At 39.9% G+C, this 288,358-nt stretch overlaps 9 protein-coding genes and 2 long non-coding RNA genes across 32 annotated transcripts in view; 8 read left to right on the top strand and 3 right to left on the bottom strand.

The window, feature by feature from the left end:
- Positions 1 to 7,553: 7,553 nt before the first annotated feature.
- LOC134226679 (large ribosomal subunit protein bL19m) lies at positions 7,554 to 8,816 on the top strand. The gene is made up of 2 exons (XM_062707613.1): positions 7,554 to 7,797; positions 7,879 to 8,816. Exons 1-2 carry the CDS (start codon positions 7,731 to 7,733, stop codon positions 8,727 to 8,729), a joined length of 918 nt encoding a protein of 305 aa, XP_062563597.1. The 5' UTR covers positions 7,554 to 7,730; the 3' UTR covers positions 8,730 to 8,816.
- Positions 8,817 to 23,987: 15,171 nt separating this feature from the next.
- Positions 23,988 to 68,961, bottom strand: LOC134220280 (zinc finger MYM-type protein 4). 7 transcript variants are annotated; one of them, XR_009981835.1, is made up of 9 exons: positions 52,095 to 52,330; positions 38,298 to 39,207; positions 34,725 to 38,240; positions 34,539 to 34,664; positions 34,350 to 34,471; positions 34,136 to 34,271; positions 33,965 to 34,064; positions 25,210 to 25,616; positions 23,988 to 25,131 (listed from the first exon to the last, which is right to left on the bottom strand). XR_009981835.1 is itself a non-coding variant. In XM_062699291.1 (8 exons), exons 2-8 carry the CDS (start codon positions 39,046 to 39,048, stop codon positions 25,442 to 25,444), a joined length of 4,926 nt encoding a protein of 1,641 aa, XP_062555275.1. In that variant the 5' UTR covers positions 39,049 to 39,207; positions 68,808 to 68,961; the 3' UTR covers positions 23,988 to 25,441. The 7 variants fall into 7 exon arrangements, 3 of the variants coding, with proteins under 3 accessions (XP_062555275.1, XP_062555274.1, XP_062555276.1); XR_009981834.1 differs by having other exon boundaries at positions 23,988 to 25,136; XR_009981836.1 differs by having other exon boundaries at positions 25,196 to 25,616.
- Positions 65,292 to 66,253, top strand: LOC134225081 (uncharacterized). Its single transcript, XR_009983157.1, has 3 exons — positions 65,292 to 65,417; positions 65,505 to 65,684; positions 66,020 to 66,253. It is a non-coding gene; the product is annotated as an uncharacterized LOC134225081 (long non-coding RNA).
- A 559-nt stretch (positions 68,962 to 69,520) lies between the features above and the next one.
- Positions 69,521 to 71,101, bottom strand: LOC134226011 (short coiled-coil protein B). Its single transcript, XM_062706522.1, has 2 exons — positions 70,847 to 71,101; positions 69,521 to 70,772 (listed from the first exon to the last, which is right to left on the bottom strand). The coding sequence occupies exons 1-2, from the start codon at positions 70,911 to 70,913 to the stop codon at positions 70,423 to 70,425; spliced, it is 417 nt and encodes a 138-aa protein (XP_062562506.1). The 5' UTR covers positions 70,914 to 71,101; the 3' UTR covers positions 69,521 to 70,422.
- Positions 71,102 to 80,313: 9,212 nt separating this feature from the next.
- On the top strand, positions 80,314 to 180,899 carry LOC134223557 (cysteine-rich hydrophobic domain-containing protein 2). Of its 12 annotated transcripts, XM_062702734.1 has the most exons (5): positions 137,221 to 137,316; positions 141,169 to 141,306; positions 169,802 to 169,914; positions 169,979 to 170,807; positions 179,844 to 180,899. In XM_062702734.1, exons 3-5 carry the CDS (start codon positions 169,832 to 169,834, stop codon positions 180,693 to 180,695), a joined length of 1,764 nt encoding a protein of 587 aa, XP_062558718.1. In that variant the 5' UTR covers positions 137,221 to 137,316; positions 141,169 to 141,306; positions 169,802 to 169,831; the 3' UTR covers positions 180,696 to 180,899. The 12 variants fall into 12 exon arrangements, with proteins under 12 accessions (XP_062558727.1, XP_062558715.1, XP_062558721.1 ...); XM_062702743.1 differs by lacking the exons at positions 137,221 to 137,316; positions 141,169 to 141,306; positions 169,802 to 169,914; positions 169,979 to 170,807; positions 179,844 to 180,899 and adding exons at positions 80,314 to 80,413; positions 94,497 to 95,448; positions 130,394 to 130,604; positions 130,685 to 131,674; XM_062702731.1 differs by lacking the exons at positions 137,221 to 137,316; positions 141,169 to 141,306 and adding an exon at positions 80,320 to 80,634.
- Positions 89,195 to 92,081, bottom strand: LOC134221586 (uncharacterized). Its single transcript, XM_062700774.1, has 3 exons — positions 91,626 to 92,081; positions 91,490 to 91,573; positions 89,195 to 91,120 (listed from the first exon to the last, which is right to left on the bottom strand). The coding sequence occupies exons 1-3, from the start codon at positions 92,079 to 92,081 to the stop codon at positions 89,195 to 89,197; spliced, it is 2,466 nt and encodes an 821-aa protein (XP_062556758.1).
- On the top strand, positions 142,698 to 149,362 carry LOC134223559 (uncharacterized). The gene is made up of 3 exons (XR_009982618.1): positions 142,698 to 142,967; positions 143,139 to 143,471; positions 148,692 to 149,362. It is a non-coding gene; the product is annotated as an uncharacterized LOC134223559 (long non-coding RNA).
- On the top strand, positions 154,249 to 154,731 carry LOC134221587 (uncharacterized). The gene has a single exon (XM_062700775.1). It carries the CDS (start codon positions 154,249 to 154,251, stop codon positions 154,729 to 154,731), a length of 483 nt encoding a protein of 160 aa, XP_062556759.1.
- LOC134221588 (uncharacterized) lies at positions 161,092 to 161,622 on the top strand. Its single transcript, XM_062700776.1, has one exon. It carries the CDS (start codon positions 161,092 to 161,094, stop codon positions 161,620 to 161,622), a length of 531 nt encoding a protein of 176 aa, XP_062556760.1.
- Positions 180,900 to 190,987: 10,088 nt separating the features above from the next.
- LOC134224660 (uncharacterized) lies at positions 190,988 to 194,376 on the top strand. The gene is made up of 4 exons (XM_062704144.1): positions 190,988 to 191,062; positions 193,922 to 194,017; positions 194,080 to 194,202; positions 194,266 to 194,376. Exons 1-4 carry the CDS (start codon positions 191,000 to 191,002, stop codon positions 194,356 to 194,358), a joined length of 375 nt encoding a protein of 124 aa, XP_062560128.1. The 5' UTR covers positions 190,988 to 190,999; the 3' UTR covers positions 194,359 to 194,376.
- Positions 194,377 to 204,431: 10,055 nt separating this feature from the next.
- Positions 204,432 to 288,358, top strand: part of LOC134224947 (G protein-activated inward rectifier potassium channel 3-like) — a 494,447-nt gene continuing 410,520 nt past the window's right edge. For 4 of the 5 annotated variants that reach the window (XR_009983117.1, XM_062704606.1, XM_062704607.1 and 1 more), the window contains exon 1: positions 245,325 to 245,351. Coding sequence is in view for 3 of the 5 variants with exons in the window: in XM_062704606.1 (XP_062560590.1) it covers positions 245,340 to 245,351 (12 nt within the window). In the remaining 2 variants the exon portion in view is untranslated. Of the gene's footprint in view, positions 205,389 to 245,324; positions 245,352 to 288,358 lie in introns of those variants that run through there. The other variant, XM_062704608.1, reaches the window with a different exon arrangement.

Consider the following 288,358-nt stretch of genomic DNA (forward strand, 5'->3'; position numbering starts at 1 on the left):
GCGAAAATCGGACGACTGCGGTGGGCCGGGCACGTAGCTGGAATGTCGGACAGTAACCCGGTGAAAATGGTTCTCGACAACGATCCAACGGGCACAAGAAGGCGAGGTGCGCAGCGGGCAAGGTGGATCGATCAGGTGGAAGATGACTTGCGGACCCTCCGTAGACTGCGTGGCTGGCGACGTGTAGAGAGAAGACTCTTATATACCGCACAGGCCACTTCGGCCTTAGTCTGAATAAATGAAATGAGCATTCGCATGACCTCTAAGGACTTAAATGGACACGCTGGGTTGCTATCGGTTTGACACCAGTCGAAGTTGACCAATTGAGCTCAACTCCAGAACAATTTGGAAAGCCCAGAACATCTGTATTGGACTTATTTGAATGGTGAAGCATTCGCATGGGCTTTATATGGATTTATATGGACTTGATGGCAGTGACGGTTTCACTTGGTTCGCACGGGCTCTTAAGACTGTTTGATACCAGACGTAATTGACCTGGTAGACCAATTGAACACAACTCCTGGACAAGTTGGAGAACTTAGAACATCTGCGTTGGACCCAAGACGTTGCCGTAATAAAATATAGCTCATATAGAGATTTTATTTATCGTCAATTATTGGGTGAATTGCCCTACGTAATTGAAAACAAATCAAAACAAAATTCGGCAAGGCTGCCAGTATTTTCATTAAGGTCCTACAAATGTCAAAATTGTGCCCCAGTGTGCCACACCGAGTGCCACACTTCTGAATCAAAGCCTGAAAATGTGTGCTTGGAACATTGTGCTCAGCGTCTCACCCCTTGGTTGGACCTATTTAATTGGTGAACCATTCGCATGAGCTCTAAGGACTTATATGGATAGGCTGGGTTGCTATACGTTTGATACCAAGCATAGCTGAACCGGTAGACCAATTTAAGTCAACTCTCGGATGATTTAGAGAACCTAGAACATCTGAGTTGGACTTATTTGACTGGTGAAGCATTCACACGGGCTCTAAGGACTTATATGGACACGCTGGATTGCCGTTGATCTGATACCAAGCGTAGCTGACCCGGTTGACCAATTGAATATCTAGAATATCTGCGTTGTACTTATTTGAATGTTGAAACATTTGCATGAGCTCCAAGGACTTATATGGACACGCTGGGTTGCAGCGAGAAATTTAAAAATCCAATAGGTTTGTAAATTCAATAATCTCCTTCTGTTACTGATGTGGAATAATGTTTATTTTTTTTAACAAACAAATTGTTAGAATTCAAGAGAATATTCTTTACAATTCTTTATTTTTTATAACGAGTTTCCTCTAGATTTTGTACTGAGTCGGATTTTTAACTGAATTTTCACGTGGAATTCTTCCAAATTTCTTTTTAAAGAATACCCAAGTAACAATTTCAAGACTTCATGGATTTATTTGAGTTTTTTGACGGTTTTATCGCTGCTTTGTTCAATGCTGCAAGATTAGCTTTGTTTGAAGACTTATAGCTATCTCCAAAACCATAATAAAACGTCTAATAAAACCACAAATGTCAAAAGCTTCATAAACTTATGAGTGGGCTAATGATTATCTTGAGGACTCCAATACAACCAATTCTGAAAACTGTAATAAAACCGGATGTTTTGGTCATAGACTTGTCTTACGCATAACCTCCATAAAACTTAGTGTTTTTTCTAGGTTTATAATGGGATTATACAAGAGCATAATGTTTATGTTGAACTTCATGCACTATGGCCAACCGAATGGCCAGAAACAAAAGTTTCTATCACAATGTTTCTGCTACAAGTTTCTCGAAAACTTAAACAAAGAAAACAATAAATAGGGGGAATGTCCCGATCATATTTTCATCTCATCATGAAACAAAGAAATACGGCACCAATTTCGTCGCTTCTTTTGGTAAACATGCGTGCTCACTGCTGAAAAAAATCACAAAAATAAGAAGCAATCGCTTTCCATTGCTTTGTTTTAGATGAGATGAACATCGGAGCCATGAGATGAAATCTACACACTTAGTTTTTATTTCTGCAGCTCGGCAAAAATCCGCACAGCCGTGCGCCAGCAAAATAAAAAAACTGATATTTCAGCAAAAATGACGTTTGTTAGCTGAATTTGGGCAAAATATGTGCTGAACTTCAGCAATTTTGACAGAAATCTCGGCAAAAAACATGTTTGCTGGGGCACGGCTGTGCGAATCTCGGTAAAAGTTCAACATTTTGCTGAGATCCCGGTAAAAAATCAAGTATGTAGGAGCTGTTCCCCCACAATGAAAATTGGGCATTCGCATATTTGAAATTTTGTTGTTTATTGACAATAAAATCCATAGGTCAAATCCCACTCCTGAGAATGGAATAGAATAGAATCGAGTAAACTAACCGAATATGTATTTTTATTTCCGTTAAATTAAGATAGTATAAATACGAACACGCAACAAATGGTGCGATAATCAATATTTGAGATAGGGTATCCAATCATGGTTTGAACTAGTGAAAAGCGTATCATGGTTTGAACCATTTTGAAATCAGTAGAAATTACCATCTCATTGGCAGGAAATGAACCTAAAACAGTATGAATAGCATATTTAGGTACACTGGAAGTGATAGAGTTTATTTAAACATTCGTGCATATTGTTTAAGTAATAAAATAAAGCAATTTAAAAACGTCCTGAATTTGCGCTAAATCCCCCCCACCAGTGGCATAATTTCAAAAAGCTCGTAAAGGACGCATTTTATGACACAGGAGTGAGATCAATATATCAAAAGAACGCTATTTTTATCTGTAATCGATTGACATCATCAACCAATTGAGAAACAGTTTTAAATAGTTGAAATAGTAACATTTATACAAAGTAAAAACTGATCATGGTTTGAACTAAATTCGTATCATGGTTTGAACTTGTAAATGCAGTCATGTTCTGCTGCTGTCCGCTAGGAGCGCTGCATGCGCCTAGCTGGAGCATTTTGTTTACATTTCCAATATGAAAAAATCGCAATTTTCATATCGATAATTTAGACGATTTTCACACGTTTCGAGTTACTAATCTAATGCGAGAAGATGAATAGTAAAACAAATTTGCTTTTCTATAGATTTCCTCAGCGTTTCATGCATGTGATTAGTATTATATTTAGGAGCTGCTGCAGTAGTTCAAACCATGGTACGAATTTAGTTCAAACCATGAACAGTGTAGTTCAAACCATGATACAAACCAAAGTTATGTAATTATTAAGTTTTTTCAATGAAACTAAGCATAAATATGTGCACCCATGATGTTTTTAGAAAGATAATGAACCAAGCTTCCATATAAACTAGAAATCGCAGTTCAAACATGTTCATTTAATGAAATACATCAACTTTGTTTTGACGGCTCATCTGAAACCCGCCATTTGGTTCAAACCATGATTGGATACCCTATTCTACTGCCGCTGGTGGAAGCATAACTTCAATTGCAATTATTGTCGTTACAGATAAAATCAAGAGCATGTATGAACTTGTCTCAACTCCGTCGCTCGACTGAAACGTCGCTGGTTGCTGGCGACCCTTTCCAGTAAGTGCTCAAACGACGCTTGCAAATTCAATGCGTCGCTGCAGCGCCAAACTGGAAAGCGCTCGCTGGTTGACCAACGCGACGGTCCAGCGACGTTCCAGCGATGACTCGCATAGACAATATTGTGGACCCCGGTAACTTGATCGCTTATAACCTAAACACTTTTGAATTTGTGGTTTGATGGCTTGAACATCGTTCACATTAAAAATAGTTCAGACGCCATTCAGCACGAGGAATGGCGAAAATGAAAATGGATCATCGTGAAGAGAACGCATAATCAAAACAAACACCAAAAAGGTCAGACAGAAACTGTTTTATCTGATGCTTATTATATAGTTATTAAAAGATCGAATTAGAAATGAACGCCGTTAATTTGATTGAAGTACCATCTAAGTTACTTGGAGTCCACGTATACTTGATTCCTCTCTCCATCTTCTCACAGTACTTTTATTGCATTCATTTTCCTTGTTTAATGAATTAATTAGCAATTTCTAGCAAGTACTTATTATACTTGAAAGATACGCAAAACTGTATTTTGACCATCACAACTACCCACGGTGTAGTAGCAGCCATGATGGTAGTATAGAATTGATTTCATATCGGCAAAAATCTTTTGCGATAGGTATTCACTACCATATGGAGCAACCGTTACATTTCAGATTCATACATCTATGAGCACGAGAAATTTTTCGGTGCGAATCAAAATGCCACAAGTAAAAAAAACAGTAGGTATATTGATTATTGATTTGCTCAAATTTAATTTCCGTAAATCACGATATTGCGACGGCGCATTTAAACAAACTGCTTTTCTTACCTGGTTTCACCAGAAATTCGAAGGCGCACCAAAACTGTATGCACGCGAGCGAGTTCTGGGGCATCCAATTTCCGATGATTCCATATTATTTTACATCCATATCCATGAATGTTGTTTTTTATACTTCCATTGAATGTTGTTTTTTTTTCATTCTTCCATTCCTACGATTTTCCTTTTTCTCCAGTTTAATAACAAAAGAGAAATTCCCTTTTTTGACAGCGTTTTTATGGCAGCTTTATTAACAACCTCGAGCTTGCTTTGAAGACGTTCTCAAGAGTGGTCATAATAACTTGGTCATAACATAATCTTGTAGTGGTCTTCAAGAGGTTGTCATGTAGATCTTGGTTTTATTGCTAGTCTTCAAAATTTGCTCTCCAAAACTGCTAATGGAGTATGATAAAACTCAAAATGTTACTTGGGTACCCTGTTGGGATTCAAAATTTACTGTGAAATACTTGAAGAAACATCCAGAGAATTTTCTGAAGGAACTTCCGGTAAAATATCTAGATTAACTTCCGGATAAATTCCTGATAGAGCTTCTTATAACTTATACTAATTTCTTTTGGATGGAGCTTCTAATTATTTCTGGAAGTCTAGTGAAGAAATTTCCCGAGGAATTCCTGTTGGAACATCCAAAGGATTTACTGAAGAAACTTTCGGAAAAAGTTCAGAAGGAACTTCCGGAGGAATTCTTGGAGAAACTTAAGAAGGAATTCCTGTAGAAACTTCTGGAGAAATTCTTGGAGGTAGTTCTGGATGAATTCTTGGAGGAGCTTTCTGAGGTATTGCTGCAGAAATTTCCGAAAGAAAGGAAATACCAGATACATTTCATAGTATGCTTCCGGAGGCATTCTTGGACAGTCAATCGGCAAGAGGAATTCGCAGAGAAAATACTGGAAGAATGTCCAAAGATATTTCTAGAAGAATAATCAAAGGAATTCAAGGAAAAATTTAACGAAAGTGTGTAGCAAGTTTCCTCTGAATTTCTTCTAAGGAGATTTTCCTGTAGAAATTTACTTTGAAAATTATGAGAAATATCCATTTAACACCAACATAATTTCAATTTCTTATCGACATTCGTAAGATTTTTTTATGAAAATTAATTGAGACAATTTTCTTATGGAAATTAAAAGGGATTTATTGTGGAAGTTGTGGAAATCAAGATGAATTTTCCGTCTAAATTTTGGAGGATTTCCTTTATATCTTTTTCACGAAAACTATTAATTTTGTACTGAAATTTTTAATTCTCTTGAATATAGACAAGAAATTCCTCATAATTTTCATCGGAATTTCCTTATTTTACACGAAAAATTCTTTGAAATTTTCACAGAAAATTCTTTTAAAAATTCACGGAAAATTCAAACAGTTTCCCGTCGGATATTTGGAGGAAAGTCACATGGAAAGATCAAATGAATTCGTAAGGAATGTAGAAAAAATGTCAGGTTCTAGCTCAACGGTATGAAATCAAGTCATAGAAAAGCTCAATATATTTTTGCTGTAAATTAGATCGGTCATTGCGTTCCGATGTAATGATCAAATGAATTTTTATGTTTTAAATTCTAAGCCATAGACAAAGACTATTATAACCGTTGTATTTTTTATTTGAATAATTTACATATGTAAAGTCGCAGAATTTATAAGTAAGAAATAAAATTATATTTTCTCTCGCTGGCAGGGTTTGAATCCAAAGGAGAATGAGAGAATCTTTCACTTATCATGTCTGTATACACTCTCGATAGGTAGCATACCGTGAGAAACGTTTTTCGGTAGCTGTTACGATAATGAACTGATTGGGGGGGCTGCAACCCATGATAGATTTCTTGCAATAAGCCACAATTGCGGGGGGAGGGGGGGGCACCGGTTCCGATGATGCATTTCAACTTGTTTTACACAGCTGTGCGAAAAAAATATGGTCCCCAACATGAAATGGGCGAGAACAAAGCGTTTCCAACTTGTATACAAGTGTGATAGTTTTGTTTTCATGGCTTGTTATGATTTGAAGAGGTTTTTGCCTCTCTTTTATCGTTGTTTGCTATCTAGAGCAATTTCTGCAAACCCTGCTCGCTGGCTTATTGATTATCTTCAAGTATCTTCAAATAAGTAGATAAGTCTTCAAATATTTTGAAGTCTTCAAAATGTCTTCACGAAATAAATGTCTTCACAGAGATTCAAATGTCTTCAAATTGAAGACATGTCTTCAAATCTGGCATCTCTGGCTGTGCGTTTGCTGGGAATGCGGGTAAAAGATATTTTAGTTAGGGCTCATTCACAAATTACATAACGCCCTAAGGGGTGGGTTAGAAAATGTTACAACTTGTCTGGGGGGTGGGTGGGCTTCTTCAGTTCTGTTACGGGTAACAAATAATATAAAAAATTAAATCACTAATTAAATTCAAATTTGACAGCATTATTATTCACTACGTAGAAAGTTAAGGTAGAGTTCAATAAAAATATCAATTAATATTTTTTTGTGAAGTTTTAGTCCGAGGTTACGCGTCACCGATGGGGGTGGGTGGGTATAGAGGAAATGTTACAAACAAAGTCACAGAGGGGTGGGTGGGGGTTCAAATCTGTGTTTTTTTGCGTTATGTAATTTGTGAATGAGCCCTTACTAGATAAATATTGTCGCTGTCGTCGCTGTCCGGAACATCTTTTGCTGGCGAGGATAGGGGAGCTAAATGTCAAAGAAGGAAAATCCATACAATTTGACAGCTTGGTACCCAACATCACAGAGAACAGACATGGAGGCTCGAACAAAATTTCTTGCAAAACATGTGTAAACAAACATACCGAACCTCAACGCCATCGACGTCGACATTGCAACTCACAATCTCATTTTGACAACACGATGGCGCTGGTATGCTCTTGCATGCATAACGACACTAGCGCACAGTGGCATTTTTTGATGACGCTAGCGCTGATTATGCACGGGATACCGGCGACATTCCAAAGTAATTTCAAAATGAACAGTAAAAAGTTATCACAACATGGCAAGTGGAGCTTCAACGTCTGTTCTCTGTGCCAACATGTCCTGGACAGCAGAACAAAGGGAACCGTAGCGACAATCTTTATCTTGTAACTAAAATATCTTTTATGCGGGTTAAAAAACGTCTCGTGAAAAGGCCTATTGGACACTTCGTTTCCTCGAGCACTTATCAGTGTGGGATATTTGGCATCACTGCTCAAAACTCACGACTCACTGACACAAGTCAATTTTGATCACGCTCTTGGAATCAAAACATTAAAATTGTGCGCTTCTTTGCTGTTTTTTCTGTTTCACAGATGAGTTTCTAATTTTTAAAAGAACTTTAATTGAAATTAATAAAAAAAAACTGCATTTTACCTAAAATTCCAATTTAAATAACGTTTGTTATCAGCCATCATGAATATTATCCAAAAGAAGCTATTTGTGAGTCATTTCCCGGTTCTCAACGTTGTGCGACGATTAGGTAAGAGATCCCACGCATTTGCATATCTGTTGAAGAGATGTGTTTATTAACATGAGCATTGTTTTTGGTATCCGGCTACAGCACCGCTATCTACAAAAACGGAACTTCTTCCTACTGCAACTGCTCAGCAGCAATCGCGTCAAACAAATCCTACCACAAACAGCAGTGAACGAAAGAGCATTGTCCCTCCAGAGTATCGCTTTGTCTATCAGGAGTTCTTGCCCGATCCAAAAATTGAATGGCGTAATCCGATACGAGAAAAACTAGAAAGATTGGACATGCTTGATCGTCGGGCGAATATTGACATTGCCGAGTTCTATGTCGGATCCGTTGTGGCTGTTACTAGTTCGGATGTTCATGCTGTCGGTAAAACGTCTCGTTTCCTTGGAATTTGCATCCTGAAAGAAAAGTGTGGCTTACGCGCCAGGTTCATTCTACGGAACGTGATCGATAACCAGGGTATGGAGGTCATGTACGACATGTACGATCCGACGCTGCTGAAGGTAGAAGTGCTGCGATTGGAGAAACGGTTGGACGATCATTTGCTTTATTTGCGCGATGCTCTGGATGAGTATAGCACGTTCAGCCTAAACATGGAACCCGATATACTGCCCGAGGGAGCCCCGGTTCCGGTGAACGACATCAAAGTAACGTTGAAACCGAGACCGTGGTACGCCCGTTGGGAGCGTCATGAGCTGCGCGGGGTGGCGAACGTGGAAGAGCACACCAATGAAAAGAAGCGTCTCAAGGCGGAACGGTTAGCTACACCCTGGGAAAAGTACGACTTGATGAAGGAATATCGTAAGAGCATTCCGGAGGAAGAGCAAAAGGAAATCTTTGCTGAGGTGTACTCGCAGTTGCACCAGCTAGAGTTGTCTCGCAAAAAGATGAAGAGGAAGCGTACCTTCGTCAAACCTACGAAATTAGCATAGTTCGGTGTTGTGTAGATGAGTATGAAGAAATATGAAACATATTGTTTTGGATAAAAGCTAATCAATAATAAACGTTTTCGTCCAATATCAATGTAAATTAGTTTTTAAAACAGAAAAATATTTCATTTTCATTTTCATGACACACAAGGGGGTCACAGGGTCAAGTCACCAGCATGCATTAAAAAACAATAATTTTCCATAATGTATCGTGCCTAACGGGGTGTGGGGTTAGGCATTGCAACCTCCTTACACATGGTGTTTTCGGTTTTGCATGACACACGATGTGCCATTGCACAATGGGGAAATCCGATTCCAAAGGTGGAAAAAATTGATAACTTTCTTCACGAACAACTTACAGAAGAGATCAAGAGCTTATTCGAAAGATAATTTTGCAAAGAATTCAGTAAGTGCTGTTTCATGGACGTGGAACGCTTCTGTATGTAGTTATCGAGCTCGTTTTGCCCTAATGCCCCATATATCGCGAGTTTCCAAACTATTTGTCATTTTATTTTAAAGACATTGTTCTAAAATTGTGTTTATCTCTTCACTGTGGATCCACATAAGGGCACTAAATATATTTTGTTGGTAAAAGTTGGAAATTTAAGGGATTTTGGGGTCAAATAAGCATCAAAGTGCATTTTATGTGCAATTTTCATGTATTCTGTAGAAAATAATAATATTTACAGATAAGTGTTGATATTATTGCCTCAAAGTATTGAACGGATATTGACAAAGGTTTGCCGACCAAAAATTATGAAATAAATCGTTTCACAAATGTTTTATTTGGTTATTTATTGAGTAAAAAACGATTTTTAAAAACTTTTGAATAGCACCGATGCCAAACATTTCCAAACCATACCCGATAGCACAATTAGACAAGAATAGTCATATGTTATGAGTCTTGATGTGATCATAGATAGGAGGTGATGGGAGATACTCTTTTTTCTTACCTTTTTGCCCAAATTCCCCAATGAAACAATATAGCTCAATGATTCTGAGCAAGGAAATGATGTAGTAATGTTAATTTAATTGATATTTTCCAATTATACAAGGAAAATAACAAATAATCATATAATTCATTAAAAATATTGAATTATAGGGGATTTAGGGGTCATACAGCTCATATAATGTAATTTTTTATACAAAATAAGATAACTTTTCTCACGAGTGACTCACAGATAAGGTTAAGGGCTTACTCGAAAGCGAATTTTCCAAGAAATTCAGTGAGTGATGTTTTATAGACATGAGACATTTCTGTATGTAGTAATTGAGCTGGTTTTGCTACATTTTTCCATACATCAAAAATATTCATATTTTTGTACTTTCATATCTTTTAAAAATTACACTGAAATTCAGTTTTCCTCTTCATTGTAGATCTATACATAGCACTATACATATTTTGTTGGAAAAAGTTGGAAATTTAAGGGATTTTGGGGTCAAATAATCATCAAACTGCATCTATGTGCATTTTTCATGTATTCTGTAAATAATAATAATACCCAAGAAATCATTTGCACTATATTACGTCGAATGATCATCTAGGGTTAATATACGGTGATTTAAAGACTTGTAAGCATTGATGTAGCTCTACATATGGTCAATTTTGGCGAAATCTACAGCCTATTGATTATTCAGATATTTACAGATAATAGTCTAATCTATGATCACATCAAGACTCATAACATATGACTATTCTTGTCTAATTGTGCTATCGGGTATGGTTTGGAAATGTTTGGCATCGGTGCTATTCAAAAGTTTTTAAAAATCGTTTTTTACTCAATAAATAACCAAATAAAACATTTGTGAAACGATTTATTTCATTAATTTTTGTTCGGCAAACCTTTGTCAATATCCGTTCAACACTTTGAGACAATAATATCAACACTTATCTGTAAATATTATTATTTTTTACAGAATACATGAAAATTGCACATAAAATGCACTTTGATGCTTATTTGACCCCAAAATCCCTTAAATTTCCAACTTTTACCAACAAAATATATTTAGTGCCCTTCTGTGGATCCACAGTGAAGAGATAAACACAATTTTAGAACAATGTCTTTAAAATAAAATGACAAATAGTTTGGAAACTCGCGATATATGGGGCATTAGGGCAAAACGAGCTCGATAGCTACATACAGAAGCGTTCCACGTCCATGAAACAGCACTTGCTTAATTCTTTGCAAAATTATCTTTCGAATAAGCTCTTGATCTCTTTTGTAAGTTGTTCGTGAAGAAAGTTATCAATTTTTTCCACCTTTGGAATCGGATTTCCCCATTGTGCATTGTCTGAAGGAAAGGGATAGGTTGGGAAGTTAACTGATCACATTTGTCACAATAATAGTGGCTACTTATTGTCGGTTTCGTCGGTATTGCATCCGTTTTAAGGTCAATTGTAATTTTGTCTTGTTGTTGTATTAGTCAGTGTTTACTAGTAACCAGTATGTAAATCCTTCACAAAGGACACAAAGTTCAAGCTCTCTACTCATTTTAGCGGTCTATCATTTAAAAACTTCTAGTTAATTTTTTAAATCGGTTTTCGAAGATCTATCTAGTATTCAATAATTGTTACTAATTGTGAACTATCACCCTTATCAAATTAAGTGTTTTGTACGATTGCCTTTCGTCTTACCTTTTCAGGGGAAGAGTAACTGGAACATTGCCTACAGCGACCCAACGATAAAATCGCGGCGACTAGTTTTCGCCTTTCATAGCTTTTTGTTGAAAATTGACTAGATAAAACTTTGGGTTCAGAAATAATAGCCAAAATACTATTTTTTGTACAAAAAGTGCGTAAATAGTCTAGTTTTTTTAACCTATTCTTAACCATCTAGTTCGATTCGAATGGGAATCCTGTCTCATCATTTCATATTGAAAATTGGCTGGATCATACTATAAACTCAAAAGTTATGGCAAAAATACTATTTTCCATTATATAATGTTCTGAAATAATTTATAAGTTTTTCGGATTATCCACTCAAAGCTAAACACGTCTAGTTTGCTCACTGTCTACAATCGAAAGACACACTTCGATCCCTTTATTCAAGTCTCTAGGCTGCGTATAACACTTATAAAAAAAAGTAACAGGGTTGCATTTGTTCGATGGAACACTACAGTTCTTTCCCCTGAAGATTTCAATATAATGATGTGTTACATGTTATCAGCTCACATATTTAAAATGTAAATATCCTTAATTAATTTAATTTCTGAATTGGTATAGTACCCTATCAAGTACCCAAGTACCTTATCAAACTTCAAAATCGAACTTGAAAGTTTTCATTTCTCTATTACATTTCACTTCCATCGTCACTTTTTCTTCTTCTTTCGATTGAATCCTAGGACCCAATGATGGCACACAATATGCCTCATTGCTACTGAGAATTCTTTTAAATTGCTGCTGATTAATCATTATTTCGCTTTGATCTAGTGTGACTCCTCGTTGCAATTGGACTAAGCCGCACGGTTTTGGTACGTCTGTAAGCATCATCAATATCTGTCGGCACTGCAGGGGTATCTGGAAATCCATAGAACTCTTCATCCGAATCGCTTGTTTTCCTGGATCGTTTATCTCGCTGAATCGGCACATGAATTTTTGTCCCCGTTGGTCGTAATGGAATCTTTGAATACTCTCCTCATTAATTTTATTCCTTGACGTTCCATGAATGAACAAAAGAAAGAAGAATTGAATGGGGGTCCGCCATCGGTTACCAACACATCTGGTAATCCAAAACGTCCAAAAATAGTTGAAATTTTTTTTATCACCCTTCTTCTTCTTCTTCTTATTGGCATTACATCCCCATACTGGGACAGAGCCGCCACGCAGCTTAGTGTTCATTAAGCACTTCCACAGTTATTAACTGCGAGATTTCTAAGCCAGGTTACCATTTTTGCATTCGTATATCATGAGGCTAGCACGATGATACTTTTATGCCCAGGGAAGTCGAGACAATTTCCAAACCGAAAATTGCCTAGACCGGCACTGGGAATCGAACCCAGCCACACTCAGCATGGTCTTGCTTTGTAGCCGCGCACCTTACCGCACGGCTAAGGAGGGCCCCCTATTGGCATCTGTTTTGTATTTCATTATCTCTATTTCAAGACATTTAATATAACTATCAACAACCAACAGGTAGGTTCTAGAATCCAAAAAGCAAAAATCAGCATGAATCCGACTGAAAGGCCGAGTTGTTGGCATCCACACAGTATTTGAAACCGATTTTGTAACCACTGATGTTTTCATACATGGTTGACATTGCTGAACATAACTTTCTAAATCATTATTCAAACCAAGCCAGAATATACATCGCCTCGCAGTTTGTTTCATTGTGACCATATCATTGTGGTTAGTATGAAGCAATTTTAAAAACGGCATTTCTTAACGATTTTGGAATAAATACTCGATCTTGATAAAGAATACATCCCTGTACTATTTCAAGATCGTAGCGTAAAGAAAATGCCACGCTTTATCTATTCTGTTTGTTTCCATCCATTATTGATAAAATTAGCTACCTTAGAAAGTAATAAATCATTGTTTGTTTCTTTGGCAATTAAGGAATAATCTAAAGGAAGATCGCAAGAAAAGTTTATGCTATTAATACCAACATGGTCCAAGTATTTTGGAACTTCTTGTTTTAGCGGAAATCTGGAACAGAAGTCCGCATTACCCATTCTAGATGAAGGTCGGTAACAAATATCATACTCATAAATAGACATTTCCATAATGTATCTGCAGTCTAGTAACACAAACTTGATTTTCCCATCTTTCCCAAATATTCCAAGCAGCGGTTTGTGGTCTATATATATAGTAAATTTCTGTCCAAATAAGTATTTGTGAAATTTTTTAACTGTACAAACTAGAGCTAAAGCTTCTAGATGCAGGATTGGGTAAGATTTTTGAGCGGAGTTTAACGAAAAAGAAACAAAACTTATTGGCTTCTCTTCATCATTTATTACGTGAGCCAAAACTCCTTCTAATCCATAGCTACACGCATCTGACACCACTACAATAGGTTTAGTAGGGTCATAAAATTCCAACATATCTGCATGCAGTAAAGCCATTTTACTATCTTCAAATGTTTTTGGCATACATCATCCCATACAAATTTTACTTCTTTTCGTAATAAGGCGTACAAGCATTGCAATTTTGCTGATAAGTGGGGCACAAATTTACCATAAAAATTTATAAGTCCTAAAAATGCTTTTAAATCCGATATATCTCTAGGGACTTTAGCTTATTTTATTGTTAACAACTTTTCCTGCGAAGGAAGAAGGCCATATTCCGTAATTAATTGCCCTAAGTATTCCAATGATTTCACAAAAAACTTACATTTTTTGTAGTTTACCTTTACATTTGCTTTTTCGAGCCTCGAGAGAACTAATCGTAAGTTTTTCTCGCATTCTTCCTTTGTTCTTCCCGCAATAAGCACATCATCAAGATAACATCTAACATATTCCAAACCTATAAGTATCTGATCCATCACTTTTTGAAATATCGAAGCGCTGGATGAGGCTCCTTGAGGAAGTCGATTGTATGTGAAGAGCCCCTTTATCGTATTAATCACAACAAATTGCCTTGATCTTTTCGAAAGTTGTAGCTGTGTATATGCCCTGCTAAATCGAGACAACAGAACCATTTGCATCCAGCTAGCGAGGCAAAAATGTCCTGAGCTAGCGGCAGAGGATACGTATTCGGGATAATGAATTTGTTAATTGAAATACGACAATCAATAACCATCCTAATTTCCTTGTCCTTCTTAGGTACTATGACAACTGGGGATGCCCATTCACTAACCTGAATTGGTGTTATAATATTCTGTCTTTCCAAAGACTCCAAGTACTCAATGACTTTATCCTTCAGTTTGAAGGGCACCTCGTAGGCTTTTCGAAACACCGGTCTCTCTTCTTTAAGGACAAGATCCGCCTCAAACCCTATTATAGGATGTGAAAAATCGCCATCAAACATTTTTGGAAAACGCAAACGTAAATCTTGTACAATGTTACCCATGGTGAATGATTGCTGATCGTCGTTCAACTTGTTAACAGCTACGGAGCTTCCGAAAACATTTCTCCATCCTGGGTAGAAAAGATCTAACCAATTCCTACCAAATAGCGGAACGAAGCTCCGCATATCGTCGAGAACAATTATATAACAATTATATAACAATAGTATATTGTTAACATTTACATTGACAAATATTTTGCCAAAAATGTTCAACTGCTGCCCGTTGACTACCACTAATCTACTGGTACAATAAGCTACCTGAATATGAGCAACATCGCCAAACTTATTACTGTGACTGCCGACCCACAATCAATTTCCATTTTTATTCTGTTATTTTCAATCATCACTTCTACAAGACACGGCTCATTATGTCTTCTTCCTGCCGAAATCATCATGCATGGATAATCATGTTCCTCTTCTTCCGAGTCTCTGATATTTAACCGCTTAAAATCATAAGTTTCAATTTGCTCTTCGGTTTCTTCTTCTTCTTTTTCTACAAAATTGACCGTACGACGATGTGTAAGCTTGAAACAATTTCGTTTCACATGACCCTTCTTTTTTGCAATAATTGCAAATAACATTAGCATGCGGATTTTCTTATCTGTAACCACGGTTCTCCGGATAGTCCCTTCTCGTTCTATTGTCAAGCCTGCGACCACACATGCTACTAGCAAACCGTTTGTATTCTCTATCTTGGGATCTACTACGACTACGATACCGCATGCCATATCCATTTGTAACTGGTCTACCACTATCATTCCGCATTGCTCTATCGCCAGCTCTATTACCTAAACGATATTTGACAGAGTTTACACTTCTATGTTCATCATTCCGCTCTTTTACCTCTTTTGCTCTGAGCTTCCAACTTCATGTTATCCTTCATAAATAAAGTATGTTTTAACTCTTCATCCCTCATCCCGAAAATAATCTTATCCTTAATGGCCTCATCTTTATGCCCACCGAAACCACACTGACTTGCCAACAATTTGAGAGCTAAAACATAATTTTCTGCAGTTTCATCAATACCTTGCATGCGAGAATTAAATTATACAGCATGTTCGGTTTTGTTTTATCTAACCGCTCTTTCAATTTATTATATATTATTTATTTATTATTGGTAGCTCCCGGAAAAATAAGCTTCACCTCTACAAAAATTACTGGGCCACTTAGCGTAATAAATAATAAAATAAAATAAATAATAAAAAAATAAGCGTAATAAATAAATAAATAAAATATTCATTCGCTCCATGTAATCACTGAAACTAGATCCACGCACATAGTGATCTACCGTACCGATCAAAGAAGACATAATTAAAGTGTATGCAACAGTCTGAAACGTATGAAACGTTATGATAATCAACCAACTTACGTGACCCGGCTGGCTTACTTTACTATCTCTTTAATACAGTCCACCGAGGTTGATTCAGTAGTTTGCTATCACTACCGACAATCCAATGCTGCTCACTTTTCCAGCGTCGTCCTCTCCAAGTTAGCTAAGCTCTCTCCTCTCCAATCTCTGACCAAACCACGGAGTAAGAGCGGCTCTCTAGTAATCTTACCAATCCCTTATCAACTTAGAGACTTTCTCATTTCCTGCTTTCAGATGGCCCTCAAATACATTCACACTACTTGTCTCTCTATTGTGCTTTAACAGAAATGCTCACTGATATTTAGCTGCAATTCTTCGTATAATTCCTACTGGCCGCCAATCTACAGGTATTGTTGAACTAAAGTTGGCGGTTACAAAATGGCGCAACTTCGAATACTAAAGGATCACTTTCCACGTTTTAGCTAATTCTACTTCGTTTTAATCAAAGTCACTGTTTTATTATCCCAACCATTTTTTTTTAGTTTTATTTTTTTTCAGCTTATAAAAATTAATTAGTCCACTAACTACTGTTAACCACGTGCCAGATGCTTTTGAAACTAATAAAGCCCACTGACACCACTTAACTGATTTTTCTTTAAATCACTAACGGTCAGAATTAAACTGCAAGCTACCTTATTCCGCTGTGATGTTTTAACGTTCTTTTATCACTATTTTTTTAAACTATCTTCTCCATTCGTCGCCACTATAATGTTCTGAAATAATTTATAAGTTTTTCGGATTATCCACTCAAAGCTAAACACGTCTAGTTTGCTCACTGTCTACAATCGAAAGACACACTTCGATCCCTTTATTCAAGTCTCTAGGCTGCGTATAACACTTATGAAAAAAGGTAATAGGGTTGCACTTGTTCGATGGAACACTACACATTATATACCAGAAAGTCACCGATACCGTTAGGTGGATTAATCAGGGTTTTTCCAAAATAATGTTTGACTACATCACTGCAAATACAATAAAACATAACTTTTTCGTCATTTAATTGCAGATTTGATTTTTTTCTAGTGATTCGATTATCCGGAGGATTCGATTATCCGGAATGAAAAAAAAATCGATACTCCGGATAATCGAGTCCGATCACTTTGTTCACCTCTGTCATTTTATGTCCTCTCCTCTGCGATCATTTTATTTGTCGGATATGAAATTTCCAGTCGTTTGATTATTCGATCGATGATTTATCATGCCTGACCTGCAAATTTAATACGGTCTTGATTCCTATAAATTTGTAAAAAAGTACCAACAATAAGGCCATTATAAGATAGTATGATATGATTGTTGGAAGTGAAGCATACAAGACTTCTATTCAAGGATCCTAAGTCGCTTCTCCAAACATGTCGATGAGTTCAAATATACTCGATTAAGTTGAAAACCGGAATACGGGACTAGCGAAGTTGGATTTTTCTCGAAATCCGTACGTTAAGGTGATTATACAATCAAGCCATGTGGTGAATTCAAATTCACCACACGGTTTTCTACTCCTATTATCAAAAGTTCAAATCTAGCGTAATTATTTTCGTACAATGCTGAAATTAAAGTCGATTGCTTAGCATAAGTAAGCAAACGATCTACGGATGTTTCATCTCCATGGACGTTGTGGTTCTCTCAATTCGTGCTCTTGAAAAATCACTAGGAAAAACACGTGGTTTCCAAGATGGCCGATTTGTGGCTTTGTTGTATAACCACCTTAAACCTAACTTCGCTAGTGGCGCGCAAGTCTATTTAGGGCCCAATTAGACTAGCGCACTACTAGCGAAGTTAGGTTTAACGTACGAATTGCGAGAAAAATCCAACTTCGCTAGTCCCCCATTTCGGTTTTCAACTTGACTAGCGATACATAGTTTTAAATATATCATGATTTTGGATACAGAACAAAATTTTCTTACCTTGACGTTGTACCTTGTACTTAGAGATGTCGTAAAATCCCGATTAATCGATTAGTTACTAATCGATTACTCTTGATTCTTGTCGATTATTGAATCGATTAATCATTGTATAGTAATCGATTCAAAATTAATCGATTATCACAACGATGAATCGATTAATCGAAATAATCAATTAATTTTCGACATCCTTATGATGTCGTAAAATTCTGATTAATCGATTAGTAACTAATCGATTACTCACGATTCCTCTCGATTATTGAATCGATTAATCGTTGGGTAATAATCGATTCAAAATTAATCGATTATCACAACGATGAATCGATTAATCGAAGTAATCGATTAATTTGCGACATCTCTACTTGTACTCATTGATAACCATTCGTTCCGATTCATTTGAAACTCGCTTGGTCCTGGACCGCTCACGCAGTCCCGCTTCTGTTGTGAACGAGAAGCGTGCTTTTTTCCGTTGTACTTTTTACAACGGCGCGAGTCCCCGATGGTTAAGATTAAAGAAGATGATGGCGATAATCCATTCAATTGCTCTGGGTCGCTTTCCAATTGTCCTCAGTAAAATTTTAGGTATATGAAATAGATAAGAGAAAACATCGATTAACGGTATTTTAAAGGTGATATTCTCACGACGGCCATTCAGAATGGTTCGACGGGTGCAGATGAGAGATCGTCAAAGAACACGAGTTAAATTTATGCTAAGACAAGACAAGACAAGACAAGATCCATCAATTCATAAGGATCCGTTTCTAATTATTATGCTGTAGGTATTTTTTTCTACATTTTAGAAAAAAAATAACTATTTATGAATGATCTTGCATCCCATCTTCGAGCGATCCTTACAAGTTTTATATTTCGTTCAGGCACTTTTGAAAGTCCTTATAAAACTTGCACCCGCAAGAAATCTGCCTCGACCAACCTGGCAGAACGCGCTAAAGGGAACCAAAGGGCAGGGTATTTTTTGAACAGAAAAATATTAGTACCGTCAACTGGGGGGAAGCTGATCATTTTTAAGACAAAACATGCAATAACAATGTGTGTTTACATTTTAAATCGAAACAAATATTTTCAAAACATGTACTGCTATACGTTGCAATAATCAACAACTTTAGTTTTCTGAAATGCGTTCGCATTTATTAAAATAAATTAAATTATCACACAGTTTTTGAGTAATCTGGTTTGGGGTGAAGTTGATCAAGACAGCTCTACTAAAATCATTATGACCTAGTAGTCAAAATACCCTACGTTATTTGTATAAATGTTGAATTTACTACGTAAAGAAGTCTACGAAGTCAATATTTGAAACGAAAATAGCGTCATTTATGACTATCTCTCACTTTCTTCCACAAAATACATTTTCATGGTTATAATCGAAAAACTCGGATTTCTACCTAGCGGTAACATTACTTGAACGGAGAATACTGTTGACTACCGTTTCATAAAAAAATTTGGCACTTTTGACTGACATTTCAACTGATCATCTTCACCTCAATGATCATCTTCCCCCCAGTTGACGGTACAATAAAAAGTAGAGCCTATTGAATCATTTGATTAATAAACAAGTAGCTAATCTAGTCTGGTTTTTTAAAACGTAGAGAAGGAGGAAAAGAAGAAGAAGAGTAGTAAGAAAAATAAAGCGGTAGGGGAAGAGTTCGACAGGGCTAGTAATAAGTCATCTAAGTCAGTCAATGATTCCGGGTCAGAGTTGGAAAAGCGTTTGAAGGAGTTAGAAGATGAACAGCAGGCGAAAGAGAAGGAGATGGATATTGAGATGATCATTCTTCAGAAGCGGATTGAGATGGAGACGGCGTTAAAATAGAAGAAGATGAAGCTCGAGAACGCGATAAGGGCGAAACAGCGGCATGATGAGAAGGTGCTCATGGAGAAGGCCCTATCAGACGAGAAGAAACATCTGGAGGAGTTGAAGAAGATGCGTGACTCTTTCGAAGTGAAGATGTGTAGTGTGCAGAAGGAAGTAAAGCAAATGCAGTTAAAAGAAGAAGGCAGCCAGACGAAGGAGAAGGCTCTGGGAACGCCTCTCAGAAATCCAGCGGTAGTGGTACCGAACCAGTTAGAAAACGAGCAGAAGGAAAAGAAGAAGATGGTCTCTCGGCGCGAGCAAGAGTCAGATGACAGTGAGGAAGACTCCGAGGAAGAAGAAGACACCGCTTCGGATGAAGAAAATGAAGAAGAAAGAAACAGAAGAAGAGGAAACCGAAGATGAAGAAGAGGAACAAGCAAAGAAGAAGAGGAAACCTAAGCCGAAAATGAAGAAAGTCGTCGAAAACGGACTGGGGCAGCAGCGCAGGGCACCGACAAGGGCACAGATGGCGGCGAGGAACGGAGTAACAAAGGAGCTCCCGGTGTTCAACGGCAGACTGGAGGAATGGCCATTATTTATCGGCACGAACGAGGCGTGTGGATTCACCGACGTCGAGAATCTCGTGCGGCTGCAGGAAAGCCTCAAGGATCCAGCATTTGAAAGTGTTCCAGGGCAGCTGTTGTTCCCGAAATCTGTTCCGCAGGACCGAAGGTAATAAGTAAGCTGAGACAGCTGTATGGTCGTCCGGAGCAACTGCTACAATGTCATCTGGAGAAGGTGCGTAGGCTGGAACCGCCGAAGGCTTCGGTACAGCTGTGGAGCAGCTTTGCGAGCACTTAGAGGCCGCCGGGTTAAAGCAACATTTGGCTAACCCGTTATTAGTGCAGGATCTAGTAGACAAGCTTCCTTCTGGCTGTGGGGAATAAAGTGAGCCTGAAAAAAACATTTCCGGTTTTTGGTTTCATTGATAAATAAAATAGTATTTAAATAAAATAAAATGATAAATAACGAATTTGAAATTCTATCGTAGTAGGCATTTGAAATGCCAGCATACTAAGAAGCGAATGAGAAGAAATTTGAAATTGAATCTCAGTAGGCTGACATACAATTCTAGATTGTTAGAAGGGGAAAAAGAAAATAAATGAAGATCATTCAGTGTTCGTTTCTTGAGGCGTGAATACGTCATTTGTTTGCAAGTGTCCAACGCTTATTTTCAACAACAAAATAAGTTGGTGAACGGATTTGCTTGGCTACGACACTGGCGACAAGCGTGAATGGGTGCGGTACAAGAAGCGGAAAAAGATGGTGACGCTCCGTACCTTCACTAATTTTATTTCGGGAATTGTGGCCGAAGCCTGCGAAGCAAACGTTTCTGTTGACTTCAAACCCGAGGCGAAACCAGGAAGATCCGGCTTCGGAAAAGGACGGAATAAGGAGAGAGGTGCCTTCTACAATCATAGCGCTACAGAGTGGTTGTCAATGAGCCGGCCACGGAATCTAGACAAAGGGCATGCAATGCTTGTGTAAGCGGACTGACCATCGTTTACGTTTACCATCGATACTACCAGGATTTCAGGAGCATGACGCCGGCAGATCGGATGAAGATTGTGCGGAAGTGGAAACTCTGCGACACATGCCTGAACGACCATGACCACGCGGGGTGCAAGTTCAGAATACGGTGCACCATTGGCGGGTGTACGGAAAGGCACAATCCGTTGCTGCATCAAGGGTCTGGAATGGTCGTTATGAACGCCCACATCCGGCTGAACAGCAGCATATGGTTCCGTATGCTGCCGGTGACAATGTTGTTTTGTACTTAAAACTATTTTTATGTAAATTATTTTAACTGTACTTAGGATTAGGTAGAATGGTAATTTAAGAATTTCGGGATAACTTTAAAAACAAGTTTTGTCTGCTTCATGCACTAGACTCAACTGAGCTCTAGTAATATATATTCATATTCTCTTTGAGGGCATACATGCACAAACTCTCAGAAGGAGAGTGTAATTGATCATATAAACTTCAACTGTTATACTAGGTTCATATACAACAAATGTATTTCCGGGACAAATCCGTGACTACTCTTGCGTTTCTGGATGAAGGAGCATCAGTTACGATGGTGGAGAAAGCACTGACAGACCAGCTGGGTGCCGAGGGCGTTCGGCAAAGCCTTGAGATACGGTGGACAGGAGACGTGGCCCGCGTAGAAAAAGAATTGAGGAGAATCAGCTTGAAGATTTCTGCGGTCGAAGGAACGCGGCAATTTCTGATGAACGAGATGTGCTCTGTAGGAGAATTAGCGCTGCCAGAGCAGTCACTAGATGCTCGGGAGATAGTACAACGGTACGAGCATCTCCGTGGTCTACCAGTCACATCGTATCGGAGGAACCGGCCGAGAATTTTGATCGGACTGAACAATATATATTAGGGTGGTTCAAAAAATCGATTTTGCCCCACAGTACTCATCTGATTCTTTACCATGTTCTGAGTGTCATCTGAAAATTTGAGCTCATTTGGATTAAAACTGATTTAGCACAAGCCGTTTCAAGTTTGCATGCAAACTAGTATGGGGAAATTTATTTTTTTCATTATACTATTAATGATGTGGAGCAAAATCGATTTTTTGAACCACCCTAATATGTATACTATGGCGCCGATCGACGCTAGACTAGGTGAACCTGGAGAGCCCATAGCGGTAAAGTTGCCAGTGAGATGGACAATATTGGCGATTAAAGGTTGCATGAAGAAGAAGAAGTCGAAGGATGATATTTGAAAAAAATTGCACGGGTAAGCATACGGGAAATTTTTTAACTCTTCTCAGAAATTCTAGAAGCAATTTAATTAAAAACGGAAAGCAGTACGGGGTTGGACTTTGCTTGTACTGTGTATCAAGGGTGATATCGCGAAATAAAATTTGAAATCGAAAAATTGCGTTTATTGTGCAGTACAAGGAAAGTCCAACCCCGTACTCAAATATAGTATATTAACAATATAGTCCACTTCGTAAATCCCCATATATTAGGCAAGAGACAGCACATTAACACCATCTTGCGTCACTAAAGGCAACTAACACCTAAAAACGATAGCCAAGGGGTGCGTTAATTGCGAAAATTACACTAATTTTACAATTTTTGAAAATTTGGATTACATTTTTTTAAATTTTATTTTTAAACTCAGATATCAAAATGGGGTCATGGGATGATTTCTAGCATATCATTTTGAAATGTTATGTTGCATATTGAATTATACGTTTAAGCACCCCTCGGAATGTCTCTGCACTACATTGCTTGCCTTTTGTGACACCGCGGCGCTGCTGCATTGTCTCTTCAAATCAGCCAGAGTGGACTATATTGGTAATAGAGTATATTTGCCGTACTGCTAACCGTTTTTAATTAAATTACTCCTAGAATTTTTGAGAAGAGTTTTAAAAAACTTCCCGTATGCTTCCCCGTGCAATTTTTTTCAAATATCATCCTTCGACTTCTTCTTCTTCGTGCAACCTTTATTTGCCAATACGGCCCAAGGCGTGGAGCAAAATCGTCCGACGCGCATATGGTTGGCTACCACGACGAAATTTCGAATGAACAGATACATGATCTGATCACAAGACTGCTACAGAAAAACTAGTCTTTCTTTGGACCGATTCCGAACAAATACGATGTTCGAATCGTTTCCCCATTTGATTTTGCTGGCGTAAACGAGAATGCGCATCAATTTTCGTTCAAAACCGCGTTCGTACGTAAACAAGAATATGAATGAAAAGCTTTGTCTAGCGCGCTGAAGTGAAAATATTTCATACTAGGCTATAATATTAGCAAATGAGAGCGTTATAAGAGAGAGTCACTCGTTTAGACGTTTTCAAAAATCATGCTACAAATGTGTTTTATGTCTGTTTCCTCAAATTTCATGTTCGGCCATTGTTTCACTATAAGCTTTTAGCAATTAGTGACACAGTACCTATAGTCAGTCTGCCGCGGCTTACATGCTGAAGTTGCAGTCATTCAATACTGAGAGTTCGTCCAATGTCAACTTTTCAATTTCATGTTCAGAAATTCATAGAAAAAATAGATAATGGCCATTCCATTGGCTGGTAAATTATTATTTCATATGGTTTTATGATCTTGTGATAATCACTACACAATTCAAAGTCCTCAAATACTTCCAATTACTTTCTGTTTTCTTTATTTCTAATCTGTATGCTTTTTGACCAAATAGAATTATATTTTGCTTATCATTGTTTGCCAGTATCTGTGTGTATGTGTGATTTGTGTCTTATCGGTAGTATTTTACATTGAAAAAAATATGCTTCTCTCTGTTATTTGCCTGATTCTATACTGCAACGAACATAGCTAAGTCGCTTAATATTTGATATTTCACACTCGATAACGCTTATACATCTCTCTGACTACGTTCGCCATACATACTTGGATTGGGACCGGCAAAATAAAACCAAACCTTAAGTAGGAGGATGAACCGACGGATCCAGCGGCTCACGCTGAGTGTGTTCGACTTACATTTCGAAGTAATCAAACAACCTCTCCGTTTTAAGATTTCTAAACAGTAAAGTGTGTGCAATATTTCATTAGTTACTTCTCTATTTATTAGACGCATACACTAATGGGTTGAATTCTTGAATGCTTGAATGTGTTTGCCTGTTTGTTTCTATTGTTCTAAAATTGTTTGTTTGCACTTCTTGAATCCAAATTTTGTTTCATTCTCGCGCGAATGCTGTTGTAGATGTGTCACTATCTTCAAGCAAGACTAAAGTAATATTTACAAAGACTCGTGATCCTCTCGCTTGAAATAAAACTTAAAATAGCACTTATATAAGTAAAGGGAGAAAACGAAATTCTTACTGCTTTCTGACCGGGTAAATAAATGTGTGCTCTAAATCGAATAACAACAAAATAGTCAATAAATTTGAGTCGCATAAGGGGATTCAAAAGAAACTCATTATTCTGCAGTTTTGCTTTTTACCGTGCGGCGGAGAACGGTGCTTTGCACCTGACGAATTTGGATCATTCCTGAAAACTTTTGAACTTTCTCCTATAGGACAACGATTGTAATTTTACCTTTCGGTACGTTAAAAGTATTTTTGACGAGAGTAGTCCAGCCCTAGCCAACAACGTCCACAAAGCGTCCTCCCGATCAGCGATGAAAGTTCATGATCCCGCTCCAGCGACGGTAGTAGTCATTGTAGTAGTAATCGTAATCCGGTGGTGGTGGAGGATGGGTCGTGTTATTGGCCATAAAACTTGATGGCTGCTGTTGACCTCCTGATCCGGTTACCACCGCGTTTGCTGCGCTAGTGGAAGAGGAAGAAGAATTACCACCGGTCGATGAGGATGCGGATGTTGAGTTCACCGTTTGGGACCCACCATTGCTGCCTTGCTGTTGTTGTTGTTGCTGCTGCTGCAGCTGCTGAAGTGACGTCTGCAGACTGCGGAAGGGAAGAGAACTGAGCGCATTGGCAACGTGATTCATCGAGCAAAAATTGGCCACCGTAGCGGCACTGCTAATGGCGGAATTGTTAATGGTGGTGTTGATTAGGTTGTGGTTAGTGCTGTTGTTGCAGCTAGCACTGTCCTCGTCATCTTGGGACTCGTTTCATTAGCTGGTGAGTAAGGCGATGTTGATTTCCTTCACCATCTTAACCCTGTGCAACATTTTGCTGAGGGCATCCTTGCTGAGGGCTTGCGTCGAGTACCAGACGGGTGAATCCGGCACACAGGATCGTTCCGGTTGCAGGTAGAATACGTCATTGCGGGTCTTCACGCTTTCCGGGCTGGAAATGGAAAGGAAATGATTAAAACCAAGATTCACAAACTTGACTAAATTGAAACATACAAAGATAAAGTGTAATTAAAACATAGTCCCTCTTGACATAGAAACGATATTTTTCAATACTGGTCTTTTCATTTTAGCACATGGTGCAATTGGCGACACGGCTTTAATAAGAGGGATTCGATTTTAACGGTCAAAAATTATTATGCATCAATTTCTATATTATCATCATAGGGGCGATTCAAATATGACATCCACTATTTTTTGACATTTCTAGACCCCCCTCCCCGCTCTGTCACGGTCTTAGAGTTGATTTGCTCGTTTTCTCACTCCTCTTCCTTTTCGTGCCATCAAAAATTGCAAAAAGAGTAGCCTTTATGGAACAAACAACCTAATCCCTACATGTGGTCGATATGGTGGTTAGGCTATAGTGACCGCATCCCATCGCAATTTTTTAATGTTCTAGGCTCGAATCCCGTTGCGCTCATATTTTTTTTAATTGCTTATCGAACATTTTCGCGAAAAATGTAAAAGGCGTAAAAGTGATGAAACGAAAAAAGAAATTCATCGAGTAGGCACGATTTTCGCTTATCTTCTAGGTTCGCTCTAGATAAAAGCCACCCCACCCAGAGATGTTTTTCATTACAAACTCCGAAAAAAAAGATTCTCCTACGATCCGAAAATCACTTGATTTCGCCAAACTGAAACGAAAAATACGGACCCTGGTCATAGTAGCAATTAAGTCTCCATGGGAAACCACGATTGGTGGGACATCCGACGATGCACTGTTCGCGGTAGATCGACGGTTGATAGAAGATGCAATCTCTACGACTGGTGGTTGCTCATACGTGGTAGAATCATGCAAATTCTGCATAACGATCTGCTACTATATGAACTGCGTAGTGATAATGAGACCATCCTCCACATTGTGGACAGATCTGTTATCCAGTTTGTTATTCCCGTCTTAGTGTTGGCAAAACAAGTGCCAATCTGTTGCCCGTACAAATGGCCTCTATCCGACGTTTGCACAGCAACCTCTGTTGACCAGCTCCTGAATGTTTCGACGGTCCTCCTGGACTCCTGCTGACTAGCCAGGAAAGAATTCCGTCCGGCGCTACCCACGACTTATGCGGCCGATCCATGATCCCACTGCTGTAACGTCAACGGTCGATCCATCCCACAGATGTAGATCTGAAACCGTACCTGGGCCCATAACCTGTTGGCAAAACAAGGGAACCCCCTCACAAAAAATAACAATACTAGAGTTCCCTCTCACTCCACGGCAGGCTACTGACTGATACTTCTGCTAGCAGCTGCAGTTGTCTTTATTCCACAATAGGGATATACAATACAGCAACAATCATATTTCCTTAATCTATACCAAAGAGCAACTAGAACTAACCGGCGCCTGCTTCCTAACCATCTTCGATCTACAGCGAAGCGTCGCACACTACCTGATATTTCAACACTTTGCATCCTTTTAACAGAGAGTGCTTCAAACTTCAAATCGAGAAATTTCGATCGATTTTTTACCGGAAGCCTTCGTTCAAGAGGCCTAGAATCCGCCTTTCAAGAGGCCCGGAAGCCTTCTTTCAAAAGGCCCGGAAGCCGCCTTTTCTTTTGACCCGGGAGCCTCTTTTCTAAGAGGCTTGGAAGTCTTCTTTCAAGAGACCCGGAAGCATCCTTTCAAGAGGCCCGGAAGCCTCCTTTCAAGAGGCCCGCAAGTCTCCTTTCAAGAGGCTCGGAAGCCTCTTTCCAAGAGGCCCGGAAGCCTCCTTTCAAGATGCCCGGAAGCCTCCTACTTTCAAGAGGCCCGCAAGTCTCCTTTAAAGAGGCCCCGAATCCTCTTTCCAAGAGGCCCGGAAGCCGCCTTTTAAGAGGCCCGGAATCTTTTTTTCAAGATTACCGGAAGCCTCCTTTCAAGAGACTCGGAAGCCTCCTCTCAAAATGCCCGGAAGCATCCTTGCAATAGGCCCGGAAGCCTCCTCTCAAGAGGCCCGGAAGCCTCCTTTCAAGAGGCCCGGAAGCCTCTTTTCAAGAGGCTTGGAAGCCTCCTTTACAGATGCTCGAAAGCCTCTTTCCAAGAGGGCCGAAAGCCTCTTTCCAAGAGGCCCGAAAGTCTCCTTTCAAGAGGCCCGGAAGCCTCCTTTCAAGAGGCTCGGAAGCCTCTTTCCGAAAGCCGCCTTTCTAGAGGCTCGGAAGCCTCCTTTCAAGAGGCCCGCAAGTCTCCTTTAAAGAGGCCCGGAATCCTCTTTCCAAGAGGCCCGGAAGCCGCCTTTTAAGAGGCCCGGAAGTATACTTTCAAGATCCCCGGAAGCCTCCTTTCAAGAGGCCCGGAAGCCTCCTTTCAAGAGGCTCGGAAGCCTCCTTTCAAGAGGCTCGGAAGCCTCCTTTCAAGAGGCCCGGAAGCCTCATTTCAAGAGGCCCGGAAGCCTCCTTCAAGAGGCTTGGAAGCCGCCTTTTAAGAGACCCGGAATCTTCTTTTCAAGATTATCGGAAGCCTCCTCTCAAGATGCCCGGAAGCCTCCTTTCAAGAAGCCAGGAAGCCTCCTCTCAAGAGGCCCGGAAGCCTTCTTTCAAGAGGCCCAAAAGCCTCCTTTCAAGAGACTCGGAAGCCTCCTCTCAAGATGTCCGGAAGCCTCCTTTCAAGAAGCCAGGAAGCCTCCTCTCAAGAGGCCCGGAAGCCTCCTTTCAAGAGGCCCAAAAGCCTCCTTTCAAGAGGCTCGGAAGCCTCCTCTCAAGATGCCCGGAAGCCTCCTTTCAAGAAGCCAGGAAGCCTCCTCTCAAGAGGCCCGGAAGCCTCCTTTCAAGAGGCCCAAAAGCCTCCTTTCAAGAGGCCCGGAAGCCTCCTATCAAGAGGCTTGGAAGCCTCCTTTACAGAAGCCCGAAAGCCTCTTTACAAGAGGCCCGAAAATCTCCTTTCAAGAGGCCCGGAAGCCTCCTCCTTTCAAGAGGCCCGCAAGTCTCCTTTCAAGAGGCTCGGAAGCCTCTTTCCAAAAGGCCCGGAAGCCCCCTTTCTAGAGGCTCGGAAGCCTCTTTTCAAGATGCCCGGAAGCCTCCTCCTTTCCAGAGGCCCGGAAGTCTCCTTTAAAGAGGCCCGGAATCCTCTTTCCAAGAGGCCCGGAAGCTGCCTTTTAAGAGGCCCGGAAGCATCCTTTCAAGATCCCCGGAAGCCTCCTTTCAAGATGCCCGCAAACCTCCTTTCAAGAGGCCCGGAAGCCTCCTTTCCAGAGGCCCGGAAGCCTCCTTTCAAGAGGCCCGGAAGCCTCCTTTCCGAGAGACCTGGAAGCCTCCTTTCAAGGGGCCCGGAAGCCTCCTTTCAAGAGGCCCGGAAGCCTCCTTTCAAGAGGCTCAGAAGTCTCTCTTCAAGAGGCTTGGAATTCATCTTTCTAGGGGCTTGGAAGCCTACATTCAACAGGCTTAGAGGAGTCATTTCAAGATGCTTACAAGCCTCCTTTTAAGTGGCTCGAAAGCCGCCTTTCAAGAGGATCGAAAGCCTTTAAGAGCTCGGAGAAATAAAAATTCCAGCCAACTTGGAGAGTCATATATAACGGTAATTTTCAGTTCTATTTTCCATATACATATCTTATGAGTTACATTTTTTTCATTTACAGCAAAAAATTACGTGCTAGGGCTAATGACGGCTTTGGCAGGTTTTGTTCTATTATTGTCAGGGGGTTTTTTTATGACTGATTATGCTCAAATTTGGCCCAAATATTCTTTGCATATCAAAGAATATTGTGGCCAAATTTCATTAATTTCGGTCGACAAAAACCCCCCTGCCAATAATAGAACAAAACCTGCTAAAGCCGTCTGTTCCCCTACCTAAATTAATTCAAAAGTGCGAAGGGGTACCTCCCAAGAAAAGAACCGCTGCACTGTAGAATAAAACCCTAGAATTTACTTTCTTCCGTACAAATGTCAACCCAGTGGGCACGTGTTTCATTTCAATAACATTCCCTCACGTGGGTGAGTACCAGTGAGAAGTTGTTTCGAGAATAGCCCTCTCCATCCCCATCAGTGTTGGTGTTGTGTTTACAAAATTTTCCTTTGTTTGCTGTTAGAACTGTCATATTTTTCTTGTTTGCTGTTAGAAAACAACAAACAATGCGTGGAAACACTAAGAAAAATATCGCAAATTTGAACTAGACATCAGGTGAAAATGATCATTTTCATTTTGATTCAGTGTGCAGCAAAAAAAAATCACTCTGTGATAGTGTTGGTAAAATCTGCTTGGAGACCTCAATAGCCAAAGGTAAGCTGGAGAAACGACCCTGAGAATACTTTTATCCAATACGAGTCGATAGATCTAAGAACTAGAATGAAATATTAACATGTCTAGCCTTTATATAAAATAATTTGTTCATGCAAAGGCGTCACAATCGTCCAAGCTCTCAATCATTCGATGTCCAAAAAAATAAAAATAACCTAAATTGAAATATCACACTTTTGATTTATGTGTGTTTCATGCGTGCCCCCACTTTAAGAAATATTACGAGCGCTGATCATTTGATATACTAAAAGATCGTGAAAATGAAGGTAAAAGTACTGACGACCCCGATACTAAAGATCATAAGCAGAACGGAGGTAGGCATAACTTCTAGGAACCGACCATCGCCAAATTGACGTGGGCAGGATTTAATAAATCAAATCAACTTTAATAATCAAAACCAAACTGCCTCGAAACGACATAGCGCATAGTAAAGCACTAAATGCAGAGTTTAAACCCTCTCTTGCGCCTTCTAAGAATTTGATGCGTGGAAACTAACTAACCTGAAATTGATGGGTGGAAAAATAAGTTATACTATTGGTCAATTTCTTCAAACTCTGACTACCCCACATTACACTGGTCCGTTTGGAATCATCCATGATTATACAATGAATCCCGTGATGAATTTGAAATTCACCACATGTTTTTCTATTATTATTTCCAAAAGCCAAATCTAACGAAATCATTTTCGTACAGTGCTGAAATTTAAGTCGATTGATCAGCATAAATAATCAAATGATTCTACCATTGTACCACCACTATATACGTAATGGTTCTCTCAGCTCGTGCTCTTGAAAAATTACTGTGAAAAGCACGTGGTTTCCAAGATGGCCGATTTGTGGCTTAACATTCCCCCCCCCTCCCTATTAGTCATCTTCTTCTTCTTCTTCTTCTTCTTATTGGCATTACATCCCCACACTGGGACAGAGCCGCCTCGCAGCTTAGTGTTCATTGAGCACTTCCACAGTTATTAACTGCGAGGTTTCTAAGCCAGGTTACCATTTTTGCATTCGTATATCATGAGGCTAGCACGATGATACTTTTATGCCCAGGGAAGTCGAGACAATTTCCAATCCGAAAATTGCCTAGACCGGCACCGAGAATCGAACCCAGCCACCCTCAGCATGGTCTTGCTTTGTAGCCGCGCGTCTTACCGCACCCTATTAGTCATATGTATAACGAATGCTTTACTATTACTATACTAAGTATAGTAAAAGACCGGAAGTAATCATGGGGCCAGCCACCACGCATTTCGTGCGCGAGAATGTAGAAAGAAAACTGATCAAACTGGTACACGTTGGAACTCATTGTTTTCTATCGTTCTGAGGTGTTAAACCGCAAAGAAATCCCCTGCTTGTCAATTTTATTCAAAAGAGGGGAAGTCGGTTGTCCTCTATTGCGTCATTCGCCCTTATTCCAGATAGAGCTTGCAATATCAGATTTTGCTATTCATTTTGTTATTCATATATTAATGTTAAAATTGTATTTTTTTTACTGTTTGCTTCTACCCGAGAGGTTCCTTGATTAGGTCTTGAAATGGTCTTTGACACTTCTCTATTGACTAGTGAAGAATTTGGTGATATACCCAAAAAATATTGGCTGTGCTGTGATGCCTTCAAACACAAAAGTGATTGAATGTGCAACATAAGCCGTTGGGTTTGGTTCTGAACCAGGTTAGTGTTGATAAGCTACAACGTCCCGAATAGTTTAAAATATTTCATCTAATAATCAACGAACATGGACAAAACATGATCATTGGGAACACGGATTGTACATGTTTTTTTCTGAATCAACGATTTCTCAAGGTTATCGCAATTTAAAGCCTCCGCAACCCCGTGTAAACAAACATTCCAGGGCGACCACTTTACTTTCATTTCAAAATTCCCGCATATTTCCCGACTTTTTCCCGATATTTTTGAAAAAATCCCGATTTAATTTCGAATATTTAAAATAAAAATTTGTAGGGTTTCTTACCCCATTCCCGGCCTAACATGCGTACGACTGCATTATTTAATTGATATTTATGACAGGAAGCAAATTTTCCTGAATTTTGTGGGCTGTATAATTCTGCAATGGGGTTCACTTCTGCTTAAAAATAGCTATTCGTGCTAAATATCGTTCAAAAAAGCTTTTATTTGATTTAAAATAACGAGGTGCAGCACTCATTTCAGTCATAGCGATTTGCCATTCCGGCACAAGTAAAATCAGTTCCCGGCCTAAACAAAATTTTACTCGATCTCTAAACATTTTACTCTCATTCTCTCTCGGGACGGTAGAAAATGAGACGTAAACAAAAATATGCACGTTCCACGACAACAAGATGCCAGATGGTATTATTCATAATCATTTTTATTTGGTTGAGAAGATATATTTACTCATCCAAATTTCTTTCAAACACTTAAAAACAATATTCTTTTCACCTTTTGAAACCGAGAGTATTATAAATAACATGATAGCGTCAACATATTAGACAGTTTTCCTGTTAACGATGAAGGATCATTTTCATACTCCTGGCCTTTTGGCAGCGCGGTGCGGCTAGAAGTTCTTGGGCCGAGGTGATTTTTTGTTCGGTTTGAGAATACATTTTAAAATGTATTCTAATATGTTTAAATAAGTTCTAGTGAAACGAACTAATAAGAAGAATTGAAGTGCGTGTGTTTGGAATTATGATGTGGTGATTAACAACTTAAAGCAATGGTTGTATCGAGCACTGTGACGATTTTCAGGTAGGTGTTTATTTGATGATACCGTTTTGTAAAAGTGGAAAGAATCACTTCGGCTCAGTGGTGTGGCATCGGACAGTGAAATTTTGGAATCTACATTTTTATTTTCTACAATTGGATCAATTAGGAGTAAAACAAGTGGTTGAAAAATATTGAGTATTGTGAAAAATAAATGGGAGACTTTTTAAAAAATATCAATCATGAACCTACGGCTTTCAAACAGTATAAATCATTAGTTTTCTGTGCAGTGAGCCGGGAATCGGGTCCATAGGCCCAAGTAGTGATTTACCCTATTGTAACTAAAAAAAATCGTCATTCTAAACGTGCTTTTAATTGACGTTTCCTGTCATAAATTTATTTAGTTTCATTGTCTCAGTCGATTCTTTGGCTAATTTGAGGTCATTTTTTAAAACCTCTAACTATTTTAAAAATCGATAGTTCTAGACCAACATTTGAAAAAGGTGCATTAGCCAAAGTTTATTCCTTCCAGTTTTTTGTCTATGTATGTAGACGAGGAACCGGGGAGAACAAATATTAGCTGTTATGCCATTTTCAAGTGTTGGTCTAGAGTTAATTTTAATTATATTGAAAAATCCTCAATCTATTTTCAGTTCTTGAGACTTATTTTACCTTTACCAGTAATGTATTATCGATATGATTATTTCTACTACTGCTACACATCCTGATATTATTATGGCATCATTTATTGTTTATGCCAGTCCTTCCTTCATCCTTAAGCAGGTTTACGATCAAACATTGCTCATCAATCTAAAGCACTTCTCCTATACATACAGTGGTAACGCTGACAAAATTAAGAAATTAAGATATTAACAACGAATGCCCATAGATCCTTAAGATGTGTCAAATAAAACATAATTGGATATACTGGACTACTGTCGACAAGTTTCCAGATAAAACTTGAGTCGCTTTCAAGAAAATATCGATCAAGCGGAATCAGGAATCCACAAGCTGCTATTTAGCTTTTTTCATGGACTCCTTTAGATACCATTGGTCTTAGAAACCTGCTGAAGCGTAGATGGCATGTTGCTTTCCATCATCAGTAGCGAGAAGGGCACTAGACTCGATATTAAAGAATTTTGGCTTACCATTCTCATTATATAATTGACTAAGCCGGATACCAATTTTTTTTTTATGTTTTACACTAGAATAGTTATCCATGATTTAATGAAAAGAACAAAAGTTACTGATTACTTTGTATAATTTTGAGAAATTCCCGACTTTTTCCCGCATTTCCCGCATGGACTTTAAATTCCCGCATTTCCCGATTTCCCGACTCACTGGCCACCCTGCATTAGTATAGCAAATCTGAACAAATACAAACAGTTGGGCACTCACCATTTTGAAAGATAGAACTCGTACAGCTTCACCGGACACCGTAGTGGATTTTCCTCATTTTCCTGCTGTTCGTAGACTTTCTTCTTTCTCGCATTGGCGGCTGCAATTGAGTTATTTTTTAAAATAAATTTGGCAGAATTTCCTCACTCAATGCTACAAAACAGTTCTTACCCAGTGACGACTGTGGAGGATAGAATCGTAGCAAAACATTCCGCGATCCAGGCATTTTAGCCCCACCCTGATTGGGATTCCGCTTCCAGTGTTTCATGATGTGCGAGAAACTGAGCTCCATGTGTTCTTCAACAGTCTGAACATAAAGAGATGAAACGATTGAAATATAAGTTCAATAAAGCCTTTGATAAAATGTTCGAAACAAAGGACATACCGTCAAGTTAAAGTGTTTCGTGTTGAAGAACATTAGTGTGCTGAGTAGCACATGTGGCGAGTGTGCTCCCAATTGTTTACACTCCCAGAGGTGTTCCTCTTCTACACGGGTTACAATGTATTCTGTAGGAAAAGACAAAATATGAATATGTTTGCTTTATAATAGACCTGGATATGCAAGACAACTTACGGGAATCGTTGTACAGCACGGAGAATTTCTTGGCCACTTCATCTAAACAATCCGTGAAGCGCTCATAGTAGGGATCGGTGAAAATGTTGTCTATTCGACCGTTCTCAAATAGATACTGTTGAATACCTGTATCGCGAGAGAAGCAAATTAATGCCAATGCTAAAACCGGACGTCCACGTCATTTACCTAACACCAAATAGTATATCGTATCGGGAGCGTACTCCGTTCCGTTCGGTTTCCGGACCTCTTTTACGAACAGACAAAGCGAATAGTTCAGTTCGTCGGCCGTCAGCTGAAGAATTTCTGATTTGAATGGTTTTCGTCGGATAGTGCTCTTTTCGAGATCGGCGTTCTTGGTCAAGACCCACTGTTTCCATGCGTTTACACCGAACGTGTACTTGAGACACATGTTGGCGTCCGGTTTCTCGACAGGTTCCCTTGGCGGTTCCGGCGAGGGTTCGCTGATCTGTTCTCGTTTGATGCGTTTGTTGGGCGAAATTTGTTGCCGATTGTTGTTGTTCGTTCGGGGTGTGGCCGGTGCTCGTTTGCGTCCGCCTCGCTGGGGAGCGGGTGTTGTTTGCCTTTGCTGTTCCAGCATCATTAGCTGATGATGATGCAGCTGCTGCTGGGAACCATCGTCATGTCCGTAGCCATGGTGGGCAGCGGCGGCCGCCTGTTGTTGTGCAATTGTGTTGGCCTGCATAGCGGACTCCAGGTCGACGGCAGGCTCTTCGAAATCATTTGACGCCATCTTGAGAGCCATCTGGACCAGATCTTCGTTGAAGGAGGTGTTGTTCTCCATGGCGACGGAATTGGCGGTAAACTGCTCGTCGGCAGCCGCATCATCCGAATCGGAATCGTCGTCGTCCTTTTTCTTGTCGCCGGCAACCATTTCGGCCATCATAAGCAGTTCGGCTTCGTACGGATCGGTAGGCATTTTGTCCTGAATCTTCTTGATTTCCTTCATGATGCCGTTGGCGGAGTTGCGCGTTGTCGGTATGAATACGGGAACAGGAATAGGAAGGGGAAAGGGAATTGGGACGGGAGTCGGCAAAGAGAACATATGCATGGGAGATGGAACGTAGATTGGAACTGGAATTGGTATAACGATTTTCCTCTGTAACCATTCCTCTGTTTGACACTCAACGTTGCACTGAACAGGCCTACAACTAACCGCTTTTGATTGTTGCATCGGTTTACACATGGTACCAGCGTTTGCAACCGGAACAGGTGTCGGGGGAATCGTGACAATCTGCGTCTTCAACTCCACTTTCGGTGGAGGGGGTGGCGGCGGTGGTTCGTACCTCTTCTGTGGAGCTGTATTCAACTGGACGCTCAATGGTTCCAACGATACCCTCAACTCGGGCATATTCGCATTTGACGAACGCGTCGGAGTAGCAGTGCTTGGCGGTCGTCCACCCTTTGATCGCGTGGACCGGTTGGCAGCTGCGTTGATGTGTCCGGCCAACGATTGTACAGATGCTATTACCGGGAGATCCGTAGATGACATAACCGCATTGGCAACAGCCGCTGCCGTACGTGGCGGTCTTCCAGTTTTTCTTGTCGATGAATGTGGGCTTGAAGCAACTGACGCCGGCAAAGTTACTCCGGGGAGCATAGCGGTCTTTTTGACACGCTTCGGCAATCCAGTGGGGACAGGATTGTTGCGAGTTTCTTCGGAGTCAATCGTTAACGGAGTTTTGTTGAACTGGCTTTGGAACGACATAACACATTGGTAGGTGCAAAAATTTCGCACGCTGGCGTCACTCATCGTCAAGTGGTACTGCGGAGTTTTTAGCAACTTACAGTGATCGCAGTGGACCTGCTTCATCGAGAGGGCGTTGACTGACACTTCACACAAGGTGAGACAATTCAGCGAACACATGGCTGTGTTTCCAATCATTTTCTGGATCATGTCGAAATTGTACTTTTTCACTTTACACCAATTACAGGACACAATCTTTCTGTTAGTTATAATGTAGAGATTCATACATATTCTGGAGCAGAATGGAACATTATCGGATTCACGGTCGGATGTAAAAATAGTGAATGAATCACTAGATTTTCGCTCGAAGAAGACCTTGCACATGGCACATTCGTCTGGACAAACATTGTTGACGAACTTGAACGCAGAGAAGCACGGGGTACTACAGAAGAAATGTTCTCTGTTGTCGAGCATGACGTTGATCTTTGCGACTTTCTCATGATTACAAACTGCACATACATGAGGCACCTGTCTTTTACTTGGATCGAGGACTTCTTCGTATTTCTTCAAGCAAACCTGAGTACAAAAATCTTTGAACAGGCCTTTATCGCCGACCGGTGCCAAAAATCCGAGCTCCCCAACAGTTATGTCTCGTTGACAGTAAGAACAGGCCTTCAAATTTTTCTTGTATTGATCCAGACAACTAGAGCGACAAAATTGCCGAATATCGAATCCAAAACGGACACAGTATTTACCTAAGCTAGTCACCGATACTGAATTGTTGCACATGGCACAGTTTGAACCAACTGAGTTTTGATAAACGCCTAGACATTTCTCATTACAAAAGTCCATAGTCTCCCATTGGAGTGTCTTCTCTGTGAGTTGTGAGATCAGCTGGAAACATTGCGCGCATCGTCGCATGAAGCTGGCCTCTCGATCTAACCGAGCATGCTCGGCTTCTTCTTCCGTTCTGGCTACCGCCTTGGCTGGCTCTTGGGGTTGCTCTGGCTCATTCGGAACTCTCTTGGGAAGATCCCTCACCCGCACCGATCTCCGCTTCAACCGGAACAGATCCTGATGTTCCGTCATCAACAGATTCAGACAATCTTCGTGACAAATGAACAACTCGTCATCGTCTTGCTGAAAGAAGTATTTGCACTCCTTGACATCATTGCATTGGATACATTTTTTCGTTTCACTTGCGGCCTTTTCATCAATCAGATAGCGTTTCCTCTTCAGCACATATTTCTCCCCGTTGATCGTCGTAAGATGTTCTACGCATTTCATATCGCAAAGGTACTTATATCGGCCCTCGTCACCACTCTTCCCAGTCTGATATCGATATTTGCATGTCGTCGTCTTCTCACATCGGGAACACGCTTCTTGACAGTCGAAGATCTGCACAATTCCAACTCGCTTCTGGATCAGCTCATACTGGCCCGGGTTTTCCGTTCGCATCGACTGGACGCAGTCGAACGAGCAGATGAATTTGGCCTCTTCTCCGTCCTCTTGGATCAAACTGTACTCGCAGACCTTCGATTCGCTACACTTCAGGCAAGTCTGCTCCATCGGCTCCGGAACCTCGCGGATTTGGTTGACCTGCGGTGGGGCATCAGCTGCATGGTCCTGTTCCAACTCAACGTCATCCGTTTGTTCGGCTCCGGCTTCTAACCGAACTTCTGCTTCCTCCGTCGTCGGTGGTTCTTTATCAGTCTGGGTTTCTACCGGTGGTTCCTCTCCATCGGGTTTGTCCTTATTCTTTGATGTTTCATCTTCAGTGGGCTCTTTTTCAGCTGCAGCAGCTTCTTTTTCGCCTTCGGTCTCACCTTCTGCTGGCGCAGCATCCATACCGTCTTGACTTTTCTCCGACTCCTCAGCTGCTTCACGAGCGACGCGAGCTCGCTCTTTATCTGCATCCGATAACTCCCGTTCATCGTCCGGCAGAAGACACACGTTTTCATCAACACCTTCGCCTTCCGTCAGCTCGTCGACTCCTTCTGTAATGGAAAATATGTTTATTAGGAATTCACTATCACGTTTCTTTTGAATCTTACCTTCTGCTACACTTTCATCTACGTGATCGGCGTCATCGTTTGCCGATGCGTCCATCGCCGACGATTCGTTCACTTGGGTTGACTCATCCGCTTCGGTGGTGGTTACTACGGTTGAATCCACCTCATCTCCCGCCACACTGCTTTCGTTCTGTATTGAAGACTCGTCCTTCGATTGCTCCGCATGCTTAATCTGATCGAACGGATCCAAGGTAGTCGACTGATCGTGAGACTTGTCGGTCTCGTCCATTGGTTCCGCTCCGTCTTCGCCCTCGCGATGTTGGGTTTCCTCCACATTGGTCATCTCAATATCGTCGAGAAGCTCACTCTCGTTTACCCTGTCGCCACCAGCAGCACTTTGCGGCCGACTAGCATCGTCTTCCTTCACGGGGGCTTCTTCTGTATCGACGCTCTGACTTTCGCCTTTCTCCTGGACCGTCTCCAGCGTGGGTGCAAAACTGTCCCCATCATCGTTACCGTCACTTTGCTTCTTCTCGCCACCATCCACGTCCATTGCTTCTTCCGGCGTTTCTGTGGAAGCTTCAGCAGCGACCTCGTCTTGCGACTCTTCAACAGCGGCAACCCGTTGGCCTTCGACCTCGTCCGTACCGGCTACTGAAGAAGACTCTTGAGATTCTTCTTCGGTGGCAGGTCCAGTACCAGCGCCAGCAGAATCCACAGCATCCGCTGCCGATTGTGCTGGCTCCTGAACTGGCTGATCGGTCGACGGAGGTCGATCGCTGCTTTCGTCCATTATGGGCAATCGTCAACCGTGGTGGGAGTGGAAGTGTTCTATTTGAATCCTATTCGAAAATGTATCGAATGGGCGGTCTATCGAGGATGAGTTTTTTTTTGCAATCGATAATTTGTGTTTTTTTAATCTCGGTCAATATATAAGTCACCGCAGTATGATCTGAAAAAAGTTGTGAAATTTGGTTTCAATATTAGATGTGATAATAATGATTACATTTTTTTTACATTTTGTACCAGAATCAACAAACACGACTATACCTCCACCTTTGTATTTTCGTGATTAAAAAAAAGGAAAACTAATTGCCGTCTAGAATATTGTGTGGCAGTGAAACAACACTTGCCGTTTACTATATAAATCAATAATATTAAATTGCTTTGGAACCGTCGTACCTATTAATCGTAATGGAACGTACACACGGTCAAGCAGTTTGACCAACATTGACTCCAACAGTGGCACGAACAATCAATTTATTCGACCAACAATATCACACACGAACGACCGATGCGCCAAATGGTCAAATGTCAATGTCAAATTGTCAAATGGTTGTTCGAACAACTTCATACACGTTCAAACAAAGCAGCAACCAAAGCGTTTTCTTGGGGCGGAGTCAATGTTCGCCAAACTGCTTGACTGGTGTGTACGCTGCATAATGCGAACCACAGTTACATTATTAGCAATCAAAGCAAACGTGCAATGTGTCGACAATCACATTCAGTGAACAATCAGTGACATAAGATGTTCCGAGTGGCTCCCGCTTACCAACACTCAGGATACACTTCACAAATATGAGTCTACATTGAATTATTCCACTAAATGTTCAGCCCATGCAATGGCCATGGTACGGTGGATTTTGTGAAAGACTCGTTAGTTGGACTGAAGATTTTATCTGTCAAATCAGCGAGTACAGTAATCCATTCTATGAGACAGATCGCGTAAAACTGTGTTGCCCGTGTTTACAGTTGATCCCTCAGTTGCTGCAATGGCCATGGTACGGTGGATTTTGTGAAAGACTCGTTAGTTGGACTGAAGATTTTATCTGTCAAATCAGCGAGTACAGTAATCCATTCTATGAGACAGATCGCGTAAAACTGTGTTGCTCGTGTTTACAGTTGATCCCTCCCCAGGCCATCTGCGAGTTGTGGGGCTTGCCTAGGATGTGGTGGGGTTTGACAGTGGGCCCTGTTAAATTCCTATAAAAAGCTGCATGTATCCGCAAGCCCAGGTCCTGGTGTTAGGTGGGACGCTAAACAGCCCTGACACGACGGCCCTCCGACGAGACAGTTGGTTTGCGCAGGCCCAATAAGCCACTTGGAAAACCAATAATTACGAACAATATAAGAGATAATGCGACTCGTTATAATCGGCAAAGACCTAGGCGACGAATAAAGGATCACGATTGGAAGCTTGGAACATGGAACTGCAAGTCGCTAGGTTTCGCAGGTTGCGACAGGATGATCTACGATGAATTACATCCCCGCAACTTCGACGTCGTGGGGCTGCAGGAGATTTGCTGGACAGGACAGAAAGTGTGGAAAAGCGGGCATCGAGCGGCTACCTTCTACCAAACCTGTGGCACCACCAACGAGCTAGGAGCCGGCTTCATAGGGCTTATTCTACGAGTCGAGTGACGTGAGGTGAGTCGATTTTAACAATTCTCACGTGAGGTGACCATGTTATTCAAATGGGGCTATATGACTCTTCTCACGTCATTCGAACAATCTCACGTCACTCCACTTGTAGAATAAGCCCAAGTGCTGGGTAAGATGCGCCATCGTTTGATGGGGTGGCAGCCAATCAACGCAAGGTGGTGCAAGCTGTGGATTAAAGGCCGTTTCTTCAACTATAGCATCATCAACGTGCACTTGCCCACACGAAGGGAGACCCGAAGACGAGAAAGAAGCGTTCTGCGCACAGCCGGATGATGGATGCCCACTGCGGGACGTCAAAATCGTCATCGGTGACGAACGCACAGGTAGAAAGGGAGGAAATGTATAGACCGGTCATCGGACCGGATAGTCTGCACACGCTATCGAATGCCAACGGCCAACGATGCATAAACTTCGCAGCCTCCCGCGGAATGGTAGTCCAAAGCACCTTCTTTCCCCGCAAAAATATCTACAAGGCCACATGGAGATCACCTAACCAAGAAACGGAAAAACAAATCAAATACGTTCTAAACGACGGTAAATTCTTCTTCGACATCACGAGCATCAGCATTTACCGCAGTGCGAATATTGAATTCGACCACTACCTCGTTGCAGTACGCCTGCGCTCAAAACTCTCGATGGTGTACAACACGCGTCGGAGTCGGACGCCGCGGCTTCACATTTGGCGGCTACATGACGGTAGACTACCCGAGCAAAGTCTGAAATCATAATGAGAGCATATAGAAAACATATTTTGATGTTGACATCAAATCGAAATCATAATTTGTTTTCAAATATGAATCATCATGATTGATTACATATTTTGATCTCATTTTGCTGTTGATTTCTAAATTGTATGATCTGACAGCACACTGTGTACTAATTTTGTTATCAGAACCAATATCAAAATTAGTTTTCGATTTGCTCTCATCGATAGCAGGAATAGTTTTCGATTTGATGTCACAGTAAGATTTTTCTGCTGTAGATTTTGATCTTTTAACCGTTAAAACGACCAAAAGGATTTCAACCTGAGTTATCAAAATTAGGCAATTTCACAACAACAAAATCTGTTATCGATTTGCTCTCAAGCTTTGCTCGGGTAGCCCAAGAATACGCGCAGCAGCTGGAAATGTCACTCCCAACGGAAGAGCAGCTAGGCGCAGCATCTCTTGAAGATGGCTGGAGAGATATTCCATCCGCCATTGGTAGCACCGCAACCGCTGCACTTGGCACGGTGCCCCCGGATCAGAGAAACGACTGGTATGACGGCGAATGTGAGCATTTAGTGGAAGAGAAGAATGTAGCATGGGCGAGAATTCTGCAACACCGCACGAGGGCGAACGAGGCACGATATAAACGGGCGCGGAACAGACAAAACTCGATTTTCCGGAGGAAAAAGCGCCAGCAGGAAGATCGAGACCGTGAAGAGACGGAGCAACTGTACCGCGCTAATAACACACGAAAGTTCTATGAGAAGTTAAACCGTTCACGTAAGGGCCACGTGTCACAGCCTAATATGTGTAAGGACATAAACGGGAACCTTCTTACGCACGAGCGTGAGGTGATCCAAAGGTGGCGGCAGCACTACGAAGAACACCTGAATGGCGATGTGGCAGACGAAGATGGCGGTATGGTGATGGACCTGGGAGAACGCGCGCAGGACATAATTCTACCGGCTCCGGATCTCCAGGAAATCTAGGAGGAGATTGGCCAGCTGAAGAACAACAAAAGCCTCTGGGGTTGACCAGCTACCAGGAGAGCTATTTAAACACGGTGGTGAGGCACTGGCTAGAGCGCTGCACTGGGTCATTACCATGATTTGGGAGGAGGAAATTTTGCCGCAGGAGTGGATGGAAGGTGTCGTGTGTCCCATCAAAAAGGATGATAAGCTGGATTGTAGCAACTACCGCGCAATCACATTGCTGAACGCCGCCTACAATGTGTTCTCTCAAATTTTATGCCGTCGACTAGCACTTATTGCAAGGGAGTTCGTGGGGCAGTACCAGGCAGGTTTTATGGGCGAACGCTCCACCACGGACCAGGTGTTCGCCATCCGCCAAGTACTGCAGAAATGCCGCGAATACAACGTGCCCACACATCATCTATTCATCGACTTCAAAGCCGCATATGATACAATCGATCGGGACCAGCTATGGCAGCTAATGCACGAACACGGATTTCCGGATAAACTGACACGGTTGATCGAAGCGACGATGGATCGGGTGATGTGCGTAGTTCGAGTTTCAGGGGCATTCTCGAGTCCCTTCGAAACGCGCAGAGGGTTACGGCAAGGTGATGGTCTTTCGTGTCTGCTATTCAACATCGCTTTGGAAGGAGTAATACGAAGAGCAGGGATTAACACGAGTGGTATGATTTTCACGAAGTCCGTCCAGTTATTTGGTTTCGCCGACGACATTGATATTATGGCACGTAACTTTGAGAGGATGGAGGAAGCCTACATCAGACTGAAAAGCGAAGCTAAACGGATTGGACTATTCATCAACACGTCGAAAACGAAGTACATGATAGGAAGAGAGGTCAACCACGAGTTTCTATCGGTGGTGACGAAATCGAGGAGGTTGAAGAATTCGTGTACTTGGGCTCACTGGTGACCTCCGATAACGATACCAGCAGAGAAATTTGGAGACGCATCATGGCAGGAAATCGTACGTACTTTGGACTCCGCAAAACGCTCCGATTGAATAGAGTTCGTCGCCGTACCAAACTGACTATCTACAAAACGTTTATTAGACCGGTAGTTCTCTACGGACACGAGACCTGGACGATTGTACCCCGTTTGGCATAAAGTCATTTGGCATACTGCCGTTTGGCATAATGGCCGTTTGGCATAACGGCCGATTGGCATAATGGTCGTTTGGCATAAAGTCATTTGGCATAATTTTTATTTTAGCTGTGCAATGTATAAGTAAGATTTGTTGAGCAATTCAGTTACGTGGTTTCCTTCATATGGGCAATACATGATAATTGGGAACGGAATTGTACGGCGTGACAAATTAAAAATGAAGATGCTTCCTGTCAAAACGGGACCATTTGAAATGTTGACGCACCTACCAACAAGATACATCAGCATTAAATTAAACTGAAATTGTTTTTTTTTTCATGTAAGGGCAATTGAAGAAAGAAATCATATCGTCTCTTGCCGTCTACCGAGCAAATGTACCTTTTAAAAGAAAGGAAATCTCGCTTAACTTTTCAAAAGGACCTAAGTAACATTTTTTTCATGAATTAATTTGAATAGCGCAATCAACAGAACAACATGAAAGCTTTTGTTTGCAGTACTCAAATTAATTCATGAAAAAAATTTTACTTAGGTCCTTTTGAAAAGTTAAGCGAGAAATATCTTCTCGTGTCTTAAACCAAGCTAATTCCAGAATTGAAAGAAGGAACCATTTCGACTCTATGACACTACCCATATATCCATTACCCATAATGCCATTACTCCAAAGGCCACTACCCAGAATGAGCCATAGTACCCCCAGTAGTCCTGATTTCAAGTATATAGTTTATTTCAGTGAAAATTTATGGAAAAATGAAAAATTATTTATAATATAATGTGATTGATTAATACTTATTTTACGACTTATTCAATATTAGGGCGACTCCAGTTGAGTAAATTACACATTTTTTACGAGATTTTTTATCGTTGATCCTTACTCTTTTTTCGATCCTTTTACAATGTTCACCGTGTTGGACTTGCGATTCGTTTAATTAAACTCGAACTGTTTGAAAACAGCATAGAACGAATAGTTCTCGGTCCAAAAACTCCCATTACATATCATATACTACCTTCGAGGACTGTTTAAGCAAGGGTGAGAATTTCAAATAAAGGGGTAGAAAAAGTTGCTTCTGAAATTTGCCGGTGATAAGAAGGGCATGACGACAAGACCCTAGAATGAGAAAATCTCTTCTGTTCGTCGAATATGGTTGTTCCTTCCATGGCAAGGAACAGGTATAGTTTCGTCATACCTTGCAAACGTGATCATTTAAAGGAGGTTTTATCTCTACTGTTCGCCTCATACTGGGCAAACGCGTTTTTTTTTAATAGACAGCATTTTCAACTCTGTTCGCTTTAAACCGAGCAAATGTGTTCATTAAAAAAGGCATCAGCTCCTGTGTTTGCCTTAAATCGGGTAAATGCGTTCATTAAAAAAAGGCATTATCAACTATGTTCGCTTCATTTAGGGCAAATGCATTCATCTGAATAAGGCATTATCATCTCTGTTCGCATTCAACCAACAAAAGCGTTCTTTTAAAGAAGGCATTATCTTCTATGTTCGCCTTATACCGGGCAAATGCGTTCATTAAAAGAAGGTATTATCAACTCTGTTCGCCTTTTATCTGGCAAATGTGTTCATCTAAAGAAGGCATTATCAACTCCGTTTGCCTTATACCGGGCAAATGCGCTCATTAAAAGAAGGCATTATCAACTCTGTTCGCCTTATATCGGACAAATGCGTTCATCAAAAGAAGGCATTATTATCTCCAAAACTACAGATTCGGGGTACAGGAGCGGGGCCACCATTTCCTCTCTTGACTTCTGCCGGGCGAATGCATTTTCTGAATGAAGGGATCATATATTCCTTTGCTTTAAACCGAGCAAATTCCTGAATTGAATAAAGGAGCTATGTCGTCTTTTTCCTTTCGCCGAACAAATACCTCTGAATAAAGGAATCTCATCTTCCCTTACCTCTAACCGAGTAAATGCTTGAATTGGAAGAAGGTACCATATTATCTTTTGCCTTCTACTGGTCCTTCTGCCATCCTCTGAAAGAAGAGATCATAACTTCCCTCGCAATCAACCGAGCAAATGACTAATTTGGAAGAAGGAAGCATATCGTATTTCACCATCTGCTGGGCAAATGTACCCTTTGAAAAATGGAACCATATCTTCTCTGATGTAACTGTCGGGACGATGCATCTTTTAAAAGTAGGGATCATATCCTACTCTGCCTTAAACCGAGCAAATGCTTTAATTTAACAAATTAATGAATAAAATCTCGCTTAACTTTTCAAAAGGTCCTAAGTAACATTTTTTTCATGAATTAATTTGAGTACTGGAATCAAAAGCTTTCATGTTGTTCTGTTGATTGCGCTATTCAAATTAAATCATGAAAAAAATGTTACTTAGGACCTTTTGAAAAGTTAAGCGAGAAATCTTCCCTTGCCATCGCCAAGAAAATTGCGTCCTTTGAAAGAAGGAACTATATCTTCCCTTTCCAAGAACTGAATATTGCATATATTGAGAATAGGAACCATACATATTCTTCCTTGTGTTATGCCTGACAAAAATTATTTGAAAAAGCATACACAAAGTATGTTTTTAAAGAGATGAATATATGTCATGCAGAAATAACTTCATTTGCTTTTTATTGCCTTTTTTGTGTAAAATTGTTTTTGCCCTTGAGCACTTACAATTTTGCGATTTGACTTTTCGTATTTTGTAGTTTATTTTAGTCAACGACGATCTTGCTGCTGACCCAGAGGTAAAAAGATTTTGAGTGAAATAGGCAGATAATAAAAAGTCTACCGAAGTACCTTCTATCAAGTGATTTGATAGAATCTGAACTTTAATTCGAAAAAATCAATTTAAAACATCTCTCTTATAATGTTAAAGTGACAATCATTATGAATAATTGAACATATTATGCATAAGTTTCGAAATTGATGATTACACAACTATTATGCTAAATGACCATTATGCCAAACGGCCTTATGCCAAACGGCGTTATGCCAAACGACTTTATGCCAAATGACCTACCACCGACCTGGACGATGCTCGTGGAGGACAAACGCGCACTGGGAGTTTTCGAAAGGGAAGTGCTGCGTATCATCTATGGTGGGGTGGGGTGGGGCATAATTACCGTTTGGCGTAATAAAGTAAAATAAAAGATATTTTAGTTACTAGATAAAGATTGTCGCTGTCGTCGCTGTTCGGAACATCTTTTGCTGGCGAGGATAGGGGATCTAAATGTCAATGAAGGAAAAATACATACGATTGGACAGTTTGATACCACACATGTTTCGGACAGCAGAACAAAGGGAACCGAAGCGACAATCTTTATCTAGTAACTAAAATATCTTTTAGTAAATCAAGTTTTATCTGGAATAAGGGCGAATGTCGCAAGAGAGAATTCTCTTCGCTGACTTCCCCTCTTTTAAATTAAAGTGACAATCAGATGATTTCGTTGCGCTTTTTACCCTCAAAACGAAAAAAACAATAAAAATTTGCATTCTGAGGTGATAACCCGCTTGGAAATCCTCTGCTTGTCACTTTTATTTAAAAGAGGGGAAGTCGACAAAGAGAATCCTTTCTTGCGACATTCGCCCTTTTACCAGATAGAGCTTGAAATAGTCATAATGATTTTAGGACCATTTGGCATAAAGATTAAAATTATAAAAACTCTAGGCTGAAGCTCGATTTACACTTGTTATTGCCTTATTCTGGACATATGCGTGTTTTAAGGAGTGATTTACTTTTTCGCCTAAATCCGGGTAAATTTTAATTTAAATGTATTTAAATGAAGAAATCTCGAGCAACATATGATTAGGGCCGAAAAACCAACTATGCTGAACCGAGAAAAATGGGGTTCAAGTTTTCTATGACTAATTTAATTCATTTATTGAAGTAGAAACACATTTCATTGCCAAAACCATGTCACTGCTATACGTAAATGGTTATATTATAACAGCAGATTAAGATTAATTGAAAACCCGTTCGAAATCGACAAAATTTCAGCTAAAACAAAAATCGCGCCGTTTACTCGCATTACCGGCAACACGTCTGGTTTTTAAGTCGTTTGCTCAAAGCTAATAACAAAATCGGATTTGTTTAGATTTGTTAGCCAGAGCAGTTCTGCTATGCGATATATCGAAAACCTAGTAAGAATATACATTTTAAAATAACTTGAAGCTAGTTTTCCTAAATAAACAATATAAAGTGAACGGCCTAAAAACCAAAGCAAATATTCCGCATGGTAGTTAAGGGCGCCAACAAAGGACTTAAAAACCACTATGGTGCAAATGGTTCATGAGACGTTCACTAAAAATAGCAATAAATGTGTTTCTTAAGAGATATCGAGTACGGAGTTTTACCTAGGATGAAGAATCATTTACGAAGCAATCGTTTATGCCAGAAAATCAAAAATCATGGTTTTGGTTTATAAGCCGTAATCATATGTTACGCGAGAAATGATGCGCTAATTTGCCTTATTCCTGGAAATGCGACTCTTTAAAGTTTTTTTTTTCAAATGCGCACTTTGAATGGAGGAACGATCTACTCATAAGAATTCTTCCAACCAAATGCATGGATGCTGATGCTTTCTCGTTATAAGGAGAAATCGTGTGCTTTAAAAGAAGGAATCATTAGCTCATTTGTCCGATTCCGATCGTATGCGTAGAAAATAAATAATATACGCTTCGACTTTTGCGTTCATTTGAAAAATGAGTCATCTACTCTTTTGCCTTTTTCCGGGAAAATGCATACTTTTAAAGAAGGAGTCATCTACTATTTTGCCTTATTCCGGGCAAGTGCGTACTTTTAAAGAAGGGATACTATTTTGGCTTTTTCCAGGTAAATACATACTTCTAAAAATGGAAATCATATATTATGTCTAATAGTCCATTGTATTTGATACTTTTTTTCAATGATTATGCCAAATGGTCATGATGTCAAATGGCCTCGAGGTACCCAGCAAATTATGCCAAATGGTCTCTATGCCAAATGGCATTTAGACATTTAAGTCGTTATGCCAAATGGCATTATGCCATCTGAGCTTCCCCCGCCCTTCAGTATGTGCTGACCCATCTTGTCCCATTTGCATGTTAGAATGTATAATTTTCTATCAAATCTTTTTATTCAAACGCAGTTGAGCCATTTTCTCCACCTCCACTTAACTCTTAAGAGCACCTCCACGGGAGTCCCCATCTGGGTCCCTATCGCTATTTCCGGGCCCTTTATAGAGACCCACTTTTACACCGGAGGTATCTAAACAGGAATGTAAAATAAGAACGCAACTCAAAATTAGCCGTGAGTTTCTAAATTTAGCGCCCCATACTGGGTTGCTAAATTTCAATACAGGGTTTCTATTTTGAGAAACGTCACTTTGATGTTGATAAAAAATTGCAGGAAATCTGTTTTTCTTTTGAAGAACAATTTCGGCATAAATTAAATACCGTCGTCGGGGGTGACAATGGGTCAAATGGGGATGAGAATGGTTCACTGTTTCAACTACTTAGAATGCTTGTAGAATATATTTAATGCATCTGAGGGCAAGAAGACTAAAATATAAGAGACCTTTTTGAACGATTTTGCTCTACGACCTCCAGAGTGGCGGTGAGAGCGATGACCCATTCTCACCCCCCAGACCCATTGTCACCCCCGATGGCGGTAGCAAGGAAAATATTCATTTTTATGGATCAGCTATAATGAAGAGCAATGCGCACCGGCGCCCGCTAGAACCCGAAATATTAATGGATTGTTCGGCGAAAGAAAATTCAACTGTTTTCCTTTTGCAAGTTGTTCCAAGGAGGAGGTCTTCCAGGAATCCCTCAGAAAGTTTCTTTAGTAATTGTTGAGTATGTTCTTCAAGTAGTTCTTCCAGAAAATCTTCCGCAAGTTTCTTTTTTCTGTCATTCATTTAAACATGATTTGCTTTGGAAATTCATCTAGGATCCCTGGAAGATTTATCTGGAAGTTCCCCAGCAATCTTTAAGTTCTTTTAAGAATCTTTAGCAGCTCTCCCAGAATAGTTTTAGGATTTCTTCCAGAATCTCTCGGGATTTTTTTTATTGGAATAACCCTATAATTTCTTTTGTGGTTTCATCTAAAAACTTAGCAAGTTTTTCCAAGAGACTTCTCCAGATTCTATCGGATGTTGTTATAAAAAAATTTCTTTGGGACATCCTTCAGAGAAAAAAAAATGTGGTAGCATTCCTGCAGGGTTTTGTCAAGAGATTCCTGTAGGAAAACTGGTGGGAATCTCAGGAGGAATTCTTCGACTGCAAGTATGAATTCCAGGAGGAAGGAAATCCGGAAGATGACGAGTTCTATTCTCGTTTCGGTCAAGGATGTTTTCAAGTGGTCTCCTTGGGCGTAGTTGTCACATAAAATACATACTCATGCAATGGTGAGCACAGAAAAGCTTTCAACTAATAACTGAGGAAATGCTAATAGAAAACTGAGTTGAGCAGCTAGCCAAGTTCCAGCTGGAATGTAGAGCCATTGAAGAAAAAGATGACTACTTTTAGCAACGCCCGGTGAGAACTCAATATGTTTACGAAGTCGCTATACCTAAAACAGAAACCACCGGTGGGAAGATGGGGCGCTATTCTAAAATAGCACTCGGGAAGGAGCGCTATAATAAGAATAGCGATGAGGACTCCCGTGGAGGTGCTCTAAGTGGTGCTCAAGTTAACACTTGGTTTAAGCACTAAGCGGGGGTGAAGAAATTGGCCCTTAGTTAGTACAGCATCGCCTACATTACTTATGATATTTTACTATAATAATAAAATGTTTAAATTTTAGATTGCTCGACGAATAACACGTTTTATAGAAAGCGTGTATTGCATAAGAAACAATGTTGAAAAATATTTCACCTTGCCATACTCTACCAAAATGAAGTTTTATCATCAAATCAATTGGCAGAACCAAATTATTCTTCCTACAAGGTCATAATCTCCACATTGAAATATACACAATATACAAAAACGGCCCTTACCCGTCTTACCCCGTGACCATCTTGCCCCGAACCTTACATATTTTTATATTTTCGTCAAACAAAAATGAAACAAATATTTTTTTTAAGGAAATATAAATTTTTAGATTGCTTGGCAATATTTGCTGAATATCGGTTGAAAATATGATGATAATTAGTAAACTAACTTACTGAGATGTCCAGCAACATCCAACTTATCAAATATCATAATTGAAAAAATGCCGAGTAGTCAGTCAAAAAGTTGATTTTTTCGGCAATAACTGACATTAGTAAAATTTGCGATTACCGAGATTTTCGGCTTTTTTTATTTTTTTGCTGGGACGATTAACGAGCGCTCGGCTGTGCTAATCTCTGCATTTTTTTGCGTGTGTACACGTTTATTAATTGCAAGCTATCTGTACATCTGCAGTTTTGCATGTTTTATGTCCATCAAAAGTTGAAAATATCCAAGCCAAAACATCTCTTGAAAGGACTGGGATTCGACCTTAGCTTAGCCGCCTTTAGCATGGTGTTGCTTTGTAGGAACGAACCTTAGTTTTCGGCTGAAAATCATTGTTGTTTGCGGTACTACTTACGAAAATAAAAAGAAAGACTAAGAAAAAGTCGAGTCAAGTACGAGACACTGAAAACGGCCTTACTGTTGAGGTCGAAATACGTATCTGTCAATATACAATTAAGTGGTGGAATTCAATGGGATTGTACAAACTCGTCTTATGACAAGTGAAGAAAGACTAACCTTTTAAAAAAAAATTGGGGTGGCAAAATCGGGTTGACACTGTATAATGAAACTCATTTTATAACTTTTTAATATAAATAAGGACAAACAAAGCATTTCGATCAATTTGAAAAATGTTTGCAGATTTGCAATACAGCTTATGAATGCATTACAGTCCCATGTAGATAAGAAATCAAGCAAACATGCGAATGTTATGAATTTATGAGCAGAATAGTATTAAGTTGCATGAACAATAATAACGATTTCTTATTAATATCACTTCACACTTAAAATACTATTCCAATTAAAAATTATTGTATCACTTGGTAGTAAATATCTACAATGAGACCCCCAAAAAAATAGTTATCAAATATGTATAATATGTAATCATTTGTAAATCAAAGTTTAAAATTTATTCATTCATTTTCCAATGTGCAAAGAAAACCATCTAACAGAATCGAATGGATTCATGGTCGTCCATATAGGGGCAAGACCTTTTTTTGGGGATTTTTTTTGCTACATTTAGGGACCCCTCTTGGAGTCGTGCTGCAATCGAAATAAAAACACGCGAGTCGCCGCTACCCGCACATCGGAAGCATCGAAAGATCCCGCGCTTACTTCGCTGTTGCGGCTCTTCTTCCTCACGTTGTTTTCACTTCTATCCGTGCGGCGGTACGATCGAACAGCGACGGCGACGACGTCGAAGAAAAAGAGGAAAAAATTATGCGTTACTCAAAGCTCCAACATTTTCCACCGAACTGCAATTTTTCACTCGGAATTTTTGGCCCCAAAGCCAGCACAAATTTCACCGGAAACTATTGAATTCAATCCAACAATGCACTAGCTTCGCTTTTCCAATAGTTTAACAGGAGCAAATCCAATATTTCGCAATGAAATTTCATTTTTGTCTGCGATTTTCCCAAAAGCCCCGTTCTGGATCGGTTTAATTACCTTCCGATTTTTCGCAGTTATTTTCACGATTACGCTCTGAAATTCACATCCCGGCGGCGCGGCCCAAATTGCACTTGCGATCGGAAATACTTTCGCACGGGCGGAAATTGATTTTTCCGCAATATTTTTCTTTTTCACGTACCGCGAAGCCTTTAGCGCAACATTGTGTCAAAAACAAGCGCACACCATTTTGTTTTTCCTCGCCCCGCACTCCCGTTTCACACGATAGACGTCGATGACTGACAGATCAAAAGCGAGAGCGCAAGAAGAGGGCAACAAAAACTCGAAAAAAAAATGCGACGCGACCCTGTGACTCAAAGTGCAACATACTGTCATCAGAAATCACGGCGTGGCTGATAGATTAAAAATATTCATTTTTTTTGGCTTTGGTCCGATACTCGATTTGTGCAGACAATAGAGTTAATAACCCGGATAAAAATTTACAGTAACTTGTATGACATAACCCATTGAATTACAATAGATTGTGTGGCAAACATTACAAACTATTGTATGCTTATTGTAAAATGTTCACGGTTGTGAAAGATCTTTATTGTACGTACATTAAAATAACAATATATATAAATGTTTCCGATATATTCTATTATATTTTTATTGTTCGCTTATGTTTAGTATTGCTCATCCAAAAACTAAACAAATTTTAAAAGTATTCGGTTTGGATGATCTGGAAATCCGTCTAATGTTATTGAATTAATATGATTTTGGAATATTTCATGGATTTATTATATTGATGAAATAACAATTAAAAACAATAAAATTACAATAGCTTCGTTTGTTAAATAAATAAAAATGTTATACCGATTCTCATGTATATATTTTCATATTGCAGGTCCAGAAATGTTATGCAATAAAAATTTGATTTAAAAAAAATTAAAGAGAACAAAAATTTTGCTTATCATTTTACTCGGAGAATGGCTGGATTCATTTGAGCGTGTACTGTTTTGTTTGTAATTAGTGAAGAGATGAAAATATTATCAATTCAGTGCAAATCCGAATTATAGCCGCTAACAAACTTGGATTTTTCTCACAATTCGTACGTTAAACCTAACTTCGGAAGTGGTGCGCTGTTTTCATTTGGTGATGCGCTATACAGCGCACTACTTCCGAAATTAGGTTTAACGTATGGATTGTGAGAAAAATCCAATTTCAATAGCGGCTATAATTCGATTTTCTACTGAATTTATAATAATGAAACTGTATGGTGCAGAAAGTGTCTTTTTCATTACAGTTTCTGGTGCTGGGCAAGCGGTAGATCACTATGGCTTCTGTACCGTGGTAAGTATCTAAAGTGTTAGAGCGCGTTAGAGCATCATTACTGGGCGCGAGTATTTTGATCACCCTCACTGTACTGTCATTTTAGATTAGTCACTCTTTTTCGCATCGGTCACTATTTTCGGTATTTTCGGTTATCATTTTGGTGGCTGCATTCCGTATCGGTGACGTTCGACGTTTGATAGTTCATCAAATAGTAGCGCTGTTATCGCGCTGTCAAATTTGGTCACCTGTCAGCTGCGCTACTGTTTTAGCAGCGCGTTTAGTAGCGACCGGTAAAGTGTCAAGTAATGATACTGCGCTGACAAACGGTTTATACTCACCATCGGTAATCGTAATAACAAAGTTCAATGTACATAATGAACGCAGTGGTTCATCCCGAACAAAAAATAAATGAAAATTATTATTTCATCATAATACCTGATGACATGCCTGGCAACATGTATCCTTGTTCCTTTACAGAAATGAAGCTAATGATAAATAAAATACTGCTGCCTGCTGGTCACTGATTCAAGATCGTTCAGTGGCTACCATTGGCCAATCTCACCAACGGGATATAATAAGAACTGATGCAGGTATTTTTTTCTTTTCTTCGCGACGTATTTTTTCTAATAAAACTGACATTTTTTTTATAATTTACATTTTTCACAGGTTTATATCTATATGTATTGTCTATTCGGAATAAAGTTGGTACGCTTTTTAAACCGATGTTGGATTTTCTCCAGATACAGACAACCCACTTAACTTTGGAAGTATTGCGCTGGATTCGTCTAAAGATATGCTAAACAACCGGAGGAAAATAAAATAATTTGTAAAACAATTGATTGTATTGTATTTTTATTGTATTATTGGAGTATAATGTATTCTAAATCCTGTTGTGTTTCTATTGTAAAACAATAGAAACAGTAATTGAAAACATTTAAAACACAATGTTTTCTATTGTTTTGTCGCTATTGATTTATCCCATTGAAGAACCGTTAAATCAATTGTTTTGCTCCGAATTTTGTATGGAAAATTTTCGATTTTTTTATTATAAAGATACATAACAACCCCCTTCTTAATTGTAAAAGTCTCATTTACCATTCATTTTATCGTGGAAAACCATTATTTCTCATGTGATTTTATTGTCAAAATTCCATTATACTCAATGGTAAAAATTATGTTTCAAATGGTGTTGTGACAATAAAATTTATGATATTTTAATGATATTTTTTATGCGGGAACCTACCTACACGTAAAAAAATGTAACGTTATTTATTATTGAGATTTCTAATACTTTTTTGCCAACGCAGACGCTTAAAGATATTATGTAAAAAAAAGTACATTGCATTCGCCACATACATGCCAAAACTTATACTTTTCGTTAACTTATGAATATTATTAGCTGTTTGGTATGGGATCATTTATAAGATGACATAATGAAATGGATTAGTATTTTCGAATAGGTTTTTGCCATAACTTATAGGGTTTTTTCTTTACGTGTATATAGGAAGGCTATCGCTGGTCACTGGCGAAACATATTTTGCTGGCGAGGATAGGACTCTAATGTCAACGAAGGAAAAATCAAAAGATATTTTAGTTACTAGATAAAGATTGTCGCTGTCCGGAACATCTTTTGCTGGCGAGGATAGGGGAGCTAAATGTCAAAGAAGGAAAATCCATACGATTTGACAGGTATGTACCACGGACCACGGACAGCAGAACAAAGGGAACAGAAGCGACAATCTTTATCTAGTAACTAAAATATCTTTTGAAAAATCAGTAAGTTTTGACCAGGAGGGTGAAAAGCCTGTAATCCGCGGTACAATGGCACTCTACCCAACATCGTTTTTGGTACCCAGTTTCTGGGTAGTATACCCGAATTCAGCGCTCATTTTGGGTGATTGGTTCGTACGCAGTTAGTGCTTATTATCGGCACTCAACTTCTCTTGACGAAAACTTGCAATTGGTTGAGGTACATTGAGCCGTTTGTGTTTGTATGGCTCTTTATTTCGAAAAATAGTTCGTCGATACTTCCGAAGTTTTGTTGTCATGAATCAAACGAAATTAAAACAAAAACATTGTACGCCATATTGAATGAATGGTGGGTAGGCGTATTAGCCTTCTCATCAGTCCCCTGGTTTTGACAGATGTGTACCCAACAGGGAATCAATATTCGAGCAACGCCTAACAATATACCCTTTGTCGTCAACAGTTTGTTACTGACAAACGCACCTACACTGCCAAAAATATCTATATAAAGATATATGTGTCGCCGTTATAAATTTTTGCAATAGCTCCACCCTAATATAATCGATATAGAACCACACATAAAATAAATCATTGCTAATTCAAGACCACACATAAAGTTTATTTGGATATATTTATTTTATTAGCAGTTCGCGTGGAGAATGGTTATGTGTGCGCTGATATACATCATAAGTTAAATCTATGGAGTTTTGCCAATAAATATGTGTGGATTTTTAGTAGTGTAGCGACAAACCTATATCAGCACCCGAACACAATATAAAAGAATCATTTGCCTTGCATGCTCTGATATTTCCGAGAATACGATGCTAATTTTGTAATCATTGTTTGATTCTTGAATATTTCCATAAAAGCAGAAACTATGATAGCAAAAAACCGAAATTTGCTCTAGAAATAATGCAAAATAACGGGATGAAAAGTTAGTTTTTTGTTGCTGACAAAATTTTTCGGATCTTTGTCATTATTATCTCCGACAAAAACAAAGCTTTGTCGTTAGTTTTTTTTTTGTCGCTTGTTTCGCAAGCGCATTTGAAAAAAAAATGATTCCCTGGTACCCAACATGTTTGGGAACGAGAACAAAGGGAACCGCAGCGACAACCGTTCTCGTTTGATTTTACCATGCGCGCAGTAAAAATCAACTGTGGCTCATGCGGAATGTTGTCACATGAACTGAAACGGTGGTGAATTTCTCTGAAACCATGGTAAAATTTACTGAAATTTCATGGTAGTTCTAAAAACAGAGCGTAGTCTACAAAACAGTAGTTTTTAGAACGGATTTTTCTGTGTACTAGGGATCGTATAATGAGAGATACGCAAATACTTTTCCAGACGATTTAGCAACGCTGTTACTTTTGTTAGCAAACGCTTCCAGCACTTGCCGCAGCGCAAAATGTTGAAGCTCGTACCGTGGACCCCCGGTAATATGACCGTTTTTAATCTGAACACTTTTAAATTTGAACCCCGTTCGTTTGAACATCGCTCAAATTAAAATGGTTCAAACGTCATTTAGCACGTGGGATCGAGAGCAGCGAAACGGAACATCGTGAAAACAGAACGCAGAATCAAAACAAACCAGTAAAGAGAACACCCAGAAACCAGTTTTTCTGGTGCTCATAGAGTAACCAGAAGTTAGAATTAAAAATGAACCCCGTTGATGTGAATGAGGTACCGTTCAAATTATCGGGGGTCCACGGTATATGACTTTGCATTCGATAACAATTTGAAATATGTTTGTCTGTCCACTAAAAGCGCCTGCTTTGGCAAAAAAGTATTAGAAATCTCAATCATAAATAGCATTACATTTTTTACTTGTACTAGCGCCAGTTTCTGCAATATGCATTATTTTTCCCTAAATTTTGTTGTTGAACGTTAAAACTGGCCTAATTTAAAAATTAAATATTGTACTGTTTTATAATAAAAAAACAACTCAATCTATTGTATTTTGAGCATTGAGCACGGTTAAGTCTACTGGTATGTTTACCATACAATGTATTGTTTGACGAAAAATCTCAAATTTCATATAGTTCCGATACTTAACAACCCGTATATTCTATTCCAAAAACTTCATTTACAATTCAGTGAATAGTTTATAACAAAACATTCTAATGTATTTCTATTGTTGCATCTACAATATATTCTATAGCAAATTTATTGTTTTGAATGGTAGTGTTACAATACAATATATTGTTTTTCTATAATATTTTTTATTCGAGTATACAACCCGTTGAAGGAAACGGTTTAACTACTCCGATTGCTGATATCAATTATCTTACTGATCTTGTTTGTTTCGAAGAACATTGTGACCTTGAGATGGCCTCTGGTTTGACCAAAGATGACGTTAACTTTACGAAAGCTATAATAAACTTTGAAAAAATGAAGGTGCGAAATTCAACGAAGTATATTAACGCATTTGCCCAAAAGTACACGCGGCGCTCCCCACAGGAAACAATTGCCTAATTTGTGATTGTGTGTAGAGGTGAATGAAAGAAAATCGCTAAATGAACCAATTTTTTTTCCATACCTGATTGTGACTATACTTTTGATTGCGTTTAATTCATTTAAGAACAGAAGATTTAACAAGGGGTGTTTCACCACCGACAAATCGACGGGCCTCCCTGATTCTAAGTTTGGCAATAAAAATTACAATAGTTTTACTCCGAGTGTAGTAACTCGTTCTGTCATTACTGACATTAACGTTCTTTTGATAGAAAAAGTCAAGAAAAAGTAAAAGCAAAATGAGCGCAATCCACCAGCTGGTCGACGTAAACATTATATGCACGTTTCAAACAATCTACACAGCGATGAAGATAAAAATAACCAAGTAATAGAAAATATGTTTCGATGCTTAAATTGACATTTATGTCTTTTCGATCATTACACACATTTTTGAAAACCGAATGTTTTTCATTTGGCTAACGAATCCTTTCATAAAACTCTTGATATTTATAATATCGAATATTGATTATTATGTGGAAGCTGATGAAATAGATTAAAGAGTGCATGACCAAATTTGCCCGCACATTTGTGAGAGCTGTTGTGTAAACCATCGCACAGATGGAGCTAGGTAATGAAAGGAGAGTAATTGCCAAGAAATTTGAAGAACTGTACATGGGAAGGCACGTCGGTTTGTCGGTGGTTTCACAGCCATCGATGGCAGCGAATTTCAATCGAAATAAAGTCGATTTGTATTGATTTTTATAAAAATGTAGGTGAAGGTGCCCGGATGTCGGCACCCTTTTGTTTTTGGTCCATAACTTTCGTCCAATTGCACAATGTGGTGATATTTGCATACCAATGGGAGCCGGCACCAGGGACGGGAATGGTTGGCATTTCTTATTCCAAGCAATAACCGAAAAACAAAACCACGGCAGCCGCGCCAACCAAACGACAGTCAGTTAATGTTTTCGTACAATAATTTCTCAACATATGACCGTTTTTGGTGGGAAATATTCATTTCCTTACTACTTGCTCATTTTAGAGGTAAGAACGAATAAATAAGTACCTACGAATAGCACACCTTCTAGGCCTGGCGCCACATGTAATTAAACTCAATTCTATGCTGTTTGCGCTGCGCACGAGCCGAAACAAAAAATCTCATGCAAATGCTGACCCCACGCTGGCACGACTCTAACGCCAAGTTACCATTTTTGCATTAGTATATCATGAGGCTAACATGATGATACGTTTATGCCCAGGAAAGTCGAGACAATTTCCGAAAATTGCCTAGACCGGCACCGGGAATCGAACCCAGCTACCCTCAGCATGGTCTGGCTTTGTAGCCGCGCGTTTTACCGCAAGGCTAAGGAGGGTCCTTTCCTTCCCTTCCACTACTATTAAATCAAATTTGCAACACACCGTCTGCGACACTGAATTGAAATTTTTACGAGATTTTTATCCAGACAAACGTGGATTTTATATGTTACCAATGACATCAATCGAATTACTTTTTCATCAACAAACAAGTTTGAGCACGAGGAGCGGGCTTGGTAGTCATATGGCTACTGCTTCTGCCTCATACGCAGGAGGTCGTGGGTTCAATCCCAGGTCCGTTCCATTCTCCTACTTTGTATCTTTCTCTTTATTTCTCATGTTCTAGCAATCGCTAGAACTGGAAATGGACTTCCATACCGTTTCCATTATTATTCCTATACCTTCAACTTGAGTATTCTATCAGTAATCTGATAGAATTGGAAATGAACTTATAGAGCTCGTTTCCTACATCCAATTAGAAATTCCATCAGTTACCTTCTCCTATCTATCATATTGGCAGCTCGTTAACCAAGACGGACCTCTGCCTCTCCAACCTAACCCAGAAATTCCAACAAATTCCGCATGAACTCGTGGCAAGTGCAGAGATATATTCGTCTTGCAGTGGGCGAGTGATTGCATCATCATTTCCTCCCCTTCCCTACATTGACTTGCATTCTGACGTGGCAGGCGCTAGTATGACCTAACAAATGAGATCACCAGTACTTGTACATTGAAGATGTGTGCTAGTCCCAAGCAAACATCTGTTGGTTCCCTGTGCAAGAACAGCTGATCTGGTCATAATGGAGTAGCAACTACGAGCAGTCAATCAAGCTCAAGCTCAAGCTCAACAAACAAGTTTGAGCACGAGGATGAGATCTGCCATTAAATTTGCCATTATTATTTAAATTAGATTAATAATAACTATTTTCTATGTATCTCGTTTTATTGCCTCAGTCGATTTTTTGGCTTATTTAAGGCTACGTTCCCAAAGAATCCATATTTTTTAAGGATCTAACTATTTTTAAAATCGAAAACAAAAATAGAAAATGTTGTTTTTTCAAGATTGCCCGATTTTGAATGAACATCGGGTGAATTTTTCAGGCTGATTCACACGTGCGTAATGACACTATAAACAAAGACGGGAAATGTTCCAATTGGAATTCCAAATTTACTGTCAGTGTCATTCCAATCGAGCAAGAGACCTGTCATTCCAAAATATCGCGCGCAACATTTGGCCAGCGAATATGTTTGTATTCTCGCTTAACTTTTCAAAAGGTCCTAAGTAACATTTTTTTCATGATTTAATTTGAATAGCGCAATCAACAGAACAACATGAAAGCTTTTGATTCCAGTACTCAAATTAATTCATGAAAAAAATGTTACTTAGGACCTTTTGAAAAGTTAAGCGAGTATTAATATTTGAATATTTTTTCATATATTTAGGTAGAAAAGTGTTCGTATGTGGTTGAAAATCAATTGAACATGTTTATAGTGAATTGTGGCTTTTTATTGGGTGGTTGAACGCGATACAAATCAAATATTTTGGAATTATGAAATTTGTATAGACCATTGTGGAAAGTATATCCAGCATCAGCAGTGTTGCGCACGCAGAGTTGCCTGGTGATTTATTTGTTCAGGGATCAGACTTCCCGTCTTTGTATATAGTGTCTTTACACGTGCGGCACTTTTTCGGTTTTTATTTTCGATTTTAAAAATAGTTGAAGGCTTTAAAAAATATGGTTTCTTTGGGAAAGTTGACCTTAAATAAGCCAAAAAATCGTTTGAGCGAATAAAAAAATTGACGGGAAAGGTCAATTCATTAAATCTTACGTAACATATGATCACGGCTTACCAAAACCATGATTTTTGATTTTCTAGCATAAACGATTGCTTTGTAAATGATTCTTCATGCTAGGTAAAACTCCGTTTTTGATATCTCTTAAGAAAAACATTTATTGCTATTTTGAGTAAACGTCCCATGAACCATTTGCACCAAAGTGGTTTTTAAGTCGTTTGTTTGGCGCCTTTAACTAACATACGGAGTATTCAGCACATTCAAAGTTAATTGCCTATATGCCGGGTATTAAGCCATTTGGTTTCATCAGTACCCGCTAAGCTGCGGTGGACGACGGAGGTCCTTCGTAGCCTAGTAGGGAAAAGCACCTGTCATGCGAACTGGGGTCGTGGGATCAAACCCCACCGAAGGGGCGGTTACCGTCCAATACCTTTTCCGAACTAAATCTATCACATGTTGTACATATGCCTAATCAAGTTTCAGACATAGTAATACGGAGTATTGTTTTGGGTTTTAAGCCGTGTACTTTATATTGCTTACTTAGAAAATTTAGCTTCAAGTTATTTCAAAATTATATTCTTACTAGGTTTTCAATATACAGCATAGCAGAACTGCTCTGACTAACATATCTAAACAAATCCGATGATATTACTAGCGTTGAGCAAACGGCTTAAAAATCAGACGTGTTACTAGTAATGCGAGTAAACGGCGCGATTTTTGTTTTAACCGAAATTTTGTGGATTTCGAATGGTTTTTATTCTATATTTGCTGTTATAACATAACCTGGGAAGGGACTTGCAAAGAGAAAAGAATGTAACTTCATCTGCAACCAGCAAGCGCTGTCACAAATTGTCAGATGCAACCAGCACCTTTTTGTGTGAAAGTATTCACACTTAACTCATTTCACCGTATTCGGTAAATTTTACCGAAATCTCAACAGCAGAACTGTTCGGTAATTTATTTTACAGATTTTTTGTAATTTTTTTTCATTGCTCTACTGTCAAAATCACCGAAAATCAGTTTAATTATTTACCGAACAGATCTGCTGTTGAGATTTCGGTAAAATTTTACCGAATTCGGCGATTTATTTTAAGTGTGTTGGTTTCCCCCAAAAAGTATTCCGAATGATTTTGTTTTACGAGTACTTTTTCGCTTTGAAAAGTATTATAGAATAGCCGGACAGCTTAATATCGAACAGTTATGAATACCTGTTTTATTCCCGATATGAAAATCTTTATAAAAATAAGTTTACAAATCCGTATCGCAAACACTTTTATTGAGATTCTCACGTCCGCATGTGTGAGTGGCGATAAAAGGAAAACAAACACTCCTAGATGGTGCTACTCAGCAAAGCTTGGGTTAAAATGAGTATATTTCCATATATTTTTTGACTCCTTTGCAATCATTGTGATGACCCGATCAATTTTGAGGTTATGAGCAGAAGGAAAACAAACATGTATTTACACATGCCGAATTGCACATCAGTGTGCGAGCGCTAAACGTCACTCATCTCTATTGTGCTCAGAAGATTCTACCCGGGATTTAGGTGAAACACTTAAGGGAACAGTTGAGAATCGATGATCAACTGTGATGAAAAGGAGGACAAGTGTCAAAACAAGGAAAAAGAAGCCGTCTTTGCAAGTCTCGTCTCAAGCCCGCAGTCCACTGTTTGTTATAATGTCAAATATTTGTCAAGTTGATCCGGACATCTATCAAACCGATTAGAAATCGACATGGATATAAGGCTGACTTGACAAATATTTGTCATTATGACAAACAGTGTACTGATAGCTTCAGAATATAACCATTTACGTACACACTAATTTTTCATCGCTGAAAACCAGCAAAATTTTGAAAACTTGGAATTAAATAGAAATTATGTACTTACAGAGATTTGGCCGAAACAGCAAGAATACATTCTTTCATTTCTACTTGTTTCACTTAGATGAAAAATGGCTGTCTACGGATGAAAACTATAGACACTATAGGTTCCATAGACGACCGGAGGCACGGTTGAGTCATTTCGATTTAGTGTGTTTTTCCGTTTTTTTCACAGTGTACCACGCGAATATGACGTCATACGCTCCGTTGCTTGGATTGCAATTGTGACGTCATGCTCGTTTGGCTACACTAACTGACAGTTCGTTTGGCTACACTCGCCTTCGCCTCAGCTCGTCTATGGAATCTATAGTGTCTATAATGAAAACGCAACGTAAGATGTGTTAAGTTTTGACATTTGGTTGACAGGTTGGGCTTTCAGTAAAACACAAACTGCTGATATACGTCCAGCAATTGAATTTTACTGGATTCCAGCATTTTATGGAATCGTTTGCTGATTTTCAGTAAAACGTCGCTCGATATGCTGACTATCAGTCAAAACCTTTTTGTTAGCTGGTTTTCAGTAAAAATGTCGAATTGAAAAGCTGTATTTCAGCAAAACGTTTAATTGTTGATAGTAATCCAGCAAATCAAATTGCTAAAAATTTGGTGTGTATAGAGTTGACATATTTTAGCAATGAAATGAGTTTCTACTTCAATCAATTAATTAAATTAGGGTAAAACGTCCTATCGTTGTGGTATGTCCTAATGTTGCGGTAGTGTTAAATTAGTCCATTCTGAATATAATAGCATTAAAAACAATTGTGGATATGCTAAAACTCATCGAATTAACGACAAGAACAGCTTTTGTTTGACAAAATTCCGTTTAAAATTATGAAAAATCAACATTTTTCATTAAAAATTGAATCCTTTGAGCCTATTATTGCGGTAGTGCTAAGGTCCTATTATTGTGGTATCGATTTCCATAAGAATTGCATGCAATACCGCAACAATAGGACAGACCTTGGAAAAATGTCGCAACGATAGGCAACTGCGTCCTATTATTGCGGTAGTTTGTTTTTATTGTGAAAAAACAAAACAACATAAGTTTAGCACAATTGACGTAATATTTACGAATCTATTATTAACGAGCAACCTATTCGACTACTGCAATGTGGAAAAAGAATAAAAGGTAAAAAAAGAAAAAAAGAAATAAAGGTAAAGAATTTTCGAAATCCATTTTATTCCGACACGGTGCTTAACCCCTCCATAATAGGTCGTTTTACCCTAGTCATAGAAAACTTGAACCTCATTTTTCTCGGTTCAGCAATGTTGGAAACTCTGATAGAAAATCGACACATACTTTATGGCAAAAATCCATGTTTTTGTAAATATGCATATCATGCGTTGCATGAAGAAGAAGAAGCATAAAGATGACATTCGAAAAAAATTGCACGGGGAACCATACGAAGAAAATATTGAAACTCTTTTTAAAAATTGTAGAAGCAATTTAATTAAAAACGGTTAGCAGTGCGGGGTCGGAAATTTATTATACCATGTATAAAGTGCAATATCACTGAATAAATTTTTAAATCGAAATTATGTGGTTAATATACTATTATGGTTATATATATATTATGGTTAATCTAAAGCAAATTTATTGTTTTGAATGATAGTGTTATAATACAGTATACCCCCGCTGATCCGACAAATGTATGGCCGGACTATCAAGGTTTCTCTCATTAATTCGACTGTCAACCAGCATAAATCCAAACGATAGCCGAACCATTATAAGAACGGTTTACGTTCCACGTTGAACCTTAATGATAATGGTACAGGACCATAATCGTACTGTAGTCTGATAACGTTTTGACCACAGTGGCTACGGTTTTCGTAGACCGGACTGTATGAGCAACGGGTTGTTAAGAATGTTAACCGTAAGAAAAAACGATTTTCTTCATACATTTTTGGAGGAAATATTTTATCAGTATTATATTGATTATGGTTCGTAGACCGTACACTCAGCGAACTGGACTATCGAAATTCATAACTGGCGCCTTATGAATCTTCGACTGATTATTCCACCAACAGTGCTTTTTATACGCAGTTACCTTCCCGAGTATTCAAGCGTCGATGGGCGTGTGGCCTACATACTGGCCTCCCGACCCCGGCGTCCATGGTTCTAACCCAGTCTGCGGAACTTTGCTTTTTTTTTAAATGAAAATCATCATTCATAAGGCAACATATTGAAATTCATACCGATTCCTTGTGGCAAATTTTCATAAGGCGTTTGATTGAAAATCATACGTCCATTTTCCTCAGTGTAAACCTCATTGATTAAGGTTGAGGTAATTGTTTTACTATAGATATGTATTGTTCGAAGAATTTAATGTTAATGGGTAACGATATCAACTATGTCCATGTTATGTTTGTAACTGTATGAAGAACGGTAAATGTTTATGCGGGAAATCCATCCTATGAAAATCCTACAAATGAATCAAAACAAAATCTCAGCAGAAATTTGAAAATTGTGAATGTATTCCCGAAAAAAAATAAACCTTAACTTAAATTGTGTAAACTGTACAAGTACAATACAATTTATAGCAGACAATAAAAAATATTGTGATTCTATTGTATGACTTCTCATGTTGATAATCCAATATATTGTATTTACAACAAATTTACAATAAAATGTATTTCTTCGAGAGAGTTTATTGTTCATGCCATAGCTTTACAATAATTTTTGTTGTTACATTAGATTCAAAGAAAATGCGAAATTCAAACTGGTAACACTGTCACTTTTTTGCAGAATGCGGAACGTGTTTTTGTTAGGAGCAAAAAAAAAACAATTATTTAAAAAGAAAATGCAACGGATTAAGTACTCTACTCACGAATTCGTAGATAGTAGATTTGGAGGAAATACGGTGCGTATTACTACTGGATGCTAACAGCATTAAACTCTCGGTTCAACTAACTTACAGCTCGACTTACAGTCTATTTTTTTCTTTCAGCTATTTCTGTCATATCTGAAGCAATTTCCCTTCTTCAGAATTCGGTCACATTACGGATGCCAAGCGCGCGGGTATGTCGGTGGAAAATCTGCTCAACCATCACACGTTCAAACAAGAATATTTACTTAAAGCTGAGTACTGACAAATGGAATATAATAACCAGTGGACTGCAGAAGATAGGTAAGACGATTAGACAACACTTTAGATGGTCAAGTTTGTGCAGCGAGTCGAGTCTCCCTCGATCGGTTTTTTTAAACCATTATTGACTCCCATTACAATAAGGTACAGGAGGGCTTGCTCGATAAACTTTATCAAATATGTATGTTGTCCTGCAATAGTTCGCAGTTGATCTCGTCCATTGCGACGGTTGAGGAGAAGTTCAGAACCTTCATGTTGGGTTTGGGAAAGGACAACGAATGCCCTAAACATTTCCCCGTCTAAATAGGAAAACCTATCCTTACTCAGACAGCTCTGTTCAAGTTCTCACGTTTCCAATTTTGATTTTTATCTTGCAGAGTTACGGTACACATATTATCGCTATGTCCGAAAACGTACTTTGACGGGAAAAGGCTCTACAGTGTATGATCGAAATGGGACTGAGGATGGAGTAAATCCGGAAGATGCAAATTAGCTGCTGTTGCAGAGGTTGGATACGCAGCCGCTCCCTTCCAATTCGAAGATGCGACACTGCTGCTGGAAGACTTGCTGCAATCTTGATTTATTTTGGACAATATAGGGGAAATTACGGCTTTGGCTGGTTTTGTTCTATTATTCTCAGGGGGGGGGGAGGGGTTTCTATAACTTTGCATATCAAAGAATAATATGGCTAAATTTCATGAAATTTGGTCAACAAAAACCCCCCTGACAATAATAGAACAAAACCTGCCAAAGCCGTCATTTCCCCTAGATTTATATTGGTATTTATTCCATCTGGCTTGAAGCCTTAATGAATTTGGATAAATAATAATAAATAAAATGAATTAGCAATCATTAATTTTGTAGTTTTGATTTAATCTAATCGATTGACAAATGATTTTATTATGCTGTTATCACTAGTCGACGGGCTATTCCAAATTTTGATAGCAGATCAATTGGATTGGTCAATTCTACTGTCAAAATTTGGGATTAACCGCGACCAGCGAAAACGGTCTAACTTTGTAATGAATTTATGTACAATGAGCCCTTCCATTTGGAAAAACAATTGGTCAACAATAAATTGTATTGTTAAGATCAGAAAACTATGACAATACAAAAACAATAGAAATTATTGTTTTACGTTCCAGAATGTATGAGATAAAATGGATTTTCTTACTGTTACGGTAACTAACAACCCTACTTTTCTATTGTGAAAGTCCCAATAACAATAAAATTTATGGTGCTTCACAATAAAATGTATTGTATTTGTATTGTAAAAATCACATTGCTTTTTATTGTCATTGTAATGTATTCTTTCGTATTGTAACAACAAAATTTATTGTTTTTTTATTGTACTTTTTATTCGGGTATACAATATAAGAAATTTCCGACCCCGTACTGCTAATCGTTTTTAATTAAATTGCTTCTAAAATTTTGAAAGAGTTTCAAAACTGTTTTCGTATGGTTCCTCGTGCAATTTTTTCGAATATCATCTTTTCTTTCCTTCTTCTTCGTGCAACATTAGACTGCCAATAGACCAATGCAAACTCTAACTAAACCTCACTTATTTTAACAGTTCACAGAGCTTGTTTACAAGGCGTTAGAAGAAAAATCGATGAAGGAAAAATTAAAATTCATATTCTTAGTATAAAATTGCTGTGATCCAAGTATTTCAGTGATATTCTTTGCATAGGGTAATTGTCCTATTTTGGGCCCCTAGAGGAAGTGCATCCCAATATATCCTTATATCTATTAAAATACAAGTTCGATATGGACGGAAATGACACCATTTCAAAGATGAAAGTCTTATTTATGAAATAGAAATTCTAAATGAGCTTCAGTAATTGATAAATCAGTGAAATTTGCCATTTTTTTAAATGAAAATATTCTTCATTTTGGACAGTGCAACATATTTTGGACCCCCAAATGTACACATTTTGGACACCCCCAATTTAGTCTCTTCAAAGTCGAATTTTTAATTACCCCGGTCAATTGAGTCGAAGCCAAATCTAATCTTTCGATTGGCATGCATCAATGAGAAGATTCCTGCGTTTTAAATTCACAATTTCGGCAAAAACTTATTGTGTACGTTCTGGGATTTTCAGCGATGTATACTTTTAAGCGTAACGCATTGTAACGCTCGCCTTCTTGAACAAATTAATTTCCTCGAAATTTCATCTAAATATCGCTTTTTCGCACGGGAAACCAATGAAATAGATGCTGAACAATGTTAATTTCCTGAATCCAATGGGGAAATTAGCAGCGGCATTGTTTTTAGTTCAGAAATCAGACAAATGTCGCCAGGAGGGTCCAAATCAAGTTGGTTACCTTATTCAGCATGAAATCAATCGCAAAGGCCATCTATACATGCGAATAAAATGACCAAACAATTTTATCGGAAGCTTCGCCAAAGACTAAAGGCCAGTATCGACTTAAAAAGTAGAGAGGTTACGGAATTTTGTTCAATATTACCAAGAGGAATTTTGACAACTCATCTGCATGGAGCAAATTGTCACCTTTACTTACGGAATAATCGAGCAGAATATTTTTCCGAAAGTAAAGTGACAGCTCCCATTACTTTGCGTGGGAACCTTACAAATGCCAATTTTGTGTTTTGTTCTTTTCATGTGGATACTACCGTAAGAATTTTGTTTCGATTCTTTACTTTTCCGATTCAGTGAACGGAATTTAACATGTGATTGAGATAGAAAAAGAAATTTCTTTTGAACACGATACCAACCTTAAGTCCAGGTGAAATAGCTCTGTGAACTGTCAACCTGTCGCTGTCATCATGCACTGGTCTATGACCCACATGGATAGACATGAACACTCATGCAATGCAGGCCGCATAATTAAAAACGTTTACATCAATCAATCATAGGCACACCGTGAAACGTGACATACTAACACTTTTAGTCATAGGGGTAATCGAACGAAAAGTTCAATGTTTTTAACGCAAGAAAATTCTACACTCATGTCTATCGTTCAAGCCAAAAGCTCATCTCGATTGTCAATGACCAAAATACTCCTAGCCCGGCTGCCAAGCCGAGCAAGCCGCAGCAAACTTCCGAGCCGAAAATGACGCCTTCTGCGGGAGGCCACTTGTTCAACACCGTTTTCTAGCACTGAATCACATTCTACGTTCCGAAAAACACCGACATTACTCACCCTTTTGGTTGGGGTTAGTGCTGCTTCCTGCTGGGGACGACGCGGGAACAAATACTTGCACTAATTTACACTATTTGTCTTGGGTGACGTTTTTCATCGACCACTCTTTATGCAGAAAACTCGAAAACTAGCTCGGCTGACCCCTCTAGCGTGCTGGGAGGTCGTTGAGAGTTTGATGGCAGGAGTGAGAAAGAGAATACTTTTTTCGGGCGTGCTGCTGTCGCGTGGAGCTTTTATGTTTATGTTTACATGAGGGCGGGTGGGGTGGAGGATGTTTTATCAACAATTGCATAGGGAAGGTGGGTAAAGATGGGTTGGCAATGGAAAGAAAAGTCCATTTGATGTAAGTACTGATCGATTATTGAATTTAATTAATTAATTTTGAAAATGGCAAGCTATTCATAATTAGTGGTGGATCTTTAAAGTTCAGCACTTTCAAAGATCTTTGAAAAAAATTCGTCTTTTTGAGATGTTGAACTGAAAATCCATCTGCCAGTCGATTCCGGGTTTAAGCTTAATGGAGTACAGTTCCGATGATATTAAGTTTTTTTTAACAGTTATCCGGTTTGAACGTTTCCCAAATAAATTTTGAATTCCTCATTTCGGAGAATTCCTTATTCTGACTAGTATTTTGGCTAAGAGGCTTGTATTTTGAAATGCTCAATTGATTGGAAACATTGTCATCAACAAAGTGTAATATTACAGTTCAAAAATCTGCATACAAAGCGTTGGATTTATTACATGTTAAAGCATTCAAAATTTAATAAGAGTGGAAATTATTTGATCACATTGTTTTATGTTAAACTTATACGCATACTGGAGTATTAATTAATTGCATTGGAGAAGCAAAACAAAAATGCATGTGTTTTAGGAAATCTATCTTTCTAAACGTCTTACAACTATAAAAAAACGAGAATTATATGCTTATTTGTATGGATATAAATAATGATAATAGAATTATTCGAGGAGTTACATTTGAACACAAAGCTTTTGACCTTGAACGATATTGCCTAAACGACCAGAAAATAATGATGGCGATTAAAACGCATTATGCGTAATAGACTTATAAATTATAATCAATAGTCTTTTTTTTCTAACGAACTCAGTTTAAACATAAAATTGAACCTGTTTACATCCCAGCTAACGCGAATCTATTTTAAGCGTGTCATTACTATTGCTCGTTCCGTACAAAATTACAACATTTGCTTTTTCAAAAAATAGACAGCAGCATCATCATATAGGATTACGTTTGTGGAATCTGTACGAAAAATTCCTTCCATTTAGTGCTAATTTAAGAGAATAGAATAGTGTCCATCAAGCAGCCATTTAACTGAGCGCCCTGTGCTATTTTCAAATAGGAAGTATCCCTCAAACTTGAACTGGAAAGCGTTTGTTTCTACTATGAATATTTTGTTCGTATCTCTAGCACCAGCGCACGGTGATCTTGGAAAGAGCAAAAAATAACTTGTTTTCACTCTTTGCCCTTTCCGATCACGCGAAAAAAAACCTCCGCTATTTAACTATACATACGTACGATTGTGTTGCTCTTTGGTCTTACTAGGAATTTCTAGATTCCTGATCCCGAACGACCATCCCCCTATCAGGCGAGCGCCCTTTACTTCTTCTTCGGAGCCGTCGACGCTTGGGCCTGGTTGGTTGACTGAAACACGGACGAAGCGGACATCAGATTCTCGATGTATTGGCCCAGAACCTGATTCTCGGAACGTAGCTTCAAGTTTTCCTCCTTAACACTGTCCACCCGCTGGGAGAGGTCGTCCAAGGTGTTCTGCAGTTCCAGCACCTGGGTTATCAACCGGGCGCGTTCCTCCTGCTCATCGGCATCCGGACCGTCACTCTCCAGGAAATGTCGCGGACTTGAGTTTCCGTTTGTGTACGAGCTTGCAATCGAATCCAGCGACCGTCCGTTTTGCATATACTTGGAGCTGTCGTCATCGTTGATAATCACTACCAAAAGGAAGAAGGAATTAAAACAAAAATCCTTTAGGTAGAGCGAATTTCTTCGGTCGTCCATGACTCACCCTCCAGGTCGTCGTCAGCCAGCGGAATATCTTCTGATGACTTGAGTGACATTGCCGAGGAATCCATTATTCGGTGCTCTGATACACGCTCAATAAATGCTATCACCACAAAACAATTGAATTTTCAAAGCAAAAATCAAAATTTTCTTATGATGAGATTTCGCGTTTAACTTTTTTCACCAATGATTTTTTGACAGCGGGAGCAAACTTGCGCACGAAAATGCATCCGTATCGAAAATCGAAGCCGCCAGCCGATGCAAATTTATCATCGCAGTTTTTGCAATATCATCGCACGCAATGAAATCAAAACACACTTCTGCACTTAAAAAAAACTATTAAAGTTTTCTATTGGGGTTCCCGTTACTACACCCAAAAAAATCTGCACGTTCTTACCACCTGAAAAAATACGTAGATTTTTTCCACCTGAAATTCACGTAACTTTTACCTGATTTTCCGGTAGAAATTTCATTCTACGTGAAAATCAGGTAAGTTCTACCTGAGTTTTGGATAGAATTCACCGGACACGTAAGTTTCACCTGAATTTTCTGAAGCATTTGCAGCTACGTGTGCACGTAAAATGTACCTGAAAATTCAGGTGGAAATATTGCGATTCTTTTCTTAAATCCGCAACCTGGCGCGCCAGTTACGCGCCGGCTCCCGTGCGCCGAGTTGTGCGCCATGCGAAAAGTAAATAAAGCAATGTCAAACAGATGTGATCTTTTGGCGCGGTTTTTCACATTCGCTTTTAAGGTATGCAACATATTATTGTCCCTCGATGGATAGTTAGGCTTTGGTAGAATAAACGGGATCTTTTTATTTTTTCACATTTGCTGCTATACTGCATTTGGATCAGTATACTGTAGTAATAATTCCCATTAGGTAATCGTGTGTAATATGTGATGAAATATTTTGCATTTCCGTAATCAAGGTACCACAATATGGCAAATACCTTAGCGGCGCACAATCGAGAGAGACAGAGATGAAATAGCAAAATGCTATAAAGTCTCGAGAAGCATAATAACGTTTAGATTATTTGGAGTGCACTCAGGGATCAAACAAATCTATAATAGTATGACAACAAATCTTTTTTTATATTTCCAAAGTTTAAACTAGGCGTAGTTTAAAGAGTAATCTATTGAAAATTATAGGTTAATCTATCACTGAATTGTGCAATTATATTTTCTAATGTATTGGTTGTTCTGTAAAATTTTCTGAAGTCACATTTTTCTCCGACTGCTGTTAGCAAGGCGGTAATTTTCGGTGTCGTATTAGTTTCAGCGATATTGGTTGTTTTTCGGATCTGTTACGGCCAGGGTTACGGCACTCTTTACTGCAACTGAAATAACGATCCGCGCGATTACCAAATAACATGGAATAATTATTCAAGAACGGATATACGAAGGCACAAGTTGAAGGTAGGTCTCAAAAATGATACACAACGAAAATACAGCTTATTGTGCTTTGATTTTAGAAAACTATGAGACTCCGGTACTTAGATCGTTCCAACAAGTTTCCGGCGGACCGTGAGAGTAAGTTGTGAAGAAGTCATGTTGTACGGAATGCCAGGAAACATCCTACGCCAACCAAAACATATTGTGAAGCCGTCGGGAAAATTAGATTGACACGTCAGAAGATGAATCTCCGGCGCTGGATATGGTTATACGTGGTTATATTGAGAGGAATTTGTCGTTTTAGGCGAGGTGTTTTGGGGCTAGATAAATATAAATGGGTCATTTGTTTTCTTGCGTTGCTCATATTGCCTCGGTATAAAATCTTTTGTAGCACTTTTTTTCTTATAACCCATTGAGAATAAAATGTTGAACGAAACAATGGATCAATCAAGGTAACTCATTTTGCACTCACCGCATCAAAACAGCGGCGGTACTGTATACGCATATTTCTATTCGTGTTGTTTTGACAGAACATGTCTACGGTGGCTCGATCTGTTCGTTTCATAGCGGCAGTTTTTGCTTATTGATTGATCCATTTTCTTGCGTCTTTTTATTTTTGTAAACTATGGAAAAATCAAAACAAAACAAAATTAAGTCGACAAATACTATTATCGATAACGTCGATTTATACTATTGTCCGTATAAATTAAAGTTATGCTAACCAAAGTATAGTCTGCGTATAATCGAAGATGGGGTCAACCAGGCAAATAGCGATTTAGAATGACTTTTAATCTATTTAGTATAGATTTTTCTCAGAGTGTAGATAAAGATTGTCGTTGTTGGGGTTTTAGTTACTAGATACACTGAAAATAATCTACACGCTTGTTCAATGTTCTTTCCCACGTAGATCTAACGTGTTATAATACCCGCTATTTTCATCGATGATCCACGTAGATTTCAATATTCCTTCTCATGTGTATCTAACGTGTCTTATTATTTTTCATTTTCACTTGCGATCCACGTTAAACTCATCGTAAATTTAATTGAATCGACACCACTTGCCGATCCTATTCAATATAACGTGTTTTGAACATCGTTTCCTATTTCTGTAGTATATTGAACCCTTCTATGAAGTAGAAAAGGAAAAACCGTGATGTGATGTCACTGCATCAGACTAATGCTCAGAATTGACCGGACAGGAGCGTCGACGCAAATTATTTTACTAGGAAGGTAAGTTTAATGTCAAATATTTACTGCATTCTTATGGATTATGTTCGAATTTGTAGGTACAGAAGTACACCTTACACGAGTGATTGCAGCCAGTCGGATATACCGGAACGGTCTCGAGGAGAATGTCATGCTTCCTGAAAGAGATGGCATATTCGCATATTCCGAAAAAAGACGGCATATTCTGTGCAGTTTTTCAGCAAAAAATATTTGTTGTTTCTGCCTCATTGTGTGCTTTGTACGTTAAACAATTAAAAAGCACCGCAATAATTACTTTTGCATACGATTCAATAGTTTTTCCGTGGGAAAACTGACAAAACGTAGGGAAACGTATATCCATTGTGACTCTCAAGGTATCCGTCAGATTCATGCAAAAATAAATAAATAAATAAATAATGGTAATGATATGGAAATGCTAATATCATCTTCCAAACTTGGACGTACATGTTCATGATAGCATTAGAGGCGAAAGTATAGAATTGATAGTTCCGTTAGGATACGGCAGGCATGAAGAATGTTTTTATAGAAGTCGATTTGAAAGCGAGCGGAGGGCAATATTTGTGATGGCACATATCGCACGACCTTCCTTCTGCCAAGCTCCCGTATGAAGGGGAGGGAAGAATATCAGTGTGGAAGCTGATATATCTCCACTGGCAAAAGGAAGGTGGTTTGACTTGCTCATATGCCATCGCGTGCGGAAGGATTTGCTATCGACGAGTACTGTCCCCAAATTTCTAATATGACATCAGCATTTAGTCGAATAGGATTTTTATTGCACAGTTCTGTTTTCTCATTGCGTCCGTCTCGTCGCAACCAACTTGGCTGCCTCGGAGAGAACAAAGCAGAGAAAGGCACTGCTGCTGTACCGTCGACCAATAACAGCTTAATTGATGGATGCCCCCACCAAGGGTAGTACACTAAATTAATGATTGAAATGAAATAAAATGAAATAATGGTAATTATAGCTAATTCTAAAATGTGTTTTATTTGTATTCGTATTGCTCACATATTGCTTGCATTTAGGAGCTAATAAAAAAACGAGCACCCTTCCAGACGTTTCCTACAAAAAGAATTCATGAAGATTTGACGTGTTTTTCATTTCTATTCTTTATGTTCTACAAATGCATCGAACGTTTAGTTTTTTGACATTTGACACTGGAATCACACGTTAATGTCCCATGAACTACAACTAGTGAAAATTCACGTGTGGAACCAGTAGTATGGGCGTGTATAATGTTTTCAGTGATTCAGAAATGATACAAGCAATGCGATTACAAATACTAACATACACTTTTCGAAAGCAATTCTGTTGTATACGTTGGTTGGGACGCGAGCAGAACGTAATGCCCAAATGCTTTTTTTCCCTAAATAGGTTCCTAATGTTCTAACAATGTTTAACATGCTTGTTCTGTCTCCATCCCGCGAGTAAGCATAGCATTTTTGTGGCGGGAACAACCTTGTGAACAACAGCTGGAGCTGAAATTAAATATATTCATAAATTTTATTACTCACAATGTTGAAATCAACGTAAAATGTAATTGAAATTTAAACAGATTAGTGTCGTGTCCGTAAAGAATATTAAATTCAGATTGAATACTTACCAGACAATACTCTCAGGACAATACCAGTTAAAATTTTTATTTTTATTTTCCTTTTTGCTTCTTCACATGGAGCACGCTTGAGTTTATAGTTTGACAGATGGAGTCGCCGAATCTCGGTTAAACTTTGAATTACCGACCATTATGGCAAACTTGACTGCCGAGTTTCAGTAATTTGTATAAACGTCATATTTATTCACGAGATATCAGTAAAAATAAGCTTTACCGATCTTGTTCGTCAATTTACTTTACCGAGGTAAAAAAAATTCGATTAAGTGTGTGGTAGCTAAAATATCTTTTCTTCGGTTCCCTTTGTTCTACTGTCTGAAACATGTGTGGTACCTAACTGTCAAATCGTATGTGTTTTTCCTTCATTGACATTTAGATCGCCAGCAAAAAAAATTCCGGACAGCGACAATGTTTATCTTGTAACGTAGATCCAGTTGAAAACCGAACTGAGCTCTCGCGACAATCGCATTTTATCCCATTTCCGAATGTCGCGACTACATCGCGAGTAGTGCGCATCTATGCCATAGCCGTGCGCCATCATGCGCACCACTCGCGATTCAGTTGCGACATTCAGAAATGGGAGAAAATGCAGGGGACTGAAGAGAAGGCTAATACGCCTACCCACCATTCATTCAATATGGCGTACAATGTTTTTGTTTTAATTTCGTTTGATTCATGATAATAAAACTTCGGAAGTATCGACGAGCTATTTTTCGACATAAAGAAGCCATACAAACACAAAAGGCTCGATGTACCTCAACTAATTGCAAGTTTTCGCCAGGAGAAGCTAAATGTCGATAATTAACACCGAGATTAGCACTAACTGCGCTCGAACCTGTTGTTGTTCCGCTGAAACATCTGTTTTTCTCCTGTTTGCTTCCCCGGAATTCAGTTAATTTTCGAGTAAAACTACGCAAAAAATACTGTGCCGCCCGAAACGATACTTCTATAAGACACGGATAAAATGAAATAAGCTATTTAGCTTACTGTTTAATCCTTCTGAAGCTTTTACAAATTTTATTTGTTACAGGGATTATTAATAAATTCAGCTTAGTTTGCTTTTTAAGCATTGCAATGATTTTATGAAAAATAAACTTTTGAATGCTTAACAAGCTCACAGTGTTAATATTGAGACTTGAGAAAAATATTCATTATCATTTTGTCGTTCAGCAAGGTGGGTCGTATCAAAGCCATATTTCTTGAGATTTTTTTCAGGTTGTTCCAGGGGATTTTCTATACCAATATGTCGTCATTCCAGTCCGGCTTGAGTCAGTGTTTGCACAGTCAGCGATAACTCCGAAAATACGCATTATTACACTTGTTCCGGAGTGCCACCGAATCGAAAAAGCAATTCGCAAGAGGGGCGACAGAAATTCCCCAAACCGAAGAATGCCGAAAAGACGGCATATCTGAAAAACATTACCGCATATCTTGTGCGGATTTTGGCGTCTTTTTTGTGGGATGTACCATCTTTTCGGGATATTTATTCCGGGATAGAGAAATTTATGGCGTTACCCTTGGCAATCCCAAAAATACAATTGGTTTTCCCATATAAGCTTGTGAGCAAGTACCCAAGTTACAATTAGTCTGCCAAATCAGACTGCTAAAAATCGAACCGAAATTACCCCCGTTCATAACTACAATTCCTCTTTAAAGGATCTATTTTTTGCTTTTGTTATTTTACGCTTTCATCCCGCTTGATTTTTTGTTTTCGTTTCTATCTTGGAACAACAAACCTGTCAAAAAAGAAGCCTCGCGTATATCCAGCTTTTTACGAGTCGGTGCCATAATACTTTGAATTACCCCTTTTGACACATGCTGTGTCCACTATAATTTTTATAGAAAGAATCTAAGCAATCGATGATTCGTTGAATTTTTTGTTGAAAACATTGAACTGTCATATTTTTTCTGGAAATTCGAGCAAATCTTTGAAACTTGGGTAAAAGTCATGCTGGTATCAAAACATATAATAAATTTCAGTTCTTTTAGGAAAATATTGATGGACAGAAGCCGGATCTAGTGGACAGATTACGCAGGGAATTCCGACGAGCAAATTAAACACAACCGCGGGAAAACTTCGGAATCACGCACGGAATGAAAGAAGTGAAACCACTTGTATTATGCGTCTTTATTCAAAAAAGGTTACATGTGGATTAAAAAAACACTCTTCTCTTTGTCCTTTCACTGTGATCTTTGTACAGGGCAAATGACATTGCGGCCGATAATGGTACATCGCCGGGGTACATTACATTTATCAAATATAAGCTTTGCAGGCGTGAACGCATTTGAAATCACGTTTATTTATATAATACATACAAGGACACACTCGTTCCGCATTAGTGTGATGTAACAATGCTGTTGCCTTATTTGTGTCAAAGTTATTATTAGCGGTCGGTCATTATGTGATCCTCCGGATGACTTGATCCTTCAGGATTTAGGAGTAAAATCTATGGTTTTGGGGCCACAAAACGTTACTCAAACAGGCACGCCTTTGGCATCTCTCGCACAGATTTATATAATCCCTGACTCAATTTACGGATAAAATACAATATGCATTAATTACAAAAGATCCTATGGGATGGACAGCGTAATAGGGTTCTGTTTATCACATTCTCAGCCCAACGAACGTCCCGTAATAAAAACATTTGCTGAAAAACAATAGCTGCCTATGGTATCCCACAAAGGCATAATACGGATGCCTGCCACAATGTTCATAGAACCAAATGCGATTCGAAAATTCAGGCGTGGCATAGTTTACACAGGTTGAAAACATCACAAATCTTTCTTTAATACGGCATTTTTCTAATATATTTTGATATTCATCAAATGAAATCCTAAAATAGAAGAATAGTTAGTAATATGAGAGAAAATGAGAATGCCGTAATTTTGTTGTTGATTTTACGAATTGATTTTTGTTATGTTGATTGAAAACAAACAACTTAATAAATCGCGTTGGCAACGGGGAAAATCAAAATTCTTTTTCATGGCTACCAAGATGTTATTAAAAATCAAGTTCACAGCATATGTCAAATTCGATTCACCCCTTGTTAATTTATGGCTAGCGTAAAAAGCTGGATAGGCTACCTTACACCTCGGGAAAATTTTCCGCCGGATTTTGGTCCCCGTGCATTTTAAATGGGGCCGGGATTTTGATTTTCCGTGCCTAAATTCCGAAAACATCGCATATGCAAAAATACATTAGGGTCTCGCCGACATTTCCCACCAACACGAACGCAGGTTCGTGGTTGCAAACAATCTCATTTGATTTTGCCGTGACAGCTGCTCGTGGTTGCAAACAAACCGAGTAAAAGTGTGAGTGAAACGTGCGTGTACGTACACGATCGCTGAAAGCCTAAGGGCCGATGCCCACGTAGCGTTTTTTCAACGCTGCGTGCACGTGGCGTTGAAAAAACGCTGGTGTGCAGCGGTGCGGCGACGCTGCGTTACCGCTTTTTCCCGATGCACACATGCGTCCTTTTAACGCCGTGTGCACACAGCGTTGAAAAGACGCTACGTGGGCATCGGGCCTAATGGGGAAAAAATCCGCGAACCAAATTCCCGAGGTGTGAGGCTACCTTATATTGCGATTTTTTTTCACCATTTAGACTTTCATGAAATAAATTTCGTCGTCCTCAAATTTCGCTTTCGATTTCACTATTGGCTACCGTGCGCATTTTACTTGAAGATCGTGACAGTTGCCGCCAGCCGCCTTATGTTTACATATTTTTTCATTGTTCTCAGCTCTCCAGCTGATCATGTTTACACAACAAAACCAGCTGGTGCTTCGATGTTTACATTCAGTCCCATTGTTCTCAATCGATCACGTGCTTATGAATCAAGGTAATCTAGAAAAAGGTTGTTGAAAATGCCTTCAAAGACAAAATTGACAACTCTTGAATTTCGTCAAGCGAATCTAATCATTCGTGAAAAATACAATAGTTTCGATCGCTTTAATATTAGGATTTAATTTTGATTTTGATTCACGTGTGTCATCAGTGTGACGGTTATACTCCTGTTCGCATAAAAATAAATGATTCGCTCTGAAAAACTATAAGCTGTTCATGTTCATGTGTGAAAAAAAAACAAGAATATTTATACAATGGGGTGTTTACTTTACATGTTTGGAGACAGCGGGAGAATATATTATAATGACAGTAGTAGGCAAGGTTGCCGATTTCTGACATTTTTTTCACTACTAAACGCGCTGCTATAACAGTAGCGCGACTGACAGGTGACCAAATTTGGTAGCGCGGTAAGATCGCTGCTATTTGATAAACTGTCAAACGTCACTGGTATGGAATACAGCAACCAAATTGAGAGTCGAAAATAGTGACCGATGCGGAAACGAGTGACGAAACTAAAATGACAGCGCTGTGCGGGTGATTTAAATACTCGCGACCGATATTCAAAGGCTACCTTACACCTCGGGAAAATTTTCCGCTGGATTTTGGTCCCCGTGCATTTTAAATAGGGCCGGGATTTTGATTTTCCGTGCCCAAATCCCGAAAACATCGCATATGTAAAAATGCATGAGGAAAAAATCCGCGGACAAAATTCCCGAGGTGTGAGGCTACCTTAAGGTAGTCTCACACATCGGGAATTTGATCCGCGGATCTTTTCCCCATGTATCTTTTCATATGCGCTGGTTTCGGAATTTGGGCACGGAAAATAAAATCCCCATTTAAAATGCACGGGGTAAATCCGGCGGAAAATTTTCCTAAACAACAAAGTAACCTCACACCTCGGGAATTTGGTCCGCGGATTTTTTCCCTATGCATTTTTGCATATGCGATATTTTCGGGATTTAGGCACGGAAAATCAAAATCCCGGCCCCATTTAAAATGCACGGGGATCAAAATCCGGCGGAAAATTTTCCCAATGTGTAAGGTAGCCTTAAAGGCTGCCTTACACCTCGGGAAAATTTTCCGCCGGAATTTTACCCCCGTGTATTTTAAATAGGGCCGGGATTTTGATTTTCCGTGCCTAAATCCCGAAAACATCGCATATGTAAAAATGCATGGGGAAAAATTCCGTGAACCAAATTCCCGAGGTGTGAGGCTACCTTAAATAATGATAAATAATAATCAGCGTCAAAAAATCCTGGATAAATTCAATGCATATTTTGGTTCAGTGCATCTAGTTCTAACCATTTTCGAAGCAGAGGCGATGTTATTTATCGCCATTCATCGCGTGTGACACGGTGTGGTGTGAGTGCCTTTTCTTGTTTTTTTTCTAATTGAGATGCACTGCGAGCTTGGGAGGAAGTCGAAGAACTCAAAGAAGTGGCAGCAAGGTTTTGTTGGTTCAGTTTTCTGTTCTGGTGGTGCTGTTCGATTTCTGGAGTGAGTTTACGTGAATATTTCCGCAGTCGAACGTTTATCTTCCTTGCAAAGTTTGTGGTTGTGAAATTTGAAATAACTGAAAGTCATTGTGCTAAATGTACCAATAGTTTGTCCACGAAAGTTTTGGCTATGAATTGTGGTTTTGTAAAAAAGAATGATGACTGAACAGTGCAGAAAGTGTTGCAAGGGCACTCAATCTTCGTGGGGGTAGTGATCGTGCGGTGAGTGATTTGTGATTACAGTGTGGAAACAAAAAATCGGAACACTGCCCCGTTGCGCTATTGATGTGATAAAAAATATGAATAAGTAATCATAAGAACGACTGTTTTAATAACAAAGTGGAATAAGTTTACCAGCACTGCAATCGAGAATGGAAAACAAGAAAATATCATTTTGGCGTTATGCAATGCCGGAGAAGATTGCTTTTTGTAAACAAATCGCCAAAATGTGAACAAATCCAGTAATTAATGCAGAGCACAATACTTTTGAATCTGTAATCAACTTGATCGCAATCGTTTTTTTTAAAAGAAAATCAAGGTGTTTGAAGAATGTTTGATACAGTAAACTCTTTCCTAACTGGGCGTTGACCCGTAAAGCTCTAACAGCTCTAACTAATTTCCAAATTTAGGTATATTAAGAAGTAGGGGCCCTCCTTAGCCGTGCGGTAAGATGCGCGGCTACAAAGCAAGATCATGCTGATTTTTCTTATTGCTGTTGCTTTAGGACTTTTTCTCACAGAATCTCTTTGGTAATGGTTATCACGACGTACGTCGACACAAGCGTTCCCTTTCATTATGTTTATCATAATGAGTTTGAGTTTGTGATCGGCCTTCTTCGGTAAACCAAAACGAACTAAGCTCAAAGTAGTAAGGTTAATTAATTATGCAAAAGAGTTAACACAGGATAATATTGTTTGAATTTGGAACTACTTTACCAAGCCTGGTAAAATAATTACCACAATGAATTTTTAAGTTCCACATTTAATTCTATCGTTGTCTAGAAATTGCGCTCCGTTCAGTATGCCGCGGGAACCACTGTGGTACAAAACGTACCTGGCTTGCGCCCTCGTTGCAGACATTCATTGATGGTGCAATATTATATCTCTTTCGTAACAATGCCAATTCGAATGGATATCAATCGGGATAGAGAAGAAAGTGTGTGGCAATTTTGGCGATTGTGTAAGTTTGATTTTAGAAGACTGAAAAGCGGTTCGGTTGTGCGGTTTTTCTTGGCAGGTGGACGTGAAATACCCATCGTTGTCGTACTCGATTTTTATTCTGTTGAACTGCGTTTTTGAATTTCAAAGGAACGAACAAAGGTGAAGAATCGCACAGGTTTAAGAGCAAATGCTGGTCTCTGGCACTCAAAAATTTCTTAAGCTACAATTTTTATGTTTTCATATATGCTTGAAATGCTTTAATTTTTTTTAAAAAGTTGAATGCTCCTGCTAGGAGACAGTACTTCAATAAGTAAAGAAATATTTAAGAATTAATCGCGTTGATTGATTTGAATTTAAAATCACTTACATGGTATTGATACACAATTTCTTTGGTATGTCATCCTTAAAATGTCGGAATTATTTCCATAACAATATATAACAAGTAACGAATCACACCCCCAAAGATAGAACAATGTTTGTTTGGCGATATAACCTCTTCCGGTGTTAACAGCTTAACATTCCTATATGAAATGATCCAATGAAGGTTCCACACCAAAGTCCTCTAGATACTAATTATATTCTAGACTAATTCAGCATCGTTCTTGTATTAAAAACAGAAAATAGCTTTTCATCAAAACTTCACCCGCTACCGACTTCCATTTTGGTTGAACTTGAAGTAAACCAAGCGACAAAACGAGTTTTACAAGGTCGAACGGTTTTTTGATTGGAATTAAAATATACTTTTTCGAGTTACACTCAGAGCCACAGCTGAGCGCCACACCGCATGCAGTCTTGGAATACAAGAAGCATCTATACTTAGTTGTTCCGTTAGTAGTGGTTGAACGCCGTGCGTGGTCCATGTAAAAGTTTTACATTGGTTCTCAAACGGTTGGCCGCGGAGCGCTATTGTTGTTCGGTTGTTTTGTGTATCAACTTCCTAATTCTAATTAAGATGGCTGCATTGAATCATGTCTTCGTAGCGCGTTTCGTAGCTATTTGATATAAAATTCTTGCGCGGTTCATTCTAGAACCTTTTAGTGTTTATGACTCCTACGAAGCGGTGCAAGAACAAAAAACTTTGATAACGATAGTACGATTGCTTCTCCCTTGCTTCGACTCCTGATATACATATTCGTGAGCCTATTCCCAAAAGATTTTCATCCCTTTTACGGACGAACGAAATTTTCGAACAAATGCAGTTCGTTCGAATCGTTTCCCCATTAGATTTTGCTGGCGAAAAAAAAAGAATGTACATCAGCTTTCTTTCAAAAGCGCGTTCGTATAAGGGTGTTTATCAACTATCTGAACTAACTGATCCGTCGTTGATCGGCCTTCACAAAACCTGCCTGGTATTTGCCGACGAAGGACTCCTAAAGCGGTCTCAGTCTGTTAAACAGGATACGCGACAGGATTTTGTAGTTCAGAAGGGTGATAGATTTGGTATATTAGGCCATCCAACCAGCCGGCAGACAGTTCTTCATCCTCCCATATTTTCTGGAAAATGTGGTGGTTGATTGATACAGCTGCTAACTTCCGTGTTTGAGGAGCTCGACCGGGATCTCGTCCTTCCCAGCAGCTTTACTGTTTTTCAGCTCGTTTAGAGCCATCTTAACCTCGCCCAGCGTCCACTCGACTATGTCCATCCTGCTCCTTAATACACATTTATTTTGACCGTTCAACAAATCTTCGAAGTGCTCCTTCCACCATAGTCTTGTGACCACATGCTTGCCACATGTGGTCTGGACACTACCCCGGACAACCTAGTTCGGAGGATGTGTAAAGACGAAGTTGGCTGGAACGCCGTTTTATCGGCTATCGCCCAAATCGTCTCGGAGCTACACAGAAGGTGGCGCGTGGACTCAAGGATGGCTAGTTCAGGCGCAAATAAGAGGTGGTCCAAGGGATCGGAGTCGGCTTCATGGGTCATACCGGTGGTCATGCTCTGTGGTCGAACTCGATCCTTTTATCGAACAAGTGGCCGCGCGAAGAACAACATGGTATCGTCGCTTTCGCGGCGTCGGTCAACCGGGCGGGTTCCGAGCCCGAGGACGGAAAGGGATCCTCGTCAAGGCTGGGGCAGGCGTAGGCCTCGCGTCGGCAAGTCCCTCTGTGTGCTGGCGAATAGGCCCTATCGCAGAAAGGTCAATTTGGGGTGCACGCGGTATCATCATTCTTGATACCAGTCGTGCAGAGGGAAGCAGGCGCGAAGTCGACCCTTCCCACCTTCCGAGGACATAGGGCGTGGTAAGGCCACCTGGAAAGCCGGCAACGCGCTGGCACGATACCATGGTGTTCTTCTAAAAAAGCGAGTTACGATGTTCGGTGCTAATCGCAGCTAATCTCGAGGGTGCGTTGTGCACTGGCCCCCCTTTGAAGCATTACTTTCTGGTTGTACTGAAGGGACTATGGGCTTGGCGGCAATGGAAACGGTTTAGCGGGTCGGGGATGTAGTCATGCCTCCCTCGGTGATCCCTAACCCCGCACTTCCTGGTCAACCCAGGATGTCTGTTGAGCAGATTCCCCCTCCATTGTTAAGGAAGAAAAAAAAAAGTCTTGTCTGTCAGCAAATTCCCCTCTCGGTCATTGCACATGGCGGGCACTGGCGCAGTCTTATGCCGCGCGCCATTGACAGTTGCGTAAAACCTCCGCATATCGTTTCTATCCATGTTCTCCTGCGTTTCAGCTATCATACTTTCTTCATGTTGCCTTTTTTCTGCGGTGAATTCGTTTCTTTTCTGCTCTCTGTTAGAACGGGTACGAGCCACTAGCATTCGACTCCTAGCAACATTTTTCTCGTCCGTCACTCGTTGCCATTCCTTATCAAACCAACCATTGCGTTGGCGTCACTGTGCAGTGCCTAACACTTCCTGCGCTGTTGTAGACACAGCTTCGTGGATATTTTCCCACAATCTGTTGACGTCGCCAGATTCGGTGGCATCTCCTATCCGCACGTTCAGCTTCTGGTGGTACTTTTCAGCAACTCCTTCAACTGACAAGTGTTGGATATTGAAACGATGCGTTCTGTTGTTTCGTGAATTCGTGACGCTGGAAAGTCGCGTCCGTATTTTTGCAACTACAAGATAGTGATCCGAGTCGATGTTCGGACCTCTGAAGAACCTTACATCTATAAAATCTGAGAAATGTCGTCTGTCGACCAGCGCATGGTCTATCTGTGAGCAAGTGTCTCCACTCGGATGTTGCCTGGTGTGTTTGCGGATATTCTTACGTGCGAAATAGGTACTGCTTATTGCCATCCCAAAGAGGTAGTATTTTTATTTAAACACATTGAATAACATTTATTTTGTTCAGATAAATTCGTTCCGATTGTTACTATCAGAAACTTGATATATTTCTACATCTGATAAAATAAGATAGTTTAAAAGTTAAGCAGAGAGGCAAAACTCTCTTGGCTTCCGAAAAATAATTCTTTGTCTAGATAAGGCAGAGGTCATTGAATAAGCTGAATTGAAAACTGTCTCATTGCGCATCTTGACTCGACAGCTTTTTCATACGACATTTCTCATTGTATTTCAATTCAATTATGTATGTTGAAAAAAAAACTGGACATATTGCCTCTCATGTAATTGCAACAGTCACAAAACACAAGCCGCCGTATGCATCTGTCGTGAGAAAAAGCAGGTGATTTGGTTTTGAGCGCAAAACATTTCTCTTTTTTTAACCAGGCGGCTGTCTTGATGTCTACCCTCTAGTCGTGCTTATTTCTTAATTTGTTTCATTTAAAGATAAAATCAATTGCTTGCTTTTAATGTTTTATTAAAATTTAATAATTCTGAAACATATTTTCAAGTTATATTTTTTTCAATTTTCGTTTAAATTATCAGCCGATTTGTCATGTTCCGCTAGAATCTAATGAGATAGACCGCTGGTGCGAACGCTTCTGGCGTGGTCTGTTTTTTTTTTTCAATTTGGACCTGGTCCAAATGTGGTATAATTTTGGACCAAAAGTAGACCACTGGTGAAGTAGCCCTCTAACGGAATTTTTTAAGGTTTCGATTTTTAGGATCGAATCTCTTCAGTTTGGGTTACAATGATGATGTCGTTCTACTTTTCTTCTTCACATACAGGCAAGGATCAGCCTCGGAGGGCACATCATTTATTGACTTGAATACATTCTCTATTTCAATGGTTCCACACACGGGCTAATTGCTTGAGTCCATAAATACTTTTCTTCAAACGTCAAACAATATTGGCTCCTCCTGTTTGGTACATTTCCGGCACAAATGGCAAAAATCTCCCGAATTGAGGTGAACGTGCCCCTGGAGCCGACGTTCTGATACCTGATACAGGATTCCATACCAGCTTTTCATAATTCTGACTTGCTGCTGTATGAGGATCATCACCGCTAGACGAATTGTTTCCGGTAACTAATCCTTGTGACATTTGATGATGACTATCACTGTTGTCGAGGTCGTCGTTGAGTTCTTCGCTACATTAGTGCTGTCCAACGAGATCTTGAAGTAGCACGAAGTTTCTATCTGTCCTGCTCATGCCCATTTGTTCACAAGAAAGAACGAGCAGGACGGGAACAACTTCGAGCTACTTCGAGCTGTTCATTGGACAGCACTATTGTCAGTAACATCTTCGCATTCTGGAAAACGATTGGACGGAAATCCACAGCTAGGAAGGACAAAAATTAGGCAACTTGTTCGGAAAATAGCTTTCTCTACCACTTCGTCTCAACGTTCGTGATTCTGGAACGTGTGTGACTGGGTGCCTCCTAGATGTTTGAATCACTTCGATTTTGTCGCTTGTCACTTGTTACGGGGTAGAACTTTTCGGAGTTCGTTGAAGCAAATCTACACCTTTGTTCCCGATGTGATTAGCTCAAAGAATCGGTCTCCTACTCAGCAAATTATAATTTCAGAATGACAAATTAGCATATAGATTTTAGATTTAGGGTTTACCTTGATCAAATCGCCTTCCTGCTGAACCAAAACAATGACTTGCTCTTATCTTATGATATGCAGATGGCTGTCAAACAGTTGTCGTTATCATTCACTCTCATACATTCGCATCCGAAACGTTATCCATTTCGGGGGGCGAATCGATGGACGCTCTTGCCGCAACATCCTCCCCCTTGTGCCGTCTTTGCACTGGTTCGTCGGCACCATGTTCATTGCCGGCAACGTCACCACGTCCATTGCTATCCGTTTCACCACGATCACCAACATTCAGAATCGCCAGGTTGCAAACCGCTCTTCGCTTCAGTATCCCAGATGATGTCTCCACATCCACCTGTCTTACCACGCCGTCTTTTCCCGGATACGTACGAACCACGCGACCACGAATCCATTGGTTGCGAATCTTGCCCGCAACTACCTGAACCAATGCTCCTTCCTTGATAGCAGGAACGTCGATGAACCATTTTGACCGCCGAGATATTATTGGCAAATACTCAGCGATCCATCGTTTCCAAAATGAGTCCAGTTTGTTCTGGATCATCTCCCAGCTTCCTCTTAACGCCTTTCTGTCATCCACCGGTGCTTTAACTGGTTGTCGAACTCCACTGGAGCTGAGCATCAAAAAATGATTTGGTGTTAGGGATTCTTGGCCTTCGTTATCCAGTGGCAAAAAGGTTAGTGGACGTGAGTTCACCATATGTTCCGCTTCGGCTAGCATTGTCAGGAATGATTCATCGTTCATCTTGCGCAGGTAATGTTCCGAGAGCTGTCTTGACGGAGCGGACCAACCGCTTCCAACATCCACCCATATGCGGGGCTGCCGGTGGATTGAACCGCCATTTTGTCTGAGCGTCCGTGAAAGTGCTACTCAAGGTAAGGTTGATGTCTCGTAGTTCGTTTTCAAGCTCCCTACTAGCGCCTATGAAGTTTGTACCATTGTCAGTGTAGACTTCTTGGGGTGCTCCTCTGCGAGCGATGAATCGTCGAACCGCCTTCTTACACGAGTCGGTTGTTAAAGAGTGCACCACCTCCATATGTATTGCTCGAACCGTTAGGCACGTGAAGATGGCTATCCAGCGTTTGGCCGCACTGCGGCCGACTTTGACCAGGTAGGGTCCAAAGTAGTCGATGCCTATAAACGTAAAGGGACGAAGGAAAGGTGCTACGCGGCACTGAGGAAGTCATCTTTGGCTCTACTGGAACAGCTTTGTAAACCCACTGGCAACGTTTGGCTATGGCTCGGATTTATGCTCGAAGTTTCGGAATATAGAACCGCTGACGAATTTCGTTCACAACCGTTTCGTTGTTGGCGTGACGAAACTTTCGGTGATACTAATCCATCAGCAAGTCCGTGATCGGGTGCCTTCTAGCTAGAATAATCGGAAACTTTACATCATATTCCACGCAATCGGCAGCAGCAATACGGCCATCTACGCGCAACACTCCATACTCATCTAGTATCGGTGGAAGATTGGCTAGCGGGCTGCTTCGGCTTACTGGTTCTTTATCTTCCGGTTCTAGTTCCATATTCCGTCTCAATGTAGCTACGTCATCTGGATAACAATCGGACTGGACCAATCGCCAGAGATGCTTCTCCGCATCCTGAATTCTCGCTACTGATGTTCTCGGAATCCTCGTTCAGTCTTCCTTTGATTCGTTACAAAACCTTCTCGCTGAAACGGTAGATATACGCCACAGTACGTAAGAGTCGTTCATATTTAGAAAATCTAGAGATATCAATCATAGGAACTCACAAAAGGTGACTGCAAACATACGCTGATCTCAACTCGTCTTTTGTGCCTTCCACTATCCCGAACTTGTCTACTGGCCAATCGTCTTCTTCATCGTACAGAAAAGCTGGTCCACGTATCCATCGGCTATCGGGTTTGCAATTTGGACCTTTTCCCCATTTCGTAGCTTCGTCAGCGACGTTGGCCTTTGTTCCCAACCAACGCCACTCGCCAGTCATGGATAAGCTCAAGATCTCGTTGATTCTGAAAGCTACGTATTGCGTATAACGGCGAGTGTCTGACTGGATCCAGGAGATCACGGTACTAGAGTCGTTCCAAAAATACGTACGCCTAATCTTCACCGAATGACCGTCGATGATTGCCTTCCGCAGGCGACCTTCAATCACGGCAGCCTGTAACTCTAACCGCGGAACAGATGTGAGTTGTAGTGGAGCTACTTTTGTCTTGGATGAGACTAATGCACAACGTATTTGTCCACGGTCTCGAACACGAAAATAGGCTGCACAGGAGTATGCTTGTGCACTTCCATCGACAAATATATGGAGTTCCAGGTCTTCGTAGCAAGCTGGATCATATCCCGGAAAGTATCCTCGAGGAATTCTTACGTAGTTTAGTTCTTCCAGAACCTTCAGCCACTCTTTCCAACGTTTGAATAGGTCGCCTGGTATCTGCTCGTCCCAATCAATCATCGCCCTCCAAACATCTTGCAGCAGAATCTTGCCTTGAACAACTAGCGAACCTATCAGCCCCAGTGGATCATAGATCTTCATAATGAAGCTCAGTACCTTCCTTTTTGTCGGAGCGATGTCGCTTATCATCCGTGTTCTGAACGTGAAGTAAAAGAGATCTTCGCTTGGGAGCCATGATATACCAAGAACGCGCTCGAAACCATTCTGGCTATTCTTGGAAAGGTCTTTTACAGCGGCTGAACTCACTTCACCGATTGCTTCTAGGATTGATGATCGGTTGGATACCCAGTTGCGTATGTGTAGGAGACTTGCGGTAGACGAATAGTGGAGCGCTTCGATCTTCCCTTCTGATTTTGACTTGCAGGAACATTTCTTGTTCGTCGCCAGAAAACGCGACTTCCTGTCTTGAACGTAACGGACAGCTGCGGGGTCAACAGTTCAGGACCCTTGAGAAGCATCGTGTTTAACGACACTCCGCCTACTTTGGCTGCCGCATCCCAAATCACTCGTACCTTCCCAGATTTATTCGGGTTCTGTACCACTCCTAGCGGGAGGTACCAGGTACGCGCTGGATCAAATGTTTCCATTTCCTGCTTTGTTACCACATGAACGTAACCTTTCGTTTCGAAGTCGGCCATCTGCTGTCTTACGCTTTCGTAGAGCTGTGGATCTTTTTCTAGACGTCTCTCGAGACACTTTAAGCGACGCTCGGCCATCGATCTACTGTCCGGGAACTCGTAGTCGTGCAGATCGTGGTCGATCGTATCAGCACAAATGTGCATTTGCCGATGTTGTAGTTGCTGTTCTCCCCCTTGTACGCGACCACATACAACCCAGCCGATGCGAGTCTTTGTAGCGATTGGTTCTCGCTCGTTTCCTTCACGAAGCTTCGTTGTGGTAAGCAGGTGCGAGTTACTCAATCCAATTAGCAGTCCAGGAACGGCCTTCTCAAAACTCTTGACAGGAAGATGCCGCAGGTGCTCGAACTCCTTTGTCAATTGATTGAAATCCAATGACTGCTGTGGCAACCCCAGATTCTTGACGGTGTACACTTCGGACAGACTGAAGCGCTTGTCGCTTCCGAGCTCCGAAATACTCAGCGTATCTATTTGCGTAGTTTCGATTTTCTTGTTGATTCCACTTGGCCAATGAATACACAAAGAATGGGCTGTGCCGGTTACTCCAAGTTCGTTCGCAATCGTTTGCTCCACGAGTGTTGCACACGAACCATCATCTAGAAAGGCATAAGTGTTCACTGCGCCATTCTTTCCGTGCAATGTCACTGGCAGGATCTTGAATAACGTTGACGAAATCGGTTGGCGGTGGATGGTGACAGTGGCCTCGGTGGAAATCGCCGGCTGCTTCTTAGGAGCTTCATAGTGGAGAAGGCGATGATGGCGTTTCTCGCAATCATTGATCCCACAAACCTCACCTTCACATGGCCAACGGTTATGGGAAACAAGGCAGCGGCGGCACAATTTATTGTCCTTGACAACATTCCACCGACCGTCGATAGAAAGCTTCTTGAAGGATGCACAACTTGCAGCAGTATGGTCGTAAACATTGCATAGGGGACAGTTTTTAGTTGATCCGCCTCGTTTGGCTTTATCGTTCTTGGCCACTTCGCGCCGACCGCCGGAGTTAATAGTCCGTCCCGATTCCTTCTGCTCCAAATCCTTGCCTTCGTGGGTAGCATGAGCATTCACAAACGCTTTGTCCTTCGTTTTGCTCTTTTCATCCTTCGTAGGCCTTCCGGTGATGCAAAAGTTGGTGACGCCACTGGTTGCAGTCGTAACCTTCCTCATGTACTCGCTAAATGTTTTCAGGTCGACCACAGGCAGACTTTCTTGATAGAGTGCCCAGTTGAATTTAATGTTTGCCGGCAACTTGTCCACAAGCTCCTGCAGAAGGATCGGGTTGGAAAGATGGCTGCCCACTGCTTCCAGGTGGCCGCACAGATTTTGAACAGTCAAACCAAACTGGATTATAGTCTCCAGTCTTTCCGCTTTGGGAGCGGGTGTACCCCGAGCTTTGGTTTCTAAATTGTGAACAATTTGTTCAGGTCTTCCGTACAATGTCTGGAGCGTAGACAGAACTTGCGGCACAGTGAACGGATGGAGGAGAAAACTGTTGACCGCGTCCTTTGCTGCTCCTTTCAGCGACCGTTGTAGACGAAGCAGGTTTTCCTAATTCGAGTAGCCACACGCCACTGTGGAATGGTTATAGCTACTGATGAAAAGCGGCCATTCGATTGGGTCACCACAAAACACTGGAAGTTCTCTCGAAATCACTTGCCTTGCCGCTAATTGATGGGGTGTATGACCCGGCATCACCGGTTGATGATGAACGGACTCGAAAAGGTTCGAATACTTAGGAGCGTTCGGTAAAAACTGTGACTGCCCTAACGGATCTACTAAAGCAGGCCCTAACTGAGGAGTTACAATGGGTGTATGGGGTGTTCCTGATCTCCTATCCTGGCTATCGGCATTTGGACATGCTTTCGCAGTATTCGTATCTTGATTTGATACAATTTGTGCAAATTGGAAACCACTTACCGGAGCCGCTGGTTGGAGACTACTAACGGCTAAACCTTGTGGGGTTGATTGCGGACAGTGTTTGTGCTGTTCATTCGTCGACTGCTGCCCGTAGTTCAAGCGCAGTGAAACTTTGCCTCTCCTCGTCTCGCTTCACCTGCTCCTCGGCATACTTGAAAACCTTCAATCTGTTGACCAGGTCGAGCTCGCGTTTCCTCCTTACGTCGTCCTCCTTCTGGTGCCGTTCTTCGACGTCCTGCTGCCTCTTCAACACGACCTCTATTTCTTGCATTCGCTGCCTGTCCTGCTCTCGTTGATCCTCTGACCGCTTCAGCTGAATCATCAGCTCTTCCTCTCGCTTCCTCTTCTCTTGTTCTTCTTTCGGGTGCTGTTGGCGAATATGTTTATTCCGCAACTTAGTAGTTTCCCGGTGCCACATCGTAAAGGGAAGAGTATTTCCAATTAGCTTGGGGAAGATCTTCGGGATGGTGCCTGTATTTGACGCCTTGGCAGTCAGAGCATCCTCAGCATTCTTCGCATCAGCTTCATCGAGAAGTCTGACGAACGGTTCGATATTTACCAGCGGCAGATTCGGTAAATCGGACGACTTCATATTGCTAAGCGGCTGTTTAATTGGATGGCGTAGTAGTTTTGTCCACACCCGCACACGATAAATGGAACCAACTCTTGCAGTTTCCGCATTGGGCCATATACAGCTCAGCTTTGTTGGGACGCCACACAATCGACATCATCTCCGTGCTCGAGATCAATATACGAAGGCTCAAAGCCATCATCCTCCTCTGACTCTGGTACCGCTTGAGTGCCACTACTAGGGTGGAAGCTAGATCTAGCCGCATCCTGAGCTGCTCGGGTTTTGGACCGAGTCTGCTGAACGAAAGATCTTTGCATCTTGGTAACGATTCTTTGAGAATGTTACGGGGTAGAACTTTTCGGAGTTCGTTGAAGCAAATCTACACCTTTGTTCCCGATGTGATTAGCTCAAAGAATCGGTCTCCTACTCAGCAAATTATAATTTCAGAATGACAAATTAGCATATAGATTTTAGATTTAGGGTTTATCTTGATCAAATCGCCTTCCTGCTGAACCAAAACAATGACTTGCTCTTATCTTATGATATGCAGATGGCTGTCAAACAGTTGTCGTTATCATTCACTCTCACACATTCGCATCCGAAACGTTATCCATTTCGGGGGGCGAATCGATGGAGGATCCTTTTCCGGCATTTATCTATCAAATAATAAACATGGGTTTTCCAGGTACACTTGGAATCAAACCAGACCCCAAGGTATTTGGAAGATAAAGATTAGTTGATGTCATCATTCAACAGCTTTAGTTTCAGTTGAGCTGGATTCCGCTTTCTAGTAAACACAACCAATTGAGTTTTTTTGCGGTGAAAACTCGATCCCTAAATGTCTGGCCCAAAGAGTCAGATTATTTAGGGTACTTTTCAATGGTCCTCACAAGGAATTTGAACATGGACCTCTTAGAGAGATCACGGCGTCATCTGCAAGTTGTCTGAGCGAGCATTGTCCTTCCAAACAATTGTCAATATCTTTAACATAAAAATTATAAAGCAAGGGACTAGGTCACTCCTGACAAAATCCAAATTTCAAAGTGCTCGCGTTTTCGGGGGCACACCACTCGATACGGAAGCAACGCACAACTGTCATTTTTATTTCTTCACGCATGCATTTTTATTTTTTCACGACGCAGCAAAGCTGAATTAACAAAAATGACAGTTGTCCGCCGCCTCCGTATCGAGTGGTGTGCCCCCGAAAACGCGAGTACTTTGAAACTTGGATTCTGTCAGGAGTGACCTTAAACATGATCCTTGGGGAAGGCCCATGTAGCTATTTCTGGAAGTTGTCAGAGTGCCGAGAGTAAAATTCATATGTTTTCATAAATTCTATTCGAACTAGCTGAAAATTTGGCAGGAGGGTTATTTAAACATAACAATTCCTCAGCAGTTCAGCTTTTCTTGTTAAAACAGAGATCTCGAATGCTGCTTCACATGGACAAAGTTCACCGGGTCCAGTAACAATATAATCTTGCCTCGAGCTCTTCTGTTTTTCGATGCATTCACTGCCGCAAACGCACTATCGGGGTTCTACGCAGGTTTTACTACTTCCCATAAGTCTTGCAACTCCAAGAATGTCTGCACGGCAAATCTGCAGGTAGACCAATTTTCGTTACCTTGGAGCAGCTGAATGGACGGCAAACCTAATAAGTTATGGCTTCGACTTGGAACAGGAGCAACTGCGTTACCTCCGCCGTTTGGGATATTAATTTTTCAATTATTTCGATATATCGCATACGTCTTCCTTCAGTGTTCATTAAGTTATAGGCTTGGCCCATAACATCTTTTATTAACTGAGAGCTGTAGAAATAAAAACTTGTATGTATTTAAGTACAGTGGTTCAGAAAGGAATGAAAATTTATTTTCATGAATGACACTACGATCTAATTTCTTAACGCTATTATCTTCAACAAAATATTCTTAACGATTTCGGATCATGAAGGTAGAACAGCGAGATGTGTGTTCGAGCACGCTCAAGCTAAAACTGAGCTTTCGTATATTCTATTATCGACTACAGCTTCACTGGGAACGGTGCTGATATAAACATCTTACAAAGTGATCCCCGACGTGAAATTATTTGGAAACCCCTGCTACATACATTGGCGCAGTGCATGTGGCCAAAGTTTCGAGCTGGTAGTTTGTGTGGCGGTGGTTACCTACATAGGCGCACTAACAGACTGTGATTCCAAAACAAACTCGTTGATGAAATCCTCTCGCAATACATATTCAGTTCGGTGTGAGACTGTTAGGTACGTTCGACGTCTGCCAGTAATTTTGGTCAGCCATCAGTAGCGTAATCGAAGTTGGGAATTGGTGGTGGCCGTGGTTTTCCACATCAAAGCGGCCTACACTCAGCCTGCTCGAAAGGTACATTCAGGAATAGTGTAGTGCTACCAGTATAGGTACAGTGTTGGTAACTTGTTTCTGCAGCTGCATCTGATCTAGTGGGAGGATTTCGCCAACAGCAGCCAAAGTGATTAAATTACGCATCAACTAAGGGAAAAGGAAAAACTTGATAAGTGAAACCCAACCGAACAGATGTGCTGGCTACCTTTGACAAGTGCACAGAGTTATGAGGATGTCATCATTAGGTGAGCGTTAGAAGCATGAACTTGTGAAAGTGCATAAAGAAAAGCAGTGTGCAAAGAGAAGGGGTTCAAGGATACGACGTGGGTGTCATCAACAACGTCAGCTGCTCGCCGAGCCGCCTGTTACATTGATCCCCTTGGGGCACATTGCCCCAAGAATGCCCTAGCGGCGGATGGGGGAATGTTTTTCTTTCTCCTTCCTCAATCAACTTAAATGTATCAGCAACTTTTGTTTACCCGACTACTGCGTTCGGCGAGAGCAAAAATCCCTCGATTCGAAGGGAAACAAACAGTGACGGAGGCGGTCAGTAGCACCACCAGCGCGGGGAAGTCTCGCTCCAAGTTCTGCTGCGTTGTTGTTGCGGTTGCACAAGAGCGAACCGAAAACATCAGCTGAAAGTTGGAAATCTGCTAGCGAATCCGTCTCGTCGGTATTTAGCACCATCATCAATCGTCGTCATACAGCGCCGTCGTTCGATGTGTACCCAGTTTGTTTCGCTTTAACTCAAATGCTGTGTTGTGTGCGCACGATGGATGAAGAATCGTGAACGCTTCAGTTGGAATTGGCAGTGCCGAGAGCGGAAGAACAAAGAAACCTATAATATATCGAGTGTTTGTGCAATCGGTGCGGTACTTTGAAGAAGGGATTGGCGAAGTTTGAAGCAGAAGAAGATGGCTGACTTCGATGCGATATACGAGGAACAGGAACTGGCCGAACCGGAAGATCTGGAGGAGGGCCACGTCCAGATGGTGCCGGATCCGATCGTCATACGAGGCGCAGGAAATATGACAGTGTGAGTACCCATCACTATTTTTCTTCTCTTGAGATACGTACATTTCGAATTGTTGTTGCCTTTTGAATGGGCTTAATGAAAACAAAATCATGTCTTCTCTTCGTGCCCTTTGTTGGTATTTTATACATGTGAACATATGTTCGAATGTATACCAGCTTCGCAATTATTTCCGCTGTCGCGTCTGAATCAATTAACCCTTTTAATAATAAAGGGGCTACTGAAAATAGTTCTCAATGTTGTACGCATTAACCGAGTTTCCAATTTAAACAATTTCTAAGTTAATTGACCTTGCTATCGGTGTGATTTTCTTTATCTAGAAGCGTAAACAGGGCATCACTATTTGATTCTAAGCTCAACAACAAACAATAAACTTATTCGAATCGGCTCATTGTCATCAGTCGTTAATTTATTCTTTGAATTTCAATTTAGTCTGTAATGTTAAACGTTGTGTGGCCGGCAAAAGAAACATCCTTAACATGGCCGGCAGAGTACCCGGGCATCAGCATCTCAAGCAATATTCAACCGATCTACATAATTTTGGGCTCGTTCAATTTAAACCTTTTTCTTCTATCAAGTTGTTATCGGGATGGACCAAATCGGGAAATCAGGGTTTCTATGGATATGTCTCACATAGATGGTATTGATCGTTGAATTCGGTAGGTAATCCACAATATGGGTATAAAACTTCTTGAAATTTCATCAACAGATTGATCTTTATTGTTTTGGGTCCATCAGAAGTGCAAACCTTGTGATTCCAGAACAGGTTAAACGAGGCCTTATAGTTGGCCTAAAACATTTTTCAATGGAAAATTATCAATATAGATATCAAACTTTTTGAAATTATCTCAAGCGTATGTTCTCGATCTGGGAGGGAGATCCAGATACTACACACAAAATAACAATAAAATTAAACGTCATGACGCAAGAAAATTATCGATGAGCAAAATATACCAAAGCAAGCGTCACACGGACTGACCAATTTTTGTTTTGCGTGTCTTCGATGTTTTCGTTGATTTCATTGAAGCCGGTGCGTGACTTTCTCAAGTTTCATTCGCTCGTTCCGAGTGCGGGAATTTGAAAAATAAAGTGTCTCGTGAAAGTGTCCGGAGTATTGAATTAAGAAGTGTCCGGAAGATGGTCGTTTTCCGCATCCCTATGGAAGGAATCACAAAATGCGGCGGATTAAACTCAGTATGAATAAAATACGAATCTCTTTTCAGCATCTATCTCGACTCATTCAAAGTCATTTATATAAAATTTAATAATTTTGTCGATATTTTTTCACACTAAGCTATTCCTAATAATGATATAAATTTCAATGAATCGTTATCTAAATTCTCGTAAAGTATGATATCAATGCAATGATATATTTTGGCAAATAATTTCATAAATGATCACCACTACACCTTTATCCCTTTTTGTTCATCGAATCATCGGTATTTTGGCGTTTGTTTATCTCCGTTATCTTGTTTATATTTTTGAGATAAAAATTTATTGAAAGAAACGACATTAACTTTTTGATTATGAAGTAATAGCCTAGTCGTCATGAAGAAGCATTTCACAAGCACAAGGACATTGCCGGTAATTGATGTTTTGGGGTGAGGAAAATAATTCTTCTACATATTGATTATATTTGAATGAAAATCATATGGGAAAGAATGTTAATGCAATTTAGCTATACTTACCAACCAAAACTACATTGTGGTCTAATGATTAGGATCTCTGAGCAAAGGATCTACAGTATTCTTTCTTCCAGGTTTGATAAACAATTAAGCAAATAAATAAATAAATAAGAATCTGCATAAAAGATAACTCTCGATGTTCCTCTGAAGAACCTTAAATTCAAGTTCTTATCAAACATTCTGACATACCGATAAAGTATAACGGTAAAAAATCATATCGTTTTAACCGTTTTAACGGTATCGATATTTTGGAAAAGATCCTTTGCAATGAATTATTGGCAGTGGCTGATTTTCTACTCACCGCTTCCACATCCAGGCGCTATCGTATATGCGCAAATAGCCAGCATGAGTCAGAAATTTGTATGGCGAAAGACATCTAACGCGGGTTTTCTCAAAATTAGGAACTTTTCATGAAAAACTATTTGGTACTGGTTATGTAGGAAGGTGTCCGCTACTACGCCTACCAAATATTTTTTCGATGAAGGTGCTTAATTTTGAGAAATCGAACCTTAGATGCCTTTCGCCATATTGATTTCAGAAAGTTAACTCCAAGTGTGCCGCTGTAATTACGCTCAAAGCAGGCGATTCATTTTTGAGTAATTTAAAATTCTTCATGAAACGACGTCTAAATCGCTATCGATGGTTTATAAGAAAACTTTTAAAATTGGATATGAAGAATTTTGAGGAAAGTTAAGAAATTCAGTAGACTTTCGATAACTGCAAGTTATTTAACTGCAATAGGACGAGACCAGTGGCATTCTAGCTAAAATTCCGCTTGAGGCTCTTTCAAATCATTCCAACAACACTAATACACCTGCTGGTAGAAATTGCAATATTGACACTATCAGACGAGAGGTGGCGATGCTGCGTATTTATATCAATGTGATTTTGCATATACAGCAGTGACAACTGTTGTTGAATGGCGTAAGTTATGAATGTTACTTTTGTACACTCTAGGTGGAGAGCAGTCATAAAGAAATTTGTAGTAAACCGCTCGAGTTTAGTATGGAACTGTAATCAGATCTCATTTATTGTTTAAAGTTACAAAATGCAATAAGGGTATAAAAAATCAGAAAAATATTTGTAGCTTTTCTACCTAGGTCACATATCGCTGTGATGCGTAGTTAGTGAGAACGGGCCATTTGTCCATACAAGAAAATTCATTTTACTACAAATGTTGTGGCGCCATCTCTTTCAACCAGCACCTTTGGCCTTGTCCTATTCGAGAGTTGCAACAGTTTTGCAGTTATCGGACCGCTAAACTTCAAACTGATGTCAGACTCAATGACAGCTGCGTTGCGCTGCACATTCCCGAGTAGACGAAAACAGCTCAATAATATCACATGTTGATAATATAACAAAATGAGATATGGGCATGATTGATATAATAGATAAAAGTTCAGACGACAATATCTACAATATCACGAGGAGATCAAGCACAGAGAACAAACATGGAGGCTCGATCAAAATTTCTTGCAAAACATGTGTAAACAAACAAACCGAACCGCAACGCCGTCGACGTCGACATTGCAACTCACAATCTCATTTTGACAACACGATGGCATGCATGCATAACGACACTAGCGCACAGTGGCATTTTTTTATGACGCTAGGGCTGATTATGCAAGGGATTACGGCGACATTCCAAAGTTATTTCGAAATGAACAGTAAAAAGTTATCACAACATGGCGAGTGCAGCTTCAACGTCTATTCTGTGTGGATCAAGTTATGTTATTTGTAATAATTGATCAATTTCATGTTCCATTAGTTTGTTCTTATCCATAGCATATCTTGTTATTTAAATGATATTTCGGTGCAAATATTTGATATTGTTGCCTGTTCTTTTATCTCTTATATCAATCAAGTCCACATCATGTTTTGTTATGCTGTTCATGACTTCTGCCCGGGTTTACATCCACTTTTATTGCATCTGACGTCGATTGACAACCGTTTGACGTCTAGAATGCGTAGCAGTTATCGAACGGCATCGAACGGCTACTGTGGTTGGCAAGGATTGATTATTCATGTTGGCAAATGTCTTTGTTTTCTTTTGCATTTCGAAATAGCTTGTTTCATAACGGATGGGAAAAGACGGAAGTTGCAAAGCGAAATCTCTCTTCCATTCTTTCACCATATATGCCAGATTCGGATGACGAACACTTTACAGATTTTTTCAAATCGTCAAAATCCGACTATTCACGATTAAAATTACGAAAATGAATTTTACTGTAGCTGCGGATTGGGTTGACTTTGAAAACGTGAAACGAGCGATGCAAATAATGAATTAATAAGCGATAAGCAAAGGGAATAATTGCAAGAAGATGTATCCTAGACGTCTCCTTTTCTCTTTACAATGGACACCATTTTCAAACGAGTTTCACAGTTCGATTGTATTAGGCATTTTTTATTGTTCAACACGTTCAACAACCGTCGTTTCAAATATAGATTGATAATGTTCAATATAATTTTCTGCTTTTTATAGTTTTCAAGCAAATGATCAGTATCGATACTCCCCATTTATTAACCATTTTCAGCTAGGTCTGCGGTGACGTTTCATGACAACTAAAGTTAGGTCTGCACTGACATTCATATTTTTTGAATCTGAATCTCCCTCCCAGTTCTCGATGATCCTGAGTTTACCAGTTGTTAAGTTAGAATAGTTTCCATGTTGGCTCATGTGACGTTTTAAACAATTTTCAATGGTTCAGAAAGCTGCAACTTGTTTGAAATCGATTTTTGTAGAAAGATTAGTGCATAATCAATGCAAGGACCACTAATTGCCCCCCCGAGTGGCCACCAAAAGTTTCAGGACATTCGGGAAAGTGATCAATTATCGATATTTGTCCAAGACAGCTGTGACTTTTCATGAATCGTTTGTTTCAGCATTCTGAGAGCAAAATCAATGGATGCCTTAGATAGCCACTAAGTGGTGCTCCGAAGAAGAACTGTATACCAGTGGTGTAAATACTCACGATTAGGAGAAGAGTGTAATTTCGCCTACCAGAAACGCGGTATACGCGCGAACCTGCTGCTTGCATTTTCTTGGTGCTTCGCGAATATGGGCAGAGCAAACACAACGAGTATGGCAGTATTTTGTTGGCGAGTAAAAATCACGTTCGCCAGTTCCTCCGGGACTTCCTTCAGGAATTCCTTCGGAAGTTCCTCCAGGAATCGAATCTACCTCTAGCCCAGGTGATTCGATCCGTGCGAAGAAACAAAGGGTTTCGCCAAATGTGGTATCTGCTGCCGAGTTTTTTGGATTTCGGAATGAAACTTTGAGTAACCTTTAGGGGATCAAGGTTTCATTTCAGATTGTCAGGAAGGATGACTGCCGCGTTTTGCCGGGATCCTTTGACGATCGCAAACGTCTTCTTCAGTATTTAACTGAGAAGCGGCATAAAATCTTCACGTACGACGACATAACTGAGCGATTGTTCAATGTCGCCTTGAAAGGTCTTCCCAGTGATGATAATTAAAATGAAATTTCTCAATTTACTTGGATTTTCACCGGTCCAAGTAATTAGGATGAAAAAGAAATCTCGCTCTGGTACTTCCCAGAGGGGTACTGCCGTCATACGCATATTTGTCCCATGTTTGCAGGGATTCCTATGTACATGGGACAATTATGCGTATAACGGCAGGGTATTTCTCAAGAATTTTATTTAGTTCTTTACAAAAGTGAACTAAGTAATATGAAAAGTTCGGAAAAGGCCTGCTTTATGTCCCATGTCCGTGTTACATGGGAACATTTCCACAGGCCTGGGGAAATTTCCAAAACTCCACTCAGTGCCGTAAGTGCTAAAAGTGGGGTCACGGAACTAAACATTGCCACAAGGATGTTAAATGCATGATTTGTGGTGGAACCTCTCATGCCAAGGACGCCTGTCCTGTGAGAGAAGATTTTAGAAGAGAATAAATTTAAATGTGCCAATTGTGGGGGCAATCATAAATCCAATTTCTGGGAATGCCCTTCACGCAAAAAAGTTTTGAATTCCCATGCAAAATTGATGACGGGAATTGATTTACCGGTCGAGTAATTCATACCCACCACAATCAACGAACAAATTTTGCTCCTACTTCTCATGCTCATGCACTTCTTCTAAAATTCCGGCCCCTAGCTTAGGCTAGTTCATCGACTGGTTTGCTGAGATCCACTGCTACGTTGTGTCGATCCCTCGGCGGTTGTGCCACAAACTTCCTCACTCGAATCCTCCTGACTTCGGTCGGTCCGACGATTCCGGTTGGCAGAAGACTTCCGGTTCGCTGGCGCCCCGACGACTCGAGACCAAACACTGCTCACTGTGCTGGATTTTCCTCCAAACCGACGCTTACTTGCTGGTCCCTTCTCCATCGACGCTGCAGCTCTGACATTTTTTGTGTCACGACTCTGGTTACCGCATGCCACGTACCTTCATCGCGACTCATTCGCTCTGCGATGTTGTCCGCCCTTATGGCAGGCATTCTTCTACGTGCCTCCGGAAACCTCGGGCAGTCGAATATCACGTGCTCTGGAGTCTCCTCTACGTTGATACACGTCGGGCAGAATGGCGATGACGCATGGCCACACCGGTGCAAATATTGGCGGAAACAACCGTGTCCGGACAGGAACTGTGTGAGGTAAAAGTTCACCTCACCATGCTCCCTGTTCACCCACGTCGACACATTGGGGATGAGCCGATGGGTCCACCTTCCATTATCCGCATTGTCCCACTCCTGCTGCCACTTCACCATAGAGTCCAGTCTCACCGCCTTCCTCACATTTCTGGTATCCCTCCGTTGGTAGCACTCGATGTCCTCTGCTAGGGTTATGCAGACTGGAATCATCCCTGCGATAACGCAAACTGCCTCCGACGAAATAGTTCGGTACGCACTCGCGGCTCGAATGGCCATTAGATGAAACACGCTATTCAGCTTCCTCCGGTTACGTTTCGTCTTGAGCGCAGCTCCCCAGGCTGGAACTCCGTACCTTAGTATCGAGGATGATACTGTTGCAAGTAGACGCCTACTGCTGCCTTTCAGACCGCCGACGTTCGGCATGATCCTTGCTAACGAACTGATCTTTTCAGCCGCTTTTTCACAGGAATAGTCCACGTGGGTGTTGAAGTTCAACCGGTCATCAATCATCACACCTAGATGTCTCAGAGTCAGCACCGACGGGATGTCGTGCCCTCCGATGGTAATCTGAATCCGCTGGATTACTTTGCAGTTGCTGACCAGCATCACTTCCGTTTTGTGATGAGCCAGCTGCAGCTTGACTCCATTCATCCAGGTTTCTACTGCGTTGGTCGCCTCCGCCACCAGCATTTACACCTCCTCCAGTGACTCACCGGTTATCGTTAGGACGACATCATCCGCGAATCCGTAAATCTTTACACCTTTGGGCAACTTCAGCATCAGCACCCCGTTGTACATCACATTCCATAACGTCGGGCCTAGTATGGACCCTTGTGGAACGCCCGCCGTAACCCTGATCGACTTCTGCCCCGAGTTCGTGTCGTAAACCAGAATCCGGTTCAGGAAGTAACTCCTAAGGATCTTACACAGGAAGTCGGGGATTCGCATTCCATGCAACGCTGCGGCGATGGCCTCCCAGCTGGCACTATTGAACGCGTTTTTGACGTCAATCGTCACTACCGCGCAGAACCGATTGCCGCTCCTCTTCTTCTTGGACGCCCTCTCTGCATCTTCAATGACTGTCTTGATTGCATCCACAGTCGATCTGCCTTTGCGGAATCCGAACTGTTTTTCCGATAAGCCAGTCTCACCCTCCGTGAACTGTGTAAGCCTATTAAGGATAACCCTTTCCAGAAGCTTCCCCAGCGTATCCAGCAGACATATGGGCCTATACGATGCTGGATTCCCCGGCGGTTTTCCTGGTTTCGGCAGCAGCACCAGTTTATGGATCTTCCACATGTCCGGAAAATTACCGTCTACTAAACACTTCTGCAGCACCATCCTGATCAGATCCGGGAACGCCAAAATCGCGGATTTTAGAGCCACATTTGGAATTCCATCCGGACCCGGAGCTTTTATCATCTTCAAACCTTTCGGCACTGAAGATAGCTCGTCATTGAAAACTTGCATACCTGCAGCGGTAACTCGGTTTTCATCTTCGTACGACGTACGCGGCCACGTTGTAGAACCATGCTGCGGAAAAAGGCCATGCACGGTGATATTCAACTTTTCCGGACATATTTTGGCTGGCATCGCTGGACCCCTGATCTTCTTTGTAACTACTCGATAAGCGTTGCCCCAAAAGGATCAGCGTCAGCTTCTCGGCACAACTCCTTGAAGCAGTTAGACTTGCTGATTTGGATCGCCCGTTTGAAAGCCGCTCAGACCGTGCCCTCTGAACGTGTCTCCTAGCTCTGAGACAGGCAGCGCGAAGGTCGGCAAGATTTTCGTTTCACCAGTAACTTGGCCGCCGGCTATTCGTTGGCTCCAATTTCCTCGGCAAGGTTTGTAGCGTCGCTGTCCGCTCGAAGTGCTTCGATAAAAAGATCCTTATCGAAGTCCTTCGTCTTCCATCTTCGCCAACTAGACCTTATCTCCCGTCGTACCGTCGGCGTTCGCGTTCCAACACTATATCGGATCGCCTGGTGATCGCTATGGGTATATTCTTCGCAAACTCTCCAGTTCATGTTCCTCGCCATCGACGGACTGCAGAGCATGACATCGATGATGGACTCCCTGCCATCTCTGCGGAATGTACTAACGGTACCTTCGTTGCCCAATCTTACTTCCAGCTTAGCCAGCGCCTCCAGCAAACTGTAATCCTGGCGTTAGTCAGTCTGCTTCCCCAATCCACTGCCCAAGCATTGAAATCACCTCCGATGATCACTGGTTTTCGGCCGATCAGCTTCTCCGTGAGTGAGTCCAGCATCCGGTTAAACTGCTCCAAAGTCCACCTTGGGGGTGCGTAACAGCTACACACAAAGATCGCGTTAATTTTGTCGATTACGAAACCCTCGCTTGAACTGAATACCACCTCTTGGATAGGAAATGTGCCCATCACTTGGATAGCCGCAATCCCCGTAGCATCCGCCACCCAGTTGCCGTTGTCAGAAGGAATCCGGTACGGCTCAGCAATAATTTCCACGTCACACATTGCTTCTGTTGTCGACTCACTGCCACAACAGCTGCTGTGCGGTGTCGCAATGGTTGAGATTCAACTGGATGATCTCCATTAATCTCGGCCCGCCATCGCCTTCTTGTAGGCACATAGACCATCCGACCGACTCTACGACACTACCCATAATTCCATTACCCATAATGCTATTACCCCGAAGGCCACTACCCCGAACGCCAGAACCCCGAATGAGTCACTACCCCGAATGCCATTACCCCTAATGGGACACTACCCCGAATGAGCCAGTACCCCGAATTAGTCATTATTCAAGTTCATACTTCATTTCTATGAAAAAAATGTTACTCAACAAAAGTTTATTCATAATTCATATAAATGAACAATAATTGGAATTGAAATTGTTTCAATGCAGTATGGAACTAAGTATTCTTACTCCGTAAGATCCCGTTCCACTTCGTATGGCACTCTTCAAGATTCCTGAATGGCAGGGCAAGATTATGCAGCACGTTTTCATGCACAATACAGAGAGTTGAAGGCAAAACATACTTTTGCATATAAACGATAAAGACGGATCCATAATAAACTGGAAAACGATCCATAAATAACATCTGAATGTTCCTTAAAATGCTACCATAAATCCATAAAATAGTTAATGAGATTCCATAAAGAATAATTTTTCGATCCATAACTAAGCTAAAATTTAGCAATTAAATGGGAAAAATGTTCCATTAACATGGTCAAGAAAAACAATACAATTCTTGCTATTTTCTTATGAAAATATGACAAATGATCCATAAATCTTTGGAAAATGATCCATAAAAAACTATATTTTGATCCATAAAACTTCAAATTTGCGCATTTTTTTTATCGTGATGATGATTCATAATTTCAGTAATATGATCCATAATTTTAGCCATATGATCCATAATTCTGGCCATTTCATCCATAACTTTGTTCAAATGGTGATATGATCCATAAATTTTGATAAATGATCCATAGATTTTATAAAATGTGTGGATCAATTAATATAGTTTCATTGGCCTTCTTTCCAAGCATTATGGATCACATTATCAAAATTATGGATCATATAACCAAAATTATGGATCATATGGCTAAAATTATGGATCATCATTAAGATATAAATTGCGCAAATTTTTTGGATCTTATGGATTTTGTTTTGGATTTTGGATTTTATGGATCAATTTATAGTTTTCATGGATCATTTTTCAAAGTTTTATGGATCATAAAAATATTCTTTATGGAATCTCTCGAACTATTTTATGGATTTATGGTAGCGTTTTATGGAACATTCAGATGTTATTTATGGATCGTTTTTCATTATTTTATGAATCGTTTTTCCACATTGAACGGTGCAAAGTAAGGGCTGCCGAGAGTTGAAGGCAATTGCGGTCCACGTCAGCATGGCTACTAGGGCAACAAGGTAGAAGTTGTTCCTTGGTCGCTGTAGTAAAAGCAAAGGATTCTGGATGAAGCGTGGTCTAAATCTCAGAATCGACCAGGGGGTGAATGGGTGAGTAAGAGTGAGTGAGTGATTAAGTGAGTGAGTAAGAGTGAGTGAGCGAGTAAGAGTTAGTGAGCGAGCGAGTAAGAGTAATCGAGTAAGAGTGAGTGAGTAAGAGTGAGCGAGAAAGAGAGAGCGAATGATTGAGAGTAAATAAGTGAGTAAAAGTGGATTAGTGAGTAAGAGTAGTTAAGTAAATAAGAGTGGGTGAATGAATGAGAGTTGGTGAATGAGTAATAATTAGTGAGACAGAGGAAGTGAGTGAGTAAGGGGGTTTGTGTATGAGAGTGAGAGAAAGGGAGATCTTGTTTGTCTTCGGGAAGTTGCGTTAACTTAAAGAAGGCATCATCTCGTTTCGTTTCTATCGATCAGACGTTACTTTTAAAAAGACAGTATTTCCTCTGTGTGCCTTATCGAGGTATAAGCACGTTCATTAAAAGGAGGTATTATCTTCTCTGTCTGTCTTATACCGGGCAAACCCGTCCATTTAAAAAAGGCATCATCTCCTATGTCTGCCTTATACCTTAAACGCATTCATTCAAACAAAGCATAATTTCCTCTGTGTGCCTTATATCGGACAAACACGTACATTTAAAGAAGGCATCCTCTCCTCTGTCTGCCTTATACCGAGCAAACCCGTCCATTTAAAGAAGGCATCATCTCCTCTGTCTGCCTTATACCGGGCGAACACGTCCATTTAAAGAAGGCATCATCTCCTCTGTCTGTTTTATACCGGGCAAACCCGTCCATTTGAAGAAGGCATCATCTCCTCTGTCTGCCTTATAACGGGCGAACACGTCCATTTAAAGAAGGCATCATCTCCTCTGTCTGCCTTATACCGGGCAAACTCGTTCATTCAAACAAGGCATGATCTCTTATGTTTACCTTATACCGGGAAAACGCGTTCTGTTGGAAAAAAGGATCTCTTACTCAGGGGCGTCTCGTGGACTTTTGCTACACCTGTTCTACCATGCTGAAAAAAAAATATTCATCAAGCTGAGTGGCTTCGAACGAAAGTTGTGCATTTAATCTTATATTACAACCTTTTCTTGTACAACTTTAACCAAATATTAGAAAAAGAAAAAAAAAACAATTTGTATGGAAAGGATTTACAAAACAATAAATAGCTTATTAATTGTGTTACAAAAATTTAAATTTAGATGCACTTAAAATTTTAAACTCTCGCAAATCGTCTAAAATCTAACTTGGTAACAGTTGGCAATAACTGGATATTGTTCAGAATAAAGATCTTTCAAATCGACTCATTCCACCATTCGGGGTACACGCCATCGCCGCTAATATTTAAATTCTTACATATTTTGTTGCTATGAAAGAAATGTTATTAACCATTATTAGTACAATAATTATAGTATATAATTATACAATTATTGTTTGATGCGACCCCAGATTGTGACGACCAATGAGTCACATTTAGAAGCTGAAATATGTTCCAGTTATTTAATTCTTCAAATTTAGTGAAAACTATACCTTTTTCTCTATGTTGATTGATTTTGAGTATTCGTGAAAAAGCATTATTTGATGTCTCTTTTGAAAACCCAAATATTAATTTAAAATTGTTCTTGATGCATTGCATATTCATCAGGAGAAAAAGAAAAACAAATTGTTTCCAATCATCGAAGTATGAACGAAAGCGTGCGCGGTGCGCCTTTCGGCAAAGCACAGCCCGACACTACGATCGAGTCACCGAAGGTGCGTCGCGTCGTTGATTGTTCTCGCAGCGCGTCGAACGGGTTTGACTCCTGCTGCGCGCATAGCAGAACTTGCATCTAAACGTGCTTGCTTCGCATGCGAAAGAGGATGATGTGAGGAAACGGAGAAAGCTGGCAACGCTCACGCTGGTTCTCTGCGCGCGGAGAACGAGTGAGCATACCAAGGAGGAAATTATTTCAAATCATTTGTCATGGCGCAAAACTTTAAATTTGACTTCTGGCAGCGCTGCTGTTAGTTCTTCATTATGGATCGTACGACTTTCTATGCGATGGGGTGTGGTGTGTCGGGGAAACACACATTTAGCTGCAATTTGACTGTATACGCCAAGCATGTGGCGTTAACTTGATCTGCCTACGAAATATTTTGTTTCGTTAGATGTTTAGATGTTAAAATAATTGGAAATATTACGTGAAACTTTGTTTAAAAAATTTACGGAGTAAATTATTTGCCCTAATAATTAATTGCCAAGACATTAATTTACTATTTCTGACCTAAAAATGGTTACCTGTTCCATGAACAGGTAGAACGTATGGACGAGTCGCCTCTGCTTACTCCATTTCGTAGAATAGTACTTTTCCAGGCCATAATGACATGAATGACAATTAAAGCTAATTAGAAGAAAAATCAAAACTGTTGGTTAAACTGGTTGGTTAAAAACTGTTGCGATTCATCGATATACGTTGGTGTTAAACATAATAATAGAATACTATAGATTCTAAATGTTTTCGGGGTAATTGCCTTTCGGGGTAATGGATTTCGGGGTAGTGTCCCATTCGGGGTGATGGCTTTCGGGGTACTGTCCCATTCGGGGTAGTGGCCTTCGAGGTAATGGCATTCGGGGTAGTGGGGTAGAGCCCATCCGACCTTCACCTTGGCCACCTCCACCATTTTGTTGGCAGCGTCTACCGGTAGTCGTATCGCTGCTATTTGTGTACCACCGTACGCTTTCCTCAACCGAATGGTCATCTGAACTTCGCCCAGCGTGCATTGTGAGGTCAGTGCATCCCTCAGTTCGTCTACCGTAGTGATCTCGTCCAGGTCTCTGCATTCGACCACTGCCTCCTGCGTTAAAGCCCTTACGTTTCCTTCACTACCTAAGGAATTGGCAATGAGCTCCCGGAAGGCCGAGCTCTTGACCGTGGGATCCTTCTTCAGCTCGAACAGCAATTCCCCCTTCTGAGTACGCCTAGTCCTCACCACTTTTTCACCCAAGTCCTTGAGCACCGGGTCCTCTCTCACCTTCCGTAATATCGCTGCGTATGTCGTCTTGTCGCTCACTTCGACTATCAAGGCGTCCCCCTTGACCCTCTCACGAGAAGAGCGACGTTTTTCTTTCTTCTGCTCCTTCTTCTTTTCCACGTACTCCTTCTGCTTCTTTCTCTTCTCCCGCTGACTTTCCACGGTTTTCCAATCACCGTTCTTGACGCCTTCTTGCAGTACGCTAGCACAATCTTGCACGTTCCGCTGCTTCTTCGGGATTTCCTGCTCTCCTGGAGAGTCCCTGATTCGCTTCTCCGTGCGAGTATTTCGGGAGCTCATTGGTGTTTGCAGTGCCTCGACTGTTGTATGCTCCGCTGCATCGTTCAGTGCTTTTTCAGCTGCTTCCGCTCTTCTTTTGAGCGCGTTCTGTTCGTGCTCAGCAGATTTAACGGCGGACTTGATGCTCGTCACTAGAAGCTTGATCTTCGTGTGAACATTTTGCTTGTCCTTCACGAAGTAATAGAGCTCGTTGACTCGCTTCCGCACCTCCATCAGGTTGGACCTCCAAAGTTGTAGCACCTCCTGAGTAGCACTACTTTCCGATTTTGGGGTAGACACCCTATTCCCGGAGCCTAGCTCCTGTTGGCCTGCCTGGTTCTCAGCAGCCTTGGCCATACTGCTGGTACTTGCTACTGCTGCCTGCGCCATCACTGGAGATCGCTGCAGCCTCCCACTCTTTGCGAAAACATTCGCACCGCCTGCTCCTTCGTTGATTGTAGAATTTGTTTCCATGTTAAAAGGGTCCCTCTCCTGGCCGTTGTTTCTACCTGTTGTAGATAGTCGCCTATTGTGATCCCATGGGTGCCTTTGTAAACAGTGAGGTCCATGCAAGGGTTGACTCCGGTGACTTATAACACCGTGTTCGGAGCCGGATCGGCGTAAATCAGGAATGGTGCATCTGAACCTACTACACACCGGTATAGGTGACAAGTGTTGAGCGTTACCGGAGGCCTGCCATGTTGTTTACCAGGACGGAGGCAGACGAACCATTACACAGTGTTGCTTTTTGCCGATTTCGTGCGCTTTTTTAATAACATCGTTTCTGTTGATTTTTTCGCTATAGTTTTTTTGGAGAAGACGTTCGATATGAAAAGGACATTTTTTTGAGAATACCTGTAAAATGATTAATCTACCTAAAAGTGAGATAAAAATTTTGCCTGTCATAAGACGAGTTTAAACAATCCCATTGAATTCCACCACTTAATTGTATCTTGACAGATACGTATTTCGACCTCAACAGTAAGGCCAGTAACAGTAACGAAGTCGAGTCAAGTACGAGACACTGAAGACGGCTTTACTGTTGAGGTCGAAATACGTATCTGTCAAGATACAATTAAGTGGTGGAATTCAATGGGATTGTTTAAACTCGTCTTATGACAGGTGAAAACATTCCACTAAAAAGCTCAAAATAATTTTCTTATTAAAAATTTTGCTTAACCATCAAAACCAGATATGAGCCTAGTGTCTTCGGGAAAGTTGTAGCGGATGGTATTTCAAGCCACTTTGCCAAAGAGACCCCATACCTATGACTTTTATAGTACGAGATATGTGACATTTACTGTGGAAGGCTCTTGAACTCAGTTTTTTCAGCATAACTTTTTTTCTATGTTTCAGGCATTTTTACCACCTTCTACAAAGTTGTTTGGCTAACAAAAATACACGTTTTTGTAGAACATTGCGAAGCTCTATCTCTTCAAATTGAAAAGTTATTTGAGAAAATGTGTTTTTTTAGGGGTGTTTTAGAATCGTGTAACTTGTTCCGGCGCAAAATGGCGCAAACAATTTTTTACTACACTGAAACTGCTGTATGTCTACTCTTATCTCACGGTTGAAGCTTGTGTTTACACGAAATTACACGTGATTTATATAGATTTCAAATGTCCCCCTTTTTGCTCTACTTGTACACTAAGTTTATGTAAATGCCATAGGATCACAATGAAAATTAACCTTTAATAGGTGGCCAATAGGCCCTTAGTATATTACAACACTATGAATTGAACTGATGTCTGTATGTGTGTATATTCGTGTGTAAGTGTGTATGTATAGTCATTTTATACCCACATTGTTTGGAAATTAGAATATAACAATTTTTCACAGAATTTGAGTTCATTATTCATTATTGAAAATTTGTGAATAAGGCACTTATGCTTAACCGATTTACTCGCAACAAGCATTCGATGCAGAATACTCTCCCATTGATTCCTATTAAAAATTGGCCAGATCGGACTATGGGCTTAAGAGTAATGGCCAAAATACTATTTTAAAAACTTATTTAAAATCTGGACTCTTCATCAAAAGAGATGCAAATTATTGTATCTACAGAAATGATCGTCTTGACAGCGCCTAGCGGGCTTGGTAGTCATATGGCTACTGCTTCTGCCTCATACGCAGGAGGTCGTTGGTTCAATCCCAGGTCCGTTCCGTTCTCCTACTTTGTATATTTCTCTATATTTCTCATGTTCTAGCAATCGCTAGAACTGGAAATGGACTTCCATTCCGTTTCCATTACTATTCCTATACCTTCAACTTGAGTATTCTAACAGTAATCATCTTGGAAATGAACTATAGAGCTCGTTTCCTACATCCAATTACAGGGGCGTCTCGTGGACTTATGCTACACCTGTTCTACCATCCTGATAAAAAATATTCATCAATCATTGTGGCTTCGGATGAAAGTTGTGCATTCAATCTAATCTTCTTCTTCTTCTTATTGGCATTACATTCCCACACTGGGACAGAGCCGCCTCGCAGCTTAGTGTTCATTAAGCATTTCCCCAATTATTAACTGCGAGGTTTCTAAGCCAGGTTACCATTTTTGCATTGGTATATCATGAGGCTAGCACGATGATACTTTTATGCCCAGGGAAGTCGAGACAATTTCCAATCCGAATGCTCAGCATGGTCTTGCTATGTAGCCGCGCGTCTTACCGCACGGCAAAGGAGGATATTACAACCTTTTCTTGTACAACTTAACCAAATATTAGAAAAAATTGCAATTTTTGAATTATAACAAAATTAACTTTACCCTGCACATGGTTGCAAGACTCAAATTCCTCTCGTTTGAGGCTAAATTGTATGCAGCGGAAACATATTTTCTAGCAATGAATCGCCTGCTTTGAGCGTGCTTACAGCGGCACACTAGGAGTTAACTTTCTGAAATCAGTATGGCGAAAGGCATCTAAGGTTCGATTTCTCAAAATTAAGCACTTTCATCAAAAAAATATTTGGTAGGCATGGTAGCGGACACCTTCCTACATAATCGGTACCAAATAGTTTTTCATGAAAAGTTTCTTATTTCGAAAAAACCCGCGTTATACTATCGACAGACATATGATTTCCGCACAATGATTTTCGTATCACGCTGTACGCGTACAGTGACAAGATGACACACATCTTTTCTTTCCGCACCGTTGTATCTATTTGACAGCTTGTTTTGAAACTGATTCTACCGCTTTCCAAAACTATATTTTTCATCAAAATGTATATAAATCATAATCTGTTACTATAGTTTTTATGAGTATTACACAATATTTATCCATATTTTTTAAATTAATTGTGAATTCGCGTCAGCAGTTCATTCATCGATGAAAACGTCATAGTTTTCTAATTCTTCGTATAGGTATTTTTACAGAAATATGCGAGTTCTTGCAAATATTCCGCAGGGCAATTATTTCACCACATTCGTTAATCACTCTATTCTATGGTTTGGGGTGATTTCAGTGCAAATGGCACTAATCGTTTAATCCATTTGGACATTTTGAAAGATAAAGTCAGCACCGTTCAATTGGGTCATAGATCCTGTAACAGGTTTATTCGGACGCGGAACTCTGGGTTTTTTAAACACTTATTTACTTCGCGCTGACTACCGTTTATTTCGACATTGTTGTTTCAAAAGGGCGAAAGCAGCAAACGTAAACGTTGACTTCTTCTGCTGATTTCAGATAGATTAGAGACTTCTGGCGGTATTTTCCACTTCCGTCCGATAGAAGGCGCGGAGCGCCACCAGTTCCACGTGGTTGTTGGCTGAGAGCGGTCCTAGTTGTTGAGGAATTTGCAGGATAAGGCATTGTTTACGTTTGCGACATTGGCCCTTATGAAACAACCGTATCGATTTCTGCACTCCACTTTTGCCTCCAAGAGATCCTCCTCTCCTCTCCTCTCCTCCCTCCCTCTCCAAACACTACAGATCTAATTTTAAATTTGTCCAAAACAACGGTACAAAACATTCTTCCCATCTAGAGAAAAGTAGATGCGGACTAATAGCAAATCAAAGAGCCCGCATCCTTCCCAAACCCCAGACCCCATTTCTATTAAAACCCATGGGATCCTTGCACAAAATGTTCGAAATCACAAGATACAGAACTCAAACCATTGAATATGCAAAGTGACGGTAGATCTTTCCCGGAAACAACCCAAGAACTGGCAAAATCAATAGGAAGACATCTTCAGAGCGTAATTGTAGCAAATGATGGGCTTACGAATAATTATTTTGCCAATGTTGTGAAACATATCATCCGGAATTCCAGAAAAACTTTACTCAGTCAGCTTGCAAATGTTTGTTTTTATTTCATATGTCAAACGGCGTATTTGACATTTCAAAACAACAAATTATGTTCTGTTTCGTACAATACAACGGTCGCAGGGCAGGGTACGGAAATCATCGTGCTATCGTGATACCAGCGTGATTCTGAGTGACAGACATATGATTTTATGCTGTACAGTGATATTGGTATCATATATGTGTCACAAGTATTAGATGACTTTCGCCATACAAATTTCTGGCGGTTAACTCATGCCGGCTATTTTGCGCATATACTATAGCGCCTGGATGTGGCAGCGGCGAGTAGAAAATCAGCCACTGCCAATAATTCATTAGTTATAAAATCAGAGCCCATCGACCTAGGCTGAACTAACTGCTGGAAAAAGTTCGAGTTAGGGTTCTATGGATGTACTAACTCTTCATGAGGAACACACGGAAATTTTTGTTACTGAACAACTTCTCTAGATTGAAATGGTCTTGTAGATAGAACTAAATCCCGGGTTTTCAAATTTAGTGATTTTTCAAATTTAGTGAGAACTATACCTTTTTCTCTATGTTGATTGATTTTCAGTATTCGTAAAATAGTAGTTTGTGCAACTAGTTGCAAAAAGATGTTTTTTTCAGCACGAGTTGTACGTTTATCCGTACGAGGCTTGCCGAGTTGGATAAATTCTACGAGTGCTGAAAAAATCGAGTTTTGCAACGAGTTGCACACGCTATTTTTTGCAATGACGGAAAATTGGCTGTAATATGATAAATCTGGACCAAAATGGTACTGTCTGATTTACGTTTTATGATAAATCTGGCCAAAAAATCATGTTGCTGCAGAAAACAAACAGATTCCATGTTATCGTGACATATTGAATGCTCGACATACCATATAGCGATAGATAAATCTGTCTTTGGGGAATTTTGATGTCATGTCCATTAAACTATTTCATTTATTACGTGACACAGAGAATACACAATTTGAGCACTCACCCAAGCTAATTGAGCAAAATGTGGTCATGTAACTATTGTTCCAATGCTGGTTTTTCATTATAGCACTCAAATGAGTGCTATAATGAACTTTATGCAACCCATTTGGGTTGCATAATGATCATTAAAGCACCAATTCCATTGGTATGGAAAAGTAGGCCGTTTTATCACTCAAATGCGAACTGTAAACCAAATATTATGATCAGGAATTGCAAAAAAGCATTATTCAATGTATCTTTTGAAAACGCAAACATTAATTTAATATTGTTCTTGATGCATTGCATATTCATCAGGAGAAAAAAGAAAAACAAACTGTTTCCAATCATTGGAGTATGAACGAAAGCGTGCGCGGTGCGCCTTTCGACAAAGCACAGCCCGACACTTCGACCGAGTCTAACCGAAGGTGCGTCGCGTCGTTGATTGTTCTCGCAGCGCGTCGAACGGGTTTGACTCCTGCGCGCATAGCAGAATTTGCATCTAAACGTGCTTGCTTCGCATGCGAAAGAGGATGATGATGAGGAAAAGGAGAAAGCTGGCAACGCTCACGCTGGTTCTCTGCGCGCGGAGAACGAGTGAGCATACCAAGGAGGAAATTATTTCAAATCATTTGTCATGGCGCAAAACTTTAAATTTGACTTCTGGCAGCGCTGCTGTTGGTTCTTCATTATGGATCGCACGACTGGCAAAAGCTTTCTATGTGATGGGGTGTGGTGTATCGGAGAAACACATTTAGCTGCAGTTTGACTGTACGCCAAGCATGTGGCGTTAACTTGATTTGCCTACGAAATATTTTGTTTCGTTAGATATTAAGTCATCATTGGAAATATTACGTGAAACTTTGTTCGCCCTAATGATTAATTGCTAGAAAATTAATTGTAAGTAGGTACATTAAGTTTCTTACTTCTGAACTAAAAATGGTTACCTGTTCCATGAACAGGTAGAACGTATGGACGAGGCGCCTCTGAATTAGAAATTCCATCAGTTGCCTTCTCCTATCTATCACATTGGCAGCTCTTTAACCAAACGGACCTCTGCCTCTCGAGCCTAACCCAAAAATTTCAACAAATTCCGCATGAACTCGAGGCAAGTGCAGATGTATATTCGGCTTGCAGTGGGCGAGTGATTGCATCATCATTTACTCCCCTTCCCTAAATTGACTTGCATTCTGACGTGGCAGGCGCCAGTATGACCGACCTAACAAATGAGATCACCAGTACTTGTACATTGAAGATGTGTGCTAGTCCCAAGCAAACATTTGTTGGTTCCCTGTGCAAGAACAGCTGATCTGGTCATAATGGAGTAGCAACTACGAGCAGTCAATCAAGCTCAAGCTCAAGCTCATAATGCAGAAAAGTTTCCCGTTAAAATCTGTCGCGACAATAGAACAATAGAACGACTGTTATGACAATAAAACGCTGCATCATTTTAATCGATCGAAAAAGATCAATAAATGTACCGAAACTTCGGATCAGTATAAATATAACGGTTTTGGATGTCCGCAAAGCCGATGAACACTGTATCGAGCCAATTCCAGTCAATAACCATCTCAACTGATTTTTTATTGTTTACGTGGTCAGCGGCATACGGATGTAGAAATATCGGATGTGGCGGCGTACGCCTCTATTCCTGAATTAGTAAAGTGTACGCCTCCTGATTACTATAAACATTTTGTTTTTGACGAATTGGGCGGAATTTTCGGTTTTACAACTCTTCTAGAACTGATCATTTTGATTTCCTCGAAGCCTTTCGTTAAAATGATGACAAAACCTCAATTTCCCTCAAATCCCCCAGTTCCAAAATATGCAGAGCAATCCTTAGTCCTTCTTCTGTCTTACCCAGGGAGGAATCGATCCCTTTTTCTTCCATTGAAAAATACAGGCATTTTGATTTTTTAGGGTCACCCTAACATTATTATTTGAAATTATCATAACAAATTATATAAACGACGTACAACAATGGTTCTTAAGCAATGTGCCTCAAAATCAAATAAGGAACAGCTGTCTAGAACATTGTACTATGCTAAAATTAGAAATACAGAAGTTAAAAAATGTATCCCAAAATCTAGTGCAGAGCTTCCCAAACTTTTGGGTATGCGACTCACCTAGCAAAATTCTATATGTCTCGCGACCCACCTATGAAAAAATGCATTTTACCAAGTAGTATTGAGCATTAATTGAATCAGAATGTCATCTGTTTCGGCTTCTTCCACATAAAAAATATTCACGTTACCTTACATGTACAAATGCAAAAAATGACGAACATGATATTGCTTGTCAAAAAGTTAGCGTTTTTATTTTACTTCATTAAGGGGACAGATTTTAGGCATAAATGTTTTCTAAAATAGCGTGGTGATGAATATTTAAAACAAAATGCGGTTTGAACTTGAAATTATGTTCCTGAAAAAAATGATCAAAAGGTTCGGCATTCGAGCTGCAATTAATATTTGTTCTACGCGACCCACCAATAATCCGCTCGCGACCCCCCTGGGTCGGGACCCACAGTTTGGGAAACCATGATCTAGTGGGATCACTCTATTGCAACAAACTTCAAAATAAAGCTTGAATAATAAGCTTTTACTTTGCTGAAGACACTTTGTTCCTAGGTAAAAATATTTTTTTCCTCCTAATTTCCCGACGTGGCCCATCGTACATTGATGAAAACTCGATATACGTTAACATATGGAAGATTTGATTCAAAATGCATTGTAGTCAACTACTAAAATCGAATCAACACTTTAAGCTTCTACGTAGCGCTAAACAATTGTATCCCAAAATAAAGCATGAATACAATATACTATACAAATCATGCCTAGCTACCAGGCTTTTCCAAAGATTATGTCATACTTTCACTACCAGCCCCATCGAATGTCAATTTTGTATTATCGACGAGATACGGCCATTCCGCTGACGACTGTTTGCCAGCCCTAAAATCAATATTTTTAATACATGTATCTCCGTAACCGTCCGTGAGCTCGTAAATCACGAACCAAGGAGAGAAGCGGCCATAAAACCCATGCAAAACCTTTTATATTGCGGCACGCCTCCCTCCGTGCCAACCGCCACTAGTACGAAATCATTTTACGCCCAATTATAATGCACACAGGTAAGCGTCGGCTTTATTCGCATACTTTATTCTATGACTACAGTTACTTGTCCGTGTACAGCCTTTCAGAAAGAAGACCCGACCAAAAGCCGTTCATGTTCGGACCACACACACGGACGGCCGGTCGGTGGCTTCGACGTTGCCCAAACGATTGTCCGACCGACTGACTAACTAACCTAGTCGCCACCGTATGCGGCGGTGGACTATTTGGCAAGGCACGGGGATAGTGGGTCAACTAGCTTTGGGGCGCTAAAAAGTTGGATGGCTGAATTAATGCGTCCAATCAAGGTGAAATAGCGCACGAACTATTCTGGCAGAAGTTGGTACCGTTTGCGTCGATACGCGATTGATGTGCATCAAATCGTCTTGGAACAATTTAAATTAATAAATCAACACGTGGGTTGTGGCATGTCTAATATCTAAAAACTGATAGTAAATGCGGTCATAGGAAGAGATGAACACCTTCGGACCGGATGCATAGGAGGGACGGGAAATGTAAAATTGGACAACCACTGGTGGAAAATTTATTGGCCTCACTCGTGCTTGTCATGTTATTTGTCTGGATAAATATTGATAATGTCGCGATCAACTATTTTGAAACTATCAAATTTTGTTGCAATTATATCATGATCACAAATCACATATGTACATATAATAGTAGTTTGTGCAACTAGTTGCAAAAAGATGATTTTTTCAGCACGAGTTGTACGTTTATCCAACGAGGCTTGCCGAGTTGGATAAATACTACGAGTGCTGAAAAAATCGAGTTTTGCAACGAGTTGCACACGCTATTTTTTGCAATGACGAAAAATGGGCTTTAATATGATAAATCTATACCAAAATTGTACAATCGAATTTACTCCACATGATCATTCATGCGAATAAATTATGTTGCGGCAGAGAACAATAAGATTCCATCTTATCTGCCAAATTGCATAGCTTGAAAAGCTATGAAGCGATGGATGCAATTGCCTTTGGAAAATTGCGATGTTATGTCCAACAAACCATTTCAATTATTACGAGACGCTTAGAGTACACTATTTAAACACTCACCCAAACTAATTCAGCTAAAAGTAGTCATGTAACTACTGTCCCAATGTAGGTTTTTCATTTTAGCACCCAAATGAGTGCTATAATGAATATTATGCAACCCATTTGAGTTGCATAATGGTCATTAAAGCACCCATTCTGTTGGTATGGAAAAGTAGGCCGTTTTATCACTCAAATGACAACTGTAAACCAGGTATTATGATCAGGAATTGCAAAAAAATAATTTATAGTTGTCTGACTCATGCCGATTTAAAGCCAATTCAATCACGGACCATGTGCTGATGTATTCGATATGTAGGTACAAGGTCAAGGTATGCGAGTCGTCTCCGAATTGGTTGCGTTAAAATATTCAAGTTTCAATTGTACACATACTAATAAACATATTTTATACATATCATACGTTTTTGGAGAAAAAAACATAGGTAATATTTAGATAATTTAAATTTCATTTGTTGTTCACTCAACTAAACCATCTTAGGAACATCATAAGCCTCATCTTATGAAGCGCGAATAAATATTCCAATTTCATTTTCATTGCGCCTCTTATGATAATTATTGGCCTGTTATGGATTCCATTTTTGTATTTTATGAAGTTCATAGGAATTATTTATAGAAAAAATAAAACATAAGAGATCTTATGATTTTCATCACTCCTCTTCATGTGAAAAACTCATAAGACAAATCTTATGGAATGAGAAGTCAACATGGCGGAATGTGTTAGTAGACGCATAGTTCTCTTCGAGATTCTGAAAACAGATTTATTTTTCACGGCGTTCGGACAAAAGCATAATTAACATTATCTATGGATGTAATAATAATGCTTTTGTGCACGATAATAAACATTTCCCACGTGCAGAGGAGGAAAAGACCGATGATTATAAACAACGCTACTGGTGTGATAAACCATCTGAACGGAATATGAATCAGATGATCCCGGAATTATCGATATCAATACATTGCATACAGTGTCTTCCAATGTAATGGTACTTGTTATGACTGATCCAATTCGCGAGTTAAAATCAAATTAAACTTTAAAGTGATAGTCCAAAAATTGAAAAATCACGCGGTTATGAGGATAGGGCACTGCATGGACTGCTTTGTCTCTTTTTCGCTGCAAAGAAATTTGAAAACAACAAGGCCAGTAAACGTCAAATTTCATGAAGAACGAAAGAGAAAGAGATTCTTCCGTGCAGTGCCCTATAGGGCACTGCACGGAAACATCTCTTTCTCTTTCGTTCCTCATTAATTTTGACGTTTACTGGCCTTGTTGTTTTCAAATTTCTTTGCAGCGAAAAAGAGACAAAGCAGTCCGTGCAGTGCCCTATGGCTGGTGCTACTCAGCAAGAACAATAAAACATCTATCGAAAATTATTCGATTATAAATTAATCTTATTCTGCAAAAACAATGCTTGTTTACTTTTTAAGTATTAATCTGTTACATTAAAGTTTAATTTGATTTTATCGCCACGCACACATTCGGACGTGAGAATTTCAAGAGATGAAATTCAGAGGCAATGCTAAAGTAAATGTTTTAAGAATTAGCTGTACGGTTTAACCATTTCGGGATGGATGGGTCATATATGCCCGTTGTTTTAGATTGGCAAACAGATATATAAGTGAAGAGAGAAGAGATATAAGTCCCCACTTACTTTAGCAAAGTTGTTCATCAGAATGTTGGATTTACACAAGAAAATATCGGAGGTCAAGTGTGATTATACACTGAGGGTCAGATTTACTTTGGGAAGATTTCTATTCGAAGAGTATGCAACTGAGTAATATTTGAATTGTGTATCGCTTTGTTTGACGATTTTGAACATCAAGTTCAGTTAATCAATTTTCAGGAAAACGAGATGTTCAAGGTACTCCAAAAGATTCTCGAGTGCAGCCCACGTTATCTACCAGATCAACCAAAGCTTCTGCAATCATCGTTAGTATATACCCAAACCGGTTCAAAAATAATAAGCGCATCATGTAAACCCAATTTTCTTGCATACGAGATGTTCAAGATACTCCAAAACGTTCTCGGCTTCAGCCGACGATATCTTCCAGATCGATCAGGTCTTTTAAAATCGGTATACACCGCTTGAACAATATACACAAGATGCACGACGAGTAAGGACTTAAGGAGCTGTTTGTGTCGAGCAATGTCCATTCGATAAAGCCACGTTTTTTTTTTGCTGAGCGTAGAACCATTGCGTTTAGAAGTTCAGAACTATGAACAGAAGTTCCTTGAAAAATGGTTCGAAAAAACCATCAGAGTAACTTCTTCTTCTTCTTATTGGCATTAAATTCCTCACTGGGCCTTTGCTGCCTCGCCACATAATGTTCATTTAGCCCTTCCACAACATTGAGGTTTCTAAGCAAAGCTTAGGTTAGAACCCAGCCATCTTCAGCTTGGTTTTGTATTGTAGCGGCGCACGAAGGTAGAGTAACCGAAAACATATTTTTGTATGGAACCCAGTGGCGTTTCCCTAACCTCAATCTACCTGTGAACTGGACTTAAATTTAAGGAATTTTCGTGCGAAAATGTATAAAATAACTAGATTTCGACTAGTTTAAACGACTCTGATCCATTCGGGCTTTAGAAATATCCAAATTTTCATTTTTTGTATCAGTGCACAGGTAAAAAGTGAGGTTACGCGACGCCACTGATGGAACCACATGCTTCCACAATTTGACATCTTGAGTCTTAGGGTCTGTCTCAATTGGATAATTAAACTGAAATTAAACTTAAAAGTGACATTTCAATAATTATCGAATAACCCTGCTCGCAGAGCAAGATTACTTTTGACAGATATCGAATCATTTTCCATCGATGTCCTATTGGAATTGCAGGGTAGCACCAGCCATTCTTATAACGGGGTGATTTTTTAATTTTCGAACTGTCACTTTTAAGTTTGATTCTCCAAATGAGACAGACCCTTAGAACATCGACCCATGGAGTGTCCACTGTAGCTTGTAAAATTAATGAGTGAAATCCTATCGACTCAATATTATTTGCAGGGATGTTTAGCAATGCACGTATAAATCGTTCAGGACTTGGTTGATCGGGTAGATAATATGACAACGACAGCTCCGGAAATCTGTTGACCGACCGAGCAGGGGTGCCTGCTAGGTGGAAGGAGCACTTTGGGTTATTGTTGAATGGACAATCGGACAGAGAGGGCATAAACAGAATTAGGATTAATAGCCTATTCAGATTACGCCATTAATGACATAATAATTGGCGTTTCAGGGTAAATACGCTTTATGATGTCATTATTTACGTAATATTCCATACATTTTGCGCTGTCAAAAGATACCCGCTAAAAAGAGTCATAAAGAATTTATTACGAACAATTATTACGAGAGGGCTTTCGTTCTAACTGGGATGCAGGCAGGGATTAAACTTATCATTTCATTATCATTTAGTATTCAGGCAATAACTCATTTCAGAGGCGAAATTGCGAAAAGTGTTGTATGGCGGACTTCTAGCGCTGATTCCCCTCTACAGCTTTGCCTAAGGGTACATTGCTCTTTGTCTAATATTCACTGCAGGAAACGCTAGTATCATTTTATATACTAAATGATAATAACACTTATTATCATTTAGTATATTGAGTGTTCCTAGCGTTTCACGCTGTTAATATTAGAAATAGAGCAATATACCCTTAAACAAAGTTGTAGAGGGGAATCAGCGCTAGAAGTCCGCCATACAACACTTTTCGGAATTCCGCCTCTGAAATGAGTTATTGGCTGAATACTAAATGATAATGAAATGATAAGTTCAATCCCTGGATGCAGGGAGAAATTCAACAAAACAAAACTGACAAGCGTCACGCTCTCTTTGCCAGAGAGAAAATTCGCTCTGTTTTCATTTCGTTTCGTAGTTGACAGTCATGCACTGAAAATATTATACACGACCACCCTACTGGTTTCACACATGAATTTTCACTAGTTGCTTGCCATAAGACAATAACGTGTAATTCCAGTTCCAAATGTCAAAAAACAAAACGTTCGATGCATTTGAAGAACATAAAGAACAGAAATGAGAAACACGTTAAATCTTTATGTTTTTTTTTCAGGAAACGGCTGGAATAGCGCTATTGTTTTTTTACCAGCTCCGAAATGTATGAATGTGCGAATATGAATAAAACACATTTTAAATTTCGCTTGTTGACACATTTTTTACTTTTCTTTATTTGTTTTACATATTGCGGAAGGATACCTTCAAATACTTGTTTAATTTATAAGACACAGTTTACATCACGAACGGATGCCATCCTTGATTTACAAAAACTTCCATTATCCTCGAGATCGTGCTGGTTATACGAATGGCTGGTCACTCGTTTTAGATATACTTATATACCTGTGAATTTGATAATATTTTATTAATAATTCAAGAAAAAGTCTGCCAATTAGCTTACCTTTTTAATAAAATAGTTTGCGTTGACGCTCCTCTCTGGTTAATTTTCGTTGAGCTTTCACGATTTTCACAAATTCTGATAATGTATGACAGCGCAGCAAAGTTTTCCTTTTCTTATTTTACAAAAGAGGTCAATATACTAAACCGATAGAAAATAATGTTCAAAACACGTTATATTGAACAGGATCTGCAAGTGGTATCGATTCAAATAAATTTACGATAAGTTTAACGTGGATCGCTAGTCAAAATTAAAAATAATGAGACACGTTAGATACACGTGAGAAAAAACATTGAAATTAATGTGGAATATTGGTGAATAAAGCGGGTAATGGAACACGTTAAATCTACGTTGAAAAGAACATTGAACAAGCGTGTAGATTATTTTCAGTGTGCTCTTTCTGTCGCAGCAGGGTCGAATGCATGTTAGATGGAAATCTTCTGAGCGCTGGAGAATAACTCGGATTGTGATGGTTTTGTGGAAAGCATTTTATATGATGAAAAATAATGATGATAATTATTTAATCTCCACTTATTCAACATGAATTGTTTAAAAAACAGATGCTCTCTAGGATTAACATGAAGTATTTAACTTAAACCTAGATTTAATAGAACAAATCGAATAAATTTTCAAAGTTCAAGGGCCAATGCGGAAGACAATTTAAAACGTAGGAATGGTTGTAAAACGAATATATTTGATGAATAAACATGATTTCATAAATTGTTTCAATTCTGCTCCTTGAATGGCTTAATATACTTTGGATTTCAACATTTTTCACGTGGGACAACTGTACGATTTGAATGGGATGTATATATAAAGTAGAATAACCTTAAATCAAACATGGATTGGTAATGCATTAATTCATCCAAAATTCCAACCAGTTTAAATTATATCACATTCACACGATTCGATTTTGTTAGAAACTGTATCATTGATTGTCGAGTAGAACGCAATGGTTCAGTTTCCATTTTTGAAAAAAAATTAAATTGCTGAGTTGCCCTTCATACATGGAGATACTGGTGGAAATACATTTTAGTTCGATAATATTTCTTGAAAATTGGTCCAATCGTCCTTTTTGCCTTTCTCGTACAACAAAGTTGTACCGAAAGGCTATCATTTCACTCCGAAAACGAACTTTTTATAGAAGCTTCGGAGACCCATAGTGTTATATACCATTCGACTCAGCTCGACGAGCTGAACAAATGTCTGTCTGTCCGTGTGTATGTGTGTGTATGTGTGTGCACAAAAGCTAAGAAAAACATTAGACAACTTTTCATATAGTAATACTTAACCGATTTCCTCGCAACAAGTTTCATTCGACAGGGGGCAAAGGCTAGTTGATCACTATTGAATTTTAAAACGATCGACCGTTGCGTTTAAAAGTTATAAAGAAAATGGTACATCTAAGCATATTTGCCATATAAGGTTGGTGTCTTGGCTAAATGCGAGAAAGGCAGTATCACTACTCGGTGAATTAAGTTGGGTTTTTATTTATTTGTGAGAATTGCCAAAAGTATCTAAATTTTTCTATCAAATCTCCTTTTGATCATAGTACTGAATCAAAATACTTTTTAAACTTAAAAATAAATTGAGGAATAGTCTGATTCCCCGAAGAACGGCGCACCCAACTAATGAATGTAGCTTCGCTCATTATCCTTAATGAGAGCTTCAAATATTCTTCGAAAATCCCTTTTCATATTTTTTATATTTTTTTCTTAAAAACTTTGTTAAGAAAAAAATGTTAGAGTCTCGCCACACAAATTCTTGATTTCGCAAATTAAATTTTAAAACTCTCCTTGAATTCAACCCTGTATTAGCGTGCAAATAAGGAAACATGGAAACGTAAAGATATATTATCTTGCTGCAGTCTGAACACCTCGTAATAATTGGATACCCTCTCACTTAACAAAGTCATAAATAGCCCAATCTGAATAGGCTATAAGGATGATGGACAAACAGTGGAGCCACCAACGCTTAAACGAAGTGAGAAAGGTTATTCGAGAGCTAACGGTAAGGCCGCTGGAAAGGACGGAATCCCGGTCAAGCTTCTAAAAGTTGAAAAAATCTACCGAGTGATTGAATTGAAATGATTTGGGTGAAAGAAGAAATGCCTTCGAGCTGGATTACACTCATCAATATCGCCTAAAAGATAATCTCCAGAATTATGTTTAGCAGACTGGGTCCATTTGCGGAGACCTTTGCTGGGAATATAAAAGCGGTTTTCGAGAAGGAAGATCAACAACGGACCAGATGCTTACTCTGCTACAAATCCTTGCTAAATACCGGGAGTACAACTTGCGGACTCATCATCTGTTTGTGGATTTTAAGCCAGCGAAACGGAACGAGCATGGCTTATTAGGATGATTCGTACTACGCCGGATGGATCCAAATCGAGCGTCAGAATATCTGGTGAGACATTCGATTCGATTGTGATGATAGATGGAATAAAGCAGGGCGATGTGCTCTTTAACCTGCCATTCAACATAGCTCTGGAAGGTGCATTTCAAAGATCTGGTGTGCAAAAAACGGAACCATTATCAACAAGTCTTACGTGCTTACGGTTTTGCGGATGACTTTAGAAGACCAGTGAAAGAGACTTTCGTGCCTTTTAAACGGGAGACTGAAAGAATAGGACTGATCATCAACTCTGTCAAAACAAGGTGCCTGGTGGCTGGCAGGGAACGTGGAAGTTCAAACCGTGTTGGTCCCGAGGTGGAGACGGATGGGTTGCGATTTATGGTTGTCGACTAATTCATATATCTTGGAACACTCGTTACATGTGATAATGACGCTGGCCGGGAGGTGAGAGACGTGTTGCGGCTGCAAGTAGGACTTTCTACGTCTCGCAGCTTACAGACACGGACAAAACTAACTCTGTGCACATCGATGATTTGTTCAGTTGCCCTGTATGACCATGAAGCATGGACGTTAAAAGATGCAGATCATCGAATTCTCGGAGTGTTTGAGCGGAAAATAAACTTGGCGTGTGGTGGAAAATGGCGAATGGTGCAGACGCATGAATCACGAGTTTTACGAAGTGTACTAAAATGCAGACTTCGGCAGGCTGATAAAATACGGCATGTAAGGCGTATGTCGGAAGCGAAACTGATGTCGGCACCGGGATAGACCCCGCACTTGCTGGTTGTGTGCAATAGAGGAAGATGAACGTGCGGCCGGTGTGCAAGGGGACGATGGACGACCATCATAGGCATAGGCATCCATCTTTTTTATTACTGGATGATATAGTTGTGCTCTTATCTAGGGATCTTACATTCAGAGATATGCGAAAGCGACCATCTTGAGCCAATAATCGAGTATTGAGAACTGTTAAAATCTAAGCCAAATGAGCATCGTTATTGTTGCAGAGTGAAATGTATTGCGATTGGAAGGAAAAGATTTTTCAAAAAGTTTTATGTAATAAACAATTTGTTTTCTTTTGCAAGTAGAAATAGTCTGTAGTTTATGCATTGTGTTTTGTTATTTTGTACTGCACTTTTATTTTAGCGATAACGCATGGTTGGAGGCAGAGATGCATCCTGAACAAAACATGAGCCAAGAGCGTGCCTTGGTGTTCTAAGTTTTGAACTCTGAACACAGTTCAGTGTGCACTGGGTTGGTACGCAAGTAAAACGATCATGGTAACTAAGATTTCTTAGATTTGGAACTATGCAAAAATATACGAGCATGCTTGATTTCTATCCGTTAGATGCCCACGTGTTCCATTACAAGCCGAAAAATGCGTAGCATGCCGTCGCTTGAATTTGTTTTCCTAGGATACAAGTTGCTAAGTTAGGTCAGTGCTCTTGAACCACGGCATACAAAAAACAAGGCAGGCTCATCACGTATGTAAACAATCAGTTTGAATGTAAACATGTGACGTCACTGCTATCTTCGCACAAGCTGGACCGAGACGATGCTCTACGGTCGCAGCATGCTTACTTTTGTACTCCAACATGTGGCGATAAAATATGCGTCACATTCGAAGTGTCATTTTTCTAACGAGCCTACCTTGTTTTCTGTATACCGTGCTCTTGAACAGTGTGCAGTGTTCAGAACGTTTTGAACACGAACACGCGTTCTCGTGTTCAGATGCATCTCTGGTTGGAGGATAGACAACATAATCGAAAAGTGTCATCTATTGCAAAGTCATGCACAAGCTACAACATTTTACGCTACAGCAAGTGCTGTCAGCGTTTGTTTACAAAATTACCCGCGTTGCTAAATCGTCTGGAAAAGTATTCGTCCATCTCTTAATATAGGATCGCTACCCTTTTCCTGAAATGACCTGCCGCTTTCATCATTTTCCAATTGTTTCAGCAACTACGGAATCAACCTTGTAGCTCCGGGCAAGGCCGGGTAGAAACAGCTAGTACTAAATGAATTTAGGAATTTGATTCAAGCAATGGCGGGCATAGAAAAGCCTTCAATTAATAACTGAGGAAATGCCAATAGAATTGCTAATTAGCTATGGAAAGGCCTTCAAAGGGTGTGTGTACGATCTCCTGAACCGTGTACCGGTCCGGTGTATAAACCGCCGCCATCCTGCACCCATAGGTCCATCCATAACATGGCTGCAGACTTGCTTCCTACATATAAGACATTCAGGTGACCCATGTGTTGGAGATAAGGGGCCTCCTCATAAAGAAAATCAAATTCTTTAGTCCTCTCTCACTCCACGGCAGGCTACTGAGTCTCTCGTCCTAAGCTCCTCCTTGCCAGAACAATTCCTTGTACAATCCATTGTCCGTACAAATGGCCTTCCATCCGACGTTGGTACACCATCCTCCGTTGACCAGCTTCTGAATAGTTTACACAAAGCTTCTCATGGACTCCAGTTGAGTAGCATCCTACCGAACGAACCAATCCACCGAGGAATTATGTCCGGCGGTTACCACGTGGCCAATTCTTGATCCCACTGAGATGAAGTCGACGTCCAAACAATCCTAACTAAGCTGTACATTCAGAACCATTCTTGGCCAACCAACCAACCGAATATAAATCGCTTCTTCTTTATCAGTGTCATCAAAATAAAAAAAAAAAATGTTCCGCAAATTAAAAAAAAAATTCTTGTCGACCTGTTCAAAATAAATGCATAACAGTCTCACAGAAGTATATGATGAAATTTCCTTATTTCGGTCACACAGAATAAGACAACGTCAAGGCAAATCATAAACGAAGAACAACGTATATTTGTCCAAGTTTATTTGATTCATTTACATAAAAGATTTTTGAAGAAATTCAATAATTATTCATTTGTCCTCATCGGTATCAGACGTCTCCTTCTCTGCCAGAGTTTTCCAATACTCTTTTTGGTCCTCTTCAATTACTGGGAGAATTACCTTTAATAATGCTGTTTTACGCTTTAACTCGATCCCTCGCGGAAGCAGTTTAAAATGTAAATCTTGAAACAGATCGAAACCTGTACTGCCCATGATCGCATATTTGTAACATTTGCATTTTGGTTGATTTTGTAAACCGTTTGTCAATCCTCCCCACAAACTCAATCATTTCCAGCTTACCACTGATAAGCAAGATAGTAAAGCCTATTTTATTCTTGTGGGATTGGATGCAGTAAATTGAGCTTTCTGAACGATTCACAGGCTTTTTACAAAATGCACAAAAATGCGAGTGTTACAAATATGCGATCATGGGCAGTGTAGACGACACCACTTTAAGTTGTTTCTTAGTGAATAGCATAACACTGTCCAACACAGCACCCATGTTCAACGATTCGCCGTACTTCAAAGCGTAGCTTCCTTTCTGGATTACAACTTGCTTCATTTTGTCCATATAAGGCCGAGGATGGATATTCTTGAGTGCGTACTGAGATATCTGCAGCCGTGTTTCAAAAAAATCCTGATGGTGCATTTACATTTTTCTCTGCACATTCCAACACATCCTTGAAATCGTCGATCGTTACCGGTGCTTTAGTTTTTATTTTCTTCTCGACAGCTGCGTGATAGCTATCAGCAGCCATGAAGGTGTGTCCCGTCTCAAAATATTTTAAAGTAATTTCCTGCACTTCAACTTCCTTACAATTTACCAGAAGTATCAAATGCAAAAGCAAGTTCCAGTTTTTATTTTGTGCCGCGCAGTTATCCATCCAGAAAGTGATCTTCTTCATTTTACTATAATGCAAAATTACCTTTTGGAACGTGCTGGTAATGTCATTTGTAGAACGACCCGCGGTAGATTCGTCCCATGTACAAGCCACAACCGGAAACGACTTTGTATATTTCACTGCGGGAGCACAGGTTTGATTGAACGCCAGGAGCCGTTGCGAAAATATGATGCTTTTCAGACCTTCGATTCTTGGTAACCTTATGACCTAGTGGTTCAGCAAAATAAAGTTTTTAAGTTTAGGATGTGACCAAATTTGAATTAAGAATCATGCAATTAATCTTTTGGAGATCTACAGCCAAAACCAAAGTATCTGGCAATGCTGTCTCCCCATCTGAACGGTACGCAACGCGACACATTTCGGCAATGCGCTTATGTTCGTTATGACTTGAACATGTCGAACAAATTTCGGTGGCAATAGTATCCGTATGTCCCATTTTTTCAATGTTGAATTTTAGTAACATTCGCAACCGACAAGCCTTACTTGGTGTGAAATGCGGCGCTTTTTTGCAATGCTTCTCGCACGTTGCTCTCTTTTGGAAGTTTTTCGCTTCTTAGCACATTCATCAACGGCCGTATAGCTGCCATCCGAATCAGTTGCACTGCTCACTGATAATTCTTCTAGAGATTTCACTTAACTCACCCAAGGGTTGGGAAAATCTTTAGTTGGGAATAAATCATCGTTGTCATTGCCAAATCCCGCAAAATCATCTTCCGAGCGTGCAAAGTCGTAATGCACCGTGCTGTCCTCGTCCATCTCATTACCTTCCTCGTCAGAACTATCACCGCTATCACCATAAATTTTGAGATATTCAAGGACCGACATTTTCAACATTAAACACGAGCACAGAAACTGACAGAATAATTATGCCACGTGCAAGAACACCCGATGCATCATAGTAAGCGCTGATACTGTAATGTATTTATTCACGTATAATTAGGTGACTAATAAACGCATGTCAGTTTCACTCATATATTTCGGCATTTTAAATAATAATTTTGAAAATAAAAATTAAATTAAAATGGAATGTGTTTAAACATTCCAAGGAGGGAGGGAGTGTGGTACTTTTTCCATTGGGCAAGAGAACTCATATTCGTCCCCTTAAAAAAAACCTTAATAATGTTCAACCGAAACTGATTTGTTTATGGCCAATATTCTTCTCGTGACTGTACGTTCCTGATGCGCCTTATTGTCTAATTAAAGATGCATTTTTTACAATTCTAAATCTTTCGTGGCACATTTGGATCTTGAGTAGGTGGCTTATTCGAGGTAGGAATCGCACAATGCTCAGTTGATATGCCTAGAATTGACCTGTCCTGTCTCATTCGCTCGCAAGACTTACTGGAACCATAGAATCTCAATAAACTGATATTGTTATCTATTTTTAAACTACCAATATAAAAGAATCACATTAAAATTCTGATCACCAAAACTAATGTTCCAATATCTTCCCCATCTTCTCGTTCCAGGTTCGGTCTGAGCAATCGCTTCAACGTGCAGTTTCCAGCCGGTTTGGTTTCGCGCGTTGCCCCCGAAGAATTCAAAGCCACCATCCTGCGGATCAACGCGGTCCTCAAGAAGACACTTCCGGTCAACGTGAAGTGGCTGTTTTGTGGTTGTGTTTGCTGCTGCTGCACCCTCGGTTGTTCCCTATGGCCTGTGATATGTTTAAGTAAGAGGGTAAGTGGTTCGATTCTAGGTTTTCATTCCGCCGGATTTGGGATGCTCTGATTGTGTAACGGTATTTCTTCTTCTTTTAGACTCAGCACACGTTGAACAAACTACTTGAGTGGGAGAACAGCCATTTGTACCATAAACTTGGCCTGCATTGGCGGCTCAGCAAGCAGCAGTGCGACTCCAACTCGATGATGGAGTACGTCCTGCTAATAGAGTTTATACCCAAAACGCCGATCTACCGCCCGGATTAGACTCCGGTTGTCTGTTATCTGGTTTTTACTTTGGTTTTAGACGGTGTCGTATACCAAGCTAGTGACTGAATGGCGGGAGCATTTCCCGTGCTCTGTATTGTGTAATCGAATTTGGAAAATGAGGTTCCGCTATATATCATATGAAAGCGACTGGCGGAAAAGCTTGGTAGGTCGAAACCATTGGATATAAACTTTATGTACCATAGAGCTAGTAATTGTAAAGAGTTTTTGCCGGTAGAATTTAGTCAATCCTTTCTATTTTAAAGCAGCACTTGTTACTCTTTCAAGAGTAATAAGTAACCGTCATAACAATGCGTAATATTTGTAAGATCGAGTTAACTGTAATAAAGAAATCGATTTTGTTATCGAAAACCTAATCGATTGTGACAATATGTAAATTTATCAGAATTGCTGCCTCCAAGCTGCTGGGGGTTCGCAGTGGTAGACTATTGTCGTTACACTTCAGCAATGTTTTTTTTTGTTTCCATGCAGAACTTATCAAGTGAATGCGTATATTTGGAGTCTGAATATGAGAAGAATAAAATTAAAGAAACAAAACACTCAAGTGATCTTAGAGAAGCAAAAATTGAAGAGAGCGTAAACCATTAGAAACAGAAACAAAAGATACTGATACTGAAAATGGCGATTTCTCCGCGAACCGGCGGAAACACGCAATGAAGATTTCCCGTTGAAGAAACGCTATATAACGGAAAACGAGCAAATATTTAGTAAACTAGGAAATGATTGTATAGTGTATAGAGATTTATTTAGATATTTAAGATGAATTAAATGCTGAATCGAAATGAAAGTAATTATTTGAAAGTTTGTGTGTTAAAAAAAAAACATTTATTTGTAACCGAACGTTTCCTGGAAAATTGCAAACATGCACTTGTAGCAGTACAATTTATTAATTTTTCCATTCCATGCTCTGAGCTTGAGCTTGAGCTTGATTGACTGCTCGTAGTTGCTACTCCATTATGATCAGATCAGCTGTTCTTGCACAGGGAACCAACAGATGTTTGCTTGGGACTAGCACACATCTTCAATGTACAAGTACTGGTGATCTCATTTGTTAGGTCATACTGGCGCCTGCCACGTCAGAATGCAAGTCAATATAGGGAAGGGGGAGGAAATGATGATGCAATCACTCGCCCACTGCAAGCCGAATATACCTCTGCACTTGCCACGAGTTCATGCGGAATTTCTTGGAATTTCTGGGTTAGGTTGGAGAGGCAGTGGTCCGTCTTGGTTAACGCGCTGCCAATGTGATAGATAGGAGAAGGTAACTGATGGAATTTCTAATTGGATGTAGGAAACGAGCTCTATAGTTCATTTCCAATTCTATCAGATTACTGATAGAATACTCAAGTTGAAGGTATAGGAATAGTAATGGAAACGGTATGGAAGTCCATTTCCAGTTCTAGCGATTGCTAGAACATGAGAAATAAAGAGAAAGATACAGAGTAGGAGAATGGAACGGACCTGGGATTGAACCCACGACCTCCTGCGTATGAGGCAGAAGCAGTAGCCATATGACTACCAAGCCCGCTATTAATTTTTCCATTCCATGCTTTGTTACACAAAGTTGAAGGATCATTTAAGCGTTTGGTATTGGCGTTTTGGCATTGCTCAACGACTGCAGAATCAAGGATCCCTCTCCTTCTTGTTGATACTTATGAGTGATGGTCGGAAGAGTATGGAACGACTATAATTTGCTTGGATGCCCCACCTTTTGCAGTTTTTGGATGGAGTCAATGGAGTAGCCGACGACATGAATCTCTAAGCTCCAGAGCGGAAAAAGGTGATATTCTGAAATGCCAATAGAGGTTTACTGGCGGGACTCTGAATAGAGTAGAAACCTCTGCGCCAGGCCTTTGATGATCTCGTTGCATAATTCCTTTCAAAGCAGTTTGCCAGCCGTACACGGAACATGTCGTCCAAGAAGACGCTGTTGCAACTGAATCGGAGAGATTTACGTTCATGTTATTACGCATTGCAAGAAAAATTTGGAATCCAGGAAAATTCAAAGCGCCTCCAATCAATATTCCGCTGGTAAATGATCAAAGGCAGCTATTGTGAAATTCGCAATGTTTTGTTTATATTTATATTTATGACATTTCGTCCTGAATCGTTCGGCGCGAAACGAACAATTCCAAAATAAGAATATTTTACGGCACAAAAAGCGATGCCTTACCGAATAGATAAGAGAAATTCAGTTATATTTAAAGTTACACATATTTAAAGCTTGCGAGTTTTAGGGGGTAGTAGGAATGTCCAAAAGCTTAACGAACCGTCCTCTGGTTGATTGCAAGTGTGGGGATTGTTTGGGGTGGGATTGGGTTTGAAAATGAGCTATGATCAACTTTTTTCAAAACCTACATGCATCCACAAGTAGGATCTATATACTAAAGCGACCGAGTGCAGCTTAAAATACGCTAGCCCAAATGTTGGTGTTGGGTGGGACCTGTAAGGCCTCGGTAAGAGGTGGGAGGTCCAGTAAGCTGCATGTAAAACCAACCGATACGAACTGGAGTCTCTCCCGCGTAAATTCAACTACAGCGTACAACAGCACCTCAAAAGCAAAGCCCAATGCGTTTCGGGTTAGTTGCTTCCTCGGCCAGGTAATGATATTGTTAAATCTTTCCATGACTGTGTACATCAAATAATTGGACCTCAGCTGTTGTTATGTTTACACCAACCCAGTGACAAGCGCGGTGTCATCATCATCAATAGACATAGACCGCTGTCATCATTGAAACGCAGTATGAAAAAAAAAATTATAGCCCAGGACATCCTGGCTACGATCTGGCGATGGGCTAAACAATAGGATGTCAGTAGCCTGGTTTACATTTTTTTTTTTTTTTTTTTTTTTTAAACTTTATTAAAGCCTGGTTTACACTCAATTCAACGCACACTATGTGTGATTTGTTCTATGCGGGGATTTCTGCCTGCGCGTTATTTCCGCGGAGCTATCCAAATTTTTCTTTTTCTCCGTAATATATAGTCAATGAGTCTATTCGTAACAAACTTCGTAAGATTTCTTAAGTCAGTTTTGTCATTTTATTGTCAATGTCAAAACATGTTGTCATTTTTTTAATGTAATGTACTGCCGTTATACGCATATTTGTCCCATGTTTGCTGGGATTTCCTATGTACATGGGACAATTATGCGTAGAACGACAGTGTAGATGTCTATTGTTATTATGGGTGGTCAAAATCTACCGAAGCAGTTTTTTCGACTCGCATGCTGCATGTTGCCCAATACTTCATCAAAAAAACTGAATCGAGAGTTTTTTTATTAGACATAAGATAGTATTCAATCTTCGGTACATAAAAAAGACAAGCTTATTACTTTTGAAGCAATTCTCCAGTCGTACAAGGATCATGTTGTCCATATATGTAGACACTGTTGAACTGGTTCAAAAGCTATTATATTTACAAGTTTGATTGATATCTATTCTTTCCGATTTTCTCAGTCTTAAGTATGTAGATTTATCTGCTTGATGTCATCTTGTCATTTTATTTCAATAAATATAGGTGAATGAAGTTGTCTGTTTTAGTCAGTTAATGTTTTCTACGTAATAAACATACACGTATTTCATGAACCGTACAAGGATCATGTTGTCCACTGAGATACTGTTATATTGATTCGAAAGATGTAAACATATTCAATATCCCTTAGTCATAGTTATGCAGAATGTTTCGTACAATGTCACTTCGTCTTACGTGCCGTCCCGACATGTTGATGGGTTTAAATACATTGTTTGAGACATATGCTTTAAAAAAAAAGGAAAAAATTTCTTACCTTGACGATAGTAGTGTATTAGGTGCCTATTCATTTATACATAACCTGTGTTGTTTCTCAGCAATTACGATTCATTTTTGCCAGTTTTAGTCCAAGGAACATGGGAGTGGAAAATCCATTTAATTATTGTGGACCGCCTCTCAATTTTTTTTCGTGTTGTTAAATATTTGATATATGAAAATAGAAAAGAGAAATCATGGGTTAGTGGTATTCAAAGGTGATATTCTCACGACGGCCGTTCAGAATGGTTCGACGGGTGCAGATAATAAGATCATCAAAGTACGCGAGGTAGATTTATAATTTGTAAAATTTATAACAATTTCGTTTTAAACTACATATTATGCTGTTAATAAATTTCTTTTACATACAATAAATTATAGACGAATGATCTTTCATCCCACCTTCTAGCGATCCTCACAAGCTTTATATTTCATTCAGGCACTTTTGAACGTCCATATCAAACTTGTTCTCGATAGAAATCTGCCTCGACCAACCTGGCAGAACGCGCCCATTCCCCTTTCTGAACCGAAGGGCAGGGAAACCCAGTGACATTGGTGTTGCTGTAACAAAATCGATCGGAATTGTGTTCGTTCGGAATTCGTTTGCAGACTACGGGACTTAAGCTGGTTACGAAGTCCGTAATAAGCCCTATTTGCAGCTGCAATTCGCAATACACTGTTGGTATTCTTTAACTTCCCGGTTAACCTGATTTTTCACAGCTTATTAAATACCACCTGAATTTTCTTTGATTTTTTGTTATTTTTTTCATAGGGTTAACCCATAGTTTCATCAACGCTAAAGCCCACCCGTGTAAAAAAAGAACTGAGTTTACGCAAAAGAACACTTCTCACGGAATCCAAATTTCAAAGCACTCGCATTTTCAAGGGCACACCACTCAATACGGAAGCAAGGCACAACTTTCATTTTTACTATTTCGCCTATGCTGCGTCGCATCATGCGTGAAATAATAAAAATGACAGTTGTGCGTAACTTCCGTATCGAGTGGTGTGCCCTTGAAAACGCAAGTACTTTGAAATTTGGATTCCGTGAGTGTCCTTAATGTAATCGATGAAAAATCAGCACGTTTTGACAGTTGTGTACCCAACAGGTTTGGGAACGAGAACAAAGGGAACCGCAGCGACAATCTTCCTTTATGCTACGTTTAGACAAGGCAAGTGAATTGAGCAAGTCGCTTGAATCGAACGCGAACTGAACGTGTAAACACCTTAATTCAATTCACTTGAACGAAAAGAAAGTTGAACATGTTCAACTTTTGGCAAGTCAATTGAATTCAACTGAGTTGTTCAATTCACTTGCCTTGTCAAAACGTAGCATTATAGTTTATTACCTCTATTGAAATGCAAAACGCAAGAAAAATCGGGGGAAGCCCATATGGCATAAGGCCGTTTGGCATAACGATTTAATTTAAATGTCAAAAGGCCATTTGGCATAAAGACCATTTGGCATAATTTGTTGGATACCTCGAGGCCATTTGGCATAATCCTTGAAAAAATGTATAAAATACAATGGACCGTTTGGCACAAAAAAGGATAATTGTAGGAATATATGATTTCCGTTTTTAGAAGTACGTATTTACCTAGAATAAGGCAAAAGAGTAGATGACTTCTTATTTAAAAGCACGCATTTGCCGGAATAAGCCAAAAGAGTAGATGACGCCTTCTTTAAAAGTACGCATTTGCCCAGGATGTAGCAAAAGAGAAGATGACTCTTTCTTTAAAAGTACGCATTTGCCCGGAATAAGGCAAAACAGTAAATGACTCGACCATCATCAAGCATAGAATGACAAAAAATGCGTCCTTTTCTTTCATGCATATTCTCCTGCTGGCGACTGCATGCTGTGAACGTAAACACAACGAACGAACGAGAAAAAATGCGCGACTTAAGTCGAGTCAAGTACGAGACACTGAAGACGACCACACAGTTGTGGTCGAAATACGTATCTGCAAAGATAACGAAAATTAACTGGTGGAATCAAATGGACAGTACTTAATTCGTCTTAGACGGTTGAAGAATTGAAAATTCAATAGCTTATCGTCAATAAACTTAAGTTTCAATGAAATATACAAATTGCTGGAGAATGTCCGAGTCTTAAAAATCCATCGAAAGATAAAGGCGCTAGTCACGTTCAAAATCTTCCCTTTCAGCGTAACGCTCTCGATATCCAAAAATCTAAATGACACCCAGTATAGTATAGTAGACGTAAGTCCTACGTCAAAATACTTTCTGAGAGTCTATCTCAAGTACATGTATCGTCAGATCTTTGTCTTCAATGTTTATAATCCACCATTAAACATGCTGTTCAAAGAATACCAGATCATCTTCGAAATATTCCTATTCCCTTTATTTTCGCTAAAAAATGCCAACATGTCAATTGTAACAAAAGATATTTCACTGATGGATCTCGCATCATCGGATCCACTGGTTTCGGAGTTTTCTATGAGAATTCTGTAGTGTCCACTACGTTGAGAAATATACATGAAACATAAGAGACAGATCGGAGAGAGGTTTGAGAGTGAGAAAGATAAGGAAAATTCGGAGTACTGTTTTTGAAAAGCAAAGGAATAGAACAGTGTTCTGTTTAGATCATCAATTTAAAAGGTTATCATACCTTGTTTTACCTTGAATCCGAAACCGAGATGTTTTCAGTAGGGATCCTATATTAAGAGATGTGCGAATACTTTGCCAGACGATTTAGCAACGCTGTTATTTTCGTAAACAAACGCTGCCAACACTTGCCGCAGTGAAAAATGTTTAGGCTTGCACATGACTTTACATTCAAAGACACTTTTTGATTACTTTGTCTATCCTCTAGCAGTGCATTTTCGCTAAAATTTTAAGAGCAATACGAATGAACACAATATAAGGCATCAACTAGACTACTTTTACTTACGAAAGCAAAACAAATTGTTTATTCGATAAAACTTTTCATAAAATCTTTTTCACCAAAATCGCAATACCTTTCGATCTGCAACAATAACAATGTTCATTTGGCTCAGATTTTGACAGTTCTCAATGCTCGATTGGCTCAAGATGGCCGCTTTCGCATATCTCTGAATGTAGGATCCCTAGTTTTCAGCTGGGAGGGAGATCCAGATACTACACACGAAATAACAATAAAATTAAACGTCATGACGCAAGAAAATTATCGATGAGCAAAATATACCAAAGCAAGCGTCACACGGACTGACCAATTTTTGTTTTGCGTGTCTTCGATGTTTTCGTTGATTTCATTGAAGCCGGTGCGTGACTTTCTCAAGTTTCATTCGCTCGTTCCGAGTGCGGGAATTTGAAAAATGAAGTGTCTCGTGAAACTCTCTCTCCCGGAGTATTGAATTAAGAAGTGTCCGGAAGATGGTCGTTTTCCGCATCCCTATGGAAGGAATCACAAAATGCGGCGGATTAAACTCAGTATGAATAAAATACGAATCTCTTTTCAGCATCTATCTCGACTCATTCAAAGTCATTTATATAAAATTTAATAATTTTGTCGATATTTTTTCACACTAAGCTATTCCTAATAATGATATAAATTTCAATGAATCGTTATCTAAATTCACGTAAAGTATGAAATCAATGCAATGATATATTTTGGCAAATAATTTCATAAATGATCCCCACTACACCTTTATCCCTTTTTGTTCATCGAATCATCGGTATTTTGGCGTTTGTGCATCTCCGTTATCTTGTTTATATTTTTGAGATAAAAATTTATTGAATGAAACGACATTAACTTTTTGATTATGAAAGGATAGCCTTGTCGTCATGAAGAACCATTTCACAGGACATTGCCGGTAATTGATGTTTTGGGGTAAGGAAAATAATTCTTCTACATATTGATTATATTTGAATGAAAATCATATGGGAAAGAATGTTAATGCAATTTAGCTATACTTACCAACCAAAACTACATTGTGGTCTAATGATTAGGATCTCTGAGCAAAGGATCTACAGTATTCTTTCTTCCAGGTTTGATAAACAATTAAGCAAATAAATAAATAAATAAGAATCTGCATAAAAGATAACTCTCGATGTTCCTCTGAAGAACCTAAAATTCAAGTTCTTATCAAACATTCTGACATACCGATAAAGTATAACGGTAAAAAATCATATCGTTTTAACCGTTTTAACGGTATCGATATTTTGGAAAAGATCCTTTGCAATGAATTATTGGCAGTGGCTGATTTTCTACTCACCGCTTCCACATCCAGGCGCTATCGTATATGCGCAAATAGCCAGCATGAGTTAACCGCCAGAAATTTGTATGGCGAAAGACATCTAACGCGGGTTTTCTCAAAATTAGGAACTTTTCATGAAAAACTATTTGGTACTGGTTATGTAGGAAGGTGTCCGCTACTACGCCTACCAAATATTTTTTCGATGAAGGTGCTTAATTTTGAGAAATCGAACCTTAGATGCCTTTCGCCATATTGATTTCAGAAAGTTAACTCCAAGTGTGCCGCTGTAATTACGCTCAAAGCAGGCGATTCATTTTTGAGTAATTTAAAATTCTTCATGAAACGACGTCTAAATCGCTATCGATGGTTTATAAGAAAATTTTAAAATTGGATATGAAGAATTTTGAGGAAAGTTAAGAAATTCAGTAGACTTTCGATAACTGCAAGTTATTTAACTGCAATAGGACGAGACCAGTGGCATTCTAGCTAAAATTCCGCTTGAGGCTCTTTCAAATCATTCCAACAACACTAATACACCTGCTGGTAGAAATTGCAATATTGACACTATCAGACGAGAGGTGGCGATGCTGCGTATTTATATCAATGTGATTTTGCATATACAGCAGTGACAACTGTTGTTGAATGGCGTAAGTTATGAATGTTACTTTTGTACACTCTAGGTGGAGAGCAGTCATAAAGAAATTTGTAGTAAACCGCTCGAGTTTAGTATGGAACTGTAATCAGATCTCATTTATTGTTTAAAGTTACAAAATGCAATAAGGGTATAAAAAATCAGAAAAATATTTGTAGCTTTTCTACCTAGGTCACATATCGCTGTGATGCGTAGTTAGTGAGAACGGGCCATTTGTCCATACAAGAAAATTCATTTTACTACAAATGTTGTGGCGCCATCTCTTTCAACCAGCACCTTTGGCCTTGTCCTATTCGAGAGTTGCAACAGTTTTGCAGTTATCGGACCGCTAAACTTCAAACTGATGTCAGACTCAATGACAGCTGCGTTGCGCTGCACATTCCCGAGTAGACGAAAACAGCTCAATAATATCACATGTTGATAATATAACAAAATGAGATATGGGCATGATTGATATAATAGATAAAAGATCAGACGACAATATCTACAATATCACGAGGAGATCAAGCACAGAGAACAAACATGGAGGCTCGATCAAAATTTCTTGCAAAACATGTGTAAACAAACAAACCGAACCGCAACGCCGTCGACGTCGACATTGCAACTCACAATCTCATTTTGACAACACGATGGCATGCATGCATAACGACACTAGCGCACAGTGGCATTTTTTTATGACGCTAGGGCTGATTATGCAAGGGATTACGGCGACATTCCAAAGTTATTTCGAAATGAACAGTAAAAAGTTATCACAACATGGCGAGTGCAGCTTCAACGTCTGTTCTGTGTGGATCAAGTTATGTTATTTGTAATAATTGATCAATTTCATGTGCCATTAGTTTGTTCTTATCCATAGCATATCTTGTTATTTAAATGATATTTCGGTGCAAATATTTGATATTGTTGCCTGTTCTTTTATCTCTTATATCAATCAAGTCCACATCATGTTTTGTTATGCTGTTCATGACTTCTGCCCTTACATCCACTTTTATTGCATCTGACGCGAATTGACAACCGTTTGACGTTTAGAATGCGTAGCAGTTATCGAACGGCATCGAACGGCTACTGTGGTTGGCAAGGATTGATTATTCATGTTGGCAAATGTCTTTGTTTTCTTTTGCATTTCGAAATAGCTTGTTTCATAACGGATGGGAAAAGACGGAAGTTGCAAAGCGAAATCTCTCTTCCATTCTTTCACCATATATGCCAGATTCGGATGACGAACGTCAAAATCCGACTATTCACGATTAAAATTACGAAAATGAATTTTACTGTAGCTGCGGATTGGGTTGACTTTGAAAACGTGAAACGAGCGATGCAAATAATGAATTAATAAGCGATAAGCAAAGGGAATAATTGCAAGAAGATGTATCCTAGACGTCTCCTTTTCTCTTTACAATGGACACCATTTTCAAACGAGTTTCACAGTTCGATTGTATTAGGCATTTTTTATTGTTCAACACGTTCAACAACCGTCGTTTCAAATATAGATTGATAATGTTCAATATAATTTTCTGCTTTTTATAGTTTTCAAGCAAATGATCAGTATCGATACTCCCCATTTATTAACCATTTTCAGCTAGGTCTGCGGTGACGTTTCATGACAACTAAAGTTAGGTCTGCACTGACATTCATATTTTTTGAATCTGAATCTCCCTCCCAGGTTTTCAGTGGCGACGTAGATGAACTTGTTTTTAAAAGCAGTGAATTATAGTAATGAAAAGTGCATTTTTTCTATTTTTGTTCATAATAAGTGAAGACTGCATGTACATACATTATTTAGTGAATTTTTAATCTCGGCGTAAGTATCGTTTTGTTTGGAATCATTTGTTGAAAATTTCTTTGAATTATCTTTATATGGATTGAATATCAAATTTTCAAACTGATTAGGGAAGATCCATTAATTACGTAACCCAAAAATTTCGATTTTTAACCCCCATCCTCCCTATGTAACACTTTTTATATGAATCCTTTGAAAATTTTGTATGGGTCGCAACACTTCACATAACCCCCAACCCCCCACCCGCCCCCTCTAATCGTTACATAATTTATGGATCTGGATGGATCCCACTATGCTTTTGAAAACAAATATTCAAATGTCGATTTGACAAAATCTTCTAGAACTCCCACGCAAACCAACACCTCCAACGGGCACTTGAGTGATCGTAGAGAAACTCGATCGAGACGTCGAGAGAGATGACGATTTTTTGTCTCCGTTCACATCGCTCAAGCGTACACGCCTAAAGTCATTTAACACAATTTTGTGTTTCGTTCACACAAAACGGGCCTAACCTGGAACAACACATATTATGAGTAACTGCCATGTTACTCATATTCAGCGTAGAGTTGAACAACAAACAAAATACATAATAACAAATTTTACTGTGATATCAGGTTTTGTTATTCTTATGTTATTCATGGATAACATAAAATAGCATACCAACAACAAATTAAAAATGGCATCCGAGCGGAACGAGCGAAGTACTTTTATTGATTTGAAGAGAAGGATTGCAAGTATTCTTAAGGACGTGAGCTTCCTCAAGAAGTGCCCAAAGGAGAGGTTGACTCATGTTAGCCATAGGATTAAGATGGGATCTCACATCCCAAAAACTATTAGTAAGAAAGCGGAATCGGATTTTGTGAAGATGTCAATCAAGGGGCACTACGCCAAACTAGAAAGGTTGAACTTGGAGTGCCTCAACCTACATCTGAAGCTGGCAAAAAGGATAATCCGGAATTACGCCAATCTTTGAAAATCGCCAATTTTTACGGGACGTACTTCATGGATCTTCCCAAAGGAGTGTAATGCGATCATCGGAGAAAGTCGAGTGAAGACAGCAAAACCGGTGCTACCAATGATAAAAGGAGTACCAAACATTCATAAATCCGGGAAGGAGACGCGAGAGATAGTTTCATCAGTGGGTTCCCCTACCCAAAACCTGGCCAAATGGTTAGTGAAGTGTAAGAACATGATTTCTTAGTTGTTAATGTTAGTCGTGTTTGAGTTTGCTATAATAATAAACTGTCAAAATATAGACTGTCAGAATTGAAGGGCTACCAACTATTATAATCATATGTAGGGCATATAGCCATAGCAGCTAGCCCTCAACATTAGGATCTACAAATGTCAGATCCGAAGCAGAAAGAAGAAGAAGAAGAATCATATGTAAACAGATGCATGTATTGTTCACGATTGGTTAAATAGGCCTGCAATAAAGTGTCGAGGTCTCTCTCGGTTGTCGGAAGTAATCTGCAACATCTTATCTATTCCTTAGAAGAAAACTAAACTTTAAAGTGACGACGAGGAAAAATTTAAGTTGAAACGCGTGTTAAGTGTAGTGAGATTTATGCATCGGTGTTGAAATTCGGTTTTATAAAGTTTTGCGGGCGTCCCGCTGGTGGTTCGATTGCTCAGGTTTAACCGAGAAGGGATTGTAGGGAAGAATCCCCAGGCAAGTGGAGGTAAGGCGGCTTAGAAGCCCTATTGTTGGTACGGTTCTAGAGGTCGAAAGGTCATCGGCAAGGATTTGCATGGCTATTGATTTTCACATGGCATTGAACTAGAAGAAAAAAGAAAGCCCATTGTCCGACAATTGCACTGAAGTTTAAGTGTGGTTATCTTGTTCTTTGTAGGCCGGTCTTGAGCGACGCCATTTCGCACCATCTTGCAGTACATTGTGCATTGTTGAATCGGTGATTCTGTATCTGCAATCCGGTGCTACTACTGTACAATACGTTGGTGAAACAAAAAGCGATAGATATCAGGAGTGATAATAGCGGAGACGGCGGAGCTTCGGGGTGGTTTGGAGATCGACATTCGGGTGGAAAGGCTCGGTTACTGGCGGTGGCGTGGCTTTGGTGCAGTATCGGTTGAATTGTGGTCTTGGTTGAAGATTGGACTTGACGACGGCGCATAAGTGGAAAAATTTGGACGTTGACTTTTGCAGGACCAAGTGCAGGACTCAGGTACGTGGTTTAGTTATTTTACCATTTCGCAGTAGAACAGATTTTGAAACCGGTTAACGTTTTTGTTAGACATGGCTCTTATTGGTTCCATTGATTCGTATGTTCCGGGGTCATCGTTCTCTAATTATGTGGAACTTCTAGAGTATTTTTTCTCCAGTAATAGCATTAACGAAGATAAAAAGAAAGACCTGTTTATGAACTTTGCGGGAATGACAGTATTTGAGGAATTAAAGTTACTCTACCCTGCTACTGATTTAAAAACTCTTAGCTACGCGGAAATTACGAAGAAATTAAAAGAAAGGTACGATAAAGTGGACTCGGAGATAGTGTTGAGGTATAAATTTCGCTGCCGTGTACAAGGACCAACTGAATCCGGAGAAAATTATATCTTGGCGGTGAAATTGTTAGGAGAAGCTTGTGATTTTGGTGCTTTCCGAGATTCAGCCATTAGAGACCAACTCGTCTATGGTGTTTTCGATAAGGATCTCCAAACAAGACTATTGAACGAAGAAGATTTAACTTTAAAGTCGGCAGAGCGTATAATTAAGAATAAGGAAATGGCGGTTAATAACAGACAAATTCTAAATCCAGATGTGAATATCAATTCAGTGAGATATCGGCTTGGGCTTGGGTCGTGAATCTCGGTATGAAATGCATGACGAGAGAAAACGAGATAGGTCAAGAAGCAGGAATCGAGATAATGGAGTCCAGGGTTGGTCATTTCTCACACTTCGTCTTGAAATGTGTAGAGATTTTACAAATAAAGAGAAGTGTATTGATTCACACTCGAGAGCGTTCACACGTACGTGTGATTGAAGCCGAGAGAAACATTATCAATAAAGAGTGAGCATATTTTCGGTCGCGTGTGTTTTGATATTGTGTATAAAAAGGTCTATGTTTAGGCGCTCACAACAGCGTATTTACATGGAAGATTTAGAATATAGCCTAAATGTATGCATTTTGGTAAACAGTAAATTACCATTTTCCTGTACTCTTTACCCTTGTGGACTTGTGCGACGAAGAGTGGGTGCTACGCACGCTCCTTCATACAAAGATAAAGTGTATTTCTGCACAATACACTCGGATAACAGATCGAGAAAAGAGAAGTTTTTACACCTTCTCTTGAATACTTCTCAGAGCGAACCAACCCTGATGGAGTCAATCGTTTTCGTGATAGATCAGATTCTCGGAATAATAGATACAGTAGTAGGAGGGGCCCTCCTTAGCCGTGCGGTAAGACGCGCGGCTACAAAGCAACACCATGCTGAGGGTGGCTGGGTTCGATTCCCAGTGCCGGTCTAGGCAATTTTCGGATTGGAAATTGTCTCGACTTCCCTGGGCATAAAAGTATCATCGTGCTAGCCCCATGATATACGAATGCAAAAATGGTAATCTGGCTTAGAAACCTCGCAGTTAAGAACTGTGGAAGTGCTTAATGAACACTAAGCTGCGAGGCGGCTCTGTCCCAGTGTGGGGATGTAATGCCAATAAGAAGAAGAAGTAGGAGGAGGTACGCTAATTTCACATGTCATTATTGCAAGACAAAGGGTCATATTCAACGTTTTTGTTACAAATGGAAAAATAGCAACAAAGGAGCTGTGAAGTTTGTAGAAGAAGTAGACAAAGCAGATCCACATGATTACTTCAAGCGATTGCAAATTGATTATGACAGCGACAATGATACAGGTGACTATCCTTGTCTCATGATTAAAATGATTAATAATATAAGCGAACCTTGCCTCCTCGATGTCCTAGTCGAAGAAAAAGTTTTGAAAATGGAAATTGATAGTGGTTCGGCGGTCTCAGTGATAAGTGATTTCGATTTTGCAAGGATTTTTGGAAATACTCCTATGAAAAACAGCAAACGTCGGCTTGTGGTAATCAATGGATCTAATTTGGAAGTTTCTGGAGTAGCCACCGTTTCAGTCTCATTGAATAACAAGAGATGTCAATTAGAACTTGTGATACTAAAAACCAATCACAAATTCACACCGTTACTAGGTAGAGACTGGTTAGATGTTTTCTGTACAGGTTGGAGAAATCAATTTTCGAATGTTTTTTCTATTAGCAAACAAAACGTCTTGAATGAAAACGCTAATTTCATTGAAGAGATTCAGTCCAAGTATTTGAATGTTTTTAATCAGGACTTTTCCAAGCCAATTGTTGGATACGAGGCTGATTTAGTTCTTCGAGAAAACCGGCCAATTTTTAAAAGAGCGTATGACGTGCCTTATAGAGTTCGTGATAAGGTGATTGAACATTTGGACACTCTAGAAAAAGATGGTATCATCACTCCACTTAAAACTAGTTTGTGGGCATCACCAGTTGTTGTGGTGATGAAAAAGGACAATAGTATTAGATTAGTAATTGATTGCAAAGTTTCTATCAATAAGGTATTGATTCCTAATGTTTATCCGCTACCCACAGCACAAGACTTATTCGCTTCTTTAGCTAACTGTAAAGTTTTTTGTTCACTAGATTTGGCTACCGCTTACACACAGCTTAATTTATCGCAGGCATCTACACAAATTGTAGTTATTAATACGCTGAAGGGACTTTTTGCTTACAATAGATTACCTCAAGGTGCGTCGTCGAGCGCAGCCATTTTCCAACAAGTAATGGAAACAATTTTGAAGGATCTAGAATTTGTATTTGTGTATCTTGACGATGTCCTAATAGCAGGAAGAAATTTTGAGGAGTGTCGAAAGAATCTTTTGCTTGTTTTGGAAAGATTGAATGAAGCCAATGTTAAAGTTAACTTCAAAAAGTGTACATTTTTTACTAACAAACTTCCATATTTGGGGCATATTATTTCGGAGAATGGTATTCTACCAAATCCAGATAAAGTTGCTACGGTACAAAAAGCTAAAATTCCAAAAACGATCACTGAGCTAAAAGCCTTCTTAGGGCTTATCAACTATTATGGTAGATTTTTGCCGAATCTCTCTTCCACGCTCCATCCTTTGTATCAATTGCTTAAGAAGCATAACAGGTTTTTGTGGGATTTAAACTGTGACAATGCCTTTGAGAAAGCTAAAAACCAACTATTGAATGCAGATATCCTTGAATTGTATGACCCTAAAAAACCAATAGTAATAAGTGCTGATGCGTCTTCATATGGTTTAGGTGGAGTTATATCTCACATTATAAATGGAGTAGAGAAGCCTATATCGTTTACTTCCTTTTCTTTAAATTCTGCGCAAAAAACCTATCCGATACTTCATCTGGAAGCTCTGGCCAGGCTTGTAAAATGTCATCTGCATGTCATTTGACTAATTTGTTCATAACTTTCTTCAGAAGCCAAATTTACTTCATAATTTTATATGTACTGATAACGCTTGAGTAGGACTATATTTTTGTTCAAGGGTACATTACTCTAAATATAACATCTGCGGCTGGAAAGTGAAAACTCTCCAAAATGTCACGTGTCATTTGACATAATGTCATTTGAATGACATTTTGCCTCCCACGCCCCAGATTACATATTTACAGCAATGTCTTGTTAGACAAAGTTGTAGGCACATTTAAGCGCTACAAGTTCGCCATACCTCAGGAAGTGATAGCTAACTTCTGAAAAAAGTTCTGAGAAAATTATACAAACGAATGCAAATGACATTTTACAACACTGGCTCTGGCCATAGTTTCAACAGTGAAAAAGTTTCACAAATTTCTGTACGGCCAGAAATTTATTATTTTCACAGACCACAAACCACTTTTAGGCATTTTAGGTAAAGCGGGAAAAAATACAATTTTTGTGACCAGATTACAACGTTATGTAATGGAATTATCCATATATGAATATGAAATTTGTTATAGACCTTCTACCAAAATGTGCAACGCTGATTTTTGTTCTAGGTTTCCGTTACAAGATGAGGTTCCTGCGAAGTGTGATCCTTTATATGTTAAAAGTTTGAATCTTTCCGACGAAATGCCTTTAGATTTCAAAGTGGTAGCTAGAGAAACGAAACTGGATACTTTTTTGCAGCAAATAATGGCCTTTTTGATTGATGGTTGGCCAGATAGAATTGAAAAACAATTCAGGGATGATAAGAAAATTATGTTGAGCTTTTTAGTGGAATGTTTTCACCTGTCATAAGACGAGTTTAAACAATCCCATTGAATTCCACCACTTAATTGTATCTTGACAGATACGTATTTCGACCTCAACAGTAAGGCCGTCTTCAGTGTCTCGTACTTGACTCGACTTAGTGGTGGAATTCAATGGGATTGTTTAAACTCGTCTTATGACAGGTGAATTCAAGGATGTATATTCTCTTCATCAGGATTTTGAGATTACTGATGGTTGTTTACTTTTTCAAGATAGAGTAGTGATTCCAAGTTCTCTGCAGCAAAAAATTCTAAATCTTCTTCATGCCAATCATGTTGGCACAATCAAAATGAAGCAAGCAGCCAGAAAAAATGTGTTTTGGTTTGGCATAAATCATGATATTGAAGATTACGCGAAAAGTTGTGAAACATGTTTGAAAATGAACATAGTTCAAGGAAAGAATCTCACTTACAAATGGATCCCAACGAACAGACCGTTTAGTAGAGTCCATGCTGACTTCTTACAACTTCAAAGAGAAACATTTTTGATAATAGTAGACAGCTTTTCCAAGTGGCTTGAGTTAGCCTGGATGAAAACTGGGACAGAGTCCGATAAGGTAATAGCTCAATTTTCCAATTTTTTCTCTAGATTTGGACTGCCTGACGTCGTGGTTACTGATAACGGTCCACCATATAATTCAAGAAATTTTAACCTATTTTTAGAAAGACAAGGAATACATGTATTGAAAAGTCCTATTTATCATCCCCAAAGCAATGGACAGGCTGAACGTCTTGTAAGAGTTGTCAAAGATGCGCATAAGAAATTGTTTTTAGATCCAAAGTTTAACCACTCAACGATACAAGAAAAACTATCCCTATACATGTTCTGCAACGACAGGGGATACTCCAGCAGATAGAGTCTTAAGATATTAGCCAAAGGTCATAAATGATTTAGTAAATCCACACAAAAACTACACAAAGCTGATTGATTGGAAGCAGTATAATATGCCTTATCAAAATTATTGTTCAGATTCACATAAAGCTAAAGTTTTGGATCCTATGGATAAACTGACAAGGGGAGACAAGGTTTATTATAGGAACAATAAGTCTAATGATATACAACGATGGATTTTGGCAACCTTTATTAAAAAAGTTTCTCAAAATACATTTCAGATCGCAATAGCGTCCAATGTGATCTCGGCTCACAGGGGGCAGATCAAAATGCTTAATAAGCCCGAACCAAGGCGCAATGTGGCGCTTCGGAGTGTAGCAGGAGTTTCGCGGAGGACAACAAAGAGGCGCATCGAGAGTTCGGATGAAGATGATCCAATTTCAAGTACTTCCGTTCTACGAGTTCCAGTTCCTCCTCCAGCTAGAAACGAATTACACCCAGAAGCACTGCAATCTACAAGTACGCCAAATGTTGTTGAGTATGTTCCCCCTATCTGTCAGGAGGTCATAGAGCTACGGCGCTCGAGAAGAGTTAAGAAAAAGAAGATCGATACAGATTATGTATACAGTAAATAAAAAAAGGATAATGTTCTTTTCGAATTTAAAGTATAAAGAAGTAAAGTTTAATGATTTTTTTTTGAATTAGAATTCCGTTTTATTTTGTGATTCGTGAATTTCAACATAAGGAAGGAGGAATTGTAAGAACATGATTTCTTAGTTGTTAATGTTAGTCGTGTTTGAGGTTGCTATAATAATAAACTGTCAAAATATAGACTGTCAGAATTGAAGGGCTACCAACTATTATAATCATATGTAAACAGATGCATGTATTGTTCACGATTGGTTAAATAGGCCTGCAATAAAGTGTCGAGGTCTCTCTCGGTTGTCGGAAGTAATCTGCAACATCTTATCTATTCCTTAGAAGAAAACTAAACTTTAAATGAAGGTGTTCCAAAGTATGATGAAACCGCAGACAGACGTTTAAGCTCATACATTTGAATTCGATTTTCTTGTGTAAATTTTCAAATCTAAATACGTTGGAATTGCATAGCACGCTAGCGCTGCCTATACAACTTATTACTACATGAAAACTGACGTTTTGCCATATCCCATACCTCACCCGCGTTTGCCACCCACCGAAGCATGGAAGCAAAACAGAAACACTCAACAAAGATCTCCCCGCACGGCCGCAAAAATCATTTTTATCTGAACGACTTTACAATCGACTTTTACAATGTAGCTAAGCGAATAACTTTACTTGCAGTTCATGCCACGATATAGTAAAGGAATTGTGAAGCTGCGTGTATGCTGTTACCATCTTTTCGGAACTTTCGCGTTAGCGCTGTAAGATCCTTTCACATGCGTGTTTTTTTGCCGTTGTGATTCGAAACATGTGCTTGGACCGAAAATCGTAGATTTTTTCCTTGCTAAACCAACGAATAGGTAGTCCAGTCAAGTAGAACGTGGAAAATAATTTAAAAATTAAAAATTAAATAACCCCTTCTGAGTAACAAATACCATCTCTGGCGTGCTGGGCATTTTCGATTTATTTTTCAACAGCGCGTGTGTGCGTGATTCATGCATTTTTATTAAGAATCCCATCGAGCAGATCCGATCAAGAAACTAAAAGATTTTGATGAAATTTAAAATCAAAACAAAACAGCAAATAACGTTTGCTGTTTTGACATGTGGCGCCATCTCTTCGCTTATTGCTACTTGGCAATCCAACGGCCATGTTTTTTACACAAGTTAGTGAGTCGAACTTGAACGTCTGTCTGCGATGAAACCGTTCCACAGTAGGTCAGTAATCAACACCCAGAAGCAAATGGAATCAAAACGCATCGAAGAACAGGACATAATGGTATCATTCGACGTAGCGGCATTGTTCTCTGAATCGATTTATATATTTCTCGCGCTTAGAGTAAAATCAGCAGTGATTCAAATCGTATGGGGCTGTCAGTTTGAATATGAATCTGAAACATTAATTTTCCCAGCAGCTGTCATAGATTCATTTTTATATCAGTCAACTGTCAAAAAAGTAGAACTGGTATAACGCTCCGTTCTATTTTCTGCAGATTTGAACCACGAATGAATCACGAGATTAATCCACTTTGCAATTATGGCGCCTTTTTTGTCAACAACATAATGATTTCATTTAATTGAAAATTTGTAAATCATGAATGGAAACCTGGGGAAACCAACGAGTCTGTTTTATTTTGCTCCAGATTCAAACTAGAATAGTGGTCGAAAATTAAGAATGAAAGTGAATCACTACTGATTTCACTCTTAGTTTCATAGGGGCGTAACTGTATTGATCGATTTCTCTTCGTCGATGTTTTCTTTTTATTATTGTACCAAATTGCGCTAGTTTGAAACCATTAAGGTTTAGTGTGATAAAAGATGATTGTATCTTGCACCAGAATCAATAATCACGGTTGTAGCTTTTGAAACAATTAAGTTATTAACAAAATATAAAATCGACTAATAGAAATCGATTTTGTTATTGTTTTAAAAGCTACTACTCTAGTGCAAGATGCAATCAACCTTTATCACACCAAACAATAAAACCTTCGACAAAATACCGCAACTCGACACATAAATTTAAAAAAAGATCGACGAAGGGACCTTAGTAGAATATACCCAGCAGTAATATACCTAGATAGTACCTACGCCTAGTATAAGCTGCGATAATTTTCTTCAAGTCGGTCTTACTGTTGAGGTCGAACTACGTATCTGTTAAAGGTAAATGGAATAGTACAAACTCGTCTTATGAAAATTATTATGTTATTTGTTTGTTTATATTGGGAACGACCAGGGTAGAGAACAAATAATCCCTCTGTTTTGGCTTTTCTGGTCATAGAATGTATAAAGCGGAGTGATTCTACTACATCCGACGTTTCGACGCTTGGAAGAAGGCCCAAACCAAGGGTCGAAACGTCGGATGTAGTAGAATCACTCCGCTTTATACATTCTATGATCAGAAAAGCCAAAACAGAGGGATTATTTGTTATTTGTTTGTTAATCACGTCTACGCATCGGGTATCGCATCCAAACATGACGGCAATCCTCAGAAAAAGTATTGTCTATCCGGAACAAATTTAGAATGCTTTTTATACCCAAGTTGGATTTTTCTCCAGATACATGCAACTTTCCTAACTTCGGAAGTAGTGCGCTGGATTCGCCTAAAGATGCGCTAAACAACGCACCAATTAGTTTGACATAAAACTTCGGAAAAAAGTTCGGTTCGGAAGTCCCGACTTCCGAATTCTAAGTTGGTGCTACGCCGACAATAATTCTCGTTGCGATGCATGCCGGACGCAACTGCCATCATGGTGATCACAATGGACTTGACAGTTCGCAGCAAAGTTCCTTAGATACACATCTATAAGAGACTTATAGACAGTCACACACAGCGACTGTGCATGTCTTACAAATTATTTTCACTCAGATTGCTAATCTATATGTCATCGTCGTCACGTGTGAAATTGACCTTTCCCGTCAAAAAATGTATCTCGTTTTATTGTCTCAGTGGATTCTTTGGTTTATTTCAGGTTAACTTTTCCAAAGAACCCATATTTTTTGAAGTCTCTAACTATTTTTAAAATCGAAAACAAAAACTGAAATTCATCCGATATTCGTTCAAAATTCGCCAAATGTTAGGCCAATCTTGAAAAACAGCATTTTTTTAAATTTTTCCTTTAAAATTTAAAAAAATACTTAGAGGCGTCACAAAAAAAATTTGCGGGAAAGGTTAATTGTTCATGCGATGTGTAATTTACTTCAAGCGTGTAGCTGAGAAGTGATAAGTGAGTTGACGCAGATTAAATAAATAAACAAACCGCAAAGTGCGAAAAACAAGACTTGGCTGAAATGGACCGATAGGTCTGCGCCAAACGAGAGAAAGAAAGATAGTGCGGAAAGTGCATCGCTGCGTATTATTTTCGACACTTCGTTCATTAAACTATGGTGCATCGAATCGATAGGCTGGCGAATCTCGTTCGATAATCGATATCTGCTGTTGTGGTTGAGCTTAGTGGATTGGGTTTGCTGCGGATGGTATTTTTGGTGCTGTATATTGTGATTCACGAGATATTATAGCATTTTGCTCATTCACTTCTTGCCTCGCTTAGTTGTGCGCCGCTAAGGTATTTTATCATATTGTGGTACTTACACAATTCAATTGTAGACTATTATATCACAAATTGCCTTTCCCGTCAAAAATAGTATCTCGTTTTATTGTCTCAGTCGATTATTTGGCCTTTTTAATGTCAACTTTCCCAAAGAACCATGCTTTTTTTTTTTTTCAATAACTATGAACGATTGAGCCAATTAGACGAGCTCGGTGGTCTAGTGGCTGCCGCTTCTGCCTTTTAAGCAGGGGATCGATCGTGGGTTCAATTCCAGGCTCGTCCCTTTCATTCTTTGTATTTCTTACTTAGTTCTTTCTGTGTTTCACGTTCTACCAAAACGATTCCTACTGTTATAACCTCCAACACTAACAATTCCAAAAAACCTCGCGTGACACCTTTGAGAGGTCGTAGAGTTCTCTGCATCTTTCTTAAGTAGATGCATTGCTTCCATTTAAGAGATAGTGATTAGTCCCAAATCAATGTAGCATCCGATCATTGACATCATCATCGATCGTCTCATCGATACATCGATAGTTGGTGCGACACGCAGCATCCTCCCGACAAGAGTGCAATACCAACAAACATGTGGTTCTCACCACGTTGATAGCAATCCTCTGTGAACACACAATTGTATTTTTTCTATTTCAACAGGGATTGTACCTAAATTGAATTTTGATAAAGATAGACCTAGTCAGTATTAGCTTACAACTCAATCGGAGAAGATCATTTCTCGACCGAAAGTAATCTCCCGTAAAATTGAAAGTACTCCAAAGTGGTGACCCCGACGTGATCGCTCCCTAATCGCGTTTTTTCTGTTACGCGCATTGGTAATTTTCGTAAAAGTATTATTCGATCCGTTTCGCGAAATGCCTGGTGACGATAATAAATCAGGAGGTAGTGGACTGGCGGTTCAACCCGCTGTCGTCGAATCGATCAATGCGCCGCTTCTTGATCCATCCAGTATGGCCGACACGAACATCGAAACCTACTTCATGTCGCTAAAGTTTTGGTTTGCCGCGTCCGGAATCAGTGCCCATGCCCACCATGATGCGCGCAAATATAATATCGTGATGGCAAAAGTGCCGCCCAAAAAGTTAACCGAACTGCGGGCGATAATAGATGCCACCCGGCGACCGACAGATACACCTATATTAAAACAAAGCTGATTGAGTACTTTGCCGACAGTCAGCAGCGGCGTCTTCAACGTGTTTTGTCCGACATGCCACTGGGGGATCTAAAGCCAAGCCAGCTCTTTAATGAAATGAAGCGGGTTGGCTACCCAACACGTTTTCGAAGGGGCTGCAATTGATCCAATACATGACCTAAAACGCGAAATCGCTGAGCTGTTTAGGAAGTTTGAAAAAGTGATGTGCAACCAAAAAAAAACGTTCGCCGTAGTTCTCGTTCTCGTTCTCGTGGTGGTGAAACGAAAAACATCCGTCACGAAAGAGACCCGTCGATCGGGCCGTGTTGGTACCATCGCACGTTCGGGAACGATGCTCGCCGATGTACAAAACCTTGCTCTGCTGGGCAACAGTGTTCATCTAATCAACAGTGATGTCGCTCTGCTGTTGCTGTGGGGGAAATTGGCAAACTTTCTACCACAGCCACAATCTATCGCCTGAACATTGCGGACTGTATGCACCTGTATGCAGTGTTTAATCGACACGGGTGCCGACGTGTCTGTAGTGACGAAAGGATTGCATTCAGCAAAAGTGAAACCAACGTCTATGAAATTGTTCGCCGCGAACGGGACTCCGATAAAAGTGTACGGTGAGGTGTTACTCAAAGTAAATCTTGATCTACGTCGCGAGTTTCTGTGGACATTCCTTATCGCTGATGTTTCGTCGGGAATAATCGGTGCGGACTTTATATGCAATTTCGATTTGCTAATTGACCTGAAGCGAAAACGCCTCATCGACAACGCCACGCGCCTCGAATCGATTGGTTCCCTTGCCAAAACCAGTGAATACTCAATCAAGACTTTCAGTGCAGTATCACCGTACGCCGAAATATTGGCAGCCTTTCCTAGCATCACTCGCCTCGCGCCTCCGGGTATAATGAGCAAATCGTCGATTGTGCATCGCATTGAAACGACCGGTCAGCCTGTCTACGCCAGACCACGACGCTAACCACGTATGGCTAACAGCGGAGCAACTCCTAAGCTAAGTAGGGTCACGCAGGAGGCGGACCTGAAAGTAGCTAATAAAGCCTCGGCACGGACCGTAGAAAAGGTCCGAGTGGAGAACGAGAGGAAAATGGTACCTCCACCTAGGAAGATACTGGAGGACCGCCGGGAGGAAGATCTACCATGGACAGAGGTAGTGAATCCTAAAAAGGCGAAAAGAAGCCGTCAGCAGGTCGCAGGGAGTGCGACCAAGGGAAAGGAACCAGTCACCGCCAAGAAGGGTAGAGCCCGTGAGAAAAAGGGTGCGCCTTCTAGTGGGAGTGACAAGCGGAAGGATAGAGGTGAAGCGATCATTGTCAAGGCTGACGATAAAAGCTACGCCGAAGTCCTAAATACTATGAGAGGCACCGAGAAGCTCTCTAGTCTAGGAGGGAATGTCAACTGCATCCGAAGAACGCGCAAAGGCGAGATGATTCTCGTCTTGAAGCGGGATGCTACTCGGAAGAGTTCCGAGTATAAAAAGTTGACGGAAGAGGTCCTGGGTGACAGGGTCCAGGTTAGAGCCCTGTGCCCAGTCCTGAACATCCAGTGCAAGGGCATGGATGAAATAACCGAAGCCGGAGACCTGGTAGACGCACTGAAGGATCAGTGTAATGTCGAGATCCAGGAATCCGCGATTCGGCTACGCAAAGGCTTTGCGGGAATGCAGGTTGCCTCATTCCAAGTACCTATGGCTGCGGCCAAGAAGGTGCTGGATAAGGTAAAACTGAAGGTGGGTTGGTCGGTTTGCTCGCTGAGCACAAGCCAACCCAATCAGGCCTGCTACAGGTGCCTTGGCCACGGTCATAAGTCCTATGACTGTAAGGGACCTGACCGTAGTAAGCTGTGCCGTAGGTGCGGAGCCGAAAACCACCAGGCTCGCACCTACCAGGCTGCACCGAGATGCCTGATCTGTCCTACGGGGGCAGACATCAGGCATCTCACCGGTGCGCAGGCCTGTCCGGCCTCTAGAAGGGTCCAGACATGCAAGTAACACAGCTAAACTTGAACCACTGCGAGGCGGCTAACAGTCGGTTATCGAGTGTAAAGCTGATGTTGCCTTGCTGTCTGACCCATACCGCATCCCTGCTGGAAACGGCAGCTGGATTGCGGACAAGTCCGGTATGGTGGGAATCTGGACTTGTGGGCGCTACCCCATCCAGAAGATAATATCTTCTCCCGATGAGGGTTTCGTCATAGCAAAGGTAAACGGTGTTTACTTTTGTAGCTGCTACTACACTAGGGTAGTTGATATTCTTGCGGCGAAACTAACTGGCCTTAAACCAGTAGTTGTAGCAGGTGACTTCAATGCGTGGGCAGTGGACTGGGGTTCCCGGTTTACTAACGCTAGAGGTTATATCCTGCTAGAGTCACTAGCGGTATTGAACGTAGTTCTGCTGAACGAAGGTCAAGCGCCAACGTTCAGAGGACCGAGCGGTGATTCATGTATCGACGTCACCTTCTGCAGCGCAGGATGGACTGAAGAACCAGGATGGATGGTCCACGAGGGTCATACTTCTAGCGACCATCAGGAAGTACTTTTTATGGTCGAGTATACCCGGAGAACTACGACGAGAAGAGGTGGTGCAACGGATCCCGGATGGCGCACTTCACAGTTCAATCAAGAGCTGTTGGTGGAGGCGCTGCGCTGGGAGAGTAGGACTACAGGACTAAGCGGTAACGACCTGACGGAAGAACTTACACGTGCCTGCGACGTGGCGATGCCAAGGAAGACCCAGCCCCCAGGAAATCGACAACCAGTGGACTGGTGGTCTGACACGATTGCAGATCTTCGTAGAACCTGTCTTAAAGCTAAAAGAAGGTTGCGACGTGCTAGAACAGACGCTGAGCGATTCGATAGACGAGGGGTATTCCGGACAGCGAGCAGAGCCCTGAACTACGAGATCAAATGTAGCTAGCGAGCCTGCTTCGAACAGCTGTGCAGGATGGCGAATGACACCCCGTGGGTTGATGCATACAGGATAGTGATGTCTAGGACCAATAGCACACCTCCTGAAAGATCCCCAGAGATGTTAGCCAGTATAGTAGAGGGATTGTTTCCGACACATGAACCATCGGACTGGCCCGCTACACCATACGAGTCAGTTGACGTGGTACCGCTAGTGACTAACGAAGAGCTTATCGTAGCCGCAAGAAAACTTAAGCTCAATAAGGCGCCAGGCCCGGATGGTATTCCAAACCTGGCCCTTAAACACGCCATTCTTGCCAATCCATATATGTTCAGGAGCTGCCTCCAGAGATGCATGTACGAAGGAAACTTCCCAGATCGATGGAAACGGCCCAAAATTGGTGCTATTACCGAAGCCTGGCAAACAGCCGGGGGATCCTTCGGCATACAGACCAATTTGCCTACTCGACACAGATGGGGAGCTGCTAGAGAGGGTAATTCTGAATAGATTATCGGCTTATACAGAGTGTGCTGGTGGCTTATCCAGCAACCAGTATGGCTTCCGTAAGGGCCGTTCTACCATCGAAGCAATTCGAGCGGTAACGGATACGGCCAAGATAGCGAGAGGTTTAAACAGAAGAGGTATTAGGTACTGCGCGTTGATTACACTTGATGTAAAAAACGCGTTCAACAATGCTAGCTGGGCAGCAATTGCTGACTCCCTGCACCGATTGAGAGTTCCGGATTACCTGTGCAGGATACTGAAAAGCTATTTTCAGAATAGGGTGCTGTTATACGACACTGATGCTGGTCAAAAGTCGATCGTAGTGTCCGCGGGACGCGGGTGTTCCACAGGGATCGATCCTCGGACCGGTTCTGTGGAATATTATGTACGACGGAGTATTGCGATTAAGTCTCCCGGCCGGAGTGAAGATAGAAGGCTTCGCGGATGACGTAATGCTAGAAGTAGCAGGTGACACTCTCGACGAAGTTAGATTGAAGGCTTCATACGCGATTGGCAGAGTGGAGGAATGGCTCAACTCGAGACGGTTATCCCTTGCACACCACAAGACGGAAGTCGTGGTAGTGCATAACCGCCATGGGTTGCAACAGGCGAGGATAAGAGTAGGGACCTGCACAGTTAACTCCGTGAGGTCTCTCAAGCATCTGGGCGTGATGATCGATGATAAGCTCTATTTTACGAGCCACGTCGATTATGCATGTCAGCGGGCTTCATTGGCGATAAAATCTTTATCACGAATGATGTCCAACAGATCGGCGGTGCATAGTCAAGTGCGTAGGCTGATAGCTGGCGTACCATTGTCTATCATTCGTTATGGCGTGCCGGCATGGGCCGTAGCACTAAAAGCCGAGTACAATGTAAAGAAACTGATCAGAGTACATCGGCTGATGTGTCTACGTGTCGCGAGCGCATATCGCACCATATCATATGAGGCGGTGTGCGTTATAGCTGGAATGATGCCGATCGACATACTCTTAGAGGAGGGTGTGGAGTGCTACAACGAAAGGGACTCGGTGCAAGTGCGACGTGTCAAGAGAGCAGCCTCGTTGCTTAAATGGCAAAGAGCATGGGACACCGCAGTCAAAGTCGTTGGATCCACAGACTGATTCCAGATGTGTCCAACTGGGTTGATAGGAAGCATGGTCAAGTCAATTTCCACCTAACACAGGTGTTGTCTGAACATGGCTGCTTCAAGAAATTCCTACACAGGTTTGGCTTCGCAGATTCTGCGGAGTGTCCTGAATGTGTAGGTGAGTTAGAATCGGCAGAGCATGTGATGTTTGCATGCCCGCGATTCGAGGTAGAACGCAATGCCATGCTACTTATTAGTGGTATGGATACAACCCCGGACAACCTCGTCGAGAAGATGTGCCGGGAAGAAGCTATATGGAATGCGGTGAACACAGCATCTCAACAGATTATGTCGAAACTGCAGCGGTGGTGGCGTCTTGAACAAAACCAACGAGTGCAGTAAGGGCACCTGTGATGCAGTGAACACTTTGCTCACCTCGACAACCAACATGTCGCGGGTGGGCTGCGGGGACCTCAGTATGTAGATATAGATGTCATTGCGGTTCACGCGCGGTGGTTGTTGTCGGGGTGCTCGTCTCCAACGTGAGATTATGATACGGACCGTTAGGTTACTATCATAGCTTGCGATCGACGGGTGGTGAGGTAGCCACCCTTGAAGTCGATGTTGTGTGTATTGACATCAAGTGCGTTAGCATAGGCATGAGCGTTCTCAATAGTCCCCCCCCTGATGTATTGCTTAATTGTGGGCCGAGGGTACGGACTGGCGAAAGGGTTTTGGTTTTAGTGGGTCGGGTAAGAGTTACATGACATACCCATCCCCACACTACCTGAGTACCTTCTCAGGTGTCTGGTTGCAGATTTCCGTTTACCCTTGCTCAAGAAAAAAAAAATGACCACGACGCCTTCCCCCGGCCAAACTTGAAGCAGCTCGAACCGAATTTGAGCATCTAATGAGGCTAGGAATCTGTCGACCGTCCAGCAGTAACTGGGCCAGCCCGCTCCATATGGTGAAAAAGGCAGATGGTTCTTGGCGCCCATGTGGGGACTATCGCGCTTTAAATGCCTAGACCGTACCAGACCGGTACCCGTTGCCTTACCTGCAGGACTTGCTAAGACGGCAATCGCAACACCGTTTGGGTTTTTTTTTAAATTTTCCTTCATGACGTTTGGATTACGGAACGCCGCCCAAACTTTCCAACGTCTAATCCATAAGGTCGTCCGCGGATTAGATTTCATATTTCCGTACAACGACGACTTATTTGTCGCCTCTTCTTACTCTGAAGAGCATCGCGAACATTTGCGTCAGCTGTTCGAGCGGCTAAAGCAGCACAACCTGGCGATAAACGTTGAATTCGGCCGCGAATCGCTCGATTTTCTGGGTCATTCCGTCACCGCTGAAGGCATTCGTCCTGTGCCATATCGCGTGGAAGCCATACAAAATTTCAAGCTACCGACTACACTGAAGGAGTTGAAAAGTTTTTTAGCCATGATCAACTTTTTTCGAAGGTTTGTCCCAAATGCAATCGAGGTCCAAATTCCGTTGCTGGCAATGACGCCTGGCATCAAGCGCAACGATCGTACACCTTTGGCCTGGAACAAAGAAACCAAAGCAGCTTTTGAGCGAAGCAAATTACAACTCTCTCGTGCTACACTTCTAGCGCATCCTGCCAAGTCTGCCGAACTGTCTCTCTGGGTCGATGCCTCAGACATTGCAGCAGGTGCGGTGTTGCACCAGATCGTTGACGGTGAAGTTCAACCACAGAGAAACAGACGTCTCACTTAGAACAAAATGCAATCAATATCATCGTCACGGAAACATTGCTGCCCAATGCTAAAAACACTGTGTTTTGCCAAGCGGCAACCAGATGGCGGTAGTGCGCAAACGTCAACCACAAGCAAAAACGATGGAAGCGCCATCGGTGGCCGATTGACCACCTACAAAACATTAAATCAACCGTTAAAAAGGTGAAGGACGTAACATGTGTTGAGTGAGACGTCTGTTTCTCTGTGGTTCAACCATTAGGGTTTTTCTCGAAAAGGTTCGATAAAGCCCAGCTACGCTACAGCACATATGATCGTGAACTATCCGTCATCTACCTCGCGATGAGGCACTTCAAGTTCATGCTAGAAGGACGAAGCTGCCACATCTACACCGACCATAAGCCAATAATTTTTGCCTTCCGTCAAAAGCTCGACAAAGCTTCAATCCGGAATATTCAGCAAGGTAACACAAAATCTTCTTTAAACTTGAAGCTCTATACCATTCCAGGCAGCACAAAACAACTGCTTTGTGATTGCTCAGGCGATCGCATTCGACCATTTGTTACGAAGCCGTTTCGTAATATCGCTCTACAAGCAACGCACCAATTGTCACACCCTGGTACACGTGCGACGACCAAACTGATGACGGAGAGATTCGTTTGGCCTAGTATACGAAAAGATAGCATCGCTTTCGCCAGGAGCTGTGTGCAGTGTCAGCGATCAAAGGTGACGCGTCATACACAATCACCTGCATCTCGGTATGCATCGCCAGATTGCCGATTTGCACACATCAACATCGACATTGTTGGACTTTTCCCACCAAGTAATGGATATCGCTACTGCCTGACGGCCGTAGACAGGTTCACTCGATGGCCAGAGGCATTTCCCGTTCCGGACATGACCGCACCAACGATTGCTCAAGATCTTGTGACCGGATGGATTGCTCGTTTCGGTGTTCCTACCTACATTACGACCGGCCAAGGGCGACAATTCGAATCGTCGCTATTTTCCGAGCTAACTCGTATGCTTGGATCTACACACCTTCGCACAACTGCATACCATCCGCAATCGAATGAATTAATATAAGAATAATAATAAGAATGATAATACTCGAGGTGATATTGCTTGGTTTGCGGACTGCCTACAAGGAGGACATACAAGCATCACCAGCTGAGATGGTATATGGAACAACTCTCTGTATACCGTCCGAGTTTTTCACCGAAAATTCAAAAAACATTAATGAAGCTGAGTTCGTCGTCAATCTGCGAAAAGCCATGCGCAATCTGTGCCTAAAAGAAACTGCATGGCACGGAAATCGAAACGTCTTCGTTCATCAGAACCTGCAAACATGCAAAAGCGTTTTTGTGCGCAACGATTCTGTGCGACCATCGTTATCACCTCCATATGAAGGACCATTCGAGGTGGTAAACAGGAGCGGAAAGTTCTTCAAAGTAAACATGAAGGGCCGGGCTGTGAACATTTCGGTGGACCGACTCAAACCTGCCTACACACTGGAGGAGCAGGAATCACCGAGTACTACAAACGCCGCAACTATAACCGCCGCTACGATTCCTCCGACTAGGGTCCCACGTTCTGTCCGACGAGTTGTAATTCCACTCCGATATCGTTAGAAGCACACCTAGTCTAGGAGGGGAGTACTGTAGCATCCGATCATCATCATCGATCGTCGCATCGATAAATCGATAGTTGGTGCGACACGCAACCCCGACAAGAGTGCAATACCAACAAACATGTGTTTCTCACCATGTTGATAGCAATCCTCTTTGAACACACAATTGTATTTTTTCTATTATTTCAACAGTGATTGTTTGTACCTAAATTGAATTTTAATAAAGATAGACCTAGTCAGTATTAGCTTACGACTCAATCGGAGAAGATCATTTCTCGACCGAAACAATGGACGATTGAGCCAATTTTCAAAAGCGAAAAATTAGGAAGGATTCCGCGTCGAATGCAACCTATCGGAAGTCTAAGTACAAAAAGGTGTGTCACATTTTTGAACACACACACACATACATACATACATACACACATACAGACATCACCGCAATTCGTCGAGCTGAGACGTTTGATATATAACAGTATGGGTCTCCGAGCCTTTTATCAAAAGTTCGGTTTTGGAGTGATCCTATAGCCTTAACGTATAATTAGTATACGCGAAAGGCAAAAAATTACTAAAACTCGAAAACTTCAACTAAACGGGAGAACCAGTATGCTAATTTTAAAAGAAAATCGCAATATACTGCTGGCTGTTGCTCCTTCCGTTGAGACAATCACGTTGAGCTGTTGCTGTTGTTTGGAGTGTTTATACCTGCTTCGCGTGGAGTTATTCGGAAGAAGACGTGATCTATCCGGAAACACATAGCGGTTGAAGGTTTACCAATTTTCTAAGTAGCAACGATAACAGATACGTAAACTTTATTGTTCTTATTTGGTTTCGCTTTGGTTAACGTATTTACTACCGAATCTGTTTTAAAGCTAGGGTGGATGTACCAATTGTCGCCATACATAAGAACAACTTCTTCTTCTTCTTCTTATTGGCATTACATCCCCACACTGGGACAGAGCCGCCTCGCAGCTTAGTGTTCATTAAGCACTTCCACAGTTATTACCTGCGAGGTTTCTAAGCCAGGTTACCATTTTTGCATTCGTATATCATGAGGCTACCACGATGATACTTGTATGCCCAGGGAAGTCGAGACAATTTCCAATCCGAAAATTGCCTAGACCGGCATCGGGAATCGAACCCAGCCACCCTCAGCATGGTCTTGCTTTGTAGCCACGCGTATTTCCACACGGCTAAGGAGGGCCCCCATAAGAAAAACTATTTTTTTTAAATAAGTAAAAGGCATGTGGGTGGACTTTTTCAAGTAACATTTTGAGTTTTATCTTACTCTATTAGCAGTTTTGGAGAGCATATTTTCAAGACCAGCAATAAAACTAAAATCTACATGACAACCTCATGATGACCGCTACAAGATTATGTTATGACCAAGTGGACCACTCTCGAGATCGTCTTTAAAGCAAGTTTAAGGTTATTCATAAGCGCTCCATAAAACCGCTGTCAAAAAAGGGAATTTCTTTTCCATGAAGCTTTTTGTTATTGTATTGTAGAAAAAGGATAATCGTAGAAATGGAAGAATGAAATAAAAACAACATCACGGGCATGACATGGATGAAAAATAATGTTCAATTATTTGGATGCCCAGAATTCGTTAGCGTGCTTGCAATTTTCTGGTGAAAACAGGTAAGAAAATCCGTTTGTTCAAGTGCGCCGTCGTAATACTGTGATTTACGGCCAATTAATAAGTGTAAATAATAAATCGATATGCTGCCTTTTTGCCTTTCTTGTACAACAAAGTTGTACCGAAGGCCTACCATTTCACTACGAAAACGAGCTTTTTATAGAAGCCTCGGAGACCTATAGTGTTATATACCAAACGACTCAGCTCGAAGAGCTGTACAAATGTCCGTCTGTATGTATGTGTGTATATGTGTGTATGTGTGTGCACAAAATCTAAGAAAAACATTAGACAACTTTTCATATAGTAATGCTTAACCGATTTTCTTGCAACAAGTTTCATTCGACAGGGGGTAAAGCCTAGTTGATCACTATTGAATTTTATATCGATCGACTGTTGTGTTTGAAAGTTATAAAGAAAATGGTACATCGAACCATATAAACGCCATATAAGGTAGGTGTCTTGGCTAAATGCGAGAAAGGCAGTATCACCACTCGGTGAATTAAGTTGGGTTTTTTCTGGTGGCATTCCGATTTGCCAGAAAACATTTCTCGTGCTTCAAATTTTGAAAATCATCTTGAAATGCAACGAATATTACTAATAACAATGGATTGCAAAAGATTTGCGCCGATATATTTTTTTCTCTTATCGTTTTCTTATATTTTTCTTATTCTTATCTTATCTTTTCTATATCGAATTGTGGTCATTGCACCATTCGTTGTGTATTCGCATTAATACCATTTTAATTTACCGGAAGTAAGAGGATATAGTTTGCTTGCATTTTATTATCTGTTTCATTTTCAGAAGAGGAATTTGACCAATAAACAACAAAATCTTAAATATGCCAATGCCCAGTTGGGAAAATTTATATGTTTGTTTTCCTTGTTTAAAATATTTGGGGAACATGGAACAGAAACATCTGCTTTTAGCCATTCGATTGACCATAGTTCACGAAGTTCAACATAAACATGTGTTCTTGTACAATACCATTATAAACCTAATTAAAACTGCTAAGTTTTATTTAGGTTATGTGTGAGACAAGTCTTTGACCAATATATTCGGCTTTATGACACATTCCAGCGTAACGCGACACCACGAGGAGCCGACTTTCAGTGAGAAATTAGGTCTGCATTCGAAAATTAGCCTCGGGGAGATATGATTAAACATGTGTTAAATTATCCTCACTAAATTTCCTTTCTGATAGTACATTCATTTTGAGATTTTTCGCTTTGAATATGGTAAATAAAGCGCGCTGCATTTCGTAATGCGACACCATCGCTGAATTGCACTTTCTCGCATTTTGAAATGCAATTGCGTTTTTCAGCTCTGGTATACGGTTTGGAGTCTCGATTTATTCTAAGCATTTCTCGTATACATCAACAGAAATAAGGCTGTGAATTAAAATCGCAGGAAAAAACGGAAATTATAATGAAAATAACTTAATTGATATGAACACCGCCGCGTTACGCTGATCGACAAACAGTCTCCTGCAAATGGTGTCGCGTTACGCAAACGTGTTTATCGTTGATAGAATACGTAATTTCAGCCGATTTCGATGCGACATGTTATATTCGACACAGAATATTATCACATTATCTATCGTTGAATGTAGTTCGAGTTGTTGGTTACGTTCTGGAGCAGATATTGAGGTTTGAGGGACTAACCGGCACAAATATAGAACTGAACCAATTCCATTCGTATCATATATTCAGTTTTTGAAACAAATTAAATGGTAATGGGTTTTCCTATTTTTATATTAGTCACACCCAAGTATGACCCGGATCGGTTTTTAAGTACGTGGTCAGACGATCGATCCCCCTAGAAGTGAGTTTTTTTACACTGAAAAGTTCTATATTGTCTTTTTTCTACGTTAACCATTTTGAAAGGTGATGATGGCCCAAGAAGCTCAGCAATGTTGAAGAGGAATATTTCTGTCGTTTTTTATTCTACGTTTCTACTGGAACGTTGTCTGTTTTCAACTTTTTATTTATTTCCGAAAAGATTGGAATACGTCTCATGTCTCAACCAATGTTTATCACAAGAACGTATGCGTCGTGCCCTGAGTGCACTACTTTTAACTACATTTTCAATCTTTACTCTATCATCAACACTATACTCAGAAAATAAATACCGTCAACTGGGGGGAAGATGATCATTGAGGTGAAGATGGTCATTTGATGTGTCAGTCAAAAGTGACATTTTTTTTTAATGAAACGGTAGTCAACAATATTCTCCGTTCAAGTAATGTTACCGCTAGGTAGAAATCCGAGTTTTTCGATTATAATCATGAAAATGTATTTTGTGGAAGAAAGAGAGAGATAGTCATAAATGACGCTATTTTCGTTTCAAATATTGACTTCGTAGACTTCTTTACGTAGTAAATTCATTCATACAAATAACCTAGTGTATTTTGACTACTAGGTCATAATTATTTTAGTAGAGCTGTCTTGATCAACTTCACCCCAAACCAGATAACTCAAAAAATGTGTGATAATTTAATTTATTTTAAGAAATGCGAATGCATTTCAGAAAACTAAAGTTGTTGATTATTGCAACGTATAGCAGTACATGTTTTGAAAATATTTGTTTCGATTTAAAATGTAAACACACATTGTTATTGCATGTTTTGTCTTAAAAATGATCATCTTCCACCCAGTTGACGGTACTCAATTTTGCAAATAGTATTTATATCCTGGTGTAAAATAATTGTCTTATTATTGTATATTCATTTAGCTCAAAGCGAAGTTCATTAGGATGCCTGATATAATATGTCTTTATGCTGGTTCCCAATCCCAGCCCAATGCTGGTTCATCTCGATTAACATAAAATGTATTTTTTTTTTTCAAATTATTACTCAGCAACTCTCTGTTAACCTTTTTCGATAGGCCATTATTCTTGCATTGGTTTGGTGAAGTTTTTTGCCTGGCGCTATTCATTATATTTTCGGCTACCGGTGACCAACACTTTTAAATTATTTCACCGATATTGATTGTGAAAATCTCTGTTAATGTTTTTAAGATGAAATATCGACTAAATTGACGTATGTTAACGGCATCTTCTTTGAGCGCTGACGTACTCGGCTGTGACGATCTTGGTCAAAGAATGAGAAATGCTGAGCTAGTGAGAGCGAACGAAAGGAAAATAATCTAAAATATTAAAAATCATCCAATTAAATGGAGAAAAGAAAACACGAGTCTTTCGGTTCCTCAAAGCTAAAAATATGTTTAAAAATCAAGATAAAACTTGTATTAAAAAACATAACTGCGGCTCCGTAACGCTTCACGTCAGATGAGTCTTTCAAATAAACGAACCATTGAAAAAAATATAATCATATTTGGCATCCACAAACAAGTTTGACGGTTCGTGACATGGTAGAATGAAACCGTGTTCGTCAGCAAACTATCGTCAGTGATATTGCGTGGAAAAGAGAGAGGATTAAAAAAGCCTCACAATTTATTCGAAAAAAAACTCAGTTTCACGTGACTTATTAACGGACGACCCCAAAGGGGTCACCAAACACCAAACATCTGTAATTTCCCACCACTCCGTAACATTTTTGTATGGTAACCTATTTTTTGTAGTATGGAGAGTTACCAAATGACACACCCCGTTACACCCCCAATTTTGTTACGCTATTCATGTACAAGCCCTAAATTACTTTAAAGAAACCATTGTGATACTGTATCAATAAACCGAAAGCATTTTATCCCTTTTTACAGAAGCACATTCAAGGGCATATAGCCATAGCAGCTAGCCCTCAACATTAGGATCTACAAATGTCAGATCCGAAGCAGAAAGAAGAAGAAGAAGAAGCACATTCAATTCGCGTAACGCGACACCATATTTTTGTACCTAGTGTAACTTCATGGAAAATGGTCCAATTTTGGATCTTGGAAAAGAAAGCTCTTGACGAGTACTAAGAGAATCCGAAATATTACTTTCCCAATGTTTGTACCTTTTGTCTAGTATCAATTATACGACTATTTTCGTAACGCGACACCATTTCAATGTCACTGTTTTTAAAGTACAAATATTTCATGTAAACTAAAATTTTCAAAGCAATGCAATGTGCACACAGAAAGATCATTAAAATCTGTATTTAATTACGTGTTCATCAATACATTTTCACTCAAATAGGTGCGATAGAGCACATTTGTAAAAAAAATGATTAGGGAGTCTTTTTTTATACTAAAAGTCTGCTATTTTGATTGGCTATTAAACAATGTCCCGAAAACATTTTCCAGTGGAAGAAATGTTTTTCTTGTAATTCAATATGTATGTTTTCCTGTCCTACAGATATTGGATCCTAATTTTTAGTTTGAAATTTTGGTCCCTTGGTGTAGAAGTGCGTGGATTGTGTCTTATGACAGTTTTCAAAATTGGTTTTAATAGAATGCTCAAAATAATCATTAGGCCCCTAGTAAGCACATAAAGCATTTGACATTTGTGGTTTTATTGAACGTTTTATTACGATTTTGAATATAGCTACAAGTCTTCCAATAAGGCTAATCTCGCGGCATTATAGCGATAAAGCCGTTAAAAAACTTAAATAAATCTATGAAGCCTTGAAATTGTTACTTGGGTATATATCAAGCGAAAGGTTTTATTTCCTGCTCTTTAGAACAGCTGTGAAAATCACAATAAAATTTGTTATAATCATCAAAATTGATTAATCCATAATAGGAACGCATGCACCAGTTGTGGCACTATTCTTAATTTTGGTTCCTTATTAGGCAAATCCCATTGTTTTCTTATGAGATTGGCCAAATAGGGACCACTAGTGCGACAACTGGTGCAAAGGACGTCAAAAATTAAGCCAAATCTATTTTTACAATTATGCTTTGCTTGTTTTGGAGGAGATCAAAGGTTTTATCGTAGCATATGAATATGCTTTATCGATATGAACTTAGTTTGCGGTGATTTGATTGGCTATTTGGCATATAAAGCACTAGTGCGACAACTGGTGCTATAGCCACGACTGGTACATCTAGTCTATTTATTTCAATTTTTGAGACAATTTGTTGATCTGATTGCATGTTGAGAGAACTTTTGTTGGGGGCTCTCTAAAAAAACATGTTGAAGAAATCAATGTTTCTGCCAGCACTACCGGACAGCCTATGATTCTTAAAGAGCAAAACCCCTCTTCCTTCTTCTCCGGAATTTTGCATTGAGAAATGATTCTGAATAATTCCAATTAGCTCCCTAAGATCGACAATTTTAAGATAACACTCTGTTAAATTATTGGTCCACGTGGCTCGACAGTGCTGGCAGAATAAACGATATTTTGCATATGGTTTGAACAATTAAACTTCAAAGCGTTATAATATAACTTTTTTGCGGACGTTTTAGCAACGTAGCCTCTTCAGCAAAGTTCTTCGGCATTATTTGGGTTATACTTTAACGCAATGTGCCACTTAGTTTACACTAAACTGAAACCGGTAGGAGTAAAAATGCGTGCGTTTTCCCATATACTAATTCTTATCCAAACTTCATATGCAATTTCGAAAAAAACATTGATGTGAAAAAATGACCACTCTAATACATACTTATTTTTTTTTACCGAGATCTCACCAATTTGTTAAATTTGTACCGAGATTCGCAATAATTTGCCGAAAATCAGCTAACAAACGTCATTTTTGCCGGAATATCAGTTTTTATTTTGCTGGGCACGCGGCTGTGAGGATTTTTGCCGAGCTGCAGAACTATAACCTGAATGTGTAGAGTAGAGTGGGGCAAGAGTGCGCATGGGGTAAGAGTACAAAAAAAGAAAGATTCATAAATTACGCGCGCTGAGCTGGGAGGGGTTGCGAGATGTATGACGATTTATAGAATTTTTAGAGGATTCATACAAAAAGTGTAAGATAGGGAGGCGGGGTGATGAAATGTTCAAATTTTCCGTAACGTAATTAGTGATCTTTCTTTAAAAATAATTCCTTTGTTCAAGCCACGCGAAACCTGGTATATTTTTACCTTTGTATTTTTTTGTATTTAATAAAAAACAATGATTTTTCATTTTCAGTTTTCATCATATTTCTAGGATCCCCTCCCCCTTTCTGAGTAACGTAATCGTTAAACATTCTTTAATTTACTTTCAATGAACATCAATAAAATGTTATTTACTATTAATTTTGTTAATAGATACTTGAAACCCATGATTGAAAAATTGCGTACTCTTACTCCACCGGTGGGGTAAGAGTGCGTTTTTCACACGTGATTTGATTGGACATTTGGCATATAAAGCACTAGTGCGACAACTGGTGCTATAGAAAAGATATTTTAGTTACCAGATAAAGATTGTCGCTGTCGTCGCTGTCCGGAACATCTTTTGCTGGCGAGGATAGGGGATCTAAATGTCAATAAAGGAAAAATACATACGATTTGACAGTTAGGTACCACACATGTTTCGAACAGCAGAACAAAGGGAACCGAAGCGACAATCTTTATCTGGTTACTAAAATATCTTTTGTTTGTACGTTTAGAAGATGATATTAGCACTTTCATATCATTATTTTCTTTGTCATTCACTTTTTTAAATTCTCTTTTGCAGTTTGAAGCATAAGTGCTATCCAATAAGAAAATGGGTGTGACTAAATTGCTTTCCTTCGCACGCGAAGCTGTACCAAACGGATCATTTACTATTGACATAAAGGAAGAAATAAGGTAATACATTATTTCAAATGTTTGTTTAAATACATAATTTATTTGCGTTTTTTTTCTTTAACAGAAAATTCTACAGTAGTTCTACCAGTACGAATCCGCCGGCCCCAATAATTGTAGTGGATCTAATGTGCATCGTAAGGCCATTCATTATGTTGGATGCAGTTGGAGTATTGTGCGGCGGAAGGTACAATCACATTTCTCGCCAATTGGATGCATTCTTTGGCGAAATGAAAAACCTTGGCGCGGAGTTGGCGTTTTTCTGGGATGGTCCAATAACGATGACTACTGATGATGGTTGGTGTAAGAAACGTGATCACAAATATCAAACAGTAATCGAACTGTTTGATGCTGTCGATCAGGGTTTCGACATCTTCGATCCTAATCCCGACATAATCCCCTTTCATTACACTGCAACTGTGAAACAAGTAGCTATGCGGCACGGACGATATTACTATGCAACCTCTCGAGAATGTGATCAAGACATGGTCGCATTTGCGAACAACTCACGGGCCCTGGCGATAATAACCAATGATTCGGACATGCTGATCTATGGAGGGTCATGGAGATTTTGGTGTACCAATGGTTTGAATATGGCCAACCTCACTATAGTAGAATACGATCGTGTTGCATTGAGATCGTTCTTGCAATTGAGCACTGCACAAATGTCCTTAATGGCGACATTAGTCGGTAATGATATCATCAACAGTTCTGAACTATATAATTTCCATAAAGTTCTTGGAAGAAGCATCGATAAAATAACGAATGTGGCTGACTTTATATTAACCAACGCAAACAAGTCCGCTGATGGTATACTCATAGAAGCGCTTGAGTTTTGCTCCAACAGAAGAGCACTGATGAAACGGTTTAAAATGAGTCTGGCAATATATAACTTGGTAAGCAGTGCATTTTTTATTCAAAATTTCATTTTATTCAGCATTATTTTTGAAAAGGTTGTAAATGATGGAAACTCTTTTCGATTACTCTCTCCTTTTATTCTTCTTCTTTCTACTTTCTTCCTAATGAGACATTTACGCCTCACATTGGGGCCTTCAACGGTTACTGCAAGGCTTCTTATATGTACTATGCAGGGAATCAATATTCGAGCAACGCCTAACAATATACTCTTTGTCACCAACAGAGTTTGTTACTGACAAACGCACCTAGCGACAAACCTTTATCAGAGCCCGAACACAATATGACAGGAATCATTTGCCTTGCATGCTCTGATATTTCCCAAAATACAATGCTAATTTAGTAATCATTGTTCGAATCTCGAATATTTACATAAAAGCAGAAACTATGATAGCATAAAACCGAAATTTGCTCAAGAAATAATGCAAAATAACGGGATGAAAAGTTAGCAACAAGATTGTCTTCTTTTTTGTTGCTGACAAAAATTTTCGGATCTTTGTCATTATTTTCTCCGACAAAAACAAAGCTTTGTCGTTGGTTCTCTTTTGTCGCTTGTTTCGTATGCGCATTCCAGAAAAATTGATTCCCTGGTACTATGTTATCCGAGCAAAAGCCTGAATAACATGTTATTCAAATTATTGACAAAAGAAAGCTTATCAATGCAATGAACACCCTATCATTTGCTTTAGCGGTGTAATCGATGGTTTTATAGCATGCACACTTAATTTTTTTTACCGGGATCTCAGCAAAATTTTGAACTTTTACCAAGAATCGCACAGCCGTGCCCCAGCAAACATGTTTTTTGCCGAGATTTCTGTCAAAATTACTGATAATCAGCAAATAATTTGCCGAAAATCAGCTAACAAACGCTATTTTTGACGGAATATCAGTTATTTATTTTGCTGGCGCACGGCTGTGCAGATTTTTGCAGAGCTGCAGAAATAAAAACTGAGTGTGTGGACAATTTGTCCAATCGAAGGAACAATAAATGCTCATTCGAGCTTGAGCCGTTGGTTTAGACGGAGGCAAACTTGGTGTTGAAGTTGATTCTTTTATTTCATATCGCGAATAGTAGTCCAATCGATCAATCGATAGAAAGATAATTATCTTATAGTGTTCGGTTAACACAGTGGCGACGAGGAAAATTGGTATAGTGCGTTTTAGATCCCAGACAAATAAAATCCAGCGTGAGCAGACGTAAGTACAACAAGAGTTTCTTGTGTTTCTTGTTTAGCTTGTGAATTGTTTTGTGAAAAGAAACAATTAGAGCACTTGTTGAGTCGAAAGAAAATTGCTTTATATAGTACCTATTTCAATATTGTGAAAGATAATAGGATTTTTAATTGGCATCGTTTTAACTCCATTTTGTTCTTTTATTCAACAGCCTTGAGACCAACGCTCTCCGGTTGCTCATCGCCTCTCGGAGTGATAATTGATAGCCAAATTTTGGCCCTGTAAAACACGGTGTTTGTGGTGAGAGTTGTTGCTGCTGTTGCTGAGGTGTCTGTTTTTGCTACTTGGGTGAGTTGCCTGCTGCTGTTGTTGTTGTGCCTAGGTGAAGTGAGAGTATAGTGGACAAGCTAAACTGAGTTCAGCGATACCATATTGGCATTCATCTTCACGTCTCATCGTTCTCATCGTTGTATGCGGTTTGGTGATGATTACCGGATTGATCAGCCTGTGGTGAGAAGGTGCAATCGGGAATCGCAAATTGCATGCAAGGTAGACTGCCGTCATACGCATATTTGTCCCATGTTTGCTGGGATTTCCTATGTACATGGGACAATTATGCGAAGAACGGCAGTAGACGACTCAATCGTTGAACCTTTTCAGCGTACTATAGACTTATGCAGGGGGTTCATCGAATTCACTCACCCGACGGATTTTGACATTTGAGCGGGTCGTCTTCTCGAACAAAAGTTCATTTTGCGTTCATTATGCGACCCGCTCAAACGTCATAATTTCTTGGGGGAGTTCATTTTGCGTTAGTCTTTACATACTACCGTAGCCAGAGAAGTGCATGCTGTTATCTAATCTACGGAAGGCAAAAAAAAGCATACGGTGAGATAGGTCAGCTGTAACAGTATTGTCAGATTTTCTGGATATGATACACTGCGCGGCGTTTGTAGTGTTTCCAAATGGGTACTTGCACAAAACTTCACGCGGCGAATGGTCCAATGCACCGAGTTCATCATTGACGTTTGAGCGGTGCGCTGTTTACTAAGAATGAATACTTTTTCATTCATCGAGTTCATGCAAGTGTTCATTTTTAGTAAACAGCGCCCGTCTCAAACGTCATTGTGTTCATTCGGTGCATTGGACCATGACTGTCGAAAGGTATGGCCGCGCCAAACGATACACCGCAATGCTATTCACCCATAAGAATCAAGTAAATGGGGTGCAGAAAGCGCGGCGGTACCTTTCATGAAGGGTTCACCGCGTGCAATTTTGAGAAAATCAGGCAATAAGTAAATAATACATTTTTTCCTTTTTTTTATAACCAAACAGTAGAGGTTCAAAATGACGACACCTGGTATGATTGGGTCGATAGACCAGTACCGAAGACACAAATCGTTCTCCCACTATGTTGAACGTTTTGAAGCTATGTGCAAATTAAATAAAGTGAATAATGAGACGAAACAGTCTTGGTTTATATCTGTTAGCGGAGACGAAGTTTTTGAGGAGATAAAATTGATTTTTCCCAAAAAGGATGTGTGTGAAATTCCATACGATGAAATGATAAAAAAGTTAAAATCAAGATTTGATAAGGTTGAGCCAGCTTTAATGAATAGATACGAATTTTATAACCGATTACCAAAACCGAATGAATCTGCAGAAAATTTTGTATTGGCAGTTAAACTGTTAGCTGAGAATTGCAATTTCAAGGAATTCAAAGACGAGGCTATTGGACTTCGTGACAAAGATCTTAGGAAAAAACTGCTTATAGATGACGGTGTGAATTTAGAAACAGTGGAAAAAACAATTATAGCTAGCGAAAAAGCTGAAAGTAGAGTGGATCATATGGACGATGTTGTTGAAAATGGTAAAGTGCTGTCGGTGAAAGAGCGTTTAGGTAGACGTTATAGTACATATGAGCACAGAAATGCCTATAATAGACTACGTTATGGTAGTTGGAACCGCGACCGTAGTAGAAGCAATGAACGCAGCCGAAGTTTTGACCGAAATAAGTATAGAGAGCAGGAATGGTATAGTCGTGATTTCAGGCCGAAACACATTCATGGAAGCGCAGTTTGCAATTACTGCAAACGTAAGGGTCACATACGTAAAAATTGTTTTTTTTCTGCAAGCTTTTATATAGGCGATAGTAACGAAATGTGATAAAATGTTAGTAGTTGTGAACGGTTCTAGCATTGCGGTATTTGGGCAGATTTCTGTTGAAGTTAAGTTGAACGGTGTACACTCTGAAAGAAAACTTATCGTTTTAAAAACCGCCAAGGATTTCACTCCACTTATGGGCAGGGACGATTGGCTAAAAGCCAAATTGGAAGGATGGTTTCAATGTCCTCAACAGGTCAAGAGTTTAGATATTGCGGGAAACTGGAAAGTTTCTTTTCGGTCAATAATTTAAAGTATACACTGATCACAAACCACTGATTGGCATTTTCGGGAAACAGGGACGAAACTCAATATTTGTGACCAGATTGCAACGGTACATAATGGAGTTATCAATTGATGATTTTGACATTGAATACCGTCCTGGGTCCAAATTAGGGAATGCGGATTTTTGTAGCAGATTTCCCTTGGATCAAAAAATTCCAAGCAGTTTAGATCCGGAACGCATACTCAGTTTAAATTATTCCAATGAACTACCTATAGATTTTTCCTTAGTTTCGAAAGAAACCCAGTCAGATAAGTTTCTGGTAGATATAATAAAATTTATGACTCTTGGTTTGCCAAAGAAGATGGCACGACGGCAAGAGTTGTAAATAAGAAATTTGCTGCTGTTTTTGCTCGTTTCGGGCTGCCGGATGTTGTGGTCACAGATGGTGGGCCACCCTTTAATTCATACGAATTCTTATTTTTTTGGAAAATAATGGAATTAAGGTGCTTAAAAGTCCGCCATACCATCCGGCCAGTAACGGCCAAGCTGAGCGTATGGTGAGGGTTGTTAAGGAGGTGATGAAAAGGTTTTTGCTTGACAACAAATTTAAAAAAATGGAGGTAGACGACAAACTTAATTTATTTTTTATGAATTATAGAAACAGCTGTGTTGGAGATTCATATTTATTTCCTTCCGAAAAATTGTTGTCGTATAAGCCTAAAATGTTGTTGGATTTAATAAACCCTAATAAATCATATAAACATTTCTTACACAAACCTACCGAGAGCAAACAATCCACTACTCAGAACAAGTTAGAGGTACCGGATAAAATACCTCAAGAAGGCTTGGATGTTTTAGTGGCGGGGGATAAACTTTTTTATAAGAATGTTAATAAATTCCCCCGATGGTTGGAAGCAACTTTTGTTAAAAGAATATCTTTGAATATCTTTCAGGTCCTCGTGGGTAAACACACTACTAATGCACACAGACATCAGCTGAAAATCGCGTACGAACCTCGAAGAAGCAAAAGCGTTGTAGAGTGCCCACGCCAGGAACTCACAGGTGCGAAAAAGCGTAGAAGGACCTCGCTGGATGACGAAGATGAGTTCCAAGGCTTCGCAGACGATCGATATGAAAGCTCCCAGCCCTGGAAGAAGAAGATCAGAACGCGGGAAATAAGCCCCATAATCACGCGTTCGAAAAATGTGCATATCAACTAGAAGATATCAAAAAGTGTGAAATAGTATATTTTTCGAATATTACAAATTGAAATGAATTTATAGAGAAAGTTACAATGAATTTGTTATCGAATAATCATATGTTGTAGTTTCCTGCCTAAGAGGGAAGAATTGTAATGAACACCCTATCATTTGCTTTAGCGGTGTAATCGATGTTTTTTTTTCTTTAATCTATCGGATTTAGAATTCTGATAGTTTACCTGCAGTGAACGATCTGATAAATAATTTTGGATCAGTCTAATAAAGTACAGAGGAAAATTAAAATTCATCAATTTTACAATCAAACCTTCATGCCAAACACTGTCAAATGCTTTCTCTATATCAAGAAGAGCAACTCCAGTCGAATATCCTTCAGATTTGTTGAGCCGAATGAAGTTCGTAACTCTTAATACTCTTAATGAGTGGTTGAATGCTCATGGCGAAAACCAAATTGCTCATCAGCAAAAGTAGAATTGTCATTAATATGAACCATCATTCTATTTAAAATAATCTTTTCAAACAGTTTGCTTACTGAAGAAAGCAAACTGACTTTGGCGTTTTTTTTCCATTTATCTGGGAAGTATTCCAATTGAAAACATTTGTTAAATAAATTAACCAAAAAGGATAAAGAGCTCTCAGGAAGTTTTTTGATAAGTATGTAGAAAATACCATCATCACCCGGGGCTTTCATATTTTTAAATTTTCTAGTAATAGATCTCACTTCATCCAAATTAGTTCCCAACGAAGGGTCGAAAACATTCTCTTGATTGAGAATGTCTTCGAAGCTCCGTGTATCCTGATCCTCAATTGGACTAGTGAGACCTAGACTAAAATTATGGGCACTCTCGAACTGCTGAGCAAGCATTTTCGCCATTTGCTAATAAAATTTTATTTCCCTCTTTAAGCGCTGGAATTGGCTTTTGAGGTTTTTTAAAAAGAATTTTCGTTAATTTCCAAAAGGGTTTCGAACTGGGATCCAACTTCGAGACATTATTCTCGAAGTTGATATTTCTCAGAATAGCGAAACGTTTTTTGATTTCATTTTGCAAATCTTGCCAAATAGCCTTCGCCTCACATTTTTAAGGTGATTATATAATCAAGCCATGTGGTGAATTTTAAATTCACCACACGGTTTTCTACTCCTATTATCAAAAGTTCAAATCTAGCGTAATAATTTTCGTACAATGCTGAAATTCAAGTCGATTGTTTAGCATAAGTAAGCAAATGATCTACGGATGTTTTTATCCCCATGGGCATTGTGGTTCTCTCAATTCGTGCTCTTGAAAAATCACTAGAAAAAGCACGTGGTTTCCAAGATGGCCGATTTGTGGCTTTGTTGTATAACCACCTTAAGACGGATCAGTAGCTGAAGATCGTCGTCAATAATCATGGAGTTGAATTTAATTTCACATTTAGGAATTGCAATGCCTCTGGCTTCGACAATTAAATTTGTCAAAGATACGAGAGCATTATCAATATCACTTTTGGTATCGAGAGGAATATCAACATCAAAATTCCTATCGATATACGTTTTATATAAATCCCAATCAGCTCTATGATAATTAAAAGTAGAGCTGATTGGATTATAAATGGCTTCTTGTGAGATTTCAAATGTCACAGGAAGGTGATCAGAGTCAAAGTCAGCATGAGTTACCAATTGGCCACACAGCTGACTTGAATCCGTTAAAACCAAATCAATTGTCGAAGGATTTCGAGTTGATGAAAAACATGTGGGTCCATTGGGATATTGAATAGTATAATATCCCGCAGAACAATCTTCAAATAAATTTTTTCCGTTGGAATTGCTTTGAGCATTATCACATGAACGGTGTTTTGAAGTCACCAATTACGAAGAATTTTGATTAGTTGCGAGTCAGAATTTGAAGATCAGCTTTCAACAAATTCTTTTGCTGGCCATTGCTTTGAAAAGGCAAGTAGGCTGCAATGAAGGAAAATTGACCAAAATTTGTTTCAACAGAAATTCCCAAGGTTTCAAAAACTTTGATCGCGAACGAAGAAAATAATTTATGTTTGATACGTGATGATGTTTGTGAATTGTGGTGGGTATGAATTGCTCGACCGATAACTGGTTTCGAATTTTGAGCGTTTGAAAAATTTCTACCCGTCGAATCTGGGATCCGATTGGAATTTCCCGTCATCAATTTTGCACGGGAATTCAAAACTTTTTTGCGTGAAGGGCATTCCCAGAAATTGGATTTATGATTCCCCCCACAATTTGCGCACTTAAATTTATTGGAATCTTCTCTCACAGGACATGCGTCCTTGGCGTGAGAGGTTCCACCACAAATCATGCATTTAGCATCCATGTGACAATGTTTGGTTCCATGACCCCACTTTTGGCACTTACGGCACTGGGTGGGGTTTTGGAAATTTCCCCCAGGCCTGCGGAAATGTTTCCATGTAACACGGACATGGGGCATAATACAGGCCTTTTCCAAACTTTTCATATTATTTAGTTCACTTTTGTTAAAATGAACTAAGTAAAATTCTTGAGAAATGCCCCTCTGGGAAGTACCAGAGTGGGATTTCTTTTTCATCTTAATTACTTGGACTGGTGAAAATCCAAGCAATTGAGAAATTTCAATTTTAATCTCATCCAGTGATTTATCATCACTGGGGAGACCTTTCAAGACGACTTTGAACAATCGCTCAGTTTTGTCGTCGTATGTGAAGAATTTATGGCGCTTCTCAGTTAAATACTGTAGAAGACGTTTGCGATCGTCAAAGGATCCCTGCAAAACGCGGCAGTCACCCTTCCTAGCAATCTGAAATGAAACCTTGATCCCCTGAAGGTTACTCAAGATTTCATTCCGAAAGCCAGAAAACTCGGCAACAGATACCACAATTGGCGGAATCTGTTGTTTCTTCGCATGAATCGAATTACCTGGGCTAGAGGTAGATTCGATTTCCTCAAATTCGTCATTAATCAAATCGAACTGATTGCTCAGTTCGATAGTAGAAGAAATAATGTCAACGTTAGATTTAGATTTAGATTTAGCAATATCTGAAGTCTCCAGCTTCCTTCTATTTTTTCCGCGCTTGGGCAGGACGGTCTTGAAACCTTGTTTCTTTGAAGGAAGTGGAGAATTCAGAGACTCCCCCTTCCTCTTGTTTTTATTAATGCTCATTGCTGAGCGTGGAGACGTGACCTTCTAAGAGTTTTTTTTTCCCAGAACGGTGTCCCTGCAGGATTACCACCGCTTGTCGGAATTTTACTTCCGCAAACGGGTCCAATGTAAAACGAAGGCACGGGTCCTTGCAAAGATCGTAACGAGATCAGTGGGTACAAATAGTGCTGAGAAGCACTGTTGAAATTAAAATAGCTTCGGGTAGTATTAAAAACTTCCTTCCGCAAAGAGAGAAAGAACCGCACAGCACGAATGCGGTCTCTTCCCGCCTTACTATGATTCATTTATCGGTGCAGTCGAAAATATGTTTGTATATTACAAGGGATTAATCAAATTTATATTCTAAAATATGACTTCTAACATTACCTACTCCCTTCCATAGCTACGCCACTGACCATAGTTCACACTAAGCAAGAAAAGATAAACGTGTTTAAGGTGATTATACAATAAAGCCAGAAATCGGCCATTTTGTAAACCACGTGCTTTTCCCATATTGTTTTCAAGAGCACGAGATGAAAGAACCATAACGCGTATGGGGCTGAAATAATGGTAGATCGTTTGCTTAGTTATGCTAAACAATCATAATTTGAGTTTCGGCACTGTACGAAAACTTTTACGCCAGATTTGGGCGTTTTGGAAATGTATGTAGATAAACGTGTGGTGAATTTGAAATTCACCACGGGCTTCATTCTGTAATCACCTTAACTTTCTTTCAATTGAAGTGAGTTGAATTGGAAGTGTTGAAAAGCTCGATTCGCGTTCAGGTGGTTATAGAATGAAGCCCGTGGTGAATTCGTTTATCATTTCCAAAACGCCCAAATCTGGCGTAATAGTTTTCGTACAGTGCCGAAACTCAAATTATGATTGTTTAGCATAACTAAGCAAACGATCTACCATTATTTCAGCCCCATACGCGTTATGGTTTTTTTTATCTCGTGCTCTTGAAAACAATATTGGAAAAGCACGTGGTTTACAAAATGGCCGATTTCTGGCTTTATTGTATAATCACCTTCAAGTCAAGACCTATCAAAAATCGTGCTGAAATTCGTTATTGATACCTGTTATTGATAAGTCTATTCAAATTTGTAGGAAAAGCAACCGTTCATTAGTCGCATACATGGCCCGATCGAAGATCTTCTGCTGTCGCGTGGCCTCAGTCTATTCTACAATATGTGGACTTCTTCAAGCATCCAATGCAGCCTCGACGAACTTGATATACGCGACGAACAACTCGGCCAAATGGTACACACTATGATAATCGCGCATATCCGTCGAATGGGCGGAATAATCTTATATAAAAGACAAATGCAACGCCGTATCGTCGACTATAGTAAGTGTCACATCTTAACCAAACTGCAATATGAGGCCGATTACGCCTGCCACGAATATAGCGTTGAATTTCCCACGCACATCGAACCACCACCGTTGGAAGATCTTCTATCCGACGATCCTGTTTTGCAACATACACTTCTGGACACCAAACATGAGCTTCTAAGCTGGATACTTTTCAAGAATATTGTTCAGCTTCCCGTGGACACAATTCCACAGCCACTGCAGATTACGGTATTCGCTCTGTATTGCTTGGTGGAGAGGAAAATCCTCATGCCGTTCGAAGCAGATTTGCTACTGAAGGTCGCTCACGATGTGACATGCGATCAATACGACCCGGACACCGTCTCGTATCCACAGCAACTCGCCAGCCGGCCTTTCCGAGTGGCTTTTGCTTTCGAAAAAGTCTATGTGAGTGTTGCAAAGGCTTTTAATTTGGTTGGGTTGACTAACTCGGTGGGCGGAGAACTCCCTTTCGATGGGGTGCTCTTCCATAATTGGTACGACGACTGGAAAAACCGCCGGGATGGAGATGAAACGGGCATGGAGGAAATCGAGCATTTGCGATTGTACAAGACAATTGCCACTGACAATGCCACCGACACTGAATAACTACAATGAATTTTGAGCATTTCGCATTGAATTGATATATTTATGCTGCTTTGTTTTTAATCGTTTTTTGTTTTGTTTTTATTTTAACCAATTTGAGCAAATTGACGACGTTATTTAAAAAAATGATATTAGCAATGTATGTAAGTAACAGTGGTATAAAAACTGTTTCATATAATCTTGTAAGTACATTGAATAAAAAATCAACTTTTGCGTCTATCATTCCAGAGAGAGAGAGGGAGAGGGAGAGGAAAAGGGGGAAAAAGAAAAGAGATTGGTAAAAGAAAAGGGAAAGAGAGAGAGAGAGAGAGAGAGAGAGAAGAGAGGGAAAAGAGAGAGAAGAGAGGGGGAAGAGAGAGAGAGAACAAAGAGCGAAAGAGAGAGAAGAGAGGGTCAAAGATAAAGAAAAGAGGGTGAAATGTTGAGAAAAGAAGGCTAAAGATAGAGAAAAGAGGGTGAAAGATAGTGACAAGAAGGTTGAAGATAGTGAAAAGAGGGTGACAGACAGAGAAAGGAGTGTGGAAGATAGAGAAAAGATGGCGAAGGATAGAGAAAAGAGGGTGAAAGATAGAGAAAAGAGAGGGAAAGGTAGAGAAAAGAGAATGACAGATAGAGAAAAGATAACGAAAGATAGAGAAAAGAGAGTGAAAGATAGAGAAAAGAGCGGGAGCAAACAAATTCTTGCTCTTCCGTTCTGCTCTTTTCTAACCTTGCCTTTCCCGTTGAACACGGTCTCCGGCATCGCGGAGCTGGATTCCTGTGCATCCACTGAAAACAATGAATCACCGATGGGACCTGGAGAAGCAAAAGCCGCGAACAAAAACCACAGGAGTCAGGGTCTTAGCCCGTCAACGATACTCGGCTCTGGAGAAGGAAGTGAAAGGCTCATGGCGACGGGACAAGCGAGCTATATTGGACTCTTCCACCGATGTAGGATAGAGAGCCGCAGCAACCGGGGACATTCGCCTCCACTACGATATCTCAAGACGCTTAAGCGGAGAACTGGGGTGGCATTGTACATCTCGATTCGAACGAAATTCTATCGAGTCGAACATGTTTGGCAGTACGGCTTTCGATTCGATCACGAAAACGACTTATCGTTCGAGTATGCTCGAGGAGGTACAAGAATAACGAGATATTTTGGCATTATGGAGACTCCGATAGCGCGCTGAAAAACGACGAGTCGAATGAAAAACGCTCGTTACCTTTATAGCTTTCGAATGTTGTTCGAGAGTTATTTCCTGCTGAAAGTTTTTTTATTGTATTTGTTATTATTTCTGTACGTGAAGAGAATAAATGTTTTATTATTGTATCCTAAAGGAAAGAATGTCAATAGTATACCTACTTTTATAGTTTCCAAACAATATGCTATCTCTAATTATCAAAAAAACCGTAAGAACGACTTCAACGAAAATTGGTTTTTCGTAGTTTTCACGACTTGACGATTTTGATAAACCGCGTGAAAAATCTCTGGGAAAAATAAGTGATGAACTTTCCATACATAGAAAAAATCACTATAAAAAAGAATCTAATAGTAATCTGCACACTTAATTTTTTCTAACGGGCTCGGTAAATGAATTACCGATTTCTCAACAGCTGAGCTCTCGGTAGGCAGCTCAGTAAAAAGTTGAACATTTTACCGAGCCCTCGGTTCTGCTTTTTCGTTGACGAAATGTCAAATTTTACTGAGCTGATCTGTAACGATTACTGAGAACTCGGTAAAAAGTACAGGTGGATTTGTAAAAAGAAAATGCAATTTCACAAACGAAATGAAAGTAATAAAACCAAAGTTGATTAATTTTTTGATCATAATTATTATTTTTTATTTATTTTAAGTTCAATGCTTTTAGTTCAAACAACACTTATAGCCCCTCTCGATTTGAAGACCACACCCGATGGAGGATTCATGTGAATAAGCGGCACGGATACACAACGGCAATTTTCTGAAAAATTTAAATGATTTTACATTTAGCTGGCACGTTGGTTTGTTTCTACTTACCGGAACTTCTAATATTCCATTTGAACCTTGATGATCTTCACATGCTGTTCTGTTTCATAATTTCGCTCTCATGGGGGATAGCTTACGTGTGGAACAAACCAAAATCCGGAAAATCGAAATATCTCCATCCACTCCGCATGCATAATTCTCAGAGATCGTCAGGTTGTTCGGATCGTCCTCAAAAGTCTTCATCGTAGTTAATTTTGTCACTTTTAGTGGCAATTCGCACTGCTAAATGTTGAAATTTCACTTCAACTAATTTTTCCATACGCGAGGATTTTTAAATATGGTGCCACATCAAGCGTCGTGCAAGTATGCTTGGAACAGGGCTCGGTGAAATTATTACCGAGAAACTCAGCAAAAATATATTTTTTACTGAGCAATCAGTATTTTTTTTGACAACTTTAACTGATGTTTGTTGAACTGGCTAGCTCGGTTATTGTTTTTACCGATATCCTGTAACCCGTTTCATATTGCTGAGGTATCGGTATACTTCATTACAAAAATCAGTAAACACTTCACAAATTACTGATTTCTCGGTTAACATTTCATTTTACCGGATAAAATCAGTAAAAATTTTTACCGAGCCAAAGTTTTGGATTTAAGTGTGTGGGAAAAATCCGCGTAAAAACCGTGTGTATCCCAAAATCCACGTAAAAATAGTTGCGTAAGATTAAAAAAGGTGATCCAAGTGCTTTTAGTAAAATGCTCCATCCTACCAGTACTCAAAGAGTTGCAGATTATTTTTGTTTCTAAAAATATAGAAAATTATCATAAATAATTATGACAAATTAATTTTATTTAGTTCTTTGTGATCTCATAATGTAAAATCACACAATTTGTCGGAACGTATCACACCTCCCTTTCCTACTTCATAACTGCGGGTTGACTGTACATATCGTGAAACACCGCGAACGCGCTCTCTTACCAAGATGTTGATGATGTGCCTTACGTTATGCTTTTTTTGTAGCGTTTGTTGCACGAAAGCGGTTTCATTGGCAAGGCAAATGCGCGGGAGCACTTGTGCGTCATCGTAGATTCCCCAAAGCACCCACAGTATACTGTAGTGTGAGAAGATTCTTCGATGAATAATCACACTAGTTTACAAAATAAACAGAAATCAAGTGCATTCATGTGAATATATCAATGTACGAAAGTCGTGATTTTACACTGAAATTAATCCACACGTTCAGGCTTCATGTTTGAACAAAATGAATTCATTTATTCATATTTATGGGCTGCGTTAATTTAATTTGTTTCCAATATCTACTAATATGACTGCACATCTGTCTCACTGTATTTTACATCAAATATGTTAAGGGGCTGTCCATAAACCACGTGGACTCTTGAGGGGGGGAGGGATTTCGAAAAAGTCTACGTTAGTCTACGAAGGGGGACGGGGGGGGGGGTATACCAAAAGTCCACGTAGACTTTTTTTTGGATAACAATTTATGCAGCAGCTTTGTGGGAAGTTATTTATTTATCATCAGACTAAGGCCGGAGTGGCCTGTGCTGCACATAAAAGACTTCTCCATTCAGCTCGGTTCATGGCTGCACTTCGCCAGCCACGCAGTCTGCGGAGGGTCCGCAAGTCGTCCTCCACCTGATCGATCCACCTTGCCCGCTGTGCACCTCGCCTTCTTGTTCCCGTCGGATCGTTGTCGAGAACCATTTTCACCGGATTACTGTCCGACATTCTGGCTACGTGCCCGGCCCACCGCAGTCTTCCGATTTTCGCGGTGTGAACGATGGATGGTTCTCCCAACAGCTGATGCAACTCGTGGTTCATTCGCCTCCTCCACGTACCGTCCGCCATCTGCACCCCACCATAAATGGTACGCAACACTTTCCTTTCGAAAACTCCCAGTGCGCGTTGGTCCTCCACGAGCATCGTCCAGGTTTCGTGTCCGTAGAGACCTACCGGTCTTATAAGCGTTTTGTAGATAGTCAGTTTGGTACGGCGGCGAACTCTATTCGATCGAAGCGTCTTGCGGAGTCCAAAGTACGTACGATTTCCAGCCACTATGCGTCTCCGAATTTCTCTGCTGGTATCGTTATCGGCGGTCACCAGTGAGCCCAAGTACACGAATTCTTCAACCACCTCGATTTCGTCACCACCGATAGAAACTCGTGGTGGGTGGCTCACATTGACCTCTCTTGAGCCTCTTCCTATCATGTACTTCGTCTTCGACGTGTTGATGACTAGTCCAATTCGTTTAGCCACCGCCACCTTTGGATCACCGTTTATGTCCTTACACATATCGGGCTGTGGCACGTGGCCCTTACGTGAACGGTTCAACTTCTCATAGAACTTTCGTGTGTTATTAGCGCGGTACAGTTCCTCCGTCTCTTCACGGTCTCGATCTTCCTGCTGGCGCTTTTTCCTCCGGAAAATCGAGTTTTGTCTGTTCCGCGCCCGTTTGTATCGTGCCTCGTTCGCCCTCGTGCGGTGTTGCAGCAATCTCGCCCATGCTGCATTCTTCTCCTCAACTAACTGCTCACATTCGCCGTCATACCAGTCGTTTCTCTGATCCGGAGCCACCGTGCCTAGTGCAGCGGTTGCGGTGCTTCCAATGGCGGATCGAATATCTCTCCAGCCATCTTCAAGAGATGCTGCGCCTAGCTGCTCTTCCGTTGGGAGTGCCACTTCCAGCTGCTGCGCGTAGTCTTGGGCTAGTCTACCGTCTTGTAGCCGCCCAATGTTTAGCCGCGGTGGACGACTCCGACGCGTGTTGATCACCGTCGAGAGTTTTGAGCGCAGGCATACTGCAACGAGGTAGTGGTCGGATTCAATATTCGCACTGCGGTAAGTGCGTACGTTCGTGATGTCGGAGAAGAATTTACCGTCGATTAGAACGTGGTCGATTTGGTTTTCCGTTACTTGATTAGGTGATTTCCATGTGGCCTTGTGGATATTCTTGCGGGGGAAGAAACTGCTTCGGACTACCATTCCGCGGGAGGCTGCAAAGTTTATGCATCGTTGGCCGTTGTCGTTCGATACGGTATGCAGACTATCCGGTCCGATGACCGGTCTATACATTTCCTCCCTTCATACCTGAGCGTTCATGTCACCGATGACGATTTTGACGTCCCGCAGTGGGCATCCATCGTATGTCTGCTCCAGCTGCGCATAGAACGCTTCTTTCTCGTCGTCGGATCTCCCTTCGTGTGGGCAGTGCACGTTGATGATGCTATGGTTGAAGAAACGGCCTTTTATCCTCAACTTGCACATTCTTGCGTTGATTGGCTGCCACCCAATCACGCGTTGGCGCATCTTTCCCAACACTATCAAGCCGGTTCCTAGCTCGTTGGTGGTGACACAGCTTTGGTAGAAGGTAGCCGCTCGATGCCCGCTTTTCCACACTTTCTGTCCTGTCCAGCAGATTTCCTGCAGCGCTACGACATCGAAGTTGCGGGGATGTAATTCATCGTAGATTATCCTATCGCAGCCTGCGAAGCCTAGCGACTAGCAGTTCCATGTTCCAAGCTTCCAATCGTGATCCTTTATTCGTCGCCTAGGTCGTTGCCGATTGTATCGAGTCGTATTATCTTCTATGTCGTTCGTAATAGTTGTTTTTAAAGGCGGCTTATTGGGCCTGCGCAAACCTCCTGTCTCGTCGGAGGGCCGTCGTGTCAGGGCTGTTTAGCGTCCCACCTAACACCAGGACTTGGGCTTGTGCGCTTTGAGCGGCACACGGTCGCTTTGGCGAAGCCTACTTGCGGATACATGCAGCTTTTTATAGAGGTTTAACAGGGCCCACTGTCAAACCCCACCACATCCTAGGCAGGCGCCACAACTCGCAGATGGCCTGGGGAGGGATCGTCAAGCCCTTGGACATAGTCCCTGCTGCCCCCCTGTGGGAAGTTAACTTGTTTGATTTAAAAGATTTTTTTTTGACTGAACCACGGCTTGAAACTACCATGGATTTCACCCGGAAATTCTTCTATGTTGAGCAGGAAAATTCTCCGAAGTGTTCTATGAAAACTTTCGATTTTTTTAAATTTCCACTCGGATTTTACTGCAGTATTTTCGGCTGGAGCTTCTATGAAAACGACAAGTGATTCTTAAGAATTTTTAGGGAAATGATGTCGTACTTCAACGGAAAATTCTTTGGAATATACAAAGGAAGCATTTTGGAATATCAAAAAAAAAGTCATTCGAATTTCCAAAAGACATTCTTTAAAACTTGTAAGGGGATTTTTCCGAAATTTTCGCGAGAAACCCTTCAGAATTTCCACTGGAGATTTTTTAGGAAGTACCTGGGAAACTTTTCTTAATTTCAGTAGAATATTTGCAATTTTTGTAAGAAAGTCTTTATAATTTTCACGAAATATTATTCAAAATTTTGACGAGAAATTCACCAAAATTTCAACTGAAAATTCTTAATAATTTCCTTCGAAAATTATTCGGAAAATTCTTTGGAATGTGGAAATTGCTATAAATTTAAAAAAAGAATTTTAAAAATATCGTAGGAAACCATTCTTAAATTTCACGGGAAATAGTTTGAAATGTTCGTTTAAACTTAAAATTACCACGGGAAATAAATTTAAACTTTCACTGAAAATTACTAATAACGGGAAAACTTTTGGATTTTAGAAGGAGTTATCGTAGTAGCAATCGGCTGCAACCGTACCCTTGATACGGAACGTAGTAACACCCTTGGTAACCAGTTTGTTACAGTGAAAAACTTCAGTTAGTCGTTATCAAGAACTCCTACAAACTAGACGCTATTTTAAATAAAGTTGTTATCTATCCAGATTGAACCGATCGTTCATTTCGTCCCAAAGTACCCGAATCTCAACAGGTTATGGGCTCCAAAGATTTGGCGTGCGGAATTCCACAGTTCCGAGGACGGGAGGATCAATACGAGAACTGGAGTTACAGGGTCAGACTGTTTCTAGATGCAGCCGGTGTTTCGGAAGTGCTAACTGGAACTGTGCCAGACGTAGCTGCCGATAGAGCGAAGTTTGAGGAGTTGGACAGAAAAGCGAAAGCCATGCTGGTGAGCTGTCTTGCTGATGAATGTTTAGAAGTTGTTCGAGAGCGAAACACGGCGAAGGAAATGTGGAGTAGTCTTGAAACAACATTTGCCAAGAAGTCGGTGATCAACCAGACGCTCGTGAGGAAGCAGTTGGCAAGAATGAGAATGCAAGATGAAACAGACATGCGAAATCACCTTCTGGAGTTCGATGGGCTGGTCCGGAAACTGAAAACTGCTGGAGCTACGTTGACAGAGGAGGATTTGGTGTCACAGTTATTTCTGACTCTACCAGAATCATACGATCCGTTGGTTACTGCCTTGGAGAATGTACCGGAGAAAGACCTTACACTGGAACTGGTGAAGCAAAGACTTCTATCTGAAGAATCAAAGCGTAGCGATCGACAAGGAAATATTGGTGACGATAACCCGACGGCTTTTTCGGGAAGTTTGCAACAGCCAAGACAAAAGTTTACTGGAAAATGTCACAAGTGCGGTAAGCGTGGGCACGTGATGAAGAATTGTTGGAAGCAGTATGAAAATGAAGAAGAAGAAGAGGAAGCAGAACATGCAAATAAATCCGTCTCGTTCCTGGCATGTGTAACCGATAGACAAATCACGATGAAACTGGATTCTGGTTGCAGCGATCACTTAGTGAGTGATAAGTCAGTATTCACAAGTCTCAAACAATTGAAAGAACCAGTAGAAGTGAAAGTCGCAAAAGAAGGACAGGTAATGCATGCAAGAATGATTGGAGAGATTCTGGGACTAAGAAGCAACAAAGGTATAGAAGTGAACTTGGAAAACGTGTTGTATGTGCCGGAGCTTCGGGAGAATCTATTATCGGTGTACAAGATGACGAATGCTGATATCCAAGTCAAGTTCAGAAAAAGGGAAGCCTCTTTGAAGAAAAATGGTGAATGTTTTGCAACAGGGAGGCTGAATGGTTGCTTGTATGAGTTGGATTTTTTCAAGACAAGGAAGCGTTCTCAAGAAACCATGTTAAGCTTTATGGCAAGCAACGAGGAGCGGCAGCGAGTAGGTATCTGAATGTGTGATTACGTGAAGCAATATTGGCCGTTTCGAATTCAGAATACAGGAAAGGAACGGATGCTCGATTGAGAGGGAGTGTTATCGTAGTAGCAATCGGCTGCAACCGTACCCTTGATACGGAACGTAGTAGCACCCTTGGTAACCAGTTTGTTACAGTGAAAAACTTCAGTTAGTCGTTATCAAGAACTCCTACAAACTAGACGCTATTTTAAATAAAGTTCTTATCTATCCAGATTGAATCGATCGTTCATTTCGTCCCAAAGTACCCGAATCTCAACAGAAGGAAATTATTGGAATTTCAACGGATGATTATTTAACAAGATATTGCATGGAATTTAGGAGAAAAGCATTGCAATTTTCACGGAAAGTTCATTGGAGTATTATCGGGAAACTTTAAAGGTAATCAATCAAAAAATTTTACGATATTTCCACGAAAAACGAGATTTGGTTTCGGGAGCTATGAACAAAGGGTTAAATTTGATTACACTTCAAATTGATTTTTGTTTTGTTGGATTTTGTTCAGTTCAGTTTTGTTATGTTTGAAATTCGAATTTTATTGTAATATTTACATACTAAAATTGATTTGAACAGCTAAAATGCTTAAAACGTGGTTGATCTCTATATTTTTGATAACCCATATGATACTTTGTAAAATTTAGAAAAGTCTACGTAGACTTCAAAGGGGGAAGGGAGGGGTTTCGAAAAAGTCTACGAAAGTCTACTAGGGGGGACGGGGGGGTTTGAAAATGTGAAATTTCGGTCTAAGTGGTTTGTGTACAGCCCCTAACATAGAGTAGAGTGGGGCAAGAGTGCGCGTGGGGTAAGAGTACGTTTTCGATTTTTTGAAGTAATAAAAAAAGACAGACTAGCAGCACTGCATCAGTTTGACAGGTATTCTGGCCAACTATTATCATGTGTAATTGTAAACGATTTGAATAAACAACAAGGGAGATATGGAGTTAGATAACTTTTTGGGCATTTTGCTAAAAATAATTGGATTTCCGCAACTAGTATTTCATTACCATATATACGTTCAATCAGGTGAACATTATACCATTTCGATAACCTATTGTATAGAGTACTTTATGGTACAGAACACTAATCCGGTTGGTTTCCCAAGAAGTCAAAACCATTACTTGAATAATTATTGGGACTGTGGGGTAAAAGTACGCAGGAACCGGTGGGGCAAGAGTACGCATATGAATCTTCAAGTTATGATGTCAAACCCGTATCTCCGGCCGAAATAAGAGTTCCAAAGCGTAAAGATCCACAACTAAGAAAAAAGGGACAGAATTTGAAATTATCACAAGTTTTTAGGATAAGTTGAAGTAATTCGGTGTTAAAAAGACTTAGCGAACAATGCACTGAAGCGAAATAATGAAATTGTATTAGGACTTGTTGTACACCTAAACATAGTACGAAAACATAATTTCATCTAAATGATAATTTCATTTAATCAAAAGAAACATTCATAAAGTACGCAACGTTTAGCTGGGAGGGGTTGTGAGATGTGTGACGATCCGTATAATTTTTAGAGGATTCATACAAATAGTGTAAGATAGGGGGAGGGGTGATGAAATAGCCAAATTTTACGTTACGTGATTGGTGGACTTTCTTTAAGCAAAATGCCTTTGTATACGCCACGCGAAACCTGATATATATTTTCACCTCTGTAGCTTTTTGTATATATAAAAAACAATGGTTTTTCGCATGAAAGTGCACATTTTTAGGACCCCCTCCTCCTTTAAGAGTTACGTAATCTTTAAATATTCCCTAATATATGCTCATTAAACATCAATTATGTTATTGACTCTTATTTGTATTAATATATACTTAGAGCACATGATTGGATAAATGCGTACTCTTACCCCACCCGATGCGCACTTTTACCCCACCGGTGGGGTAAGAGTGCGTTTTACACTTGTCTTGCAATAAGGGTTCTACTAAAACGAATCTCAATAATTTCAATATTTTTTCCACTGGGTAACATAAAGGAAGAGTATATGAATCATCGCCACTAATTTGATATGCAGAAGCTTGCTTCATAAGGGCCACATGATCGTTTGAAAACTAAGTGCGTACTCTTGCCCCACTCTACTCTAATCTTTAGACTGCAGTCTTTCATGAAATCTACTGGAATGACGCTGCATATTAACGTGAAATCATTGAAGGTTTTAACCAAGTGTATAACCACGTCATTCGAACGTGTTTGGCTTTATGCTTTCACAAACGATGAAACTGAGTTCAAATTTTCAAGATGGCAAACGAGCAAGACGATGTGCAGTTTTATTCCACCGAGGAAAACAGCTTCCCAGAGGATTTGGTCGACGTGCGTAATCGTAAGTTAATATATTTAAATGTTTTATGCAAATTGTGTAATGTTTTTTGCCTTTCTCGTACAACAAAGTTGTACCGAAAGGCTATCATTTCATTCCAAAATCGACATTTTTATAGAAGTCTCGGAGACCCATGATGTTATATACCAATCGACTCAGCTCGTCGAACTGAACAAATGTCGGTCTGTCCGTGTGTATGTGTGTGTGTGTGCACACGAAAACCGAAAAACATTAGCCACTTTTTCATATAGTAATTCTTAACCATTTTTCTCGCAATAAGTTGCATTTGACAGGGGACAAAGTCTTGTTGATCACTATTGAATTTGATAACGATCGGCCATTGCGTTTAAAAGTTATTAAGAAAATGGAATCGAACTATATAAGCGCCATATAAGGTTGGTGTCTTGGCTAAATGCGAGAAAGGCAGTATCACCACTCGGTGAATTAAGTTGGTTTTATTATTGTTTTCATGAAACGGTATTCAATTTGCCGATACCTCATCTGTGGAATCTTTCAAGTCTCAGTTTGAAATAGCGTCAATTCCTTGTGCGGCTGTTGCGAGTTGTGCAGCTACCGGAGAAAATTGCAGTACTCAATTCCAGAAAACCAACAGCTCAAAGGTTATTTAGTTCTTGGTAAATTACAATATTTGACTCGAATAATGTTTTAATTTTACAGCCAGTTCCCAGGAACTCAGAAGTATGCAAAAAAACCGGCTGCGCCACACCGAACATACGCGTTGCAGAATCTGAGCCGTAAAATTTTTCATGGCCATCACGTTTACTGGATTTGAAAATAGAGGTAGGTAGGTATATTCCCTGTTGCATATCACCAAAAAAAAAAAAACACTTCAACTTCACACTTTCCACAGGTCGCAGAGGTCGCCGTTGGTTTGCTGGAATGCAAGAACTTTGAGCTGATAAACTCAATAGAGCAAATTACTGGAACCGCTGAAGCTGAATGAATTCTAGCTGTCCTTCCGGTGGATCCAAAGCAAAGTTCAAGAATAAACGAAGAGCAGAGGAACACGCAACTTTCATCGAGTCCAGAGGCTTCCATACTCGAAGGTAGATGTGGAAAAGAGAACATTATTTCTTCCGGTGGACTTTATACATCCATTGAGTGAAGAAAATATCAGTAACGTTGTATTGGAACACCGACAAACGTTTTCGTCCGCGAATCGTGAAATAAAGGATTCGGAAACCGCAAGTCCAAGTAAACCCCGTAAGGAACCAACGATCAGTCCGGAGAAACCAGATAAGGCAATCAGAAAGGAAAATATTGCATCCGATGATCTAATCGATCCAACTGAAGACAACAGAGTTGGACTTGGAAAACCGAAAACCGTTTTCGGCTGCGAATCGTCAAATAAATGTTTCGGAGACAGCTGGTCCAAGTAAACCTCGTGAGGAATCAACGGTCAGTCCGGAGAAACCAGAGAAGGTAATCGGAAAAAGAGAATTTTGCATCCAATGTTCTAATCGACCTAATTGAAGACGACAGAGTTGAACTAACACCACAGCTTTTGCATCAAAAGATCCTCGGCCGAGATAACATCACACGAGCATCAAAAGGCTTACTTTCTGAGCCGAGGCAACTGGAATTGGCTGCTATAGTTTTGGAATGGCATCTAGTGAATAAAAAGAAGTTATATGAAGACAACTTGAGGAATTACGCCAAATGCATCACTCTTCTTCTCAGAAGTAAACAATCGGTAAGGGCACATTTTATTTTTGATTTGGATTTATATTTGTATTAGATTTTGATTAGATTTTTATTGGATGTGGATTATATTTTGGTATCATTCCTGGTGTTGGAACCGCACAATTATAAAAAGTACAGCATCTTGCATTAAACACATCATCATGCTTTTGCACTGGAAGTGCCCCAGGATGTTGAGTTTTGCCAAAAATTGTTGATCTGTATAAAAAAATCGAAAGATTTGGTGCCAATTTGTTCAAAAACAGTTTTTTTGTTGTTTTCTCGAAATTGTGTAAAATGGATATATGCAGTTTCTCAAACAAATGATTCGAGTGTCATCCAACACAGAAAGTTATTTAAATACTTTAGTGATCACTCGCCGTAAGACGAATTATGTACTACTATTTCATTTAGGGCCTTTTGGGGCCCTCCTTAGCCATGCGGTAAGACGCGCGGCTACAAAGCAACACCATGCTGAGGGTGGCTGGGTTCGATTCCCGGTGCCGGTCTAGGCAATTTTCGGATTGGAAATTGTCTCGACTTCTCTGGGCATAAAAGTATCATCGTGTTAGCCTCATGGATATACGAATGCAAAAATGGTAACTTGGCTTAGAAACCTCGCAGTTAATAACTGTGGAAGTGCTTAATGAACACTAAGCTGCGAGGCGGCTCTGTCCCAGTGTGGGGATGTAATGCCAATAAGAAGAAGAAGAAGATGTAATTGACTGTTTCGATATTCGTTCTGAAACGCCAGATGAGCCAAAAGCAGCAGTTTCTCACTACAGTAATTACATAAAATCTGAAACTGCAAAGTTCCTCATCGTTTTTACCCCATAATAATAATTATAAACACGAAAACCGAAAAACATTAGCCACTTTTTCATATAGTAATTCTTAACCATTTTTCTCGCAATAAGTTGCATTTGACAGGGGACAAAGTCTTGTTGATCACTATTGAATTTGATAACGATCGGCCATTGCGTTTAAAAGTTATTAAGAAAATGGAATCGAACTATATAAGCGCCATATAAGGTTGGTGTCTTGGCTAAATGCGAGAAAGGCAGTATCACCACTCGGTGAATTAAGTTGGTTTTATTATTGTTTTCAGGATACGGTATTCAATTTGCCGAAACCTCATCTGTGGAATCTTTCTTGTCTCAGTTTGGAATAGCGTCAATTCGTTGTGCGGCTGTTGCGAGTTGTGCAGCTACCGGAGAAAATTGCAGTACTCAATTCCAGCAAACCAACAGCTCAAAGGTTATTTAGTTCTTGGTAAATTACAATATTTTAATGTAAATTACAATGTTTTAATTTTACAGCCAGGTCCCAGTAACTCAGAAGTGTGCAAAATAACCGGCTGCACTACTCCGAACATACGCGTTGCAGAATCTGAGCCGTCAAATTTATCATTGCCATCACGTTTACTGGATTTGAAAATAGAGGTAGGTATATTCCCTGTTGCATATCACCAAAAAAAAAACACTTCAACTTCACACTTTCCACAGGTCGCAGAGGTCGCCGTTGGTTTGCTGGAATGCAAGAACTTTGAGCTGATAAACTCAATAGAGCAAATTACTGGAACCGCTGAAGCTGAATGAATTCTAGCTGTCCTTCCGGTGGATCCAAAGCAAAGTACAAGAATAAACGAAGAGCAGAGGAACACGCAACTTTCATCGAGTCCAGAGGCTTCCATACTCGAAGGTAGATGTGGAAAAAAGAACACTATTTCTTCCAGTGGACTTAATACATCCATTGAGTGAAAAAAAAAATCAGTAACGTTGTACTGGAACACCGACAAACGTTTTCGGCTGCGAATCGTCAAATAAAGAATTCGGAAATCGCAAGTCCAAGTAAACCCCGTTGAGAAACAACGATCAGTCCGGAGAAACCAGATAAAGCAATCGGAAAGGAAGGAAAATATTGCATCCGATGATCTAATCGATCCAACTGAAGACAACAGAGTTGTACTGGAAAACCGAAAACCGTTTTCGGCTGCGAATCGTCAAATAAATGTTTCGGAGACAGCTGGTCCAAGTAAACCTCGTGAGGAATCAACGATCAGTCCGGAGAAACCAGAGAAGGTAATCGGAAAAGAGTATTTTGCATCCAATGTTCTAATCGACCCAAATGAAGACGACAGAGTTGAACTAACACCACAGCTTTAACAGCATCTTTTGCAACAAACGATCCTCGGCCGAGATATCATCACTCGAGCATCAAAAGGCTTACTTTCTGAGCGGTGGCAACTGGAATTGGCTGCTATAGTTTTGGAATGGCATCTAGTGAATAAAAAGAAGTTATATGAAGACAACTTGAGGAATTATCGGTAAGTGCACATTTTATTTTTTATTTGAATTCATATTTGTATTAGATTTTTATTGGATGTGGATTATATTTTGGATATATTCCTGCTGTTGGAACCGCACAATTATAAAAAGTACAGCATCTTGCATTAAACACATCATCATGCTTTTGCACTGGAAGTGCCCCAGGATGTTGAGTTTTGCCAAAAATTGTTGATCTGTATAAAAAAATCGAAAGATTTGGTGCCAATTTGTTCAAAAACAGTTTTTTTGTTGTTTTCTCGAAATTGTGTAAAATGGATATATGCAGTTTCTCAAACAAATGATTCGAGTGTCATCCAACACAGAAAGTTATTTAAATACTTTAGTGATCACTCGCCGTAAGACGAATTATGTACTACTATTTCATTTAGGGCCTTTTGGGGCCCTCCTTATCATGCAGTAAGACGCGCGGCTACAAAGCAACACCATGCTGAGGGTGGCTGGGTTCGATTCCCGGTGCCGGTCTAGGCAATTTTCGGATTGGAAATTGTCTCGACTTCTCTGGGCATAAAAGTAGCATCGTGTTAGCCTCATTCATGGATATACGAATGCAAAAATGGTAACTTGGCTTAGAAACCTCGCAGTTAATAACTGTGGAAGTGCTTAATGAACACTAAGCTGCGAGGCGGCTCTGTCCCAGTGTGGGGATGTAATGCCAATAAGAAGAAGAAGAAGATGTAATTGACTGTTTCGATATTCGTTCTGAAACGCCAGATGAGCCAAAAGCAGCAGTTTCTCACTACAGTAATTACAAAAAATCTGAAACTGCAAAGTTCCTCATCGTTTTTACCCCAGGTAGTAATATTTGTTTCATCTCACCAGCCTATGGGGTAGATGTTCCGATAAAAAAAATGTTCAAGACTGTGGAGTCTTGAATATTCTTGAACCTGGAGATGTCGTATTGGCAGATAAAGGCTTTGATATTCGGGACTTGATACTAAGCAGAGCAGCTTCGCTCGATATACAATTTTTACAATTACAATTTTTACCTTCGGACATTGAAAAGGATAGACATATTACTAGTGTACGTATTCACGTGGAAAGATGTATCGGGGTTCTTAAGCTTGAATAAGTTTGTATATATATCGTTGTCTTTATTCAATAAAAAAATGTTATGACAAACTTGTTTTATTGCAATAAACAACTTAGCTAACAAGGAAATGGAATTCGTAAAGTAATTTACGAGTAACTCAGGACACAAGATTCGTCGAAAATACTGTTAACTTTTTAGAACACATCGTAACCAAACAGCAATATCCTTTCTCACAACGATTTGAATTTGTTCATTTTTGCTCCAACAACCCAAAATCAGACTCGGCAACAAAAAATTGAGTTTGGATCCGATAATAATATTTGTGTGATTTATTCATGTTAAATTTCCCACATTCTGTTTTAATGGACGAGTCTTTCGAACTGGACAATTCGTTCATGGAAAGCTGCTTATTCAAATTAGTGGTTGTTCCCAATCTGAAAGTTCACTTAATTTCTACATTTATCTTCCTACAGTAGTCCCACTCAAACGATTTCGAGATTTCGAACATAATCCTTAACACGACCTTCATATTTCCGACCATATGACATCAATAGTGCACAAATACGGATGACATTTTTTTTTATTAAAGAAAGTTTCTCGGGAGGCGTTTCGACTGATGCATGGATAACTTCTCTCATGACCGAAGTGGTCACTCTATTCGAACATGATGCCAGAACGAATTAAAATTTTGGTCACGAGTCAGTTTTTCAACTGTTGCAATTTCTGATGAATCGACTCGTAGAACGATGTTTCTTCCGATATCTCTCAATTCCTCCAAACTACAATTCTCATACTCTTTCTTGAAAACTCCTTGGATTAGAATATTTTTGTTCAGAATGATATGATGTTTCTTCACACTGCACTGGTAACATCGTGGTAATTGATCGTGATCACAAAATTTCGACAAGACAGCTGCACTGGACCCATCATGTTTCAAATTTCGGAGCAAGTTTATAAAATCGGATTTGGTAGCTTCCTTACAAATAGTATCGTTGAAGCGATTAATTTTCCGTCCATAGTTGATGTCCCGCACTTTGTGATACAAAACGTCTTTCACGTTTTTTTAGGGCCTAATCCACTAAACAGGCACATCCGTCGGAGTTACCTTGAATTAAATAAAGTATATAAATTATTAAAATTGAATTACATTTTTCGAAATTTTATTTTAAAAACTTAAAAAAGATTTAAAAATTAGGTCGTGGGATGATTTTTACTAAAAAACCCGACTTAATCCACCTTCAGTGAATGGAACCCTTCTTATACTTTTGAAAGGTTATGGGTGCACTGCATATTACAATTTCTATGCATAAACATGAACTTTAATTGCACAGCAAAAAAATTTGAAAGTTACAGGCCATGTAAATAGGGAAATCATGTATCATTGAAATGCAGTAAATCGATTTCTGACGCAGAAATGTGTCAAATTTGATGCACATAATGGGAACATGACATTATGCGCAATAAAGCATCATTTTACTATCCTTTTTACTACCCCTCCTAATCGTCCATACAAAAACAAGGATTTTTACATGTATTCATGTAAATGTGCATCTATATCGTGTTATGCATCAGTAGCAAAATAAACAAGATGGCTTTTAATCGTCTCCGTGTGCTACAGTTTTCGCGTCGGTTTTCATCGATTTCGTCATGGAAAAGTTAATTGAAGTGCCGTGAATCCGTCTCTCAAGTATCCATGATCATCGTTGGCGTAACCACTGTCGGAATACAGTTAGTAGGAGAATCTCCTGACGAGGTTGTTACCAGCCACCTGGCACGACGCCATGTTTCTGTAGCCAACATCTCAGTATAAAATTCATGATGGTATGTGTTTTGTTTACAAACATCACATTTGATTCTCATTAGGATACAGAACTGTCAATGCGATACGGTCGCGTAATGTTGGCTGCAAAACAAACCTATTGTGTGAGATATAGATGCCACCGGGCTACATATGGTAAAATAGTGCTCCTTTTATAAGATTTTATTTGAGTTGACTGTGACATCAAGTGCGTAACCACAGCCCACCAAGCATCATTACTGCACGCGAGCTTTGTTTTTGGAGGCGATCCTTGTTTGCTGAGTATTGAAGCTAGGACGTTTAGATAAGGATAACCGCTGCATTACCAGTGTACGTCGCGTTGGTGCCCATACAGTATTTGAATGACTAATGATAATGAAAATATATATGTATTGTCTATGGAGAGAGAAAAAATTATGTTGTGAATAAATTTAGAGAATAAAAATAGTTGAATATAAATTTTTGCTTCTGTTAAATACTGGAAGAAAGACAGATGGATAATGGAATCAATATCCATTCCTTTTCAATACTACGCCCAATATTATGCTTGACATGTAAAATTACAGGCGAACGGGAATACGCCTTCAGGACTGTTTTGAAGATTGATGTAATAATACAATTTCATGCAATGTTCCATTTTATGTCACGCTCCAATTATGTGCATGATATTGAATGTAAATCTTCAAGAAATTTTCGAACTGTGTAAGAGAGCTCAATCAGTAAGTAAACTATTGAGAACTTGGACTTGCACTATCTTATAACATACACATTTTATATTTAGTTCTTTGATCTAGGTTGATAGGCATGCGATCATGGTAATAGTAAAAGGTAGGCTGACCAGATCATTTCGGGGAAAAAACGGGACAAATGCACTTGCAAAACGGGACATGTCAAAAAACCAAGAGCTGTGGAAATTTCAAAATTGATGGGCTTAATTTTCATTTTCCGCTGTAAAAATTAGAAATATATTGGAGTGAATCATTCACCACCATAACATTCTATTGTATTAAGTTAGTTGTGGAAAAATACTAAACTATAAATATTTCACTCTTCAATGGGACGCGGACAAAACACGAAGGAACATAAATTACTCATCCTTCAATATTTAAAAAAATGATGAATTTTTAAATTTTATTTTGATCTACTCTTAGATAGGTATGCAATGAGGATTTTTTTATCGATCAATATCAAAAACTTTTCCAATTCTTTCCAAAAAAAACAAGAAAAAATTGTTTTATGAAAAAATGTCAAATGCAAATGTGAAAAGCGCAATAGGGTGGTTATTATTTATTTTCCATAAATATAAGTGAAAAAAAACTAAGAATAACAAAAATCTCTACAAGGAAAAAAAAAACGTTAATAAAATATAATTTTAATTATTTTCATGAATATGGTTGGCGCATGAGAATAAATGTCAAATCTAATCAATTTACAGTCCTTTTTGATCAAAATTGATTTAAATGACGTTAAAAGTAGCCTCAAAACTCGGGAATCTTGTCCATTGATTTTGTTCCCAAAAAAGTGGAACCCTTGCAAATTCATCGCCAAAAGTAAAAGTTCAGCTCGGATTCTCGAAGATTTCTGCCGGATTGTATTTTAAATTGGGCCGAATTTATAATTTTTCCCATAAATCCCATCCACACACATGTGAGCGAAATTTGCAGACAAGCCCCTGATGTGTAGATTAGCCTTAAAGTACGACAGAACCTCAAATCCAGCCTTTAATCTGAACAAATTTTTTTTTTTTTTTATCTGTTGTGTTTATTTGACAGGCTCAGGCGTGTATAACACTTAACGGAGCCGAGACTTTATGATATTTACAATCGATATCATCTTATTATCAACAGTTAGTAAGGGGAAAGGGTATAGACCAAGATACTCGTGGCGACTCAAGGTTAGATTGCGTAATTTCAGGACGGACTAGGTTGGGATTTAGGTTTGAGGTATTTCAGCTGCTCATCCGGGTATTTGACGTCAATAACGGTATGGCGTAGCGTCGGGCTCGAGTTGTGGTTCGTCAGGGAGCATCTTCCGGATGGCCATAGCTTCGTATTACACAGAACAATAAGACAAAAACAAAACAAGAAAGAAAAAAGATAGGGAATTAGACTTTAATGTCAGACGAGCAAAGAAAGGCATAGATGGCCTGCATATAAACCACATCGCGATCCCCCAAAACACCTCTTACTTCCCTGTAGGGTTGTTTACCTCGGGTCACAAGGGTATCCAATAGTTGCTCTCTGGAGGCGTCGTTTTCCGAGCAATACCAAACTACGTGATCGATGTCATCGTAACCGGCTCCACACCTACATAGGTTGCTATAAACCAGGTTTATTCTATAGAGGTGTGCGTTTAGTGAGTAGTGATTGGACATAAGTCTCGACATCGTGCGAATGAAGCCTCGGCTTAAGTCCTCACCTCTGAACCACGCTCGCGCAGAAACTTTAGGAACTATGGAAAAGAGCCACCGTCCAAGTTCATTGTGTGACCAAATCATTTGCCAATTTTGAAGAGTACTCTGACGGACTAATGGGAAAAACTCGTTGTTCGAGATTTGTCTATCATAAACTTCTTGAACAAATTTTACCTCGGTTTGAAACTGTCTTAAACTCGATTTTATTCAGTTGATTTATAAATTATTTTTTCATGCCGTCGTTGTTTTACAGTGGATGATTTCGGAATATTCGGAATTATTCAGAAAGATTTCGAATGGTTTTTAATGTTTCGAAAAAAAAAAGATTGAAAAATAAGTAGTTGAATCACATACTTTGGAAGATTAAAAAAAATCGAAAATGAACTTTGACGTCGAGACGTGACCTGATTTTCAGGAAATACTTGCCTACCAAGTTACTAATTTCGATCAATTCACTGAAGAAATTGGACAAATTTTAATGCATCCGGAATAAGCAGAAAAAATCATTGAAGTGAAACTGTATGAAAAAATCAACCGGAGATGCACCTGTTGTCATTAACTGTTAAAAACTGTTAACCCTTAAAGGCGCAAGGCGATTTTTTTAGAAATCGTCGGAAATATTTTTAACGTAAATAACCATTGAAATCATTAACATTAAACGTATTTTCGGTTTGTTGTTTTAAAACAACATTGCGCATTTAAGGGTTAATTAATCTGTTAAAAAAGTCGATCAATGGAAAATGTAAAAGGGCATATTATGCATCTCGAGATAAAATAGAATACTGCGGTTTCCTGCTGGTTGCTTCTCAGGTAATCGCAACGGTCACTAAATACACCAGAGTCAATGAAAATCTCACCCACCGTATGCACTTGCCATGATAAACACTCTCCATGTACTCAGTGACTCCGGTTGCCTCTCACTAATACAATCGAACACTGCTGTCATTTCGCGAAAAGCACGTGGTTTTGTTTTGAGCCGGAAAATTCTGCCTATCTTTTAACACGGCGGCTATCTTGACGTTTACCTTCGCAGTCGAGCCTGCGAGTGTAAGACCGCCGCAGCACTCTAGAAAAAGATAAGCGCGACAATATATAACATTTTTTAAAAGGGACAATAATAACATAACATCTCATACTTTTTTGATGGGTTTCGTTCACATTCTTCGTTGAGAGATAACCCGGCGGGGGCTGCAAATCTGTCTAATAAACACAAAAAATCAATTTCTAGGTAGGGTAACGGTACCAATAATGGAGGTATTAGTAGATCCACAAAAGAAAATATTTTTTTTGAAAATTGATAATTATGGGAAATTTAAAGCTTCAATATCTTATTCAATAGAAAAACTAATAAATTTGCAAACAAAAGCGAGATAGATGTCATTTAACATCAACAATTACCAAATATGGGTACAGTGTTCCTTTAGTGGCGGTAAAAAATAATTTTGGTTCCCATAGTGGTGCTATCCATTGGTTTCTTATGAGACTCGCCACTATGTATTGGTACAGTTGCACCACTATAGGTGCAAGGGAGTCAATTTTGTTAAGGAAAATTATTGTTTTCAATAGTTTTTTCAAGCGAAATTTTAAGATAAGTTGCATTTAAGGTCACTCCTGACAGAATCCAAGTTTCAAAGTGCTCGCGTTTTCGGGGACACACCACTCGATACGGAAGCAACGCACAACCGTCATTTTTATTGTTTCACGCATGCTGCGACGCAGCAAAGCTGAATCAACAAGAATGACAGTTGTAGGCCGCCTCCGTATCAAGTGGTGTGCCCCCGAAAACGCGAGCACTTTGAAACTTGGATTCTGTCAGGAGTGACCTTAACAGGATATTTAAAACATCAACGCATCAACTGACACCATCGTAACGTGTAAAAATATGATAAATCTCATTAAAACCTCACTACCTCCACTATTGGTGCTACCTCCACTAAGGGTACGGTTACCCTATTTGATTTTAGATTCCTGTCTTTGAATAATATTTTGGAACTCATTGGAAGAATCAATGAAAAAACGGGACAAATTGAGGATTTTTTAGATTACGACGGGACAGCACAATAAGGTCGATAAAACGGGACTGTCCCGTTAAATACGGTACGTATGGTCAGCCTAGTAAAAGGGGAAAGAATCTAGTTTCATAAAAATATTATTTATTATTTTTACAAATAAAATAATTCAAGCAGCATCAAGACACAAGTGTGAAAGTCGTATATTAAAAGAAAGCGGAATAAACATAAAGCAAACATTGGTCGCTAATGAAACGCTAGTGATAATTTTTATTCTTTTCAATATAAAAAAAAGGGATATTTCGGATTTTTTTTTTAATTTATAAAAATACACAAAGGCTACAGATTTGATTTGCAGCCAAGCCCGATGATTTGCAACCGTTGAAGCCCGAAAGAGTTCAAATCGAACCATAGATGGCTGGGTATTGATGTGGCAATATTTAATTAGTTTTCTAGAAATATGCCTCATGTTCGTACTTCACAGATATCTCTGAAACCGAATATCCGATTGCAAAAAAATAATGATGCGTTCAATGGCAAAGGCATAGCTTTCGTTCAAATCGGTCCACAGACAGCTGAGATCATGATGTGACATTATTTTGTCAATGTTGTGAGCAAAATACGTGTAATGCTTTATGTTCGTATTTCACAGATATCTCTGGAACCCAATATCTGATCGCAAAAAAAATTAATGGGTTCCATCGTGAAGCCATAGCTTTCGTATAAAAATGAAAGTGTGCAAATCGGATCACAGACGACTGAGATCATTATGTGACATTATTTTGTTAGTTTTCTGGAAATGCACTTAAGATTCGTATTTCAATATCTCTGAAACTAAATGTCCGATTGCAGAAAAATTTCAATGCGTTCAATGGCAAAGGCATAGCTTTCGTTTAAAGATAAAATCATGCAAATCGGTTCACAGACGGCTGAGATCTTGAAATCTAGTTGATGTAACATTCCTTCCCTTCCTTCCGTGATTGTAAGGACCTGGCCAGGTATACAATTGGTACTGTGTAGGAAATGTACTAATCCCAAGTACCAATTTGCGACAATATACAGTAGATTGCACAATTGAGCATTGTACAGCCACCCACGATTTGTAAAATCATATATGCTATCCCAAGCAACCAAAAGTTCAAATTTTACTTAAATTTGTTCCTAACCGAACCAATTGGTTTGCTTTTGGTTCACATTGAGTTCCAAACACCTTAACGGAACTTGAATTGTTCGTGAACACTAGTATTGATCTTCGCTTCCTCAGTTCATTTATCTGCAATTGGATGATCAATTTGGTGAGATTGTTTCAATATGTTTCTATATGATTCCAAAACAAAATTAGCGTTGGATTTAAAAATCCGGAAGCTTGTTTATGGATCCATTATCTGATAATGGTAGCATGAACAGGCGGGCTTATTGCAAGTGAAAGTGATCTTGGACTGGACGTGAGTTACTAAGCAGTATGAAATGGGTTACTAGAGCTGCATTAAGCTAACACCTTTTAACGGCTTCTAACTAACTCCCGGGCTAAAGCTGAATTTATCACAGACAACTGTTTTCCATAATACCACTACCGAATAGTGGGGGTTAGATTGAACACAGTTCTGTTGAAGTCCGTACTACCCTTAAAAAAGCATTAAAAAAAAAGAACCTCCATCAACATCAATTATTGTCTCCAGCAGATGATAATGCAAGATAAGAACGCTGTGCTAGTTTAAAATCAATGCGACACTGTGTAATCACTATTCCCAACCATGCACTAGTCTTTAGACTAGTGAGCTCTTTTGCCCGACCGTTGACTGTTGAGAACAATTTCAAATGCACAGTACCCATCGCAACCAAACGTCTCGGTCGAGTCATAACGCGCGAGAGCGAAGACCATCAGCATCGAACGTGCCACGGCGGCCCAGCGGCAGCTGCAGTCGAGGGGTTCGGGCGACATCAGAATCATTGCCGCCGGCAGCAGCAGACTGTTGCTGCCGTGAAGCCATCCGCGCGGTAGCGTCAGCTCAGCACATGAACCAACCAGCTCGCCGCAGGAGCTCGATTCAGCGCATGAAAGCGGTTTTTGCTCGGCTCAGTCGATAAAGCGTCGCGATCGTATTCACACCGTTTTGGTTGGTTGCTGTCGTCTCTTGTCGCGTCTCATCTCGCTTGCTTGGTGGAGCCCGCCGGCGCTGCTGATTGTGTGGAGTTTTCCCATTACCGAAATAAGGACGAGATCGGTGCGCGTCGCCGCGGTCTTCTTGTTTTGCTGCGTACGCGTGATTTTCCGGTGCGTTTCTATGCGCGACGCTTGTTTTGTTTTCGGAAAGGTCAGGGTGGTGTTTTCTTTTTGGCTCAGGTTTTTCTTGACAGTTAAAGTGCTGTATGGCGCGGAAAATTGCCGTTTGAAAGGTGTCATGTGTGAAAAGTGTCCCACGTGATATCGATGTGCGAGTGGGGGCTTGTTTGTGTGATCTTTAGTAAAAATACACAACTAGGTGAAGTGAATTTTAATTGGATTTAGTCCTGACAGGAAAGGAAGTCGGTGTTTGGCAGTTGAAGGTCACCGGTGTTCGAACGGCTTGTGTATGTCAGCGGCGCAGTCAAGTTCGGCGGTTTGTGAAAGTGAAAAGGCGAAGATTGTGTGAAAACATCTGAAGAAAGGAAATTTCAAGGAGAGCGATAAAAAAGAAACGTGTTCTCGATCTCGACGCGTTGGTCGTCTGTCGGAGTAGGAGTGATCCTCGGTGAGAGTGTTGTGTGTTACGAGTAAAAATAGTTTGCTGGTTCATTTTTATCGGTTTTCTTGCGGAATGTGTGACTGTGTGTACGTCATTAAGTGCTCCGTTAATAGTAAATGAATGCTGTTTAGCCCCCAACCGCTCCACATTAAGCGGGTTCAAAGCGCCGAAAGCGAAAATAGTGCATGACGCACTGTCACAGTTCTAACTAGAATCTGTAGCAACAAAGTGTAGACCGAGGTGTAGATAGCGTCCTGAACAAAGAAGCTTACAGAACGCACATTCGATCGACAACGACGCTGAGGTTAGTTTATGTTTGTTTATTTACAATTCATACCTAGTAAATACCGACCGGACCGTATAAATTGTGTTTGTGAGAGCAACGGAAGTAATCAGCCATCAGCTGATCGCGAATCCTAGTTAACTGGGGGAGTATCGTTGGCGTGGCAAGAATTCGTTTTACTGACCTTACTGACTCAATTCCTCATAAGATCGCGATCATCGCTACCTTTCGTTGAACGGTTGGCCCACTGCCAGGTGACTGATTGGAATATGGTCCAACTTCGATTTCATCCTTGATTGATCGATCGTTCGCGATCGGTCGTGCGTGCGTGCGAGATAGGGAAATGTGGGCGTGGTGGTTTGCTTTCACAAACCTTTTTTTTATTAGATTCATCATGAAGGACGGATGATTGTTAGCTATTTATTTTTGAAATCTGTTCTTAGTTCGATAACCTTTCTTACTTCCTGTCTTGGTTCGTGAGTGAGCTTACAATTATGACGGTAATAAAAGACAAACAATGGGAAAATTAATTGTGAATAAACTAGTGGATGAATGTGCTGAAAGTTGATAATGTTGATCGGTGGTTTTTAGGCACGTTCTTCTGCATTTCATTTGCATAGATGTTATTAGGATTATTATCATGAGTTCTGAGAAAATATTAATAGACTCTAAAACAATAAGAGTGATGATGAGAATGACTGTTATGTTATTGGGAAAGCAAAACAATCTAAATTACGTACCAGCATTTATACATACATGCCTGGCGTATTATTGAACTACATATTTGTCGGCATTAGTCTAAGGCAATGTTCCTCCAGTTTTCTTGAACGTTTAGGGTCCCTAGGTTCGATTCCACTGCGTGCAGCCAGGGTGCTCGTGACCTATGGCGATTCGCTTCTATAATTCGCAACCTGGCGCGCCGGCTTCCGTTAGCTGAGTCGTGCGCCATGCAAAAATTAAAGAAAAGCAATGTCAAACAGATGTGAACTTTTGGCGGGGTTTATTTTTATTTGCTTTTAAGGTGTGTAACATATTATCGTCCTTTCGTGAATGGTTATTTTTTGACAAAATTGTTTAGGTTTTGAAGGTTTTTTGCTTTTAATTCAACTGAGTTGGTTTCAGTATATTGTATGTAGTATTGTGCCTTGCAACAAAATGACAATTTTTATGATCAATTTTCAAGGCTCTCCTAGATGTGTAAAATTTATCCGCAGTACAAATCAGGTGGGTTTCATCCATATCTCTCACAACGGGCTTGTTTGGCAGTCAACATTGTGCGCTTCAGTGACATTTCTGGATCCCAATGGAAATCAAATCAGATAAACAACACAAATTCTTCCATAAATGTTATATTGGATGTTGGCTGCAAAAACATAGCGTCGTGCTGCCCATCCCCGGGGCAAAACGTCTTTTGGATATTCCATCATATTTACCATATTTGGTATAGCCGTAACGAAACTAGACCTAAAATTATGAAGGTTAGGCAAAACAAGTGACATAATGAAAGATGGGAAGGTTGGAAAAACCGAAATTTTCCACATTTTGATGAAACATCTACCATTTTGGCGAGGCAAAACGCCCTAGGTGGACTAACCAAATGGACTGAATGTACAATGTACTACGCGTCTCCATGCACTATCCATACTGAATGCTGATTCGCCGACGCGTGGTGCGTTGTTCCCAGAGAGCTGCCAGCTTGAATGCGTTTTGCCTCATGAGTTTTCCGGCAACGAAATATCACCACTTTTTGGAAATTTAAATACTATCAATATGATTGAGATTTTGTACAATGTTAAAGTGACATCAGCTAGCTATATTGTTTAACTGTTGCATGAGGTAAAAATACCCATGAAAATACCCGGCGGTGCGTTAATGATCGACGGCGTGGGCTTATTTTATGCATAGAAAATTCTGCGGATTTCTTTGGAAGCTTCCAGTAGTTCCCCGGAGGATTCCCCGGAGGATTCCTCCGGTAGTTCCTCCAGGAATTCCTCCGGTAGTTCCTCCAGGAATTCCTCCGGTAGTTCCTCCAGGAATTCCTCCGGTAGTTCCTCCAGGAATTCCTCCGGTAGTTCCTCCAGGAATTCCTCCGGTAGTTCCTCCAGGAATTCCTCCGGTAGTTCCTCCAGGAATTCCTCCGGTAGTTCCTCCAGGAATTCCTCCGGAAGTTCCTCCAGGAATTCCTCCGGAAGTTCCTCCAGGAATTCCTCCGGAAGTTCCTCCAGGAATTCCTCCGGAAGTTCCTCCAGGAATTCCTCCGGAAGTTCCTCCAGGAATTCCTCCGGAAGTTCCTCCAGGAATTCCTCCGGAAGTTCCTCCAGGAATTCCTCCGGAAGTTCCTCCAGGAATTCCTCCGGAAGTTCCTCCAGGAATTCCTCCGGAAGTTCCTCCGGAAGTTCCTCCAGGAATTCCTCCGGAAGTTCCTCCAGGAATTCCTCCGGAAGTTCCTCCGGGAATTCCTCCGGAAGTTCCTCCAGGAATTCCTCCGGAAGTTCCTCCAGGAATTCCTCCAGGAATTCCTCCGGAAGTTCCTCCGGAATTCCTCGGAAGTTCCTCCGGGAATTCCTCCGAAGTTCCTCCAGGAATTCCTCCGAAGTTCCTCCGAATTCCTCCGGAAGTTCCTCCGGAATTCCTCCGGAAGTTCCTCCGGGAATTCCTCCGGAAGTTCCTCCGGAATTCCTCCGGAAGTTCCTCCGAATTCCTCCGGAAGTTCCTCCGGAATTCCTCCGGAAGTTCCTCCGGGAATTCCTCCGAATTCCTCCGGAAGTTCCTCCGGGAATTCCTCCGGAAGTTCCTCCGGAATTCCTCCGGAAGTTCCTCCGAATTCCTCCGGAAGTTCCTCCGGAATTCCTCCGGAAGTTCCTCCGGAATTCCTCCGGAAGTTCCTCCGGAATTCCTCCGGAAGTGCCTCCCGGAATTCCTCCGGAGGTTCCCCCAGGAAATCCTCAGGAAGTTCCTCCGGAATTCCTCCGGAAGTTCCTCCGGAATTCCTCCGAAGTTCCTCCGGGAATTCCTCCAGAAGTTCCTCCGAATTCCTCTGGAATTCCTCCGAAGTTCCTCCGGAATTCCTCCGGAAGTTCCTCCGGGAATTCCTCCGGAAGTTCCTCCGAATTCCTCCGGAAGTTCCTCCGGGAATTCCTCCGGAAGTTCCTCCGGGAATTCCTCCGGAAGTTCCTCCGAATTCCTCCGGAAGTTCCTCCGGAATTCCTCTGGAAGTTCCTCCGGGAATTCCTCCGAAGTTCCTCCGGAATTCCTCCGGAAGTTCCTCCGGGAATTCCTCCGAAGTTCCTCCGAATTCCTCCGGAAGTTCCTCCGGAATTCCTCCGAAGTTCCTCCGGGAATTCCTCCGGAAGTTCCTCCGGGAATTCCTCCGGAAGTTCCTCCAGGAATTCCTCCGGAAGTTCCTCCGGAATTCCTCCGGAAGTTCCTCCGGAATTCCTCCGGAAGTTCCTCCGGGAATTCCTCCGAAGTTCCTCCGAAGTTCCTCCGAATTCCTCCGGAAGTTCCTCCGGGAATTCCTCCGGAAGTTCCTCCGGGAATTCCTCCGGAAGTTCCTCCGGGAATTCCTCGGAAGTTCCTCCGAATTCCTCCGGAAGTTCCTCCGGGAATTCCTCCGGAAGTTCCTCCGGAATTCCTCCGGAAGTTCCTCCGAATTCCTCCGAAGTTCCTCCGGGAATTCCTCCGGAAGTTCCTCCGGGAATTCCTCCGGAAGTTCCTCCGAATTCCTCGGAAGTTCCTCCGGGAATTCCTCCGGAAGTTCCTCCGGAATTCCTCCGAAGTTCCTCCGGGAATTCCTCCGGAAGTTCCTCCGGGAATTCCTCCGGAAGTTCCTCCGGGAATTCCTCCGGAAGTTCCTCCGGGAATTCCTCCGGAAGTTCCTCCGGGAATTCCTCCGGGAATTCCTCCGGAAGTTCCTCCGGGAATTCCTCCGGGAATTCCTCCGGAAGTTCCTCCAGGAATTCCTCTGGAAGTTCCTCCAGGAATTTCTCCAGAAGTTTCTCCAGGACCTCCTCCGGCAGTTCTTTCAAAATATCCTCCAGGAATTCCTCCGGAAGTTCCTCCAGGGTTTCTTTTAGTATTTCTTGCAGTATTTCTTCCAGCAATTCCCCCGGAAGTTCCAGGAATTTCATTAGGAGCTACTGAGAATTCGATTAGATTATTTACCTGATACAAGATTTTTTGTATAAATCACTTCGAGAACTCCTGAAATTCCCATTGAACTCCGAAATTCAGCTCCCGAGAATTCTACTGGACATTGCTTCAAAGAATTTCTACTCGGAAATCGTTTAGAAGTTCTGTAGAAATTCCTTCAGGATTTCTTTTGCAAATTCTTAGAAGAATTCCTTCAGAAATTCTTCGGTTATTCCTAAAAAAATAGTAAAAAAAACTTTCTCCGGAAACATCTCCGGAAATTTATGTTTAATAAAACATTTTCAATGATTCCTTCGTAGCTTTTTTTTTGCTTCTACATCCGATTAATTGAAAGAGTGCGCGATGAAACGTGTTACGCACGTAAGTGATGAAAACATTTTTATAATATAAAATTACTTTAATGAAGAATTGAAAAAAAAAAACGGTAGTCCGGTAGAACGCGAAGTGAAAATTTTCTCTCTCTCTTGCAAAATTTGCCGTTAGCCACATAGAGCTTGAAATAAACCCGAAATCAGATTTACACAATTCCTGCTCAACATTGCCAGTCACTCGGCTTCAAACACACGTTTAAAACGGGTTAGGGACAAAAGGACGAGAGTACGAAAAGACGAAAGAGGCAAAAGGTCGAGGGGGATATACATTTAAAAGAGACAAAATGTCTAAAAGAACTTCTATCTTCCTTCCTTCTTCTTTCTTTCTTCTTCCTTTTCCCTTTCATCTTATTTTTTCTTCTTCTCTTCTTTTTCCTTCATCCTTCTTCCTCATCCCTTCTTCTATCTTCATTCTTCCTTATTTCTTTTTCCTTCTACTTTCGTTCTTCTTTTTTCTTCTCCCTCTTCTTCCTTCATCCTTTTTGCTTCTTCCGTCTTCTTTTACCTCTTGTCAGGTTAGACTTTTGTCCCATTTGACCTTTTGTCCCTTTCGATATAATGTCTCTTTCAATTTTTTGTCCTTTCGATCTTTTGTCCCTTTCAACGTTTTGTTGCCTCAATCTTTTGTCCGTTCGAATTTTTGCCATTTCGACCTTTTGTCTTTCGACCTTTGTGGTTGAGCACATTTATCGTTGAAAATGTTCATAAATTGAAGCTCTAGCCAAAGTTATGCCACCAGATGGCTTGTTTACTTTTGGTTATTACGCCGAGAAGTCAAAAATAACACTAAAAGTGAAAGATACCTTGGCTCACAAAAGTCTCGAGCGAAATGGACTTTATTTCCAGCAAATTTTCAAAAATATTTTCCTCTAAAATTCTCTATGAACTTAATTTGAAAAAAACTTCTTATTTTAGAATTTCTCCTAGTTTGTAAACAGTTCAATTGATTCGTGGCATATTTTCCTTCGTATGAATCTATGAAAAAATGCCACGAATCAATAGAACTGTTTACGCTTGTCGAACAATATATTGAAATCGCTGTTATTTTGCTACAGTGATCACCACGTCACTATCCAAGGTGTTCCTGGGTGGACGTCAGGAAGAATAACAGCGATTTCAACAATGTTTGTTCTCTCATATGGTACTCTGCTAATCTTCAGTTTCTATTCATTTCACACTTGCCGCTCACTTGCGGTGTCAATCGAATCTGTATCTCCATTACTTGGGGCCCTCCTTAGCCGTGCGGTAAGACGCGCGGCTACAAAGCAAGACCATGCTGAGGGTGGCTGGGTTCGATTCCCGGTGCCGGTCTAGGCAATTTTCGGATTGGAAATTGTCTCGACTTCCCTGGGCATAAAAGTATCATCGTGCTAGTCGCATGATATACGAATGCAAAAATGGTAACCTGGCTTCGAAACCTCGCAGCTAATAACTGTGGAAGTGCTTAATGAACACTAAGCTGCGAGGCGACTCTGTCCCAGTGTGGGGGTGTAATGCCAATAAGAAGAAGAAGAAGATCTCCATTACTTTCATCTTCTCCCTTTCGCTTTGAGTAGTGTAATTATCACCGAAAAAAAGCCAATAAATTAATTTCGATAAAGTCACGCGGTGATCAAAAACTATCGTAATTATTTTCTTCCAGTTTCTATCTAAGAAATAAGGTAATTAGTTGTACATATAGGCAAATAAAGTAGCCAAATGAGATTAGATTAGGTACCTAGCGTAGCATAAATAGTGTAAGCTGCGATTGTTTTCTTCAAGTCGAGTCAAGACGACCTCACAGTTGAGGTCGAAATACGTATCTGTAAAAATAGCAAAACGTAGTGGAACTAAATGGAAAGTACTAAACTAAAATATTTTTTTCAACTTTGTGCGGCCACGAAATCAAAAAACTAGTGCGCGAATGGTCGTATTTTAGGTTACACGCCGGTTTGATAAACGTGAGTATAGCATTTTCAATGCGTTTTTATATCCCATCCCATAGATCGCATCACTTATTTGTATTTGAATATGATTCACATGAATACAATAATTTGATCGAATATATTACATCGCGCTTGAAAAAAAAATTATTTATACAAATTGGCCGCCACGTGGTGGATGAATGCTTTGATAGCAACTGCTTTTGAGCCTTGAAGCATTGGAAAATGGTTACGAAAATTGTCACTTTGTTGCAAGACACAATAAAATAGATATAAAAAATATTATGTAGGTAATTTGCTTAAAAATGCAACAAATATATTGCGGCCCACTTCAACAGTTTAAAATAGCTGTATGGCTATTGATAATAAGGATGCTGAGAACTACTGGCTTATAATGTCACCACAGACAAACAGACGTAACACTGAGAAAATTCCCATCGACCATGAGCTCAACGGTCGTTTTAAATTCAACTGCTTGCGAGTTTCACATCCAGGGGCGCGCGCATCGTATACCTTTGTATTTGACATCTCACACTAGCGCCTTCTGTTGACATTGCACTATGGTCCAGGATACAGATTTACGCGGAAAGATAAATTTTACGCCAAAACTATATTTTTTAGAAAAAACTGTTGTTCTACAAAATTGTTCGAAATAGTAAGGCCATCATTATGATTTTACCAAAAAATAGGGTGGCCCACATATAAAAAAAATAGAATATATTTTTTTTTTGAATATTGACATGTTATGTTCTACAAAGTTGTAGCGTAGCTTATTCCAATCAATTTTGCTAAAAAACTTTTTCTGTAGCTCTTAAGTTGGCTGATTTAGAGCAATTTTACCTAATTGGATTAGGGTGTAAGGTACACTGGGGGAAGTGGAAAAAGGGGGTAAGAGTAAAAAGCGACTCGAAAATTGGAATTGTACATACTTTTACAGTTTTTAACACATCATAACATTATGCAAGAATATACTTTGATGCTCACACTAATACTATGTTGAAATTTGTATAATACATACACTAGCACGGTTAACGCTTGAACTGTAATTTTAGGTTTCGCGAAAAGTTGATTTTTGCATTCATAAAATCAATTCTTATTTGCACCAATTGTCCCTTTTTCAAGTGAATTTATATCACAGGTGACCGTTACAATACAATTAAACTAATCCCATTTAATTGGTAGTGGTTTGTACCAAGAAATCAAATAATTCAAAGATTTTACACTTACCCCAGGTATCAAACACTGCGGGGGAAGTGGATAATGTTCTAATTACACAATTTTTTTCTTCCCTCCAGGGTTTATTTCGATAGCTGTGAATCTTAATATGTTCCTTCTTTGTTATCATTGTGATTCCAGTGGTGATTGGACTAATATAAATGAGAAAATGCCTGATTAATCCACCTATCGGTATTGATGCCTTTCACATGTTTTACATATGAAAAAAAATGTATAAGAAAGTTAAAAATAGCACTGATAGGTAAATATATTGTATAATTCACATTAATTTTTATTCACAACAAGTATCGCCGTGGAATGCTGATTTTTTGGGAACAAATTGGTTAATGACAAGAGCTTAAGAATTGGTATAAATTTTGTTCGAGCTTTGCGCACACACATACATACAAATACGCACATATAGACATCATCTCAATTCGTTAAAATAAGTTGATTAGTTTATAGCCCTGTAAGTCCCATTTTTTCTTTAAAAAGTTCATCTTTGGGGTGAACATAAAGATTTTACCTACACTTAGTGTTCGAGAAGGCAAAACCAGCCCTCCCCTAGCTATTACGAGAATTCCTTGAGGATCTATTCCGTCAGGATGATGAAATTATTCCACAAAAGATACTCAGAGCAATTATCGTATTGATTTTAGTTATATGTAACTACTCATCACTATGGAAGGCCAAGGTAACATGGGTTTTCCACTTACCCCATCCCACTAGGGTAAGTGGAAAAACAACTCCTAATTTTGAAATCTATTTCCATAAATTTCAAGCGACCAAAATGGTATGAATTACCGCACAGTAGGTGCAAAATTAACTGTTTTTGATAGCCCATTTTGATTGACCGCATTTAGATCATTTAAACTGGTTTTACGCTAATTCAAACATGCACTATCGATTTTTCCTTTTCCACTTCCCCCAGTGTACCTTACCTCAAAAAAACAGTATTTTTGATCTAATTTTTTTGTTTTAGATTTCTCGAAAAAGTCGTCTTCAGGTGACTTTTAGAGCTCAAAAAATGCAACTTTTAATGGGTAAATATGCACAATATCTTTATCCGATCAAAAGTTATAATCATTTTTCTGTCAAAATTACATTTTTTTCATAAGTTGATATCTCCGGTTAGGGCAGACCAAAAAAATATGTTTACACGGCATTTGAAAGATAAATTAATATTCTTTATTATGTCAAAAAATTGGGGATATGTTATTTTTTTATCTCAAGTTTTACCAATTTTACTCAAACCATGTTTTTTCAAATAAATTAATATAACTCGACAACGGAAAAAGATACAGACGATATTCTTATAGCAAAACACGCGTTATGAAAAGCCCCAAAAGTCTTCAGAAGATGACATTCGTGAGAAATGAAAAATAAAAAATCTACAGCTCTAACACTTTTTATAAGTTTTATCATTATCATCGTATTGCAAGATTTACGAGAAAAGATGCATTTTCGGTCTGAAGCATACTTTTAAGAAACAAAATTTGTTCTACAAAGTTGTTCTGGATACTTGGGCCCTTATTATAGAGTTACCGAAAAATAGGGTGGGCCATTTTATTAAAATGTAAAATTTTCATTTTTTTTATTTTGCGGAATATTGACGTAAAATGTTCTACAAAGTTGTAGCGCAGCTTTTTCTTATGAACTTTGCCATATAAGCTTTTTTGTAGCTCTTAAGCTCACTTTTTAGAGCAATTTTGCTTACTAGGATTAGGGTGTCCCTCAAAAACCAAGATTTATGATTTGCTCATTTCATTTTTTATTTTTCACGGATGTCATCTTCTGAAGACTTTTGGAGCTTTTCAAAACGCGTGTTTTGCTATAAGAATAGCGTATGTATCTTCTCCCGTTGTCGAGTTATATCAATTTATTTGAAAAAACATGATTTTAATAAAATTGGTGAAACTTGAGATAAAAAAAATAACATATCCCCAATTTTTTGACATAATGAAGAATATTAATTTCTCTTTTAGATGCCGTGTAAACATATTTTTTTGGTCTGCCCTAACCGGAGATATCAACTTATTATAACTTTTGATCGGCAAAAGATATTGAGCATATTTATACATCAAAAGTTGCATTTTTGTGCTCTAAAAGTCACCAGAAAACGACTTTTCCGAAAAATCGAAAACAAAAAATTAGATCAAAAATACTGTTTTTTTGTGGCACACCCTAATCCAATTAGGTAAAATTGCTCTAAATCAGCCAACTTAAAAGCTACAGAAAAAGTTTTTTAGCAAAATTGATTGGAATAAGCTGCGCTACAACTTTGTAGAACATAACATGTCAATATTCTGAGAAATAAAAAAAATATTTTCTATTTTTTTTTATATGATGGGCCACCCTACTTTTTGGTAGAACCATAATGATGGCCTTACTATTTCGAACAATTTTGTAGAACAACAGTTTTTTCTAAAAAATATAGTTTTGGCGTAAAATTCATCTTTCCGCGTAAATCTGTATCCTGGACCATAGTGCATTGTCGTACTAAACTGTGTTTCGTACAACATGCACATTAGGTGGTGGTAAAATAACTGGCCGATGAATTTTGAAACAAATTGTTCTAGCTGTTACGTCTGTTTGTCTGTGATGTCACGAACATCAGCAACTACCAGAGATCTGCAAAAATGTATTCTTCTTGATGAAAGAAACTAATAGAATACTTTGACCATCTATACGAATGCTGGTACTTCTATAAGCAATATTCCACGCAACTGTATTTCTGGAATGAACACAATGGTGGCACAGTAACTAAGTGATGCATTTTCAGGCATAACTCAAACATATTACACCTGTTTTTATGTGCTTTAATGCACCGATCTATTCTAGCAGTCCATCGAGACAAACTGCCTTCTCCAGTGTGCGTCATCGGACGAGTCAACCAAAGTTTCAAAAACACTTAAAACACTCACTCTGCGTCACCCGCAGACGAAGATGAGACTTGTTTTGTAAATAAGCTGCTTCCCCACATAACAACCATTAGGTTTTGGCCAACGCGCGTTTCGCAAGATCTCTCATTTAGCAAAATCGCTAAACTCTACTCACAGCTCACTAGCAATTCTGCACGTCACCTCGTCGTGTCGATTTAGTTTCGATCCAAATCAGACTATTCCTACCCACCTATTTTCCCTCATTATTGCGCATCGCGTCAGGAATTTGATGATGCGACGAATCTGTGTGTGTGGTTTTTTTTTTGAGAACGTGAACACGTGCGTGACATTCGCCGGCAGGAAAAGTCATGCTCGCCTCTGGTAATTCAACGATTCAACGACGCCTGGCAGATGGGCAGCCATCAGGAATAATGAACGGCAAGTGTTGGCAAATATGAAACCGAACTTCGTTCGGCGACTTGTTCAAATTAGCAGTTAATTGAATTCACATATATAAAACTGCATACGCAGGCAAGGATCACTGTCAAGGTGAGCCGCGCGATGGGCAAACAGTTCGGTCGTTTAAATTTCTGCTTGGTCTGCTTCGAATGACTTGGAGACCGAGACTTTGGTGTACCACATGATGGTACAGGTGGTTGGAGATCTCCTCCTGTATCGGCGGTACGATTTCACCGGTTGACATTTTGGGGTTTCCGCTCGAAAGCAACAACTTTTTGAACTGATGAGTACGTAGCTAAAAATAATCGCTATTGATGGGATTTTTAGTAACAATTTTATAGTTTGGAGCGTTAAAAAAACATAGCTGTAGCTTAAAATATAAATGGTAGGTTAATCCCATCGCTTAACATATGATTATTCCGAAGAGCAGACATAGGAAACCACAAAGCTGTATGAACAGACAAACATTCAATTACAGTTAGTAGCGCGGTCGATTATTGGCGTTAATGGCAATTACAATGTTTAGTAGTAAAAATCACGGTTAAGGTTGAGCCAAGCTAAACGCACTGAACGGTGACGTTGGTGCCTCGTTCGATATTAAAAGTTGGGAGCTGCGGCTCAGGACGATTAACTGGTTGGGTTAAGGCGATGCAGTCCGGCGGAGATGAATGTGGGCAATAAACTTTGTGAGGTTACGCAACTGTCGGATTGATTATATGCCGTTGTAATATTTGCAGTTAATCTGTTTTCGCATAAATACGATCCATACTGCTTCAGATAACTACTCTTGTGCTGTTTCTTGTAATGTAATGTAATTAACATTAACATTTCCACTGGTTGAAGATCGTAAATTCTGTAAAAGCAGCAGGGTTATTTATCCATGTCCATTCCACTATTCGTCCTGATAGATGCTGTTCGATAACAGATTGGGCTGAATGTGTTCATAACAAATATTTTATTGCCTTCCGATCGATTTTAGTTAGATGCTGCTAGTTTATTCAAGTCAGCCATTTTTACACTAAAATCGTTGTATGGTCCAAAAACTTTTCTCAACAGTAAGGCCGGTGATCAAATCATACAGCAGTGCATTGAAGGTAGAATGAAAATTAAATTCGACTGTACTATTGGAGATCGTCAGTTGCATCAAATATACTATATTAACAATATAGGTCACTTCGCACTTCCCCATACATCAAAATAGAGACAACCTTACTATTGTCGGCGTAGCACCAAGTTAGAATTCGGAAGTCGGGACTTCCGAACCGAACTTTCTTCCGAAGTTTTTTTTGTCAAACTAATTGATGCGTTGTTTAGCGCATCTTTAGGCGAATCCAGCGCACTACTTCCGAAGTTGGGAAAGTTTCTTGTATCTGGAGAAAAATCCAACTTCGGTATAAAAAGCGGTATAAATCAGGCGGGTGCTAAGCTGTCAAATTTTTGTTGCCACCAATCGAGCGAATGCCGACGGCACTAACACCAAGCCGTAGTCTATGAAAAATAAACACTGCAATGAGTGAGAATGTTCTGAAACGCACAAAGTTTGGATAATGCAAGAAACAACTGTTTCTGCTCAACACAGTTTCTTCTACCAACATAATTATTTATCTGCATATTTCGCGTAAAGAATAAAGTGAAAACACTACATATTTACGGATTTGGTGTATTTTTGTTCGTTGCGATCTTTAATTTAATATGTGCTTTCGACACCACTCTCTCTTGTAAAAACGGTAAACAATACAAATTTTTACAAATACCACCACAATTTATAATAGTATATGAGCATTTTGACATTGGAGTATAAATTTATGCGCCAAAAAAGAGGGTACTGTCATACTTGCCAAACTCCATATGAAAAAAAATCCGTTGACCCCCCTCTGGTATAAATTTATTCCGGATACACAATAGTGAATACAGCACCATCTGTTATCTGAAATGGTCGAAAAACTTGTTTTGGCCATTATCTTCTAAGCGTGTAGATGTGACGTTTCTCCTGAAAGTCAATACCAAATTTTCAAAAAGACTTATCTGCTTTTGTAAACAAAGATTCAAACGTCAATTTGACGAATCTGATAGCACTCTCACACGAACCAACGCCACCAACAGATAGCAGAAGCATTCACCTACTTGTTGGTTGATTTGCGTTAGAGTGCTATCAAATTCGTCAAATCGACGTTTTAATCTTTGGTTTTTTTAAATGGTTAGACATTGAGAGATAAACCCTTTTTACTGACGGCATTTTATCCATTGAACGCAGTAGGCATTTGCTTCCATAAAGTATTTCACTATTCCTTACCTTATTTTTGCTGCATTCGATAAAAAATGTTGTTAAATCCGAAAATGGTGAATTTACCCAGATTTTAGTACAAATGGCATACATTTATTTTGACGTTTCCTCAGATTTTTACAACCCTCTAGACAACGAAGAAATCGGATAAAATCTATCCTGTCCCTGGGTAATCTCAGGTAATCCTGTCCCTGGGTCAGGCTTGCTGACGTTAATCATCTTTCTTTTGCACGTGCACGGAGGGGATAGGATTTGTTTTCATCGGTAATAATAAGGCAAAGACAAAGGTGCTGTTTGAACGAGATGGCGCCACAACATTTAAAGTAATATGAATTTCCTTGTATGGACATATCATCCATTCTCATTAACTACGCATCGCATCAATATGAAACCTAGGTCAAAAAGCAACAAATAATTTTTAGATTTTTTGGTCCCACGACTTGTTTTACAGTTCTAAACAATAAAAGAGATTTCAATGTACCTCCATACTAAATTCTAGCTGTATACTTTCAATTTTTTCAAGACTGTTCTCCACCTCGTGTGTGTGGAAGGAACATTGAAAGCTTACGATATCGAACAGCAGATGTCACTAGTGTATATGCAAAATTACATTGATACAAACACACAGCAACACCACCTGTCGCCAGATAATGGAAATATTGCAATTATACCATCAGGTGTAGTGGCTGTTGTTAAAATATTTAGGAAGGGCCTCAAGCGGAATTTTTGCTAGAATGCAACTGACGACCTCCTATTGTAAACATTGATTTTGCTTAATTGTTGACGTCCTTTGCACCAGTTGTCGCACTAGTGGTCCCAATTTAGCCAATCCCATAAGAAAACAATGGGATTTGCCAAATAAGGAACCAACATTAAGAATAGTGCCACAACTGGTGTATGCGTTCCTATAGGCGAATTCGAGAAGGATCCAGTGGTAGAGTGCGCTGCGAGAGTTTGGGAGAAAAGTCGACAGAAGCGATTATTTACATTCAAAATCAAATTTTCTCCATAAAATTAACTTCACTTTTTGGTATATGGTCAAATGTTTTCCACTGGCAATGGCTTCTTACAGTCTTTAAGCAGCTGTTGAAGACGAATTCCACCCAAATAAGCCGCGAGTTAAAAATCCGGGAATTCATAACCAAGATAGTGCGGTGGAGGCACTGCAAGAGATGTGCTATTTAATCGGAAAAATCATATGCAAGCACCCACCGGATGGAAGCTCATCCCAAAGAAAACAAAATTTTCTTCCAATGAATTATTGGCAGTGGCTGATTTTCTACTCGCCGCAGCCACATCCAGGCGCTATAGTATATGCACAAAATAGCCAGCAAGAGTTAACCGCCAGAAATTTGTATGGCGAAAGACATCTAACGCTGGTTTTCTCAAAATTAGGAACTTTTCATGAAAAACTATTTGGTACCGGTTATGAGGGATGGTGTCTGCTACTACGCCTACCAAATATTTTTTCGATTAAAGTGCTTAATTTTGAGAAATCGAGCCTTAGATGCCTTTCGCCATACTGATTTCAGAAAGTTAACTCCTAGTGTGCCGCTGTAAGCACGCTCAAAGCAGTCGATTCATTTGAGACTATTTCAGCTTTCATAAATGGTTGGATTAACCAGAAAACGCGAAAATCGTACTCCATCCGTATGCTGCCAATGCACTTTTTTGGCCAACGACACTTTTTTCGTGGTTCTTGTGACGACCACCAGATGTCGAAATGATCGATGAGCTTTACTCAAATTCGCCTATTATGGGTTAATCAATTTTGAGGATTATAAGAAATTTTATTGTGGCTTTCACAGCTGTTCTAAGGAGCAGAAAGTAAAATCTTTCGCTTGATATATAAAGTCGACATGTATCTTACCTATTTTTTTTTTTTTTAAATAGTTGTTCTTATGTATGGCGACGATTGGTACACCCACCCTAAAAACAATAACGCACAAAACAAAATTTAGTCTTTTCAGGTGGCGCCTACGTTGATTATTTTTTCTAGTTGAAAATTTACTTGTTGCATTACGACAGTATATAGGTATATATTTAATTTGATGTGCAGTATTAAGAGCTCCCTCCTAGGCGTGTACAGTGTATCTTTTGATGGGCCCGAATTTGCGAAGCACAGGGAAAATTAATCAAATTTCAAGCTAACTAATTCCTAGAATAATTTATTTCATAAAATTGCTTTAGGTATTAAATCCCACATGGTGTATTGTTATGATTCGCAATAAACACCGCGGCCACTGCGGCACACCCCAACAAAAATAAAAAAGGCCGACTGCTGGATGGAAGTCTCCAAACTTCAGAAATCGAGTTTACGCTTCCTGTCGATTGGTCATGTTTATGATAGACTAACTAGTAAAAAAATTGTATCGATTCCACAGTTTTGCCATTCCGTCTTTTTCATGAAGGACTCTTGCTATTTAGATTTGACACCACTTGCGTAATAAGGGTACACGGAGAACATTGAAAAAGCTAGTTAGCTTATTATTTACCCCTTTTGAAGCTTTTTAAAATTTTAATCTTTTTGATGCTTATAAAATAATCATAATTTTATGCATTGCAATGATTTCTTAAAATTTATTCCTTTTATAGCCTTTTAAGTACTAATTTGAAGTCCTGAAACTTGTCAGAATTATTTTTGCTTTGGATAGCTTGGTCCGCGTTTAATAAGTATTTTTTTTCGGATTTGTCCGCGGATAGGAAAAGTATATCCATGGCCATACTTGAACTTGAAGCGGATAGTATACTCTCCTCAGCTCGCTCTTCAGGTAACGCATCAATTTATTTTATCGCATAGAGAATTTTCTCATTATTAACATTTATCATAACCTCTAACCCAGGATATCAACTTGAAGTCTGCTTTCCGGTAACCAAACATGGTAAAGCATCATATCGAGCTCATGGCCAACGGATTGCTATACGGATTTTTGTAGTTCCCGCAAAATTATCATGCACGGTTCTAAAGAAGTGTATCTACTCCCCAAACACAGTCACATTGCGGATATCAACTTTTCGCATAGTTGGCTCATGGATTTGCTCGCAAAACTAAACAAAAACAAGGAAAGGATTGCGCAGGCAGCGGCACAATTGATGCCGAACATACCATTCCGCTGCCATAACTCTGTATTAACACTTGAGATTAATGTGAAAAAGTATCTGGGATAGAGACAATCAAAAAAGTGATATTCATCTTTGAAAATGTATGCATGGAATAAAATGATAAAAATGATATTCGAGTTGTATATTTTTAAAAACAATGTTTTTCTCTTGATCAAAATAAATAAAAACATGAACGTCATCGGAATAAAATCCATTCCCCGCAATAAACGCAGTTTAATCATCGATACATTATTTGAAAATTATTCATTCCAAGGATTAACTGAAATTTATTTAATAAGAGCTTAATCTTGAAATAATCTTTTCGATGAGTGGATAGACCGAATATGCATTTAGATTTAAATTTAAGCTAACTAACTTATTTATTTTTATCCGTGTAGCGCGAAATTTTAGCGTGTAGTAGTTGCATTTCTGCCACGGGTGGCGCCACATACGCTAAAGGATGGGTCGCCAGCATTGCATGAGAGTGAGCTATATTGTTAATATACACGGATAAAAATAAAAAAGCTAAAAAGATTAAATTTTAATCTAAAACCATATTCGGTCTATCCACTCATTGCAATGCTTAAAATGATAATAAGCTGTGAATGATTAATTTAAATTTAATCATTGAAATGCTTATTCAATATTTATCTAATGAAGATTAAATACGTTTTATTCTGCAAAGCGTTTTTTTACAAAACAAAATAAAAATAATTTGACATTTCAATCATTGTGGAATCAGCATGAAACTCGGAGGATATTAATTTAATCATTTTTTTAATTGAATCCATTGTACATCAAAATTAATGTTGCGGTGCGGTGAAAAGCTTGGTTAAAAGCATGATGGTGGTGGTCCCTAATATTGCGTGCAGCTCCAGAATGGGCGATGACGAAACTGCTGAAATTCCTGCTAGTTTGTTGGAGCTGGCAATTATGTAGCTGTACCAGGATAACGAATTTCAACCTGTGGAAGAGGTGATAAAAAACCTCCGGTAAAAAAAGGGTTCGCTGAAAAGAAAATTTAAGTCCACCTGTTCGAAAGACGAAAACCGACGATTCTCCAGCGTCGTCCTGTGTCTTCCATTCGTCTAGTTGCTGCCAATCGTTATTTTCATTTATGAAGCATCTAGACCATGAAAAACACCACGATACACTTCCTTCTTTAATTATTTAATTATAAGCGTTGAAAAAACTTACGCAATGGCAGCTCACAAAACTTTGATCAAGTGAAAATTATATCTTCTTCAAGTCCCAAGACTAGTAATGAGGACTTGAAAATCAATTTAGTGATTATAATTAAAAAAGCATTTCAATGCTTAAAATAAATCTAATATTTAATCTCTGGAAAGATTAAAACTTGAAAAATTTTAGAAGGTCATAAATAATAAGCTAAAAAACTTTTTCATTTTTGTCCGTGTAATATATTTGGTTGCATTCTAGCAAAAATTCCGCTTGAGGCCCTTTCAAAACATTTTAACAACAGCCACTACCCCTGATGGTATAATTGCAATATTTCCATCATCGGGCGACAGGTGGTGTTGCTGCGTGTTTGTATCAATGTAATATTGCATATACACTAGTGACATCTGCTGTTCGATATCGTAAGTTTTTAATGTTCCTTCCACACACACGAGGTGGAGAACAGTCTTGAAGAAATTGAAAGTATATAGTAGCACAGAGAACAGACGTTGAAGCTGCACTCACCATGTTGTGATAAATTTTTACTGTTCATTTTGAATAACTTTGGAATGTCGCCGTTATCCCGAGCATAATCAGCGCTAGCGTCATCAAAAAATGCCACTGTGCGCTAGTGTCGTTACGCACGCAGGAGCATAGCAGCGCCATCGTGTTGTCAAAATGAGATTGTGAGTTGCAATGTCGACGCCGATGGCGTTGAGGTTCGGTGTGTTTGTTTACACATGTTTTGCAAGAAATTTTGTTCGAGCCTCCATGTCTGTTCTCTGTGATAGTAGCTAGAATTTAGTATGGAGGTACAATGAAATCTCTTTTATTGTTTGGAACTGCAGAACAAGTTGTGGGTACAAAAAATCTAAAAATTATTTGTTGCTTTTTGACCTAGCTTTCATATTGAAGCGATGCGTAGTTGATGAGAACGGATGATTTGTCCATACAAGGAAATTCATTTTACTTTAAATGTTGTGGCGCCATCTCGTTCAAACAGCACCTTTGTCTTTGCCTTATTGGATGCAATCGTATGCAGATCGGTGGTCAATAAATTTATGGTTCTACATTGCATTCGAGGGCGCTATTAGAAGAGGCGTGTAGAGGAACGGTACTGTCATCACACGGTCACATATGCTCCTGTGCTTTGCGGACGACATCAACCTCATTGGAATCGTTCGCAGAGCAGTAGTGGAGGCTTTTGTCCCACTGAAGAGGGAGACGGCGAGGATAGGATTAGCCATTAAGGTGACTATACAATCAAGCCATGTGGTGAATTTCAAATTCACCACACGGTTTTCTACTCCTATTATCAAAAGTTCAAAACCAGCGTAATATTTTTTGTACAATGCTGAAATTAAAGTCGATTGCTTAGCATGAGTAATCAAACGATCTACAGATGTTGTGATCCCCATGGGCGTTGTTGTTATCTCAATTCGTGCTCTTGAAAAATCACTAGAAAAAGCACGTGGTTTCCAAGGTGGCCGATTTGTGGCTTTGTTGTATAATCACCTTAACTCTACTAAGACAAAGTACATGGTTGCGGGTAGACCGGGTAAAGGAAGACATAGTGGTATTTATGCTAAGGTAGTGCTTGATGGGGATGTGTTCGATGTTTTTGAAAATAAAAATAAATACCGTGTGAAAAGACGTAGGGGGAGATCCCCCAGCGCCGGACACCTCCCAATATCGAACACTTCTGAAAATGACTCTTGTAGAGATCCCTTCATCATCTTATTTAGTACAAAAGAAAGCTATTGAAAGGTCCTTTACCTGCACGGAATATCAGATCCCCATATTGTAAACTTTGTACAAAATTTTAAATTCAACAAAAATGTCAAAAAATCTCATGTTTCGCCTTTTTTTTAGAAGGTTTGAATCAACAATATTAAAATCAATCGAATGCATTCTGATTATGTCGAGATGGTCAATATTAGTCATATATAAAATAGCAATCATGATTTTATAGATACATAATGTATCTATGGTGCGAAATCAATTTCAGTATTAGGAAGCTGTTCCCCGGGTCCGTACAGTGAGTTTTTTCATGTGATCAAAATGCCATTCGCTGCACCTGTTTTGTTAAACTTACTTCAATCCAACTGTTTTTTCTTACTGATGTATCAGAAAACCACAGAAATAAGCAGAAACAAAAATTGAAGATGTCATTGAAAATGAAGGGAATTTCGAGTAGGATGTAAGAAATTGAGCTGGAGAGTAAAATAAGCTTTACTAACAGGTGTTAATATCTACAACTTGAAGCAAGTGAAAAATATTACTATTCTAAATGATGTCTTTACTCATGTAATAGGAACTTGGTCATATTTGAACATGATGCAGTAGTGTCCGGTACTAGGGGACACTTTTCTAAACCATAAAAATTTGCACCAAAATTCATCATCAAAATACATCGTCCAAAAACGTGTTCAAATGATCAAATATAGTTTGTATGAATCATCAGTGATCATATTTTGTGTATATGGTATACAAGTAAATAAGATCCGGATAATTAGAGAGTTTTTTGATAAATGGCTTATGTGTCCGGCACTGGGGGATCTCCCCCTATAAAACGGAATTTACTTTGTAAAAAAACTCTAATTCTACATGTGACTCTTTACGGACATAAAGCGTGAATGTGAAAATAGGCTGACCGGAGAGCTTTCGGGGCTTTCTAGCGAAAGTGCTGCATACAATAATCGGAGGAAAACTAGAAAATGTTGTGTGGCAAAGACGCATGAATCACGAGCTGTATTAAGCGTACAAAGAAGAAAACATTGTGAATCGCATAAAATAGGCAGACTTCAGGGGTCTGGTCTTTTAGTGTGAATGTCGGAAGAAAGAATAGCGAAAATAATATTCAACTGAGAACCGGATAGAAGTCGGCGACTTCGTGGAAGGCCACGAACATGCTGGCTCCACGCCATCGTGGAATCGGACCTGGGGACCCTAATCGTTCGGGGAAACTGGAGAAGCATTGCCCAAGACCGAAGATTATGGAGCTCAACAATACGCCGTCTCCATCCAAGAGAAGTTAGGAGTTATGAGATGCTAGCGGATAAAGTACACCAGATAATTGCACAAAGTGGTGCTGAACACGGTGCGTTAATATGCCGGAGCTGAACACGTCTACTGCTACGACCAGCGGACCCGCACCATGTATAAGGGTAGCGTCGTCAACGGTCCGCCTTCGACGCGGGTAGCACTATTTAGGCTATCGGTAGTGGTGGTCAATACGGTGCTAGAAGCTTGGAAACTTAAAGTGGGTTGGTCGATGTGCCCAGTAGGTATGTATCGTACGCGTACCAGCCACCGATAGTGGAATGCTGCTACAGATGTTTTGGAGCTGGCCTCAAGATGCCTGATATGTGCCAGGAAACACAGGCATGAAATTACGCCATGGGACGACCGTACTGTTCATTCATCGGAGAAAACAAGAGCTCACTGTGCAAATTAACCACCGCGCAGCTGCTCGAAGACTAGAAGAAAAATCCTACTAGAGGCTCTAGTCATACATGATGTGGTGATAACCAAAGTCGGTACAGCTGGTACGTTGGGTGGTTGATTATTGACGTCACATTCCGTCGTAATCTTGGGTTGACCAGTGACATAAACTGGAGAGTAGACAAAGACTGCACACATAATACATAGAAGGTCTTGAACTTCGAGAAAGAATTCCTCACCGCAGCTCTTAGGCTTGAGGGCAAAACTGTAAACATAAATTAAGACGAACTAACTGCCGTTTTAAGGTAAGGCGTGGTAAGGGCCGATGCTCACGTTGTATTTTTTCAAGCTGCGAGCATGCCGCATCAACGAAACGTGGCTCGGAGTATCGTCGTACCTTTATTAGATCTTCGGGAGCTACTTGCAAAACAGAGTACTGCTCCACAAACCTAATGTAAAGTACACTGCAGGTGTACTCCAAGGGTCCATACTGGACTCAATGTTGTGGAACGCTATGTACGAGCGTTGAGGCATGGATTCCCTCTAGCTTAGATTGATTGACTGCACACATCGTAGTTGCTAGTCGTGATTGGCCCATAAACAACAACAAATAAAAAAGCTATTCTCACTGTACATGATTTGAAGTTTCATTTATCCACGATCACGACGATCAATTTAGGATTAGGAGAGGAGAGTTAGTTGGACACTAGAGTGATTCAAATATTGACTTTTTCGCTCTCCTATGCTTAAACGATGACATTTGCTGCTTCAACAACCTTTCGAAATTTTTAGCTAATTTGGACTGCCCAACAAACAACGACAAGCTACAAATAAGCATCTAGGTTGAATTATTGTTTATTTGTGATCTTTGTAGCTGAATAAAATGGATGCTGAATAATTTGCTAGACAGATTTCATTTCAGCATTTAATCTAACTAATATTCAACATGGCCTATTAATTTGTTTACTACCTTTATTTGAAGTCGAACTTACGTTTTCGTTTTATCACATTTCAGCACATTGGGGAAGTTTAACAATGTACTGAACTAATGATTTTTAAAGTTCTCTGTTCGACTATGATGTGATGCTCTGAAAGGGTGGTCGAATTGAGTTTGAATAGTAAGTTAATAAGCAGACATTAGACATCCTTCTTAACCTTTGTCCTTCTTAACCATTGGATTTCAAATTTATCTGATCTAACGCACAGTGGGAAAAAACATGCTTTTTCGTGTGTCGTGTTGGGATCTGCCGACCAAACTGGCACAACCTCACACAACCCTACTTCATTGAGCGCCGTTGCTGATGAAGCAAGTGTATAGGAGCCGGACAATACTAAATACTCATCCTACTTGGTTGACATTGTGTACAAAAATACGTTTGAGAGAGTTAGTTCTGAAAATGTATTGCGAGAGATCGGCTGGTACCTGGTGCTGGGAATTTGGTTTCATCAGTACCCGCTAAGCTGCGGTGGACGACGGAGGTCCTTCGTAGCTTAGTAGGGAAAGCACCTGTCATGCGAACTGGGGTCGTGGGATCAAACCCCACCGAAGGGGCGGTTACCCTCCAATACCTTTTCCGAACTAAATCTATCACATGTTGTACATATGCATAATCAAGTTTCAGACATAGTAATTAATTTCCACTCCGGGTGGCTTAATACCCGGCATATAGGCAATTAACTTTGAATGTACTGATGCTTTTTCAGTTTGAGAGAAAATCTGGGTTCTAGATCTGGGTAATTTGATTTATAGAAAAATAATGATTTATTTTCAAGACATGCTTTTTATTTTCGTGATTTGTTAAACTGTCGGAGATTATAACGAACAAAACTGCTGGAGCAATGAAAAAAAAACCATGCATTCATGCGGAACTAAATTTACTAAAAGCCGGACATAACGCCGTTGAATAACATCGAAAAATTATTGAATCTTTGATGTGTGGAATCCCAATATTATTGCATGGATGTTGATCTTTATTGCGGCGAAATAATTGAAATTATCTTAGCATTTGACAATCATATCGCAACCGATTATCAAGAGATTCTAAGGAAGGCCGAATATACTTTGTTTTTATTTTCATAAATTCATAAATAGCATTGGGGACGGATTTTATTTTATCGTTTATCGACATTATTTTTACGTATTTTTCCTAGTGTGCGATGGTTATGACTGGTTGAACAATGGTTGAAATAAAAATTGTACAGTTATTAACAAACTGTAGTTTGACAGATCGACTTATTGAATAAGAGTCCAATTATGATTCATATTCAGCAATAAGATTATTTATGTTATGCATTGAGTGAGCCATATCTAACAAATCAAGGATGGCGCGGATGACAACGTTACCGGCGGATGATCAAATGACAGCAGTTCGAGACCCGATTTAGGAAAATTTTAAAATGATTATATGAAAATAGCAATTGCTTCAAAATACGTTCATTGAAGATCTTACTGATGTTACCTTCTATGCGTTATTATTTTCGAAGAATTCACATGTAGCTGAATTGAGGCTTAGTAAAATGCTTATTAAAGGTTTAACGAATCAGTTAATAAAGTTGTTTTTCAAAATGAGATGATGTAGTTGTATAACTTCGCCAAAATTGTGTGAACAAAGCTTGAACAGAAGTTGTGATAAGAAATAGTACAGACATAATTCAACACAGCGCTGAATTAAATCATCACACTGATGTTAGTTCAACTAGTGAATGTTTGTTGGGTGAGCACGTGCAGTTTAAAGTTTGTATGGAAATTATTATGGAAATCGCTCCGTGTGTAAAAGATCTTTCCGTGAGGCCATTAACTATTTAAATATAACCAACCCGAAGACTTTATAGAATACTTCCTAATCTAGAAGACAATTTTTATAGCGAAGCGGTCTGACTTTTATAGACAAAGTCATAAAGAAAACAAAAGTGCCCATTTATTAACCAAGAAGATGAGGTGGCACAAGCGGTGCATTTCATAGAGATGAAAGGAAGTTTCAATATGATTAGAAATGGGAAAATGCCATATAAGTAAGTGAACGTTCATAATTTGCGTCACACTAGGATCGGGATTGAATATTTTCTGGACGTATCAGGGCCAGTCCGTTTGAAAAAAAAAAAATCCGAAGAGGAGATCGAGCCAGCCCCAACTACACAGAAACTCGGGAAACTATCCTACAATACCTCAGCATTAATCTCAAAACTTCCAAACTATTTCGTCAAAGTACGGTATGAGATCGCGCATACCCTCCAACGTTGCAACCATCAGCAATGCTACGTTACACGTTCTCTTCTCATCACTGGTAACTTCTACTAAAGTCCACCAGAGGCGCAACCAACGCAGAAGAGCATGCGCAAGTAGTCAAATTTCGCCACGCGGAAGCCGCGGAAGACATTCAAACACAACATAAAAACAAGCCAAAGCAACGGGAAAACACTTTCTCTCTTAAGAACTATAACGCAGAACATTTAACAATAATATAATATTTCCATAGTATAAACCGCTTTTATTGGTACGCAAAGGTAAGTTTACTATTCATTATCTTAGAAGCATGCTTGATGTTGTATATTTGTCAATAGGAGATCGTCAGTTGCGTTCTAGCAAAAATTCCGCTTGAGGCCCTTCCTAAATATTTTAACAACAGCCACTACACCTGACGGTATAATCGCAATATTTCCATTATCAGGCGACAGGTGGTGTTGCTGTGTGTTTGTATCAATGTAATATTGCATATACACTAGTGACATCTGCTGTTCGATATCGTAAGCTTTCAATGTTCCTTCCACACACACGAGGTGGAGAACAGTCTTGAAGAAATAAGGCAAAGACAAAGGTGCTGTTTGAACGAGATGGCGCCACAACATTTAAAGTAAAATGAATTTCCTTGTATGGACAAATCATCCGTTCTCATTAACTACGCATCGCATCAATATGAAACCTAGGTCAAAAAGCAACAAATAATTTTTAGATTTTTTGTTCCCACGACTTGTTTTACAGTTCTAAACAATAAAAGAGATTTCATTGTACCTCCATACTAAATTCTAGCTGTATACTTTCAATTTCTTCAAGACTGTTCTCCACCTCGTGTGTGTGGAAGGAACATTGAAAGCTTACGATATCGAACAGCAGATGTCACTAGTGTATATGCAATATTACATTGATACAAACACACAGCAACACCACCTGTCGCCTGATAATAGAAATATTGCAATTATACCATCAGCTGTAGTGGCTGTTGTTAAAATATTGAGGAAAGTATACAGCTAGAATTTAGTATGGAGGTACAATGAAATCTCTTTTATTGTTTAGAACTGTAAAACAAGTCGTGGGAACAAAAAATCTAAAAATTATTGGTTGCTTTTTGACTTAGGTTTCATATTGATGCGATGCGTAGTTAATGAGAACGGATGATTTGTCCATACAAGGAAATTCATTATACTTTAAGGTGGTTATACAACAAGGCTATAAATCAGCCATCTTGGAAACCACGTGCTTTTTCTAGTGATTTTTCAAGAACACGAATTGAGAGAACCACAACGCCAATGGGGATGAAACCTCCGAAGATGGTTTGCTTACTCATGCTTAACAATCGACTTCAATTTCAGTATTGTACGAAAATTATTACGCTTGATTTGAACTTTTGATATAAGGAGTAGAAAACCGTGTGGTGAATTTAAAATTCACCACATGGCTTGATTGTATAATCACCTTAAATGTTGTCATCTCGTTCAAACAGCACCTTTGTCTTTGCCTTATTGAGTTTCGTTGATTGCGCTACACCTGTCCTGTCTGTGTGTGCGTTTTTTTCTATCTACTCTATCTATCTACTTGTGCTCATGCATTTTGCTCTACTCCATACTATTCGCTAAGTCGAAGCAAATTCTGCTCTTCCCTCCTATGGGAAATCCCGTTGCTATCTGTCAGAGTTTGAGTGAAACATGGCCGCCATTTCCTCCTCTCTGTTGCTCTACTGTAAAAACCCATAAAGAACTGTCATTATTTGTGTAAAGAATTTTGCTTCGACTTCGCGAATTCCCATTCAGTCATCCCTCGACGATGTGACGAACGACGAGAAGCTTGACACCCGAGTGACTTACAATAGCTTACTTACGTTACGTGCGCACGTTCTATAAATTCCGCTTCCAACCTCAAAATATTATAGACGTGTCAAAGTTCCGGATTTTCCTACGGTTGGCACAAAAAAAGTTTTCCATGGCGTCCTCACTGGACGCCCCACTCCACAAAAATAGATCGTCTGACTCACCGACTGCGCCTACCGATGCTGCTGCGCTTCTGGTAGTCGGCGAAACGATTATTGCTCGGGGCGATGAATGGCCGTTGATGGCGTGGCCAATTCACCCACGGGGAAGTTTTCGGCAGCCCTTACTTTGCGCCGTTCAATGTGCAAAAACGATGCATAAAAAATGAAAAATGATCCGTAAATAACATCTGAATGTTCCATAAAACGCTACCATAAATCCATAAAATAGTTCGGGAGATTCCATAAAGAATAATTTTATGATCCATTAATCTTTGGAAAATGATCATAGAAACTATATTTTGATCCATAAAATGTAAAATTTGCGCAATTTTTATCCTGATGATGATCCATAATTTCAGTAATATGATCCATAATTTTGTTTATATGATCCATAATTTTGATAATGTGATCCATAATGTTTGGAAAGAAGGCCAATGAAAATATAACAATTGACCCACACATTTTTAAAAATCTATGGATTATTTGGCAAAATTTATGGATCATATCACCAAAACTATGGATCATTTGAACGAAGTTATGGATCAAATGGAAAAATAGCAACAATTGTATTGTTTTTCTTGGCCATGAAATTGAACATATTTTCCTATTAATTGCTAAATTTTAGCTTAGTTATGGATGGAAAAAATATTCTTTATGGAATCTCCTGAACTATTTTATGGATTTATGGTAGCGTTTTATGGAACATTAGGATGTTATTTACGGATCGTTTTTAATTTTTTTTATGGATCCGTCTTTATCGTTTATATGCAAAAGTATGTTTTGCCGTTTAAGGCAGTTTCAAACCGAGGGAAAATTTGGTCGAATTTAAGGCTAGATTTTGTTACCGTTTACGTAACACGGTAGCCCATTGTAGACGGAAGAGTTAATTCCGGCCACCGTAGTGACGAATACCGACAAACCCAGCAGCTCGTTCCATCCCTAGAAGTGCAGTGAGCCTTTTCAAATATAGTTCCTTCACAAGAGTTGCTCGTAATACTGAATTCTTGATTTTTGCTGAAGACACCATCATCCTATCAAGCTCATATAAAAAGATAGATGAAGCAAGCCCTGCCCTAGCGGGAGAGTTCCGAACGATATTTTTATCATCATATGAAGGCCTACTTATCATGCAACAACTTTGTGGAAGACGCCAAACTTCTACGAGGCAACCCTAAGGAGTTATTTATTAATGCCATGATTTCATGACATCCGACCACAGTGGGCCGCCCGGTCAAGCCGCAGCCGTGCAGGTATTCCGTCGAAGCCAGGCCAGAACTTTCGACCACTCGGCCGTCAGTTCAAGCCCCAGTAGGCCAATCGCAGCGGCACATTCCGGCCCAGCGTCCGGCGGCGTCCCAAACAAACCGGAACTATTTCTTCCGGGCACTCCGGCCGCCCGATCAGGCCGTAGCCGTTGCGTTCCGGTCCGTTGTCAGCCCGTGGGATCCGGCCAAGGCATTCTGGCTACCTGGTTGCCCGTTCGAACCCCAGCAGTACAGCAAGTCCCATATTACCCGGTTGCAGCAGAGCATTTCGGTTCACACGGCGTACCATCCAAGCTTCTTCCAGTATATTCATCTAAGCCAGCGGTTCTCAACCTTTTCCTTGAGAGGTACCCCTACGAACTTTTGCATTAATTGAGGTACCCCCTTTCTAAAATAGGCTTCCAATCCTCTTGAAAAAATAATTCCGAGCCCTTTGAAGGGAAGTTCCTTTCAGCTTTTGAATTCCTACTAAAGTCGGTTTCCGCGCCTCTTGATTAAAGGCTTCTGAGCCTCTTGTAGATAGGCTACCGAACCTTTTGAAGGCGGTTTTCGAATCAATTAAAAGGAGGCTTCCTTTGCATCTTGAAAGGACGCTTCTGAACCTCTTGAAAGTATGCTTCCAAGCCTCTTTATAGAAGAATTCTGAGCTTCTTGAAGCGAGGCTTCCGAGCATATTGAAAGGAGGCTTCGTAACCACTTAAAAGTAGACTTCCGAGCCTCTTGAAAGCAGGCTTCTGAGCCTCTTAAAAGGAGGCCTACGAGCTTCTTGAAAGGAGGCAACCTAACCACTTGGAAGGAGGCTTCCGAACCTCTCGAAAAGAGGTTTCCTAGCCTCTCAAAAGGAGATTTCCGAGCCTCTTGGAAAAAGGCTTCAGAGCCTAATGAAAAGAGGATTTTGAGCCTCTTGAAAGGAGGCTTCTGAGCCTCTTTAAAGGAGGCTTCTAAGCCTTCTGAAAGGAGGCTTCCGAGCCTCTTGAAAGGAGGCTTCTGAGCCTCTTGAAAGGAGGCTTCTGAGTTTCTTGAACGGAGGTTTCTGAGCCTCTTGAAAGGAGGCTTCTGAGCCTCTTGAAAGGAGGCTTCTGAGCTTCTTGAAGAGAGGCATCTGAGCCTCTTGAAAGGCGGCTACTGAGCCTCTTGAAAGGAGGCTTCCACGCCTCTTAGAAGAAGGCTTCCGAGCCTCTTCAAAGAAGGCTTCCGAGCCTCTTGAATAGCTTTTGAAAGGAGGCTTACGAGCCTCTTGAAAGGAGACTTTTCAGTCTTAAGAAAAGAAGGCTTTTGAATTTCTTAAAAGGGGCTTCCGAGCGTCTTGAAAGAAGGCTTCCGAGCCTCTTGAAAGATGGTTTCTGAGCCTCTAAAAAGGAGGCTCCCGAGACTTTTGGAAGGAGGATTTTGAGCCTCTTGAAAGCGACTTCCGAGCCTTTTGAAAGGAGGCTTCCGAGCCTCTTGAAAGAAGGCAATCTTACCACTTGAAATGAGGCTTCTGAAGTGCCCAGGAGGCTTTCGATCCTCTTGAAAGGAGCCCTGCATACATTGTGCTGATTGTAGAAGGCAGAATTCAATTAGGATTTATTGATCGCATTGCATATTGTGTACAATATAAATGTTTGAAATAAAAAAATACACTTTATCAATGAGTTTTGATTGAAATTGTAATACGTCCGCCATTATGCATTTTTGTCCGAGGTACCCCCTAGGACCAGCGAAGGTACCCCCAGGGGTACATGTACCCCAGGTTGAGAACCGCTGATCTAAGCAGTATCTTCCGGTCACCTCGGTCGTCCAAACAAGCATCGGCCACGTTGGGCTAGCGTTGGGTTGGGCTAGCGTGGGGCGTAAGGACGTCCACTCTACAGACGTGTGGACGTCACAGAGAGTTACAATTTAAGGTCCGCACGTACTTTAAGGGAAGATTACATGTCTCAAGCATGTCTCAAATTTTGCTCCCATGTGTATGGACGAGTTTTGTTTTAGGATTCCGTTATCTATATACATAAGAATGAGCTTCTGTCTGTCTGGTCTGAACCTTATAGACTCCGAAACTACTGAACCGATCGGCGTGAAAATTTGTATGCAGAGGTTTTTGGGGCCGGGGAAGGTTCTTAAGATGGTTCGAGACCCCTCCCTTCTTTGGAAAGGGGGGCTCCCATACAAATGAAACACAAATTTCTTCACAACTCAAGGATTAATCATATCATGCCTCATCTTAATTCGGCAGGTTCGTGGCACGATTTTTATGATGTGCAATCCCTTGCACTTGACCCTAAAGGGAGTTTCTTTTAAAAACAGTGTCCTAACCCATAATCCGGGCAGGAGAGGATCACTAATCAGAAAACGATGTGCTTCCGAAGAACGCTAACTACGAACAGAGAGTTTATTTCAGAGTCCAAATGTGTTTTATATTACAAGTTATGTGTTGCTACATTTTCGCGTCATTGCGCATATACAAGGTGGTTTAATTTTGCTTACACTGGTTAAACGTGAGGGTATTGATCCGTGTGACAAATATAATTTATTGAGCATGGGAGAGTCGATGTGCTTGCTCTGCACAAGCATTGAAATAAGTAATTTGATCCGAACGCTTTGGGTGAAATTGCTGAGTTATGAGTTTTGTCAATCGTTAATACAATGTATATGACAATCAGATAATAAATCAATTTTAGGCGAAACAAAGTTCGTCGGGGTCTGCTAGTGAAAAATAAAAAATTCGGCCCGATTTAAAACACAATCAGGCAGAAATCTCCGAGAGGCCGAGCTGTAAATCAGATTATAAATTGCTCAGCATTTTTTTAATTTTTCGCGATGAAATTGCACTTTTGGCGTCATTTAAATCAATTTTGATGAAAAAAGACTGTGATTTGATTAGATTTGACATTTATTCTCATGCGCCAACCATATTGGAATGGAAATACATTATTTAGTCAGATTAAGGCCGAAGTAGCTTGTGCGGTATATAAAAGTCTTCTCCATTCGGCTCGGTCCATGGCTACACGTCGCCAACCACGCAGTCTACGGAGGGTCCGCAAGTCATCTTTTACCTGATCGTTCCACCTTGCCAGCTGCGCATCTCGCCTTCTTGTGCCCGTCGGATCGTTGTCGAGAACCCTTTTCACCGGGTTACTGTCCAACATTCTGGCTACGTGCCCGGCCCACCGCAGTCGTCCGATTTTCGTGGAGTGAACGATGGATGGTTCTTCCAACAGCTGATGCAACTCGTAATTCATTCGCCTCCTCAACGTACCGTCCGCCATCTGCACTCCACCATAGATGGTACGCAGCACTTTCCTTTCGAAAACTCCGAGTGCACGTTGGTCCTCCACGAGCATCGTCCAGGTCTCGAGTCCGTAGAGGACTACCGGTCTAATGAGCGTTTTGTAGATTGTCAGTTTGGTACGGAGGCGAACTCTATTCGCTCGGAGCGTCTTGCGGAATCCAAAGTACGTACGATTTCCAGCCACTATGCGTCTCCGAATTTCTCTGCTGGTATCATTTTCGGCAGTCACCAGTGAGCCCAAGTACACAAATTCTTCTACCACCTCGATTTCGTCATCATCGATGCAAACTTGCGGTGGGTGGCTCACATTGTCTTCTCTTGAACCTCTTCCTATCATGAACTTCGTCTTCGACGTGTTGATGACTAGTCCGATCCGCTTAGCTTCCCTCTTCAGTCTGATGTAGGCTTCCTACATATTCTCAAAGTAACGTGCCATAATATCTATGTCGTCGGCGAAGCCGACATAAGTACTTTTTATCAATGTTCTTTCCTTGTTGAGATTTTTATTATTCTTATCCTAAGATTTTTTTCTACTTATAATTCATAAAAAAGGGATTTGGCGCAGGACATCAATAATCCCCCCTATTGCTCTTTTCGCATTTTTTCTTAGAACTATTTTTTCTTATCCTTCTAATTCCTAAAACCGGCCTTACCCAACTAACATTTAATGTCAAGGTATATGTAATTTCAACTCGTCTATATACCGCCGGAAATAAGTATAAAGACAAGCATGATTTTCATACATTTTCATCATGATTGAGGATCGATATCTCGATTCGTAGCGATTCGATTTGGCTGAAATTTTACTAGGTACCTGTTTTTAACTTGAACTTTCGATCTTTTAGCAAATTTCATACATCTCTGTTGATTTTGACCTCAAAATCTGGAAATAATTATAAAGACACCACTTTTTTATATGGAGCTCCATACAACGGAACTGTCTTTATAATTATTTCCAACAGAAACGCGTATAACCAGAATATATGCATAAATGTAATTATCATTGAATAAAAATTCAAGTCATTTTAGGCTTGTTGGCAAAAAATCCGCCCAATCGAATCGCTAAGAATCGAGATATTGACTTCCCAATATGGCCATTTTGTATGGAAACCGAGCTTGTCTTTATACTTATTTCCACCAGTGTACGGCTTAAAGCTGATTATGTGTGCTATACATATGATCAAGAACTTCTATTCAATGCTTTTACCAGCAAATCTGGCGAATCTATTCAGCTGTTTTCGACGTGCCTGCACAACTACTTTACAGTATGTTGCACAATTTTTTCTCAATCTTTACTAAACTATTTAGTAAGGTACCCCGGGGCAAGTGGGACCTAAAAAAACGCTAGTTCAGCAAAATTATTAACGCATACTTAGAAAACAGGGTATTTCAGGACATTAACCTCGGATACATCATTATATGCTTCCGTTGTTGAAGTGCAGACGTGTTGTAAGCCATTTATTCAGTAACAAAAATATTGATAGGGACATAAATAAATTTACCTGTGGGACCCACTTACCCCTTCAAACGGGGCAAGTGGGACCTATTCTGCTTTATACTGTCGAACGAAACTAGTTTGAAGAATGTTGATATAATGTTCATGTAATTTCTGAGTCGTAGTATTTCAGATCATGGATGGAGGTTTATTACTTGTGAGACTTTTGTTTTTGCAAGAAGAAAGGGATTACAATGTTAGCAGATATGATAACAAGACAACAGCCGGTTTACTGTTTAATTGGCCATTGTCTGGCTATCCATTAGCTTACTTTCTTACCAAATGTGTTAGATGGAAGAGATGAGCAAATCTTTGTTCACTTTTCGAATGAATGTTTCTCTGTTTAGAACACAAATTATTACATAAATTAGAATTTCAAAAGAAACGTTTTTATTCAGGCGATGCGCAGTGTTGTAAATTTGTAATAGAACGAAATGGCCAATTTATGTCTTAAGCACTTTATTTATCTGAAAATCTGTTAATCTGATGCGATGTTTAAAAATAACAATACACAAGAAAAAACGGTTGATCTATTGTAGAATAAATAGATTGTTTGCACTGTAAACGGAAAATTTCGCAAAGTAATTCATTGCTCTTTTCCATGAGGAAGACAATTTCCAGAAAATAAAATACACATTTGGTAAATCAACTGTACACTACTTCTTAACAACGAAACCAACGATATCAACTGCATTTGATTTAGATCCATATGATATATGAGCGTCGAAGTTATTTTTCACTAGACAACAATCTAAAAACAGTTAAAATAGCATTATCGAAAATGTTGTTCAAATAGGTCCCACTTGCTAAACTCAAGGGCAAGTAAAAATAGCAGATTTTGGCTTAAATTAAAACTTTTAAATCGTTTATGATGTCACACTATTATTTAATTGCTCAAAATATTCACTTTCCACACCAATGATAAATTTAGAAACGACTATTTTGTTGGAATTCCATTGAAATCAAATAAAAGTAATAGATTTTGCCGGTAGTTTTAAAGTCATGATTAAACAATACCATTAGTATGGTACCGCGAATGATTTTGATTCTAAACTTCTTTGTGTCAGGCAAATTCGTTGATAATTCTGCTTCATCTTTCTAGAACATTGTTACCATCAAAAACGTTCATCAATTCATCGGCAGTCATAGTATTTTTACTTGCCCCGGGGTACCATAATATAATTCGCTTCAATGGCGCTTATTCAGATTTTTTGAATCTGTTAAATAAGTTTTATACAGCCACTGAATTCAATTTGATTAAATGTTATTTGAGAGGAGAGTAAATTTCGGAGTTTATTTAATGTTTTTTTTTGTGAAAACTGAAATATCAATTTTGTTGCTACCTAGATTCGAACTCCTGATCTCTTGATTCAATGGCTGCTGCTCTGTCATCACCGTCACTTTGACATATGTAAATAACAAAGGAAATTATGGATGTGCTTCTTCGCATACCCTATAGGTTGTTTTACTAACGCTATTTTCGATTCATGCTGTATAAACGACAGAAAGAGGCCTACATGCTGCTTTCAGCACATAAGCTTAAAAATTATGCTTTCAGCATTATTTCAACCATTATTCAAACATCTATCAGCATGTTCTGTTGGCTAACTTTTATATACATCATCAATCACTGAAATTGTTTTTAGGCAACATTTTCTCGATCTGTATGGATGCTACTCTGCTGCTAATCGTTTAACAGTAGCCATCAAAAGAAATATCGCTTCTAAATGGCTTGTTTTCTTACACTATCTGCTAGCATTAATGACAGCGCTTTGTCAGTTGCTATAAGAGCAGGTGAATACCTTTGTAGCTGCATTACAGAAATCAATAGCTCATACACAGCTCCGGCAACAAAACTCAAATGTAAACATTGCGGTTTTGACGTTCCATACTGATAAGCTATTAAAAGAAGCAGCATAAGGTTCACTTAAACGCTGTGTAATCTTCAAAGATACAGAAGTTGCCTAAATGCTTCGTTAGTTCATTTATAGCGCCATTACGCTATATTGTTAGTGCTATAACAACAGCGAAAATTCTGAAAATGATTCTGAAGGTGCCTCCGTGGTATAGTACCAATGAACTTCATAGAATTTCTAATATTGAGACATTGCAACAAATGTCCAACAAAATAATTTCCAATTTTAGACAAAAATCGTTGCAATCTTCTATTGCAACGATTAATTCCTTGTACCCTTAGTATAAAATAAGTTAAGATTAGTTTAAGTTGAAAACATTGTAATTCCTACATGGTTCAATTCAACCAGAGGAAAAATTTTAACTGCCAGAGGCAATTGAAATGTATAATTAATAACTAAAAATAAAACATAGCAAATAAGGATGATAGTGTTAAGAAAACACGGAACACTTAGTCTAAGAGATGAATGCATGTATTAGATAATTAGCAAATAAAATTAGTTAAAAAAAAAAACAGCGGTGAAAACGTTTTCATTGTGAATGCTACTCACCGTAATATGGGAAGTTGCTAACAAGCAACTCAGTAACATACATGAGCTCTTAACCGATAAGCTTTGTTGCTAATTCAGACAGAGCTGTTTTATGACTATATGAAAGCTGCATAAACGATAAAAGATGAAATATATTCGGCACAAACTGACTAGCTGATATATATTTGTGTAATAGTCGAGTTGAAGTTTAAGGTCACTCCTGACAGAATCCAAGTTTCAGAGTGCTCGCGTTTTCGGGGGCACACCACTCGATACGGAAGCAACGCAAAACTGTCATTTTTATTTTTTCACGCATGCTGCGACGCAGCAAGGCTGAATCAACAAAAATGACAGTTGTCCGCCGCCTCCGTATCGAGTGGTGTGCCCCCGAAAACGCGAGCACTTTGAAACTTGGATTCAGTCAGGAGTGACCTTAAGGGATTATTTGCGGAGGCTTTTCTTTTATTCAGCACTAGTCGACCCGGCAGACGTTGTCCTGCATAGTAGGCGAAAATGCGCGTTCTGAGCTGCCCATGCGAAATATCTTAATTTTAGTTTTTCATAATTTCTCCACCCTTACTCGTGATTTTCGCATGAGAAAATATCATATAAACCCGTCGGAAACGATAACGGACATATTTGCTGAAGGAATGTAGAAAATCTATCCAGTTGTTTTCGAGTTATGCGGATACGAACACAGACCATTTCATTTTTATTATATAGATTGGCTGCTTTTATTCAAATATTATACAGTCAAAGGCTAGAAGTTGAAGCTTTTAGAACCAAAATTGTTAGTTGGGTAGGCAGGGTACTTTGACTGTTATTTGTTATTTCCAATTGTTCAGAATTAGAAAAGTTTTTGATATTGGTCACTAATAAAATTCCTAATGCATGTCTAATAGTAGATTAATATTAAATTTAAAAAATTCCCCTTTTTTTAATATCGAGAGTTGCGTATTTTTTTTTTCCTTTGTGCTTTTGTCCGCGTTATTCTGAGGAGTGAAATATTTGTAGTTTAGTATTTTTCCACAACTAACTTAATACAATAGAAGGTGGTGAATTGTGGTGAATGATTCGCTCTAAAATATTTCTAATTTCTTACACGAAAAATTAAAGAGCTATTTTTAAAAAAAATTCCACTGCTCTTGAATTTTATTACAAGGTTTTTTGACATGTCCCGCGGTGTCTACCTGTGTTTTTATGACGAATACCACCGTTCAATGATCGGGCCTTAATGAGGCTTGCCTCCTCCTTATCATGTACCTAGTTGGCCCTGGGTTTAGAGGTGTGCGCCGCCGCGCCACGCCGCCTCCGCCGACAGTTTTTGGCACGCCGCCGCCGCCGACATTTTTGCATCGGCGCACCACTGTTCAAAATTTGTCACGCCGCTGATCTATAGTTTTCCACGCCGATTTAAATTTGAAGAAGTCCGTAGAATTTGCAGTGGAAATTCCAGAGATTCAGTAGAATTTCCGTTGAATTTTCTAATTGATCTCTACAATATCACGTTGAAGCTCCAGTGAATTTTTCGTGAAGATACAAATGATTTTCTTGAAAATTCCGTACAATTTCTTGTTGAAATTTTTAAAAACTCTCCGTAAAAACTAAAAAAACTCGTGCGGAAATTGCGAAATATTTCCGTTAAAATTTAAAGAATTTATCGTTGAATTTTTGTACGGAAAAAGATCGTTCGGCAGAAAGCCATTTGGCCGAAGACCACAAGGCTGATAGTTGTTTGGTCGAAATTGTCGCTTGACCGAATATACCATTTGGAAAAAGACTATTAGCATAAAGTTATTTGACCTTCGTCATTCGGAACAGGCTGAAAAAATCGGTTAGCCAAATAGCTCAATTGGCCGAATTTCCCATAAGGTCGAAAAGACATTCGGTCAGAAGTGTCGTTCGGCTGCAGCCCATTTTGGTTATTTTCAAAATATTGACGGAAGAATGTTTTGAATTTCGCTGGAAAACCCGTATAAACTTCCCCAGAAAATTCTATAATTTTTTTGAGAATATTCATTTTTAATTATTTTCCACGAGAACTACTGAGAATTGAGAAACTACTTGAGAATTCTTTGAAATTACCGAGAGGAGTTCGTTGGATTTGGATTTATCGGATTTTACATCTCTTCAAAATTTTCACGAAAAAATTTTACAGGGAAATATTCTTCGAAATTTGCACAGAAAATTCTTCATAATTGTAGGATCTTGTGACTGATAGAACGGATGCTTCCACGTTGACTTTCTCAATCTAGATTAATTAAGACGACTAGACTAAAACGGACTAGACGGAAAAATGCTTGGATTTTTAGGATTTTTTTTTAAATTTTACAATTGTCCATAAGAAATTCTTGGGAAATTCCATTGGCCGAGCTGGTAATAAGTCAATGACGTTTGCCGTAACAAGACAGACGGGTTGAATCGATCGTTCAGCCGAAGAAGTCATTTGGCCAAAAATGCCGTTTGGCGGAAAATGTCATTTGGCATTCGGTTAAATGCCAATTACTGAACGGATCATATGATCATAACTGGCCACTCGTTTGTTTAAATGGCCTTTTCGACATATGACAATTAAACAAAGTTCCGTAACCTCTACTTTTTAAGTCGATACTGTTCTTTAAGCCAAAATTCTATCTAGCCGAGCCAAACTGATTGTTTATCCGAAAATATTATCAGTTCAACAATGGTTTGGCCAAAAGCGACATACAGATTCGGCTGAACTGAAAAACAACCATTTCGGCCAAATGGCATTTTCTGCGAAAAGTGTCGTTCGGCTGAATTGATCATTTGGCCAAAAAGTTGTTTAGCCGATTAGGTCATGTGGTAAAAATGCCGTTTGGCCGAATGGGTTGTTTTGCAGAAAGGACATTTTCGGGCCAAGTGGTTCTTTCTGTCAAATGGTCATTTCTACCAAACGACAATTGCAGTCAAATGATCTATTCGGTATATCGATTTTTAACCAAATTACCAGTTTGGCCGATTGTACCTTTCGGCGATATGTCGACCTGATAACAGTTTCAGAAGTGTGTTCAATACGGCTTAACAGGATTTGGTTAGATTACTTTCGGCTTAAACGTCAGTATCGACTTAAAAAGTAGAGAGGTTACAAAATTTCGATAAATGGTCATTTGACAAAAAGGATATTTCGCCGTTAATGGCATTCGGTCAATCGGGTGGACATTTTTGACCATATTATTCGTTCAGTAATTGACATTTGGTCGTATGACCGTTGGGCCAAACGACATTTTCGGCAAAATAGACCATTCTGTCAATCAACCATTTCGGCCAAACGGTATTTTCGAGCTGATGACATATTCGACCAAACGACCTATTAGGGAAAATATTACAAGTTCGGCCATATTTTGCTTTGAGCCAATGGAATTTCCCAAGAGTTTCTCATGAACAATACTCTAGTCGTTAAATAACTGCAACATGTTTACGTTTCAGTTAGCGAATACCTTTCGATAACTGCAACGCATTATAGACGTCAAATGGTTGTTAGTTGACGTCAGATACAATAGGAGTGTAATCGAGTTGCAGTTATTAAACGTCTACTGCACCAAGAGTTTCTCGTGAAAATCCAAAGAAATTCCCTAAAAAATCTGAGCAATTTTTCATTGAAATTTACATTTTAAACAATCTTCCTTGAACAATATTCCAGAGATTTTTTTTTGAAAATTCCTCCTCTCTATGCTATGCTATGTCAAACTATCCGTCGTAATGATTCTAGACTGAGCAAACCAACATTATAACACCCATTCTATCAGCCTCACTCTTCTGTAATTATGAAGAATTTTCAAAGTAAATTTAAAAAATCAACGGGAACTTCTTGGCATGCAGTCTTAATTCTAGAGTCAAAACAGGATTTTACTACTGTCCGACGTTTCGGCAATTGTATTTTGCCATACAATTGCCGAAACGTCGGACAGTAGTAAATCCCTGTTTTGACTCTGGAATCAAGACTGCATGCCAAGAAAATCCCGAAATATCTAAATTACAGTCGATCCATCATCATATCAACGGGAACTTTCCGTGTATATTCTGAACATTTTTCTGTAGAAATTTGGAACAATTTCTCGTGGCTTTCCTGCTAAACTTCCAACCTATATATTTTCTGTCAAATTTGCCGTTTCCGTCGCCGTTCCACTGGTATTGCGTTTGGGCCTTAAAGATTCTTCCGTGAATGTCTTGAAACCATCTCGAAAAAATCGCCACGCCGATTCACGCCGCCGCTGGCTAAACTGGCTTTCGGTGTGACGCCAAAAACGCCGCCGCCGCCGACCAAAATTTGGACAAACGCCGCCGCCGCCAAATTTCGGACCGGCGCACACCTCTACCTGGGTTATAACCTCATTACTGAAGAACTGACCACCTTGAAAAAAAGGACTCACACATACGAAAACTGCAGCTACCGGGGACATTCGCCTCCTCTACGATATCTCAAGTTGCCTAAGCGGGGAGATGAAGAATGCGACAATGTCGATGACAGATGAACTGATCAGCTACTGACGAACCCAACTAACAAGCGCAGCTGAAACGCTGGCGCTGTTTCGAACACTTGGAATAGCTTTTCCAAGTGCAAGCCTCACTCACCTAAGGTCAGGCGTATTACATACGCCAATAGCGGTGCTCCGTATCCTTTTAGTACACCTATGGTTGTTCAAGATCTCTCCGCAAGACTGTCATGACTCAATCTAAATAAAACCGTCTTAAATTTATAATAGAGGTAAATCCGGTTATGATCTGGTGCAGAATGTTTAAGTCGGTCCCATAAAGTTTAATCTTGCTCAAACAAACATAATTTTTCAACAGTTAGACAAGATCCATTCGACAGAGACAGATGATTATGAAAAGTTGGGATAAGTTCAAGGAGCATTGACTGAGATGAATCAGTTTCCGGACGGTTGGACGTGTGGCAGCTAGATTTTTTTCCTGGCTTGTTTCCATTGGTGTGTAATCCTAAAAAATCGCGTGAAGAAATGTTCAAATATTATCTTTTAAAAAGCATTTGATTTCGAAGTTCCAAGTGAATCTAAACATTTTCGATTTTTTTCAATAAATTGTTAATATCAAATATTGTCAAAATTGGATAGGTTATTGGAAGTGCCAGCTGTCAATGTGTTAAGCTTCCAAATTTCTTCGTTGACTTTTTCAGTTAAGTGTTTTTGACAGTGCAGTGCTGCGAATTTTCTTTTCTTTTTGAATGTGATTGTGATTCAATTGTGCTGAAAACAGATTTTTATCATGTCGCAAACGGTAAGTACTCGATTATTGCAAATTATCAAGAAATGCCAGTTATCGTGTCCTGGATTAAGCATTATAAAATAGGCTTTCTAATTATGCAAGATATCAACACTGTAAGTTAATAATCTGGGAAAAGAGCAAGACTCATTGTCGGTTGATAACTTTTAGTTCATTTCCGTATAGCGACATTCGAACGAAGTAAGAAACCAAATTTTTGAGGTAGAACCAATATTGACGAAAGTGATGGGACAGTGTAATAAATGTAAATTTGAAATGGGGAACATTTTTCTTCTTTCTAAAAAATGGCTCAGTACTACATATTTCATTTAATTTTAAATATGGTTGGAACTTGAAAGATTCATAACATGACTCAATTGAAATTAATTTCATCAATCACTAAATCCGCTTCAATTATCACCTTTAATTTTACTCTGAAAAATAAGTGGACCTATGCCGGCAAATGTAAAATTGCAAACGCGTCAAACCATAAAACGATTATCCTAACTTGTGCGTGTCAGCCAAATCTCGCTTCGCCATAAGCGATTGTCTGAATTTCAACAATGATTGTCTGCCATGCATGTAGCGGAAAAGTCCGTTTCAGTTATGGTTTCAACAATCATCAAATGGAAGTAAATATTTCGAAGTATAAAAAGAAAACTAATTTACCTAGTAGTGCCACTGCTTTTCTCGTAATTAGTCAATACCCTAGTCAGTTGGGTGGTTGGGTGTACCAGATAGCAGATTTAAATTGAACGTTTCTCAGATAGCTTGTATGAGAACGGTAAGAAACTCTTTGCTTTTTTTTTATCGAGATGCATATATATGAAAAAGAACAAAGGTACTCAAGTCTCATTCACTTATCAATGAGATAACTTGATGGGTAAATCACGCCAAAGATTTGATTTTGGAATGATTTGGGTGGCTTTCATCCTGGTGCACGAGAAAAGCAGAAATAGAAACGTTTGGTCCCATCTGATAATATCATGTTTGTGTTTCATCAAATGTGCACCGTTGGATCCTCATTAATCTTACTCAAATTGAAATGATCATGTGCCTGTCGTTAAGTAATTATCTCTTTTAATTCAAATAAACCTCGACGTTTATCTTCATGCGACCGACAACATACCATCACAGTTGAAAATTTATAATTTTCACTCTATTGACAAGAACTGATTCACGCATCTGCCACCGTACCAAAGTACATCATGGCTTATTTTTTTTACAGCATCTCACGATGTGTTTTTCTTGAGCTTAAATTGCGGCCCATTTGTCAAATGCAAGGTTAAAAAATAAAGTCTTCATGCGAGAAAAAAAAACGAGCAGAAGAGATTCAATAAATTTAGTTGCTTTTATTGCCAGCTTCCTCTTGTTTGGCTGTTCCATTGTCTTGCCGGATACGTTCCCTACTGCTAAGGTAACCGACGTTCCCAGTTGATCGCGCGTCTTTGACTAGACCGAGATAGTTCGACGGCTTACGTCGGGACTTATCTTATCACAGGGCACTCCGGCGTTAATCCTTTTGTAATCTCTCGTACCTGTCATATTTCCAAGTTGTAATTAGAATGAACTCTTTTGAACGAATCTGCTTTTACGACACGGAACAGCAATCGTGGGCGAACGTTAGACGACTCATCACCGGCATCCCATATTAGTGGCCAAGCCAAGCCATAAGCACGGTCTAATCTTGTGTGGTGTGGTCAAACGGGGGAGTAGGAAATTAAATTTGTGCTGCGAATAACTGCGTGTCGTCAGCCGGCACAAATATACCGGAGAACTGGCTCGTCTTTATTCTGACACACCAATTGTTCTTAAATCCCAGCGAAACTAACGGTGGCATTCAAGTATAGGTTAAGTGGAATTTTTGTTATCTTGTTTTACGTCATACGACAAAGCACGGAATAGTAATTTGCATAGCTAATCCGGCGGCTATGAGGATGTTTGGCTCTAATATGAAGTTTAATTGATAGAAGGGCAACTTAGACGACTTTATGTCGTTTACCCAATAATTGAATGAGTAATAAGTAAATTTGAAAATGTGCCATTTTTATGAAAACTGCATTTTCTCATTCGTGAGTACAGGAATTGTCTTATCTTAATCCAAATCAATTGAAAATTCAATCAAAGTTTCTAAATGAATTCCTTTTGTACAAATTCTGTTTATGTTCCTATATTTTTGTTTCTGATCGAAGAATGAAATACCAACCGGATATCTGGTAAGCTTTTCAGGGGTTTAAAAACAAATCCTGGAATTCCTGGAAGTGTGTGAGTATTGCTGATTTGTATTGGGATCTAAAGGACGTTTCCTGGAAAATTCCTGCAAGTCAGTTAGTACACTGGATTTTGTTTTTACACGATTTACATTTTCTCAATTTTCCACTCATCCTAAATGTTTAACGTATATTAATTATCATGTGATTTTTCTTTGATTTATTCTGGATTTTTTGAAACATGTTGCGAAGAGTTTGGGGGCAAATTGAAGTCACACGATCAAAAATACGAGCGAAAAAAAATTGTGTAAAAACAAAATCCTGTGTACTTACTTCTGAAAGTTCATAAGAGTTTTATAAAAAAAACGCGTATATATTCCTGAAATAAAAATCTCTATCGATCAGCAAAAGGTCCGTCATAAACCGAAAGTTTGAACCGTGCTCAAAAAGTCGTGAGGGGTTCCTGAGAGCCTGTAGGAAATCTTGAAAATACGAAAATGTGAGATTTCCCTGTTCGACGTATGGAAACAATCCTGGAAGTAAACCCGGATTCAACGAATTAACGTATGATGTCATGAAATTTGGAAGAAATGATTAGAGTGAATGATGATTGATGATTCCTGATTGCCTTAACCCGTATCGGCCTGAGTGAAGGAAAAGCAAAAATTCGATTGGCTGTCATTTCGTCATTTTTTGTCGTATTGGCCTGGTTTTATCACTGTTCTGCTCGTACGGATCCTAGAAATCAGAATACATGTGGGACTTGTGAATATATGGGACTTGTATTGTGGTCCTCCTCTCCGAAGTTATTCTGGTGGGTCGCTGGGTCAGCATTAGCATTTAGCAGTTCGCACAAATTCGTAGGTGGCACAAGCCAAGACTTGGTATATTTGCTCCATATTAGCGATATGGTCCATAGGCCGAACGGTAAAAAAAGAGAGAAGTTCTTTCTTCACCTTACCCCTTACGTCCTTCTTTCTTTTCCCTTCTTCTGTTTTCACTTCCTCGCAAAACTGCTTGGAAACATTCACCTGCCTGCTAGGGGGATTGGGCTCTGGGGTTCACGCTTGCTAGGTTACCTACAATTAGGTAATCCTTGCTTCTATGGAAACTTGCTTCCACTGTGATGGAAGGAAAAACCTCAAATGAGGAAAAAAACCTCCTTTCCTACCTTTGCTATCTTGCTCCTCCCCGGGACCGCAAGATGCGTCTTCTACTACGAGCTCATTCGAACTTCTCATCAAATCTTTCTGTGTCTATGCCTGCACTTCTCCGGTACTACCAATCTGCTTTACTTTGGAGAAGTCGGCCTGTTGTGCTGTTAAGCACTTCTCCTTGGTCTTAACGCCGGTATACCCCGCCTCCACTTCGAAGTGGCTGGTGTCTCGACGACTTTAAACAACTGATTCTTCGCGATCTACTCGGTCTTGTCCCCGAGGGCGGATCTAGCCTACTCCGACAGAGAATTCCCTGGGAAAGGAGTTTCTCCCGCACCGAAGCCAACCAGCCGGGTGCCAAGGTCAGTCCAGCGATTCCGATGGAGCAGGGCGTCCGGTTCACTGGTGCCCTGACTACCCGTCGCTGGTGGTATTTCGTCGCGATCTACTCAGTCTAGTCCCCGGCGGTGGATCTAGCCTACACCGACGGAGAGTTCCCCGACAAAAGAATTTCTCCTGGTACCGATTTTCTTTGGTCGTTGCGCCATTTCTTTTGCAAAACCGATGATATGCGCGATACTACGATACTACGATACTGTCGACCGCATTCCAAGTGCTTTCCTCTCGACACATTTTTTCAACAACGTTCTCCAAGCTTATTTCCCTTCGTCATGCCTCAAACCTTGGACATACGAAAACCACGTGCTCCGGCGCCTCCTCGACGTTCTCACAGTTCGGACAGAACGGTGAATTAGCCTGCCCGGACCGATGCAGATACTTCCTGAAGCATCCGTGGCCCGACAGGAACTGCGCCATGTAGAAGTTTACCTCGCCATGCTTTCTATTTCGCCACGTCGCCAGGTTCGGAATAAGAAGGTGGGTCCACTTTCCTTTCTCCGTACTGTCCTACTCCTGTTGCCATCTCGCCATCGAACGGATTCTCACCACCTTCCTTATGTTTCTCCGCTGATAACACTCGACATCTTCCTCCAGTGCGATGCAGATGGGTAACATCCCGGCAATAACGCATGCTGCCTCCGACGATATCGTTCTATACGTGCTTGTAACCCGTATGGCCATCAGCCGGAACACACTTTTTACACGCTGCTTCTTGGTCCGCCAACGTTTGGCATGACTCTCGTTATCGCGTTCATTGCCTTCGTCGACTTTTCACAGCCGTATTTGATATGGCTGTTGAAGTTCAACCGGTCATCAATCATCACTCCCAGGTGCTTCAGTGACCGTTTCGATGTAATTTCATGCCCTCCGACTACGATCTCCATCCGTTGGATTGCTTTCCAGTTGCTGCACCTCCGTTTTTTGGTGAGCTATCTGTAGCTTAACTCCATTTATTCAACTCTCGATTGTGGCTATTGCCTCCGTCACAGACGCCTCCAGTTCTTCGAGTGTCTCGCCCGTCACTGTTAGTGACACGTCGTCCGCAAAACCCACGATTCTCACTTTTTTGGGCAGCTGCAGTGTCAGGACTCCATCATACATCCCGTTCCAGAGGGTTGGGCCGAGTATGGAACCCTGAGGAACACCCACCGTAACACGATTTTTGCCCTTCATTCGTGTCATACACCAGAACTCTGCTCTGAAAGTAGCTCTTCAGAATGTGACACAGATAGCCGGGAACCCGCATTCTGTGCAGCGCTGTGGCAATAGCTTCAAAACTGGTGCTGTTGAACGCGTTCTTCACGTCTATCGTAACCACTGCGCAGTATCGATCTCCTCTTCGCTTCTGTTTGGACGCTTACTCAGCACTTTCAAGTACTGTCCGGATTGCATCCACAGTTGATACTACTTTACGGAATCCGAACTGCATCATTGACAGTCCACCCTCACCCTCTATGCACTTCGTCAACCTGTTGAGGATCCTCTGATCCTCTCCAGGAGCTTCCCAACTGTATCTATCAGGCATATCGGTCTATACGAGGCAGCAATACCAGCTTCTGGGTCTTCCACATTTCTGGAAAGTTACCCTCGTCCAAGCACCGCTGGAGTACTGTTCTGAACATATCCGGATATGCCAAAACCGCAGCTTTCAGAGCCACGTTTGGTATTCCATCTGGACCGGTAGCTTTCTTCGTTTTCAGGTGCCTCACTGCTTCTGTCAGCTCGTCATTGGACACTTGTCGATTCTCAGCAATTGCTTCCGCATCTTCGCCGTATGGTGTCGGTGGCCACGTAGTCAGGTCGTTTTTCGGGAAGAGACCTTCCATATTTTCCTTCTTCCTCTTCCTTCTTCCTCTCCCTTCCTTCTATTTTCTTCTTTTTCCCACCCTTCTTCTTCCCACTTTCTTCTTCTTTTATCCTTCTTTTTTTCTTTCTTGTTTATTGCTTTTATATATTGCTTCTTTCTTTCTTCTTGTTCATTCCTTTTCAATTATTCCTTCTTTCTTCTTAATTTTTTCTTCTTCGTTTTTTTCTACCTTCTGTTTCTTCCTTTTTCCTTATTCCTTTTCTGTATTCCTTCTTTCTCCTCCCTTCTTCTTTCTTCCTTTTTATTTCTTCTTTCTTCCTTCTTCCTCTTCTTCTTTATTCCTCCTTCCCTCAACCTTCTTCCTTCTTCCTTTTCCCTTCTGCCTTCTTCCTTCTTCTTTATTCCTTCCCCCTTCCTTTTTCCTTCTTTTTTCTTCCTTCTTCCTTCTTCTTTTTTCCTTCTTCCTTCTTCTTTCTTCTCCACCCTCAGCCTTCTTTCTTTTTTCTTCTTCCTTTTTCCTTTTTTTAATTCTTCCTTCTTCCTCCTTCCTTCTTCATGCTTCCTTCTTCCTTCTTCCTTCTTCCTTCTTCCTTCTTCCTTCTTCCTTCTTCCTTCTTCCTTCTTCCTTCATTCTTCTTTCTTCCTTCTTCCTTTTTGCTTCTTCCTTCTTCCTTCTTGCTTCTTCCTTCTTACTTCTTCCTCCTTTTTCCTTTCTTCTTCCGTTCTACTTCTTTCTCACTTCGCACTACTCATTTCTCACTCCCCAGTTCTCATTCGCCCTAAGGGCCATTCGGGCTAATGATCGTTCGGCCTAATGACCATTCGGCCTAATGCCCCAGCATAATTCTGACAATACAGGTGGAATTAGCACCATGCAAATTTGTGTCCTCTTCCGTCATAAAGCTAAATCGAGTCGGGAAGATTGTGTGGGTACAAAGTTACACAGCACATAATTTTGAAATATTTGATATTCAATTAAAGTTGACTGAGTTTTACAAGCAATTCATTCATTCATTTATTTAGTCTACATCTAAACAGATAACACTGAATCAACAATTTGACGCCACAATACACGGTTCGAGGCCGCATCTCTCCATCCTCGAATACGCCCCACACTCGCCAAGTCGTTTTGCACCTGCCCATCTCGCTCGCTGCGCTCCACGCCGTCTCGTACCTGCCGGATTGGAGGCGAACACCATCTTTGCAGGGTTGCTGTCCGGCATTCTTGCAGCATGTCCTGCCCATCGTACCCTTCCGACTTTAGCTACCTTCTGGAAACTGGGTTCGCCATAGAGTTGGGCGAGCTCGTAGTTCATTCTTCGCCGCCACACACCGTCTTCTTGCACACCGCCAAAGATGGTCCTAAGCACCCATCTCTCGAATACTCCGAGTGCTTGCAAGTCCACCTCGAGTCCGCAGAGGACTACCGGTCTTATTAGCGTCTTGTACATGACACTTTTTCTGGAGCCCGTAGTAGGCCCGACTTCCCCCTAGCAGTACACATATTCCACATAGGTTACTGCAACTCATATGTGACCGGATTTAGTCACAATTAAGTTGCTGCAACCATTTTCGTCTGACTTGTGCTGCTCGGGCCACAGATGATGCGCCTTCGTATTTCACGACTAACATTGCTATCAGCCGTTAGCAAAGATCCAAGGTAGACGAATTCCTCGACCACCTCGAAGGTATCCCCGTCTATCGTAGCACTGCTTCCTAGGCGGGCCCTGACGCGCTCGGTTCCGCCCACAAGTATGTACTTTGTCTTTGACGCATTCGCCAACTTTTGTTGCTTCATGTTTCAACCGGGTGTACAGTTCTGCCACCTTTGCAAATGTTCGGCCGACAATGTCCATGTCATCCGCGAAACAAATAAATTGACTGGATCTGTTGAAAATCGTACCCCAAATAAACTTTGCAAAGCTTGATCCAGAAAATACCAAGTGTCTATCAATTACCGGGAAAACAGATTCCCGGAATACCTGCCCAAAACCACCCAGCAATCTAAAAATATGCTCCAATGAACATGTCTTGCGAAATCATGAAGTTTTACGTGTCGCAAGATGGGTATCAGGTCACATAAAAAAGAAGCCACTTCATCAAGCAGGTTCCCGGAATGCCACGGATCCTGGCCAGCACCACTCAGACACCTCGAAATAGACTCTATTGAGCATGTTGCGAAATTATGAAGTTTGACATGTCGTAAGATGGGTTTCAGATCACATCAAATAGTGGCCACTTCTCCGGAGGAGTCAGCTTCCCGAAACCTGTCCAAACCCACCCAAAAGCCTTGGAAGAGGATCTATTGAACTAGACCTGTGCGCCGGTCATATCATCGGCAGCGCCGGCATGATGGTCACTTTTGCCCCGGCGGTGGCGGCGTCACGGCGGCGCGCCGTTGACTTTTATCGGCGGCGGCGGCGGCGTGAACCGGCGTGGATGAAAAAATTAATTTACCTAATAAATACCTGATTTCAAAATGTTATTTGAATTACCACTATTTTGTTACTCTTTGATTTTGATTAATCAAATTTTAACAATAAATCCTGCTTCACTTTTTCGTGACCCCTAAGTGTTAAGAATTAGATTTCGGAGTCATAGAAAAAATATGTAATAACTTTTTTTCAAAAGTTATTTCCAATTTAGGATTTAGATACACTTCAGTCGTTTTGATCTCAAAATAACAAAGTTTCAGAAAAAAATCTAATATTTTCCTGAAATTCGCCTAAATATGTCAACAAAGCTCTTGGTGGAGTTTCTGAGAGAATTTCTGGAGGAAACTATGATTTTTTTAAATTCCTACAGGCATTTCTCAATAAATTTCATTAGGAATTCCTTCGTAAAATCCTATGACAATGTCTGCAGAATTTTTCTATTTTAGAAAGAATAATCCATTCAGATTTATTTTTGGGAAATTCCTTGAGTAAAACATAAAATATTCCTGCAGGAATTCATTCGGAAATTTATTAAAGAATGAGCTATTTTCTGATGGAATTCCTAAGAGAATTTTCTAAAGGACTTTCCGAGAAAATTCCTGAAGCAGTGTTGGAAAGTGTAGTAGGAACCTTTTAACAAAATTTTGAGCAAATCCCCAGACATTTCGAAGGAATTCCTAACAGTATATCCAAGATGCATCAGCGGCTGCTTCCGCATCTTCCTCGATTGCACACCCCAGAGCCAACGTCCTGTTCCAGGTTCTCTTCAAGTTCTTTTGCTGGTCTCTCTTTCAGCATACGCACTACATGTCCAACCCTCTGTAATCTGCCTTATTTTATCAACCTGCCTATGTCTGTATTTTTGTATACTTGGTTTAACTCGTGGTTCATTTATTCGTCTGCTCCATTTACCATTTTCCACCACGCTGCCAAGTATTGATCACAGTATTTTCAACTCAAACACTTTGAGAATTTGATTATCTGCATCTTTTAACGTCCATGATTCATGGCCGTTCAGGACGACTGGACGAATCAACGATGTGTACAGAGCTAGTTTTGTCAGTGTCTGTAGGTAGCTTCATGAAGTTACAAAATAATTTTCTGGAGGAATTTTCAAAGGATTACCCTGAGAAATTCTCTTTTAAATTGGAAAGTTTTGGAAGAATCCCTATGGGAATTTCAGGAACAATTATTCTCAAGGAACTTGCTAAGGAATTCCTAGAGGAATTACTAAAAAAAATCCGAAGGAATATCAAATTGATTTACAAAGAAATTCCAAAGCAAAACTCCGAAGCTGACAGAAATTTCCGAAGTAATCTGTTAATAAATTTCTGAAGGAGTTTCTAGAGATTTTTTTTGGAATTTTGAAACAATTTCCTAAGGAACTCCTAAAACATTCTCTGTAGATATTTCAAAAAGAAGGATTTTCAGAAGGTGTATCCGAATTTCTGAACGAAGTCTTGACGGAATGTCCAAAGGAATGCACCTGCAGGGACTTCTACGGATATTCCTTCAGGAACTTGTTCAGGAATTCTTAAGGAAATTTCGTATAGAAGAATTTCTTGAGGAATTTTCGGGAAAACACTTTAACGATTTTCCCGAGGTTTTCTTAAACAAATTTCTGAAGGAACTTTTTCCGAACTAATTCCTGAAAGAAATTTCAGAATATAGCTGAGAGAATTTTCGAAAGACTTCTTGACGTAGTATCCGAGGGAATTCCTGGACGAATCTCCATATGATTTTTTGGAGAATTACAAAAAAAATTCTGGAGAAATCTAAGAATTTCGATTTTTCCGTGTTTTTGCAATACCGAAATAATCTCTCGAATCTCTTATGGATTTCACTGAAGTAATAGTCTGAACTACGGCTTAAAAATATTATGATTTCAACAGCATATTCTTTTGTGTTGAGCAGAAAAATTCTCCAAAGTATTCTATACAAAAATTCGAAAAAAATTCAAAATTTCCACTTGGATTACATTGATAACATTGTAGATTTTAAAATATCTTTTGATTTTCTTCTTTACTTCTTTAGAAACTTCAAGTGATTCTTTAGAATTTCCACGGGGAATTATGTCGCGCTTCGACGAAAAATTATTTAGAATTTACAAAGGAAGCATTTTGGAATATCCAAGAAGAAGTCCTTGGAATTTCCAAAAGGCATTCTTTGGAACTTGTAAGGGGAATTCTACGAAATTTCCGTGAGAAATTCTTCAGAATTCCCACTGAAGATTTTCTGGGAAGTCCCGGGATTTTTTTTTTCTTAATTTCTGAAATTCTTGGAATTTTCGCGAGGAATTCTTTGGACATACATATAAGCTAAATTCTTCGAAATTTAACGGCAAATTCTTCGGCAGTTCTAATGAAAATTCTTTGGAATTATCGATGGAAATGAAATTGTTGAAAACTTTCAGGAGAAATTATTTGAATTTCCCACCAAAAACTCTTTGAGTTTTGACAAAAAAATTATTGCAATTCTTGTAAGAAAGTATTTGTAATTTTCATGAAAATTTATTCTATTTTTTTACAATAAATCCAACACAAATTCAACTGAAATCCTCCATAATTTCCACCGAAAATTATGTGGAAAACTCTTTGGAATGTCCATAGGATTTTTTTAAAATTTCTTCAGGAAATCACTCCTACTTTGCAAGAGAAATGTCAAAATATCATAGCAACCCTTTAGCATGGTTTCAACGGGAAATAACTCAAAATTTTCACGGAAAATTACTCGACATTTTAACGGGAAAACTTTTGGAATTTAGAAATTCTTCAGATTCCAATGGAATGGAATTTTCAAGAAAAATATCGGAATTATCAGGGAGAGTTCTTTGGCGTATTACCTGGAAACTTTGAAGGTTATCAATCTGGAAATTCTACGGAAATTCTACGACAAACTTTTTGGAATGTAGACTTGACGTTCTCGGAATTTCAACTCGAAATTTTTCGAAAATCTGAAAATTCTTGGGTTTTCTACAAATTTGAACCGGCATGAAGAATTATAATTCAGATGCGTGACAGATTTTAAGCAGTGGCGCGCCTATGCAAGTGCCGGTGGCGGTGGCGCACACCTCTAGTAGGAGGAATCAAATCCAACAGAAATTAAATTAATTGGCTTCGAGATTTGGTTTCAGGAGCAATGGACAGAGGATTGAATTTGATTTCGTTTTGAATTTTTAATTGATATTGAGTTGGATTTTGTTTAGTTTGATTTTGTTAGGTTTGAAAGTTGAATTTTACTATAGTCTGTACAATGGATTTGAAAATGGATTTGTATATCTTAATTGCTGAAAACGTGGTTGATTTCCAATTCTTTTCAAATCACATAGGGGGAATGACGGCTTTGGCAGGTTTTGTTCTATTATTGGCAGGGGGTTTTTTATGTCTGACTATGCTCAAATTTGGCCTAAACATTGCATATCAAAGAACATTGTGGCCAAATTTCATAAAATTTGGTCGACAAAAACCTCCCTGCCAATAATAGAACAAAACCTGCCATAGCCGTCTTTCCCCCTATGACATTTTGTTAAATATAAAAAGTCTACGTAGGCTTCAAGGAGATGGGGGAGGGGCTTTGGAAAAGTCTACTAGGGGGGAAGGGGGGGTGGGTTTGAAAATGTGAAAATTCGGCCTTCGTGGTTTGTAGGAAGTTGTTTAGAAATACTTTCAAAATCTCTTAAAGTAGTTCAAACAGGAATTATTTTCGAAAATCCATTCAGGTTCTCTTTTAGAAATGCCTCCGGAAATACATTTTGAAATTCCTGCACAAAACCCTCCAGAAATTTCTTCAAAAACTTCTCCAAAAATTCATTTAAGAGCTCTTAAAAAAAATTTCCTTGAATAATCTAAAAAAAACTCCACCAAGAATTCCTTTGGATATTGCACCAGAGATTTCTTTAAAAGTTTCTTCGAAAAGCCTCCGGGATTCCTTCTTAGATTTCTTCCAGGATTTCCTTGAAAATTAATTAGATAATGAAATAGTTTTCGGTAGAGTTGCTAATTGAGTTTAAAAAAAAAAAAAACAAATAAATTAAACAACAAACACTGAAAAAATCCGAAGGTATTACTGAAAGAATTTCGTGAAGAACCCATGAAGGCATTTTCGAAGGAATTCCTGCAGGAAGTTCTGAAAGAATTACCGGAGAATGTTTAAAAAGAATTGCTGGAAGAAGTTCTAAAGAAATTCCTTTAGAAAATTTCGAAGAAATCCCTTATGCAATATCTGGAAGAATTTATTTGAAGAATTCATAGAATAGTTGCCGAAGAAATTCATGAGAAGGTATTCTTTGAAAAATTGCAGAGTTGCTAAGCAGTTTTTGAAGAAACTCCAAATGGAATTTCTTGAGTAATTCATTAAGAAATATCCGGAGGAATCGCTAAAGAAACTTCCGAAGGACTTCCTTAACGATTTTCGTAAGGAATTCTTAACAACATTTTCGTAGAAATTACTGAAACATTTTTTTTTGTATGCCATTTGTATTATTCCATAAAGGATTTCCTGAAGAAATTCGTGGAGGATTTTCGGAAGAAATCCGTAATGGAATTGCTGAAAGAATTTTCGGAGAAATTTTGTAAGACATTTCCGGAAGAATACATAAAATAATTTTCCAAGGTTTTTTATTGAAACTTTTCGGAGGAATATCTGGAGGAATTTAATAGGAAATATACTAAGTGGTTTTGGCGCTTTGGGGATGTATTCAAGCCTTCACAAAAGCTTATGTGCCACAACAAATATAATTTGTGAGTCACCTACAGGCAGTGTTGTCTTACACTCTGTGCAAGAAATTCTGCTCTTTGATTTTACTCCATCTAAACGATGGACATTTAGTAAATTCAAATAGCCTTCTATTAGTTGCACTTACTTAGTAAAGATTGTAAAATCGTTTGGATGGAGTAAAATCAAAGAGCAGATTTTTTTGCACAAAGTGTAGGACAAAACTGCCTACAGATTTAGGTGCCTGACTGAATGAGGCTTTGGCTTAGACGAATTCCAAAGAGCATTTCAACATTTTTTTGTATTATTCTACTTAGTAGATTAAATCCACTAGATTCAGCCTAATTCAAATTCACAACTAATCAACCAACCAATTCATTATCCAATGTTTGTCACCACACTGTCTTAGAGGCACCATCACTTGAGGTAGATTTGAAATTGAATTCTGACGAGTTCTACCTCAACAACATTCTAACAACTAACTAACAACAACAATCATAACACGAGTTTAGTACTATTCCAATCAAATCCACCAAGTTGTATTGTCTTACAAATACGTATTTCGTCTTTGTAAGGCCATCTTCAATGTCTCTTATTTTACTCGACTCGACTCAAGTTAATTGATTTTTTTTATTGCGATTAGTCATCGGCGTGGCAAAATTATGATCGGCGGCGCGCCAATCCTAAATCGCCGGCGGCGGCGGCGTGAGTAAAACCAAATTAACACCAAATTAGAATTTGGATGTAGGGACTTCCGAACCAAACTTGCTTTCGAAGTATTATTATTAGTTATTTAAAAGTTATTTGTTTAGTTATTTAAAAACTAGAGGCCTAAATGGTTCGTTTGGTGGGTTAATCGTTATGAATTAAAGGAGTTATGATTTTTGAAGTAAATCTAGATAAAATATCATATGCAACTAGCACAATACCCTTTTTACCAAGACAATCGTGGAGATGCAGAGGTTTTCTAGTAGCAACGACAGTCGGACTAACAATCCATTCCTTTAGACGATAGAAGGGAACAACTAACTCTTGATTCACTCGGCATTCGATCCTACGTCCTTCAACTTTCGATGCCAGAACACCATACTCTTGGGAGAGTTAAAAGTTATCAAAATGACGAACGAGTTAATTATCACTGAGCAGAGGATATCGCACGGTTTTTGTAATAAAGTTTCAAAATGTACAAACTTTCATGCGTCCTGTCTGTGGTTAAAAAAATCGTTGGTATGAATGGCATGTTTGCCGTAATTTTTTGAAAATTTTTGGAGAAAATTGAATTCAATCTACAAGAAATTTAACAATTTTACTTATCTGATTCTCGGCATTACGTAAAACGGACATATTCATTTGGTCGGACAACTGATTCATTTTTTTTCTAAAAATACAGCTTGGCTTGAGATATGGTGTTGATGTTGATTCAACAGGAACCCCTGCAGCACTATTTAGGCTTCAGAGCGTGTTGTGTATATTATTGTCTCGACCACAAATTACCAGAAGACACATTGCAAATACCAGTATTTTCATAATGATACAAGAAAAAAGTATTGCAATGCACCTATAAGATATTTCAGTAGTTTTATCGATTCGGATCATTATAGATTTTACGCAAAATCAGCCGATTGATTTCAATCAACTTGATGAGCTAAAACCTGACTCATTTGTAGTCAAGACAAAGTTGTATGGTAACTTTCTTGAATCCGTATTCTTCTTCGCCGTCTCCGTCATTGAGCTTCGTTCGTGGGAGATAAATTTTATAAAAAAAAAATCGAACGGTCATGTGCCACGATAATGTTGAGCCGTTCCGCAGTCGGATACAATTTCAGACAAACATCCAAACAAATTAAAAGAAAAAGAAAAAAAAATATCACAGAAAGCTCCCCCGGTGTGTTCGCCAAAAATGTGAATGACCGAGTGACAAAGCACGCAAGATGACTGTTTAATCAGGTCTTGTAAAAAAAATCCACCTGTAAGGAATCATCTGCGTTTGTTTGAACTTGACGGACCAAGAATAATATTAGAGAGTTGAGGTAACAGTAGTTGTGGTATTGGAGAGTTTTTTTTCACTTATTTTTTTTAATTGTCCACCATATGCGTCTAGACCTTCTTTCTATTGTAAATAAGAATATCGTTGAAAAAATGTTTCCCCTCAACGCTATGTTTGTGCTATCAAGTGAGCAAATAAACGTTGTAAACAAAATTGAAGTCAGAATTTGGCGTCTTTCTGCCGGGTTGCTCGGGATTTAGGAAGTAGACAAGTGATTTTTTCCGTTGAAAAATGACTTGCAATTTCTGTAGGAAATGCTTTGTGGAAATTCCACGGGAATTCCTTTGGAATTTTCACGGGGAATTCCTTGGATTTTTAGTGGAAAAATTATTGTAATTTTAGATCAACATTTGAAAAGGGCGTAACAGCCAACATTCATTCCTTCTGATTCCTTGTCTACTAATATAACTATATATGTAGTCAAAGAATCAGAAGGAATAATTTTTGGCTGTTACGCCCTTTTCAAATGTTGGTCTAGAATTGTCTTAGAAAATAGTTCGAAACTCAGTAGTTCAATAGTTCATTCAACTGTCCACCATAGGCATCTAGACCTTCTATTGCAAATAAGAATATCGCTGAAAAAATGTTTTCCCTCAACGCTATGTTTGTGTTGTCAAGTGAGCAAATAAGCGTTGTAAACAAAATTGAAGTGCGAATTTGGCGTCTATCTGTCGGGTCGCTCGGGATTTGAGAATTGGACAAGTGATTTTATAAAATCTCGTTGCGAAATGACTTGCAATTTTCGTAGAAAATGCTTTGCGGATCCCTTGTACTTTTCACGGGGAATTCTTTGGATTTTTAAGGGAAAACAATATTGGAATAGTCTTGAAAAATTGTCACATCAAAAACATTTTCAGAGTTCAACGAAAGATTGTTTAAATCTGAAGATGGTAAATCAATCCTAAATTGTTGATAGCAATACTTATGAAATGTTTATAGGATTATGCTTTTTACACATGCTCAAATATAAAACTGATGGGACGGTAGCAGACTTGACGTGTGAACTACTCCTGGGAACGTTAAGGAGCTTCATCGCCATGACAACATCTGCCGGCAACTTGCTTGTACATACCACCTTGAGACAAGGTGAGGGTTGACGCTACGCGCGGTTCCGGTTGTTGAACTGTGCGAATTACCAGCTATCGTAAGTTACACTAGCCGTGGTGGTGAACTAAACTAATACATATTTATTAAATGGATTAAAGGAGATTTCCCACCGCAGTCTCAGTATAGCGTTGCTAACATATCGTTACCCATATGGGATGTCGTTGTCCTTTAAATGGAGCAAAGCTCGACACCATCGTCCGCCGTGTGACAATAAATTAATGAGTACGTACGCAGCCAAATGATCGTTTCTCCATATTTGAGCTCAACAGTTCTAACTAGTAGCGGCGGCACTTAATCAGTGCTTGTAAGGTATCCAGTTTGGGGGTAATAGTTGTTCAATGCAGAGCATATTTCACTGGGCACGAGTTCCTTCGATTAGGCCATTAACCGGCAATTAGTAGGTGACTTGATTGGAATTGTGTTTGATGGGCTTATTAGGGAACCTCTGGTGTGATTAAAGGCCATGATTATAGTGAGTGTTCGCTAATTAGGATAGTCTTTTCCATATTGCACTGATTCTTTTTTAATCTGAAGTAAGCAATATGAACAAAATATCAACGCTACAAATGATGTTTTATGATTAGGGGATGTGGGGGTAAAATGGACAGGGATCCCGTTTGAGCTAAATCGTTATAAATACTTTATCAACTGGACCCTATTGCTTGTTACAAATAAGGAGTACGACATGTTCTCCACATTCAAATAATGAAAACTATTCTGTTCATTAATGATTTAATAAAAACTATGGCTGAATTGAACAAATTACAGCCTCCCGGAATCTAAAACCAAATGCACTCGTGCGACTGTCTTTTTTATTATTACAGTTGTGCGTGGCTTCCGTTTTGAATGAGGTGTTCTTGAAAACTCCAGTGCATATGGTTTAGGATTCCGGAATGCTTGTTCTTAACTTAGGGGAAGGGACCCCAAAACGCCCTTCGATGCAAAACGCCTTTTGCATTTTCCCTCATACAAGATCTAAAATTATGTAGGTTAGGCGACAAAAGTTTCAAAATAGTGTATTGGAAGGTCGGAAAAACCGAAAATTTCCACATTTTGTACCACTTTTTTGAAATGTGAATATTATCAATATGATTGAGATTTTTGACAATTTTTGAATGGCATCAACTGATGCATAATGTAAAAATACCCACGAATAGCGCTACAAATAAGACAATAAAGCAGTGTTTGCTTAGCTAGGGCGTATTGCCCCCCTTCCCCTACTTGTAAGATTTTCGATCAATCAAATACGGTTCACGAACAACCATGCGTTCACCGTTTATGTCTCATACGTTTGTGTCACTCATGCGGTTGTGCACATTGTGCAGATCATCGTGATATGTAGCTAGTTTTGAGAAATTCATCCTTTGCAAGTTCCTTGAATGGGGCGTTATCGGCAACACGTGCTTGCCTTTATAAAGAACTTCCTCACCGGACGGAATTTCTAGTTGTTGATTGGCGGAAACGCTTCCAGTGAATTGACTGAAGAGACTGGTATAGGGTCGGTTCTGGCAGTGACTTTTTCATTGCCATGAACGGGGTCTCCGGCGTACTGACAGCCTCTCCACATCTTGATAATAAAGGGAATATCGAGATAAGGAGATCAAGGAATGGAAGAAACATTGACATGGGTACTGGATCAAAAACAGCCCGTTGCTACGAAAAACGATAGCAAATCAAATGTTATTTCTTGTTTTTGATGTGTTTGTTATTTTCGCAAGGTGGTCTAGTAGCCAAAAAATTTTAATATATCGACATAGGGAGTGAGAATCTTGATTTTTGTCCTCATTTGTTTAATGATCGTATTAGTTTTTGTATGAAAAATCAGAAATTCCATGTAAAGCACATAAAACATCTCTCGGATTTTCGGATAAACCCTTGTTTTTATTAAGCCATTAGGGTGACCTTTTTCAATAATAAAGTAGTCGAAAAAAATCGAAATTTTTTAAAAATTATTATATTTTAAACCATAATTTTTGAACTACTGAATCGATTTTGAAAAAATACAAAACCATAGAATTCAATTAGATTTTATATGGTCAATTTACAGAACAATTTGATTATCGAAATTTCTAAATAAGTGTTTTCAACGACTCCTTGTTTAAATTTAAAGGATTGATCTTTTAATTTTACATAATGTATCAAAAAATAGAGTTGTTCGATATCCTGTTCCAAAGACACATTTTTTAAATAAGCATGAGCATGATTGACCGCCCACGGTTGCTACTTCGTCAGATGTAATTACACAGAGATCTAACAGATGATGTTTGGGACTAAAATCATATTCAATAAGTAAGAACTGGTGATCAAAAATTAAGCAATACCGGTGCCGACCGTGTCCAAGTGCAGATCAATTAAGGAATGGGTAGGAAAATGGTGACTTTTGACAGTTCTTTGTTCTTACACGGGTAGGTTTTAGTAGATTGAAGACCTTTAGCGTTAATTAAACTATGAGTTAACCCCATGGAAAAAGTCACAAAAACTCAATTCAGGTGGCATTTAAAAACCTGTGAAAGTTCAGGTTAACCGTGAAATTAAAGAATACCAACCGTGTAAAAAAATATTGGGTGTACTCGGTTTGATTGAAGCCGACGAGTCACCTGCACTTTCACGAGATATATGTAACTGTGATGTTGAATCTGTGGGGCAGGGTTCGTTTTGGTGAACGGTATGCCGGGTGTAGCGTGTAGCGCACTAATTAATTGAGTTATATCGATCGCACAAACAAAACAAAATATTTCGATGATCACGCTATCGTTCTGCGTGCTAAACGAAACATGATAGGACGTGTACTGATTTCCATTTGCTAATTGATTTACTCACCCACACATAGCATAACAAAGTCTTCCTATGATCGCGCGATTGTTCTATGAGGCACGATAATACGCGCACTGATTTTTATTTGCTAGTTAATTTGTGGAAAAAGAAGTAACGAAGAGGCCAACGAAACACTGTAGGATGCGCACGCAATTGAACTTCGTTATTATTTATTTATTTGTTTGGAACAATCGTAAATTAACCTTAACTGCTTAATTTAAGTTAGGGGCAAGTTGGAATAAGGGTTGCTGAAAAGGAAGCTGTAACTTAGACCGGAGGTGACCGAATGCTCGGATTACATCATCTGACTGTTAGATTTTTCTTTCCAGAATTCCCTGAATATTCCCGGAAAGCTAGCTTTGCTAAGTTTGATTGATTGTATACTTCGTAGGTAGTCGCTAGTTGTGATTTGAGAATAGCAATTGAATGGCCGTCTCAGAAATTGAAAACTATTTTCATTATACATGCTTTAGAGTATCATTAATTCAAAACCAATAGCAAGGCCGACCACGTCCTCACATTCAATTTGGGATTAGGAGAGGAAAATTAGTTCATTGCTACAAGAGACCAACGAATTCTCTGCATCTCCGTGGGCGCCACAGGAAAACGATTTAATAATTATACTATACAAAGTTATATCAAAGTACAAAATACAAACAAAAGCAAACGCGCACTGTTGTTCGCAAATACACCCAGAAAACATTAATTTATGAAAAGGCCATTTCTGAAAATAAATTTAATAAATTTCCGTCCCTCCCTTTTGTATTCATGAATGCTTTTAATTTCCATTAAAGAATATAATGAGAATTGATGACTTTTTGCCTTTCTCAAGTTTTACCGAAAGGCTGTAGGATTACTCAAAAAAGAACTTTTGATAGAAGGTCCAGAGACTCATAGTGTTATATACCGATTATGATGTCTGTATGTGTGTATGTATGTGTATGTATGATTGACCTCAAATAGATCCCAAATATGGAGGTTGGGGATGTTTATTTGAACTCATCACGATTTGACAGTTGTAGGGAGACTTGAATAAATTTTTAGTTTTTCCCATACAAATTTCCATATAAACATAAATTGACTTCGCGCCACCCCTAAATGGCCACCGAATTGCCTGAAATTTTGCCAGGATGATGCTAATAGACATATGGGAGTTGGAATTTTCGAACATTTTTTAAATGTGAACTGCCCAAGTGTGTATGTGTATGTGTGTATGTGTAAAAAATGTGTAGACACACTTTTTGGAACTTAGGAATACCCGATTTACTCACAACAAGTTGCATTCGGCAAGGAATGCGGTCCTATTGTTTGCTACTGAAAATTGGTCCAATCGAACATTGCTTTTCGGAATTATTGAAGAATAATTGTTTTCCCCACTTGGAAAAAAAATTGCGAAATCGAAATTTCTTTTTTTTTAATAATGGTGGATTTGCTAAATTAATGCAAAAACATGCAAAATGAAAAAAATGCGATCTAGACCCTAAAAGTGCTTTTTTACCTTTATTATGTGATTTTTTCAATAATTTTATGATGCACAAGAAAGGTGCATTGATCTGTTTTTTAATAGCACTTTAAAGTTCAACTTTGAAAAAGCCGTTTCAACTTGCCCGTCGTACCTTATAAAGGCGCTCCCCCGAATAAGACTGTTCCATTACCAATAATGCAAACAGAATTGTACCCTATAAGGAATTGTAAAAGAAAGGCATAACGAATCTTCACGTGTCCGACTGGAAGTTTCTTTAATTAAAATTTCGCTATTTTCAACTAAAAAGAAATCATTCAAAAAAATTATATGTGATTGAATTAGATACATTCAATTGAAATTTGATTTTTTTACCTCTGTTAAGACGTTGTCGTTATCATATTGGTAACGACACTTTTTTTCTTTTGATCTACACTCCTACACTTCTCTATGGTGATTTCATGTTGACAGAATAAAGCTGTACTTTTTCGTAACATAACCTCGGCCTTCATAATTAGCAAGAAAAATAATTTGAGATTTGAATCAATTTTTATAAAATTTATCTTGTGAAAATATTAGTCAAATTTTAATTGACTTTATTTCTTGATTTAGAGGAATATTTCTACACCAAGCTGAGAGATCTTCCGGATTAAACAGTGTTATTAAATTCTCTTTACAATAACAAGAGAGGAGTGTATAACGTTAATAAAGAATTTAAAAGAATAGAGAGTAATTCCGATTCTCGAAAACAATCCACACCAACATCAGGTTTATCCAAGTCAGAATCTCAACTAGTTTATATTTGGAACAAACATTTTATGACTCACTTGATTGTTTCTCAAAAATGTGACGTCCACGAACAATCAAAATCACCCACACTTGTCTCTTGCCAATAACTCTTTCCTCGCTTGGAAAACACTAAATCTAGCGACAAGCAGCTGGATAGTTTAGCAACGCTTCCAACCCGGAAAAATCACTCTAATAGAGCTTTAAAAAAATCCAACCCGGAACCCGGTGCCAAAAACTTGGCAAACTTAGATCTTACGAATGGATCGAAAGTCACGCAAGAAGTCATAGTTCCGGAAAATAGCAATGCTTGTGGGTGACCATCAGCCAAACCTAAGCAAATGCCGCCGATTGGTCCGAACCAGTACTGCATTTTCTCATTTTCAATGAGAGATGTCACGCAATGTTGAATGGCATGCTACAAAAATCTAAAAAAAAATATTTGTTCCGTAACAGGGCATGAAAGTGCACTTGTGCAATATATGCTTTATTTTTGTGTTTCTTTTCAACTAGGAATATGATAAATTTATCGACTAGTCACTATTTTAGACTAGTCACCTGGATTCTTCGCATACATCTATAAGAAAAAAAAGTTTTACTTTTAAAATATAGGTAGCACAACATTCTTTCATGACTGCCTTTCATGCAAAATTGATCAAAGAACCCACGATTCTTTCATTTGGTCGCCTGAAATAGAAAAATGCGCTTTGCTCTCTGTCTCATGACGATCACGATCCTTTGCAGTACTGTTCTGAACAGCGAAAAAAAATAAGCTATGTTTTGTATTAATTCATAAATTAACATAAGCGCTCAGTGCGTATCCAAATCGCTCAAACATTTTGAGCGCGAGTGGTGCTCGCAACAGTGCTCAGTGCGTATGAAAAATCGCTAGAACATTTTGAGCGCGAGTGGTGCTTGCAAAAGTGCTCAGTGTGTGTGAAAAATCGCTAAAAAAAATTTAAGCGCTAGTGGTGCTCGCATAAGTGCTCAGTTGCGTATCCAAATCGCTAAAACATTTTGAGCGCGAGTGGCTCTCGCAAAAGTGCTCAGTGCGTGAGGAAAATCGCTAAAACATTTTGAGCACGAGAAGTGCTCTGTACGTATTAGAATCTGTGAAACAAAAATTATCATGAAAACAACATGAAAACGTGACTGGTGTTCCCGAATCCATGATATAAATCACGGTGTATTTTTGCTGGTTCACGAATTAGAGAACGCTTTTTTTCGGGGACATTCACACCCTCTATGATATATCACGACGCATAAACGGGGCGAAGACGAATGCAAAGATGCCTGTGAAAAACTCGAATTATCAGCTACTGACCGACCCAACTGACTAGCGAGCACTTAGAACAGATTTTTTAAGCGCCAGCTAAGTCACTAGTACCCCTCGGCATGATCTGCTTAGGATCCGACATATACCACGTATCAATAATGAATCTCCATAACTGCTAGAGATTCAAATGGCCATTCAAAGCATGAAATCGAACGAAGACCTTTGGGTCGAACGCATATCAGCCGAGATGCTCATAGCTGACCCTAGGATATCCGCTCAACTATCGTTTATTTCGTAATATCTAACCGTCTAAGACGAGTTTAGTACTCTCCATTTACTTCCACCAATTATTTTGATATCTTTGCAGGTACGTATTTCGACCACAACTGTGGTCTGAAATACGTATCTGCAAAGATATCAAAATAATTGGTGGAATTAAATGAAGAGTGCTAAACTCGTCTTAGACGAAAGGATTCTGTTTTCGAGGAGAGGGGAAATGCGTGCCATGAATTTATAGTTTTTTGAATCTTCGTTTGGAAGTGTGCAATATGCATAATATCCATTGCCGATATCTATCTTATCGATCTTACGTCTCACATGACTCGCCATACGCAACCGCGCCAACGAGGCATAATTTTAATTGAGCGTCAGTAGGCCATGACATACAACACGTTTGCAAAGCTTGTTTGTTTTTCCCCTGATTAGTTACGGACAACACGTAAGTACTATTTTGTCCCCGACAAATACCTACATAATGTATGCGGCTGGTCCTTTTCCGATGACACGAGGCCACACTCATATCACCCAACATGAATTCTTAATTCTGAGATCCGTGCGAGCTGAATGGTAATAAAATCAGCCAGCAATAACAAAAAATAAAAAGAATTAAATGAAATAGATTTTTTTCTCACTTAGGGGTTAATATGGAAAATAGCGTCTCAGGGCCTATTTTTTCAATTTTGTTAATTTGGTAGGCTCAGGCCTACCAAAGTCATGGTTGTTGTGATATGTACAATCTATATCATTTTATTATTAAGTTAGCAAAAGAGAGATAGAAACCAACGTACGAAAACGGATTTCTGGATAAACTGGTACGGTTGATCAAGGCGACGATGGATGTGCGTAGTTCGAGTTTCAGGGGGATTCTCGAGTCGAATTCTCCGTTCGAAAAATGCAGAGGGTTACGGCAAGGTGATGGTATTTCGTGTCTGCTATTTAACATCGCTCTGGAGGGAGTAATACGAAGGGCAGGGATTGCCACGAGTGGTACAATTTTCACGAAGTATGTCCAAATATTTGATTACGCCGACGACATTGATATTATGACATGTAACATTGAAAGGATGGAGGAAGCCTACATCAGACTGAAAAACGTAGCTAAAAGGATTGGAATTGGACTAGTCATCAGCACGTCGAAGACGAAGTACATAAGCCGCCCACCACGAGTTTGTATTGGTGGTGACGAAATCGAGGTGGTTGAAGAATTCGTGTACTTGGGCTCACTGGTGACCTCCGATAACGATACCGGCAGAGAAATTCGGAGACGCATCATGGCAGGAATCGTACGTACTTTGGACTCTGCAAAACCCTCCAATCAAATAAAGTTCGCTACCGATCGTACCAAACTGACTATCTACAAAACGCTTATTTGACCGGTAGTTCTCTACGGACACAAGACCTGGACGATGCTCGATGAGGACCAACGCGCACTGGGAGTTTTCGAAAGGAAAGTGTTGCGTACCATGTATGGTGGGGTGCAGATAGCGGACGGTACGTGGAGGAGGCGAATGAACCACGAGTTGCATCAGCTGTTGGGAGAACCATCCATCGTTCACACCGCGAAAATCGAAAGACTGCGGTGGGCCGGGCACGTAGCCAGAATGTCGGACAGTTCTCGACAACGATCCGACGGGAACAAGAAAGCACGTGCACAGCGGACAAGGTGGATCGATCAGGTGGAGGACGATTTGCGGACCCTCCGCAGACTGCGTGGTTGGCGACGTGCAGCCATGGACCGAGCTGAATGGAGAAGACTTTTATGTATTGCACAGGTCACTCCGGCCTTAGTCTGGGAATGGATAAATAAAATAAATGAAAAATCCCTGCTTTGGAATTGACGGCATTGCGCCCAAACTTCCGTTCTTCAGATTGTCCTGCGCGGGCCCGTCCAATTCCGATTTTCCTCAGTGTCTTATTGGTCGGCTTCTTAATTTAAAAAAAGTCCGTGAAAAGCGTCACTCTTAGTCACACTTATTCGGGGAACCCGCCAATAGTCTGGAGCAGGCTTGTAAAATGTCATCTGCATGTCATTTGACTAATTTGTTCATAACTTTTTTCAGAAGCCAAATTTACTTCATATTTTTGGATGTACTCATAACGCTTGAGTAGGGCTATATTTTTGTCCAAGGGTACATTGCTCTAAATATAACATCTGAGGCTGGAGAGTGAAAACTTTCCAAAATGTCACGTGTCATTTGACAAAATGTCATTTGAATGACATTTTGCCTCCCACGCCCCAGATTACATATTTACAGCAATGCACACTGGGGATTTTCAAAAGCAAAAGGCTCGAAATTCAATTACTCCAGCTGACGCTGCAAAATTTCCAGAAAGTAGATGTTTCCTGAAGGGAAAAAGTACGATAAATCGATTGCGCGGGGTTTCGTGCTGGTCAGACCACTTTAAAGTGCCCATTTTGCCCAAATTCCCCTAAAAATCACAATATTTTTACTATGCCTCGAACTGACGCTGATATTTTTTCAATAATTATAAGTTTCATGAAGAGAAAAAGTGTGATAAATCAATTGCGAGGGGTGTCGTGCTGGTCAGTCCACTTTGAAGTGCCCATTTTGCCCAAATTCCCTTGATATCACAATATTTCTACTATGCCTCGAACTGACGCTAATATTTTTTCAATAATTGAAAGTTTCGTGAAGGAAAAAAGTGTGAAAAATCGATTGCGCGGGGTTTCGTGCTGGTCAGACCACTTGAAAGTGCCCATTTTGCCCAAATTGCCCTAAAAATCACAATATTTCTACTATGCCTTGAACTGACGCTGATATTTTTTCAATAATTATAAGTTTCCTGAAGGGAAAAAGTGTGATAAATCGATTGCGAGGGGTTTCGTGCTGGTCAGAACACTTTCAAGTGCCCATTTTGCCCTAATTCCCCTGAAATCACAATATTTCTACTATGCCTTAAACTGACGCTGATATTTCTTCAATAAATATATGTTTCATGAAGGGAAAAAGTGCGCTAAATCGATTGCGGGTGGTATCGTGCTGGTCAGACCTCTTTAAAGTGCCCATTTTGCCGATATTTCCCTTAAAATCGATATTTCTGCTATGCCTCGAACTGACGCTGATATTTCTTTAATAAATATATGTTTCCTGAAGGAAAAAAGTGCGATTATTCGATTGAGTGGGGTTTCGTGCTGGTCAGACCACTTTGAAGTGTCCATTTTGCACAATTCTCTTGAAAATCACAATATTTTCCCTTTACCTTGAAGTGACGCTGATATTTTCTCAATAAAAATGTTACGAAATGTTTCGGAAAAGACGATAAAATTCAATGAAGAACATTCTTCAGGAGGTAGAAACATATTGTTCAAACACACTTTGTCTTGTGTGATTCTTTCTTCAAAGGATGCATTTTCCCGGCGTATGGAAAAGGAAGATATGAATCCCTTTTATTCAAATGCTTCTAAAGTAATTTTTTTTAACTGGAATCAATGTTAATCAATTTGATTCCTTCTTTCAATTGATGTATTTTCATGGTTTATAAGATATATTTGATTCCTTCTTTTAATTCGTGTAGTCGCTTGGTTTAAGGTAAGTCAAGCATTTGCCCAACAGAAAGCAAGAGGGAATATGGATTTTGCTATTCTCGTGCAACAAAGTTGTACCGAAATGCTATCATTTCACTCCAATATCGAACATTTTATAGCTCAGAGAACAGAGACCCATAATGTTATATACCAATCGACTCAGCTCGACGAACTGAGTAAGTGTCTGTTTGTCCGTGTGTATGTGTGTGTGTGCGTGTAAATTCACATACTAATTCTAAACCGATTCTCTTGCATCAAGTTACAGAGAATAAAGCGTAGTTGATCACTATTGAATTTCATAACGATTGCGCATTCCAAAAAATCTAAATATTAAAATAGTTATGAAACATAGTAATTAAGTTATAGCATGCCATAAAATGCCTTGAAGTATCAACCCATGCAAGCTCTTCTACTCGATTTAGTACACGACTTCACTGCCGTCATACGCACATTTGTCACATGTTTGCTTGGATTTCCTATATACATGGGACAGTTATGCGTATAACAGCAGTTTAGTATGTACAACAATTGAAACGCAAGCTTTGACTGCATGCAAGCTACGACGCATAACACCAGAACGTTTCTGCAGCTTTCTGATATAATAAAAAATCTCGCATAAAACGCGCACGCTAATAATACTTTACTTAGTGATTTTAAAATTAATGTCACAAATAATTCAGCATTTCAACGAATTTTCCGATAATGCATTTGATTGTTTGATTGGGTTGTTTAACAATGCACGAATGCACGAGAAAGGCAATCACTGCTAGGTGGATCAATCTGGATTTTTTTTCTTTGAATTCAGTCATTCGCTCGGTTTAAGGCAAGGGGATATATGATCCCTTCTTTGAGGGATGCATTTACCTGGTGGAAGGCAAGAAAGAATATGATTCTTATTTTAAATTCACATTTTCTCGGTTTAAGGCAAGAGGAGATATGATCTCTTTTTCCGAAGAATGCATTTTTACGGCTGACGGTAAGATATGAAACATGCATTTCCCCTCTCTTTCCTTACTTTTAAGCATTTATCAGTCTTGTCTTAAGGCCAGTATCGACTTAAAAAGTAGAGAGGTTACGGAATTTTGTTCAATATTACCAAGAGGAATTTTGACAACTGATCTGCATGGAGCAAATTGTCACTTTTACTTACGGAATAATCGAGCAGAATATTTTTCCGAAAGTAAAGTGACAGCTCTCATTACTTTGCGTGGGAACCTTACAAATGCCAATTTTGTTTTTTGTTCTTTTTATGTGGATACTGCTGTAAGAATTTTGTTTCGATTATTTACTTTTCCGATTCAGTGAACGGAATTTAACATGTGATTGAGATAGAAAAAAAATTCTTTTGAACACGATACCAACCTTTAGAAGAGAACACATGTCTCGAATGAAGGCTCAGAGTTCCATACATCAGCGTCAGTTCGATGCACAACTGAAATATTGTTATTTCAGAGGAATTTGGGTAAAATGGGCATGTTAAAGTGGACTGACCAGCACGAAATCCCGCGCAATTGATTTATAGTACTTTTTTACAATCGATTTATCACACGTTTTTTTTTATATTGTGCTTCAAGGGGAATTGGGGCAAAATGGGCACTTCGGAATGGTCTAACCAGCACGAAATTCCTAGCAATTGATTTATCACACTTTTTCCCTTCATGAAACTTATAATTATTGAAAAACTATCAGCATCAGTTCGAGGCATAGTAGAAATATTGTGATTCCAAGGGAATTGGGCAAAATGGGCACTTTTAAGCGGTCGGACCAGCACGCAATCGATTTATCACACTTTTTCGCTTCCGGAAACTTGTAATTATTGAAAAAATATCAGCGTCAGTTCAAGGCATAGTAGAAATATTGTGATTTTTAGGGGAATTTGGGCAGAATGGGCACTTTTAAGTGGTCTGACCAGCACGAAACCCCGCGCAATCGATTTTTCACACTTTTTCCCTTCATGAAACTTATTATTATTGAAAAAATATTAGCGTCAGTTCGAGGCATAGTAGAAATATTGTGATATCAAGGGAATTTGGGCAAAATGGGCACTTCAAAGTGGTCTGACCAGCACGAAACCCCTCGCAATTGATTTATCACACTTTTTCTCTTCATGAAATTTATAATTATTGAAGAAATATCAGCGTCAGTTCGAGGCATAGTAGAAATGTTGTGATTTTTAGGGGAATTTGGGCAAAATGGGCACTTCAAAGTGGTCTGACCAGCACGAAACCCCTCGCAATCGATTTATCACACTTTTTCCCTTCATGAAACTTATAATTATTGAAAAAATATTAGCGTCAGTTCGAGGCATAGTAGAAATATTGTGATATCAAGGGAATTTGGGCAAAATGGGCACTTCAAAGTGGTCTGACCAGCACGAAACCCCTCGCAATCAATTTATCACACTTTTTCGCTTAGGAAACTTATAATTATTGAAAAAATTTCAGCGTCAGCTCAAGGCATAGTAGAAATATTGTGATTTTTAGGGAAATTTGGGCAAAACGGGCACTTTCAAGTGGTCTGACCAGCACGAAACCCCGCGCAATCGATTTATCGCACTTTTTCCCTTCAGGAAACATCTACTTTCTGGAAATTGGAAAGCTGAAGTTAGAATGGAAAACCGGGTCTAGGTTGTTCTTTGTTAGGTACAAATCTAAAAATGGCGATATTTTGTCATTCAACTTATAGAAGAATTAAGGGAGAAACTTTTGGAGGCCAAGCTCGCGACGTCATACCCCTTAGACTACGCTGTCAGTTGTGCCACGTCTACGCTCTAGCGCGTCTATGGATACAGGCAATTGAATGACAGCCAGCTGATAATTTTCCTGCTCCTGCAAGCATTGAGCTATAAATCTCTCGCTAATGATTGAATCATAACTGTTAAAAATCACCCACAACCACAACGTACGTGCTGAACACAACTTATGGCACCGTAGAATTACACTTCAGAAAGGCATCCACCATCAATCATCTAACAATCGCCGTAATCGTTACGGAAAATAGCAGCAATTAAAACACCTTCTGTAATTGAAAGAATAAATTGTGGCACGATCATCGACGTCCAGTGATTTCAGACATACGACATTTTAAAGGTTCTGCTGTGGCGTGTGAGGAAGTGCACACTGCACATGCAATATCCTGTATTGACCTGTGCATTGATCACGTGATATTTACTCCGACGCGTATCGTAGTAGAACACTACGATGTGAGAAGATCTCCTAACAAAATTTAAAAAAAACTGTCTTCGACGTTTTTATATTGAAAATTGTCAAAACAGTATAAGGATTCTGAAAGATAATTATTTATCTATAAACTCCGTCAAACAAATAAAGACGCTGTTGACAAACATTTCTAGCATCTCTTTTATCATTCCAATCCCAAGGACAAACCTTATCGCACCTGCATTAGTTGTCAAACATCAGATCTTTTAATTCAATCTCACGATTAAAATGGTAAACGTAACATTCTCTATGATTTTCTATTGTTGCATCGGTATGGTTCTACCGGTACTACAGCAAAACGTGCATATAATTGCGTTTAACAATGTAAATTCTTGTCATCTGACGATACGATCAATCACTATTACGCCATGGCAACAAAATTTACTCTCCATAAAGAATTATAAATTTTTCATACAAAGATTAAAAATTACCAATATTGGAAAAAAAAATCCAAATTTCAACTATAATACATAAAACTAAATGCCATCGAAAATTAGATAACTTCCATAAAGAAAAAAGCTTAAAAAGTAGTTTGGAAATTTTCATTTCAGCTTTAGCATTTAAAATTCTTAATGCATATAATGTGTATTTATGGTTTAAAAAAAATGCTTGGACTCAGATTTCTTTATTGGCAACTTCTAAAATTTCTATGGATTTGTTTAAATTTTCCTTGCGGCGTTTTCATTTTAATCTAACGCCACCACCACTTTTCGACGGGTCGTTGCCAGCTGTGTGTAACGGAGAAAAGAATAATAATAATCTTGTCGTAACCCGAGATTAGCTACTGCCCACCAAGAATGCCGTTTTCCAAAGGGGTCTAGAACAAGATCATAAATATACAGAACTTAGTGGACAGACACAGGTTCGAGAACGGTGTGCAGTGCAATCAAATTTGGCCATCTTTGCAGACTCGGATAGGTATTAGGTATAGATAGTGGAATATATAGATGAGCGAAGATAAATCCTCTGTCTCCAAACGAACTGTCAAACGTGTCTCCAAACGAGCATGACGTCACGATTTCAATGTAAATGTTAAGGGCTGTGACGCCATTTGCGCGTGTGCACGGTCAAAAAAATCGACTCAGCCGTGCTTTCGCTCATCTATAGATTCTACTATCTATAGTATTAGGATATTGCGTTGGTCAGAAACATTCCAATTTGTTTGAGTTTGAACCGGATGGGAATCTTGTTCATTTTTTCACGTGAACACCCCAACTATAGGCTCCGTAATAAATTACGTTGTTTACTTGTGGGTAGATAATTGCATCGACAGCTTGCTTGTTAAGGCTGTGAACCATTCCACCGATTCGTTTAACTTTTAGTTAAAATTTGACACTTCGATGGTTATTTTCCCATCGTGGTTAAAATTTTACTCCGAAGCCGACCCATTTGAGTTTTGACAGATTGATAGTTATTCGGAACGAAATGGATTTGGCGCCAATTTTCTCGCGAGCAAAGTTTAACTAACGAACTGTCAAATCTAACCATGCTTCGGAGCAGGGTTATTTTTAACCACGGCGAAATAACCATCGAACTGTCAACTTTTAACTAAAAGTTAAACGAATCGGTGGAATGGTTCACAGCCTAAGAAGTCTGATGCTGTTAGCGCTGTATTCCGGACTACTTCGATCATCGTTGATCGGGGTAAGGTGAAAGCGGGCTGTGGTAAGCGGGCTGGAGAAAACTGGTTGTCAAAAAGCAGCTCATTGGTTGGCAAAGTACGTCAAGCTTGTGTGGCTCGCTTTGTGTGACATTTAAACAACCTCGATTACGGAAATATTAATAGAAATTATTAGTATATGGGTTAATGAAAATGAAGGACATAATGTGTGTTCAGGAAGCTAGAAATAGCATTGACTTAAAAATCAATCTGATTCATTTTAACTGCAGTTTATAATTGTTGGCAATACTCGGAAAATTAAAATAACTGACATAAACAAATACTAAATGCTCAACGATATACATATCTCAATGTCTTCACTCATATGATCGTTTCGTTACAAATTACTTCCTACCTGACGTGGGCGCCCAGCTCGTCATTCTAATCGAGCAGGTTGTTTACTCTTCGCTCCTAGACTGGAAGAGTTCGCTTTTATGTTTACGTTTACGTTGGATGGTGAAAATATTTACCCACCCTTTTCTGCTGATGGACAATCGAAGAACCCTATTTTAGTGCTGGCTTCCCACGTGCATCCGTTGTTCGTGGTAAACGCATCTGATGCATCACACTACTGCAAGGTGGATCATCGAGAAAGGCCTCTAGCAGATTTCAATGTCTTCGAATCGATCTATTTATTTATTTATTTATCATCAGACTAAGGCCGGAGTGGCCTGTGCTGCACATAAAAGACTTCTCCATTCAGCTCGGTTCATGGCTGCACTTCGCCAACCACGCAGTCTGCGGAGGGTCCGCAAGTCGTCCTCCACCTGATCGATCCACCTTGCCCGCTGTGCACCTCGCCTTCTTGTTCCCGTCGGATCGTTGTCGAGAACCATTTTCACCGGATTACTGTCCGACATTCTGGCTACGTGCCCGGCCCACCGCAGTCTTCCGATTTTCGCGGTGTGAACGATGGATGGTTCTCCCAACAGCTGATGCAACTCGTGGTTCATTCGCCTCCTCCACGTACCGTCCGCCATCTGCAACCCACCATAGATGGTACGCAACACTTTCCTTTCGAAAACTCCCAGTGCGCGTTGGTCCTCCACGAGCATCGTCCAGGTCTCGTGTCCGTAGAGAACTACCGGTCTTATAAGCGTTTTGTAGATAGTCAGTTTGGTACGGCGGCGAACTCTATTCGATCGGAGCGTCTTGCGGAGTCCAAAGTACGTACGATTTCCAGCCACTATGCGTCTCCGAATTTCTCTGCTGGTATCGTTATCGGCGGTCACCAGTGAGCCCAAGTACACGAATTCTTCAACCACCTCGATTTCGTCACCACCGATAGAAACTCGTGGTGGGTGGCTCACATTGACCTCTCTTGAGCCTCTTCCTATCATGTACTTCGTCTTCGACGTGTTGATGACTAGTCCAATCCGTTTAGCTTCGCTTTTCAGTCTGATGTAGGCTTCCTCCATCCTCTCAAAGTTACGTGCCATGATATCAATGTCGTCAGCGAAACCAAATAACTGGACGGACTTCGTGAAAATCGTACCACTCGTGTCTATCCCTGCCCTTCGTATTACTCCCTCCAAAGCGATGTTGAATAGCAGACACGAAAGACCATCACCTTGCCGTAACCCTCTACGGGTTTCGAAGGGACTCGAGAATGCCCTGAAACTCGAACTACGCACATCACCCGATCCATCGTCGCCTTGATCAACCGTATCAGTTTATCCGGAAATCCGTTTTCGTGCATTAGCTGCCATAGCTGGTCCCGATCGATTGTATCATATGCGGCTTTGAAGTCGATAAATAGATGATGTGTGGGCACGTTGTATTCGCGGCATTTCTGCAATACCTGACGTATGGCGAACACCTGGTCTGTGGTAGAGCGTTCACCCATAAATCCCGCCTGGTACTGCCCCACGAACTCTCTTGCAATTGGTGTTAGTCGACGGCATAAAATTTGGGAGAGTACCTTGTAGGCGGCGTTCAGCAATGTGATTGCGCGGTAGTTGCTACAATCCAGCTTATCGCCCTTTTTGTAGATGGGACACACGACACCTTCCATCCACTCCTGCGGCAGAACCTCATCCTCCCAAACCTTGGTAATCACCCAGTGCAGCGCTCTAGCCAGTGCTTCACCACCGTGTTTAAACAGCTCTCCTGGAAGTTGGTCAACTCCAGGGGCTTTGTTTTTTTTTCAGCCGGCCGATCTCCTCCTGGATTTCCTGGAGATTCGGAGCCGGAAGTCGCATGTCCTGCGCGCGTGCTCCTAGGTTCATTACCATACCGCCACCGTTGTCTGCCATATCGCCATTCAGGTGCTCTTCGTAGTGCTGCCGCCACCTTTGGATCACCTCACGCTCGTTCGTAAGAAGGTTCCCGTTTATGTCCTTACACATATCGGGCTGTGGCACGTGGCCCTTACGTGAACGGTTCAACTTCTCATAGAACTTTCGTGCGTTATTAGCGCGGTACAGTTCCTCCGTATCTTCACGGTCTCGATCTTCCTGCTGGCGCTTTTCCTCCGAAAAATCATGTTTTGTCTATTCCGCGCCCGTTTGTATCGTACCTCGTTTGCCCTCGTGCGGTGTTGCAGCAGTCTCGCCAATGCTGCATTCTTCTCCTCAACTAACTGCTCACATTCGCTGTCATACCAGTCGTTTCTCTGATCCGGGGGCGCCGTGCCTAGTGCAGCGGTTGCGGTGCTTCCAATGGCAGATCGAATATCTCTCCAGCCATCTTCAAGAGATGCTGCGCCTAGCTGCTCTTCCGTTGGGAGTGCCACTTCCAGCTGCTGCGCGTAGTCTTGGGCTAGTCTACCGTCTTGTAGCCGCCCAATGTTAAGCCGCGGCGGACGACTTCGACGCGTGTTGATCACCGTCGAGAGTTTTGAGCGCAGACATACTGCGACGAGGTAGTGGTCGGATTCAATATTCGCACTGCGGTAAGTGCGTACGTTCGTGATGTCGGAGAAGAATTTACCGTCGATTAGAACGTGGTCGATTTGGTTTTCCGTTACTTGATTAGGTGATTTCCATGTGGCCTTGTGGATATTCTTACGGGGAAGAAAGTGCTTCGGACTACCATTCCGCGGGAGGCTGCAAAGTTTATGCATCGTTGGCCGTTGTCGTTCGATACGGTATGCAGACTATCCGGTCCGATGACCGGTCTATACATTTCCTCCCTTCCTACCTGAGCGTTCATGTCACCGATGACGATTTTGACGTCCCGCAGTGGGCATCCATCGTATGTCTGCTCCAGCTGCGCATAGAACGCTTCTTTCTCGTCGTCGGATCTCCCTTCGTGTGGGCAGTGCACGTTGATGATGCTATAGTTGAAGAAACGGCCTTTTATCCTCAGCTTGCACATCCTTGCGTTGATTGGCTGCCACCCAATCACGCGTTGGCGCATCTTTCCCAGCACTATGAAGCCGGTTCCCAGCTCGTTGGTGGTGCCACAGCTTTGGTAGAAGGTAGCCGCTCGATGCCCGCTTTTCCACACTTTCTGTCCTGTCCAGCAGATTTCCTGCAGCGCTACGACATCGAAGTTGCGGGGATGTAATTCATCGTAGATCATCCTGTCGCAACCTGCGAAACCTAGCGACTTGCAGTTCCATGTTCCAAGCTTCCAATCGTGATCCTTTAATCGTCGGGTCGTTGCCGATTGTATCGAGTCGTATTATCTTCTATGTCGTTCGTAATAGTTGTTTTTAAAGGCGGCTTATTGGGCCTGCGCAAACCTCCTGTCTCGTCGGAGGGCCGTCGTGTCAGGGCTGTTTAGCGTCCCACCTAACACCAGGACTTGGGCTTGCGCGCTTCGAGCGGCACACGGTCGCTTTGGCGGAGCCTACTTGCGGATACATGCAGCTTTTTATAGAGGTTTAACAGGGCCCACTGTCAAACCCCACCACATCCTAGGCAGGCGCCACAACTCGCAGATGGCCTGGGGAGGGATCGTCAAGCCCTTGGACATAGTCCCTGCTGCCCCCATCGATCTATGTGTTGGCTTATTTCTCAAAACAAAATATAATCTTTTTATGTATCACATTTTAGAAAGATGTCAAAGTAATTTCGGAATATTTGGGTCAAAAATAAGTTTCCTCTTCGAAGTAGCTTTGATATTTTTCTAAAAAATATGATCAACTCGTCATGCACGATGGGGGATACATGCTGCGGATAAATGTTGGTCACCTGAACACCAAAATTTTCATTTTATTCTGCGGAATATTATATTGGAACAATGGTTTCTACTTTTCGAACATAAATACCTATTAGGTGTATTTTTAAAGCGAACGTTTGTTTCTGTATCTGCTAGTTTTGATTATATTCCCTATCACAAAATCTGACATTTAACAGAAAAGCTGCTCTCTGAGGAAAGAGATATTCAAAATGCATGAGTGAAATCAATCAAAACAAAATAGTCGATGGGAAAAAAATGCAATAATACGTTTGTATAAGATCAGTCACATCATATAGTAACAAATGCATACGAGCTGACTTGCATAAGTTGGTGGTAGACATGGGAATCCCTAACGTAGAGGATAAAAACGGTTCTATCACATGATCAGTGCAGCGTTCGAAAACACTGTCCGGTAATGTTATGATATTAATCACGGGTTGCAAACGAAAAAAAGAAGGGCTTCAGGGTCAAGAAACACGCTGTCGTGAATGATTTTTTTAACGGATTCAAAACGACATGATTCGGCAAACTAGTTGAATGCCTAAATTCTTCTGAATGACGATAAATAATAGGGGCTCCGAATAGGATGAAATGCTGTTCTCTCTCCCTTATGCTTGAGAAACTTCTTACGATGGTACTACCAACCATAGGCAAACAGGTTCTGTTGCTATATTTTTTAATATGATTTATAGGGTTCAGAGATGATCAGATATGCCTTTAGAGGAAGCAGAATAATTATGGACACTTCAGATATGAATTATAACGACCTTTCAATTGGGGTGCCTCTGCGCCGGGAGATTTTGGAACCGCCTGAGGGCTAGACCTTCTTTGCTGTTGTCAAATGTTTATCTATCTAGATTCGATTCGATTTACACTTGACCCGTGTTGATGATTTATGCGATTGGTTGCTTTGAACTTTTGAAAATTCATTCTTTATTTTTTTTAGATTCACTTGGAATTTATGCTTTAATTTATATGGGTATACCTCGTTAGGCATAAATATATTAGATGTAGTGTACGAAAGGCAAGGCGAATGCTGGTTAAAGCATACCATTGGTACTTCGCGTACCTAAAGGAATAAAATATATCATATCTACCGGTCCTTAGCATCTTACCCAGCAACTGCTATCCCTTCCTCCTTGTGGTGCCAAGCCAGCACCGGGAAGATCGGGTAACAAAACCCGTTGAGAACTATGATCGTATGCTGACAGGGTGTTCTCCATGTTAGGAGCAGTTCACAACAGCGTCCAATCCCCATGTCAGGGGCGGCTGACCGTCGTCCGAGTGCCAGTTAGGGACTCCAAGCAAAATTGTGAACCATGGTCCTGCGGAAATTAGTGTTAGGCCCTGCAAGCCAGCTTTAAAAGACAACAGCAACGAATAATCGGCGAGAGAATACAGACCGGAACAATTGACGAAGACCACTGCGACGAAAAGAGACTAGCGATTGGAAACTCGGTTCATGGAACTGCCAAAACGCTCACAAGACCGGTAGTCCTCTACGGACATGAAACTTGGATCATGCTAGAGGAGGACTAGCAAGCACTTGGAGTATTCGAGAAACGGGTGGTTATGACCATCTTTAGTGGTATGCAAGAAAACGGTGTGTGGTGGCGAAGGATGAACCACGAGCTCGCCCAGCTCTACGGCAAAACTAGTATCCAGAAGGTAGTAATAGACGGAAGGGTACGATGGGCAGGCTGGCCGGTACGTGAAGCTGGCGTGAAGCGTAAAGAACGGGGTGGGCTGACCAGGTACAGAACGATTCGGCGAGCGTGGGGCGCATTCGAGGATGGAGAGACTCTATTGTGCCGTCAAATTGTTGAATCAGTGTTATCTGTTTATATGTGGACTAAATAAATAAAAATGAAGTAAGAAAAAATATTTTGAGCTTTTTAGTGGAATGTCTTCACTTGTCATAAGACAAGTTTGTACAATCCCATTTAATTCCACCACTTAATTGTATCTTGACAGATACGTATTTCGACCTCAACAGTAAGGTTGTCTTCAGTGTCTCGTACTCGACTCTCGTACTACTCAGTCTCGACACTGAAGACGACCTTACTGTTGAGGTTGAAATACGTATCTGTCAAGATACAATTAAGTGGTGGAATTAAATGGGATTGTACAAACTTGTCTTATGACAAGTGAAAATGAAGTGTACGTGTAAGTATGAAGTAAAGTAAAAGATAGTAAAATTACGTGGGGTGAAATGCATTAAAGAACGATTGTATGACAACCCTTCGAAATAAAATTTCTAAAAAAAAAACATTTATTCCTCGAAAGCCTCCTTTCAAGAGGCTCGGAAGCCTCCTTTCAAGAGGCTCGGAAGCCTCCTTTCAAGAGGCTCGGAAGCCTCCTTTCAAGAGGCTCGGAAGCCTCCTTTCAAGAGGCTCGGAAGCCTCCTTTCAAGAGGCTCAGGAAGCCTCCTTTCAAGAGGCTCAGGAAGCCTCCTTTCAAGAGGCTCAGGAAGCCTCCTTTCAAGAGGCTCAGGAAGCCTCCTTTCAAGAGGCTCAGGAAGCCTCCTTTCAAGAGGCTCAGAGCCTCCTTTCAAGAGGCTCAGAAGCCTCCTTTCAAGAGGCTCAGAGCCTCCTTTCAAGAGGCCTCAGGCCTCCTTTCAAGAGGCTCAGAGCCTCCTTTCAAGAGGCCTCGGAAGCCTCCTTCAAGAGGCTCAGGAAGCCTCCTTTCAAGAGGCTCAGGAAGCCTCCTTTCAAGAGGCTCAGAAGCCTCCTTTCAAGAGGCTCAGAAGCCTCCTTTCAAGAGGCTCAGAGCCTCCTTTCAAAGGCTCGAAGCCTCCTTTCAAGAGGCTCAGGAAGCCTCCTTTCAAGAGGCTCAGAAGCCTCCTTTCAAGAGGCTCAGAGCCTCCTTTCAAGAGGCTCAGAAGCCTCCTTTCAAGAGGCTCAAGCCTCCTTTCAAGAGGCTCAGAAGCCTCCTTTCAAGAGGCTCAGAAGCCTCCTTTCAAGAGGCTCAGAAGCCTTCTTTCAAGAGGCTCAGAAGCCTCCTTTCAAGAGGCTCAGGAAGCCTCCTTTCAAGAGGCTCAGAAGCCTCCTTTCAAGAGGCTCAGAAGCCTCCTTTCAAGAGGCTCAGGAAGCCTCCTTTCAAGAGGCTCCAGAAGCCTCCTTTCAAGAGGCTCAGAAGCCTCCTTTCAAGAGGCTCAGGAAGCCTCCTTTCAAGAGGCTCAGAAGCCTCCTTTCAAGAGGCTCAGGAAGCCTCCTTTCAAGAGGCTCAGGCCTCCTTTCAAGAGGCTCAGAAGCCTCCTTTCAAGAGGCTCAAAGCCTCCCTTTCAAGAGGCCTCAGAGCCTCCTTTCAAGAGGCCTGGAAGCCTCCTTTCAAGAGGCTCAGAAGCCTCCTTTCAAGAGCTCAGAGCCTCCTTTCAAGAGGCTCAGAAGCCTCCTTCAAGAGGCTCGGAAGCCTCCTTTCAAGAGGCTCAGAAGCCTCCTTTCAAGAGCTCAGAGCCTCCTTTCAAGAGGCTCAGGAAGCCTCCTTTCAAGAGGCTCAGAAGCCTCCTTTCAAGAGGCTCAAGCCTCCTTTCAAGAGGCTCAAGCCTCCTTTCAAGAGGCTCAGAAGCCTCCTTTCAAGAGGCTCAGAAGCCTCCTTTCAAGAGGCTCAGGCCTCCTTTCAAGAGGCTCAGAAGCCTCCTTCAAGAGGCTCAGGAAGCCTCCTTTCAAGAGGCTCAGGAAGCCTTCTTTCAAGAGGCTCAGGAAGCCTCCTTTCAAGAGGCTCAGGAAGCCTCCTTTCAAGAGGCTCAGAAGCCTCCTTTCAAGAGGCTCAGAAGCCTCCTTTCAAGAGGCTCAGAGCCTCCTTTCAAGAGGCTCAGAAGCCTCCTTCAAGAGGCTCAGGAAGCCTCCTTTCAAGAGGCTCAGGAAGCCTCCTTTCAAGAGGCTCAGAAGCCTCCTTTCAAGAGGCTCAGGCCTCCTTTCAAGAGGCTCGGAAGCCTCCTTTCGAGGCTCAGGAAGCCTCCTTTCAAGAGGCCTCAGAGCCTCCTTTCAAGAGGCTCGGAAGCCTCCTTTCAAGAGGCTCAGAAGCCTCCTTTCAAGAGGCTCAGAGCCTCCTTTCAAGAGGCTCAGAAGCCTCCTTTCAAGAGCTCAGAAGCCTTCTTTCAAGAGGCTCAGAAGCCTCCTTTCAAGAGGCTCAGAAGCCTCCTTTCAAGAGCTCCAGAAGCCTCCTTCAAGAGGCTCAGAGCCTCCTTTCAAGAGGCTCAGAAGCCTCCTTTCAAAAGGCTCGGAAGCCTCCTGTCAAGTGGCTTGGAAGCCTCCTTTCAAGAGGCTCAGAAGCCTCCTTTCAAGAGGCTCAGAAGCCTCCTTTCAAGAGGCTCAGAAGCCTCCTTTCAAGAGTTTCAGAAGCCTACTTTCAAGAGTCTTAGAAGCTTCTTTTCAAGAGTCTCAGAAGTCTTCTTTCAAGAAGCTCGGAAGCCTATTTTTAAGAGGCTCGGAAGCCTCTCTTCAAGAGGCTCAGGAAGCCTCCTTTCAAGAGGCTCAGAAGCCTCCTTTCAAGAGGCTCAGAGCCTCCTTTCAAGAGGCCTCAGAGCCTCCTTTCAAGAGGCTCAGGCCTCCTTTCAAGAGGCTCAGAGCCTCCTTTCAAGAGGCTGGAAGCCTCCTTTCAAGAGGCTCAGGAAGCCTCCTTTCAAGAGGCTCAAGCCTCCTTTCAAGAGGCTCAGAAGCCTCCTTTCAAGAGGCTCAGGCCTCCTTTCAAGAGGCTCGGAAGCCTCCTTTCAAGAGGCTCAGAAGCCTCCTTTCAAGAGGCTCGAAGCCTCCTTTCAAGAGGCTCAGAAGCCTCCTTTCAAGAGGCTGGAAGCCTCCTTTCAAAAGGCTTGGAAGCCACCTTTCAAAGGCTCAAAAGCCTCCTTTCAAGAGGCTCGGAAGCCTCCTTTCAAGAGGCTCGGAAGCCTCCTTTCAAGAGGCTCGGAAGCCTCCTTTCAAGAGGCCTCATGAAGCTTCCTTTCAACAGGCTTGGAAGCCTCCTTTAAGAGGCTCGGAAGCCTCCTTTTAAGAGGCTCGGAAGCCTCCTTTAAGAGGCTCGGAAGCCTCCTTTTAAGAGGCTCGAAAGTCTCCTTTCAAGAGGCTCGAAAGCCTCCTTTCAAGAGGCTCGGAAGCCTCCTTTCGAGAGGCTCGGAAGCCTCCTTTCAAGAGGCTCGGAAGCCTCCTTTCAAAATGCTCGGAAAAAGTCGAGTCAAGTACGAGACACTGAAGACGGCCTTACTGTTGAGGTCGAAATACGTATCTGTCAAGATACAATTAAGTGGTGGAATTCAATGGGATGGTATAAACTCGTCTTAGGACAAGTGAATGCTCGGAAGTCATTTTTCAAGAGGCTCGGAAGCCTCCAAGTTTCTCAGGCTCTTGGAAATAGACTTTCTAGCCTCTTGAACGAGGCTCACGAGCCTTTTGAAAGGAGGCTTACGAGACTCTTGAAAAAAGGTTTTGAAGACTCTTGAAAAGAGGTTTCTGATTCTTTTGAAAGGAAGCTTCTGAGCCTTTTGAAAAGGGGCTTCCTACGCTCTGGGTAGGAGGCTTCCGAATCTCTTCTCTTCGGAGCCTGTTGAAAGGTGGCTTACAAGTTACTTGAAAGAAGGCTTACGAGCAACTTAGAAGGAAGCTTCCGAGACACTTAGAAGTAGCCTACCAAGGGAAGATCCATTAATTACGTAACGCAAAAATTGGGCATTTTCAACCCCCCCTCCCCCCCATGTCACACTTTTTGTATGAAACGTCTGAAAATTTTGTATGGATCGTCACACTTTGGCCAACCCCCCTCCCCCCTCAAAGCGTTACGTAATTTGTGGATGCTCCCCAAGGCTCATGCAACGAAGCTACGAGCATTTTGGAAAAAGTGCTTCATTTCTCTCAAATGGATGCTCCCGAATCTTTAGATTTTATATTTTAGTTCAGAAGCAAGTTCTTAACATATTATTCAACGTTTTTTCCAGGTCGGTGGCATCCCTATCTCGCGAAATGGACTTGTTTTGCAGCTGACATTACGCAAACGTATCCCACTGACGTTTCTGTATCCATATGAGAATCAAATCTGACCTTTGTAAACAGTACACATACATGTTTCTCTGTCCCTCTGTGTTGGTTGGGTGGGTGGGTGTCCTTAAGCGCGGCTACAAAACAAGACCATGCCCAGTCAACCACAGATCGTATATGAAGGGAGAAATTTTATCGCATATACTGCTTTTTTATACCACATTCGTATATGACTACTTATAAAGATAGTCAAAATATGATTACTGTCGTAAATAATAACTAGGAATGGAATATATGCGACTGTTTTCAAAAAAGTCATAAATCAGTATAAAAAATATCAGTGTAATCGGATTGAATCACAAAAATCGCTTATACATACGCGTGTTGTCATTTTAATCGTATATTCATACGCGATGTACCTATATATTTTGTTACTTCAGAGCGTTTATCAAACACCACTGCACAGCACATTTCGATGAAATTAATTTCATTTTCACTAACCTACTTCACTCTACCCGATATTTTCGAATTCTAACTTTCACTTCTACGCTTTTATCACTCCCCGACAATGACTCAAACAACTAAAAACATCCGAATTAAACAGCTCGAACGTAATCAAAGGGATATAAATCACTACTGGTGTTGACATTTCATTATTGTTTACATGCATGGAGAGTCGTTTGCAATGCTGCATTATCGTTATTATGTATGATAATTATCGGAATAATCAAAATCTGTTTTCATATACGATTCAAGCTACATTTATACGTAGAGCAACAAGGTACTTAAATCGTATCAATGCAGTATGTATCGTATACTATATGATTATGATTGCCAAAGCTCTACTGCTTTTCAAGAGTTGCTGAGTAGTACATGGGTAAAGCATCTGCCTTCAGATCCAGTGGTCGAATGTTCGAGACAGTGTTGTTTACTTTTATTTTTTAATTATTTTCACCGAATCGTATTAATGCCTTAGAAAACTCGGGAAAGTCGTTATTCAGTATGTATATGGCCTCCACTTTAGTAGGTATATGGCGATTTTGTGCATTATATACGAATTAGTTTGCTTGTATATTATTACTTATATCATTAGCTATACGTATATAAATGTTGACTGGGTGCTAATGATGGCTGGGTTCGATTCTCGGTGCCGGCCTAGGAAATTTTTGGTTCGGAAATCGTTTCGATTTTTCTGGGCATAAAGTATCATCGTGTTATCCTCATGATATACGAATGCAAAAATGGTAATTGGCTAAGAAAACTCGAATTTCTTTGCAAAGGGGGGAGGGGTCTCGAACCATCTTAAGAACCTTCCCCGGCCCCTAAAATCTTTGCATACAAATTTTCACGCCGATCGGTTCAGTAGTTTCCGAGTCTATAAGAGTCAGACAGACAGAAATTCAATTTTATGTATATTGATTTGTAAGGGCCTTATTTGATGAAAACAGTAATATATTGGTTAAAGAACATCCAGTGACCAAAAGAAGGCAGATTTCACTTTTGAATGAATATTCCGCCAAATAAATTCTTGTTACATTTCTGGAAATAAAGATGTATTCATGGAAATGTTATTTTAGGCTAATTGTTATTTTAGGGAAATGTAATTTTCGGAATATTTCGTTGTCGGGGAAATGGCGTTTGTCAAATTCGGTGAAATGTCTTAGTTTGGGAAATGTCATTTTCGAGGAAATGTCATATGCGGGAGAATTGTGTTTTCGGACACATGCTATTTTTTGAGAAATGTTATCTTCGAGGAAATGATACTTCCAGAGAAATGTTATTTTTGGAGAATTTTTCAATTGGTTTTCAGGGAATTGTAGTATCTTAAAGAATCAAGTTCTGATATAAATCTGATACCATCTAGGGGTCGGGTATAGATTGATAATACATCCGCCATTACGCATTTTCGATCGAGGTACCTCCTGGGGCCAGGGATACATGTATCAATCATCTCAGCTCGTCGAACTGAGTCTGAGACTGTCTGTCCGTGTGTATGTGTGTGTGTGTCAAC

This window comes from Armigeres subalbatus, chromosome 3 (genome assembly GCF_024139115.2).
Source record: "Armigeres subalbatus isolate Guangzhou_Male chromosome 3, GZ_Asu_2, whole genome shotgun sequence".
NCBI classification, from domain to species: domain Eukaryota; kingdom Metazoa; phylum Arthropoda; class Insecta; order Diptera; family Culicidae; genus Armigeres; species Armigeres subalbatus.

Coding starts and splice junctions, on each gene's coding strand:
- LOC134221586 (XM_062700774.1), bottom strand. CDS start 92,081: ATGAAGTCGTCCGATTTACCGAATCTGCCGCTGGTAAATATCGAACCG. Junction 91,574..91,625: donor TCAAGTATGCCGAGGAGCAG/GTGAAGCGAGAC, acceptor AACTACGGGCAG/CAGTCGACGAATGAACAGCA. Junction 91,121..91,489: donor GTCTCCAACCAGCGGCTCCG/GTAAGTGGTTTC, acceptor TACTCGAATTAG/GAAAACCTGCTTCGTCTACA.
- LOC134226011 (XM_062706522.1), bottom strand. CDS start 70,913: ATGGATTCCTCGGCAATGTCACTCAAGTCATCAGAAGATATTCCGCTG. Junction 70,773..70,846: donor GGCTGACGACGACCTGGAGG/GTGAGTCATGGA, acceptor TCCTTTTGGTAG/TGATTATCAACGATGACGAC.
- LOC134223557 (XM_062702731.1), top strand. CDS start 169,832: ATGGGTGTGACTAAATTGCTTTCCTTCGCACGCGAAGCTGTACCAAAC. Junction 169,915..169,978: donor GACATAAAGGAAGAAATAAG/GTAATACATTAT, acceptor TTTCTTTAACAG/AAAATTCTACAGTAGTTCTA. Junction 170,808..179,843: donor GTCTGGCAATATATAACTTG/GTAAGCAGTGCA, acceptor TCAAATTTGTAG/GAAAAGCAACCGTTCATTAG.
- LOC134226679 (XM_062707613.1), top strand. CDS start 7,731: ATGAATATTATCCAAAAGAAGCTATTTGTGAGTCATTTCCCGGTTCTC. Junction 7,798..7,878: donor CAACGTTGTGCGACGATTAG/GTAAGAGATCCC, acceptor ATCCGGCTACAG/CACCGCTATCTACAAAAACG.
- LOC134221587 (XM_062700775.1), top strand. CDS start 154,249: ATGCAGTGTTTAATCGACACGGGTGCCGACGTGTCTGTAGTGACGAAA.
- LOC134224660 (XM_062704144.1), top strand. CDS start 191,000: ATGTGCAGTTTTATTCCACCGAGGAAAACAGCTTCCCAGAGGATTTGG. Junction 191,063..193,921: donor TTTGGTCGACGTGCGTAATC/GTAAGTTAATAT, acceptor TTCTTGTCTCAG/TTTGGAATAGCGTCAATTCG. Junction 194,203..194,265: donor TACTGGATTTGAAAATAGAG/GTAGGTATATTC, acceptor CACTTTCCACAG/GTCGCAGAGGTCGCCGTTGG.
- LOC134221588 (XM_062700776.1), top strand. CDS start 161,092: ATGATAATACTCGAGGTGATATTGCTTGGTTTGCGGACTGCCTACAAG.
- LOC134220280 (XM_062699291.1), bottom strand. CDS start 39,048: ATGGACGAAAGCAGCGATCGACCTCCGTCGACCGATCAGCCAGTTCAG. Junction 34,665..34,724: donor GATATACTATTTGGTGTTAG/GTAAATGACGTG, acceptor CTCGCGATACAG/GTATTCAACAGTATCTATTT. Junction 25,617..33,964: donor GAGTTCTATCTTTCAAAATG/GTGAGTGCCCAA, acceptor TTCCATTTCCAG/CCCGGAAAGCGTGAAGACCC.